The sequence below is a fragment of the Gobio gobio genome, assembly GCF_949357685.1.
Source record: "Gobio gobio genome assembly, chromosome: 15".
In the NCBI taxonomy this organism is placed as follows: Eukaryota; Metazoa; Chordata; class Actinopteri; order Cypriniformes; family Gobionidae; genus Gobio; species Gobio gobio.
The window spans coordinates 29,436,438-29,724,795 of NC_137108.1; the positions used below are offsets into that span (position 1 = coordinate 29,436,438).

Sequence of the window (288,358 nt, forward strand, 5' to 3'; positions counted from 1 at the left end):
TGACTTTTCTTCTTAAGAAGGTCAAAGGTCAGGTTCTGCAGTGTAATTCCATTATTGAAGAAGGTATAACAATCACAGAATGGCAACATTTTTGCTTGTTGACTGAAAAAAACGAAATTGTTCATTCTGTAAATAAAGTAATACTTTGACCCAAATAGGCTACTGTTTTTATTTCTTATAGTGAAATTGATATATTTTTGATATAAATGTTGTCCTACATTTAAACATGTTAAAATGTAAATTATATCGAAAGCAATAGTAATAATATAAAACCAAAAATGTAAAAGATAATGCAAGATATAGCTATTAAGCGTAAAGGATATTTTTTCTTCAAGAGTAATAATAGTAATAAGTAAAGTCTTAGCTTCTAAGATCAAATCTTATATAATTCTTATGTAATTATGTAATTCTTATGTAAATCTCCTGTGTTTCTATACAGTTTTATAATACACTGCAGGTCTTGAAAGAGACAGATGTTACTGTCTAGAAGAGAATATGACATACCAGAAACAAATCAAACAAACCAGAGATGCCTAAAACTCACTCTCGTAAATCCTCGGTCTGTATCACTAGTCTGCATCTCTTCATGCTGATCTATTACTTTCATGTGTCTGTCTCTTAGCAATGTTCCATAACAAACACACAAAAACAAAAGAAAATTAACTCACTGAGAATTTTGGGTGAGGGGTCGGACTCGGAGGAGTTTGTCACGCAGTAATAGTAAAAAACATGATTATACCTTATGTTTGATATTAGCCAGAGCTCATCCGGTCAGGGTTCTGTGTCCATTTTTGGACTCATACACACACAGAGCTACTTGTCTTTCTGCATTCTGGTGTCATGGGTGACAAGTGAGTGGAGAGTTGTGTGTTTACATTATCAACTTGGGGAATTGGGAAAACACAGTATGATTCAAATCTAAATAAAAATCATGTTTTAAGCTTTAGGACTCGATACAAAGAGTGTTAAAAGTGCAGATAATCTCTACTTCAATCATGTGAAAGTGAAAACCTGTATTTTTAATCCCCAGCAAGTCAAAATAATTCTAACATTTAGAGCTTTATTTATAAACATGAGTCCAGACACTAGGAAAAACAGAAGTTTTTGGATTTTATTACCTAAATGGACATATTAAATGGGCTCAGATTAAAGGGCCTTATCAAGGGGTCTTTGCAATACTTGATTTTGATTGGTCACTGGCTGCATCATTGGTTTTCCATGGCAACATTGGTCTGCTCATTCTGAACAGGCAACTTTCCTTGTGTCTCTCATATCACACGAAGAGCTCAGTTGACTCGTGCTTTATCGATACATTCAAACGTATAGTAACTGGCGCATTAGTTAACATCTTGTGAACATTACCTCAGAGGAAGTTGTTGTGGTGCTCAGCTTGTTGAAAGGCTATTTTTTGTGGAAGCTTTAAGATAATATACAGGCAAGATAAAATAATTTATGTTTTACTCATACACTGTACATTTTTTTTTACATGCTATCTACTTAAAAAAAGGTAACGATCAAATGTCTTTCAAATGTCAAACATAACTGAACATTAAACATCAACAGATGTTTCCCTTCACTCAAAAACACATAAAATAACACTTAATTTCAATATTTACTCTCCATTTCCAGCCATATGCAAAGCATGCTGGGAACTAACAATCACCCACAATGGTGTTTCTAAATAAAACAGCATAATTGAACTAATTCTCTTAAAATAAATTGGTAGCCTTCTTTCCTTAATTGTATCAGCTTAATCAGTTCCTCAATTCAAGCCTCAAAAAAACTGCTTAAGTTAAACAGATAAGAAAAAAAGATGTCCCTGAACATTTATTTAACCATAAGTAATTATGTTTTATTAAACAAATCTGTTATTATTTTAATCTTTGATCTGTTAGTTGGCAGTGTGAATAGTTAATAATTAGCTAACTAGCAAAAGAGTCAGGTTTAAATCCCTGTGTTACAATGGGTTGTGTTCAGCTCTGAATGTGTTTCTGCATTTGCCCTATGTGGCATGTTGTCACATTCATTAAATAAAGAGAAAAGTATATATTGTATTAATGAAACAAGACCACATATTTGTACCAGACATGTGATGTGAAATTGATGTGGAGAGAATAAAAATTCTCTGAATCCCAAGTGGATTTACACAAACAGATAGCCATAAAGGGTTAGGTTGTGCCCTGCACTCCACTACAGTCTGTTAACAGTCGCTGACAGTGAAATTAAATTCAAGTTCAATTTAGGACATAACAACTTAGATTAATCTCGCTCTGTTTCACTGCGCCATTCAGTTTGGTTGTTGTCAATCTAGACTGCACTCAGAATTTAGATCTCCACTCTTTCACTGGCTTGGCCACTAGCCACCACAGCCAAGGATGATCAGATGGACTGACAGATGAGCAGCATTTCTCTCTTGACCTTGCTCGTGGCTGAAAAATGGATGGACGGATGGATGAATGATTGAGTGGTGGATAGATCTAGTTCCTGGTCATTTTTGCCTAGCCATCTGATCATCATCTCAACTTCTGACTCTGTCCCTCCCACATAACACGTGTTGTCAACAGCCAAAATCATAGGAACCGATTCCTGTTCTTACAACACACATGCATCTTTTAGGCAGTTTGGATGGTCCTCTGCCAAAAAGTAAACTAAACAACTGTTATGAGAAGCAGAGCCAAATTGAGAATGCTTTAAAATCATAACAGTGTCAACAGACCCTCCCATCTGTAGCTCAGCACTAACTCAGCAGTAATACAGACCACCCCATCTGCACATATTCATTCACAGGCTTACCGAGCGCTCAATGTGCACACGCTTCCCTCTTCATCTGTTCAGTACCACACAACCATCTACGAGCACTATGCAGTTAATCACGGTATTAAATGCGTTATATTCCCAGGTGAGTATGAATAGACTGGTAAATCCTGTATGAGAAAAACTAATGAAAGCAAGTGCCCCTTTTTTCAATAAGGCAACTAATCTCTGAAATTAAATATTGTGAATGACAGCAGCCCTGTCAAATGGAATTGTTTTCTAACAGTTTAAAAGATGTTAATAATATAAAAAATATATATTGCAAGCATTTTCATTGTTCATTAAATAGATAGTAGCATGCCAACAGTTTAACTACACATCTTAAATGTTAAATGAATTAGGCCATAGAGAATTCTGGAAGGTTGTGAAGGACAAGCACAGGATTATGATCATCACTTGAATGTTTAGTCTAAAAATGATGCCGTTTATGTGATGCATACGCATTGATTTTAATTGGTGGTCTGATCTTTTTGTTTTCAACTCATAGTCAAGATTTTTATGTTTATCTTTCAACAGGTCCAGCTAACTGATAATAACAGGAACATAACTGTGTGAGGTAGAAAAATATGACCTATAACATTTGTAATGACATAACTGGATTACAAACAAATCAAATGGTGTTCAATCGCCAATTCAAATGGATTAAGCTAATAAGTGAAGCCGTGTGTGTATGCGTGTGTTTTATTTCCGTTGAAATGTAGAAAGCTCATATTTAAATCTAAACAGGGCCTTCATGGTTTCACAGACAGGGCTTGTCAGTGCAAGTTGCGTTCAGTTAAAACAGCTCAAACATGCATTTTAGTCTGGGACTAGGTTTGAGCCTTGTCTGTGAAACCAGGGGTAAGTGTATTTAAATAAATGTCCAATCCAAATGAGTTTAGGATTGAGAGAATGAGTCAGTGGAACTGATGAGTTTCTCTGGATGTTAAGTGAGGATGATATCTGATGTCGTGAAAATGAATCATCATGCTTATTGTAGCACTCCAGACAATCTCAGCTCTGTCCTAGAAAAAAGTGAATAAATATGAAATAATATGAAACCTGCTGCTACAACACTACTTGTAGCAAAATACAACATAATTCAATTAAATAATACCCAGGAAAGAAATCTATATCCATTCTATGTTTGAATCTACGGGTGGTCTTGGCCATGGACATCTCCCTTTGATATCCCACAATCCTGTGCGTTCCATTCTGTGACAGTTGAACTTGAGCTAGAAAAAAGAAAAAAGTGTCCCAAGTTGCGTTTGCTGGTCCGTTTGTGTGTAAATGTACGTTTTTGACCAATATTTTTTTTCCACTTCTGGGGCCTATACCATGAAGCCGGTTTAGCTGGCTAGCCAGATATGTTTAAGCTTAGCTTGTGCCAATCCTGGGTTTTAGGTACCTTTAATGTGGTTTGGCTTTTAGGCAGTGTTCATCTCCATAGTAACTTATGCTCCAAGGCTAACCTGCTCCAGGGCAGGTTATGTTCTGGGTAAGACATCTCAAACTGAAATTGGACCAATCAGCTGTGAGCAAAGTGACACGCCTCTGATGCAATAAAGTCACTCCCCCTGTTTCTACTCCAAATGAAAAGTCACTAGATAGCAAATGGTTTTTAAAGACTAAAGTGTCTGGCTTTTAACAATGCTTATTTATAGTAATAATAATTTTGAATGAGTTAGATATAATTTATGTAATTGTTATATCCTTAATCAATTACACGTGTATCATTTTAGTTAATCAATTAAGGCACTTAGTTAAAATGAATATAAATAGCCTATATAAAGGTCATACAAAGCTTTAAAATCAATAAATAAAGCTATAAAAATTACTACATGTGAGCTTAAATGTTCAATTCTCTCTCTATATATCAACTAAACTAACTTCAGAACTTTTACTTGCATTGACCTTTAAGATTTTTCTTAAAGTTGTCCTCTTTCATAGACAGCTGATTTTTTTTTTTCTGTGTAAATTTGTTTATATTCCTAATATTTTTCAATCATGTAATATTCTGCAGAAGAGAGAAATGAATCTCAGTTTCACTGATCCACAGCATGTGATTGGCTGTTCACTACAGATGTCACAGCAAAACTCCTTAACTCAGGATCAAAGCCCGAGTTGACAGAGAAAGCTGATGATCAGCATCATGGGACCAACAAAGCCTGAAGAGATTGGTTTGGTTTTGTCAACTCGAAACTAATCCTGTAACCTTGAGTTTGTTAAACTACTATCATGATACAGGCCCCTGATGTCTAGCGAGAAATGATGTAGTAATTAAATATTTGTTTAGTTCTCACCAAAGCTCTCTATTTGCTGTAGATCATTAAACTGTTACTTACCTTAAAGGGGCTATATGCAACTTTTTCCCCAAAATAAACGTAACAATAGCCTTTTTATTTGACCATTTATGATTCAAACATCTCCTGATGAGCATACTGACACCTTGTTGTTCGCTCACAGTGGGTGCACCTATAAGCCTGTATCCTATTTTTCCTATTTTCTGGCGGGTCGTTTTTTCCCGGCTGTCTGCGGATGTGACGTCACCAACGCTGCGAGAGCGAGCAGAAAATGAGAGCAGTTCTGTTTTTTGGCCACAGGTGTCAGTCGCGAGTTTAAATTTCAGAAAAACGCATATAGCCCCTTTAAGTCTGTCCTAAATCAGTTTCGTGAGGTGCCTTCATGCACAAACGCTGTCTTACAAGTCATATGCTTGCTTACAAGCATACCCTCTATTGTGTTTCAAACTATAGTGTAGGATATTTCACGTTGGTTTTGATACTTCATTGGTTTACCAGCCATTTGCGATTGTTGGCTATTGGCGCCCTCAGGTGGAGAATTTGACAATATGCAAATAGCACGATTAAAACCTCTTTTTCCAAACTGCCTAAAAGATGCATGTCACTTGTGTTGTAAGAACAGGAATCAACTCCGATTTTCTTGTTTCTATGATTTTGGCTGTTGACAACACGTGTTATGTGGGAGAGAAGTCAGAAGTTGAGATGATCATCAGATGGCTTTAGGAAAAAAATGACCAGGAACAAGATCTATCCACCACTCAATAGCATGACTGAACCTTTTGTAAACACACAATTAATTCCTTCGATTTCTAATTTTACAGGAATCAAGACTTCGTCTGTAAACTTTTTGGATATCTTTGTGGAGTTTTGTAAATGTAGACACCTCTTCCGGACTGAAATGAAAAATAAGATCTCTGTTTTACCCCATTTGGGCCAATGACTCCTTGTTGGATAAAGCGATGGAGCAGGGATCCCCTGTAACATTGTATAACAGTGATAATGTGTAGAGTAATATGTGTATAGTGGCATATTAATAAACCACTGTTCAAAAGTTTGGGATCAGTAGGCCTAAGTTTTTTTTCCCAGACAGTAAAGACTTTTATATTGATACAAAAGATTTCCTTTTCAAATAAATGCTGTTCTTTTGAACCTTCTATTCATCAAACAATCCTGAAATAAAATCCTAAGCAGCATAAGGTTTTCAACATTGATAAGAAATCAGCATTTTAAAATGACTTCTGAAGGATCATGTGACACTCAAGACTTGAGTAATGGCTGTTGAAAATTCAGAAGCCTTGGTATGTATTTGGGTTATGCCCATAAAATTGGCTACACAACTTAAAAACTGCAGATATGCATGTCCTAGAACCCTCTCTTGACATTTAACGTTTCAGAATTGCCATGTCATGACAGAGCCTTATGATAGACTGACCTACTTACCGTTTGCCAAACCAGAGACTGTGATCCGACACCAGGGGGACTTGACCCCTGTCCCTGAACTAACTGCTCTGTTTGAGCAGCATTCCAAAAAGACACAAAGTTCAATCCTTCATACTAAATAAAAGCGCATTCCTAAAATGAAATGCAACTTCTTGCAACAAAAGTCACCTTGATCTGTTTGCGTCTCCTGGACTGTTCAGCTTAGAAACTGAAACCTTAATACCAAAAACACAAGTGTGACAATAATAGGTTACAGCATTTTTAATTAAAAAAAAAAAAGCAAGAGTACTCGCACAAGCCATACCCATGCACCAGCACATAATAATATATTGTTAAATTGTGACATGCTGCAAAATATTGTTAAATATACTGAACATTTCAAAATTAAGCTGCAGCATACATTTACTTCAAGTATTAAGAATTTCCATTATAAAGTAGTCTATTTACACTTTAGAAATCTTATAATTTTATAACAGTATTACTTAACACTGATTGCCAATAATCAGCTGTGTTCTTGTGCAAGAGCAGAGAACATACTGAAAACAGGCAAGAAAGTACAATCACACAGAGTTATGGTTTTAACCTCGTTCAATAACCCTCGGACCAAAACTATAACATTGAACTCATGTTCTAATCTCTACCCTGTGGCCGGTAATCCCTTGAAAAAAAAATATTACTTGGAAACAACCCATAAAGCAAATCATTCGGGTTCACATTTCCCCACAGCAGTGTAAGTATACAGGTGTGTTTGTGCGTCTTACAAGAAGGGTTTATTGTGTCATTAACCGGTTTCTTTAAATACCTGTCCTTCACCTTTCAGAGAAGCCTCCACCCCTCAGTAAACAGAATTTCAGCAGTGGCCAGCAGCATTATAAATATAGAACCGCTGTCAGAGGGGACTGAAGTAAGAATGTGAAAGTAACAGAGTTATTAGTAGTGGCACGTATGTCTCTAATTACATTACACATGTTTGGAACTTTCGCCTTAATGTACAAACCATCAAACGGCCAACTTCTGATTCCATGCACAGGTAAAAAAATAAAGCAGATCTCTTGATGGTGCATAAAAACGGCATCTATTAAAGTCATGCTGTTTGAGAAAAACAAAAAAAACAAAGAGAACTTAGTCACATAAAGACAAATGGTACTAAAATAAAGCACTCAGAAAATCAAAGATTCTGAAAAACATACTTCACTGAATTGGCAACTAAAATAAAACATTAAAGGGATAGTTCACTCAAATGAAAATTCGGTCATAATTTACTCACCCACATGCCGTTTCAAACCTGTATGACTGACTTCTCTTTCTGCACAGCGAAAAAAACAAAAACAAAAAAACACTCATTTTTGAACAGTTTGGAATGACATGACGGCGAGTAAATGATGACAATTTTATTTTTTGGGTGAAGCATCTTGTTATTCAACATATTTCCGTCACAGAGCATTCTAGTTTAAAAGTACTTATCTGGACCTATTTTGCTTGATATTCTCATTCTTTCACACTCTTTTTTAAATGACCTTTGTTTTTACTTTCCTTTTTCATTCATTCGAAAGTTAAAAGCGTTCAACATAAAAGCCCATTTTGGCACACTACAGTCATCCTCACTATTTAAAGTCTCTCCTCAGTGCAAAATCTGCTAAACCTACATTAGTAAATTTCACCAGATGTTAGAGTTCCAGTCTTGATTTATGGTTTTGTGTTGCATTTTGAGTGTTTAATTTTAATAGCGGGTCTGTGGTGGCTCAGCATAACTTTTTCTGTTTGGCTTCATTCCACGTTTAATATTGGGAATCAACACCACTCACCTAATGCAATATTAAAGGGATAGTTCACCCAAAAATGAAAATTATGTCATCATTTACTCACCCTCAAGTTGTTCCAAACCTGTATGAGCGTCTTTGTTCTGCTGAACACATAAGATGATATTTAGAAGAATGTTTGTAACAAGGCAGATAGAGCAACCATTGACTACCATAGTATTTTTTTCCCTACTATGGTAGTCAATGGTTGCTCTATCTGCTTGGTTCCAAACATTCTTCACTCTAGAATGTGAGGGTGAGTAAATGATGACAGAATTTTCATTTTTGGGTGAACTATCCCTTTAAGATTTCCCTCTAAGCCAGCTGCCATGAATATGTGAAAATAAAAATGAACATAAAAACGTAATACATTCCACTGATATAGGTAACATTTTGCTGTGCTGATATAATATTATATGATAATGCATCAATGAGATTATGTGCAAGATATGTAACAGAGAGCATTTGGACGAGATCTGAAAGTGTCTGCTTTTACTGTCCGCCAATGACGTGTGGGTTAAACTGCACTATAATGATAGTGATATCATCCCTGTACATGCGAGCTAATTCCTCTGGCAAGCTTAACATCTTTGACAACCTTTCATGGTCCACCATTCCAAACTCATTATTTCCCACCGCGTGCCGAATCAGGTGCGTAGCTGAATTCTGGTCCTCGAAAGTGGAGGAGATGCGAGCTTTCCTCTCCTGTAACAATCCCTGCATCTGACCCAGGGTCACCTTAAAGCCACCAACACTGACTGGCTGCTGCTGGTGCACTCCAGTGAGATGTTCACCCACAATCCTCACCACCTCCTGCCTGTGTAGCGTTTCCCACAGCCCGTCCGAGCCCAGCACCAGGAAACGATCCTGCGGACGAAGGCGGTGTCGCATCACCTCCGGTGCCGCCGTAAGGTAGGGTGGCGTGTGGTAGTTGGGTGGGATGAACTTGGCATGCTCATTCTCATGGAGCTGGTCTGGTCCGGACTCAAGAACACGGCGCTGTAGCTCAATGCTCCACTTGAATTTAACATCTCCGAAGGCGCGAAATGGCATGAGTAACCCCAAGAGACGATCCTGCTTCACCACAGTCTTGGCCTCGGAAAGCGGGTGCTCGGACCGCACACGCAGCACCTCGGTTTCGTTCTGCGCGTTGTGGTCATTGCTGAGCGTCAAGGCAGAAAAAGAGCCGTCGGGTTCTTGTACGCCCAGGACTGCACGGCCATCTCCAGTGTTGGCAACGTGCAGATCATTACCGTCGATGTGTGCAACGCACGCGGTAGCGCCTGAGAATGCCACACGAAGCACCCAGTAGTGCAAGAATGCATTTGGGTCACCAACCTGCGCTTCGAGGGATATGTCATTGTCCAACCTTTTAAAGGCATTCACAAGAGCTTCGGCAACATCAGGTTGCTCCCCAGGAACGGTCAGGTCTAGAAGTTCCTGCCAGTACGTGCGCAAACTGGAAAAGTAGAGCCGTGAGGCTTCCTTGCTAAAGTAGTCGTTGGGATGCTTGTGCCACTGCAGAATCGGGTGAAGAGGTCGTCCGCTCTCCACCGCATTCTCCAGCTCCGTCAACGTCTCATGTGGCAGCAACGAAATAGCGATGTAGTAGAACAGCCGCTCGCTGAGCGCCTGAGCACAAGCGCAGCCTGCGTGGCCATCGAATACCCCGTAAAGCATGCCGCGTGTCTGCAAGCACGTTGCCGCACTTCTCCGATCCTCAATGGGCGCGTTTGCCGGAAGCTGGTTGCTGTCAAAGCCCATGACTGAACTAAGGTTCTTACCATCAAACTCAGGAACTTTGAAGCTGTACTCATTAGCCTTTAGGATGCTGTTAACCTGGGGTGGGGTCAAGTAGTAGGTGTGCCATGCAGGTGAGGTCCTGTATCCCCGTGACTGGTGCCGCCATCTTTGAACAAAGCTATGTGGCTGAGTTGCATTGGTGCAGGGATGAGGAGACAGACTGCAGCTTTGGCATGTAATGACTGGGACCAGGATTTGACCAAATCTCCTGCCATGGATGACCCTGAACACCTGGGAGGTAGCAGCCATGACGATTTGACCTTACCCTCAAAGAACCTGCAAGAAAACCACAGCTCAATTACAAAAATTTTATTTAAATATTTAAATCACGGTAGTCATCAGAAGATTACTATCATTGACTAAGTCAAAACTAAGGTCAAGGCATGGAAAATCCATTCCGTTCAGGATGGGAGAGTGACCCAAGGCTATTTATAGTCCCATGCTACTGCATTCTTGGCATTGGGTACATTGACTGTCCCACTGGCCTATTACTGTCCCCTTTAACATTTAGCCATTACATTTAAAGAAAAATTTATTGCAATTATCCCCTGCCCTTCAGGAGTTTTTCTTTACTCTAAACAAAATAAGTTCTTATTTTATGTAAATAACAATTAAAAAAAAAAAAGTAGCCTACTTAGCAATAACATGACTAATGTTTTATAGAAAACTGATACTAACAGGAACCGGTAGAACAACCTACTTGCTATTGTTAGCTACTCATGCAAAATTTCTTAACTCTTATGCAGCATTCATATGCTGTTGTACATTTCCTAATTCCCACTTCTGAAGTTGTGATTACGAGTTTGTCGCATTCAAGTGCTTTGTTGTCAGAAAGAACAGGAACCATGGAGGACACCTGGCTTATTCTTATTAAAACCAAAATTATATTTATCGTCCCATTTATTGACCACCATATAACCATTCACTGCGCTAGATAGTCAGCTTAATGACAATTCGGGAATTTCAGCTAAATACAGGCTATTTTTTCTGTGTATAAATCACTTCAAATGATTATTCATGCATGTAAATATGCACTACTTTAATGACAAGACTAATAAAGAATTCCAGCCACAGCAGCAAATGTGTGCATGTCCAATTGGTAACTAGGAAACTCGTATTTACGACAATTCCGATATCACGTGGTGAAGGCAGCATTCTTTTAGCACACTCTTATAATTTTGCACTACTAAAAGTTAATAAAAATTGTTTTGATACTGAAACTTTTGCAAACGCTGCAGTAAATGTATACGTTTTAGTTTTATGTACAATTCTTTATGTATAAGTTTTAGTTTAGTTCCAAATGGGAAGGAGGCATGGGGGTCCCAAAAAAATTGTCACACCCTTTTGCAAACAGAATACTCGCACATTAAATTATCCGCAAAATTGATAAAGTGGGGCTAAAAACTTAAAACAAAAGTGCGCTACATGCACCATACCATATAAATAAATATATCCAACGTTACAATGACATGCATTTACAATATCCAGATATAAAAAAAGGCTCAGTTGAGTAGGCTACTACGCCCCGTCCACATCACCCAGCATGCATACTCGGCTACTAAGTTGCCATATTGTTTACATTTGGGCTTGGCGACATAACTCAATTACATAGAATTCATCGCAGAGAAGCGTAAACTAATTAATGTCAATGTATACAAAGTGATATACAGATAGCACAAGGTTTGTACTGCAACCCCCACTGTTTTACTGCGTGATTGTAGGCTATACCGTGAACATATCAAAAGCTAATTCCGTCTAAAATACGCTGTTTGGAAATCATTGCACACTATCATCGGACGACCTGCAAGCACTCATTAACACAAACATAAAACGAGTAGGCATATTCTTACCTGAGGATATTAGTGACTGAGTTTGTGGTCGATGCTTGATTAGGCTACATTTGTTTATATGCACTGCTCACCCCGCCCGCGTCCTGCGAGCCTGGATCGCCTCCAGTTCCACACCGCCCGGACAAGATGATTGGTTCACCTACGTAGCTGCTTCGTCATCAGAGGTGTAACTAACGGCGCTTAACCTTTCCTTTTCCGGACCAGGAGGAGGTATTACAATTAAGACAAAAATAAGCTCTTACAATAAAAATATTTTCTTAAAATGATGGGCCAGTCTCACCTGCAACAAATTCTGGAGCACATATCCCTACAGACCGAAGGTAGAGGCCTTTCAGTGCACGCAGTGACTATTTGATTGTAGGCTATCTTCTTTTTCTTTTATTGGCAAATCGCACTAAACAATGATTTCATTGTATTAATCAAGTGTCTCTGTTTGAAAAGAACACCTTGGAAAAGTGTTTGTTTATTTAAAAATGGCATTTATTAAATAGTAATAATGACTTTTATACCTGCAAATTGCAAACCATTATTAACCCACACCAAACAAACAAGTATAATAAGTGGTAGAAATGGGGCAAACTGAGCCCCTTTTGGGTGACCATGTGACATCTTTTTTTAAAGTGATATTTTTATTGCGCTGTTATAGAAACATTATTATAATTTTAGTTGTCACATTGACCCAATGATGCAAAGAGTGTCACCCCTGCCTAAGTGGAGGAAGGAACTTAAGTGAAAAATGTCTCATCTTACTCGCTCTCACCCCAAGTGGATTTTGAAAGTCAAAAAGCGTCAGGTTGTGCCCGGCTCTCCCCTATGATGAATTGCTTGATGAAGTGTTTTCTTAACTCCGGACAAAAAGGAAACAAAACACCAATGCAATACACTATTTACACGAGAATATATTTGTCTTACAGTTGCTGAATTACAGTATCTTTATATTTTATGTAAATATGCTTATGTTATACACATGAAAATGTGTAACTGCTAAAATGCTTCTTTAAATCGATGTGAGCTATGCTTGGATTGGAACACTAGATTCTGCTTATCAAAGTATTTCCTTTCAGGTGATGCTTATGCACAAATAAAAAGAGTGTTCGTGAGAGTCTAATGACAGGTAAACCCAATCTGGGTATTCAGAAACTCCACCTCCTTACAGAAAAATCCCACCAAGAAGTGACAGAAAAAAACTGAAAAGGCGTTGGTGAGATTTCAAAAAGGGGTTCAAAAAGGAATTAAGATCATTTCAAATATTAGAAAGTTGAGAATGGCTTCTGTGAAAACAGTATCTTCCGTGTGTTGTGAAATCTTCAGTTTTTTGTAGTCACAGTATCTGTAAAGAAGTTCTGGAAAACCAAGAAAGTCCGGCCATATCCTGTCTGCTGGAGAAGATCCTCAAGAGGTCAATCTCTTTGCAATCTGCTGTCGAAAAACCTCTGCGAGGAAAACTATCATTCTGTGGTCCTGTAACTAACATACATTATAAGCACAGAGGCTTTCCATTGCTTTATAGTTTTGATGGATCTGCCAATCTGAGCAGAAACGATTGGTTTCCCCACGCAAACTACTGGAGCCACTTTCCCAAGAGTTTCACACACTGAGCCTTGACTTTTTCTCAAAGCACTGAAGCATCTGTGAAGATACTGTATCTTAGGCTGCCTGCCAAGTCCTTGAGGTGTGTCTTTGTTACGCTAACTCAAAGCATGTCCTTTATGTCACTCATGTGATTGACAAACATCGTGTAAGGCTCCATAGCTCAGTGGTTAGAGCACTGGTCTTGTAAACCAGGGGTCGTGAGTTCGATCCTCACTGGGGCCTGAGGGAAAAATTTTCAAACGTGACCCATTCTTAAAATGACCCTCAACTGAAATACCGTGGAGTACATGTGTGGTGGATTTATGTCACCAATTCCAAAGCCATACTCCACTTGCTTTACCATTAAGAAGAAGCTTCAGACATTTACATTTATACATTTGGCAGACGCTTTTATCCAAAGCGACTTACATTGCATTCAAGGTACACATTTTTACATTTTTGTCAGTTCTCGCTTTTCCCTGGGAATCGAACCCATGAACTTGGCGTTGCTAGCGCCACGCTCTATTGTTTGAGCTACAGGAAAGCTATCAGAGTGTAAGAGTGTAAGAGTGTTATGCTGAACTGGGAATGAGGAAAGGAGTTGTTCTCTCATCCTGAAACCAAAACACATTTATTGAAAGAAATTATAAGAACACTTTTTCATATTGTTCTCTACTCCTTCTGTAGAAGAGAAAATAATGTCACAGTGTTACAAAATATTGTCAATCAAATTTTAACAGTTGCTTCTTGTGAACAATTACACACAGCTTGCAGTCATTCCCAGCTGGCTGATCAAGTTTGACTGGGAATATCAACTGTGCTGATATTCAGAAACAACAGCATAACACTGTGTTACAACATTTTATAATTATTATTCTGATTCATTAAAATATACAAAATGGAAATGTGTCTCTGTGTCACTTTTTTCAGTGTATATTGGATTGGAAGAATTGATTGATTCTGACTTAATTCTACATCCACAATCAGTTCTTATCAGGTGATGCTCGAATGCACAAAGAAAATAAATGGCAGTACAAAATAAAAGGCATAATGTGGCAGATCACCTGAGAAACCTGACCTTCAGAGTCTGGAGGAAGATACAACAACTTGTCCAAAACAGTGATCACTGAAACTATGATCTCAGATCTTCTTTTTGATCAATTGTCTAAAACGGGGGGTTTCATATGTATATATATATATATATATATATATATATATATATATATATATATATATATATATATATATATATATATATATATATATATATATATATATATATATATATATATATATATATATATATATATATATATATATGTTGGGGTAACAGTTTAGGACCCAGGACCAGTAGTGAAAAATGAAGACCAAGAGTCAGGAGTTAGATTAATTAAGGACATATTTGCTGAGGAATAGTTTGCAGTTTCATCAGCAGAAGCCAGCTTCAAGAGGAGTTTGTAGGCCGCGCTCCCTCTAACAGTCTCCCCGGCTCCGTCTAACGTACATACAATTTTCTGAACAGTTATACTGTTTTCAAGGTCTAGACACGTCATTACTGCCATGTGGACTGATTCTGATTGGTTCTAACAACATGCAACGTAAGCAACTTTCCACACGTAGACAGATAGGAGCATATATCACTAAAAATGCGTAGACTTGATGTCGCCCAGGCCCAGATTAGTCCCTAGTGACCTCGGAGGTCATAGAAAAGATGCCTCCAAGTCTAGAATCGTCTGCCGAAAGGACCATCTCCAATACTGGATCTGCACAGAATCATGAAACGCATACACAATGCTCCACAGAATAGCAGTTTCCCTCAAGCTTGGGAACATCTTAACTAACTATCAACAAAGCACTTCTCCAAAACATGCTGATACTAACTCTAGTTCAGAAGGGACTTTATTCTATTCTATAAAGAAAGAAAAGTATATCAAAGAGGTACATTTCTCTGAGTCCCCAAAGAGTCCCATAGCTGACCCCAGGGGTCACTTTAGTAAGACATACAGTTAACACAAGCTGAGCACTCTTCACTCCCTGGAGTGTTATTACAAACACCAAGGACATTTGCATGTCAGCACGTCTTGACACAGACTCAGAGCAGCACCTAAAGAATGTGGATTCAAAAGCACACAGCAACTAAATCACTACAATATCCAAAATCACTCCTTGAATATAGAGAACTGATTTATCAAATGTAGGAAATGGTTATAACTTGATTATCATTAATTCTTATTTTAATATTGAACATAAAATCATTCTTGAAGGATATGTGTCTGATGAAGAGAAAAGTGATGTTTGGCTTGACCCTTGACCCTTCAATATATATATATATATTGAAGATTATATTACATATAATCTAAAGACTAAAAGTAGTTCTTCGTCGAAATCATAGAGGAACCACTTTTGGTGCTATATAGAACCTTATCTTAACATGTTCTGTATATGGTAGCAGTGCTATATAGCACCTTAGCAAAAGAACCGCTGAAGAGCCACGGAAGCACCAAAATTGGTGCAGTACAGCACTTATAAAGGTTCCCCTATGATTACGAGCCAAGAACCACTTTTAGTGCTAAATAGAACCTTTTTTTTTTTTTAGTGTAAAGAACCCCTTTCCAACTATAAAGAACATTTTGAGCAGTGGAAATCTTCTTCATGGAACCATTAATGCCACTAAAGCATCTTTATTTTTCAGAGTGTATTACACAAGTGAAATACATTGAATACAATGTGACTACAGGGTCATCTCTAAAATGCACAGGTCATTTTTATGAGTGGGACCCCTTCTCCGGCTCAATGAGTAGGCTATACTATTGTATTATAGAGACCATTACCCCGTTGTTTGTACCTCTCATCAGTTCCTGTGGACCTAAACACTGAAAATACACGCTTGATTCTCTCTGATTATCTGACCAGTCTGAGATAAAGCAAGACGCAGCTGCTGGTTCCTAATACTCCAGAGAGTGAAACCACAGATGTCTGGTTCGTGTGGTATTAAGATGGTAAATATTTCTCACAATCTCAAAAGAAACCCATCAGTCCCAAAGATCTGAGATGCTGCAATCAATCCTAGTGTGTTTGTGTCTGATCTTGAGTCTTGAACTTGTGAGTGAACTTATCACAGTCAAAGGAATCTGATTCTTCAGCCCTCTGACATCAGGTAAGTCCACTCTGAAGTCTTTCATTCTGAATCTAATACTGAGTGACTTACTTTAATGGTATCTCTGTAGAACCAGAAAGTCTTGTCAAGTGTCTTCACAAATATCTACACAGCTGATTCCCTTTCGGAGCAGTCCACACACTATATATTTAAATAAAGTCAGTTGGGCTTCAAGAAAGTGACCAGTCTGTTGTTTGAACTTTAGCTTGTTTGTTTGTGAGGTTAGTTTGAACATGTCAGACTAAAACAGTTTCCATATTGGGATTTAATATCCATCCTTTCTTACATGTAAGAATATGCATAAATGTGTTATGACAATTAAAAGGCCACGCAAACTACTGGAGCCACTTTCCCAAGAGTTTCACACACTGAGCTTTGACTTTTTCTCAAAGCACTGAAGCATCTGTGAAGATACTGTATCTTAGGCTGCCTGCCAAGTCCTTGAGGTGTGTCTTTGTTATGCTAACTCAAAGCATGTCCTTTATGTCACTTGTGCGATTGACAAACATCGTGTAAGGCTCCATAGCTCAGTGGTTAGAGCACTGGTCTTGTAAACCAGGGGTCGTGAGTTCGATCCTCACTGGGGCCTATTGGGAAACTTTTTCCAATGTGACCCGTTCTTAAAATGACCCTGCATTGATATACTGCAGTGACTTGGATGGACATGGACCTTCATAGAGGAAGGAAAACTGGGACTCTCAGGTTGTAAGACCAGTTCCTGGTCTTCAATACAGGTTCTTTTTGGCATAGGAAAAAGTTATCCTTGATGAGGATTATCATCTCATTTACATTAACTGTATTATTAACTGGGTATTGTTCACACCAGTATTTGGATTCGTTTAAGATCTACAACAAGAACTTTACAGTGCTGTCTTTATGTGGTTTTACAAAAAAAGATTAAATGATTATTTTGATTATTATGGCAAAACGTTTATACGGAGAAATAAATATTTGCATAATTCTTTCATGTTCAACAGGTTATTTTAGTTGAAATCCCTGTAAAATAAAACGGCAACTGTATGGTAGCAACATTTTACAGATGTAAGTTACATTTACAGTAAATAATCGTATTTCATTAACTGAAATAATGTTATATTACCAACCTAATGAAATACTTATATCTGTTATGTACCTTTGATATATACTGACAACCACCAATCACAGTGGTGATGAGAGTCACATGATTAATTAAAACTCATCACAAGCAGCTCTTAAGCAAACAATACAAATATACAGAAAGTGCACAGTGTCATTCACATAAGCACTAAACACCATCATGGTAACACACATGAAATTTTGAAAATGCAATAAACATTCATTTAACAACATTAGATGTAACATAAAACCATAATGTACTTAACTGATTTAAAAAAAAGAAGAAACATCAAATGTGAAGTGTCAAGCAAGGAATGTCGATTTACGGGGTTTCATTGTAAATTACACAACGTCTTGTTCTTTTTCACTTCCAAAAACTGTAAATTGAATGGTATTTTACTGTAAGGTTAGATCTATTACAGTTATTCACCGTATAGTATGGAAACTTTCTGTTAACCCGTTAACTGTTTTTAACCATAGCATTTCTATTGCTCTATATGTGTTCTTTTTATCACTTATGAACAGCACTTTGGTCCATTTTTATGGCTTTGAAAGTGCTTTATAAATAAAATGAGTTGAGTTGAGTTTTACAGTATTTTACCGTTGAAATGTATGTTTCAACATGAAGTATGTTTACTAGCAGTTTAATTCAACACATTTAATTGAAATAAAAAAATAAACAATAAATCCATAAAATAATTCCATGATGGGAACCCCTAAAAGGTTCTATGAAGCGCCTGACAGAACCCTTTAAGGTTCTATGCTTTTCTTGAGTGCGTTTTTAAAGGTTGAGGAGGATCTAGAACTTTGCATTTTTTGTTGGTATATTTTCATCTGTGTATCATTGTGATGCTGGTAGATGGCAGCAAAATAAAATTTCATACATTATTTATTTACATGATATTTATTGTTTTTTATAATTTGGCATTGTTTGTGGCTTGATTTAGTCACTATCACTGAAAGCTTTTTGAAGTCACTGGTTAATTTAGAGGGCTGGTTAGTTCTCTCACGAAAATGCTAGTTGTGAATTGAAGTATAGGCCTAATTAAAAAAAATAAAAAAATGTGTTAACTGTTCTATTTGTAAGTGATCTTCTTAGTATTCTTAGTACTTATTTTATTTTTATTTATCCAGATGAATATACAAACTTATTTAATTCCAAGAGGTAATGTATAATACAATGCATAAAAATAGAGTTTGTCGTTGTCATCAGTAACCAATTTTGACTTCTAAAAAGCTTACATAAGCATTTTAGCAAAGCCCTTTACAGTAAATTAAAGCGTAATATTTAACTAATGAAATTATGCAGCACATACTTATATTAATGTTTTTTTACATATTCTGACTGAAGAAAAAAAAAAAAAAAGACTCCCAAAGTTGCTAGACTCGATTGTTTTTGTGCTGTTTGCAAAAACAACCAAACAAACAAACAAACATACAAAAAAATCACGGATCCATTGACATTTTTTGCAATATCTTTAGCAATATTCTGATGATCAAACTCTAGAAACGTCCCTGGCAGGTACTCAGGTGAAAAAAAACACCCCCCTTATAATTATTTATAAAATAGTAAAGTTACATTGTTGATCTCATTGTAATGAATTACACTCTTTAACACAATAAATAAATTGGGCTGTAATACCAATTCAATTAAACCAGTATAAAAAAAATCCATCTTGTTTATCAAAATCTATTTACATTGAAATTACCATTGCCTAAAATAATGTTATGAGATGAATGTTTTAAATATAACATTCTGAATATGGAAAAATTAAAACTAAAACCGCCAGGTGGCGGCAAGTCGTAATGAGTGAATTATAGAATCATTCATTCAACCGTTTCGTTCACAACGCCCGATTCATTCATGAAAGAAGAAAGGCTGTCCAGTTAAACTCTTACTATGTAATGAGATGCTCTTTTGACACAATTAATACAAATATAAGAGATTAAATGTTGTATTTATTTTGTATTGTTTAATGTCACAGTGGAAATGTATGTGAGAGGTTGTGTCAGTTGTGTTTTTGATTGTGAACTCAAACTCGCTGCAGTTCTGACTATTGAATGCTATTCCAGATTCCGGAGTTTGGAGACAATTTATTGTGGATTATTGGCATAACCCCAGGATCAATCCAAAGGCAGGGAACAGTTTCAGTTGACACCAATATCTGGTGTGTTTTATATAATGATGGTATATTTATTACAATCTCCAGAGAAACCCAACAATTTCATTACAGTTAAAGAGAAGCTCCAGATTGTAAGATTGGAGCTGGACTGGGACAGAGAAAAACTATCACTTTGATCCTGTAACTAACACACATCTACACTCACTGACAACCTGTCTTATTGGTATCTCTGTAGAACCAGAAAGTCTTGTCAAGTGTCTTCACATATATCGATTCCCTTTCAGAACAGTCCACACACTATATATTTAAATAAAGACTTATTTCAAACAAAGTCAGTTGGGCTACAAGAAAGTGACCAGTCTGTTGTTTGAAATGACTTTAGTTTGATCATGTCAGACTAAAACAGTTTCCATATTGGGATTTAATATCCATGCTTTCTTACATGTAAGAATATGCATAAATGTGTTACGACAATTAAAAGGCCACGCAAACTACTGGAGCCACTTTCCCAAGAGTTTCACACACTGAGCCATGGGCGTGGAAGTGGGGGGAAAAGTGGACCTGACTACCCAGGGCCCCGTCTAGGGAGAGGGCCCTTTGAAAAGTCTGGAATATATTTTAACATGGAACATGGGGGCCCATCAGGACTGCCTATGCATAGGGCCCAGGATTTTGTGCTACACCCCTGCACTGAGCCTTGACTTTTTCTCAAAGCACTGAAGCATCTGTAAAGATACTGTATCTTAGGCTGCCTGCCAAGTCCTTGAGGTGTGTCTTTGTTATGCTAACTCAAAGCATGTCCTTTATGTCACTCATGTGATTGACAAACATCGTGTAAGGCTCCATAGCTCAGTGGTTAGAGCACTGGTCTTGTAAACCAGGGGTCGTGAGTTCGATCCTCACTGGGGCCTAATGGGAAACTTTTTCCAATGTGACCCGTTTTTAAAATGACCCTGCATTGATATACTGCAGTGACTTGGATGGACATGGACCTTCATAGAGGAAGGGTGTGCCTCAATCGAATACCTAGTCCAGTATGCAGTGCACTGATCAGCAAGTCATTTTAAGGGTGGTCTCAATTGCAAAATTGTACCAGTGCACTGAAACTTTCGCTCCCTAAAAAGTCCTACAATGCACAATGAAAACCAGGGAGCTGTTTTTTATTCTACCTTGATATGAACGATCTGAGGTGATTCTCAGGTGTGGATTTTTTGGTAATTTAGGTAAAATCAATGATTTAAAATAATTTAGGTGATGCTCTTACTTCCTGGTAGATTTCATATTATACAGCAGCTTTTTTACTCTATACAGTAGAGTTTATCTATACTGTTTGTGACACCAGAGGGTCATCATAGTACAGAAAGAGCATTTAAAACATTAAATTGTTCTTATTTAAGGAGCCACTTATGAACAAACAAAATCATTCATCATCACTTACATGAATGACCCAATCTTTAGTGGTTAGAACAATGGTCTTGTAAATCAGTGGTCATGAGTTTGGGGTGTATGTAAAATCAGTTTTAAAACGTAACCTTTGAAAACCAAAAACCATACGGCATCTTTTGATATTGAAAAAAATCTTTAGGAGACCAAATATCAGGCAGAACAATATCAATATGATTATAAAATCAAAGACTTTATTCATTGGCCATGAGATTCACTTATTAATTTCATGAGATCACCAACAGAAATGGTTCCTTTTCTAGACGGTGTTAGACCTGTCTCTAGTTATCATCTAATTTACATTGGTTATAGTTCACACCAGTATTTGGATCATTTAGTTTTAGATATACTCCTGTGACTGTACAATGCTGTCTTGATGTGATTTATGGTCTAATATTGAAAGCTGAGGTTACAATGTGCATTTGCATTGTATCATATTTGGTTCAAAACAACAGGTACAAATATAGACAATATCAGACACAGTTTTGTGTAAAATAAACAGTGTAAGAAAAATAATAATAAAAGCAGTTCATTCTAAATAACGCAAGGAAAGTCTACACCTGGAAAAGAGAATCAACCCTCTTTATTTTGGGGTTCTCTCTCACGGCACAATGCAGGTGGCTTTACGGAGAGCCAGGTATCCAGTCACCACGTCTGTGGGCAACTGTCGAATGTAGGAAAACTCTTCTGTTGATGCGAAGCGCAGTTTCGTCTGAGGGTCAGTGTAGTTTGCCTAGGACACGAAGATGTAAAAATCATTAGGTGAGGAGGTGAAAGGGTATGTGCCCCATAAAAAATAAAAAGACAAAAGCTTCTACGTTATTAACGAAGAACATACTACAACAGACTCACCAATAAACCTGAGATGTCGGAGTACTTTTTAGCAGGTTTCATTGAAGGAGGTGCATCTATGCTGCAGTCTTATAGAGAAAAACAACTCAAGATTTAAATACTGTCAAAGTAAATCACATCCACTGACACTCTGACCTGACAACACATAATCTGGTAAATCATTAATTGATGTTTGAACTCTTATTTTGACAGAATTAATCTGATTCGTATGCGTTTTATTACTTTTGTAAGACTCACAGTTAGGATCAGTGATTTTCCAGGGCAGAGCTTTTTCCGCTGCTAAAATCTGCTTCAGATTCTTCCAAGTCCTATTCTTCTTCCCTGCTGCTGCTCCACCAATACCTGAGTGCTAGTGGAAGAAATGCTTATGAATGTATTGACATGTATCACAGTACATCTGATGCTTGTTATCAATCTTACCACAAAGTTAGGGTTTTTATAAGGCAGGCACTTGGAAGCAGTCTCTACATCAACAGCAGCCGCTGGTTTTCCTTCAGAAGTCCCCTCCACTGGAGCAACCTGAGACAAATGCAACACCACCAACGACAAACATTTCATTATTACACGAAACATGATATGCAAGCAATAGACCCGTCATGTTGAAGTCTGTTTTTTTTTTTTTTTCCTTTTCTTTTTTTTCTTTACCTGAGCCTGGGTAGTTGAAGATGCTGGTTGTGTTTTTTTCTTTTTGCTGTTGTTATTATTTGGCAGCGGTGCTGTGTGGGTCGCGGGACTGACAGCTCGCTTCTTGCTTCGGGCTTGAGCAACTAAAGCCGCCGCTGTCTGTGCTTTACTCACCGAGAGTGTCACTGGATTCAAATCCCTTGCTTTTGATATTCCCGGTTCAGAAGACGCAGACATTTGTAGTTTTAAGTAGTCTGTTGTGAGCTCGTTAGCCAGCAGCTAATTCACAACATCCCATTCACCCGGAAAAGATGAGGAGACCGTGCCAGACGTGCGTTATATTTGTATTCCGTTGCTACAACCGATTGCGCCCGATGGTTCCGGTGGTGTTATGGATTGATAATTATTGTAGAACAAATATAAAAGATTATTGGTTATTATAATAATCTTCCAATTTGTTTTATATTTGTTCTCATTTTTAGCTAGAGATGGCCTATACTTGTTCACAGCTAAATTGAAAAAAGAATAATGGATAGTGACTGAGCCCAACACTTCTGTAAAATATTTATAATATAATTTGAAATAGGGCCAACACATTGCCTTTTCCCATTTCAAGCAGTTAGCACTGAATTTAAGTTTGATTTATGCTCCATGACAGACTAATTATAGAATACAAGAGGATAATGGAATTTATATTTCAATCACACACGTGTTGTTCGGGGAAATAAATGACTAATTAACTTTGTTAAAAACAGATGTCAGGTAATTATTTCTCCTCTCTCTATAGATTTGAATACAACATCCACAACAGTGGCATTGTCCTTCACGTCTCCCTTTTCTTCTTTCTTTCAACGAGAGAGAAGTGTAATGATCATGTACACAGCATCCAAAATAGATACGTCCATTTTAACCTTAAACATCTATATTTCTTCTCATTAAGGATGCCTATTTAGAGCAGCAGTTGTTGCATTGTATGCATTGTTGTTGTTTGCCAGTGCAGTTCATGGCAATATAATACGGAAAAGCACTTGAATGTGTTGGAAAAGCTGTATAGCTATATAATAATATAAATATTAGGCTATTTTCTTTTCATGTTATGCCTATTTTACATCATGCCCAAAGAGAGGAGACTTCAAAAGAGGCGAGTGTTACCTTTCTTCATTCCATTCTCTCTGTTCTTGTCCTTTCTATGAATGCCATTACTTGTCATTTCACATTTTTTAAATGTCAACTTCAGTTCACTTTGTTCTCTTTCATATGGACCCCTCTGCATGTTTTGAAGTGAAATATTGTGACAGAGAGATTATGTCATACAGATCCACACGCTCAGTAGAACATTATGTTGTCCTTGAGTTTATTCAGCACTGCCAGTATTTTTAGCATTTAAACTTCTATTCAAAAAGCAGGCTGTCTCTTTTTTATTCCATCTGGATTCCTGGAAAAATGCTATAAATAAGTAATCCTGCTGTAAAAGCAAAGGGGTTGTTATAGTATTTTGTGATTTTGTGAACATTACCTCCGTAATTTCATTTTACCAGCATTACATATATTTATATCAACAAGTCGTGTGGTAGGTTAACAGGATTTTTATGTCAGGCATTTGTGTAAAACTAACATGCCATTCAAACACAAATGGCCCAGGATCAACTCTTTCCTTCTCTTTTCTACTGCAGTAGTTCTCAACTTTTTGAGTCAATATTCAAAGACCCCCTCATGTAGACTAAGATATTTCCACTGTTACTTCTGCTGTTTTACAGAGAACAAAACATTCCCACAGTTTATCCTGGTATCCTGTTGACATTGGTCTGCTTGATAATTATCACTATTATCACACACACACACACACACACACACACACACACACACACACACACACACACACACACACACACACACACACACACACACACACACACACACACACACACACACACACACACACACACACACACACACACACACACACACACACACAGACACACACACACACACACACACACACACACACACTCCTCTTCCTTGAAGAAAACAACTAAGATGTTGCAGGCGTCTACTGATAAGAAGGGACAGAGCTCCTCTTTCCTGCTATAGTGTTGCATCTACATCCTCTCTTTGCAGTTGACCTAAATACAGCTGTTTGGTTAATCTCAGTTTAGTCCCTCTGTAGTGTTTTGGCTTTACTATGGCTGAGTTACTGTTTTTATAAAAAGTTGAGAGAGGAAAGGGGCAAAGAATAGACTGAACACACTTGACGTCTCATTTATATTTCATCAAGACGAAGTTGCTACAAGTGGCTGGTGCATGTGATGCATAAATAAACTATAGCTGGAGATTTTGTGTTGAGGTTCAATTGCAAACAACCATGAATATTTTATGAATCAAACCTAACTGCAATAAATGAAAGATTGGGCTTTTTACTGGGTCATTGTTTAGAATGGCCTTCCATCTCAAATACACAATGGAAAATGGAGAGATGTCAGCTGTGCATATGTGTGTGTGTGTGTGTGTGTGTGTGTGTGTGTTCTTGTTTATGGAACAAATAATGCAGAGATTTCAGAAGAAAGAAGGAGACTAAATATGCAGTGTCAGTAGTCCTAAGTTGTATACTATATTGAATAATAGCACTACCCTTGATATATATATATATATATATCACTAATATTTTCCTAAGAAATAATAAGCAAAGTCATGCAAGTACATGTAGACACAAAATTTATATATTCAGTTTAATTTTTTAAGTGTTTGCATATTCATTTTATTATTGCTTTATTTTTTTACTAAAACAAGCTAAGTTCTGAAGCAACTTAAAATAATAATAATAATAATAATAATAATAATAATAATAATAATAATAATAATAATAATAAAGTAGAGAGAAGAAACTGAATTTTATTCTAGAAAAACATTAACACTGACGATTATGACAAATCAGTTTATTCTCTGAAAGGTTTTTACAGCTGCCAAGCACACAGGGCAAGGGTCATTGTTGCTGTTGCCATTTTGTATTTTCTCAAACCAGGACGTGTGTTTTTTCTCTTTCAAAGAAATAATTCCACTACAGGATGTCAACACTAGAGCAGTTGAGCAGTTTATTTCAAAGAAAAAATGGTGGTAAGGGGTAGGACAATGAGTGACATTATGTAAAATTATACAAGCAATTAAATAAAAGTAATCACTTTGAAAAGTGTGAACATACTGTATTGAACACAAGTGTTATTGCTTTAAAACTTTTCTAACATTGGACCATCATCAAAATGTTCTCACCTGAAATACACCACTGGTCTCAACTGGTGGCAATAGCAATGCTAAATTCTAATTAAAAGGGCACTAGTCATACAAACATACATAGTTATGACATCAAAATAAATAGATTTTAAATGTCTTTGTTGTTGACATCAGTGTAAATTCGTGTAAATTTACCTGTCACTTGATAATATACCTAACAATATACTATACAATATTTGGCCCAGTGTTTTATTGATGTGTTATCACACTTCTGCTGTTGCTCATGCAAAACATCAAAGAGCATTGTCAACATTATTCAAAACGAAAGTCTTAATTTTCCTGTTCAGCCTAGGTCATATTGGTTATTTGTTAAGATGTTTTGGTTGGATACAAGACCCACATCCTTGGTGTAGTAAGAACAGAATCCAAGAGGGGTGGTTACATGGGTTAGGAAAGTCATAAAGATATACATAACGTTTCTTTACAATAATATATTTATCCAGACGTTAGAAGGTTGTTAATAATAATTTCTACAGTCCCCCCATGGCTCTCATTCTTTAGTCCATCTGAATGATCTGATGTCATTAATGCCATTGACAGTTCTCTTCCGGGTTGACAAAGTGGGCGGGTCTCTTCAGCTGCTCCGTCTCCGTTAGACCGAGTAGCGGCGCTCAGTGCTTTCAGCCGGAGCTCAGCGCTCATCCCGCGGACGGAGTGTCCTCGTTCCTCGGCCAATTTACACCATAATTACCAGCGAACAGGCCGCCCTGCGCCCACTAAACTAACGGGTTACCATCCCCCTCGGAACGAGACGGTGGATTTTGAGAAAAGCGCTGTATTTCGGGCCAGCTCTCCGCTCGACCATGTTTGGGATTAATTTTTGAGGTACTACGGACTGAAGATCACATTTTTCAGCGCGTGGAGCCTCAGATCCGCACTGGGACGAAGCGAAAGGTCTCAACGGTCTCTGTTATCGTCTCGTGCGCTGTCGAAACGAGAAAAGGTAAATCATTTCATTTGTATATCCAAAATTGAACCCACATAATTGTCGTCTCCCGAGTCCGTTTCTCGGGCTGTTCTGTAGCCGACTGTTTTTCTGGCATGTTCATGTGTCCGTGTTAAGCAGAGAGACTCCAGGACTGTACAAGAGCAGCGATGTTTCAATACAGGAATGCGACTTTTGGAGCGTCTCTAACATTTCTTATAAACCGGACAGTGAAGGCGTGTATGGCAAGCCGTTTTAACAAAATTCCCGTTTAAAACTAACTAGCATGTAATATTATATTACTGGTTATTTTGTAATTCGCTAAGTATAAATGTAGTATATTTTGGAAACACTTTAGAAACTATGCTAGTTATCGTTAGTTAATGCATGAACTATCTATGAGCAATACATGTCAGAGTATATTAATCTTTGTTTTTTACGTACCGGTAAGTGAATAAAAATAAAACCATTCAATTGTAAGTTTACCTCGTCCATTAAATAATATTAATCAATACAACCTATGTATTAATTGGCTGATTTATTTTATTGTGAATTGGTTACCTATAGTTTTTCGTTTCACTGGGGTACTTTTCATGGAAAAATGAGACATATCTATCCCCACATTCATAAGACTTTTTTTTTGCTGTGTGAATGTGATTGTTAATCAAAATGGCTTCTTTATAGATGCATTAAAATCTGACCACTAGTTAAAATGTTATTGCAATTGGAATGCATATTAATGTCTAATACATTGTTACAAATATCTGTGTGATAGTTAACTGTAATAGATATTAGTAAACTTTATAGGCACTACTAACTAAAAAATTTATACAAAAAATGTGAGTAGTTACTTGACATTTTGGGATAGTGACTATAGTAGCAAATTAATAAGTATTGATATCTAATGAATAAACTAGGGATTTATACAAATGATACTAGTCACCATCCTACCACTAAGTAGTAGGATCTAATATGTAATGAATGGCTAAAGAAATTAAGTAATAATTAAAAAAAAGATAGACAGATTGACATTTGCTCTTTTGAGGGCTGCCTTAGTGGAAAGTCAAAAGTAGGCTGACATTAAAAAGTGATCATTGAGCTGATCCTCAGTGAGCTGCTGCTATTCTACTTCTGTCGTATTTAATGGTGGGAAACTTTGACTCCCAGATGCCTTGTTTGTGTGTTCTGAATTACATAATTCTGCAATGCTTATTATTGAATGGCACTCTCCTGTTAAAAGAGCTGTTTTATTGTTCAGTGGCTCTCAGGAGTCCATTGATGACATGATAGGCGAAATTGAGCATGCTTTTGTTGAACACCCCAAGTTGTCATCATCACGTATTGCGTTGCATGCGGCTGAAGCACAATAAATAAGTTGTCAGTCATGCTTACAGCCAACGATGCCCCTCAAACTGCTGGCAGATCGGGCAGCGTCCATCCACTCTTTTAAATTTAATTACATTTGGAGCTCTGTGGTGGGGCCGTCTTTATAGATCCAGCGGATGATTGATCATCAAAACAGACGGTGCACTTATGTCTCAGTAATCACTGGAAGGACCATTAGAAGATGAGAGCGTGGAGTCGGCGAGCGGCGGGCCCCTGGAGTCAGAAATGAAGCTGTACAAGCAGAGGGTGCAGGAACGGATCTGTCATGTTTTTTTCACAGAGGAGAGAACGAGCTATCCATTATTTATCTGCTGCTACTTTCACTGGCCTTCTTCTCGCCTCTAAACAGTGCACCGGCTTTGTGGATTTTGGACGGACCCTGGCTACATGCGTGTTTTTGTTGGGAGGAATTTATAGTCCCTGTGTGCCAGGGGGTAAAGCGTTGCCTGAGGGCATGAAATGGTTGCTGTGCTTAGAGAATACGTTAAACCAAAAAAGATAGAGGCAAAGCATCGCTTTGAGACTGTAGTGCATCTCTAGTCTATGTAGCATTGTTATGAGACCTTTTCTTTTTGTAAATAATTAAATTACACAATTTGGGCAGATTTTTATTTACATTTTTTAATCTATTTGCATATTTACTGTATGTTATTTTTACATGACAATAACCTCAGCTGACACCCATATTGAACCTGTACATTTACAAGAAATGGCAAATGGAATGGAACGAATGTGTAAATAACAAATTATATGAGGTGAATCCAGTTTTAAATCAAGGAGTTATTAATTATTATTTTGAAAATAGATAAGACCAGGTTGTATATACGAGATGCCGAATTGGACATTCAAGACTCACTCATTCATATTTATTGAACGGGGAAGACGAACCGGTTTGTGGTCTGTGTAAGAATTTCACGAGTGTAAAACATATTTTAATAGAATGTCCTTTTTTAAATAATATTAGAGAACGGTTTTATTCAGAAAACACATTAATGGACATTTTAAAAAAGGTTTCTCCTGGAGTAATTTTAGAATTTCTGTCAAATATTAAATCGAAAGATTCTATGTAATTGGTGTTATTATTGCTGTTGTTGTTATTGGTATATATGCCTGATTTTGTATAGTGATTGTTTTTAGGACAAAATTGTTAAATTATTGTAAACAATGTATTGAAGTGATACTGCTGATTGCCATGCATATAGCCATTGTTGCTGATATGGCATTAAATCATAATTAAATAAATAAATAACCTCAGCTGACAATAACATAAAAATATTACGGTATTGCTCAAAAATAATAGTAGAATAAAATGTAAATGTAAATTTAAAATGGTTATAATAATAACACTGGCATTCGCTAAAAATTTCATGCAGCTGAAAAAATTAATAAATGGATAAAATTAATAAAAGATCATCTCAATGGAAAAATATCATTTTTATAAAATAATGGTTTAATTAATTATATTAAATATTGATTGATCCATGTATATTTATTTATTTGATAGTTTTTTGATCTTGTAATGTTTCAGCCAAATCCGTAGTTAATCATATCTCAATCTTTCAGTGAAAATGATTCTCTGGTGATTTATACCGGACTTCTCCAATCATTTAGTCTGTTTAAACCCCGCCCCTCCATAGGCACCCAAAACAGCCACATCTTAAAATCCGAACAACAACCAAGTTCCCAACCTACAATTTTTTTTATTTTTTGATAATCCGTCATACTCAGATTTACGTCACAATATGGAAGAAAAGATCTGTTACTACTTCCGTTTCATCATGGCTTCGAATTGAAAATCCCAAAAGTCATTAAAAATATAATATTCTTGGCAATAGATAAGGTTAGGCAGATTTGAAAGTAGCTCAGTGCTGAGTTATCTTGGAGAGGAGAGGCTGTCGGGTCCTACATTTATAGGAAGTGAATCATATTCCATGGGAGCGGGCTGTGCAGCGCAGCATGCTGTTTTCCCCCTCAGCAAGACTTCAGCAGAACTGCAGATGCGCATCCTTGGTGCGAGTGAGGCGCATGTTTTTTGGCTGACAGTAGGAGCGGCTCTGCGTACGACAGTCTAAATGCAAACGTTTGTCTTTAGTTTCAGTTTTGATATGAGAGTTTATGCTGGTGTGTGTGCGTTGACGTTTGTGTTGGGGAAGCGGGGGGGGGGGGGGGGGGGGGGTGTTTAGTGTGTTCCTCCGAAAGGCTTTGGAACAATAGTCCCATTCTGTGACTCTCCCTAGCTGCTGCCCGGGCCTGGCCAAGCGTTTGCCAGAACAGACGGACAGATGGAAGGGATCGTGTTCCTGCCGGCACCTGGCATCACAGAGCACAGGAATGCCATTGTTCCTCAGTAACCCAGCGGCCGACTCACTTTCCTGGACATGGTATGTCGAAGAGAGGGTGGAACTGAATTATAATATAAGTCGCATGACGCACTGAAAAACAGTTAGAGTGCTGTTGACCATCATTGGCAATGTCTGACATGAGAGCTTGGGAGAGTGAAAACTGAGGGAAAACCTATGACTGTTGTCCAGGGTCATCGGTAATGGATTAGATTAAGACCCTCCGTTAGCACTTGTGAAGCACTCTGATATTGGCATTTGGGTTAATGGGGTTCTCCAGAGGGCCTGTTGATGGCAGCTGCTAGACGAGGCAGGACCTTTAAGGTCATATTTTAAAACATTCGTCTTAAATAGAAATGAACGCAAACAAATTATGTCTCTCAACCTTTTCCAGCTACTTCTTCTGTCAGTAAGCATCACAGAGTATACTCCGTTTACAGGTTTATCTAACCTCAAACTATCGGTTAAAGTTTACTTTATGTTTAAAGATTGCCCAGCCTTATCTCTTCAATATTACAGGTCTAAGTTATTATAATTTAATTTACTGGTGTAGATAGTTTAAATTTGGTTTGCTCATTATGATCATTCTTGTACGCAGACACCTGTAATCCATACATTGACATCCTGCATAGCGGATGCTCACTCCGTTACATCTCAAGTAACAGAATTGGATTGCTTTCATTGTTTTCACAGCACTCCCTTCGTCTGCCGTTAGGTGGATATGATGATCATGATGTGCTTTTAAAGTTTATCTTAAGTACTGTTATGTTAAAGAAAATAACAGCGTGAACAGGTAGAGAGAAAATGTAAAAAAAAAAAAAATTTAATTAGCTAAATTTGTAAAGTAAAAAAATAAATACACCGATCAGGCATAACAGGCTAATATTGTGGTGGTCTCCCTTTTGCTGCCAAAACAGCCCTGACCTGTCAAGGCATGGACCCCACTAGACCCCTGAAGGTGTGCTGTGGTATTTGGCACCAAGATGTTAGCAGCAAGTCCTGTAAGTTGCGAGGTGGGACCTCCATGGATCGGACTTGTTTGTTCAGCACATCCCACAGATGCTCGATTGGATTGAGATCTGGGGAATTTAGAGGCCAAGTCAACACCTCAAACTCGTTGTTATGCCCCTCAAACCATTCCTTAACCATTTTTACTTTGTGGCAGAGCACATTATCCTTCTGAAAGAGGCCACAGCCACCAGGGAATACTGTTTCCATGAAACGGTGTACATGGTCTGCAACAATGCTTAGGTAGGTGGTACGTGTCAAAGGAACATCCATGTGGATGGCAGAACCAAAGGTTTTCTATGCAGCCCCATACACAACAAACTGCGATGCACTGTGTATTCTGACACCTTTCTACCAGAGCCAGCATTAACTTCTTGAGCAATTTGAGCTACAGTAGCTCGTCTGTCTGATCGGACACACGGGCCAGCCTTTGCTCCCCACATGCATCAATGAGCCTTGGCCATGACCCTGTCGCTGGTTCATCAGTGTCCCTTCCACTGCAGACCGGGAACACCCCACAATAGCTGCAGTTTTGGAGATGCTCTGACCCAGTCGTCTAGCCATCACAATTTGGCCTAGGGATGCACCGAATGTTCGGCAACCGAAATTATTCGGCCGAAAATAGCAAAAATTGCAGAATAAGTGAAAAGACTGAATACATTTTACGAACAATGAGGTTTTTGATGACGCAATCAAATATAGAAACCAGTGCGTGTGAGAGAGGCGCGCACGCTTCTAAATGCAGCAATGCAGCACATGTCGGAAGTGTGAAAACATTAAGCCTTGTTTATACTTTCGTCTGGCTCCACAGCGTGAGCCTCCGCTGACTGTGCGCACGCCTAGTCTGCTTGGCACTCTGTGATGACGTCATTTTCGCGCTCGTGCGGACGCGTCGAGTATAAACAAGGCTTTAAAGTGTCCGAGAAAGACGCAGAAATGACCGTTTGCTGACACTGTTCGGCTGAATTGTCTAAGCACCCTCAAATGCAAGCAAGAGCACCCTCAGTTGATACTGTAATAATAGTATATTGGCAAATGCTCCAGTGCATATTTGTGTCTGTAGAACGTCAAATGTATCCATTTACAACGTGTTTCTGCAGTGGTGACATAGTTTTTGATCTCTTGTACGCAATGGCCAATATGTTTTAAGCAGGGCTTAAAAACGGAAAAAAATATCAATCGGTTCACTCCGAGCAGAATCGATATTATAGCGTTTCCGTTTTTGCGTTCCTCAATAAACATTACTGTTCCGAAAACGTTTTGATTTGAAAAAATAACGGTTAATAACGTTATTTTAATTTAGCCTATACAAATATGTTTAAATAGACTTATTTTTCACTCAATAATAATAATACGCATGGTAATTAAGCTTGAATATTTATTTAATAACATTTTTAAAACCACAACAGAAATACATGCATTAATTACAAAGCATAAACAGCGGACCTGTTTTAATGGAGCGTTAGACAATCGAAAGTGGCCCTCTTATGCCTAATTCTTTTCAGAAGAGTGATAACATTCTTTGTACATAACTTTTTTTCAACACGACTTGTTTTAAAAATTGCATGAATAAAGAATAGGCTCAATAAACTGGATAACCATTGCTCTTTTAATGTACCGTAAACTGGTAATTTCAAAGCAAACACTGCGCAACACGTCCTTGCATCACATAATCAAATTCAGTCAGCTAATAAAGCTTGATCATTTAATGCAATATAACATACTATTTAATACGAAGCATCAACCGTCTATATAGAAAAAATGTACCTCTCCTGTATTGGCAATCTGAAAGACTATAGGAAAAATGTTTGATAGATGCTAGTAACCTACTTGGATAGGCTTAAACGGAATCCATAAACTAGCCTAAATCAGTCTATTTGAGCTTAAAGTCCGTACTGCTTATTTAAACATACGAAAAGAATGTCCTCCAATACCTGCACTTTCATTGTAGACCTCAGCGGGGAAAGAAATGTACTTGAGGCATGAAAATGTGCGCTCTACACTGACTTGCGTTACCGGAAGATTCATAGATGACTGGTGCGTGGGCATTTCACTCACGCTTGATCCGTCAACGTCACATGCTGGACTACTCTATTCATGATTGGTCACTGCCAAATTAAAATATTAAAGAGAACGATAAAATAACGTTATTAACCGGTTAATGGTCATTTCAAATTAACGTTTCTGTTCAGAACGATTCAAATTGAGTTTTTGTTCCTCTTAAAATTTAGTTCGTTTCCGGTTTTCGTTTTTGTTCCTTGAACCGGTTCAGAGCCATGGTTTTAAGTTAGTCAGACTCTACTCACTGCTCAAACCGCCAGAGTTCTTATTCAGTGCCGAGTTATAGGCTTTCAAAACCTCTCATGAACAAACAATGAAAATTTGATTATGATACCTGTAGGGATAGCCAAAGATAAGAGAAAATAAAATAAAAATATTTTTATTTGGCCATCTTATAAGTTATATTGTGCTTTGTTTGTATAATGTCTGCTGGAATGCTAAAAATGTTCAGTGTTAAATAAATCTTTTTAAATGGTAGTTTTTTTTATATTTTTTTGTGTGTGTAATTTTAAAAGCAAGACAAAATAGTAAAAAAGCTAATTTATGCAATAGTGAAAAAATTGGCAAAATAAATGGGAAAAAAATAGAAAAAACGCATTCGGCCTTCGGCCAAGTGTTTTATTATTATTCAGCTTCGGCCAAGAATTTTCATTTCGGTGCATCCCTATATTGGCCCTTGCCAAACTCACACAAATCCTTACGCTTGCCTATTTTTCCTGCTTCTAACACATCAACTTTGAGGACAAAATGTTCACTTGCTGCCTAATATATCCCACCCACTAACTTGTGCCGAAATGAAGAGATGATCATACATTATTTATAATTTCTAGTTTTGTTGTTCACGTGTATATATGTTACAGTTATTATTGGTATAGGTTGTGATTTGATGTGTTCTGTTTTTGTTGTATGTGTAGTGTGACCAAAAAACAAATAGCTCCTTCCCCAAACTCACGCCATTGGTTGAGCCAGTGTTGCTATGTTGGACTGGTCCAGATACTCAGAGCAATGTTTAACACCACAGAACAGTATTTGCTTTTTTTCAGGAAATCACCTATAAATGGCTTACCTGGCTTATTATTATTATTTTTTTAAACTCTGATGTGAAAGGCTGATGTGAAAGTGTTATTTTAGTAACATTACTATTATTTGTATTAATATTTTGTTTATTGTTAATTGTTTTTTTTGTTAATTAATACATTTGTTTTTATTTTTATATTTTCCACTTTTTCCCACTTAATTTATAAAATTTGTAGAAATTTTGTTCTGATTTGTAATTTTTTTTATAATTTTTTTTTAAGATGTCTTTTTTTATTTATTTAAATTTTTTATGTTAGCTTTTGTTATTTTAGTACATCAAGCTAAACTTATGAAAACGAGAAATGTTGGCAACTAGCTGAAATAAAATCTTTTAAATATTAAAATATTTATATTTTCAGTCAACGTTTAAATGACAAACATTTTAAGTCAACTGTAATAACCCTGGATGTGCACATTTTAGTAACTGGAACTGTTTCACTTGAGTTTCAAGTGAGGAACTGAAACATCAGGGAATATAGAAAGAAAGACGGCCAGACAGAAAGGGGGAACTGTCCTGTGAGCGGCGGAGCAGTAGACAGATCAGCATAATATTCCTCCAACACCAAAGTTACTTTTGAAAAAGAAAAGCAAAAGAGCTTCTATTAGTATTAGTTAAAAGGATGATATGTGTGTGAAATGAAACAGATAAAAAAAGATATTACGTTTTTTATTGTAATAGAAGTTATTGGGCACCAAAAAGGTTTGGTGACCAACATGATTAAAAATACCTTCTTTGATGTTCTGTTGAATAAAGTCACACAGGTTTGGCACAACATGAGGGTTAGTAAATGATGTCATCATTTTTATTTTTGTGTGGACTAAGCCTTGAAGTTCGGCAGCTGGGCTGTAATTGCATTTGCTCCAGGATCTTACTGCTGTGGAGATGCAGATGGTCCACCGGCTAGCAAATTCGCCGTAATGATGATCTCTGAGATTTCTCATTCAATTGGTGGCAGTCTGTAGGAGATGTTGACAGACTTTTTGAGCCGGTGTTGCACTGTTCTACGCTGGTCGGAAATGAAATGAAAGCTCATTAGGGCTGATTTGATCTGTGGACCATCGGTCGGCGTTGCTTGTTCTTTATCATTAAGCCTTCTATCAGATAGCGTGAAACAATCTTTAGTCTGCCATCTTGAAATCCTACATCTTGAAACTGCATTTGGAGCGTATTCGGCATTGTTGACATTAACAAGATTATTTCTTCTCTAGTGGGCTGGAGGATGATTAATCACAGGAGATCCCCTTCTCCACGCATTGGGATTCTGCCTTGATTTCCTTTCATCTTCGCTCTTCACATCTCCCTTGCTATCATTCTCTCGCTCTCTCTCTCTTTCCCTCCTCTTCTTTTTCTTTCTCTTCGCCTGTCATATTTAGAAATGAATCATTTTGCCTTTAAGCGTAAGGACCTAAATGCAATATCATAATTTTTCTGATCGGTGTCATTTGAGAGACGGTGATCTAAATTGATGTTCTGTGATGGCCAGAGTTTTATAGGTATTGTGATAGTAAAACTTGTTTAGCTTCCTCCAGTAGAAAACCTTCTAAATATATATCTGAAAATGGTTCAATAGAGCAGCCAGCAGAACTTAGACTGGAGTAATGAGTTGGTTGTCCACTTGCTTCCGTCCCCTAATGAAGTCAGAGACATTAAACTATATTAAGTGGCGGGTGGTATAATGGCTCAGGATGTGAAGTGACTGGCTTTAGATCGGATAACAGAGGCACAAAGGAAACAGGCAGATTACATCGTGATAAGAGACGTGCGCTGAACAGAACTATAGAAAATGGGATGTTGGTCGAGTTACAGATGCGTGTGCTGAAGAAAACAGAACCTGGATTGGAGGTTGGGTTACACAGTTGTAGAGAGAGTTGTGTTGTGTGAATGTGAGGGGATGTGACATTGAGATGGGGGTGATTCTTGGATTTCAGTCTTTTAGGGGCTCAGCTTCTTGCTGAGCTGATGTGAAAAAGTGTGAGGTTATGGGTTTGAATCTTTCTTGACTGACTTTTCTTTTTATAGATCTAAATATAAAATTTTATTAGAGATGAACACTGGAAGTTTGGATATGTTTTTGTTTGTTTGAAAGAAGTCTCTTATGCTCACCAAGGCTGCATTTATTTGACCAAAAACACAGTAAAAAAACAGTAAAGGCCTGTACACACGGGACGAATATCACGCGCGCTTATCGGCAGCGTTTTTCGTGACGTTTTTCGGCGCGTCTTGAGTGTTCACACCCAAGCGATTTCCACTGGCGATGCGCCGAGTGAACGTGCACATTCAGTAGATGTGCTCCCGGTACACAAGGTGGTGCTGCGGCACTTTACGCTTCTGACACTCGCTTGTCACACAGAAGAAGAAGAGAGACAGTATTTACGTGCTTGCCAAAACCATTCACACACACTTTTTACTAACTGGCAAGCAGCATTAGCAGCTCATCTTCTTCTTTGTCTACTTACTACTTCTTCGTCGTATCAATGTGTGCTCGGCAAGACCGTTTTGTGCTTGACCGCCACCAAGTCATGTTTTACTGTCACTTCAGCAGCTCCAGGCACGTGAACAAAAGCGCTGATCTCATTGGTACAGTTTTTAACGCGCCGCGTCAAAATAAAAAAACGAACCTGAGGCGTTTTTTAAAAAATGGCGCATTTACGCTGGCGTTTTACGCGTCGGCGTGCACACTCACATTGCCCTTTGTTTAGTCACGAGGCGTTAAACTTCGGCGATAAACGCGCGCAGAAATCGTCCCGATGTGAACTGGCCTTAAAGGGATAGTTCACCCAAAAATTAAAATTTTATGTCTTTCTGCTTACCCCCTAAGGCATCCCTGTGTCTTTGTTTCTTCAGTAGAACACAAATGAAGATTTTTAACTCGCCTCATATTTCACCTCATATCAGACGAATGTCTTCAGCTCTTCAGACAGCCATCAGTTCCTGTGAGTAAGGTCAAAATACCGTCCGGGTCATAGATATATATACGTAGATTACTTATTTGAGCGATCCGCGAAGGCACTAAGGAGGCATCTATGTATCTATGACCTGGCCGCTATTTTGACCTTACTCACAGGAACTGATGGCGGTCTGAAGAGCTGAAGACATTCGTCTGATATGAGGTGAAATAGCATAAATACCGTTGGGTTTCTCGCAGAAACCGATCGTTTCGTGTCTTAAGACATCAATGTGTCGTCACGAGCCGCGGGGTTTAATTTGAAGTTGTCTGTCCATGTTTTTTTTACTCTAATAGAATTAGACCCCATTCACATGCATTATTCAACTGGCACACAGCTCTTTTCTTTGCATATTTGGGGTAACGCAGAGCTGTTGTACAAGGTTAAAACAATCATACTAAATACATTTGAGTAAGTTGAAATTGTTATAACATTACTTTGTACGTTCACTCTGTGGCTGGTACGAGAGACTTGTTGCACTTTGCAGTAATCTAGATTAATATTAGAATATCATTAATAAAAACCGGATGACTAAATGACTGTTGATAAATGACATGCAATTAATTTGGAGAAAGCTCTCTCTGATTATGCTATGTTAGCCACTTGACAAAATAGTGTTGTCTCTGTGCTGTATAACAATGATTAGTTTTCTGTTGATGAATGCATATCCAAAAAGTTGCTTGCCTGTCTAATAAAGCATACTATATTAAAACGCCTTCTATGTTTCCATGGGTTCTGCAGAATTCAAGGGTAGTGCGGATATGAAGTTATTGACAGCTGACGCACGGACATGGCCCGTAACACTGGTTTCTGAACACAGAACGCTTATAACCATATTTGGCCCATAACCTGTCCGCCACTGACTATAAGGAAGGATAATTTATGCTAATAACTTTAAAGTTTCACAGGTTTATAGGGGTCTAAAGGCCCTCTAAACAGTTGGCTATGCTTTAAGACGATGATGAGATTGAGCACATGTTGCAGCAGTGAAAGTTTAGACGGTGAGATGACTGGTGACCTCATTTATGACATCTCTGAAATGTCTTCTGATGTGAAAAAACCACAAGTGTGTGTGCTGGATGCCCTGCTGTTAGCGTGCATGTTTGACAGTGCTTCTGGCCTTCTCTGAGTACAGATAGTGTTTTATGGAAATGGGTCATCCTTAGCCAAAAGGTATCAGAGCCAGACTTGTCTAAAGGAACAGCACTGAGTTGGGCTTGCTAATGCAGCCCATGCAAAATAATACCACTAACAGACAGGCTGGTTCCAGTATGATACATCTGCTGCAGTATTTGTAAAAGTCTGTCAGGACTAATTGAATCTTTTCCTATCATGTTACAGAAACTGTTCCTCAAACTGTTACTCAGGAGGCCACATCAGGGTTATTATAGTTAACGAAAACTAAAACCATAAAAAACACCTAGCTCACTTTCACCTCTTTGCTTTTTGTGAAAGTATCCATCTTATGTAAATCAGCAGGTAGCCAGTGTTAATCGCTAAACTAATAAAGACTCATCACAACAATTTTTTAGCAACAAGCAATGATTTTCAGTGTTTTCACATTTATTTTTAAATTTATTTGTAAACAATTATAAATCAGATTTATTATTATTATTTCAGCATATGGCAAATATTTTCATATTCCTATTCGCTCTAGCTCTTTTTACTTTCAAGCTGCCAGTGCGGTCAGATTATCTGCTAAATTATGTTTAGGTTTGCTTTAGGGGATAGAACAGCTTGCTTGCTCAGGCTCAGCTACTGTTGTCCTAACCGTCTCCACAGACCTCATTCTGCAATGCTCAGACCTCATTTGCAGCATGTTGAGCTTGTATCGCTTCTCAGTCGATGGGAAACCAACCCTTAATGGTGTTCATGTTTATGTAGCTGGCCTCCAGAGCTTAAGAACCAGGCAGTTTGCACCTAATTTACAACTACATAGCATGATGCTTAACAGCAATGCTGTGATTTGGAAAGAGGGTAGCTTATGTGAAGACCCCTGAAGACTTTATGAGATACAGTTATACAATATGAAGATTTTGTTGTGTGATTGCTGCTTTGCTACAGAATTTAAAAACAAATTGATCTTAGGGCTGCGCAATATGACCAAAATCTTATATCCTTATATCACGATATGAGTAACTTTATTTCACGATATCGATATATATCACAATATGATTGTTTTTGCTTTAAATAAGGTTTTTCTGATATCAACATTTTTTATACCGTTGACATTTCATAATTCTTGTCACCATTTTCAATATCACTAACCAATACTAGCCTAAGTAAAAAAAAAAACTCTCAAGCTTAATGAAGTGATAAAGAAAGAACAAAGAAACGAATTACAAGCAAATAGTAAAACAAACTACAGTCGAACAAAGACAAAAACTACCTGAAAAACTTCAAGCACTAGAAATTAGAAATACTACAGAAGTTATAAATTAATCAAATATATAAAAACACTACATAGTCTTCACTGTGTAAATTAAATAGCCTATACACTCACCTAAAGGATTATTAGGAACACCACACTACTAACACTGTGTTTGACCCCCTTTCGCCTTCAGAACTGCCTTAATTCTACGTGGCATTGATTCAACAAGGTGCTGAAAGCATTCTTTAGAAATGTTGGCGCATATTGATAGGATAGTTGTTGGAGATTTGTGGGATGCACATCCAGGGCACAAAGCTCCCGTTCCACCACATCCCAAAGATGCTCTATTGGGTTGAGATCTGGTGACTGTGGGGGCCATTTTAGTACAGTGATTTCATTGTCATGTTCAAGAAACCAATTTGAAATGATTCAAGCTTTGTGACATGGTGCATTATCCTGCTGGAATTAGCCATCAGAGGATGGGTACATGGTGGTCATAAAGGGATGGACATGGTAAGAAACAATGCTCAGGTAGGCCGTGGCATTTAAACAATGCCCAATTGGCACTAAGGGGCCTAAAGTGTGCCAAGAAAACATCCCCCACACCATTACACCACCAGCCTGCACAGTGGTAACAAGGCATGATGGATCCATGTTCTCATTCTGTTTACGCCAAATTCTGATTCTACCATCTGAATGTCTCAACAGAAATCGAGACTCATCAGACCAGGCAACATTTTTCCAGTCTTCAACTGTCCAATTTTGGTGAGATCGTGCAAATTGTAGCCTCTTTTTCCTATTTGTAGTGGAGATGAGTGGTACCTGGTGGGGTCTTCTGCTGCTGTAGCCCATCCGCCTCAAGGTTGTGCGTGTTGTGGCTTCACAAATGCTTTGCTGCATACCTCGGTTGTAACGAGTGGTTATTTCAGTCAAAGTTGCTCTTCTATCAGCTTGAATCAGTCGGCCCATTCTCTTCTGACCTCTAGCATCAACAAGGCATTTTCGCCCACAGGACTGCCGCATACTGGATGTTTTTCCCTTTTCACACCATTCTTTGTAAACCCTAGAAATGGTTGTGCGTGAAAATCCCAGTAACTGAGCAGATTGTGAAATACTCAGACCGGCCCGTCTGGCACCAACAACCATGCCGCGCTCAAAATTGCTTAAATCACCTTTCTTTCCCATTCTGACATTCAGTTTGGAGTTCAGGAGATTGTCTTGACCAGGACCACACCCCTAAAAGCATTGAAGCAACTGCCATGTGATTGGTTGATTAGATAATTGCATTAATGAGAAATTGAACAGGTGTTCCTAATAATCCTTTAGGTGAGTGTATGTTTATTCTTATTAAAGTTACAAAAGTGACTCAGTCAAAATCAGTGAGCGATTTTCTCTTTTTTTGATGTTTGATTTGATGTATCAATAATAACGACAGCAGGTAAATTTGGATGCTGTCACTTTAAGACCAACCGCACAGATCCAGTATACTCATGCATTTTCTTTCTCAACTGTTTACGTTCACTTAAGGCATAAATTACTGTGTTTACTTTCTAAGACATGGTCACTTTGACACATAAATATAGGGCTTTTCCACTGTCGGGTCGAACGGTTCTCATTGCAGTGCATTTCATTTTCCACCGTGAGGCTGATAACGGCCGCTCTTTGGGGTTTAATTCAAACGCATCAGTCGTTGCCTTGGTAACACAGGTTTGTTTAAAGACTATATAAACAGAGACACTTGAAAATGAAAGCTGAAGAAAGTAATTTTCAATTTTGCTAGATGTTGTTCCCCTTGCTTTTGCAGAGAGTGGAACAGTCGGTATTCACTTGGGTTATAAACGACTCAATGTAAATAAGAGAGCCATTCTGTACAGAGTCCAGAACTCTGCGCGTGGACAGTCGATGAGCTCACGCTGAACTGCAGGGTCTCTTGTGAAAAAATGTGAACTTACAATGAAGCCTTCATTCATTATGTGCTCTAGTGTTGTTGTGTTGCTCGCTTCCCATGTATAAATTGTTGAAAATTTGAATAACGGTTTGTTTTTCATGGTGCTAAGAGAGCCAATGTGAAGTTGACCCTTTAGACACTTGATCCTTTTTTTACTGATCTATAAAATAGCATTAAATTAATTCAGAAACATGCTTTACAGCTTCTTTATGGATACATAGTCAAAATAAAGCATAACTAAATAACTATTTATATTAACCGATGTTAATAATTGCAAATGTCGACACTTTCGCTTACATTTTTGCCAATAATTAGAGCCCTAGTACTGCAATGTCTCGTGAATTCTCCCACACGGTCTCTCTCTCTCGCTGTTTTCGCTTGGAGCAGAAGTGACGACAGCTTGTGCCTTTCTTGAGAGGAGATGCATTCTCTTGTTTCGCAACACATTTCATTGCGTGTGTGTGTGTGTCTAGCTGGTTTGGGGTTGGCAGACGTGACTTGTCCATAGCGCTTGCATCTGTGGCTGTGCCTCCCTGAAGTGTTTACTCACACTGCGCTCTTGATTGATTTTCTCTCCCTTGCAGTCGCCCTCTGTGTCTCAAAAAGAGAGAGAGGCTGTGCGGTGATATCATCAGGGTTTTGCAGGGCGCTTTCTCCAAATGGCTTCAAATAAATCGTTTTTATGTTCTCTCATTTTCTGCCGCCAAGCTTCGTCTAACGACGGCACTGTAATGTAGTTCAGTTTAATCAAGCACATTAACACTCTTGCAGACATTGAACTGTTATCGTTTCTTTGTGACTTCTGTTACATTAGTGCACTAGTCTGTAGGAAACTGTCCAAGTGGTGGGGGTGGGGTAAGATGTGTCACCTCCTTAATCTAGCAAGCCAAACTGCATGTCATTTTTAGATGACCATACGTTTATAAGGACCAATCATACAGCTGCCTTTTTAGATAGCATTTTTTTTTGCATTGCCAAGTCAATTTTCTACATGGCAGGTACATGAAATATACATGTTGGTAAAAAATTGTTGTGTGTACAAATGTCAATTATTTTGATAAATATTAGTCATGAATTGTTAAATCAAGCATGTTGCCCAAAATGTTAGCTGTGGGGTAAAGTGTATAATTACTATTTCAAAATGTTGAAAATTGTAGCATTAAAATACTTTGATTATTAAAACAAATTATTTGATTATTGGTTTATGGAAATGTGAACAAGATTATGAATTGGTTAATTCCCCCCCCCCCATTTGGATTAATGTTTTTATTTGTAATGTAAATCATTAAAATATGCCCAAAATATTTAATTTGTAGACAATTTCTTCTAATTTGAGTTGAAATGTATTAAGGCATATAGATTTTATCACTTCTAATTTCTCCATGCCTAGAGGACAACTTATAAAGGGTTAGTTCACCTAAAAATTAAAATTAGACCATGATTTACTCATACTCAAGTCATCCTAGGTGTTTATTACATTCTTCTTTCAGACGAATAAAATCAGAGTTATATTAAAAATGTCCTGGCTCTTCCTAGCTTTATAATGGCTGTGACTTGTTGGGCCATTTTTAAGTCCATAAAAGTGCATCTATCCATCATAAAATGGCTCCGGGGGTTAATAAAGGTCTTCTGAAGCGAAGTGGCGCGTTTGTGTAAGAAAAATATCCATATTTAAAACTTTACAGACTAAATGATTAGCTTCCGGCGGTCAGCGGTACGCAAGTCCACTTATGTTGACAGAGTAACCCTTGACCCTAGAAATCTTGACAAATGCGCATTGACGAACGCAGAAGCGCAGAGGATGGAGCAAAACAAAACACCGGTCATAAATGAAAAGTGTAAAACGAGAATTTTTATAGAGAAATGGCTAGGGTTGGGAACCGAGAACCGGTTCTTATTCAGAACCGAAACTGATTTTTGAAAAATACCAGAACCGCGCGAAATTCCTAAGTTTCGGTTCCGAAAACGGTTCTGGTGCAATGTGTGTGCGAAGCGCTGGAAGCGTATCCTTTCATAGCGAGTGACAGCCAGTGTTGCCAAGTCCGTGGTTTTCCCGCTTTCCCGTTTTCCACTGTTGCCGCGGGCTGTGTTTCATGTCCGCGGGTTGAAGCGATTGTGCAATTGTGCGGGTTTTGTTGTGAAAACCTGGCAACCCTGGCTCACCTCATCATGAATATTAATTACGTTGCCTGCCGCTTCCAGGAGTGCAATGCAGTTCAGCACTGAAAGCCCTCGCGCTACACATTTACGGTTTTGCGTCAGATATTTTCTCGTTGACCACCAGCATGGCGAAGAGAAAGTCACAAGTATGGATTCATTTCCAAAGAATGAATGATAATGAAGCAAAATGTGAAAAGTTAATAACATGCAAAGGAGGCTGCACTAGCAATTTGACAAAACATTTGCTACAGCACAGAGTGCCTCAGGGCTTATAACAGATTTATAGTGTAAGGCCTATATATATATATATATATATATATATATATATATATATATATATATATATATATATATATATATATATATATATATATATATATATATATATATATATATATATATATATATATATATATATATATATATATATATATATATATATATATATATATATATATATATATATATATATATATATATATATATATGTATATGTATGTCAACCGTTGAGTCACCATGGTTTAGGCACAATTACCTTTGTAATGCTGAATTGCAATTTATTATTTACAAGTTCACTGAATAACTGAATTACTATTAAATTAATATACAACTAATTAATAAATATAACTAATAAATATAATTTATAACTTGGTTTTATTCAGAGACAGAGAGATAAAATGTAATAAGACAATTTCAGAGGTGTTCATTTGAAAAACAATGTGTTGCAAGAATGGCTTAATTAATACTGTAATATATGTACAGTACAGGACTTTTTTGACATTGCCAACCTGTAAATTAATTTTAGAGCAAGTAATAAACACAAAATGGATTGTTTGAGTTGCGTATTGTGCCTTTTTCCTTTACCACTATTTGTGTAATAATTTTAATGGAACCGGAATCGGAACCGGAATCGTTAGGCGGAACCGAAACCGGAACCGAAACCGGAACCGGAACCGGAAAATTTCTCACGATTCCCAACCCTAGAAATGGCGGAGGATTTTGATATAAGAGAGGAGGGGCTTTTGTTGCCCAGCCCTATCCATGAGAGGCATCAAAGCTTGCAATGCTCCTGTACATCACGTCAGGAGTTACTCTTTTAGCGCAAGTCGACTTGCGTACCTCTGACCGCTGGAAGCTAGTTATTTTACACAAACGTGCCATATTTTTCTTACACAAACGTGCCACTTCGCTTCAGAAGGCCTTTATTAACCCCCGGAGCCGTGTGGAGCAGTTATATGATGGATAGATGCACTTTTATGGACTTCAAAAATCTCACTGTCATTATAAAGCTTGGAAGAGCCAAGACATTTTAATTTTAACTTAAAGAAGAATGTCATATACACCTAGGATGACTTAAGGGTGAGTAAATCATGGTCCGTCTAATTTTCAGTTTTGGGTGAACTAACCCTTTAAAGGGGACATAACACACAGTTTCTGCCAATCTTATGTTAATCTAGAGTACCTATAGAGTAGTATAGCATCCTTCATATCTCCAGAAAGTCTTTAGTTTTATCAGATTTATAAAAGACAGATACAGCTGTTCCACTTCTTTCCGAAAACATCCGAGGCGTGCTGTGACCTGTGGCATAACCCGAACGAAGCACTTTGATGGGCGTTTTCTGGCTCTCGCTCTGGTTGATGTGTGCGCGCTCATCCGGGAGAAGTGCCCATACAAGGAATCCCGCCCTTTATGACATCATACAGGGCCATACTCAAAAAAAAACTTTATAAAAATGTATACGAACCCTGAAGGAGTGTATTCGGCACAGAAATACTCCGTCATACTTCCAACTCATTTCTTGAAACTTTGGCCATGTTTAGCATGAGAATCCAACTCTTTAACAGTGTCAATAAGTCAGAATGCATGAAATGGCATTAGACATCCACTTTAAGGAAGTGGCACAGCTTACCCACTCTCCCCTGCTCAGTCTGTTAGCACAGCTTCTCCTGTCCAGCAGGTTTCTGAGTTATCATCATGTTTCAGACCGTGCTGCATGTTTGCATTATGCTCTCACAGTAAACTTCACTCTCAAGCCCTCCGCCTGCAGACCACAGTCAGCCACTGCTGAAGAGCTCTCCACAGACCTGTGATAAGGGGACAGGCCTCAGCGGAGCAGAGCTGTGTGGGTGTGCTTCTGTCTGTGTATCTCTCACTTCAGCTTTTTAAGGCTGCAAAGGAGCAGACTCGCATAAAATCCCAAGAATTCAAGCTGGCAATTCCGAGAGCTGAACATGAGCAGTGAATGAACACTGGAGAAAAAAAAACTTTATCAGTCTTAATACAGCCCCCCCCCCCAAGTAAAAATATGTCATCCTTTTAATAAGATTGCAGTTGCGGAAATCTTTAAATGCCCTATTATGCTGTTTTAAAGTTTCCTAATTTAGTTTTGGAGGTCTCCAACAACAGGGTTTCATGCATCAAATGTCAAAATGTTTCATTTTCTCATATACATTGCATATCACCACAATGTTCAATGACTCTCAAGCGACTCGATGGATGAATCAGTCTCTCTAAATCCCTCCTTTCAGCGAGCCTACTCTGCTCAGATTGGTCGGATGGCTAATTGGTCTACCACGTACAGCGCATATTTCGGAAAAAAACGCCCATAACCATAACTGAACTCCAGCTCCATTCAGAGGCTTCCTAATGCTCAGCGATAGTACATGCTGTAAAGACAGTAACAATGACATCAATTTTACACCAATCCCAGCGCGAGTCTGAATCGATGATGAAACATTGGAAGAACTAGTTATTTATCCTGAACCCTGAGCAGGACGTTTCTCAGTGATGCTACTCAGTTTGAGGTACATTATGAGGTGTTTCAACTGTAATTCCTCACCATCAGCATTAACAAGGGTGTTTCTAATTTATTACGGTGCACATGTGGGAACTGTATCAATAACAGCGCATACATTAGCCCAGCACCAACGTGAATGACTGATGTAACATTAAAGTTTGCCAAACAAATCTTGCCTCATCCCTTTATCTTTACTCAAAGTAGTAAGAACAACAGACAATCTGCATTAATAGACAGTTTTAGGTAATACTGCAGCCCACAGTTGATTTACAGTAGTATTTCAGTAGTTAGTCGGTTAGCCAGATACCTACACAATAAACACATTGTAGAGCACAGCGTCTTCTCGACATGATGCTATCCAGTATCCGCAGGAATCAGCTGCAGTGTTTGAGGCGGTTCAAGTTTTCCTTGGTGTCTGCGCACGCAATAAGTGGATGGACAATACGGAACCGCTTGCGTTTTGTTTGTAAAACGATTCTTTTAATTGACTCAGAGTCGACTATTACTTTTGAGAGATAATAACTTTTTATATATGGTGCACTTTCAGATTTAAAACTTTGCAGGATGTATTCATTCACTTAGAACTATGTTACACACAACATGAAAGGTAAATCCATAATAGGGGCACTTTAAGACAGACTTATTCCGTAAAATATTTGTCTTTATAATTTTTCATCAAAATGTATGACTTGACTTTCCTTTTTGGCTGATGTCCTAAATATATCTTACTTTCTAATAGCAATAGATTAGATACACCAAATTACCCCCCCCCACCTTCCCATATGATACGCCAATATTAAAATTATACTATTTTGTCATTCATGAAATCCATTAAAAAACACACACAAAAAAAACCCAATCATTTTAAATGCTGCAGATAAAGTTAGGCATAACAACATTTTTGATGTAAAGTATGAAAAGTGGATATTCATTTTAGCTGTGTTTACACTAGCACAAAAAAAATCATATCTGACACAGATCGTAATTTGTTGCACACGAGTAAACAGAAAAATCCACACGAGATCCGATTTTTTTCCGCACCCGATCTGAGCCACTTCTAAATGTGGTTTTAAATCAGATACATATCCGATATCTGGACATCCGACCTACGTCTAAACACGCATATCCAATTCCCCTTTGAATTCCAAGCCACCACAAGACAAGGGCGAAACGTTTGCCCACAGAGATACAAAGCTTTTTCATGTTGTACTATGAAGCAGATGTGCTTGTATGCACTCGGAAAGAAAGAAAAGAAATTCATGAGCTGGGTTTCAACCTCTGCCCCATGAGTTTTATAAATAAAACAGCTTCACTACTGAAATTTACAATATATTTCTCAGCAATGAGGTGATAACTTCGCTGTAATTAAACCAACAAGCTTCACTATAAGTCTACTTTATTTTTATTTTTACTTTATTTCATTAATGAACTGTAGATAAAATCACAAATGAAAATAGTGTTATTTTCCGGTCTATATTGGTTCGGTCAGATTTTGTATTGCAAAACATCCATAACAGCTGTTAACTTGTCCATGCTGGCAAATAATCATGACCACCCGACATGAATTATATAAATAATAAAGCGATCATCCACAATCATTTTGGGCGGGAATTAATGTAAACACATAGGATCTGTGCATTAAGCCTTGCAGTGTAAACGCAGCCTTAGAGATTGGCTAAAAATTACATTTAACAGTGTTATTAAATTATTAGTATTAGATTAAGTGAATGTTTAATGACAGCAAAGCAAAAACATCCATAATCACATTATGGAAGTAAATTGGGCTGTGAATGTTATTGATAGTGAATGCTAGTGAATATTATATTTTTAAACAGACATGTTTGATTGTATCGCTATTTACTGTGAATTAGCGGCCCACGTCAGTCTCTGCAGCGACTAGAGAAGATTTAAAGTCATAGTCCTGTTAGAGGAACAGTCTTTGTGCAGACATTGCCTTTGCTGTTTGTTCCTTTGACTCATCCCAATGATGGATGCTCAAATCCTGAGCCCACTTCTGTGACATTGAGTCACATGGTGTCAGGATTTAGCGAAACACTTTGAAGTGCATGCTAGAGTAGAGTCGGGGATAGGGCTGACCTTTGGATCTGTGCAGAGGTAATTTCCCTCCTACTTTGTCTCTATAGCAACTCACCTCCTGATGAGGTCATATCATGCCCTTATGCACATGCTCATTCATGTCTCTCCCCTGATTCTCATCTTACAGTGAGTTGGGAGAATTATTCCAAATGTCAGGCGAGATTTGTTTTGGAGTGCTTGGTTTCTTGTTAACATTTTGTGCATGCAGGAACACAAACTGGCCGCGAGGGCCCAAGAGTCTCTGCTATTGCACAGACGGGGAGTCAGCTGCTTCTTCAAGTACACTCATCTGATTGTGAGAGTTGTCTGACTTTTTGGTGATATGCCTGTGGTTAGTCAATGATTTGAAGCACCCAACTTTTAGTCTCAACTTCTAGTCACTCTTCAGAGTGTCTTTGCGACTCCCTGTTTTCTTTGCCGGAGTAGGGCTCGACATTAACGCTTGTCCGCTTGTCCGGGACAAGTGGATTTTTTGAAGGGGCAAGTGAAAAAGAATTTTACTTGCCGGACGGACAAGTATCCTGAGTAAAACTTCAAAACAAAAAATAACTAAGGAATCACCAAAGTGCAATAATGATTCTGCATTCTGCATCGTAAAACACACTTTTTCAGTTATCTCAATGAATGCACAGTTTCTGGCGCACAATAAACACTAGTGTGAGCGCGCCCGACTGAGAGCGCTCCGTGTTTCTCACACACTCAAAGAGAGAGCGAGGGAGTCTTACATACCACGTTTTTGACGTGCTACATGTAAACAATATTCTTTGTTGTATTTTTCTGTAAAATAACGTAGTTCGTTTGGAATTATTCAGCCTTTATGAACCAGAAGAAACTAATGCGGCTGGCACTCGCCTATTACTGTTTGATTTCAGCAAATCAGTTTGAGCGAACGCAGACAACTTGGTTAATATTCATGAACCCTGCAGCATCAATCATTAGTGTGGTTTATATTGTTATTCGTTATAGAATTCGTAGTTTAATTATTATCTTATTAGTATTATTGTTAGTATTTTTTTACAGAAACACTGAATGACCAACAATGTCTTAAGCATCATCACCAGTCCCAAATTCAGTTTAATGTGACAAATATGCATTCATACTTTTTGATTTGCACATGATTGCCAAGTTTTGGTTCAAATTATTACTTAAAGGGCATATTGCAGGTACAATTTATTTTCCAAATGAATATATAAGATTGTATGAAAATACCATATGAAAAGGTAATACAGGATTTAAAATGTTTTAAAAGGACATAAGAGCACAAATTTGTAGATAAAGTGGCCGTTTCGTTGGCCGTTTGTAAAAAGCGCTTTTTTTTTTTTTCAACATCGCGTCATATTACGTCACGAGAGGGAGTCGTTCGCCGGGCTCTGCGTTGGCTCAGTGCAGAATAGGTTGGTATTCAGTACGAGTCTGTGTATTTTTGGTAGTTTTTCTGTTCCAATTTATCATTGTCATGGTAAATTATTGTGTCCAGCCTGTCTGGTCATCAAGTCCACAGGTTTCCAAAAAAAAAAAACCTTAGGAATTCTGCATGGTGGCGTTTTGTGCAGGTGAAGAGATGGGACTGATATACGGGAGCATACTTATTGTCGACAATAACGACAATAAGCTTTGCTATTGCCTGATACATGATGATAATCAGTACAGTATTGTAATCTGAGCACAGTGTTCATATCGTTAGCTAGCATATATATATATATATATATATATATATATATATATATATATATATATATATATATATATATAGATAGATAGATAGATAGATAGATAGATAGATAGATAGATAGATAGATAGATAGATAGATAGATAGATAGATAGATAGATAGATAGATAGATAGATAGATAGATAGATAGATAGATAGATAGATAGATAGATAGATAGATAGATAGATAGATAGATAGATAGATAGATAGATAGATAGATAGATAGATAGATAGATAGATAGATAGATAGATAGATAGATAGATAGATAGATAGATAGATAGATAGATAGATAGATAGATAGATAGATAGATATATAGATATATATAGAGATAGATAGATAGATATATAGATATATATATAGATATATATAGATATATATAGATATATATAGATATATATAGATATATATATATATATATATATATATATATATATACCGGTGTATATATATATATATATATCTCTATCCAAGCAAACACTGGTCTCTCACAGAGACACCTGCCCTGTTCTCCACTGTTTCTCCTCATACAACAACTCAATTTGTCTCCTCTGATCATTGTTCTGTCTAATCCTGGTCTGTCTCTATTTGTGTGTCATAATTGTATGGCTGTGGTGTGCCATATAAGTATTAATAAACATTTATAATTTCCTCAGCGTCCGAACTGTCATTGCGATCCTTTGTTTTCCTTTCGCTGAAATTCACCGCACTCTCTCCCGTTACGTCAAATCGGGTTTTGGCATTTTTAGATGGGGGAGTAAATTGTTCTTACAAAAAGGACTCCAAAAGCCTTATTTTTCTATACATTGACTCACTTGGGTCTCTAACCTGCAATATGCCCTTTAAAGCCGCAGTCCTCAACTTTTTTTGGTTAAACATTATCCAAAATCAATTTGAGCAATTACACAACAAGCCAGTATTCAAAACTATCTCTTTACCTTAGCCCCATTCACAACGGTAAGCTTATAATAAAGTGTTATAATTAGAGTGGAATGGTGGATTTCCACAGGAAATTGAGGAGCCGCGCCAACGCAAAACTCACATACAGATGATAACTTTGCAAATAACTGCAATTGCAGGTTTGTGATTGTAAATGTCATTATTACTTAAAGAAAGTTTTGATGATAATTGATCATTATTACATTAGTTTTAGTATTATTTTTACATTGAGACGTATCTTAATAATACTGTGCAGCAGTAATATAGGGCCTATTTGTCAAGTTAAACTGAACTTTTATTTTGTCAGGTTGCCGTGAAAAGTTTTTCTCAAATGAAACGGTAAAATGCTCATGAAGTGACTCTCAGAGTGACTCTGGAGATAACGTTGCATTCATGTCCTCATTTGAGACGGCAGAGACGGAAAGACTCGACTGTACCGCGTGCGTGCATGTGTGGGGGGGTAAATGTAACCACGCATCTGCGCCATTCATTCATTTATTCATTTAGAATGAGAAAAAGGATCCCTTTAAAAGTTGAGGCTAGAAGCTGTGAACGTAGGAGCTCAATGAACTGAAGCACTTCTGAACAACCTACAATAAAAATATTTCATTGTCAAAATGGCTCCCTAGTAATTTTCTTTTTGTCTGGAGCCCTGTCTGGAGCACTATTGTTCAAAATTGGAGTAATTATGTTTGTTAATAATAAACAAGCCCCAGCTAGGATTAATTATGAAAACTTCGCAGCATGCTTTGAAAATTAATTGTATTTTGTGGGAAACTTCTGGTCTGAAGAGAAACGAACACGCCTGCTAATAAGGAATCCGTTAGAAGCCTGGTTCATTTTCTTGAGCAAATTCTCAATTAATTTCAGGATGGACATGCATGCCCCACACGTGTGCACACATTCTTCATGAGATTACGAAGTTTGAGGGGTCCCTTATCCCAGTATCAGTTGAGATGAACTTGCAACTATGTAAAGCTCAAAGAGGATTAGTAAAAGACACAGACACCTAAAAAAGCGATATTGTACATGTGCGTGCTTGACCGATTGGTGGCTTGATTGGTCCCAGCCCGGGCACAAAAACCACAGGAGATCCAGCAAGGATTTATAGGAGTCCAGCGGATCAACCCGGAACATCTATGCACAATTCCCCCTCTCATCCCGCGCTCATCTCTCCATCTCTCTCTTCATCCTCCCTCCATCGGCCCGTTCATCCTGTGCACAGCCCAGAGGATTAGGTTGGATTTAAGAACAAACTGTGAGGAGATGACTCCAAAACTCGACTGTCCCGGAGCGCTGCAGATGGCAAGAAATTGCCACATCTCGTCTCCATGGGCGCTGCTCAGTTAAGTTCTGTTCTTTCGTTGTGGTTCTGCTGGCTTGCGCCCATTAGTTGTACTATTTAAGCTTTAAAGCTAATGGAATTACCGCTGATCTGCCGGCAGTCAGTTAGCCATTCATTTATCACCCTAGCTGGCACAGTTTGTCTGCTACAGACTGATTTCTGAAAGATGTAAAATTTTTCATCAAATCGTTAGCCTGGATGCCAGCCGAACTTAGCTCCGCCCACAACATTTGAGGTCGGGATGTTCGGTCTGGACTTGATCTGTTGTGGAGCAATTATGCTCGAACCAAAGCTGTTGGGACCAATCAAATTGTCAGGGCGGGCTTTATACGATGATGGACAGTAACGTAACCATCCACGTCATGAGCGCTTGGGTTGAATTCGATTGAATCCGAGTATGACGACGTCAGGCTAAAGTACTCTGTGTATTCTTAAATTATTTTTACAACACCAGCAAAGATCGTTTACACTCATATTCTTCTACTTCTTCCAGCGTTTGTGCTGTTGAGTTCTGTTGACAACTATGTGTTTTTTTTAAATTTGTATTAAACATTATAAAACATCATTAAACCAGTACAGATAGACATGTAAACGACAACTATGCGTTAGTGATGTGTCGTTCATAAACTATTCTTTTTGAGCTAATCTTTAATATGACAACGAGTTGTTTCAGAGAGCGATTAGTTCATTTTGTGTTGACCGTGCATGCACTACATGCCATCGGTTCTGTTCAGGATCTTATGCATTCAGCCTATGGGGTGTGAGTTGGTGAACGAATGACTCGAACTAATCTTTCCAGGGAACAGACGTTATTAAATGTGAAGAGACAAAAAGAAAGAATTTACATTATAATGTTTTAATGCCTAAATTTACTGGACGATTGATTTTAGTTCTTACGGTTTTATTTTTTATTTGGACATTTTTATTTTCTGTCCTTCAATCCATATCCATTTCCATTTAGCTTGTTTTGTTTTTAATTCATTTAAATGAAACATTACATAATTGTTTAAATAATAATTTTGTTAATTTATTAATAATATAATATTTGGTTTATTTTGGTTTACTTGAATGAGAAATGTATTAATTTAATGCACTGTAAAAAAAAATCCAGGTCTCCAATTGAAAATTTTCTAGTGATGATCACATCTAAATTTTTCAGTCGGCCAAATTGAATTTCTGTGAATTGATGCAATTTAATTCACAGAAATTCAATTTGGCCAACTAAAAAATTTAGATGTGATCAGTCACTAGAACCTGATTTTTTTTTTTTTTTTTACAGTGTGCAGTCTAACTTTCAACTTTTTTTCAAGGTTAATGTAAGTAGCCATTTCAAAAATCTCACTCACTCACTCACTCACTCACTCAATCACTCACTTCAAAGGTCAAAAAAATGCTAGAGGAAGACACCGGACAGTTGTTTACTAGTGGTCACAATGACATCACATCCTGTGCACCAGCTGTGTTTCCTGTCAGGCAGATAGCAGTAGTATCCATCTGTTGAGAGTTAGGAAGACATAAACACATCCGTTTTTGTGCATGTGAATAATGCCACTTGGAGAGTGAAGGGAGAAAAAAAAAAGTGTTAAATGTCGTTTTCTACAGTCACATTTCATCACTTTGTAGACAACTCATCATAGGTTTTTGGAAAGGGGGATGTTTTTGTGTGCGCATGCATGACAATAGCCCATATGGGGATTTCCATATCAGACAGGAAGCACTTGGACAGTAAGGAAGCTCTCCAAAAAAGCTCTTCAAATGCGCAGTTGGGGGATCTCATCTCAGCAGTCAGCAGACATAATCACAGCTTAATGAGATAACTGCAGTGTCAGAAATTCTGCAGCCTTCTGTGTGTGTGCGCAAGCGCGTTCTCAAAGCCTGTCTTTTCTCCCAATGACTTTATCTTCAACCTCTTGATAGCATGTATCAGCTCCTAGCAGCTGTATACACACTCTGCATACTTTGTTACCATTGTGTTTGAGAGGGACATTGAGCAGAAGAATGGTCTTGTTTCAGTGCTTCTGTGCTCGAATGAGTTTACATATTAACCATATGAATCAGCTCTCATTTATCTGCAAGCGTGCCACTGCATAAGCCTATTTTTTGCTGCAGTCATGCATGCATTATGGGGAGACAGGAAATATTTATATTTGCGTGCGTGCGTGCGTGCATGCGCTTGTGCGAAAGTTAAGCCGGTAGAAATCGCTCTCTGCTTGGGCTTGAGTGGCCCGAGCTTGGTTGCACAGAGACTCCACAGACTTAATCTGCCAGAGGCCGAGAACTAGGCCAGCTGCCGGACACTGTGCACGTCTATTACTGCACAATAAATAGAATATTGATCAAGCTCTAAATCATAATTGAGAGGCCTTTATAACGAGTGAGCTGTAATGATTGCTAACCGGCTGATTCAATCTGAAGCCAATAGCTTAATTAGTTTAATTCATACGGCCTGACTGTTCCACTTTCCCGATTAAGGTCATCTGATTTGTGCGGCTCAACTTGGAGAATGTGTGTGGCTGCTGGGTTTTAGCATGTTTTAGTGAACCAGAGATATTAAAAGAAACAATTCAACAGTGATTATCCTACCCTCATGTTGTTTGAACCTTGGATAATATTTTTTTTCTCTCTTTGGAACCCGTTTTTTTGCTAAATTTGTTTTCCATACGTCTGAGCGTCAGTGACATAAAAGTGCTCACAATGAAGAAAAGGGAAAATCTTTTGCAAAATCTCATTTTTAAGCACATGTACTACATTCTTGTTGGCTTCATGTGTTTTAAATTTTTTTTTTTTTTTTTTTTTCAAGAAATTATTCAATTTAATCAATCTAAAAAGGTCACTTTTTCCCTTGTGCAGTTGATCATGTGACTTTTGTTGGGTCACATCTTGTACATGTTTTTACTTTATGCCAGCTAAAAATATCAGATTGAATTTTGATTCTGAAATTTAAGAAAGTGCCCTTCATGGCAGAGAATATAAAACATTGTGCATTCAAAGTTTATGTATAATTAAATATTTTGAATAGATAAATACATTTAGCCTAAAAAATGTAGTGCCACGTAAATGACTCATCCCTCTTTGTGTTTAACAGAGTAAAAAGACATACATGATAACTTTTCCTTTAAAACAATCTGACATTTTATTAGGATCAGTGTTTAATTCTACTTTCATTCTTTAAGTTGCATTTCTCAGTTTCTCAACTGATGTTGGCATGTAGAGTGAGAGACTGAGACAAAGCAGGGGAATTTGTTAATTCTGATCATTCAGTCTCTCTCTCCGAGCTCTGATTTGCATGATTGGTCGTTCTTCTCGGCTCAGCGGCTTTACTGCATTCCTCAGTCTGACCCCCTGAGAGCTGGTCTGAGGAAAAAGGGGTGGAATTTCTCTCTGTGGTGTCCCTCTCTTTTGCCTTGCTCTCTTTGTTTCCTGTGTTCTTTTTTAAAATAAATGTAGACATTATGGTAATTTATGAGAAATAGTTGTCGGCTGAATGCAGGTTGTCTGATTTCCCATATTACTCTAGTTCTATTATAATAGGTCATGTAGTTGTGCATGTTTAAGACATTTTGAATAGGAAAAATTAGGTGATTGAAGCAACCGAGTCCACCAGACGAGGTCATTCACATGTCTCTTCAGACAGACAGAGAGAGAGAAATTAAACCTAGAGGGAGACAAGAAGCTTTTGAGACAGCAGTGTGATCAGTAAGCAGCAAAAGTGCATTGTGGGTATTGATCTGACTGGCTGTTATAAACTTCACAGCCTTTGTCTGACCCCTGGTTTTAGAGATACTTTATTATGGATGTGTACAAGTGATTGGGCAGAGTGACTCAGCAGATTGTCAGAAGACTCTAAAATGAACGTTGTCGAGGCTGAAACTGTCTGTACTGTATTTTAAGCCGCAGGATTGTGTGGTGAAATAGGAGTGGAACTGAGACATGTCCCTCATTCCTGTAATTCTCATTAAGAGTAGATTGAGGCCAAGAGGAAGTCTGTTAAGCGTGTGCTGCTGGGGATGGAGGGGGGGGGTCTATTGAAGTGCTACAGGTGTGCGGCATAAGCTTGGATGCTAATTATAACTGGCGGTGACATTGGCAGTGAGTTTCTATGAATATAGCGGGGTGTGCCTGCCTTATTATTCCCCAACAAAGGGATCCGGTGTGTGCACTACTGATGGAGAAACTTTTTAGAGGAAATTATGCTGTTTGGATTGTAATGATACAATGCCAACAAAGACATTTTAAACTACATAGAATGATTTTAATGAGGCAGTATTACGGAGTAGATTTGAAATTAATGAAATTTTAGATGGACTGGTAATAGATTAAAAAAGTGTTAATGTGACTTTTGCACTACATGACTTGAATGTATTACGGTGTATATGTTTATGTATATCTGTATATGTATGTGTGTGTGTGTATTATTAATATAATTTAAATATTTCTAAGAAAGATTTTCCAACCTGCTTTGTATTGTATTGTTACAATGTTGGTAATGGGCAATTCCATGCAAAGGTCATCTTTACAATGAAAAATTTTTTTTTTTACCAAAAGTTGCTTCAACAAAGGATTATTAACAAAACAAAAAGTTATTGTAAGAGTAGGTTTATCACTAAAAATGTTATTGTACTTTGTCTACTCTTTAAACAGCATTATGGTAAAAACGGGACACTATGGCAACAGCTTTCTTACCTGTACTCGACAGTGTTTTGCTTCTTTCAGTTTGTCCCCCCCGTTTTGCTGAAAACACGGTTCGTAGTCGTCCAGTTTGAAATGTTTCAGATTTTCCATTGCAGTGTTTTCTCCATATTTATGCAGCCTTAACCCGCTGCAGCTGTTTACTAAGAAGTATTTCCTACTAAAGCAAGGCGGTATTTGAATCTGTTAACCGTATCCATAGCAGACTGGGAGTGGCCTTGGATGGCAACATGCCCAGTGTGTTATGGGTGTTTTCCTACCTCTTTGGCAAAAGAGAAGATAACAGCCTTTTTTCTCTATTTTCTCTAGTCAGGTAGCACTGATTTAAAAAAAAAAAAATTCACCTTTCTACTGCTGTTAATGGTTGTGTGGGTGTAATGAGCACACAACATTGGCAAATAAACAGAAAGTCACAATCTAATAATGAACATGCAGGAGAATCACGGAAAAACAACCACAGAACTGAGGAATCTCAGGGCTTAAATACATGGGGAGAGTAATCAAGGCAAAACAGAACAGGTGTGTAAATGAATTAAGAACTATGGAAACTAATAAGCTCCAGGATCTCAGGATAACACGGCACCATTTTTAACTGAATCCGGAAACGTTTTTATGCATTTTGGCTATTCATTTACACGACAATGGCGTTTTGCGAGCCTGAAAACGTAAGCTTTTGAAAACGTGTTTCAAAATGCAAGGTTTCGCAAATTACGTGTTCGCGGGGTGTTTCTTGACAAAATGACATCGCCAACTACTGGCCTGGCATGCATAATACAGTCTTGTTTTTAGTCATTTTCGCAGATCTGTGTGATCGGGGATCGTTTTGACAATTTTGTCGACTGTTTTTAGTACATTGTTTTCGTGTAAATACAGCCTCAGGCAAACCAGAACAGGGGAAACAGAACCAAAACACAATGAAACTAAACAGACATAGAATTACACGTTAATACTGCACAGGCAGACAAGTTTTATTGAAAGTCCATTTTGCCTGCTGTAAAGTACCCCTTTAATTCATTGGTTGCAGCATCAGCATCAAATGAATCACACATAATCACATGCATCAGTATTTTCTGAGAAAGGCTCCTGTATTCAAAGACATATATTTATAGCAGACAAGTAAAAAAAAGTGAATAAAAATTTGTCTATATACTGTTTGTTTGATCTCCATGCCTTTGAACATAAGATCACTTACCTACAGTCCACATCACTTTTGCAATCAGTTTTGATTGTTTGTTCGAGCTTGACTTTGAGGCCATTCACACATGACGTGTTTGTGAATTCCATCTGCGTTTAAAAAAAAATTGTTGATCTATATGTCAGATTGATGTATTTCGCAGTTGCGTCGCCGTCTCATTTTGTGTAATGACGCCCTGCCTAGCAGTTCAAATGCATTATGAAACCACTTAGTTCCATTCATTATGTGTCATTCTGTCTAGCTGTTTTAGAACACAAGAATGTGTCCCATGACAAAGCACCGTACTTGTAGTAACTGTGCTGGGCGGACTGTTGGCTCACAAAAGACATGCTTTTAATTGGTTGTGTTTATGTATGGGTCATGGGGCATGCTAAATTCTTTCAACACTTTAATTATATATTTTTTAACAATTAAGTGTACTAAATTAACATGTTATCCTATCTTCACATGTGGTTTAAATTGAAATGTTTTTTTCAGTTTGGGAATTGGGATTACAAGGCAGTGGAGCGTTTTAGAAATCTTTATATATTTTTTCTTCCATTGCACCAAGGAGCACATTGTTCATCAGTGCTTTGACTCTGCTACTGTGCTTTAGAAAGTTCTTTTTAGAACTGCTTCAGTCAGAGAAACATTCAAGTGAAAGAGTTTATTTGAGGTTAAAAAAAGTCTCACTTCAAACCCATTCAAATACTGCATTGGTATGACATACATTTATTACATATTTCCAACGCACTTAAGTTTTAATATTATAAAACAATAAAAATGAAAACGGATATTCTAAAATTCATGTTAATTATTATTTAAATTCAAATTATTATGCTAATTAAATTTTGAATTAAAACATTTGGAAATGAGAAAGAATGCAAAACAGATGCATTGTCAGTATTATTTAACCCTACTGTTTATAAACCATACCAAAATTGTATATCATTTAGCTAATTATACTAATGAGACAGGTGATGTGCTAAATGTGTTCATCGCTTAGTGAGGGAACCACTTCCACCTTGCGTACGCCCGTCACATACACAACTGCCACAAACTAAGATTTTAAATGTGTCTTTTCCGATAAATGAAAGAGAGATCTTTCTCTGCTAAAAGCCAAAAATTGGATTCAAAGATGAGAAATCTATGCTTGTTCATCCCTTCTTCCCAATGCTGTGGGTACTGACTGTGGCAGCATATGTTTGTTTATGGTGTGATGTTTAAAATGGAGAAAAACTTTCACAGTGACAAAATTAGACTTCATTATCACTCTCAAATACTTCCACATTCATCCAGCCCAGTGAGCCCACAGAATATTCTGTGTGTGTGTGTGTGTGTTTACACAGGCTTAACACTGCATGTGTTTATCGGAGGAAAAGCAGGATCCCTCCATTGATCTTGTTAGTGTGTGAATGTCTAAAATCACTGATTTGCTGGTTTCCTATGCAAACAGATAAATGCATTATAGGGGTGTAATGGTACACATATTCATACCGAACCGTTTCGGTACGGGACTTTCGGTTGCAATCTTTAACAGTTATCAGTAGGCTTGTTTTAAGTGCGGAACACGCTTCAATCCGAGTTCCCACATGAACATATTAAGTATTCAGTCCATTTTATCACAAAATTCAAACAATAAATGCCGTTTTGACGCTCTTTGATGTGGCGCGACTGATCACAGTTCAAGCGGTCACGCGATGTGCACGCGATGGATCATCTCTACCTAAAGAATAAACATGAATGAACATCTGAAGGTATGTTGAGGATACATTACAACTTACTGTCACGACTCGCGTATCATATGTGGTATAATCGCTCAATCAGTGTTTCAACGGCGGAAAGACCTCAATATAACTGCTGTAAACTAAACAATGTCATGTAGCATCACATTTACCTCAGGAGTCATTCAGTGTCCACGGAATTGTATTCATTAGAGAAATCAACTCTTTCACTAAATATATGCACTATATTAGCCTATATATTCATCATATTCTACTTAACCTGTTAGTGATGTCTTGATTATTTAATATATGTTTAAATAAAGCTGTCATGAAAATGACAGACACTGTATAAATTGGAGAAAAAACTATTTTATAATTAGATTTTGAAGTTATTGCAAAAACTGCCTTATGTGAAGTTTACATGTTTGCGTATTATGTGTTATATGAGTGGTGATTATTATACCTATAAATAAATAGCAACTGAATTTAGGCTAATAGTGTGGGCTCTGTTGTTAACCTTTAATATTAATGTGCAATCTTAAATAAACTTTGTTATTATTGAATTCATTTAAGGACATACACTTTTTTTTTTCCAGTAAACCACTGTTTAATATAAAATAAATAAAAAGCAATTTTGTAAAACTGCTGTACCTATCTCGTACCGAACCGTGACTTCAAAACCGAGGTACGTACCGAACCGTCAGTTTTGTGTACCGTTACGCCCCTAATGCATTAGAGCTCTGCACGGACTTTAAATTGGAGCCCAGCCCGTAGCTGAGATTTTTGCTCCGACACCACCGGTACTGCTAAATTTAAAGCCCGAAACAAAAATCGCTTTCTTACAAAAAGTAACTTTTTGAAGTAAAAAAAAAAGTAACTCAAAAAGTAACTTTTTGTAATGTGCTGTATTTCAGGATTGCGTGCAACAGTCACTAGTAACGTGAACAACCGGTTTCATCAAGGCACAGCAGTCTCTGTTGTATAGTAGAAGCTACCAGTTTTCTTGCTATCGTCAAAACATCTTTGCAAGTCCTGCACATAACTGCTGATCTCTATGTTGGTTGTTCATAATTCTTTCCACTGTGCGGCTTTTGCCACGTAATAAGTTCTCCCTCATTGTGCGTTGTGCCGTCTGCCGTATTGTGACCAAGTATGCCACACAAGTCCTGAAAAGTGAACCCAAACGGTGTTGCAGATTGGGTCGATGATTTCTAGCCCAAAAGCTCTCAAAAACCAGTACCCTTAAAAGGACATCTGTGTACCTTTTTTTTTTTTTTTTTTTTTTTTTTACCACAAAAACGTTCATAGTAGTACCTTAAGGTACGTATTTAAACTCTAAGGTACTAATATGCTAGCCTGACGTCGTCATACTCAATTCTAGTCAGAATATGAGTCTGATTCTGCTCCGTTGGGCTGTGATTATGGGGCGTGTTTCAACCGAACCAGGAAAGACCTCAATTGGATAGACCTACAACCAATCAGAGCAACGGAGCGACGCATAACGTTAGTTGTCAAATGTCAACAGAACTCAACTGCACTGTGTTGCGAAGTCCACGGGTTGAAGCGACCCCAATTATGTGATATACAGACCCAGGAATGCGAATTTTAGCTGCCAGCCCTGCCAACATAACACATATTTTACCCCCCAAATGCCTTTTTTCCCGGAGAACCCCCCCTGGAAAGCTATTGGGCTTGTTTTTGGCTAGTTTTGAGGAACGTTTGCAATTGTGCGGGTTTTGTTGTAAAAACTTGGCAACCCTGTACCTGCACGCACGCTGGAATAAGTAGCCTAAGGTTAGAAGAAAAAGATGAGTGTAAACGATCTTTGCCGGTGTTGTGAAAAAAGAATTTAAGGATACACAGAGTACTTACCAACACCATCATCATTTCTGAGAGAAATAGTAAAGGTGAATGCATATACGAACAAGTTCTCCGTTTAGGATTAGAACAAATTCAACCCAGGCGCCTTTGATGACGTGGATGATTACGTTACTGTTTATCATCTGTCCATCATCGTCTAAAGCCCGCCCTGACAATTTCATTGGTCCGAACAGTTTCTGGGCGGGGCTAAGTTCGGCTGGCATCCAGGCTACTAATATGCAACTTTAGGACTAAAAAAGGTAAAAATATGTCCTTTTAAGGGTACTGCCCCAGTGACAAACTTTGACACCCTTTTTCTCGGTGTACATTTGTGTTGCGCTTTAACCAAACTAGAACGTCTTTCTTGAAGAACTTAGCACAGTCAAAACTGATTAATTGTTGATTCAAACCTCTTTTAGACGAGTTGTGAGGGACGAGCATACTGGAGTGCAGTCTGGACGGTTTAAAAGTTTCAGATGTAGTCAGGCCAGTATGCACGTGGACAGGAGTCGTCCCATGTTTGATTTCAATTAAATCATTGAACTATGCTCTCAGTTAGTTATATTTATAAAGGACCTCTCCCACTCTTAACTGTAGTTACAACTTGCCCTATATTTATGCCACTTTGGCATAGCGTTCACTTGAATATACAGCTACAAGTTATCACGCTAAAAACCTGTCACGCATGAATGATCATGTCTGCCTGCTGATCGTTGATTGGCTAAAAGTGCATGTTTGGCGGCAATGTCAATACCAAGGCCAGCCAACTCTTCATTTGGCATGTGTGTTTAGTAACTTCAGGATGACTGATTTTATGGAGTACATTCAAACTTGAGTTGTGTTTATTAACCAATTAGCCTATAAAATTTAGATGTTTGAAAACTGCTGAAATGAACCCCAAACCAGCCCAAATTTTTTACAACTGCCCAAACCAATTTTTACCACCCAATCTGGCAACACTGCAGCCAAAGCATTTTGATTGCCCCCTGGTAGCTGGCTGCAGTATAGGTCTTAAACCCGTCCTCTCCATGTAATTGAATGGGACATGAGCCAAACTTAAAAAAATCCCAAGATTATTTCTGTCAATTTAGGTAGTTCTCATCACGGAGACGTGTGTTCAAGTGTTTCCCCAAGAAGTATGGTTTTAGCCATAGTTTTTGATGCTATAAAAATGGGGTGTAACATCATGATTGATAGCTGTGCTTGCAATCGAGTCTCCGGGACCTTGATTCTGTGGCTCCATCTCAGCATCACTACTGCTATAGCCTATATATCATTTTCTTAAGTTACTTACAAACCCGAACCCGGCCCAAACCAGAAGCTATTTATGAAAAATTAACCTGACCCGAACCCTGTGAGTTTGTATAGCTGAACCTCTAAGGCTGCGTTTACACTGCAAGTCTTAATGCACAGATCTGATCTTTTGACCATATCCGATTTTAGATCATTTGGTTTTGAATTATTTATATAATTCATGTCAGGTGGCCTGATTATTTATCAGTATGAACAATATAACAGCTGTCATGGATGTTTTGATGTTATGGATGTGTTCAAAGTCTGACCGAACAGACTGGAAAATAATGGTAATTTTTAGGGATGCACGATATATCGGCAACATATCGTTATCGGCCGATAAATGATTATTTTTGATGTTATCGTTATCGGTCCAATAAGAAAATTTGACCGATATAGTCAAGCCGATAGATAATGTATTATTTCCTTCAGCTGAGACGGACGCGCTGTCCACCATGATGGGTTTGAATTGCTCTAAATATGTTTGGAATCACTTCGAAAAGGAAAATACAGTTATGTGCAACATGTGCAGCGCAAGTCTTCTATAATCTACATAAAATGATAATGAGAATAGAATAGGCTGTAAAAGAGCGTTGTGTTTCAGCGCGTTTGTTGAGGGAAGAGCGCGCCCACGGAGTTACACCTTCATGACGAGCACAGTCAAGTTCGCTTGTGCATTCACAGCCTTTTGTGCCATTGTAAGTTGTAATATTATATTTATTATTATTCTGTGTATGTAATATCATATAGGATGCGTTTGGTTGAGTTAATAAACGATGCAGTAAAGCACTTCATTGTACCGGTCTTTAGCTTCAGCGCGCGCCCACGGAGTTACACCTTCATGACGAGCACAGTCAAGTTTGCTTGTGCATTCACAGCCTTTTGTGCCATTGTAAGTTGCAATATTATATTTATTATTTTGTGAATATAATCCCATATAGGATGCGTTTGGTTGAGTTAATTAACGATGCAGTAAAGCACTTCATTGTACCGGCGCGCGCATTTCAAACAGAAATGCACAGCATTAATAACTACTGGGACTGTCCTATACATAACACAGCAATGAGAATATTTCTGTTATAAAACGTAGTGAATTCTCTGGGTTTAGTTGTTTTTCAGCGCGCTGTTGTGGGAAGCGTCAACAACGCATTCTGACCAGCACAGTCAAGTTCGCTTGTGCATTCGCGTCATTTTAAGCATATGTAAGTCGTAATATTACGTTTTTGTAGTATAAACATCTGATTAAAGTCATATAGGATGTGTTTCGTTAAGTCAATAACCCGCAGTGCTTCACTGTACCGGTGATCATCTTAAGTTTCAGCACGCTCTCAAACAGGGGAAGAGCATCCACAGGAGTTATAACCCTTCACCTATGCGTGATTTTGTGCTAATATAAGTTGTAATATTATATTTATTTTGTATAAATATCTGATTGTTCTCATATATGATGCGTTTAGTTGTTAATTAAACTTCTAAGCGCTTCAGTTTATGGTTGTTCGTTCATTCTCTCCAGCTTCAGCGCGCTCTCAAACAGCAACATTATTCCTAATAGACTAGACTAATATTACAGATGTTTACTATTACTGTAATATTAAACATATTTTTTTTTTCAAAAACACAGAAGCATTATTTTTTATAATTAGCACTTTTATTGTTCTCGTATCATTTCCATCAACAATATGGTTTGATTAAAACCATTTCTTTATCGTCTGTGCGGAGGTTATTTCATGCACTTGCATTCTGATTCTTTATTATGCAGCCTAAGTAATGCTGTTCAATTACTTGTTTGCATTATTTAGGTAGGCCTATATTATTTTTATTTTTTAGACAATATAATTTTTGGTAACATTTTACAAATAAGGTCTCATTTTATTAATGCATTAACTATCATGAACAAACAGAGAGCAATAACCTTTGTTTCTTTTAGTAATAAAATGTTTGTGTTTTGTAACAGTCCATTCACAGTTCATACCTAATGTTAAAAGACACAACTTTGGGTCTGAATATGTTGAGATTAACATGAACTAAAATTAATAAATCCTGTTGAAGTATTGTTAATTCATTGTTGGTTAACTAATACTAACAAAAATTAACTTTATTGTAAAGTGTTAAAAAAAAAAATTTGGCCATAGGAGTGTAAAATTAATTTGAAAAGGTAAGGAATCTCACACTGGTTCAAATAGGCTACTGTAGTGTATAGGTTTGATTTATGTTGAAGTGTTTGGGACATGGCTTTTAATGGTGAGCCTTTTGTTTTTGTAATCAGGCTCTCAGAGTTTATTAAAATTTGTATTTAGATTTATCGGCCAATATATCGGTTATCGGCTTTCAAATATTAAGAATTATCGGTTATCGGTATCGGCCAAAATGTTCATATCGGTGCATCCCTAGTAATTTTAGTTTATTTTATCTCCAGCTTATTTTTTATTTATTTTGTTTTCTATAGCTTGTTGTTATTTCTGAATGAAGTTGAATGTATTAGAGAGAGAGAGAGAGAGAGAGAGAGAGCAGCCTAATGTTTAATTAGCGAAGTTATCATTTCATTGCTGAGTAATATAATGTAACTTTCAGTATTGAAGGCGTTTTATTTATAAAACTCATGGGGCAGAGGTTGTGGTGGCTTGGAATTCAAAGGGGAATTGGAAATGCGTGTTTAGACATAGGTCGAATGTCCATATATCGGATATGTATCTGATTTAAAACCACATTTGGAAGTGGCTCAGTTTGGATGCGAAAAAATCGTATCCCGTGCAGATTTTTGTATTTACTCGTGTGCAACAAATTACGATCTGTGTCAGTGATTTTAAAAAATTTGTTTTTTTTGTGCCAGTCTTTAATTGAGACTCTTAAAGTCGGGATCTTGCAGGATCAGTGCCCATTTATAACTGAGCGAATGCATGTTTGTGGAGAGACTGAAAGGGATGGAGCGAGTCACCTGACCATGAATTTGTTTCAGCAATGTATGTATGTGTCTGGTTCTCTAAGCGAGTAATAATGTGGGCAGGAAATGGCGTGCATAGATGACAGTAATTTGAGTTTTGTTGTGAGTTTGTAGGTAGGAGTATTTCTGAGCTGCTTTTAGTTTGTCATCTCTTATGTATTAGTAATTTCTAGCTCACCATGGCACGATAAGGTTGGTTTCTTTCTCAGTCAAGAGCAAATATCGCAGTTGCTTTATTTCTCCCTTATAACTAGGGATTTTAATCGAAATGTTGAGATTGATTCAGGGAGTCACAATCTGATAACAAAAGATTATTGGTGCGTCTCAATTTTTTATTGTGTTTGTTTATGATTGTGATTCCTGTGTAAAAACATATTCTTTTAAATATTATTGTTTTCTTAAAGATGTTTAATTGATTTATTGACCTCTTAATATACAGTGATAGTCAAAAAACGTGCACAAACAGTCACTCTTTGCAAACTTTGTTTAATGTGAGTGCCATATGCTTAAAGCAATACTTATAATGTAACCAGTCATTTACACTGTCATCACCCGGGTGTTGATAGCGCACAAGCGCAGGGGAGACCGAAACAGCACACATTGCCTTCTGTGTTTAAACACCCTCATTCTTGATCATGTTTATGTGTTGGATTTGAAATTGAAGAGCGTCATCCTTGTTTTGCTGCAAAATCCCTAAAAAGGAAACTGAGACAGGCCATAAAGAAAACATATAAAGGTAAAGCAGTCACTCTTCTCTTAGTCAGTGTTTTCTTACCAGCGTAGAAGCTCGTCATTCTGTCCAACTCTCAGGGTGTTGTATCTGCCGGATGCCCTGTGGCTCTTGTATGAGCTTGTCCGCCCACCCAGGACACGTCTGGAAGCTCTCTGCGCTGTTTCTTTTTCCTCTTTAAATTTACGATTGTAGTTGTGTTAAGAGGGAGGAGGGGAAACGCTGAGGTGGGGGATAGAGAAACTGGAAAAAGTTGAAAGGGAAGAAGCTGTGCATGATGTTCTTTCACTCTCAACCATTTCCTCCTTTGTAACGGTTTCATTCTGCCAATCTTATGGTGAAATGTTCTACCCAAAAAGAGAAAGAAATTGGGTCAGGGAGTGAGAGAAAAAGATTGAAGATTAGAAAGAGAGAGTGTATGTGTGCGCATTGGGGTTTGGGTGGGGTGTTGGCTGAAGAGAATCGCATTTCACTTACCACAACTTATGTCTACACTAGAGCAAACTTCTGCTCTCGATTACATGTGATGGATCAGGACTTGAGACTGTATGTGGTACATCGCTGTCATATAGCTCAGTGTGTCTTTAAAGAAAGTGCAACAGTTTTTACTGCCAAACATTTAATTTTCCACCATCCATTTAACTTCATATGGATAATTTCCGTCCTTTTCTAGTTTCACTTTTATTTTTCAGTTATTAAATTCATAGTGGTTGTAAAAGTGTAATGACTCTCACAGCAGGTTGTAACTTCAAGACAGCAATTACATATAAGTTTTATTTTAGTGAACAAAGCCCAAAGTGCATCAGCATGTAACTTTTCCTGCACCATATGCATCTCAAATATGCTGCTTTTAATGCTATTACTTTTCTGTGTCCACCTGGAGGGCAATTAAAGATGCAAAAAAACTCCCATAGCATTACAGCTTGATCTAGTACATTGTCATTTGGCGGATACTTTTACAGCAAGTGCGTTTGAACGGCATTGTTTGATTAGCAGAAATAGTAAATCGTTCATAAAGTTAAATAAGTGTTCATTTAAAAGACATCATTTATATGTATTTTTTTAAATACGCAAAACTCTACGTTATCTAGCTACATAGTCTTGTTTTTGCTCTGACTTTTCCAGCTCAATGACACTAATAAGTAGCCTTGAAAATTCCTGCATATCTTACATCTTTTTCTTTGTACTTGACTCTTGTATGTAGCAGGCATACAATCTGTACTTGACCCCTGTGTGATGACATGTTGGTCTCTTTCCACATGTACATTTATTCAGCAGCCATTTTAAGAAGTCTTTTATAATGTCTATACTATAGCAGAACCGGGACTGTGTGATTGAACTAAAACTACTGAAATATTGTATTTTGTTCTTGACTTTGAGTCATCGAATGACATCGAATTGGTTCAGTGCAAGGTTAATTCATACGCTGGATGAATTTGAAAGTTAATCTGCCTCCAGACTTTCTGCATGTTAGTCATAATCCCATTCTCAATCCAAATGAATCTCTTTCATGCTTTAATCCCATTTCTGTGTGGCTGATGTCGGAGCAGCTCTCTGCCAGTGTGTGTATGTCTATATCTATATCTATATGTGTGTGTGTCTGTGTATGTATAGTGCTGTCAAATCGATTAATCACGATTAATCATATCCAAATTAAAAGTTTGTGTTTACATAATATATATGTGTGTACTGTAAAGACTATATTAAGGATTCCTCAAAAATATTAAGCCGCACAAATGTTTTCAACATTGATGATAAGAAATGTTTCTTGAGCATCAAATCAGCATATTAGAATTATTTCTGAAGGATCATGGGACTGAACACTGGAGTAATGATGCTGAAAATTCAGCTTTACCATCACAGGAATAAATTACATTTTTATAATGTTAATATAGAAATGTTATTTTCAGTTATTAAAATAATATTATTATTATTATTTTAGATGTTACTGTCTGTTAGACTGTATTTCAAATCATACTGATTTACCAAACCTTTGAATGGTAATGTCTGTGTTTGAATGACATTCGATATATATGTATATGTATATGTATATGTATATGTGTGTTTGTGTGTATGTATGTATGTATGCATGTATGGTATAGATATATGAAAAATACAGATAGTGTTTTCTTTGCTGGTAAGCCATATTTATATCCTTAACTTTTTAAAATTCCATTTGCCATTGGCAGGTGTTGCAAAAAAGTTAATTTTACACCCTGGCTTAGATGGTTATTAGCCTTATTTCCACTATCGGGCCAAAAGGGAGCATTCTAGTGCGTGCCAGGGCCAGTCATGCTCCACTGTCACTTCCAGGGCTTGATTGGGCCTCATCGGGGCTTCCTTGGAGCCAACGGCCAGGGTTTTTTGGCCCACCGAATACCTTGGTCCAATAAAGGGGCCAACTGGGGCTTGAGGAGTGGTTATGAACAAATGCGGCGTTTACCCGAGTCAGGAGATGGTCAACGTTGCTGCTCATTTCCCATGTTATTATATCAAGGCTACCAGCTAATTTCCTCATTTAAAAAAAATTTCAGATCAAAACTCCCTTTCAGTCACCAGCGAGTGTTTGAAATAACTTCATTGTGATCCGATGGGGATTCTGATCATAGTATGTAGCAGAAATATATTTATATGCTAAAAGGCTACTTATGCTAAACATTGCGATAATAAATACACATATGTTTATGGAAAAATACCAGAGGCTGTGCGATATTGAAGAAAAGTGCGATATGCGATACCCTTGTTAAATAATGCAATATTCGATATGCGATACGATATTGCTTTAAGTGTGTAAAATCTAATTAAATAATATAAAAAAATATATTTAAAAACAGAATGATATAATTTGTGTGTTGTTTCACATTCTCTCTGGGAAAAGAAAGCATTGACAGTTCGAGTGTGTAACAAGACACGAAAAAAGAACGGCTTGTGTGCATGTTTCGGTGTGTGTGTCAGACAGCAGACAGGATGAGACTGCAGGTAGTTGTTTTTCGAAAGTTATTGTGTTTAATAGCTATTTTTAATGTCAAGCAAGTCACATAAGTAACAGTCGTGTGCTTAGTCTATTCTCTGCCATATGCGTCAACCTAAAACGTACACTTTTCACAATGTTGAAGTAGCCTGTTAAAATCATTCCGATATTGCGTGCCCTTGCGATATGTACATTTGCTATATTTCGATAATTTCGATATATTGCGCAGCCCTACAGAGACTGCTTGAAGAACCTAGACAAAAATCGTGATTTATAATTGTTTATTTATTTGGTTTAAGGTTTCATCCGGCTCTTCCCTGTGCTTTTGTTGATACCGGACTAATGTATCTGCGCATATATGTCAAAAAAACCTCACAACTCCTGTTTTCTGCTCATGAGCCTCCCTCTCCCACTCTTTATCTCATTCAATAATGAAGGAATGATAAAACGTGTTTTATCTGTTGCCGTTTTGTGATGCTTCTGAAATTTAGCAATTTTATAGCAGTAAGAAAGAGGTTTGTTGTTGGGTTTATGATGGATTTTGTGTGCAAGTTTTATTACATCGGTTGAGGTTGTGGCTTGCGTGCTTTGCATTTTAATGAAGAGACATTTTGTTGGGTTTTCTCTGGGTTTCACACACACACGCACACATTTTCTCCACCCATGGACACACAGATGCTTAGCATGTTTTAACAGTCTGTCTTGAGTTGAGTACCACATGTCGTCTGAGGGGCGAGCTGAGCTCCCTCGGACGTTTCTCATGCTGTCTTAGGCGTGGTGCAGAGCCAGATGGACAGAGTCACTCTTGCTCCCTCGTCGCCTCCAATGACGTACCTAATGTTCCAGTGCTGTTATATACACATACTCTCTTCGTAATAGTAAAGGCCTCGGGGTGTGTGTGGTTTCACATGCTCAACTGCGAAACGCCACACACTATGGTCTCTGTACCACTTCTATATCATATGCAAGCAAACCATGCAGGCTTTGTATAACAGCTGGCTGAGTGCCAGCACTTTACTCAGCGCAGTATCACACGCCATGTGCGTCCATACGCACCATAAAACCCTCGTAAATTCCTTAGTCTCCCTCACATTAGCGGCAGCACTTTTGACATGCCACATTGACATTTGGGCTGTGATTTCCTTCTAAATCCTGTCATGATGCCCTTTCTGATGTGCATTCAGATGAAATGCATTGCTCTGAAGATTAAAGGATATTGCCATCATTTACTCCAATTCATGTCTTTCCAAACCAGTATTACTTACTTTTTTCCGTGGAACAGAAGATTTTGCTGGTCGCTCTTTTCCATGTAGTTACATTGAATGGAGAGAGACTGAACTTTTCAAGTGTCAAATTGGACTCAAAAGCAACATAAAAGTAGTCCATACGCCTTTTGAATATTTAAGTTATTCTTTGAACAAAATTCAGTTCATAAGTTATCATGAATAAATAGTTCATAAAAAGAGATTTGAATGATTTGTTCAAGATTAAGGCATGCCTTTTCTTATGGACCACTTTTATGATATAATTTTATGATACTTTTGCATCAATAATATTTCACAAGTCTATAGAAACCCACTATACTTGTAGACTAAATTTATTCATTTGCTGAATTCTTATTTTAATTATATTAACTTTAAAAATGTTTTAGATGTCTCCAAAAATAAAAGTGTGAAATGTTCTATAAATATCCCCCACATGCCTGAATTACTGAATGTTTGAGGTTCATTAAATGATTAACCATTTTATTAGCATGTGACCAAATGACCCTGACATGTTACCGTGGCAACAGTGAGGGGTTCTGTCCTCCTGTGCTTACAGTGTCTGTGTTTTCTGAAGGATTTTGATTGACAGGTGTCATTGTGAATGATGCTTGTACTGTCTGATTCTCTGTCTGGGTTCATTTCCTTTCTGAAACTAACAACACTGTGAGTCACTGCTGATTTCATAAAGAAAGTATCAATCTGAGTAAGGAGGCACAGATATTTCTGGTGTGCATGTGAAAAAAAAAAAAAAAAAAAAAAATTCCTGAATAGTGTGCGCCATTTCCTTGGTTTGGGATGATGATTGCACCCATGATCTGATCCATTAGCAGGAAATCAGTGTCAGGCTGTGAAGTGGAACAGATACCGTATCCTGTCATGCTGCCCTGGTGGCGTCAAACCTGGACATATGACGGTGTGTCAGAGACAGAGAAAGAGATAGATAATGGAAAAGCCAGAAATATGGTGTTTTTGTCCTTTTTTTCCTGCGTGCATGAAAGGTGCATTGACAGAGCAGAGTAATTTATGGCCCGCCAAGCAGCAATTCATTTTAAAACATCGTCTCATAATTTTCAGTGTTAATGAGTAGATTAATCACTGAATGGCTTGACATCAGCTCTAGAAAAATTGTGTGAAAATACTATTGCATTCTATTGACACTATAGAACTGAATAAAAATCCCATAATTTATATATAATTTTATATATATATATATATATATATATATATATATATATATATATATATATATATATATATATATATATATATATATATATATATATATATATATATATATATATATATATATATATATATATAATTATTTGATGAATTGAAAGTTCAAAAGAACATTTATTTGAAATTGAAGTATTTAGTAAGATTATCAATACATTTCTGTCACTTTTGATCAATTTAATGTATGCGATTAGGGCAGGTGGATTTGACCAAATTCCTAGGTTATATCATGATACGAGTATGTTTATTTCACAATAATGATATAAATCATGATATAGTTATTTTTGCATTAAATAAGGTTTTTATGATATCAAAATATTTGATACCATTGAAATGTCATAATCCTCATTAATAACCTGTTTGATGAAAAGACAAAAACTAATATTAGTCTGAGTTTAAAAAAAAAACCCTCAAGCTTACTGAAGACAAGTAAACAGTCAAGTGATAACAATAAGAACAAAGAAACTAATTACAAGCAATAGGACAAAACTACAATAGAACAAAGCAGCACGACAACATCACATGAGCGTGTAACCACGATAGAGACCATAGTTCAAATCTCTCTAACAAATTTCTACTGGTTAATTATCAACTGGTATATTATCCCTATAAGTGATTGTATTAATTTATTTAAAATTTCTTATTGACCCCACACTTTTGAACAGTATGGTGGTCTATTTTTTTTCCTTATATGGTATCAGACATGTATACCCAATATAGTGTATTAGATTGATTTTTCTGTCTAATTTGGAAAAATACTGATAGTTACATACTGTGTGTAACAGATGCTGCTTATAGTGTGTGATTGTGTTAAAGTTTTGAATATTGTTTATTTGTTTATGTAGTGTTTTTAATTAGAGGATGAATGGGAATTGCGAACTGCGAATTGCGGTTTTGAGAATTGCTTGCAAGCCCGCCATTAAAGCACTGCTTCTGAGGGGAGATGAGTCAACAGCCGGCTCACTGGGCTGTTGCTCCAGCATAGTCACCGTATGTAACTTTTAACCAGGGGTGAGGCCAGAAATGTTCAGACGGTTGGTCCTTCATAAAACAGGGTAGAAAAATCATATAGAGTATGAAAACGGCATGCCAAATTATCAGAAATAAACCAAGCACAGTTTCAAGTTCAAAGTTACAAAAGAGCAAATAAGAAATAACATGCATTAATTCTCTGAAATTCGCTGTTTAAAAACCTACATTCATTCATTAATGTCAGAGATGCATGCTTTGTCCGTCATTAACAGCCGCATCAGAGGCAGTAAGTGCATTGCGTTTTCATTACAGGTTATACAGTTTACTGTATGCAGGCAGTTTTTTTTCTTGACAATTGGCCAAAATCTCATATTATTAAAGATGAAGTGCTACACACAGGCTGTTTAGGAGAGTATTGGCTTGGATGACAAATACTACTCCAAGACACTCTTCTCTGCTCATCAAACACGTAAAACATTAGCCTCTGTATATAGTGTTTCTTGAGTAAAGAAAATACTGTACTTATTCAAAGAAGCAGTTCTTTATTTACCCTAATATTGTAAACAAGCAGTGATCAATCTCCAATCAGGGCGCGGCAGCGACACTTCATAGAAATGATTTATGAAAAAATTACGTTATTTCATCACAATTCAAAGTCCCACCCGTAGCTTCGCCACCGCTCGTTTAAAACTCCTTAAATTATATTAAAGGTCCCATGGCATGAAATTTTCATTTTATGAGGTATTTCAACATTAATATGAGTTCCCCTAGCCTGAATATTGTCCCCAAGTGGATAGAAATGTTGATCTGTGTAAAACCGAGTTCTGGTTGTCTTTCTCTGCCTTTGAGAAAATGACAGGCCAGACGAGCCAATCCTGAAGTCTCCTGGTTTGACGTCCAAGCAGGAACGGTTCCCTCCCTTTCCTCCGCCCAGAGAATCTGGCACGCCCATGCAAACGCTATATTATTGTCCTCGGCTTGTGAACGAGTGAACGCTGGCAGTTTCTCAGTGTTTGGATGTACAAATGAAAACAGAAGTCTTTTTTCAGTTCCTTCTGATCTGTGATTTATTATTCGTGCACACACTGCGGCTTCTCTCTCTCCCGACAGAGCGGTGTTTTCGTGTTTTCTATCTTGTGAGTCAGTGTTTTTGTACGTCCTCGTCGCGTCTATCTGTTCTTCAATGTGCATACAGTCGAGAGTTTCTGCTCAACATTGGCAGAGCCACATCTTTAGAGATAAACATCACGCACGCCGAAGCTCGGCCTTCAACATCCCCGACCCCCAGTACTGCATCTAGGGATGAAACGATTACCGGTTTCACGATAAACCATGATAAAATTTAGTGACGGTTAGTAATATCGTATAAAATTTTATTATCATTAAAACCGCGTGTGATTATCACGGTTGTGAAAACTCGAGGTAAATCCTGTGTAGTCAGCGTCAGTCAAGCGCAGCACCGCTGTTTTTTGAATGATAAGAAATGGCAGAAGGCAGTGACAGCACTTCTGGGGATTGTTCAGCCTCTAAAAGGACCAAATCTGAGGCGTGGTCATATTTTGGCTTTTACAAAAGTCCTGAGGGAAACTTAATCTAAGATGGTCACCCTGTCTGCAGAACATGCCAGAAGAAAGTCACTGTAATAGGGGAAACACTTCAAAACTACGAACGGCAAGTGGACTTTGACCTCAATACCAAAACTACATCTGGGAAATAATAACGTGAAGCGAACGAACAAATTTAGTCAAGACTAACATTTAAGGGATAATAATCAGGGCTTGACATTAACAACCGCCATTTGGGGGTGTAACGTTATTTCGGCTGCACACTAACCACTCTGGCGGTTGAACTTATAATAGTCTTCTCAAAAGTCATCTGTTATAATCGCGTTGCGCATTATAACCACTCACACGTGTTTCTATTGAGTTTATGAATGCAATGTCTCATAATCAGAGGCGTTCAGATTAGCCGGAGTTTCATTCAGAGCGCGCGGCGCTCTCACACGCTGAAATCTACACTAAAAGCAGAGATAAACGTGCGATGTATGCAGGAGATTCATTCATCATATAGTGGTTGTACTGTTTTTGTTCTATTTCAGCAGCAAAAATGGTTTTAAAAACACAGCAGAAACACAGCGCGTCTGATATGACTGGCATAACGCTGGTGAATTTAGGGACCGTCTCTAAAGTTACATACAACATTGGTAACGTTACACGTTTCAAACTTCAGCATTTGAAGAGAATGACAGTCATACAACTGACTGTAAAGTGATCATTTAGGTGTCAGGTATGATGCACACATTTTGATATTTAATAAAATAAACTGTCAAATCATATGGAAATATGGATATGCATTATTTCACTTGGATACTGTTTGGGCTCTAACACAAAATATGTGTTACACAAATCATTGCTGAACACTAAATATATTCAAGCAATATTCTCATCAGAGATAATATTAGAGATTATATTTACGACAAATTATTATTATTTATGCGTTATGCGTTGCTATTGACGACGGCCATTAAGGAAGGAAATCCCACAGAATCTAGCTTAAAAAAGTGCATAGAGCTGCTTGATTTATTTGTTGTTTGTTGATTTTCAAATATAAAACTTGTTGAAATGTTTTAAGTGTGTGCATCAGTTCTTTTTGAACACTTTCATCTCGTTTGAACAAAACCGTGATAATATTGATAACCGTGATAATTTGGGTCACTATAATCGTGATGTTAAATTTCCATACCGTTTCATCCCTAACTGCATCTGGCCCACAGCGGAGGCACCAAACGCGGCGTGAGATTAAGCAGAAGGGGGGTAAGCGTGAGGGTATCCGGCTAGGCTAGCCAGCTTTCCTCACAATAAACTGGATTACATTCGATTACTGCTGTTGTGTCTTTGTTTGCGCTGTGTAAGTTACTCAATGCGCGTCACTGACGCTTTTCATATGATTGGAACATATCTAGAAATAATGCTTTAATCAAACTTACTAACTCGTTCATCTCGCTGTAATGGTACATTGCATGTGTTACAAAGTTGGTAGAATAATGATGAAGACGGACTCGGCGTGACTGGGACTCGTGTTTATTCAGAATTCTCAGATACAAACACAATAAACTCGCGCTGACAGACAGCGCTCTCACAACTCAGTAGTTACTATAAATAACTTTGTTAGCAATCGCTCCGTCTCCGTGATGTCCGGTTCGTGAACGAATCATTCTTTTGAATCGGTTCTTTTTAGTGAACCGAACCAGTTCACCAAATCGGACTGAATCGTTCTAAACGGTTCGCGTCTCGAGTCAGCGCTGATCCATAATTTACTAAAGTTACTAACTTTCTGACATGAGTGACAGCCCCTCCGACTAGAAATAAACTAATAACCTGAAGTATATTCTAGTAACTACAACAGTTCACTCTGAACTGAGACATGCTGAGAGAACTGATGAGAAGTGAACTCAGGTCCATCCGTCTCTGGCAGACTCGTGCCTGTGCCTCGTTAAACCACGCCCCCTCCGCTCGTATCAAATGCAAAGATGTCAGCCAATCACAACAGTGGGCGTTTTTACTGAAGTCTCACAGCAGACACGCCTCTTGAAACAGGGCAGTCAGCCACAGGGCAAACAGCAGTATAGACAAAATGCCTTTTATTTCTAAATTATGACATTTTATGATGTAAAAATCATACTAACAATATAAGTACACCTCAGGAAACACTATAAAATTAAAGCTGCGAGCAGCGATGACGGGCCCAAGCCGGTGGCACCGCCACGCCGGTGGCATCAGCTTAACTGTGCACGGCAGGCAATAGGCATTTAAAATGGGAAAACATAAAAGGACTATGTCAAAGTCATCTGAATTCACCACATTAACTGCAGCAGTTGGTGCTGCTATGACCACAACAGCCACATCTATGAGATCAATTAAATTTATATGAATTTCATGTCAGATTATGTCAAAGGTCAAATTGGAATGAGTTCAGAATACCATTCGAATGCTGATGTTGTTTTATTCTAACACTTCTCTTCATGTGTTTTTGAGCTACCTTAGCTACCGTTTGTGCACCAATCTTATGCACCATAAAACATGCTTTCATTTCAATATGGGTGGTCCAATAAATTCTTTTTAATAAAAAATGTATAAATGGAGCCAAATCACAGAAACTGCAAAGATGATTTTAATATCAGTGTCAGGTAAGAGTAAGATGCGTGTCTACATTTTATGGAAGTTTATTATAAATAGCCACTTTTATAAAATCATGTGAAATTTATGTTTGAATACATTTATATTATATCAGTAAATAATTAATTTAAAGACATGTGCATCATACGTGATCTTGGCAAACACATCACATGACGTTTTTATTTTAAGTGATAGTTATTTGTGATAGCCTATATGAAAGGGTTAAATTATGATCAAAAGAGAAAGGCACACACACACACACACACACAATGATAGAGTGAGAGTGAGGGGGAGGGGAAGGACTGAGAGAAAGGCACACACACAAACTCACAGGGTGAGAGAGAGACCCCCCACACACACACACACACACACAGATAGAGAGGGGGAAGGGGAAAGACAGGCAGATGGCATTCCATAGACTTAATGGTTTGTATACTGTAAAAACTGTACATTCTATCCCCCTACACTACCCCTAAGCCTACATATCACACACACACACACACACACACACACACACACACACACACACACACTACCCCTAAACCTACCATCACAGAAAACATTCTGCATTTTTACATTTTTATTAAAAAATTGTTTAGTATGCTGTTAAAGCTATTTTTATTTACGGGGACACATGAAATGTCTTCATAAACCATGATTATGTTGTAATAAACACCCCTCCAACACACGCATTTCTGAGGCTTTGCCCATTTCCACTGACTGACATCTCTGATGTGTGTGTTGAGTTTCAAGCAATTTCAAGCATGCTAAGAGAAATTATACAAATATTCACGTTCAAACCAAAATATCTGACTTCCTGTTGGTCAGAGCTAATGACTGTAAAGTAAAAAATTAACTAATTAATCACATTTTTTTCTGTAATTAATCACGATTAATCGCAAGTTTTTAATATTTTAAGTTTGTAATATTTTGATATTGTAATAATTTCAGTTACTCTCCAAATTAATTTAGAAACAATTTAAAGACAGCATATTGTAAATATGTGTTGTATTGTCATTTTTTATGAATGAAGACCAGTATCACTGATACTAAATTCTCTATGAAACATTAATGACGTTACATTACAGTATAACTGAAAGCTCCCAATTTCAACATTTATTAGTCTTTAAAAAACAACTTTTAATTTAAGTGAACTTAAAAAAATCTTTACATAAACCCAAAATAATAAATGTTATATTTACCCATGGCCTTCCCTGTTATACAGAAATGTAATAGTTATCAAACCTTCCTTAACTGCATAAATAATAAATGAAATATAGATGAATCATCATTAAAGCTACAATTTTCTCTGTTCCCGTTGTTCTTTGATGAACATTAATGACAGGCATCATCAGTGCTCCTGTCACTTTAAGAACAACCGCGGATCTCACGCGCGGTCCCGCGCATCTCATTTCCTCACAACTCTTTAAAGTTCATTTAAGACGTTATTTAACTAATTTAAGACAGTATGAGAATACTCAAAATCCTCTGTGTTATTGTTTGTTCAACAGCAAAAGAGAACTCGATGTGAGCAGGAAACTGACGCGAGTCTATCTATGCGTCGAGTGTGTGTGTGTTTGTGTGTGTGTGTGTGTGTGTCAGTGTCCCTTGATTAGCTGACATGAGACGCATCCACACAGACAGGACACTGACACACACACACACACACACACACACACACACACAGACAGGACACACACACACACACACACACACACACACACACACAGACAGGACACTGACACACACACACACACACACACACACACAGACAGGACACTGGCATACAGCGCGCGCTCTTGTGTCTTGTCGCGCTTGGAAGCATTTACATGAATAGGAGCGTGATCATGTAACGCTAAGCAAAAATGGATATAAAAACGGACGCTGTGTTATTTGCGTTAAATATTTTTAATGCGTTAAGCTTCCGTTTCACGTTGACCGAGTTTGGTGGAGATTGAATAAATCACCTACGAGGAGAACGTAAAAACTTAGACCCTGAATTATACAAATATTCACGTTTAAACAAAAACTTTCTGTGAAAAAAGACACTTATAAACAGACACTTGTAGAAAATAATGTGATTTTTTTTTTTAAATAAATTTGAACTATGTCAGTATGAATTTAAAGACAAATGTGTCAAAAGTGATCTTTGCAAACACAGCACATGACCTTCTGTAAAGCACATGTATAGAAAACACACTCACACTCCTGTTTTAAAAAAAGAGTTCTGTCTGAATGAGTACATGAAATCACGGCTGTCAGGTGAAAAGAATTGTAACTCAAATGTCATTTAGAAAATGAGTCCTGTACTGATATAGTGTCATAGTTCATGTCCACATTAACCACTACGTTGTAATACAATACCCATGTCATCATACACATTTGTGTCCTCATAAATCACATAAGCAAGCACAGAGAGAGAGAGAGAGAGAGAGAGAGAGAGAAAGGGAGTTTCAAAAATAATACAACACTGCCCCCTTTTGGTGATAGAGGGGAGGGCACACAAACAGTCAAAAACATTATTAAACTTTGACATGTTGCCATGGCAGCATTATTTGAAATATCAGGAATTCATTCATATGTCTCTATCTGTCATGTTTTCACATTATACTGATGAAGTTTGAAGTCAATCGTGTGAAAATAAGATGGTGATTCAAAGCATTTTTGAAAGTGACACACTTCCTGCTGCCAGTTGGTGGCGCTATAACTTTGACTCACAAAAGTCATATCCATGTGATCGGCCTCTTACAACGAACACACAGCTGAAGTTTCATCCAAATCAGTCAATGTTTGCACAAGTTATTACACACTTCCTGTTTACCTTTTCTCGCCATAAATTCGTTGCTTCGCCACGGCCAAACCGTTTAAGATATCAAAAATCCGTTCGCAATTTAGCATCCTCTGTGTCTTGACTTCATGCTGACCGAGTTTGGCACTGATTGAAACAATGGCCTCGGAGGAGTATATTAAATTCCAGAGCATGTGTTTTCAGAACAACCCATATTAGCTCACTTCCTGTTGGGCTGACACGTAACTTAGAGCACGAAAGTTGTTTGGCCCGATGAGGTCTATATGTGTACCGAGTTTCATACATGTACGTGCAAGTGTGTTTGATATATAGACCAAGTTTTCAGACCCCACTTTAGGGGGCGCTGTCGAGCCCCCCTGCCACGCCCGGGTACCAGCTTCAGCCCGGCTCTGATGGCCGCGCATTCCGATGTGTGTGCAAAGTTTCAAGAGTTTTTGAGCATGGTAAGGGCCCCAAAAGTGCCCGAGAAGTCGATAAAATAATAATAATAATAATAATAAGAAACAGAGGAAGAACAATAGGGCTCTGCGCCCTTTCAGGGCTTGGGCCCTAATAATAGAAAAATGCCATGCCATGGGACCTTTAACCTCTGCTAAATAACATTTGTATAATAAACATCTAAATAATTACAGCTCTGTGGAAATTAATTATTAGGTCAATCTCCGCAATAGAGACATTCTATGTAAACACAGATGAAAACAGCGTTCTGTCATCAGCAGGTATTTCATCATCTAGACTGACAAAAACATGATTAATTATGATAACGTTCCAGAAGAGATGGACTCTGTAATAGCGATGATGTATTCGTTGTTTTGTTTATTTTTCTGAAAATGTTTGCGCATTCCAGAGAATATTCCAGCGCGTTCCATTCTCTTCACTCTTTAGCCAATTAAAACAACACATAAACCTTTTAAAACTGTAGTTTAAGACGAATGCTTATATTTATGCTTGTATTTATGGGGAGTTGATAGACTCACCTGTCATTTATTTATGTTCTCCATTTGAAAGTTTGCTGAGTATTTTCTCCTTAAAACTGCAGTGATCTAAAGTTTCTTACGTCACAAACTACCTTCTAACCAATCACATCAATGTGCCGGAGGCCTTTAGCATATCATTAACTATGCTTTGAAGCAGGGGAGTCTCAAGAGAAGCCAGGTTATCCCGGTATATTTTTCTGTTGATATTAAAAATCAGGTACATTTAGCAGTATTGTGGGGGAATTATGTGTATGATGTATATTACCATGTTATGGCGAACTATATGATTTTCCCCACTGACATTCTATGATGTACAAAGCATTTCTGACACAGTGTCAGAACACAAAACATATGGCAATGATAATCTCAGGTAATGTTTATGGGCTTTATTTAATGTTAAAAGCGTGTAATGTGACTTTGAATATAGTTTAGTGCTCCCAGCTTTGTTAGTCGTACTAAAAGCAACAATGGATAATTCACCTCGGATCTTGAAATTAAACAAATTGAAGAACGTTCAAACTGTGTACAAATTGTATTCTATGACAAAGATTGTTTTCGCAACTCCGTATGTATTTTTAGTCAATTTGATTATGTACTTATACATTTCCTTGCGAGTGCCATCAAGATTAATCTCTGGTGCCATACACTTGCCGCGAGAGCCCGCCCACACGCTGTTCTGATTGGCTGTGGTTTTTGATTCATTTGTTGCATCTCGCAGTCGCGTCGCGTCTGGTGTGGGCAGACATGTTGCTTGTCGCTGGAATCTTAGTTGCGTAGTTAGGACGCGGTGTGAGGTTGCTGATTTTTAGAAGGCAGCTGTCTGACTCTGAGATGGCGAATGGGAACATGGTTTATGTAACATTAGCTAGTCCTTCCAGAAAAATGCGGCTTTTTTTGTGATTGTTACGGGCAAAAATCCTTGATTATGCGGCATGTTTTCTTAAAAAATGCGATGGAAAATGCGGGATATTTATGCAATTTTATGCAATAAAATGATGAAAAATGATGAAAAAGAGAAAAAAAGCACTACATCACAGAAAGTGCTGGGAATATTTAAGTTCTCATCTTGTTTTATTGAAGACCTTAATAAACACATGGCTCAAATTTACAAAACATTGAGTCAAAGAAGTGTTGGAGCTTTACAAAAGGAATATGCTACAGCTTCTGAAAAAATGAATAAATAACTTCCTGTTTTACAGAGGTAGCTATACAAAACAGACATTTGAGTGCCACCCGTAAGACCTCCGTTCATCTTCGGAACACAAATGATATAAAAGATATTTTAGTTGAAATTAGGGCTGTCAAAAGATTAATCGCGATTAATCGCATCCAAAATAAAAGTTTGTGTTTACATAATATATGTGTGTGTACTCTGTTAATTATTATTTATATATAAATACACACATTCATGTATATATTTAAGAAATATTTCCATGTATATACTGTATATACATTTATATAATCTATAATATATATAAATATAAATGTTTTATATATAAAAATTATATTTTTTTCTTAAATATATACATGCTTGTGTGTGTATTTATATATAAATAATAATTAACAGAGTACACACACATATATTATGTAAACACAAACTTTTATTTTGGATGCGATTAATCGCGATTAATCTTTTGACAGCCCTAGTTGAAATCCGATGGCTCAGAAAGGCCTCCATTGGCACAATGCACTGTGCACTCTCAAGACCCATAAAATGTACTAAAGACGTCGTTACAAAGTCCATCTCACTACAGTGGTTCTACAATAACTTTATGGAAGCGATGAGAATAGTTTTTGTGCGCAAAAAAACCCCTAAATAACGACTTATATGATGACCGATTTCAAAAAACAGCATCATGAAGCTTCGAAGCGTAATGAATCAGCGAGTCGATTCATGATTCGGATCGCGTGTCAAACTGCTGAAATCACGTGACTTTGGCGATCCAAACCGCTGAATCGACTCCCTGATTCATAACGCTTCGAAGCTTCATGATGCTGTTTTTTGAAATCGGTCAACACACCGGGAAACTGCTTTGCGCGGTCTTTTGCTGTTATTTTTGTTGGCAAATGGGAATTTGCGTGCTTCATCATGGTTTCAACGATATCTATGGTTTCACCACGGGGTTTGCAGCTTTTCAATGATGTACACGTTGGGTAATTACGTCACTTCAAAACGTTCACATGGCAATAGGGGGAAATTTACATGGCGAAAGTGTGCCGTATTTGAAAAAATGCGGCCCCCGCATAAATATGCGGACTTTGGCTGATTATGCATTAAATCATGCGATCGCATAATCGCGTTTTTTCTGGAGGGACTGATTAGCAACAACACATTACCTGTTTGATAACGTAGTCAAGTCAAAGGCTACTCATATTAATTACCGTTATGTGTCCGACGTTGTGGAGAGCGATGGATAAAATCCATTACCATTCTGCTACATCGACTTATGTACGAGCCTGTGTAATTCAATCTTTTACTACTACTTCTGAATCATTTCCTGTTTCAAACATATATATGGCTGAATTAAACCAGTATTTCCACTTGCCATTGTGCAGCGTTTACTACAGTAAAGTTGACCGAGTGTATCTCTGAGCTGGTGTGAGTGAGTGGACTAATTTGCATATTCATGGTTCCGCGTATACTAAATGAAGCAAGGGTGTAAAGTTACATTCAGTTTCATGAGTTTAAGAGATAAAATGATTGACTACAGGGAGACTTTAATAGGGCCACAATTCAGCTCACCTGAGGAGTGCAGCTCTCTGAGGGTGATGAAGTGTTTAAGAGGGAAGAGTAAATGCTTTTGTGATCAATGTAGTCCAGGAGCCTTGCTGTTGAAAAGTGAATTGATCTCCATTGAGAAACAGTGTCACCTCAGTGTTTTATTATTATGTGTCTTTGCAAGAGGGTTAATGTTAATGCCTTTGTGTGGGTTCTTTTGTGTCCAGTGAAGATAAAGGGTAGACATGCTGCGTGAGAGGGCATGTGTGTGCGTCTGACTGAGAACATTTTATTTGCAGAAATACACAGAGTAGCAGCATGTTTCAGCATGTCCATGTGTGGTTTTCTTTCTGGTCATTTACATTTTACTTTTATTACAGGTGTGCTCAGCATATTTTTATTCTGCTTTTGTTTTGTTTGTGGTTCTCTGCAAAGAGAGATTTACAACGCATCATATGATGGGGAAAGTGAGGCTAGATAAGGTTAGATAGAGAGGCAGGTTTGTTGTGTTAGTTGTCACGTTAGCCTTATCACTTATAAATCATTTACATTCTTCTGTTTATGAAAAGGTATATGTATGTTTAAAGTGATTTTTCCTTGCTCTTTTGAAATAGAACAGCATGGTCTATCATGTAGACGTGGTCACAAAATGAAACTCCACGAGTCTTCCATTTTGAGACCATTTATGCAAATGAAGATGCAAACAGATCATTTAGAACATGTCATGGTAATTATCAGCATATTCAAATATGACTCCCAATTCAGCATAAAACAAATAAAAATCTGATAACCAAGCAGTTGACGGTAGCCATTGACTTTCATTGTATTTTTTTCAACTGACCAAAAAAATAACTAATACTGGTTTGGATCAACTTGAGGCACAGTGATGACAATTTTACTTTTTGGGTGAAGCATCCCTTTAAATTCTGAGTAACGTTAATAAACAACATGCAATTAATATATAATTATTTAGAATGTCAGCTTGAATCTGCATAGTTTTTATTGTAGAAAACAAGAACATTTTACTAACAAGTGAACTAAAATAAAATGCTGCAAAAATGATTGAAATACCTTTAATACATGTGCTTGTGCATTTTTCTGTGTGTCTGAGTTTATTTTGTGAAGGATATAAATACTGTAGTGTATTTGCTGTAGTGACCTGCTCACAGTAGATGAGAGTTTTTAATTGGGCCTTTGTTCACCTAGCAGCTGTTGCCATGGCACCTGGGAAAGGCGCTTGCACTAGCTGTGTCACATACCTCAGAAACGCAATCAGGTTTTTGGTATATTGTCTTACAAACACATTTCCTGGGTTTTGATTTGGTGTGTGTGTGTTGTATGGAGGACTGTACAATGCGTGAAGGATTAGAGAAGTGCTTTTGATGAAGCGGAGCGGCTCAGTGACCACCACCTCGCACAAGACCTCTTACTGCCACTGTGTGCACAAGTGTCACTCTCCGTCTAAAAGAGATGTTGAGCTGCATGCTTATCTTTTATTCATCTTAGCTCAGAATGCAGTATGCCTGAGCCGCATGTAGGAGAATAACCCGGAACCACCGATTCTGAATCCATCATCTCTAAAAACTCACACACACAAACTCATACACAAACACTTCGGTTGATATGCAGGAGAAAGAGGTAATGAAGGAAAGGAAAAGATTATATTAGTTTGGAAAGAGCACTAACTTGGAGGAGAAGAGGTTTTCTGAAATAATCATGCAGTCTTTTCCAATCATGACTTCCGTCTTTTTTACATTTGATAGATTTACATGCAGAACGCTGTATGCGGCTGATTAATTTTCATAAAATGTTCTTTGATTTCCCATGAGTCTGCACTTAATCGTCGGTGGTAATGGTCATTCTTCTTTATTTCTCTTGAAACCTTTTTAAAAGGAAAACGTGGGGCATCTTATAAATAATCAGATTTTTACAGATACATTTTCAGATGTGGTAATTTTAGAGTAATTAAACAAACGCATAAGTTAGAGATAATGTCTTTGTATGTACATAAAGTCTCAGGCTCTGCCTAAAATGCACAACCTAATGTCGACTTTGGTGATGATTTTTATTTCTGTCTTTTTTTTTTATCACACTGATAAAAATGATTCTGTGGTGAAGTAAATACTTCAGATTTTTATTTTATTTCTACCTGAACATGTTAGTTCAGGCAAGAATTAAAACAAAACAAAGTAAATTCTATATTAGTACTCAATTTAAGCTAGAAATTAGAACTTAAAGTGTAAATATCAAAGTTATAAAATTAAGTAAAACTTACAAAATTTTCTGAAACTGGTGTTCCCATCATGCACTGGGGTATGAATAATTAATAAGGTTGCATGTTTCACTGTTTTCCAGCTGTATTTACACTGCTTAATCATTGCTTTTGTTGTTAGGTTTAGTAACTTGCTGTTTTGTGATATCTGGAGTTCATTTTCTACTCAAAATAACTTGATTCATACTCACAAATGATCTATCGAATGTTACCGTTATTGTGTACCAAGTATTGAGATCTCTGTGTTTGTGTGGGTACCACGTTATGGATATGTAGCCTACACAATATCTACTGTATTATTTACTTTTATTTATTTAGATGTTTTAAGTAAAGAATGGCTTAATTCAGTGTTATATTGAGTAAAAAGTTCTTGAAACAGAGTAATGCAAAGTAAACTTCAACTCTGAAATTACTCAACAAACTTTAACTGGCCAAGTTAAAGTTACCTTTTTTTCTTTGTTTATAATACTTAACTAGCTCAATTTTTCTTTTTTGCAAGTTTTCACATATATAAAAACATTTTATATAAAGTAAATTCTAACTATTTTTTTTTTTTTTTTGTGGGGTGTGATTTGTATAGATGATGACAGGCACAAAGGGGTACCTTTAATTTATTTGCAGAGATCATTTTAGCATTTTAACACATTTATTTAAGAACACACAAGGGTTTTGAACCCCACTAAATGTATTAGAACTATCGGCTGAAGTATTCAAAATATCAGCCGATTGATCAGCTTTGCTTCTATACTGCATAGTGTACTTATTACTAATAAATATGGTTAATTTAGTGCTAATGTTACACGGTGTAATCCTCTAACAGTTGACTTTGTTTGTTACAGGGAGCATGCGTGAGTAACAGGTTTCTGTGGCGGGACCTCAAGCTCCTTCCCTCATCTGGAGCCCCGGCGCTGTAGGATACGAGACCTCCTCCTTTCTTCACTCACTCTGACCTCAGTTCAACAGGTATGCAATGAATATGCAGCAGACAATTATGTCATTATGTCATTATGGTTAGTCTCTTTATTAAACAAAGTGTGAATTAATGTCAGCTCAGTTTTACACACAATGCACGGTTAATTTAGCATGACAATGAAGCAGTTCACAAATACTGTCTGAAAGGAAGAACTCTATTGCAGTCTTTCCCAATGTAATGAAAGTTAAAATTTACGTAATTAGGTGTCTATTCAACACTTAAAATACATTTCACACTCCAACTAGTTTATTTAATTTGTCCAACAGTGTATACACATATGCCTCAGGAGAATTTGGTCATTGTTTTCATTGATTTCTTTTCTTAAAATAATCGAAATCACCACTACTTTGTCGTTTCCACCACATCTCAAATGATATATTATATTTAAGCATTCTGTGGTGGTGGAAAGGCCATTTTTGGAATAAAATGGCAGACTCTTGTCTTGCTAAGGTTAAATTCACAGCTTTAATTTTTTTTCAATATACACACAATTAAATAATACTTTCAAACTTTTTGTATAATTTAACAACATTACAGTTTAATTCAAAATTATGGGCAATATTATTTGTGCTATGGAAATTATGCCACAATATGGGGCAGTTATAATGTCAAACACACTGATATAAATCACTTTCAAATGGTTTATGCAAAACAATAAAATCTAAGGCATTCAAAGTAGTGGAATTCAATAATGAAGGGATGAGTAACTTTTCAAGTATGTTTTAATGTGATCTTCATATATCAAAAAGAAAGAAAAATGAAATTGTTATTCAAATAGAAATCAAAATGTGATATTTTTTCAGCATTTTTGGTTTAATGCGAGTTTGTCTCTAGCAGTCTAAACTTTAAATAGACAGTAATGCATATTGATCTGGGTTTCACCACAAAATGGCTGAATGATTGTAAATTAAAGTATTTAATCGTACTTGTTGTTTCTGCCAGGCTTTGCATTGGTAATCAATTTGTGTTTGTTTTCTGCATTGGGTGCAGTTTTTGCATCACAGCTCCCTCCATCTCCGTCACCCTGTTCTTTTGTGAGTCTTTGTGTGTGTGTGTGTGTGTGTGTGTGTGTAGCTGGTTAGTTGTGTTGGTTTGAAAGAGCCTGTGCTCGAGGCATGTAATCATCCGTGAGAGGAAGAGGAAGTTGCAAACACAGGCTTTGGGGAACCGCGCTTGTATCTGATTTCAACACCAAATTCGACATACAGTGTGTAGATGCTCAACATGGCTTAAAATGGACCTCCCTCCGATTCTTTGTGAGATCGTAATTATTTCCTCATACTTTGCTCTTGTTTTGATGATCATTTCTTAAACCCAAAAAGTGGGAAAGCATTTTTGAGCTGAGAATAGAAACATGAAGCCTTGAGAGTTTCCTGTTCACTATGTCCGTCTATTTCCAGCTTCTTGACACACATACACTCACACACACGCCTCTCAGGCCTGCATTTTGTCTCAGAGTCAGTGACATCACCTCTCACTACCGGTTTCTGAAATTAGACTGCTACATTGTGCACTATTCTTGCATTCTGGGTAATACTGCAGACCTCTTAAAACAGGGATCCTGTTTTAGTGTTACATTACCGGTAGACCCATCCTCATAAACACACGTGGGATTTATGGGAAAATGAGTCACATCCATCTCTTCAACTACAGCCTCCTCCTTTTCTTCTTTTTCTTCATCTGTTTTTACTCAAGTGCTGACTAATGATTTAGTTGTATGTTTATTTAAGGACATTGGTTTTTCCTATGTCAGAATGAATGGGAAATTTTTCATACTGCATATAGATCATGTTTGGTCATGAGTCCACGCACGCACGCACGCACGCACGCACACACACACACACACACACACACACACACACACACACACACACACACACACACACACACACACACACACACACACCAGTGGTTGTGAGTTGTAAGCTTGCAGTAAGAATTGAATGTGAAAAGGAACTATGACACTGAATAACTGCAAGAACACATCTTTCTATTGAGCTGCACGCAAGCAAACAAAACATACCTAGCAACCAGTATTACCCAAACAAATGTGGTTCTTTTAATGAATCATCCAGACAGTCTCACAAACTCAGGAGTTATCAGTTTGAATCTGTATGACGAATCCTTTATCAAATGACCTCTCTGAATCAGTCAAAGCGGTTACTGAATCAATATTTGACTCACTTACATAATTATCATTATTTCATGATGATGCTACTTTCAGTGATCTCCATCTCAAAATGAAACAAGGTTTATGACACTTAAATGCTCATGACAGTGTGTGTGTGTGTGTGTGTGTGTGTGTGTGTGTGTGTGTGTGTGTGTGTGTGTGTGTGTGTGTGTGTGTGTGTGTGTGTGTGTGTGTGTGTGTGTGTGTGTGTGTGTGTGTGTGTGTGTGTGTGTGTGTGTGTGTGTGTGTGTGTGTGTGTGTGTGTGTGTGTGTGTGTGTGTGTGTGTGTGTGTGTGTGTGTGTGTGTGTGTGTGTATATATATAATGTGAAGTGAACAACACTGATTATCTCTTCATCGCGGCACATGTTAGTGGCTGGGATATATTAGGCAGCAAGTGAACATTGTCTCCTCAAAGTTGATGTGTTAGAATCAGGAAAAATGGGTAAGAATTTGAGGGAGTTTGACAAGGGCCAAATTGTGATGGCTAGACGACTGGGTCAGAGCATCTCTAAAACTGCTGCTATTGTGGGCTGTTCCCGGTCTGCAGTGGTCAGTATCTGTCAAAAGTGGTCCAAGGCAGTGTTGGGCACGTTACTTTAAAAAAGTAATTAGTTATAGTTACTAGTTACTTCTTACAAATAGTAACTGAGTTACATCATTATAAAAGTAACTAATTACAAGGGAAAGTAACTACTGAGTTACTTTTTTTCTTCAAAACTTGGATGTTAAATGAATGAATTGGACACTAAATAGAATACATTATTATTATAAAACATTGTACATTAATGTACACTATTGTAATGTTGCTGTGGGACAATGTGAGAGACACCTATCAAATTCAATACATTATTGTAAATATTATCAGTAGGCCTACTATAGTGTAAATATTGTGTAAATATTATCAGTACTATACTACTCCTTTGGTAGTGGAGCTCACGTTATCACCTGGGTTTTTAGCCACTCATTTTGTGGCGGCATGTGATGATGTGAGGCGAAGCCTCACATCATCACATGAATTGGTTTTCATTCTAATTAGAATTGGTTTTCATTCTAATTACATTAGAATTACTTGCCACCGACGTGGAGAGACTCTTTCTTCCTAGGCATAAGTTGCACGTTACATAAACATTCTTACCTTTCACCTCAACGAGGGAAAAGTAGCGCTTATACTTCCAGTTTGCGAAAGCTACCTTTTGAAGTCGTTGGACATGGGGTGTGTGACTGTGCATATGCGTGTGTGTCATAGGTGTGTGTGTGTGTGAACTCAACCTTGTTTCCCACCCACCAATCACCATCAGTTATGTGTACCAAAAAACACGCATGGCATGCACACACACACACACACACACACACACACACACACACACACACACACACACACACACACACACACACACACACACACACACACACACACACACACACACACACACACACACACACACCAACCAGAAAAACGTTGCAGGTCCGACTGACATAGAGCCTGTTTGGATGAAAACCGCTTCAGTGAGCTCAATTATAGTAACGCCACGTTTTTTTCCTCAATAATGCTAATGGCGTTGTAACGGGAGAAACAGTAATTCGTTTGATTACTCGTTACTGAAAAAAATAATTCCGTTAGTAATGCCTTTTATCTATAATGCCGTTATTCCCATCACTGGTCCAAGGAAGGAACAGTGGTGAACCGGCAACAGGGTCATGGGCGGCCAAGGCTCATAGATGCATGTAAAGAGCGAAGGCTGGCCCGTGTGGTTCGATCAAACAGACGAGCTACTGTAGCTCAAATTGCTCAAGAAGGTAATGCTGGTTCTGATAGAAAGGTCTCAGAATACACAGTGCATCGTAGTTTGTTGCGTATGGGGCTGCACGGAGCAGTGGAAGAAGGTGCCTGGTCTGATGAATCACGTTTTCTTTTACATTATGTGGATGGCCGGGTGCGTGTGCGTCGTCGCTTACCTGGGCACATGGCACCAGGATGCACTATGGGAAGAAGGCAAGCCGACAAAGGCAGTGTGATGCTTTGAGTAATGTTCTGCTGGGAAACCTTGGGTCCTGCCATCCATGTGTATGTTACTTTGACGCGTACCACCTACCTAAGCATTGTTGCAGACCATGAACACCTTTTCACGGAAACGTTATTCCCTGGTGGCTGTTCCCTCTTTCAGGATGATAATGCGCCCTGCCACAAAGCAAAAATGGTTCAGGAATGGTTTGAGGAGCACAACAATGGCTTTGAGGTGTTGACTTGGCCTCCAAATTCCCCAGATCTCAATCCAATCGAGCATCTGTGGGATGTGCTGAACAAACAAGTCCGATCTGTGGAGGCCCCACCTCTGCTGCTAACATCTTGGTGCCAGATACCACAGCACACCTTCAGCATGTATATACACTTTATACACAAGTTAGTAATGTGTAATGTGTAACAAGTTAGTAATGTGTAATGTATATACACAAGTTAGTAGCCTCACTGCTTTTTGCCTTGTTACTCTTTTGTGTCTTGACATAGTATGTAATATCTGAACTATAAAAAGCAAATATGAGTAACAGAGACGGATGCATCAGACAGAAGTGACTCCCACACAAGGCTGATAGCAGAAGTTTTACACAGGCTTAAATGTCTCTATAGAGCAGGAGCTGGACGTGCTCTGCAGGAGTCATTAGGAGACTGAAGCACACTGTGATGACTGGTCTGGGTCTGTTAAACAGTCGTGATTCTTTTGCTGTCATTCACAGAGAGTTCATTATGCAGAACTGCATCTCGATTTTGTGTTAATTATAAAACTAAGTCTGGCAGCTCCATCCTGCTGATTTTTTTCTTTGATGTTTTATTATCACACACACACACACACACACACACACACACACACACACACACACACACACACACACACACACACACACACACACACACACACACACACACACACACACACACACACACACACACACACACACACACACACACACACACACACACACACACACACACACACACACACACACACACACACACACACACACACACACACACACACACACACACACACACACACAACTGATGAAATATAATTTCAGGAAACTTTTCTCTTTCTTTCTCTCTCCCAGATATGGAATCTGTCCATATCAGTCTTTTTTGCTCTAATAGTAGGTGACTTGTGTTTCTACAGAATGTGAGTTTTTTTTTTGGTTGTCTATTTAAATATCTGCTTCTCTCTGTGCCTGTTTTTCTCTCGTTTTAGAAACAACTCTGTGAATTGTCGAAACTTGGGGTTCGTAATAGCCTTAAAGGAAAACATCACTTTTCATGAATTGTTTTTGGTGATATATATGAAATGCACTACAATTCAAAAAGTATCTTATGCTCAACAAGACTGCATTTATTTGGTTAAGACAGTAAAAAGTAACATTGTCAAATATTTTATTAGCAATATAAAATAACTGGTTTTCATTTTAATATATTTTAAAATGTAATTTATTCTTGTAATGGCAAAGCTGAATTTTCAGCATAATTACTCTAGAGGTTACGAAGGGTGAACTCAAAAACAAAGGACAGCGGGATCCAAATACATAATAATAAAATAAACATAATAACAAAACCAGGTAATGGTATGCCAAACATAACATCCATGTAGGACAAGACTCGACAAGGAACACAAGAAACACTGGGGTTTAAAAACATAATTACTAGTAATTGGCAGACAAGACACGCAATTAACAAACTAATCAACAATTAAAAAACTAATCAACAAGAAAAACTACAAAGTTTTTCAAATGTGAAATATTTTTGGAACAAAAGCTATTACAAAAAGCTAAGGTTGAAGGCCATAATGGTCTTTCAAATATGCGTTAGACACATAGACTGCAAAGAAATATGGACATAGTGTCCTTGACGTCACTCGTAGGTTTCTGAAGAGAGTTTTTGAAGCCTCAAAGTCGGACGTTGCCATCTTGACAGTGCGTCACCGCAGGTCACTCCCGGAAAACAGGCAAAGAGGCGGGAGGTGACTGGAGCTGAGGTGACGTGACGACTAACAGACAGCAGACAATCGGCAATCCACCTGTCACTCAAAGTGGCCACGCCCTAAGTTATGCAGAACTTTAACTCATTTAAGACCGCTCTTATGAGTGGTCATATAATGTAACGCTAGCCAAAGGATGATACAAAAAACGGATTGTGCGTTAATTGCGAAAATGTATCGCATGCGTTAACGCGCTAATTTTTACAGCACTAGTTTGGATATATATTCTTGACAGTGTACCAAATACAATGTGATTTCTATAGAGTATTTGTTCAAAGCTAGCCTAGAAATCTAGACAAATCTAATTTGCAACCAGGGTAGTCAAGCAACTCTCCATAGACATGCACACTTATAAACAATGAAGTGTTAACTGTGTGTGTTTTAATCCTAAAATGGAAGAATCCCTACTGAGCAAACTAAGGGCAAAGTGTGCGCTTTGCAGCAGGGAAATGCCTTTTATGTGGTTCTAATTGTATTTAGTGTGTTAAATGCCAAGTACAGTGTTGACTTATAGAGGGGTAGATAACACTAGATAACACGCATTTTGATCATGTGCTCCTGAGTGGTGATTCTCAGTGTGCCTAATGCATATTTAACCTGAACTGACAAGCATACAAATTGAAAAAGACATGAATCATATCACACATGGATCATATGCACACTTCAGACAGACAAATATAGAGCTGTTTCAGATGACTATAGTACCCACCCAGAGTGTTTGGACGCTGCATGCACTCTGGTCTTCAATGCAGCGTGGATGTGTGCTCCTGCATTTAGCGTGCATGTTAGTTGAGCTGAAATCTGATAAAGCGTAGCTCTTTCGATTTTTATGACCCATTCGTACTGTAATACCATCAACCTTGTAATTGGTTTATCTGGCTTCTGTTTGGGATGGACTAATCTAATATGCATAATTCAATGTCGCACTGAAGTCAAGACCTGCAGGAACCGAGTGTGCAAATGGATTCTTGACTGTAGTAAGCGTAGACGCCATATTGAATTTTTCATGAATAAAAAAAAAAAAAAAATGTGGCTCTGAGGAACAGATGTGTCTCTCTGTCTGTCTGTCATTTTATCTGTTGTTATTTTATATTGATTTGTCTGTTCTATCTGTCATTCTTTATATTGTTTTGTTTGTCGTTCAGTCTGTCGTTCTTTATATTGTTCAGTCAGTCATTCTATCTTTCATTCTTTATATTTTTCTGTCTGTCATTCTTTCTTTCCTTCTTTATATTGTTCTGTCTGTCTGTCATTCTATCTTTCATTCTTTATATTTTTCTGTCTGTCATTCTTTCTTTCCTTCTTTATATTGTTCTGTCTGTCTGTCTGTCTGTCTGTCTGTCATTCTATCTTTCATTCTTTATATTGTTCTGTCTCTCTGTCATTCTATCTTTCATTCTTTATATTGTTCTGTCTGTCTGTCTGTCATTCTTTCTTTCATTCTTAAAATTCTTCTGTCTGTCTGTCATTCTTTCTTTCATTCTTTATATTGTTCTGTCTGTCTGTCTTTCTGTCATTCTTTCTTTCATTCTTTATATTGTTCTGTCTGTCTGTCTTCCTGTCATTCTTTCTTTCATTCTTTATATTGTTCTGTATGTCTGTCATCCTATCTTTCATTCTTTATATTGTTCTATCTGTCTGTCATTCTATCTTTCATTCTTTATATTGTTCTGTCTGTCTGTCTGTCATTCTTTCTTTCATTCTTTATATTGTTCTGTCTGTCTGTCTGTCTTTCTGTCATTCTTTATTTCATTCTTTATATTGTTCTGTTTGTCTGTCTGTCATTCTCTTTCATTCTTTATATTGTTCTGTCTGTCTTTCTATCTTTCATTCTTTATATTGTTCTGTCTGTCTGTCAGTCATTCTATCTTTCATTCTTTATATTGTTCTGTCTGTCGTTCTATCTTTCATTCATGTTGTTCTGTCTGTCTGTCTGTCTGTCTGTCTGTCAGTCATTCTATCTTTCACTCTTTATATTATTTTGTCTCTTTCATTCTATCTATCGTTCTGTATATTGTTGTTCTGTCTTTCATTCCTTATCTGTCTGTCATTCTTTCTATCTTTCTGTCTGTCATGTTTTATTTTCTATTGTTCTTTTAATTTTTTCTTACATTCTTTCTATCTGTCTGTCATTCTTTCTATTGTTCTGTCTGTCTGTTGTTCTATCATTCTATATATCATTCTGTATGTCTGTTTTTTATGTATATTTGATATAAAAAGTCCATGAGGAGACAGTCGCTTTCACAGAGATATCATGATCTCAGTTGACATTTTCTCTTTTCTCCATAATGGTAGTGTGTGTCTGAAATAGGAGAACTTCAACGAAACGCTTCGAAAGAGAGATGACAGAGGTGGAGGCGTAGAGAGAAAGATGGAGGGACTGTGAATAGAAAGAAGGAGATGCTGTAGGGGTTTAATTTGCTTTTCTCTAACAGACGGCAACAGCCAAAGAAAGTTAATTACCCTCCACATCTCGATGTTTGTGTGCGATGCGACCAGGGGTGCAAGCAAGCAAGCGAGTTTCTGCGCCCATCTGTTTTCCTGCCAGCCTGAGTTGTTAAGAGGCTCTCTGCTTTAGCATGTGACTGCTCTCGCTCTTTCACTCATTCTCTTCCTGTGTCCTTTTCTTTCTCCCACATGTCTGTCTGTTACTCTCATGTCATTTGTTTGTGTGATTCCACCCCCCTCCCCCCTCCTCCTCTGCATGTGACACACAGGTGGTGTGCCTGTCCATATGTCTCAGTATCAGAAACAGCATGAATATTGCATTACGTGAAGACATGTTAAGAAGCCCTTGCAGGAAGTAACACAGGATGTAAAACTCTGAACCTTAAAAGAACAATCACAGTCCCGCTCTGATATTTGTTGATGGTGTTGCAGGTGCAGAACTTGCATTGAGCAAGTAATGTTATACTTTGTTGTTCTCTTTGGATGGTGATTGTTTTACAAGGGCACTTTGTCATTTCAGCAAGTGCAGGTGCTAGAGATTTCATTGCTGTCTGAATCAGAAATCTGTTTTATCCCAGCAACCAAGATACAATCTGAATTTAAATCAGTTTTTTGAAAAACACCAGGGTCATGTGGTTCTTTTATTCCCATCCAAATTAGCATCCCTGAATTTGCATGTAGGAATTTCACCAAAAGTTGATCTTTTTTTTGAACACTGGTAAGTTGAGGGAGTGCCTGATAATCAGTTCGAACAATATTTTTTTCACAAGTTTTCAATTGCATTGGCTATTGATTATTATTATTAGGGACCAAGCACCTATTGAAATAGTTAGATTTCTTATTATTATTATTCCGCCATGGGAGTCTATAGAACCGTTTGTGGGAAAGTTATAACGTTTTGACATTCTGACAGAGGACAGTCCCAACATTAAATACACCAATTTTGGTGTCTCTAACTCATTCCCTCTAGCTCCACCACCTGTCCAAAGTTTCACTCATATTTATGCTAATAACTTTTGAAGTCTTGTTAGATTCGTTAGATATCTTTATGAATGTTGGATCAATTTCCATTCACAAGCTTTCAATTCGATAACAATTTCGATTCAATATCAATTATTATGGATATATATCAGATGTACATTTCAAATTTTCTTGAGGAAAACAATTTTTAACTAATGCTGTAAACTATGCATGGTAGTCAGTACATTACTAATATTGAAGGTTAATATTAACCGATTTAAATACAAACATAAATTACTCTCTGATGTTTTTTATGATAATAATGTTATAATACTAACTTGACAATTACATAATCATATTTATACTCCAATTTGTTTTTTGAAATGTAATTAAATGGTGACAAATTGGCAATCATAAAAACTTAATGGATTTATTCAAACATGCATTAATATTGAAGAACATTGAAAATGATAAATAGCCTATGTAATGTGATGCATATATTTATCAAAATGCTCCTCTCTAGAGATAATTTTTTCTAGCTGGCTAAGGAGTTTATGGACACTGAATGGTTTTTCTGAAGTAAATGTGACATTATGTAACATATTGTCACACGCTGTTTCATTGATGTCTTTCCGCGGTTGAAACAGTAATTGAGTGATTACATGTGACGTGATAAAGATTTAAGTGCGTTGTACTAATCTTTTAACATACCTTGACGTTTATTCATGTTTATTTTGTGCTGATCAGGTCACGTGTCATGCGCTCCGCACTGCCACCTTGAGCTGAGCTGTGCTACTCCGATCACATTAAACAGCGCCAAAACAGTAGCTATTTATTTTTTTTAATTTTTGAAATCTGAGACTTTGTATCTTATCAAAAGTAACAAAGCACAAAGATTATTGCGATTTATTGAATGGGAGGGGCTCTACAAAGTTATGTTCATTCATCAACTGAAAACAGGATGACTAATCGATTCTTGGGATTTAAGAATTGATAGTGGTTCATAAAGATGAGAAACGATTCAAATCGAGGAATCGTTTACATATGTCACCCTGAGAAACAATTACTGTCCAGTGCTTATAAGACAATAGTGTTTGTCCAAGGAAGTGTGTTTTGCACATGCAGTATGTGTGAATGGAACAACAGGACTGTGCGGAAGAGAACAGGATGGTGAAGAGAGAGATTTTATTCAAACTGTTTTGTACAGAGTTTAGATGTAGTGCATTTTTATTCATTTTTATCTGTAATGTGACATATTGTAATACTTGTTTTTTATGTGATGTTTACACAAAAGTTTTCCTAGGACCAATGTCACAGGGCTTTGTCTTTTTGTTTCCTCTCACAATGTGAAAAACAACAGGCACAGGAGTATTGTGATGTAGTCACGCAATTTAATGAGCAATTTCGCATGAATTATTCCATTGGAATTTCTTTCTCCACATCCTCTCTTATGTATTTCTTCCAGTCTGTTTCTGTAGGCTGCTTTAACATTTATTTTTCTCTTCTGTTCTACACTTATTAGCATCTTGTACTGTAGTTAATGTTTCTAAAGTAGAGAAACCCCAGAAGACCAGTTGTTTTTGTTTATTTATTTATTTTATTATTTAAATTATTTTGGGGGCTTTTTGCCTTTATTTATAGGACATAAGATAGCAGACAGAAAAGTAAGGGTCTGTCCCTGTCTGAGGCAATAGTTTGTAAATGTCGCAATGCATTTTAAAAGATCCATTATCCATTAATGTTCTTACAATTTGGTAAATAGCAGAACATTTTTGTTGCTCTAGTCTCATGTACTGTAGCCAGACTTTTGACCTATCGGCATAAAGTGACCCTCATTACATCTTTTTCTAGCCATCTGACAACTGGTAACATGATTTTTAGGTAAATATGAAATATATATATCATATACCAGTCTAAAGAATATCTTTTTTAATTGTGTACTTAGATTTGATGCTACCTTGCAAACTTTGGCAAATACAGTAACTACTTTATTCTAGCAAGGGCACAGAACACAACTTTACTTCATCTAATACTGTAACCTCATAGGGCTTCTGCTGAACAAGACGCACACACACACACGCACACGCACACGCACACGCACACACACACACACACACACACACACACACACACACACACACACACACACACACACACACACACACACACACACACACACACACACACACACACACACACACACACACACACACACACACACACACACACACACACACACCAACACCACCACCACCACAGGAGAGTGTATATCTGTCATATCTATGCTCCAAGTCACCCATGTCAGCAGCATTAACACTTTCATTTTATTGTGTTACACGTCCTGTCCTTTTAGTCTGAATGAGAGTGTTTACGTCCTCCAGAAACCTGTGTTTGTGTTTATGATGTCACACGTTTCCATTGTGGGCCAGTGCACTAGGGATGTGTGTGTCTGTTTTCATCTTTCAGACCTGTGCTCACTCAGGTGTGTGCGTGTTGTCACGGTGATGAATGTCTCGCCCAGCTGGCATGGGCAGGGGCCTTTGGCGTTGCCACTGTGATGGACGAGGGCCACCAGAACAGTGGCATTACTGCTGTGCCAGTCATAACCTTGAGCTCAACACACACACACACTGTTTGACTGCTGGTGAGACCCCCTCAGAGACATCAGGTGCCAGAGGATTTGGGCAAGGCTTTGATTGCTCTAACATCATAGTGCTCCGTTCTGTCTGACATTCATGTTAATGTCGTTTAAATATCTCTCAATGGTCGCACCTGCGCATATTAGCACTCAGAAACTTAGATGGATGTAATTACTCTCACAGTCCTAGAGTAATACAGTGCATATACATCAATCAGGCATAACATATTAAGACAGGTGAAGTGAACAACACTGATTATCTCTTCATCACGGCGCCTGTTAGTGGGTGGGATATATTAGGCAGGCAAGTGAACATTTTGTCCTCAAAGTTGATGTGTTAGGGAAAAAGGGCCAAATTGTGATGGCTAGACGACTGGGTCAGAGCATCTCCAAAACTGCAGCTATTGTGGGGTGTTCCCGGTCTGCAGTGGGCAGTATCTGTCAAAGTGGTCCAAGGAAGGAACAGTGGTGAACCAGCGACAGGGTCATCGGCGGCCCAAGACTCATTGATGCACGTGGGGAGCAAAGGCTGGCCCGTGTGGTCCGAACAAACAGACGAGCTACTGTAGTTCAAATTGTCAAAGAATTTAATGCTGGTTCTGATAGAAAGGCAATTATAATAAAATAAACATAGTAAACATTTTATTTATTTTGCCATTCCCTAAACAGATTCAGATCATGTTAAATCACGTTCATTGTCTTGTTTATTAAATAGGTAGCAAGTTATATGCACACTTTAAAATCTTTTGGAGATTTTGTGAATCATAAAAGTGTGCCATTCTAGCTTTGATATATGGGTGGGCCAGAAAATAAAAAAGATTGACGGGATGGCAGTGGTCAATGTTTTTTTTTTTCTTTTGATGGCTTGTTGTCCCCTTCAAATTGACTGTCTAGGCAGATTTCCTCTTCTCTAGAGCCCAAAGAGATCTATACACACACACACACACACACTCACTCAAAAGCACACTTCAAAGAACTCTAGAGCTATCGTTGGACGGGTACAATGACAGAAGTTTGGTATGGCTCTCTAGAGAGAGAGTCACGGAGGAGAGGCTTTCAGGTTTGTTTTTTGTCAACTGCAGTGTGCTGGACAGCCTCCTGCTCAAATATGCAGTACAAGAGAGTCTGTAATGGACTGGAATAAATAAATGTTGTTCCAATGTTGTACCTGTATGACTTTCTTCTTTTGAAGTCAAAAGAAGATATTTTGAAAATGTTTTTTTTTTTTTTGTCCATGTACTGTATAAACGTCAGTGTGTCCAATGTTGTTCTGAACCACAATGATATGATTCATTTTATGGACAAAAACACTTCTTGTATTGTGTACCACAGAGGAAAGCCATACAGGTTTTGAATGACATTCATTTTGGGGGGAACTATCCCTTTATGTTTCTTTTTTAGTGTGGCACTTTTTTGTGTGTGTGGTGAGAGACTTTTTTTGACCTGTAGTCTATTGGTTTGACCTGTAGTCCTTCTTTATTTGTAGAGGAGGATTATGCTTTACAAATTGGGTTTGAATTTTTAGGACTTGTCTGATTTTGTAGCTATTCACTGGCGCTTCAAGTTCTCAGCGTGGTTTGCGATGCCATGTAATTACTTTATAATGACCTCTCCCTTATCAAAGCATATCACACGCTGCTCACCTCCCATAGGAACACAATCCTTCCTTCCCTTTCACATTTTCCCTTTCATTTATTCCTCATCTCTCCCCTTTTCTCATTGCCTCTCTAGTTGGCTAATAAAAGATTCATTTCCAGTTCATTAATGAAGGCAGATGGCTGGATTAAAGAAACTCTGTTAAAGAACAGAATTTGCACCCTCCGTTAGGGCAAAGGTTTAATCTGAGATTCTGTTTGAGCAGTTTTTGGGATAATCACTCCGAATAATCTGCTAATGTGGTATTTTGAGTCAATTGTCTTATTAGTATTCTCTGTTCATTGCTCGAGTTGTTTGCCCTTAAAGGAGGTCACGGAAAATAATGGAACAATTGATTTTTCTTACTCTTTTAAAATAAATATGCTTGATGTACTATAGAGAAATATTCATGTGCACAACGCAGAGATTCCCACCCAGTCCTCCAAGACCATTTACATTACATACATTAACAAATGACGACCCCCCCCCCCCCCCACACACACACACACACGCGTACAAGTCTGTTTAGTATTCAGTACATTGGCGTTGACAGTTATAACAGTGGTCATTTACATGTCTTAAGGATACATTAGCAAAAACCGGCTGTTCTACAAGATTTATTCCTGAGTGTCAGAGAGTCTTTTTTTCGGTGCAAGAAACCATTACTTTTATCCCTGAACTTCAGGGGAAAGTATAAAATGTGAGAATATTTCCACTCTATGGTCTCATTAGAAAACCTCTAGTGCTTTATTTTGGTGTGAAGATGATAAAGTGTCTGTGTTTGTAACTTTTTCAGGTAGCAGTCTAGGGTAAGCTATTACTCACAACTTTGAGGTTTGTATAGATGTAATATGGGGGCAGAGGTGGTTAGAGAGTCAGACTGGTAACTCCAAGGTTGTGGGTTCAATTCTCAATATTGGCTGGAAATTACTGAGGCGCCCTTGAGCTAGGCACCTAACCCCCTTACGCTCCCCAGGCGCCACGGCTTGGGGTGTGTGTGTCCACGGTTTGCACTGTGTGTGTGTGTGTGTGTGTGTGTTCACTACTATTCCTAATCTGTGTGCTCTAACTTGAATGGGTTAAATGCAGGGGACAAATTCCGTGTATGGGTTACCATACTTGGCCTTCACATGTCAGTTTAATTTTTACTTTTCACTTTCTTATATTTGTGTCTTGAGTATTGTGTTTAAAACGAGCTGGTATACAGTAAGCTATTACAGACTTCTGTAAGGTTTAAACCATGGTGTCTGGTTGCTGGTTGTAGGTGTGAAATATCACTGGCAGTGTTTGTGTCACAGGGTGTTTGGTGTTGGTTCATGTTCCTTGTTCATGTTTTAGTTTATCATGTTCTTGCTTTGTTTTAGTGTCATGTTCACAGTCTTGTCATGCACTTCCTGGTTTTGTCATGTTTCAGTGTCATGTGAATCCCATGCCCTCATGTGATCTTGTGTCTTGTCCTGTCATTGGTTCATTGTCTCATCACTGTTCACAGGTGTCACTTGTCTTGTCATTAGTCTGTGTGTATTTAAGCCCTCATGTTTGCCATGTGTCTTGGTCTGTTATTAACGTTGTACCTGTTGGTGGTGAGTGTTCTCAAGTCTGTTATGTTTAATCAAGCCAAGTTTATTGTCAAGCCAAGTTTTGTTTGTTGTTTTGCCAAGTTTTGAGTTATGTTAGGATTTATGTTTGGATAAATAAATGCTGCACATGGGTTCTGAACATTTGCCTCCAGTGGATCTATATGTTACAGAATAACAGACCGCCATTATGAACCCAGCAGTTACCATTGCCCACCCTTGTCCAGGCCAGCGTCCCATAGGGGACTATGTCAGAGACTTTATTCGGTTCATGGATTTGTTGCCCTGGAATGAGACCTTACTTAAGAGGTGCTTTTGTTCCGGTTTGGACTCTGACATTGCAGCCCTCATGCCATCAGAGGAACACCCCTGCAGCTTCTGGCAATGCATTGATTTTATTTTGTTTCTAAGTGGCTCAGATTGGACGGTAGGAGAGGCAAAGGACTATTATAGCCACGTCCATGCTCCAGCCCACGTCCATGCTCCAGCCCACGGCCCCGTCCAGGCTCCAGCCCACGGCCCCGTCCAGGCTCCAGCCCACGGCCCCGTCCAGGCTCCAGCCCACGGCCCCGTCCAGGCTCCAGCCCACGGCCCCGTCCAGGCTCCAGCCCACGGCCCCGTCCAGGCTCCAGCCCACGGCCCCGTCCAGGCTCCAGCCCACGGCCCCGTCCAGGCTCCAGCCCACGGCCCCGTCCAGGCTCCAGCCCAAGGCCCCGTCCAGGCTCCAGCCCACGGCCCCGTCCAGGCTCCAGCCCACGGCCCCGTCCAGGCTCCAGCCCACGGCCCCGTCCAGGCTCCAGCCCACGGCCCCGTCCAGGCTCCAGCCCAAGGCCCCGTCCAGGCTCCAGCCCACGGCCCCGTCCAGGCTCCAGCCCACGGCCCCACTGTCCCGCCCAAGAAAATTTTGGGGGGGGGGCAAGGGGTACATGGAGGCCATGAAGGCCACGCCTCTGTGGCCCCCTGAACCGCCATTACTGCCATGGCCTGTAGAACTGCCGTTGCCGCCATGGCCGCCCACGCCACAGGGTCCAGGTCCGCCCACGCCACAGGGTCCAGGTCCGCCCACGCCACAGGGTCCAGGTCCGCCCACGCCACAGGGTCCAGGTCCGCCCACGCCACAGGGTCCAGGTCCGCCCACGCCACAGGGTCCAGGTCCGCCCACGCCACAGGGTCCAGGTCCGCCCACGCCACAGGGTCCAGGTCCGCCCACGCTCCCAGGCCCGGCCGTGTCATGTCTGGGTCCGATGCCCCTGCACGGGCCTGGCCCACCATCCCTCCCCCAAGACCGCCCCCCAAGACTTTTTGTTAAGACTCTTTGTTAGGTTATTGATGTGTTGGTGTTGTTTGGGCGTCAGGGGCCGCCCATAGAGGGGGGGATCTGTCACAGGGTGTTTGGTGTTGGTTCATGTTCCTTGTTCATGTTTTAGTTTATCATGTTCTTGCTTTGTTTTAGTGTCATGTTCACAGTCTTGTCATGCACTTCCTGGTTTTGTCATGTTTCAGTGTCATGTGAATCCCATGCCCTCATGTGATCTTGTGTCTTGTCCTGTCATTGGTTCATTGTCTCATCACTGTTCACAGGTGTCACTTGTCTTGTCATTAGTCTGTGTGTATTTAAGCCCTCATGTTTGCCATGTGTCTTGGTCTGTTATTAACGTTGTACCTGTTGGTGGTGAGTGTTCTCAAGTCTGTTATGTTTAATCAAGCCAAGTTTATTGTCAAGCCAAGTTTTGTTTGTTGTTTTGCCAAGTTTTGAGTTATGTTAGGATTTATGTTTGGATAAATAAATGCTGCACATGGGTTCTGAACATTTGCCTCCAGTGGATCTATATGTTACAGTTTGCTTGTTACCTGTGTTTGTGTGTAACATATTGTGCCTGTTTGTGTGCATTTCAGGTGTGAAGATGAGGAAGTTTGCGTATTGTAAGGTGGTGCTGGCCACTTCTCTGGTGTGGGTGATGATAGACATGTTCATCCTCCTCTACTTCAGCGAATGCAACAAATGTGATGACAAAAAAGAGAGAGGATTGCCGGGGAGAGACAGTGAGTACACACACACACAATTCATTTTTTGACAGATTTTCTTTTCTTTTTTAAATTTGTGGCCAAGATATTTGTTTCTCACAAGAATAGAAAAAAAAAAAAAAAACATTTCCATGGTTATAAAAATGTGGACATTCCGTCTATATACTGTATGCATATAAAGCTGACCCACATTATGTTGCATTACACATTATGAGTCAATAATTACTCTGATTTAAGTCATGTGAACCTTTAGTAGCTGCATCATAACAGACTTCATCTTCTTCTTCTTCTTTATTTCAAGTAGAATATGACCATTATTCTATTCTTCTCTGGTTATTGTAAAAGAAATGAAAACGGCTTTAAATAAGAATCCTTTCTCAATTCCTAACCCTATTATTTACTGAATCCTTTTTGCAATTTGAAGATATTCCTGGATGTGCAGACAGTTTGTACCCAAAGTATACTGTAGCTAAATAACTCCAAACACACATAGAGCTAATACCGTACAAACAGTATTTTCTATCCCCCTACACTGCCCCTACCCCTAAACCGACCCCTCACAGGAGACTGCATAGTTTACTTTCTGTGAAAAAAACCTCATTCTGTGTGATTTATAAGCATTTTGAAAAGTGAGGACATGGGGAACGTCCTCATATTTCTCCCTCTTTTTGTAATACCTATGTCATACCCATGTCATTATACACATTGGTGTCCTGATATTTCACAAAAACATGCCCACACACACACACACACACACACACACACACACACACACACACACACACACACACACACACACACACACACACACACACACACACACACACACACACACACCTCACAGAGTAAGATAACTATTGCCACTAGATACAGTATGTCTGTCTGAAGGTGTTACATTGTGAAATATGGACATGTATTGAACTGTGTATTTCTGTGGGAGAGAAGAAGAAAGATGATAGTTTTAGAGCTGTATTGGCTCTACATCATCTGAAAGATACAACCAAATTCCAGCTGTGCAGTTTATTTTAGAGGATGGTGAGAATGAGGGATGGAAGAAATCAAGAGCAGTGCTTCTCAACTGGGGGATGCAAAGCCATTCGGATGTGGTCATGGGCATTAGGGGAAAAACAATGCTAATAGCAAATAATTCAATACCACTAACCATATAAATGTGCATAGTTCCAATAACAAAATAACCTGACTTATAAACCGGAAATATGGAGAAAATGCTTCCCATATTTTGTGTTGTTAACGTCAAAGTCTGTGTATCCAATCAAATGAGTATTTGGACTGTTCATTCTAATAATAGTAATAGTTAACTTAATATTTGATTTTAAGGACATTTTAAGTTATAAGTATATGATAAACAATTTAAGAACTCACTGTAAACCCAAATAAGTTGGCAAAACGTATTGGGGGGGAAAAATGAGAAATGTATATATATTTTTTGTAAAATTTAAGGCTCAGCCACACCTTCCTAAAACACTTTGTTCAAACACCCCCCCCCCCCCACAAATCTACGTCAGTATGTGGGGGCAGAGTTTCATAACAATGCACAAACATGTACGCAAAGAAGAATGCGTTACTTTTATTCTCCACAAAGGCTGATCTAAAAAGTGTGGCAATTCTGTCTTTGCAAGTACAGTCTGGCGCTTCTGACTCAGACACAGCCTGTAAGTATGTTTTAATTTTTTAAGAATTTACTACGGACAATTCAAACGCGAGTTTTGCAAATTTACCAATCTGACACGCAAAGTTGATCGATCATCGGTTATCTGCATCATCTGGATCAGATTCGGGCTCAAATATCGGTCAATGTTTTGGGAGCTGATGTTCCACATATGGTAAGGACGGTGACATTTCTGTCACATGCTTAAGGTATTCTGGCCAATCACAATGCACTGGATCGCTGGCCAATCAGAGCACACATTGCTTTTCAGAACGATGAGCGTTGTAAAAATCAACGTGTTTCAGAAAGCAGGGGCATAGAGGAGCAACAATAATGTACAGTATATGTAAAATTACTTTTTTTAACCTAAAACTGCGTAAACACATTGCATTAAACCAAATACACAAAGTAATGTTCTTTTTAGAACTATCATATGACCCCTTTGTAAATAAATGTAAAGTTTAAGTAAGCAGAATTTTCAGATTTTTTTTTTTACTCGTACATTTTAATTGCTCTTAACTTCAAATATTTGAGTAAGCTAATTCATACATTTAAATTAAAAGTATCAACTTAAATATTTTTAGTAGTGGAAACTTGGCCAGCTTTAACTAGCTAATTCAATAAATGCTACCTTGCTAATTGGTAACACAATGCTTTGATAGTATTAGCATAGAATCGCACTTACAGAATGAGTACAGCAATATAGAACATTTAACATACTGTATATCTGTTCTTAAACTAAGCTCATGCTCACCCCCCCCCCCCCCCCCGAACATAACAGAAACTCTTCTAAACTAACATAGCGAAATATTAAACACTACTAAATCTTCACGTTAACATTAATCTTGCTCAAAAAAACATTATATAATACTTAATTTTAACATTTACTCTTCCTTTTGAGTGTCATGGCAAAACATGCTGGGAAATATAAATCCCAGCCCAGTTTCAGTTAAATTTAAGTTTGTCTAAATTGAGTTCATAAAACTCAAAACAATTAAACAATTCATATTACTTAAAATGTGTCCGTTTTGTGAGCTCATAAGGAAAAGAAAGTTCTAAATACTCGTAAAAGTTAATTTGATTTAACTAATTTGTTTAATTTGAGTTGGCTCTACTCAAACCAATTAATTATTTTGAGCGTTAGGGATATGAATGTAAATATGAATCTTGAAGCAAAACCAGTTGAGAACTGCTGCTTTATAGACTATAAAATTAGCAGAAATAAGATATAGAAGATAAATCCAGAAGGAACCTTCACAGAGGAAAAAAAGTATGAAGTGGATAGTGATGCAGTGGGAAAGCACATCCTCTTACAAAGCTTTCGTTTGTCACTAATTGACCCCTGTATCAGGTCACTTTGGTTTGTTCTGTGTGGTGACTCAAGAGCTGCTTTACTTTGGCCATCATCTCATGAAACAATAAACCGAAAATAATCTGCTCACCACATTAATAAAGCACAATTTCTGCTGCTTGTGTGCGTCTGTAGCGATGATTATACGATTTTTACCCCCATGATCCCTCAGAAAAAGTCATTGGATTTTGCTGAGCAGGAAAACAGGACAAAGTTGCCTTGTAATGCGCTCAGTCCGAACAGCTAAATCCTGCCCATTCGACACGCATGCGGCTCACCCGTACATACACACACAGCGTACGCACACACACACACACACACACACGACACAGGGCTTAAAATCAGGCAGTTTGCCTCTTAGAGCAGATGTAATCTCTCACACTGTTGCAAATCTGACCTTAATCTCACCAAAGCATGCTTTTTGAGTTATTAATGATCAAAGCTCAGTGCTTATCTACCCCCAAAAACACACACTTTACATACACACGGCACAATAAACAATTATGCACAGACATCTAGGCCATGTAAACACTCAAAAGTTTCACTTGTTGCTTGATTTTTTTATTAACTAACACTAGATATTAAACTATATGAAAAGGTCATATCATGATTATAGTGGCCAAACTTACACGATTATCAATATTATCACAGTTTTGTTAAAATAAGATGCACACACCGAAAACATTTCAACAAGTTTTATATTTGAAAATCAACAAACCAAATATTACCACCTCTACTTTTTTTAAAGAATTGTTTTTGCTGATATTAAAATGATTAAACATGTATGTATGTATGCATGAATGTATGTTTTTTGTTGTTGTTTGTTTTGTTGTTTATTTAAGTGTGTGTACTTGTTTTGACAAGGAAACCAGTATTGAGAGCGTGATTATAAGAGCATGACTGAAATAAAATATGAATGTGTTTTTTATGTAAATAAATGTTAATGTAAATATTCTTTGGGATTTGGGAACAGAATATTTTTACTGCGCCATTTCCAATCAAGCTGCAGTTTTGTCAGTTTATGCAAAACGTGTCTCAGTATAATTTGACTGTATTTATTTTACATAAAATGCAAGCTGTGTAAATTAGCCCTAGAAAGACAGAGGAGTCAGGCTTTTTATTCCAAAAATGTTATTTTCCATAACTGTCGTTCCAATCACAATTTGATATGTGGTGGAAATGACAAAAATAACAATTCTCTGGTGATGTGTGTTTATCCACTATTGGACAGATTAAACAAACTAATGAGAGTGCAAGTTTATTTTCTAAAAGTACACAGTATGTTATGGGCATTTCTCCAACTATGGACACTTGTAGTATGGTATGGGCGTTTCTCCAACCATGGACACTTGTGGCTACAAGTGTCCATAGTTGGAGAAATGCCCATACTTTATCGAAAGCCAAGGGAAAAATCTTGAACCTGTGCATGTTTGTGTTTCAGCTGTGGTTCAGAGGCCTCATGATGGCCCTGGGGAGATGGGAAAGCCAGTGGTTATCGCTAAAGACCAGCAGGAGAAGATGAAGGAAATGTTTAAGATAAATCAGTTTAACCTGATGGCCAGCGAGATGATCGCACTCAACCGATCTTTACCGGATGTCCGGCTCGAGGGGTGAGTGTCTGCTTTTGTGTAATCTCTTCCATTAAAGTGAGATTGTTTTTGTTTATGAGATGAATATTAAGCCTTTAACTGGACAAATTAACATTTTGAAATGGCAGATATGTTTTGAGCTGTGAGGGTTGGTGTTTGACTTTACACTGACTGACTGACTGTCGTATCACTGCGTGTGTGTGTGTGTGTGTGTGTGAGTGCGCACACTCTTCGCTGAGTGAAATGTGTGTGTGGCAGGGAGTGAAATGTAAACATTGATCCGTGAAATGTGTTTATTTTTTGCCCCTCAGATTAATTACTGGAGAGGTATTTTTTTTCAGCTGTGTTTGAAGCAAACCAATAGAATCAACATTTTCAATTAAAAGATAAGAGTGTGTCAATTACAGAGTCACAGTCATGACCTAACTTCACACACACACACACACACACACACACACACACACACACACACACACACACACACACACACACACACACACACACACACACACACACACACACACACACACACACACACACACACACACACACACACACACACACAGCGTCAGATCCACAACATTCACCTTGACAAGAATGTAATTTAACTCTTATAACTAAGAACATACTGTATGTTGAATTTTTATAGTTAGTTAGAGAAATGCATAGATTTAATGTACATAGTCACTGGCATACTTAACTTATATTATGCTAAATAAACTATTTTCAATGTAAAGCTTTTAGATAAAAAAGTGACATGAATTCAGTCAGTCAATCAGGTGTCATTCTGGCCACAAATGGTCTATTTGGACAGGAAGTGACCATCTGAGCAACGTATAAGCGACATGTTTTTGCTTGCAGTTTGTCTGAAGTAGATTATTCCACAATAATAAACAAGCATGATTCATGAATAAATATCAGTTTGTTGTACATAAAACACAAACACAGAGTTTTAGTTGTTTCTTTTTCAGAATTATGTGATGAGAATTTCTGCCTGTCTAAATGTAATTAGTACACACATAATTCACAAAGCAAGATATACAGTAACATTCAAAAGTTTGGGGTCAGTAAGAATTTTAATTCAGCAAGGATGTATTCAATTGATCAAAAATGGCACTAATGCCATTTATAATGTTACAAAAGGGTTATATTTTAGGGCTGAACGATACATCGAATTTTCATCATCATCGCGATATGAACTTGTGCGATGAACACTGCCTGACACGATGAATAAGGGAAAACAGTTTATTAAATGCGCCAGTCTGAGTAACGTATTCTGAATACTTGGATTACTTCCACATTGAATTGCATTTTATAAGTGTAGGAATGCAAATCCTGCTTACTAAATATACACTCACCTAAAGGATTATTAGGAACACCATACTAATACTGTGTTTGTACCCCTTTCGCCTTCAGAACTGCCTTAATTCTACGTGGCATTGATTCAACAAGGTGCTGAAAGCATTCTTTAGAAATGTTGGCCCATATTGATAGGATAGCATCTTGCAGTTGATGGAGATTTGTGGGATGCACATCCAGGGCACGAAGCTCCCGTTCCACCACATCCCAAAGATGCTCTATTGGGTTGAGATCTGGTGACTGTGGGGGCCATTTTAGGACAGTGAACTCATTGTCATGTTCAAGAAACCAATTTGAAATGATTTGAGCTTTGTGACATGGTGCATTATCCTGCTGGAAGTAGCCATCAGAGGATGGGTACATGGTGGTTATAAAGGGATGGACATTGTCAGAAACAATGCTCTGGCACTAACAACCATGCCGCGCTCAAAATTACTTAAATCACCTTTCTTTCCCATTCTGACATTCAGTTTGGAGTTCAGGAGATTGTCTTGACCAGGACCACACCCCTAAATGCATTGAAGCAACTGCCATGTGATTGGTTGATTAGATAATTGCATTAGTGAGAAATTGAACAGGTGTTCTTAATAATCCTTAAGGTGAGTATATATGATAAAATATTTCGCTAACATCAAACGGGGCCAACGGCTCTTGGCCTAGTAAATCAGCACAAAGGAGAATGTAAAGTCGCACATCAACTAAGCAGGTAGCACCGGCGGTGATCGGCCAAAACACTTTTCTTTGTATGTGAATGCTGTTTTACGTGAATATTATGACACGAGTGAAGCACAAAGCTTTATTTACGAAATAAATAATAGGTTCGCAATTAAATGTTAGCCTACATCACAGCCATGGAAACATATGGATTCATGCCGAACGAGAGAGGAAGGCTTTGTGAGGTGAGCCAAATTTAAGTTTGCTTGCGTTTTGCGATCTGTTCACATGATTTTCCACGAATTTAACAATTAGGCTTAGGCTACTCCATTTTATTCTACTGGACATGGAATCTCTTATTTATTTTCCCAAATCCTCACTCCCCGGGGATTAAACGTTTCTTCCTTGTTTGATTTATTTAGGAGTAGGCTATATTTGCATAATCTGTGGTAAAGTAGAAAACTGAGTAGGACAGATACATTTTACTTCAAAATGTATTTAACACAGTTTGTGCTTGCTATTAGACTTGGTCAAGTTTATGTGTTTAGCGTATTTCATACACTCCGTAGATTTTTAGTTTCGCTTTCTCTCACAGCGCGGAACACACTTCAATCCTAGTTCCCACTCGAACATATTAAGTATTCTGTCCATTTTATCTCGAAATTCAAATGATAAATGCCGTTTTGACGCTCTTTAATGTGACGACTGATCACTGTATAGGTGCGTCAATTCAAGCGGCTGCGGCGCGCGTGCGCACGATCATCTCTTCCAGAAGAATAAACATGAATTAATATCTTAAGGTTTGTTGAGGATAAATCTTACAGAAACGTATCATATGTTGTGTAATCGCTCAATTAGTGTTTCAGTCATGGAAAGACGTCAAACAGCTTGTAATCAATGTCACGCAGCATCATTTACCTCAGAGTCAGAAGTCATTCAGTGTCCACAGCTGTTAATTCACTATAGAAATCAACACTTTCACTAAATATATGCACTATATTAGCCTATATATATATATATATATATATATATATATATATATATATATATATATATATATATATATATATATATATATATATATATATATATATATATATATATATATATATATATATATATATATATATATATATATATATATATATATAGGCTAATATAGTGCATATATATATATAATGTGTATATGTATATATGTATATGTGTATATGTATATATGTATATGTGTATATGTATATATAATATATTAATTCTATTTAACCTGTTAGTGATGTCTTGATTATTTAATGCTATGTTTAGATAAATCTGTCATGACAGTCACTAAGATTATATTTCAACAACGAATTGGAAAAAAAACATAATTTTATAATTAGATTTAGGAGTTAATGCAAAAACTGCCTTATGTGAAGATTACATGTTTGCACACAATGTGTTATTTGAGTGTTGATCCTATAACTAAACATGAATATCAGCTGAATATAGGCTCATAGTTTGGGCTCTGTTGTTAACCTTAAATATTAATGTAATAATTGCAAGTAAAAAAACTAAATGCAAGTAAGGGCTCCCTATATAGTTTACAGCATTATCTTTAAGAAACTTTTAGTTATAATTTAATTAATTTAAGGACAGACACAATTTTTTCAGTAAACCACAGTTTAATAAAAAAATAAATAAAAAGCCATTTTGTAAAACTGCTGTACCGAACCCGTACCGATCCGTGACTTCAAAACCGAGGTACGTACCGAACCGTCAGTTTTGTGTACCGTTACACCCCTAATATATAATATAGGCTATATAAAAAATATATATAGGCGTGTGTGTGTGCGTGTGTAGCCACCACCCCCAACCACCGAGCCACTGCACAGTTGCACTGCCGTGTTATATTTCGTTCTCCCTTCTCTTTCTTTAATATGAAATGCTGTTTGAATTTCCAAGACAGAAACGCTTTCTTGCCCTGGCTCTGTTATTCTGGCTCCATCTCTACCTCTAGCTCCCGCTGCTCCTCTTCCGACTCCATTGTGACTGATCACGCAAACCGTGCATTTTTTCGTTTTCATATTGGGGCTTCTGAGAAATGCATTGAGTTGCCTTAATTTATTTAGAGAGTAAATAAACTAATGCAACAGAGAAGTATCGTAAATATAATCCATTGATTTCAACAATGTAACTGAATTCTAAATATCAACTATTTAAATTGTAACTGTAACGGAATAGGCTATAGTTACTCATAATATGTATTCTGAATACGTGATGCCGGTACATGTGTTCCGTTACTGCCCAACACTGAACACGACCTATTAAAGCACTAAGACATGGGAACAGTATAGCTAACATTCACATTTTAATATTTATCGCAAGTCATATCGTCATCACAATATTAAACAATGTTATCGCACATCGCAGCTTTTCCTCATTTCGTGCAGCCCTATTATATTTCAAATAAATGCTGTGCTTTTGTATTTCCTCTTTCCACAAAAGTGTCAGACAGCGCAACTGTTTTCAATGTTTATAATCATAATAAATGTTTTTTGAGCATCAAATCAGCATAATAGAAGCATATTTCTGAAGGATCATTTGACACTGAAGACTGGCGTAATGATGCTGAAAATTCAACTTTGACTTCACAGGAATAAAATACATTTTAAAATATATTAAAATAGAAAATAATTATTTTAAATTGTAATAATATTTCACAATATTGCTGTTTTACTAATGTTTGTTCAAATAAATGCAGCCTTGGTGAGCATAAGAGACTTCTCAAAAACATTTCAAAATATTTACTAAACTTTTGAACGATGGTGTATAGTTTGGTAATTAGAGTAATATGCATTGTGAAAACCGCAAAGAAACTAAACTTATTACAGAACATTTAAGATTTACAGAATATTAAATATTTCATATTGTTGTTTTCACCAAAAAAAGAAGTTGTGTGGACTGGACTCTGGACTACTTGGACTATATGGTGAATTGTTTGATGTGTCGCAATCATCCACCCTAAGTGTTATTTAAACACTTATTACCCTGTGAGAGTTTGCCACGTCAAATATTGGCAGCTAATATTGGCGTTGTAGAGGTCCGATTACTGTGTGTGCATAGTGTGTGTGTGTGTCATCTATTTCTTTTACACTTTGCAATATTAAGTTCACTGAGGTGAGACCGACAAAAGGAAAGACGTGTAGAGATGAGAACATGTCAAATTCGTCCTTGAGAAAGCAAAGAAAAGCACGTTTGTGTGTGTGTGTGTGTGTGTATTTGTGACGCTCCTTTTGTTCTGTGGGATATCACTCCAAACTGTTCTCTCTCCGTTCCCACTGCACTAAATAATGTGTAGTTTGTCCTTCTGCAGTGGACACACACACTTTTCAAAAGGCCTTGCCTTAAATATTTACGGTTTTAATAAGTCCCTGGATGTTCTCTCTTTCAAGGCGCGACCATGGAAACTATTCCACCATGACAATAATGTCACCCGGGGTCTCTGAGCCAAGTAAAGCAGAAGCACGTCTATGAAGCAGACGTAATATTCACACACTCGCATACAGCTGCACGTCAAGCATTACGTCAAGTGTGTTTAATGAACTGAATCACTAGCATATGCATCCTGGCAGCGTCTGGCGTGGTGATAAATCACTGGGTCACTGGAGGGATCTGTAGGTCTGATAAAAATACCAGGATTATTGCTGTTTAATGAGTTTTGTAATTATGTCGTGCCAAACCCCTCTCTCTCTTTCTTTTGTGTGTTTGTGTGTAAATATGTATAAATGTACAAACAGGACATTTACCTTCAACTTGCCTATAAAACACTCAGAAGCCAAACCCAATTCCTGCTTCTAACAAGTGCGTAATGTGTGCTGGATCCTGTTCTGGGAAATTTTAAAATTTGTTTGCGTGCCAGTATTTGTTTTTCAAATGATCTGACGGATTAGATACATTATCAAACTGTGACTCTGTCTCTGTGTGTGTGTGTGTGTGTGTGTGTGTGTGTGTGTGTGTGTGCGCAGGTGTGCTTTGAGTTGACAGCCAGTCTTGCCTACAGTTTTTTTTTCTCACAGCATTTAACAATGTTTGTTCTATAGTGCCCTTATTTATAAACTAAAGATCTTCACGGCAAACCAAAAAAAAAAAGAATTCTGGGATAAGTTGTGACAGAAATATATTACTATTGTATTACTATTTTACAGTATAATGTATGTCTTAATGTAATACTACTAATAATAATAACAACAATACAATAATTATTAAAACTTTATTTTTAAAGGAATAATCACAATTTTTCTTCCATGTTTTAATTTTGACAGTAAACCTCTTTTGTGTAGCACTTTGTTTTATGCCTTCATTTGAGTACTAGAAAAACGAAAATACACAACACAGACATATTTTTGATTAAATCATTAAAGTGGAATCCAGAAAAATTGTAATGAAAAAAAAAACTAATTTGGAAATAAATAAATAAAACGGAATTTGGGAAAAAATAAAACGGATTTCATAGGGCCCTATTATTGTAACAAATTAAAGGTGAACTATGTAGGATTTTTGCAGTAAAATATCCAGAAACCACTAGGCCAGTGTTATATATTTTGTTCAGTTGAGTACTTAGAATATCCCAAATGTTTCCAACTATTTGTAAATCGTGAGAAATTGCTATTTTAACCAAGGAACCGGGACGTGTGAGCTATGCGTGTGAGGGAGTCGCCTGTCGATTGCGTCATATCTGTGTCACCCTCGGTTTCCGGTTTTATTCAGTGAAACACTTTACTTTCACTGCAGTGTGAACAAGTGTCATAGCAGCCGCCGAGCGAACGTCATAACTTCCTTTTCAACACACTCAGATATATCTAATACGATAAACAGAGTTGCGTTACCTCATACTCATGACTGGAAAAGAGGAAGTGGCGCCGGCAACCGTGTCATAATAAAAGTCCCGCCGGCAACTATGCCATAATAAAAGTCCCGCTCTTCAATCGCTCCTGCTGCCTTGCTCAGCTCCACAACACTTGGTTCTGCTCTGCTTCATACTACAGTAATGTTAATAATCTCATCCATGAACATGATTTCTGCCCGAGTCCTATCCTGACTGTTTTCCACCGGCTGTGAGGTGAAGACCACATGTCCCAAGATTCTGCGCTCAAACGTGGCGTCATCAAACTACGCCTTTGTTTTGAACAGGCGACCTCTAGTGGACGGAAAAGTTACATAGTGTAGCTTTAATCAAATAAAATTATTAATAATAAAAAAAAAATTTTTTTTATTAATTAAATTAATTAGACATGTTTTTGATTAAATCATTAAAATGGAATCCAGAAACATTTTAATGGGAAAAGGAAAAAATAAAAGCGGGATTTGGAAAGAAATAAATAAAACATATTTTGGAAAAAATCAAACGGATTTCATAGGGCCCTAAATTCTCAAAACCGCTTGTGAGTCGCAAATACCAAAATGAGTGGCTTATTGCGCTTCAACAGTCAAATACACACAAAATTATGTCAAAATGCCCGTCATTATAAAATTAACGAGTATTCATTTAAAGAAAATCACTCTCTGCTCTTGACTGAATAACTTTTGTAACTAACTGAATACATTGATCTGTATTTAATTTTTACAATGAAGACTATCCGGCTTTTGTTTGAAAATTTGTAAATTTGTTCTTATTTTATCACTGTTTTTTTTACTTGCTTTTTTATGAAAATAAAAGTTTGCATTTCAGAAAAGTAGATTTTTGTTTGTACGTGCTGACAATTATAGTTCTTTGAAAGAAAATCGGTATAGCCAAGTCAGACTGACAAAAAAACCAAAAAACAAACGGAAATTAGAATCAACCAAGAAATTTGCAATCGGTGTATCTCTACTTAAAATCTGAATGTAACATTTATACGGTATACTTAATTTCTTTCAAATTGTTGTACAAGTAGTTTTCGTAATATACATTTTCACATGCAGCAGACCAGTTGGCACCAAAGGCAACTGCAGAAATAGTTTTTTTGTAAACATGTTTCCTAAACACTCCCTCCATTGGTTGGACCAACAGATTCTCACACAAACTCAAACCATTGGTTGAGCCTATATTACTGAGCCCCTCTGCGTTTGGATGTCATAAGTATATCTAAACCTAAAAAAAAATAAAAAAAACATATCTTCTTTGACGACCATTCAAAATTAGCTTTGTCTTTGCAAGCAATTGTTGATTTACTTATTTTCCCTGCATATATAAGCTGAAGAAGGACAAATGGCACACTTCAGCTTTAAGGATACTTTTTCATCTGGTTTGAGGATCAAATTCTGATTGGACTGATCTTGACAGTATCTTAGCAACACTCTTCAAACATGTAATTATGACTTACTGTGCATCAGCAGATAAACCTTTTCCCGGTTACTTCTGTTTTCTCTGACCTTCTGCTCTCTTTCTCTTGTCTTACACACACACACACACACACACACACACACACACACACACACACACACACACATATATATAGCACCATAAGTGCTGTGTGTGATGTGTGCTAAATTACTGTTTTGCTGCTCTGAACGTTGTAAAATGGAATACATTATTCTGTTTCTCTAAATTACATATCAAAGGAGGATGAGCAAGAGCCAGAGAGAAAAGAGAGAGAGAGAGATGTGATATCAAAGTAGTAAGATATCTCAATCTCTACGGAAGGAAGGAAGTGGAATTACTAGGCAAGAAAAAAGGAAAGTGCAGATGAAAGCAACTGAAAATGTCTGCCAAAGGGAAAAGTGTGTGAGCAAACAACTTTATGTATTTCTTGCGGGTTGTGGCTGTATCTTCCCATACACACCCCTGCAAGAACCATCTTAATACTGTGTCGACTAGATGAGTCAGTGCCATGACATGATCCTTTTTGGGATATTGAGAGGCAACACAGGAAACTAAGAAAAGTCCGAAAATCAGCCAATAGAATAAACGAATTTCACATTTGAGTTTTCACAAAAATGTGTAAGAACCCTGTAATGGCCTTTGTCAGATTTACATTTTCAATAATTTCTCTTAAGGGGACGAACTGAACGTCCACATTTTTTCTCAGAATGCCTTAGGTGCAATGCATGGCTATCTGACTGTAAAAAAACAATAGGCTAATTGTCTGATTAAATAACTGATCTTAGCTTTTAAATAAAGTTGAAATATTCTAATCCAGTTTGCTCAACTGTGGAAACATTTTTGGAGAAAATTTCTCAGACACCACAATATCCTTAATGACTATTTTGACTGTTAAGGTTTTTTTTATTTTAATTTTAATTTTTATATATAAGTTCTACTGCTGTCCACATGGAAATGTATAACTGTTCCAAAAAAGTACTGTCCGGACTTCCTCTGGGAAGTAAATACAGAGACACCTCTGCTCTGGAATCTGGTCCCTTTAACATGATTTGTTGTTGTATTGACCTTCATAACATGATTAGCTGTTCAACGGTGGGCCTGATTACCTGAATGGCTATTCTGCATACTGTTTAATGATGTGATTAACATAATCACTATGCAATTCGTCAGCTTAATTATGCAGTGCTTGGTTCTTAGGTTTGCTCTTTTTATTCCCATTTTTGCCTCTCTGTGTGACTTTTATTGGTTTTCCTCCACAATGTGGTAAGCAAAGCTTTTTTGGCTTGCATTTCTGTAATTAGCAAGTTATGCAGAACCATTAAAAGCATATGGTCAGGACTGTAAACTCACAGTCAGCATAGATTTACACAACCACGCCAACACACTCTCTTTTTTTTTATAGTTGTGTGTTGCGTAGAGAGAACAGCTCACAGCTGGGAATAATACTGACCTTTTCTCCTTCACTGCATTCCTGCTGTCTGGGAGGGAACTGTGTGTGTGTGTGTGTGTGTGTGTGTGTGTGTGTGTGTGTGTGTGTGTGTGTGTGTGTGTGTGTGTGTGTGTGTGTGTGTGTGTGTGTGTGTGTGTGTGTGTGTGTGTGTGTGTGTGTGTGTGTGTGTGTGTGTGTGTGTGTGTGTGTGTGTGTGTGTGTGTGTGTGTGTGTGTGTGTGTGTGTGTGTGTGTGTGTGTGTGTGTGTGTGTGTGTGTGTGTGTGTGTGTGTGTGTGTGTGTGTGTGTGTGTGTGTGTGTGTGTGTGTGTGTGTGTGTGTGTGTGTTTGATGCTGAAAGCTGTACTGTGGTAACATAATATTTCCTCTACAGTTTGACCGTCTTTCTTGTTATGTCTCTTGCTTCCTTTCAGATTCAGGTAGCTTTTATTGGCAAGGTAAAACAGTAAGGGTCTAGAGGCAGTGCCTTCTAACAACATTGGATGAGAAAATAATTGACAGTACAAAATGAACACTAAAATAAATACAGTGAAATATTACATTTTTTACTAAAGGAGTCAAGGAGGCAGTTGACAAAAACATGTGAGAAGAGGCAGTGCCTCCATGTTGTTGCGTTTGACTGATAACTAGTCAACGACCTGGCATTCAAAATTCCTATTAAACGCTCATAAACAAAAAACTCAATTCCTGCCTCTAACAAGTGCTTAATTTGTGCCGAATCCTGTTCCGGAGAATGTCATTTTTTTTTGCATCCCAGTATTTTTTTATTTTTTTTTCATTGTCTGACAGATTAGATACATTGTCAAAGCGTGTGTGTGTGCAGGTATGCTTTGAGGTGACAGCCAATCTTGTCTAAAGTTTATTTTTCACTGGTCAGACAACATTTAACAATGTTAGTTTTATAGTGGTCCTTTTCCGATTATTTGCTCTTAACAGATGTATTTTTTTTGACCAACAAGTTTTCATAATTTAGTTTTGCATGATCCTGCTGACAAATCTGCAGCAACTGCATAATGCAATCATGTTAACATGCACCATGAAGGTTTCCAGCGTCTTAGATAAAGATTCAGGCTGTTCTGGGGTCCTACTGAGTATTTGAGATGTGTACTTAATAAAGTGGCCACTGAGTGTGAATGGAAAACAACATGCACTTAAAATGTCACATTTATTCTGTACTGCATTTATACTATACTGCATGTCACATTTATACTGTATTCTTAATTTCTTTCAAATTGTTGTACAATTAGATTTCTTAATATACATTTTCACATGCACCAAATTATTTTTTTTAAGCTTATTTTGTTTTACATCACCATTTTTTTATGTTTTGAAAGAAGTCTCTTCTGCTCAATTCAAAATAGCCGTTTTCTTTTTTATGATATATTTTAAAATGATATGTATTCCTTTGATGGCAAAGCTGAATTTTCAGCATCATTACTCCAGTCATAGGCGGAGCATGTGTATGGCTGGGGAAGGCTTAGCTTCGGCCATGGCTTAAAAATTAACGGGGGCTTGGCCCAAAAATGCACCTGCACATTTAAACTAAATATAGTAATAAAGTGAAAATGAAAATTAATTCGATCTGCTCGTTTTACAATGTTTCACGCATACTTTTTACGCGTGTCACAATGTTGCGCACTATAACCAATCACACCCAACTCTGTTGAGCTTATAAATGCAATGGCCAATCAGAGGCATTAGATTAGTAATCGCTGAAATTTCGGCGTTTTGTTCAATATTCTGAACACTCGCGAATACTCTCATCATAAAGTTTAAAACTCATAAACATAAACATATTTGATGATTGTGCTCTTGAGAGCGTCGAAAATACGGTTCTAATTACGTCAAAACGTATAGGTTTTTCTATTTTTGCAGTGTTGAGTAATGTAGCCAATCAATAACATAGCTGATGATTTCTTAAATGCAATGGCCAATCGGACGTTTTTAAAGGAACACGCCGACTTTTGGGACTTAAGCTTATTCACCGTATCCCCCAGAGTTAGATAAGTCAATACATACCATTCTCATCTCCGTGCGTGCCATAACTGTCTGACGCACCCACCGCTAGTCTAGCTTAGCAAAAAGACTAGAGGTAAACGGCTCCATCTAGCCTACTGCTCAATAAGTGACAAAATAACGCCAACATTTTCCTATTTACATGTTGTGATGTGTATAGTTACATTGTGTACTAAGAATGATGGAAAATTAAAAGTTGCGATTTTCTAGACCGATATGGCTAGGGACTATACTCTCATTCCTGCATAATAATCAAGGAATTTTGCTGCCGTACCATGGGTTAAAAAATAAAGTGCAAAGTGCAAATAGCAATAGATGTTATTTACACTAAGGCACCGTCCACACGGAGACCCCTTTAGCTGTATTTGTAAAAATGTAAAAGTCTTTAATGTCACTTTTGATCAATCTAATGTGCCCTTGATGAATAAATGTATTCATTTATTTCAAAAAGTAACCTTACTTACCCCAAACTTTTAAATGATGACAGAAAATGAGAGGTCTGTGTGAGTAAAAAAAAAAAAGTAAATGTAAAGTTTATTTCATTCCTATATTGCCTTCAGTCTACAATGATTTTGACATGTATAGTCTGTGTTTTGGATTTTGAAGCCAGCCTTGACACCAGCTGGTTGTTTTTTTCCATTTTCATGTTCTGTTTTGATTCTGTTCTTTGATATGATGAAGGCGCTGGTCAGAGAGATTGGGGTTTAGCATGTGTGTGTCTGTGTGTGTGTTTGAGATTATGATGACTTTGAGAACTGATGACTAACCGATCCAGTGTGTCCTCTGGCTGTTATTTTTGCTTTAGAGGGAGAGGAAAAGTAGAAGAGAAAGGTTGTCCTCAATTATTCTTCCCAGACACACTCAAACACACACGCAGCCGAAAATGTGTGTAAAATCACACTGAGCTGCTTCATTGCACTCAATCGAGTAGGATGTCCTATAAATGACTGAATAACTACAGCTCGCATTGTTCTTCCACTGCATCTCTATATCTCTCTCTGTGTGTGCTGAAGTTAAGCAAGATTTGGCCTGAGGAGTCTGAATTAAAAAAATCCTGTATAATAATGCATGCGTGTTTGTGATGGAAGAGTTCTATAGACCTACGGCTGTTTTTGTCTCTCTCTGATTGCACCAAATATATCCAATTATTCCTGGGGCCTGAGAAATGTGATTGTGCGCGTCTGGTGTCTCTGAGGGTTTGTTTGAGCATGTGTGTGTGTGTGTTTCATCTTTGATTCCTTCCATCTTTTGATCAGCCACTCTTTTCCACATTGTCGCAGCTATTTTAGCCTGATTTAGCCTTTGCTCTTGCACACACATATTGTACACACATACACGCACACACACACACACACACACAAGCCATGGCCAGGCATATGCTACCTCACCCACTCAGCTCACTCACACTTTGATGGTGTCTGTGCTGATGGGAGGGAAGGGATGCATGATCTCCCTGCTTTACAAAATTGATTTTTATAGAGACAGAAAATCTAGGAGAACAGACACCAAGGAATGAGAGAGAAATCTGTGCTTCATTTTAATCAGGCAGGTAGCAGGGTTGACCAATGAGAAGCCTCGGCTGCAAATTAAACTCTTGTCTGAGGTCCTGAGAGTCGACATCAGGTTAATGAATTTAAAAGGAGCCGTCTGTGTGTTTCCAGATGATGAGTTTAAGAAAGATGGGGCCAGGAGGGTCTGTGTTACTGCAGTGATGGGACATGATGGACCACAACCCCTAACCTTCATTTAATTAATGGCGTCTGTGTGTGTGATGGCTAGTAGGTTGGAAGGTGTTTTGTGCCTCTAATGTTGTTTGGATGTGTTAATGTTGTTGTTTTTTGGAGCATTGTGGTTATATTTTGCCTCTGAATGTGGTTTTGTGCTTGATGTTTTGTCTTTTTGGGGGAACGCAGGCCAGAATCCCCTAGCTGTGCTAGGGCAAACAGGAAATTAGGCAGGAAGTGAAACGTGTGTCCCACTTTAGCTCTCCAGATACAACAAACACTGGCTTTCCTGTTCCTACCACAGCACAGACTGGCACAGTGGCCTGTGCTTACATAATCGGCAAACAATCAACACATTCTCTGAATATGTGAAAGCATATTATTCTTTCACTATGTCCCTTTATGGTGTCCATATAATTAAAGCTGCAGACCGTAAGTTTTGTCTCTTTGTCGCCACCTCTGTTTGAACCCTGAAATTGCAGTTATTTGCGGAGTTATCTTCTTCACATGGGTTGTGCATTGGCACAGCTCCTCAGCATGGAAGAATCTAATGTTTTGAGGTGTATGTGTGGATTGTCAACAATGATTGTAGTTTTGAACTTTCTGGATTACAAGCCGCCATCAAAATGACAAGTTTAATTATATTCCAGCTGCTGTAAGAAGAGGCCACAAATGATCCGCCACCTGCAGCATCCACACACGATATAGCCTACTAGTATGGACTCCTTTAAGCATACAGGCATGACATAATGACGCAAAGACGAATGGCGGAAGCTCGTGTTTTCCGAGGAAAGCTACCAGTACCACTCACATTATTTACAGACTGCATTAAAACTTAAAAACCAACTGAAATTGAAGTCATATACTGAAAATCTTCCCTTTCTCCTTTTTTATAAAAGCCCAAATTACAAATCGGTGTGTCATTATGGTTTGTGAGAAATAAGAACCAATGTCATTATTAGGGGCTTTCGCAGCGGAGGAACCTTTTTATAGTTCTAAGAACTAAGTGCAGGAGCTTTTAAACGATTTTAATTCTAGAAACGCCTTTTAGGGGGAACTAAATTTCTTACTTTAGAGTTGGGTTCAACCCAGCACAATAGGAACTACCAGTGATTGTAAGTGTACACTGATTTGGCCAACGCACGCGAAACACCAGTACCCGCCATTTAAAAAAAAAAGGCTGTGCACACAGTTTATATAGCATGTATATTTACTCCACAAACTAATTATACGAACATGGAAAAACGTGTGAGATGGATCTCTCAAGTATTACGCTAAGGAGAAAATCCAATGCAACTTTGAGGGGACCAAGCGAAATATGATTATGTATTTCTGCTCAGCTAGCGACATTGGGCATCAACCACACAGCAAACGCTAATACTTTTCATATACGATCTACTTTCTTTGTAGAACAATTCTATCTAATAACGTATTAGACAGGACTTTTAAACAGATCGTAAATGAATAAAGGGAGTGTCATCGCTCCGTGGCGTCAAAATAAATGTCTGCCGTGCTGTCAAAATAAAAGTAAAAACTAAAAATAGTCAAATAGTCAAAAATAACATCAAGCGTGGCTTATGTCACTTCAGAGTTCCTACTGGCGCTGCGATTGCAACCAGGAAAATGGCCTCAGGCTAACATTAGTTCTCGGGGAACTGCCCTGGTTTCTAGTTCTTATATCTAAGTTCCTATAACTACCCGCTGTGAAAGCCCCTATTGACATTATATGGCCCGTTGATTTTCATTGTAGCGTTAACATTCTGCTAAGCTTCTATTATTATTTAGACAAATATTTCTCTGTGAACTGTTCCTTTAAGAACAAGAAGATAAAATAAAGACAATAGTGCTTACATCGGTAATAAGATTCAAGATTCAAGATTCAAGAGTTTTATTTGTCACATACACAGTTATATACACAATATACAACTGGCAGTGAAATGTAAACAGGTCCGCTCCATGGACAGTGCAAATAACAGTTACAAGAAATTAAATAGAAATAGAATAAAATTAGAATAAAAAGTATTAACATAAGTAGAATTATAAATAAATCAAGTAAAAGATAAAAATAGGAAATAAGATAAAAATAAAAATATAAAAAAATATGTGGATATGATAAGTGAGATAAACTGTAGACTTAAAAATAAGTGGTTAACATAAAATATATAATATGTATATATAAAGAAGTATAATGTGCAAGGTTTATTACAGGTTGTTACGCAGTAACAATAGGGACGTAAAGTGCAGTGCAATTGCAGTATGTGGATGTTAATGTTAAAAGACTGTATGTTTATGTGTGTGCGGGGGTGAAGTGAGTCACGTGACTGAGTTCAGGAGTCTGATGGCCTGGGGGAAGAAACTCCTCCTGAGTCTTTCAGTCTTTGCCATCAGGCTACGGAAGCGCTTACCAGATGGCAGCAGGGTGAAGTGAGAGTTTGCAGGGTGATTAATGTCTCTGATGATTTTAGTAGCTCTACCTCTGCAGCGTTTGGTGTAGATGTCCTGCAGAGACGGGAGAGCTGAGCCTGAGATGCGCTCGGATAAGCGCACCACTCTTTGCAGGGCTTTGCAGTCGTGACTGGTGCTGTTCCCGTACCACGCTGTGATGCACTGAGTCAGGACACTTTCTATCGCCCCTCGATAGAAAGTTTTCAGGATGGCTGGTGAAACCCTGAATTTCCTCAGCTGGCGCAGGTGGTACAGTCTTTGCCTGGCTTTTTTCACCTGTGTCTGGATGTGTGTAGTCCAGGTCAGATCCTCGGAGATGTTCACACCCAGGTATTTGAAGCTGCTCACTCTCTCTACCGGTGTCCCGCTGATCATGAGAGGGGAGTATGACCGATGCTGTCTCTTCCTGAAGTCCACAATCAGTTCTTTGGTCTTGTTAACATTCAGAGAGAGACAGTTGTCCTGGCACCATGATGTCAGTTGCTCCACTTCGTCCAAGTATGCCGTCTCATTGTTGTTGGAGATGAGACCCAGGACAACAGTATCATCAGCAAACTTGATGATCGAGGTGGAGCTGTGTGTGGACAAACAGTCATGGGTGTAGAGAGAGTAGAGCAGGGGACTCAGCACACAGCCCTGTGGAGCTCCAACACTCAGGGTGATGGAGGTGGAGGTGAACTGGCCTACTCTCACCGCCTGGGGTCTGCCAGTGAGGAAATCTTCAATCCAGAGGCAGAGAGAAGAATTCAGGCCTAGATCCAGGAGTTTGTGTGTTAGCTTAATGGGAACTATGGTGTTAAAGGCTGAGCTATAGTCAATAAATAGCAGCCTGACATAGTTCCCACTTTTGCTGTCGATGTGAGTGAGGCAGGAGTGAAGGACGTGAGAAATGGCATCTTCAGTCGATCTATTGGGACGATAGGCAAACTGAAGAGGGTCCAAAGTGTCAGGAATGGAGGAGCAAATGTTGTTTTTAATGAGTCTCTCAAAGACCTTCATGACTAAAGATGTGAGAGCCACTGGACGATAGTCATTTAGGCAAGAGGGTTTACTGATCTTAGGTACAGGGATGATGGAGGATCGTTTGAAGGAGGTGGGGACAACAGATGTAGCAAGGGACTCGTTGAATATGGATGTAAAGAGCCCTGCGAGCTGATCAGCACAGGACCGCAGAACACGACCTGAAATACCATCCGGCCCAGCAGCTTTCCTGACATCCACACGTTTGAGTGCCCTCCGAACCTCGTCCTCCGAGACAGAGATCACGTGACCGTTGCTGCTCTGAGGGACTCTCTCTGACGCGTCACTCGCCGGAGTCGCGCTGCCGCGATTACCATCAAAGCGAGCGTAGAAAGAGTTTAACTCGTTCACCAGCAACGGATCAGCTCTCACCTCTGCAGAGGATTTAGTTCCAAAAGCACAGATGGTTCTCAGTCCCTGCCACATCCGCCGGGAGTCGTTGAGTTGGAAATGAGATTCCACTCGGTCTTTATAGCGGAGTTTTGCGGCTTTAACGGCGCGCCGGAGGGCGTAACATGAAGCTTTGTACTCCCTCATATCCCCCGTTAGGAGACCGGCATTGTAAGCGGTGGTGCGCGAGTTTACTGCAGTGCGAATTGAACTGTCCACCCACGGTTTCTGATTAGGGAAGGACGTTATAGTTATTGTTTGTGTGGCTTGCTCTGTCAGTGTGTTAATAAAGCAGAGCGCCACTTCTGTGAACTCGCTGACGTCTTCAGAACTCGCGCGGAACATGTCCCAGTCGACGTCATCAAGAGCTGCCTGTAGCGTGATCTCTGAATGGGATGACCAGCGTTTGACTTCCCTCCTCACCGGGGGCTCTTGAACGAGCCTTTGTTTATATTCCGGTGTGAGGAAAATGGCGGCATGGTCCGATTTGCCAAAAGCTGGCTGTGAACGAGCTTTGTAGGCGTTCTTAAACGGAGAGTAGCAATGATCCAGTGTGTTTGCTCCTCGTGTGGGACAGGAGACATGCTGGTGAAAGTTTGGCAATACTTTCTTTAGGTTTGCTTTGTTAAAATCACCCGCGACGATGAAAGCAGCGTCGGGGTGTTTGTTTATGAAGCCGCTGGTCACATCATGGAGGGCAGATAAAGCCAGCCCTGTGTCTGCTTGTGGTGGAATATAAACGGCAGTAGCGATGACCGAGGAAAACTCCCTCGGCAGGTAGAAAGGCCGGCACATGATAGTTAAATGTTCCAAGTGAGGCGAGCAGGATCGCGAAAGAATGGAGATGTTCCTAGGATCGCACCATTTCTTGTTTATCATGAAACACACTCCACCGCCTTTAGATTTCCCGGCCTCGGCTGTTCTGTCCATCCGAAAAACAGAGAAGTTCTCGGACGGCGTCACGGCTGTATCCGGGACCGCTGGCGTGAGCCATGTTTCGGACAGACAATAGATGTTGCAGTCTCTCATGTCCCGTTGAAAACTTATCCTGGCTCTAAGATCGTCCATCTTATTCTCCAAGGATTGGACATTTGCGAGCAAAATGCTCGGGAGAGGAGGACTGAATGCTCTTTTTCTCAGTCTGTTGCGGATCCCAGCGCGTTTCCCGCGGTGTTTTTTGAATCTTCGCCGTCGACTCGAGTGGCCATTGTTCAACTCGGCGTCCCGGCGAATCTCAGATGGAAGATTGGAGAAAGTGTCCTGAAACAGGTCAGTGTAGCGGTAACCAATTTCCAGAAGTGTTTTGCTGTCGTAACAGATCAAAGCAGATGATCCGTTGGAAAAAATAGAGAGTAAAAGAGAGTAGAATAATAAATAAAAGCAAAGTCTTAGCGGAGCGACCTGAACGGCGACCGAGCACGGCGGCGCCATCTGTAATTATCTGTAATAATAAATCTCTTGTCCCTGTTTGTGAATGCTCATTGTTAGCTCATTCACACTGAAGGTTACACCTTAAGCAAGGTGTGACCATTCCTTCAGACACTGTTATCATTTTATTTCAGCGTCAACTGTTTTTATAGCTCCTCACACTGGATGAGATGCGTTCACAGTCTCTTCAGCAGCTCTCCACTTAATGCTTCTCCATAACGGCATGTGTGTTTCTGATAAGTGCTAATCTCCTCTCATCTCATACAGCTCTCTGCAGCTCTCCAGACCCTGTGTGTGTCTGTGCTCATGAGGGGAGAGAATTTCAGACGATATAGCCATTTAAATATTTTTATCTTGATTATCCTTGGGTTTTGTCTGATCTCGTTGGCGGTGTGTGTGTTTTTCAGGTGTAAAACAAAAGTTTATTCGGACGATCTCCCACGAACCAGTGTGGTGATCGTGTTCCATAATGAAGCGTGGACCACACTGCTCCGAACAGTCCACAGCGTCATCGACAGGTCTCCAAGACACCTGCTTGAGGAAATCGTGCTAGTGGATGATTCCAGTGAGAGAGGTGAGTGTGTCAAGTCAACACTTGTGTGTGTTCTGTTTTTACCTATATTGTGAGGATCTAAAGTCCTTATGTTGTGGTGTGTATTCAGGTTCAGTCCACGTCCCCTCCATTATGTGGACATGCCCTTGTCCTTGTAGTTCAAAAAATAAACAAAAATGCTGAATGTTTTCTGTTTAGTTTAGGGTTAGGGGCTAGAAAATGTCATTAGTTCAGTATAAAAAAACCTAAAAAGTCTATGGAGTGTTCTCATAATGATAGGTGTACCAACATGTGTACGCGTGTCTTGTTGGTTGAAGCAGTAGTTCACCCCCAAATAAAACAGGTCATAATTTTTTCACCCTATTTTTTTTAAAACCCTTTCTGCAATGGAACAAAAAGGGATATTTTGAAGAATGTTCATGCTGCTCTTTTTTTAATAGAATGAAACGTTTCAAAGCTACAAAAATAACAAAAAATAGTCCATATAATATGTATGCTATGTTCTAAGTATTTTGAAGCAATATTATAGCTTTTAAATGTCAGAACAGAAAGAAATGAAGCCATTTTGTATGAAAAACTTGCCTTGAAAATCTTGTTCAAAGACAATAATCATTCACTTCCATTGTATGGAAAGGAGACGCTTATACCTTTTTCTATACATTTCTCCATTCACATTCCACCAAAGAAGAGTTAGAGGTTGCGTAAAAGTGTGAGGAAGTAATAGCAGGTTTTCTTTACTTTAAGTGAACTGTCCCTTTTTAAGTTACAATGTAACAGATGTACATCCTATAGAAATGGATTATTGGAAAAATGTAGGGTGGCGACTTCCATTAGTAGCACGGTTTAAGTGGACTAAATCTGTTGTTTTACTCGAAGATCGTGGTATGACATTTTGATTATGAATCATTCACAATAAGATCTATAACATGCCTTTAGGAAATAGATAAGGTGAATTTCCATTTCATGCTGACAGATGTTTGTGTCTCTTGCATACACAAATAAAATGCTCTCACAAAGATCTCGGAGTTAACATGTGGACATTGTACTCTAGAGCTCCAGAGATAATGACATGGTTTTGTTTCCCCTCTTTGAAAAGGCCTGTATCACGTCAGCTCTGCTTTCAGTGCGTGTATGCGTGTATTTGTCTGCAGTAAAAGGGAACAGAACACATCTGGAGGAAAAAGATGGCCGGTGACCTTGTTGCGTATTAACGTCAAAGATGAAATGTGATTTACGCACTGTAAAGCGAGCGCGTTTGTTAGGACAGCTTTATACAGGGAGAGAAGAGAGGGTTTGTTAACTCTGAAAGCTCTATTGTGTGTCTGCTGCTATGTGTGGATTTGCAGCTCTAGTTTTTGTTGTTATCTGCACCAAGCTGTAATTTGGCTAGATTATGGGATTAGTGGATTAGTAGGTGTTATGAATACATAACTGGAATTATATTATTATTAACTCACACATACAGTAATGTTAAAAGTAGGGGTCCCATGACAACCATCAGTATTTTACCACAGGGAGCCTCATTATATTGTTAACATATCGGTTATCGGACAAAATTATAGATTTTTTTTCCTAAATGTATTGATATCAGTCGATATTGGATATATATGGGATGATATTGGATATTTCATTTTGCATGCTCATTTCCTCTATTTTTACAATAGATTACCTTTGACGAAATCTAACGCACTTAAAGTCTATTAAAATATTAATAGTTTAAAAACACTGTTAAATGTAATCTTGTGTATTACAAATCTTTAAATGAATATCTATTTTCAAACTGTACATTATAATATTTTGATGCCTAAATTTACTTGTAGCATTTAAAACAATGGATTTTAATTATAGTTTTATTTGTAATATTTACAATAAAAAAATTAAAAAAAGTATGGGCAAAGTAGAATTAATATCGGCCATTTATCGGTTATCGGCCATTAAAATAATTACAACTTTTTTGGTATTGACCAGAATTTCTTACCAGTGCATCGCTATTTTTGAATATGCAAACCATAATATTAAAGAATTGTGATTTAACAAAGAAAAAGTTCAAAGGCTTTGAGCTTCGTCACATTTCTAGCCCTTTCATATACTGTGCATCTCATCCACTGTGGTTTAAATTTTATTAACTCCTAAATGATATATACATTAGTCTATTGAGCCTAACACCTTACAGTAAAACGCATTAAAATGTCAAAATTACTTATTTCAAGTGATAAATCAAATTATCATATGCATTTCTACTGCTCTGCTGGGGATACGTGGGTAATCTAATTTTGCCATGTCGTACTTATTAGTGTAATTATTCAATCCAGGTGTTGACAGACCTGTGCTTGATTCTACCTGCATTTTCCCCATAGCACTGAAGCATTTTCTCTTACCACTGCACTGCCATCGCTTCTCCCCGCGTCGAAAGTGTAGTAAAACAACGACAGAGAGTAAAAATTGGGCTGTTCAGCATTTTTTGTTGTAAATTGTAGAATGCCATGAAGCAACAGTAAAACTATATATGTAAGTTCAACGGAATCAGAATTAGTTTGTTATGGGTCATGTTGTTTCCTATTGATTGTTAAACTAAAAGAGAGCTTGAGAGGTGTGAGGTAAGAAGATAAGATACTGACAATAAATTATACATTTATCTAGTCTCCATGTTTACCTGGTATAATTTATCCTAATTGTAATTTTATTAAGCAAAACACAGGCTTTAAGAATAAACTACATGAATTAATACTATTATTTAGTATTCATTATTTACTATTATTTAGTACTATTATTATTATAATTTTTTTTTATTTATTTATTTTTTATTATTTTATTACTTTTCTTTATGGATGGTATAATTTCTGGAGAGAAAATAAAACTCAAGTTTGTAAAAAGCCTTAAGCGCAGAGTTCATCCCAAAATGTACAGTATACACCCAGACCCATATGACAAAATGTAAAAGATATTTTAAACTATGTTTCAACTCTTTTTGTCCATATAATGAAAGAGGGGACCAACCTGTATGAACAAAAAATGAAAGAAAAAGCAGTGCCTGAATTTTGGAACAGTCTGCCTAAAAACATTAGAGATGCTGCTACTGTACAGGATTTTAAAGTACAGCTCAGAAGAACACATCTGTTTTTAATAGGTTTTAATCAGTGACCACTTTACTATGTGCTGCTTGTTTGATGTTTTTTGTGTTGTGTGACTGTAAAGCACATTGGTCAACTTGTGTTGTTTTAAATTGTGCTATATAAGTTGCTATTGACGCAAGAAGTCTGCTTTGGGCCAATTATAAAGTTCTTATGGAGATGACGTGATTACTCCGTGCAGTTTACAGTAAGCCCGCTGTTTTTCTTAAATAGTTTTTCTATGTAAATATGTGCTAGATGACATCTTTGACCCTTTGCGCTGTCTCACAGCTTTTTCAGTGACGCATACAAGACCCTTCCTTCGTCTTTAATTCATCAGTGCTGCGGCTCTGCAGTTGGATACTATTATGCGTGTCTCATGTTTTAAGAGAAAAACGTGTTCTGTGTGGTCATTCCCTTACGCCTGTTACTCAGAAGTAAAAAAAAAGTTACTGGGATTACATTATTGTAGGTTGGGAGTCTAAAAACTAATTGTTTTTGCACATACAATTCAGTTTAGCCACTGATTCTGAGTGACCCGAGAGGTCATGAGTGTTCCTGCCGACTGTAGAAATCTGCCTCATGCTGCCAGTGGTCTCGATGGCAGCTGCTCTGGAGTGCCTCTGACCTCTGCATACATGACCTCTGCGTGACTATTTTGCCCTTCGGCATCAATGCCATGGCTGCTGAAAGCCCTGCACGAGTGCTCCATGTGACCCGGGTCAGGGTGGACAGCTCCGGGGTGAACCATTCACTTCCAAGAACAGACAGCAGCCAACGAGACCGCTGACAGCACTGTGATGTGATGACACACACACACACAAACTTACATAAACACCCACACCCAACTCTGGAAACTTGCTGTTACTGCTTTAACAGGATGAGAAGAGAAATGAAACAAGTTGTCTGTATTAGTACCGCAGCTCAATTTGTCAGGCTTTTCCAAACTAAGGGTTTGTGAGGGAGATGCAACGGTTTTGTGATTTCAAATAAAAAATCTAAATCTAAAACTTTTCTAAAATATTTTTTTTTAGTTTTTTGTTAAATTATTGAAATATTAACTTAAAATCTCTGGGAAATTTCAAGTCAATATTTAGGTCTAAGAGTGTGTATGTGAAGTTTCATTTTTACAGCATGTTAAAATTGCAAAAAGCAAAAGCACGCCGTTTTTGTGTGTGTCCCTTTAAATGCAAATGAGCTGCTGCTCTCTGCCACCTTTCCAGAATCTATAAATCGCTGTACAGGTGCTTGTGTGGAAAAAGTTGTAAAATGCCTAAAGAGCCAGAGAATATATGCTGAGTGGACAGAACAGGTATAATTTAGTTTAATTACGGTTATAACTTTTATGACATGCTATTGCTTTTGTGTTACGTACTATATAACAATAACGGTGAAAAGACGGATGCGTCAGCTTGAGCAGACTCCCACATGTATAAATGACAATCCTGGACTGGTTTGTTTAAACATGTATTCTCTTCATAACAGATTAGTTATTTAAGAAATTCTTTATAAATAATAATAATGCAAGATGCCCTGTTGAAATATGCGAGATGTATGGTTTATTTAAGCTGCAAAGAAAAAGCATCAATTAAAATTATTGTGACAGATTGTGACTCGTTCCTTGCCTCCTCGGGGTGCAATTAAAGAATTGAGATGTTCTTCTGAACTGAGATGGCGTTCTTTGATCGGTTTCTGGGTCACAGGCTGGAGGACGGAGGAGCGAACAAATAAGGAAGCATCAATTTAAGTACTGAGAAGCACCCATTATACAACTCCAGGTGCTACTGCGAGGATATAGAAATGGCGGACTCTGTGCTTCTCACTCAGGGCTGTGTGCTAATAGGGCAGATTGTTACCAGTCATGGACGGGGCTTACCCCTACTCTTACGTAAGAGTTGGGGGAAATCTGGAACTGCTCGTGTGAAGAGACTGCTTTCGATTTATGGGAATTCTAAAAAAATTTTTTTAAAAATGAGTGAGTGGATTTTTAGCATTATAGGCTGGTTTTTCTCACATACTGCAGACACACATTAGCTTATAAATGTGAATGCTGCATAATAAGTCCCCTTTAAATCAGTGAATATCTGCTGTCTCATTGGAAACGCTGACCTTACGGTTTCAGAAGAGCACTATTTATTTAGAGGACACTACAGAAAACACTATATCCCCTTTTCTCACTGTGCTCGTCTTATTTTTTTTCCACTGTATTGATTCTCTCTTTCTCTCAAAGTTCTTTGTATTTATTTTGCGCTCTTTTAGTTATCAGATATGGTTTGTATTGGAAGGTAAATAGTGAGTGTAACTGCTAGTGATAAGATCTATCTTTTCCTCATTAGCGGTTTCACAGGTGTGCGTCTGCCTTGTACTATTTTGAGCATGCATGTTAGTTCATATTGCGTCTGTGTGCTGTTGACTACAGGAAGCTGAGTACACTACTTGGGTTTTGTTTTCACACCAGTGTGGCTGAAAACTAATTTTAGCTGTACTGTATGTGTGTTTGTATTATCAGTATGCTATGTGTGTGCTTGTTTAATGTGTTTGTGTGTGGGTCAGGTTTTGCATTCACTGTGTGGACCAAATGTCCCTACAATGACAAACCTGAAATCACCTAAATTATGAAGACCCTCACAAAAAAAACTGCTTAATAAACATACAAAAATTGACATTATGCCATCATTTACTCACCCTCATGTTGTTCCAAACCTGTGACTTATTTCTACAGATCAAAGGAAGATATTTTGAAGAACTTTTTAACTTGTTCTGTCCAACTAAGGAAAGTCAATGCGGTCCATTGTTTTTTTCTTTTTAGATGCGGTCACATTTATTGTTGTTCATAAAGTTTTTGTGATTGAAATCAAGTAATTTCAGTAGGATTTTGCTTCAGGGGAAAAAAAAATCCCTGCACAGATTCCGCAACGGGTTCAAATCAAATTCGCAGCTTTGATGAACACAAAGTGACTTTTGTGTGAGTTGTTGCTTCATACATCGCTACACTCTTGATAATGGACAATGGACATTGTGTCTGAAATTTCACTGAAAATGTGCTCCTTTTCACTGTATTGACGAAAAACATACTGGGACATTTTTCTAAATATTTCCTTTTGTGTTTCACAGAAGAAAGTCATACAGGGTTGGAACAACACAAGGGTGAATAAATGGTGACGAAATGTTCATTTTGGGGTGAATTAATCCTTTTAGATCAGAGGTGGGGGTTGAAAACTTCATTACCTCAGTACAAAAGTCAATGGAAAGTGCTCATCATGACAGAAAAAGCACAGCTGGAATAACTGTAGCCACATCAGAATTCAGACCGTGGGTGAGAGACATTGACAGAGTGTTCATCCAGGAGTGCTTTGAAGCATCATTGAGGCCCATATTGTGTACACACACACACACACACACACACACACACACACACACACACACACACACACACACACACACACACACACACACAAACACTCCTGTCTAACCGTTTTGACAGATGCAAGAAAGGCACATCGATGTCTTCTTTTCGCGCTGTGTCACGCGCGCACACACATGCACTAGTTCATTCGTTAATAGATTGACTGCGCAGGTCACGTCCTGCATAAGAATAGCAGCCAGCCCCCCTCCTCCCTCATCTGTGCTAATCTGCCGCTCCTGTGGAGAGATAAAGACCCAAATTCTTCCTCTCATCTTCCTGCCGCTCAATTTTGTCCTCTAATGATGTCCTCTCTTGTTCTCCTCCTCTCTCTTTCCGCCCACTCTCTCTTCCTCCTCTTTATTTCCACTTAAACGACTAGAGGAATACAGCAGTATATTGATTTACGTGTGCATAGATTTGCTCACGTGTCTCTGCAGAGAGTGATGAGTGTTCATTTGAGTGGAGCATCTAACGGGCTTGTTTTAAACAACATGTAATGGAGTTTGCGATGCCTTTAATTTCCATAATCAATCAATCAATCAATTTTTATTTATATAGCGCCTTACAGCAGCCAAAAGGTGCACAAAGCGCTTTCCAAAACAAGCATCAAACGACAACATAAAAACAAGTCCAACCAATCAAGCCCAGCACTAAGAGTCAAAAGCTTGATTAAAAAAGTGTGTTTTCAGATGTGTTTTGAAAACACTCAGCACCGTGATGTTTCGGAGGTGCACAGGGAGTGCATTCCACAACTTTGGTCCTTGAACACTAAATGACCGGCCTCCAAACTTTTTATACCTGTATGTTGGGGTAACCAGAGAAATATGATCAGAGGAACGGAGTGTTCTGGCTGGCTGATATGTTTTTACTAGATCAGTGAGGTATACTGGGGCCAAACCATGGATGGCCTTAAACACAAACAACAGAATTTTATACTCCACCCTAAACCGCACTGGAAGCCAGTGAAGCAAGCGGAGGACAGGGGTGATGTGTGACCGTTTCGATGTATTAGAGAGAAGACGTGCGGCTGCGTTTACGTGGCATTTATGTGCATATCTGCGTTTATGTGACATTTACGTGGGAAATAATGTGGAATGGAACTTATATGTTGTCAGGTTGCTTTTGAGTGATGGAGTTAAAAAGAGACACATCACCAGATAATGACACTTCCTTTGTCTTTCTGTTTCTGGAGTGTTTTTAAGGGGGGTCACTGGCATAAAATCCCTGCTGTTCCTGCTGTCTTTGTAGTTCAGAGTATTCTGCTCTGTTCCACATATTGCACCTCAAATAAAGCATGAGAGAGTAGATAAACCCTCTGTGAGACCTCATTGCACAAACATGTCCTCCTGTCAGATCTCCTAAAGGCTTGTGATTGAATCTGCGGGTGTGCTTGACATTTATAGATTTTTTGGGACAGATTTAGACCTGCATTCATTAAAGGGATATTTCATGAATATTCTGTCATCTACTCCACCTCAATGAAAAACCAAAGTTTGAAATGTATTTTTCTGTGAAATGCAGAGGGAGTTATTTTTATGCATGTCCAGGAAAATGTATGGTGTATGTCCTTTTCCATGAAATGCAGGTGAGTGGGAACTGGGGCTGTTTTTCTTTTCACGTTCATTGTTTGGAAATGAGTATCATGGACATTCTTCTAAATAATTTAGTGATCCACAGAAAGGAAAAAAGTAATGAAAGAAAAAAAGAGTAATATTTAAAGGATCTTGAGGGTGAGAAAATGTCACAAATTTCTTATTTTGGTTGAACTGTCACTTAAAATAGTCACTTACAGTAGTGGTTCTCAGCCATGGGGTCGGGGCCCAGTAGGAACCCTCTGTAAATTTCTAAGGGGACTACAGGATGACATAAAAGTGTTTAAATGAATAAAATTTTGTTCATTTATTGAAATAAGCTAACTGTAGTCTAAATTGAAATGCTAAAAGAAACATAAAATCAAGATGTGAACTGAAATCATATATAACTTCAATATAACTTTATAACAATATAACTTTTCAATATAACAGTTTCGGAATATAGAACATAACTTCTAGATTCAAACATGTATGATATGCTATATTGTTAGTAGCCTGGATAGCCCACAGTCATTATGCTACATCGTATCGCCTTCTACTGCATGTAAAATGCTCTGTAGTAAATAAATTCATGTTAATAAATTCAATATATCAACAAAAAAAGTTTGAAAAAAAGCAACTTTTTCATAATTGAATCAAAAAGGTTGAGAATCCACTGTTATCTTAACCATAAATGTAACTGTAAATGAATGTTGAGGTTTCATAGGCTTCTTCTGTATTGTTTCACAGTTTCAGTCTGATCTTTGTGTCAGAACACAGTTCAATAATCCTATCAGGCCATTCAGTGGCTTTAAGCTAGATTATTTTTCGAAAACAAAGCACCGATATCCCACAGCAGTAATTGGAAGATCAGTATTTTAAGATGGCTGCTGCAGCTGAGGATGTTGATCCACATGAGCTGAGAGCCGATGATGCAGATGCTGATGTAGAGCAATACTTGATTAATGATTGAAGTGGAGGGAAATTGTTAAAGAAAGTTTTCCTATATATCGCCAAGACCAAGAATGTGCCTCGCACACTTTTTTGGGCAGTAATCATTATATTTCAAGAGCTTCACTTTGTTTTGCCATAGTGTGGGGAAAAAAAGTTGTAGGCAGCCATGGAAAAAGACAATTTTAAGGGCAAAAAAAGCCTCATCATCAAATCAGTTAGGAATATTGCCTCACCTACTGTAATTAATATTCATGAGCTAGAAAAGGTTGATAATGTGCATCACTCAACTTTTCAGATTGTGGCTAAAACGTGTATTTGATGTATGTGTTTGCATCTGGAAGATGTAATTTTTAGAGTGTTTTCTCTTTGCAAAAAATCCACTGATGAATATTTGAAGGAAATTATAATTTTGAATGTATGCAAAGTCACATCCTCCCCATGTTACCTATATATATATATATATATATATATATATGTAGCGTTAATTATTGTTTATGTGGAGCCAGTGAATAATTGTTTGTTACCTCTGTGTCCATGTAGAATTTCTGAAGCGGCAGTTGGAGCAGTATGTGCGGAAGTTGGAGGTGCCGGTCAGGGTGGTACGGATGGAGCAGCGCTCGGGCCTGATTCGCGCTCGGTTGAAGGGGGCGTCCCTCTCCACAGGTCAGGTGATTACCTTCCTGGATGCCCACTGTGAGTGCACCACCGGTTGGCTTGAGCCTCTCCTTGCTCGCATCAAACTTGACAAGTAAGCACTGCTACTTCTTCGATGCAATACTTTAAGGTATTTACTTGCTTGGAAAAAAAAATGTATATACTACTGTATATACTTTTAATTATTTTTAAAAATATAAAAAATAAATATTAATTGAATATACTACATATTACATATTAATGAATATAGTTTCTTTTGGAGTTGGAGTTGGTAAGGGTTAGGGTCATGGTGTTTTTTTTTAGGGTAAAGGCTAATTTCTATTCTCTGTTTTACCCGCACTGAGAAATTCACATTTATTTGTCAGCAGAAGTCTGCCGAATGATGGACAACACGTCATCTGGTTGACTTTTGACAGCCACATAGCTTTCATTAAAAAATACATTGTTATTAACAAAACTCATTGTAAGGTTATCCTTGAAAAAAGTATCATATGTTGTCTACTCTTTATGGTAAAAAATTATGCAGTATGGTAAAAATGGGCAGAACTGACAGAATGGCAGTTTCTTTCAGTTTTTCCCCCTCCTTTTGGCCCAAAACCAAAAATCATCAGTAGTAGTCTAAAATGTTGACGGCAAACACAGAGATTTTTCGGATTTTCCTTTGTGGCGTTCTCTCCATATTTACGTTTTTTTTTGCAGCCTTTAGCCACTGGATCCTTCACTGGAAACCGAAAATAACTCACTCCCGCTAAACATTTTAACTCTTGCACTCAGGAACAATACAAGTCGACACCATTGCGACTAAACGTTTGCTAAGTATTTCAGCAAGGCGGTATTTGATTCAAGCGTATCCATAGCAGACTGATGGGAGTGGCTTTGGACGGCAACATGCTGGCGACAACACGTGGATGGCCAGGTGCGTGTGCGTCACATACCTGGGGAACACATGGCACCAGGATGCACTATGGGAAGAAGGCAAGCCGGAGGAGGCATTGTGATGCTTTGACAATGTTCTGCTGGGAAACCTTGAGTCCTGCCATCCATGTGTACGTTACTTTGACATGTACCACCTAATTAAGCATTGTTGCAGACAATGTACACCATTTCATGGAAACGTTATTCCCTGGTGGCTGTGGCCTCTTTCAGCAGGATAATGTGCCCTGCCACAAAGTAAAAATGATTGAGGAATGGTTTGAGGAGCACAACAAGTTTGAAGTGTCGACTGGGCCTCCGAATTCCCCAGATCTCAATCCAATCGAGCATCTGTGGGATGTGCTGAACAAACAAGTCCAATCCATGGGAGGCTTCACCTCGCAACTTACAGGACTTAAAGGATCTGCTGCTAACATCTTGGTGCCAGATACCACAGCACACCTTCAGGGGTCTAGTGAAGTCCATGCCTTGACTGTTTTGGCATCAAAAGTGTGACAACCCAATATTAGGTCATGTTGTTATGCCTGATTGGTGTATATATGTGTGTGTGTGTGTGTGTGTGTACACTGTATTAAAGCATAAAGACTTGTGTGTCAGTGGTTGGGAAATAGCATTCCACTAGTCGAATGATATCTTACACATATATGTGGTCACAAACACAAAAATGTTACACCCAGCACATGCCTTTCATTTAACTTGTGCAATTTGTGGTGGAACACAAAAACAAACCAGTCATTTTCACACTCGCTTTCTTTTCCACTCTTTTGGCATGTTGGTTTGCAGAGAGCTGAGCGATCAATAGCTCTTTAGAGTTTCGTTTTTTCCCAGCGCTTTATTACATTTTTGTAGTTTGGTTTCACCTCAGGCTGCATTTGTGCCTGAAATGGAGAACTTGTAGGGTATAAAAACATGAACTCACTTTTATCTGAATTTGATTCTTTGAGGATATATGTGCAGGCTGCATATCTCCTCTTTTTTTAAACATGCGCACATACACATGCTGATTCTCTGTGTTGCCTCGGGCAGCCTGTTGGGGCATCATTAGCTGATGAAGCTTCAGTCTGCTGAATTTAGGAGAGGAAAGTGTGCCTGCAGTGCGTGTGTGTGTTATCCATCCTCATTGCCTGGGTTACCATCACAGTGGGCTGCTTGGTGCTGATTGATGACACAAGTTTAGCGAGACGTCCCCTCTGATTTGTGTCTGCATCTGTTGAAGTAAAGAGAGGTGTGTCTGTCGTGTGCTAGCTGAAATCAAAATAAAAAATGGGCATTCTGTGGTGGACAAAACTCATTTATTCATGTAGTTGAGGTTGTCTTTGTGAAAGCAGTGAAAGTACACTGCTAATTTCAATTGTATGTTTGTGTTTCACAGGAAAACCGTAGTGTGTCCCATCATCGACGTGATCAGCGATGACACATTTGAGTACATGGCAGGGTCTGATATGACATATGGTGGGTTCAACTGGAAGCTGAACTTCCGCTGGTATCCGGTACCACAGAGAGAGATGGACCGCAGGAAAGGAGACAGAACGCTACCTGTCAGGTAACACACAAAAATGCTTATTATGCAGTCAGATGAGTAAATTGAGATTAAATAGGGTGGAACACTGTAAGGTTTATCATGGCTAAGTTAAATGTCCATGGTAGAATTACCAACCTTAATAGTCTTTTAGGCATTGTTGACCTAAAAATGAAAGTTCTGTCATTATTTACTCACTCTGGTGTTGTTCCAAACAACTGTGCTTTTATTTTTTAGGAAAAAAATAAATAGGAAAATAAAGACAAACACACAAAAAGCAGCATAAAAGTAGTCGATGCTACTTGTGTGATGTATTCCGACTTTTGAAGTCAAATAGTCTAAAGTAAGATAAGTGAGCTTTTTTTTTGACAGAAATTAAAAAAATTAATTTGGCAAGGATGCATTAAATGTATCAAAAGTAAATGTAAAGACATTTATAATGTTCTAAATTCTGTTTATCAAAGAAGGCTAAAAAGAAAGTTTCATGGCTTCTACAAAAATTTTAAGCAGCACAGCTGTTTTGATTTGATAATAAGAAGAAATGTTTCTTGAGCACCAAATCAAACTATTTAAAAAAAATTCTGAAGGATCGTGTGTGAATTTTAAAAATTATATTTTAAATTTTAATATTATTACAACATATTACTGTTCTTACTGTATTTTAGGTTAACCCTTTCATGCATAGTGGTCACTACAGTGGACAGCTATTCAAAAAGCATTTTCTTGCATATGCATGGGTTTTGATGACATAGTTGCACATCAACCTCTACAGTGGACCCTCGTGCATCATCCTATACATTGCCACCAAGTGGCAAGCCGTTGCATATCCATTTTTCCCCCTCCAAACCAAGATGGCCAATGGCCAGTCAGAAATGCCAAGTTGCTCCGGAATATCCATCCATTCCTTCTATCCTAGGAGACTCTTGCAGGTAAAAAAAAAAATGTTGTAGCATCAAGCAATATCTAATGAGTCATATCACAGTTCAGTTTTCCAAGTATTGATTTTAGATTGGGAGAAAATTCGGATTAATTATCTGTCCACTACAGTGAACATCATGCATCAATAGCTATATTTCAGCTACAATTCATACTAATACTGTGACCTATTGTTTTTGAAAATACTTCATCTGGAGTAACTTTTTTTGACTGTAAAGAAATGTGTGTGTTATTAGAATGTAATTTGCATTAACATCAAAAAAGTAATGTGATTACGTAATGTACTGTTTGTGATTTTAAATTCATTTATTTTCATTATGTAATGCACAGTACTTGTAATGCATTACTTTACTCCTAACATCAAAAAGTAATCTGATTACATAATGCACAGTACTTGTAATGCATTATTTTACTCGTAACATCAAAAAGTAATCTGATTACATAATGCACAGTACTTGTAATGCATTACTTTACTCGTAACATCAAAAAGTAATCTGATTACATAATGCACAGTACTTGTAATGCATTACTTTACTCGTAACATCAAGAAGTAATCTGATTACATAATGCACAGTACTTGTAATGCATTACTTTACTCGTAAAATCAAAAAGTAATCTGATTACATATTGCACAGTACTTGTAATGCATTACTTTACTCGTAAAATCAAAAAGTAATATGATTACATAAGGCACAATACTTGTAATGCATTACTTTACTCGTAACATCAAAAAGTAATCTGATTACATATTGCACAGTACTTGTAATGCATTATTTTACTCGTAACATCAAAAAGTAATCTGATTACATAATGCACAGTACTTGTAATGCATTACTTTACTCGTAACATCAAGAAGTAATCTGATTACATAATGCACAGTACTTGTAATGCATTACTTTACTCGTAAAATCAAAAAGTAATCTGATTACATATTGCACAGTACTTGTAATGCATTACTTTACTCGTAAAATCAAAAAGTAATATGATTACATAAGGCACAATACTTGTAATGCATTACTTTACTCGTAACATCAAAAAGTAATCTGATTACATAATGCACAGTACTTGTAATGCATGTTACTTGTGATGCAGTACTTGTAACATCAAAAAGTAATCTGATAACATAATGCACAGTACTTGTAATGCATTACTTTACTCGTAACATCAAAATGTAATCTGATTGCGTTATGCATGCTACTTGTAATGCGTTACCCCCAACATTGCTCATTTCAAATGAGATTGAAAACACCTGATCGCTAGGTTTTCTCAGAGGAGAGCTATGGTAGAAATGTGTGCATCTTGAACATAATCAGAAATATCAGCTAATAGGGGTAAATCAACATACTCTGGTACAGTGGAGGGAGCACCTGAAGTGGGTTTCCACAATTGTACCTTGACAGGTTGCAGAGATCTTTGATGGAATCACATCCTCATGTTCTGACATCAAAGATACGCAAAGTTCAACTTGTATGAAATTCAAATGCGTTTGCAATATTTCAATCTATATTTTTTTTAAATATATTTTATAGTTTTCACATGATTTTATAATTTATTTATTTTTTTACAATTGATTGGTTCGTTAAAGACACAATATTGCCTTGTTATTACTGTATTATGTTAAATGCAGTATATCTTCAGTTTAAACCATAAACGCATGCTGTCCACTCTAGTGGACATCTGAAAATGTCTTTGAAAAATGTGTAAAAAAAAATTTCAAATCTTGTTTTTCTTGCCCTAAGAGCAATAAAAACACATAGGGAAACATCCTAATGCATGAAAGGAAAAAATACAGCTATGATGAGCATGCAAGATGTTACTGACCGAAATTAAAATTAAAATCATTATTAAAATCATTATAATATTTTCCTCCAGCGAGAGGTTTAGACTGAGATTACATGACAGAATGTTTTATGAGAAATTTTTATATATTCAGTTATATAGTGTTTCCATGGGCAACAGTCATTATTGTGAAATATTTGAGTGCTGAATGCTGTGATTGACTAATCATAAATCTAGAAGTACTCCAGAGACCGAGACCTGTATAATAAAAATGAATATATAAGAATATTGTTTGTGTAATATTTGCAGTGTAACAAAATTAACAGAAGTAAATTTAATTGCATGCCATGAGTCAGACATTTGTACACAAAATTAAACATACAAAGTAAGCATTGTTATTTCTGAGATAATTAACTTTTTTCTAATATGCAGTGTTGTGTGGCAGTGTAGTGTACTACTTTTTGTTATTGTGTGTCATATTATACATTCTGTTTCACATATCATTTTTTAAAAAGTAGTAAGCGGTACAACAGTGTGTACGGTACATTAGTATTCCATTTCAAACGCCTTGAGGCGTAATTTATCATCTTTTTAGAAACCTTTTTTTTAACGGACAATAAAAGGTAGGACTGAAAATAATAATATTATAGATTTCACAAGCCAGAATTGAACTCACGTTGCCTGCATGAGCACCACGACACAATGAACCATTTGTGTTAACCACTAGGCAATGGCTCATATTTGCAAAGGCCTTTTAAATGTAAATTCAACATTTATTTTTTACTTTCCAAAAAGGTATTTTACATCAACTTAAAGCTACGGAATATAAAAGTGTTTCTCCAGCCCTGCAGCTAAAAACTAGAGTTAACACAGATGAGGGAGTTTTTATCCACACCAGCACTTTGCCCAGAGGAAAGTGTGTTTACCTGCTCACCTCATAACTACAGGAAGTAGAGTAGCTCTTCTTAGCTTTCTGCTGCATGATTTCTTCAGAGATTCTGTGTATTTCAGAGCTGCACGTTGCTTTTATCAGAACGTTCTGATGCCACACTTGTATTTCAACGACCCTTCGTTTGCTTCATCTCCTTTTATTTCAGTGCCTGGTTTTCTGTGCTGCAAAGCAGCATGAAAACAACTTGAGAGCATAACAACAACAGGTTCTTACTTGAGGAAAACATGACTGTAAATGAGACGTGCTGCAGGGGATGGATTGAAGGAAAACAGGAAAGAACAGAGGGCGCCTGCTGAGGGAAATGGACGAACAAGAGTAAAAGATATTTAAAGAAGGCAATGCTGTTGCCAAAATAGGCACATGCAAACATGTCATTTCTATTGAAGATCTCGTTCCCCTGAGTGACACGCGACGTGCTTGTTTGTGACGGAGTGAGCTGGAGAGGAAGAGCTGCTTTTAAAAGATATGATCATTCCCCTGAAGGGCCTGTTTTTGCATAGAATTAAACACTGTGTGTTTTTTGTTTTGCGTTGTCTATTAGGACCCCCACCATGGCAGGTGGCCTCTTCTCCATAGACAGAGATTATTTCCAGGAGATTGGCACATACGATGCAGGCATGGACATCTGGGGAGGGGAGAACCTGGAGATCTCCTTCAGGGTCAGTCTCACCACTGAGTTTAAATTAATCAACCACCTCTGCAATCCTACCCACAATTCCCCTTTTGCATATATAATATGCAGTTCTGGTGTTATTGATGATTCGTTCATACTCTGAGAACTGATATGTATCTGTGTTTGTCAGATTTGGCAGTGCGGGGGGACGCTTGAGATCGTCACATGTTCTCATGTCGGTCACGTGTTCCGTAAGGCGACGCCGTACACGTTCCCTGGTGGAACTGGGCAAATCATCAACAAGAACAACAGACGGCTGGCAGAGGTCTGGATGGATGAGTTCAAGAACTTCTTCTACATCATCTCACCTGGTCAGTCACATTACATGCTACTCGTCTGCATCCATAAACAAGACGCTTAAAAAAAAATAAAGATGTATATGGTAACTACGGGGCTATGCAAAATATATTTATATATATAAAAGTTTATTATTTGTCATTTTTTCCCTGATATCAGACTGTTAAAATGGACATCGGGGCACTTGCGAGATGATATCGATATCTCTAAAACGTCAATATGGGGGCCTAGTAATGGTTAGAGAGTCGGACTTGTAACCCAAAGGTAGTGGGTTCGAGTCTCAGTACCGGCAGGAAATTTAGGTGGGGGGAGTGAATGAACAGCACTCTCTTCCACTATCAATACCCACAGGTGCTGCAGCAAAAAATGGCTGCTCCTGGTGTGGTGTGTGTGTGTTCAATACTCACTGATGTGTGTGTGCACTTGGATGGGTGAAATGCAGAGCACAAATTCTCGGCTACATGTCACACTTCACTTCACTTCATATACGATAATAACGTCATATCGCCAAGCCCTAAGTAAGAGACAATATTGCATTTTCTTTTTTTAAATAACGTTTCCTTATCTCCTCTCTCAGTCACGTCTCTTTGCCTTTCTCTGTCTCGGTCTCTTTCTATGACTGTCTTTCTTTCTCTGTGTCTGTCTCTTTAATGTGGTGTGTGTGTGTGTTATCAGTGTCTTGGGCACTCGAGCCGTATTGACTCAGAAGAAGATGTTGGATAATAGATATTAATGTCACTGTCAATAGTGTCCAGTGCAGCTCAGAGCTATCTGTGTGACTTTGTGCGTATTGCGTTATTTTTTCCCCTCCTCTATACAAATGTCTCTGTAGACTCTCTCCTGATTGTTAGTGCTGCAAGGCAAGTGTAAGTATCATAACAATACATATCAAACTTCGGCATGTAACTCGTCCTTTAGTGTTTATGCTACAGGCAGGAATGACACCTCAAAGTCATGCCGCTTGTGAAGGAGAAGTGTGCTATTACATTTTTAAGCAATCAGACTTTTGTCTGGGGAACAATATAACTTTAATTGAAGAAGAGATCTGAACCATATGTAGCACAGTACAGTGTTTTGTTGTAGTCATAGTTTTTTGTCTTTTAATTAAATAAAATATTCTATACTCAATATGTATTTTAGTTAATGAAATTAACCTCTCAGTTGATGAGAGAGTACAAAATTAAACGAAATATTTGCCCCCTCAACCTTCAATCACTATTCCCTGCTTTGGTCATCTAATACAGTTCACTTGAAGGAGTTCGAATTCGGACAGCCATTAAGTGTACATTGGCTGTACACTCGTTATTGCAGTGCAATGTAGGATAGAATGAGTGCACTTATTAACGCCCAATATGGTTTGGGACACGACTACAAATGGCTAGTCTCGCGTAGCCAGACCTTCAGACTGTAGGCAGAAGGTCTGGACTCTTACACAGCTTTCATTGGTCAAGGACCGCCCAAGAAGACGTTTGACTGACATGTAATGCAACCAATCACAGTTCGTTTTGCTCCTGGTCATGAAAATGTAAAGTCGATGTCCCTGCAAAAACAGGCCAGCGTGCATCTACAAATTATTCATTCAAGAACGTTGTGCAAGTTTACTGCAACAATGGAGCCACGAACTTCACATATTTTTGAAAATCCAGTGTTTAGTTGATCCTGGTAAGCGTTCATTGTGACAGTTGTGAACACAACGGCATTCTTCTTCAACTAGGGGGTTTGGCGCCACGGCATTTGTTTACAGGCGGACCGTTAAAGGAGTAAAATATCCAAAAACCACTAGGCCAGTGTTGTATATTTTGTTCAGTTGAGTACTTACAAAATCCCAAATGTTTCCAACTATTTGTAAATATTGAGAATTTGCTATTTTACCCAAGGAACCGGGACGTGTGAGTCATATCAGCGTTCCCCTCGGTTTCCGGTTTTATTCTGCAGAAACGCTTAACTCTTACTGCAGTGTGAACAAGTGTCATAGCAGCCGCCGAGAGAACGCACAGAGTAACGTCATAATATCATTAACACACTCAGATGTGTCTAATATTATAAACAGAGCTGCGTTACCTCATACTCATGACCAGAAAACCGGAAGTGGCGCCGGCGACTGTGTCATAATAAAAGTCCCACCGGAGACTGTATCAGAATAAAAGTCCAACTGCTCTTCTCATTAACAATCGCTCCAGCGGCCTTGCTCAGCTCCACAACACTTGGTCCTGCTCTGCTTCATACTACAGTAACGTTAATAATCGCATTCATGAACATGATTTCTGCCTGAGTCCTATCCCACCGGCTGTGAGGTGGAAGACCACATGTCCCAAGATTCTGCGCTCAAACGTGGCGTCATCAAACTACGCCTTTGTTTTGAATTGGCGACCTCAAGCGGACGGAAAAGTTACATAGTGCACCTTTAAAGAACGCAACACACACGTCTCACGGACTTCCTGTAGAATTCAACCAATCAGATGATGACCTTGAAACTCCTGAAGTGTTTCCAGATAAGTGTGCCATATGCATCAGACGTTCAGCCAACGGTCCATGGGCTGAGACTAACAAATGGTGGTCCCCTCAAATAATGCCTTAGATTGAGGGTAATAGTGGGCAATTTCAGATTCATCCCAGTGTTTTATTAGGATTGTTTTATGCTATTATAGTATTTTATTCATATTTTGAATTAATCTTTTTTTTTTTTTTTTTTTTAAGTAATTTCGTTGTGTACTTTTTTATTCTTTTTTTTTTATATTTCTGTTTAACCTTATTACATTTTAGTATTTCAATTTCTATCAGACTTATTTTAAACTTAGTTCTTTAAGTTTAAGTTGTTGTGTAATATTATTATTTTTTTTATTTCAGCTTTATTTCAAATTTATTTAAAAAAAAGTTTTGGTTAACAACAGCAACACTGTTGTCGTTGTTGACAAGATTAACAGTGCCACTAAGCAACCACCCCAAACACCCTACAAACCGCCTACAAACCGCCATGCGAAGCCAAAGCAATCCAGAGCATTGCATAGCAACATGCTAAAAACACTCAGAACACCTTAGCAACCACCCAAAACACCCTAGAAGCATGGTGTAACAATTACATGTCTAGGTTTATTCAAAATTTAGCATTCTGTGTGTGTTTGTTTGTTGCAGGTGTGACTAAAGTGGATTATGGAGACATCTCTTCCAGATCATCCCTGAGACAGAGACTGCAGTGTAAGCCGTTCTCCTGGTACCTTGAAAATGTCTACCCAGACTCCCAGATACCGCGCCACTACTACTCGCTGGGAGAGGTCTGTATCTGTCTCTGTCTTTGACTCTCTCGCTCTCTCTCACACAAACATACACATGCTGATAGCAAAAAAGCGAAATCATTGCCTAGTGTGATAAACACATTTCTGTGTGTGTGTTAAAGAAGCGCAGGTGTGAATTAGCGAGGGACGCTCTTTTTCTCGGGGTTGACGGTGTCACAGGAATTGATTGGCTTTTTTTACCATTCCAGTCACTGTGTTCAGGAAATGAGAGGCATTTATTCTCTCCTAGTCTGCTCTCCCTCTGTCATCGTCTTGTTTCCTTTTCCGTCTCTCACCCTTTCGTTCCATCTGTCCATCGTTGCCTTTCTCTTTATCAGACATTCTTATGAATAAAACATGCATGTCATCTCTGATGTCTGAAACTCGCTGAGAACGGAGTCTGTCTGTTCTCCCGGCTGGTTAAGGCTCTATCTTCCATGTGCTGTCCACGGTTCATTCCCTTTTTTTGCTCATCCTTGTCTCTCCTTTCCGCCGATGGTGACATTGTGAGGTGTAGGGCAGGACACAGACAGAATAATATATGGAGGATATGACGTCACTGTGATGCTCCACATGTAGCCAGTAAATACTGCCCTAGCACACAGCTATACAATACCGTTCAAAACTTTGTGGTCGGTAAGATTTTTAAAAATGTTTATGAAAGAAGTCTCTTATGCTCACCAAGGCTCACCATTTGTTTGATACAGTAAAAACAGTAATATTGTGAAATATTATTATTACAATTTTAAATATCTGTTTTCTATTTTAATATATTTTTGAATGTAATTTATTCATGTGATGGCAAAGCTGAATTTTCAGCATCGTTACTACAGTCTTCAGTATCACATGATCCTTCATAAATTCTAATGTTGATTTGGTGCTCAAGAAACAATTCTTATTATTATCCATGTTGAAAACAGTTGGGCTGCTTATTATTTTTGTGGAAACCCTGATGCACTGTTTTCCAGCAATCTTTGATGAATAGAAATATCAAAAGAACAGCATTTATTTTAAATATAAATTTTTTAACAATGTAAAACTCTCTTTTGACCAACTTAAAGCAGGAAATGTATTCATTTCTTAATTAAAAAAGATCTTACTGACATTTGAACAATAGTGTGTGAAAAGAAGGGTTAGGAGCAGTAAGATAAAGCAGAAAGCCACGAGAGGCTAAGTCTGGGTTAAAATATAGATTTGACAATAATTTGCATGTTTCATTTGAACTCCGTAATCTCAGTATTGATTCTTAAAATCCCAAGATTGATCTATGTCCAGGGCTGTACGTTATTTGCACATAGCACTGGCGCTACAGAGGTTGAAAGTTTTGCCGTTCGCAAAGACCCGCCCCCTTCAGTTACTGTTGCTATGTCCGACAAGCCATGGTGCTCTCACGCCACACACACGTTCTCACGTAGAGAAAATACATCGCGGAGCAAAGAGGACACTGACAACACGCTGACAGACAGGACAGAGCAAGTTACTTTTGATATGAAACAATTTTTTAAAGAAATGTAAACAATAAATACCGTTTTGTGGCTCTTTAATGTGTGGTGACAGGTCTCTCAGTTAAAGTTGCTCGTGAACCGATCATCTCTTCCTTCTAGTTCATTGATAAGCATGAAATAAACTTGAACACTAAAAGAAATGTTGTTTCAACCACGGAAAGACGTCAGTACACACCGTTTTTCCAAGTTCAAGTCCACGTTGTTAATCTACTAACTCTCCTGACTGCTTTGTCGGACAAACCGGCAGTTTCGGCGATGTGATTGGTCAGATCGCCTGTCAATCAAACTCGCGACGAAGGGTGAATTGTTGCACAAGTTTAAAATGTCTGTTACCATCTCTGAAAACAACCACAAGTAGTGCAGTGCGTCACTTAAACAGGCATGTGACTGACAAAGGCCAGGGCACTCAAAATACAAACCTTAACAAGAAATGTTTTCAGACAAACATTTTCTGCACCTCTTGCTTAACACGCCAATTTTGCTTATAAAACCCAATACTAATCCCAATCCAAACAACATCCATCCGTTTTGGTTGAGCTTTTGAAAATACTGCTTCATTTTTCCTTTTTTACCCAAGATAGGGTTTTGTGAGCATTGTACACGTGTAATGTCTGTTTCATTCATACTGGTTAGTTATAAAACGTATGACGTTCCAGGAAATCCCTCATATGGACAAAGGCATTCAGATATCACTGCAACTGAATAACGTGCAGACGTTTTGACTGATGAAGCATGAAAACAATTAACATGCGGTTGCGACTGGCTTATGTGTTTTTCTTTATAATGCTAATCGACATTGCTTTTATGGCCACTGTATGGAATGATATGAAATATCTTTCTGCCTACATTCTGTGACATGAAACCACATCAGATCACAAGAGGATGAACGCTATGTAGACGCTACGTTATGTAGAGAGAGTTTGAGGTAAAAGCGTTATTAAATGTTCTCTTTAGTTGGATGTTTGTAAACGCTTCTCATTACAAGTTTAGAGAGATTGTGCAGCCCTAGATTAATCTCACACACAAACAAGCACACAAGAAGTACTCACTTCACACCAAAAAGCATCTCTTTCTCACTCACTTGCAAAACTGTATCGCACACGTGCTACTGTGGTAAATTTATTCGTCGCACTGACTGATTTTTATAAGTAGCACTTTACAGCCCTGTGAAGGCCTGTTTTTGTAAATTTTTGAAAATGTATTAGTGCAGTGCTTCCTGTCACCGCATTCTGCTGAACTAATTCACTCAACTCCATAGTTTGGACCCTATTGTTAATTGTTTTATTTAGTATTTTTTCAGACAACACTACAGCATGAGTGGAGAGAATGAGCTGGTGAATAGAATGAACTGAATTGGAATAGTTTTGAATTGAAAGAACTGGAAAAAATCTATGACCTATGAGGGGCTGTGCATTCCAGTTATTAAAAAATTGATTGGATTTTTTGTTTTATAAAACAAAACAGCCAAGTATTGAATCAGTGTTTACATGAAACATTAGCTAAATATAATAGCATGCTGCCAGTGAAGCTGTTAAATAAGTTTGTCATGGTTTAAGCCCCACTGATCTTGACGTTTGTGTAACAGTGTTTTGAATGAAAGCAACGAGCTGTCTTTCCCTTCATCTGCAGTCTTTCATCAAGTACACATTTACGTGTGTATGTGTGTTTGATTGGCACAGTTGCCTCTCAGTTCGTCGATACTTCCCCCCTCCCCACCCCCGGTGTGCGATAAGCTTTGGGTAATTAACCATGTTTCACACTCAGAAAGAGACGTGACTGTGTTTATTCATGCAGGAGAGCTGCTTGAGTGTGTCTAATCTATATGTGTGATCTGTCCGATTGCAGATCCGTAATGTGGAGACAAACCAGTGTCTGGATAACATGGCCAGGAAAGAGAATGAGAAAGTAGGCATTTTCAACTGTCACGGCATGGGCGGCAACCAGGTCAGCTCCTCACATCTTTCTCACTTTTAAAACATACTCATTTAGAGTAATGATGTTGATCTTTACAACAGGTTTGACACTGATGTATTGTGACCTTTTCCACCTCCTCAGGTTTTTTCCTACACAGCCAATAAAGAGATCCGAACTGATGACCTCTGTTTGGATGTGTCCAAACTCAATGGTCCGGTTATGATGCTCAAGTGCCATCACTTGAAAGGCAACCAGCTCTGGGAATATGACCCTGTGGTAAGTATAATAAGTATAAGTATAAGCCTCCTCTATATGTGCTACAGATCACAAAATCACATTAATGCTCTTACTATTCTATGGGGCAAGGCATTGCACCAGGATAAATATTGTTTTTTTTTTTTTAAATGTATAACAAACATTATCCCCCGGTTTCACAGACCAGAATTAAAGGGATTGTTCTCCCAAAAATTAAAATTACCCCATGATTTACTCAACCTCAAGCCTTCCTAGGTGTATATTACGTTCTTCTTTTAGACGAATATTATCGGAGTTATATTACAAAATGTCCTGGTTCTTCCAAGCTTTATAATGGCAGTGAATGGCAGCCCAAAATTTGAAGCCCAAAAAAGTGCATCCATCCATTATAAAAGTAATCCACATGGCTCCTGGGGGTTAATAAAGGCCTTTTGAAGCGAATTGTTGGGTTTTTGTAAGAAAAATATCCATATTTACCATGTTATAATGTAAAATATCTAGCTTCCGGTGGACCGCCTTCCATATTCAACTTACGGAAAAAGTGATGGCATCGGATGTAGCGTAAGCATTTTGAACTGCAAGAGGCATTGCACTTTCTTCGTAAGTTGAATGCAGAGGGCGGTCCGCCAGAAGCTAGATATTTTAATCTATAAAGTTTTAAATATGGATATTTATCTTACACAAATCCATTGATTCACTTCAGAAGGCCTTTATTATATTTTGTATAGATTGTATAGAATTAATTTGTTGTAACAAAAAATACAAGCTTCTGCTTTTAACCTGTTCTTGAATGCCTCCCCCTAGACTTCAACTGCAATTCAAATACTGTAAATGTTTTCTTTAACACACTGACAAGTGAAAATTGCTGCTTGTGGTAATCAACAACATGCCCCAGATGTTGTTGATAGAGCTTCATTTGTTTTGAATCCAGAATACTCCCAGAACGTGCCTATTGTCTGATCCCGGACAAGCCCCTAATCCGATTCTGTCCAATCCTGCTCCTGGAGGTCTACCTTCATGCAGAGTTTAGCTCCAACCTTCTCCAGCACAGTACTCTAGCTATAATAAGAGTAGGCCAGTGTTCAGTCCGACTCCTGGAGGGCCAATTTCCTGCAGAGATTAGCTCCAACAAACCTGCCTGGAAGCTTCTTGTCATCCTGAAGGACTTGGCTGTGTCCGAAATCACCCCCTATACCTATAAATAGGACACTATTTGAGGGGGCAGCCATTTGTGTAGTGGTGTCCGAAGCCATAGTGGATGTTATTGAATGCACTAATTTAATTCCACAATGCACCGCAACAACCCGTGTGCAGCTGATGTGCACTCAACGGTTAGAGAATACCCATAATGCTTTCGTGTCTGACCACAAGATGGCGCCCGCAGCCGAGTCATCCATCCATCCATTTTCCAAACCGCTAGTCCGATGTGGGTACAGTGTAATGTCATACAGGTATACAATCTTTTTAATTGATTATTAAATTGTTTAATTAAGGTTTATACATGCTAGTTTCCATGATGAATCTTTTCATTAATACTGGAGCTGCCAGTTTGCTTAGTTTCAATGATTATTAAACACCAAGCACAAACTATGCAAAAGGGGCAGCCCTTCCGGTGCCTGAATTCACTCACTTGTTTTCATTCACCCCTTCAAGTGAACTTTATTAGTGGAGTTATGTAGGCAATAGTGAATGATGGTATGGGGGCGATTTCGAACACAGCTCTTGATTAGCTGGTTCAGGTGGGTTTGATTTGGGGTAGATGTGAACTCTGTTGGAAGGTTTTAGGACTTACAGGACACCAACTCTGCATGAAGGTGGGCCTCAAGAAGATCTGATGTCCGAGGGTATCAGGGTGAAACATTAAAACATACAACATATAGGTAACATACAACATATGTAAAACAAACAATGTGCCAAACCACCATTCTGCTCATTCATTGAGATGTATGCTTGTTTATGTATCTAATGCGTGCATGCGTATGCAGATGCGCTTTTGACTCTTGATTTTCACCTTTAGGGTCTTGATGGCCTCATAAATGTCATATAACATCAAAGTCAGTCAGCTAACCATTTAAAGCTGCATGTCTGCAGGATGCCCGCTCATCCTTCTCTTGTAATGTATGTGCATGAACATCCTTGTAAACACTGTTGGAGGGATGCTAGTTTAGTTCCATTAAATCACCTCTCAGTCAATCTTACAAGTACATCGCTCCATTTTGGTATATGACTTAAATGCCACTTTAGGCCTGGGGAGAATGAATTAGCCGAGGGGAAGAAAGGGGAAGGTTGCTTTTTGCATTCCTCTGCTGTTGGCTTAAAGAGATGCCTGTTACTCCAAAGCCTCCTCTTCCTCCTCCCCCCACCTCGCCCCAGATTCGAAGCCCCCACCATGCTGGCCCTTCGCCCAGAGAGACGGAAGGCTGCACAGAATAGAGAACTCGAGCAGAGACTTTCCACTGCCAGATAAAGGTTCTGTTTTTCTTGTGAAGAGAGAGAGAGTCAGACAGAGTGGAAGGAAGGGAGATTCAGAGTAAGCGAGATCAGGAATTCTCTTGCCAACACGAGCACCTCTCCTGCATGCATTACCATACATTACCATCGCTAGCTCATTGACGTGTGTGTGTGTGCGCGCTCTCACACCTTACATCGTGTGTCTTATAGGTTCTACCGCTATCCTAATTGTATCTGTGCGGCTTAATGCTTCCCGCTAGACTGAAACTCTAGAGCACTCAGCTCACCCAAGGCCCATTACGCACACTCACACACATGCTCCACTGTAAAGCAAGCCCTGTGCATCGACAATTTGTCTTTGCCCTGGAGCGCACAGGTTGTCCAGCCGTGCGTGTATAGTGCAGAATGGCATATTGCTTACTATCAGTACTATTATATTACACTATGAATCCTGAGCGCAGGAATATTTGGATGACCTACTACATTTGCCTGAATGTGCAATTTAAATCCGGCACACGGCATGGGATCCCACAATGCAATGCGCTTAACTTAAAATGTTTTGTCTAGTGTGACAAATTAAGCATAATAGAAGACGTAATTTTTAATTTCCACTTGGCCAGTTTGATTGGACCGCCATAATTTACCAGAAAAGCAGATTAAATCAGTGGAATTTGCAACAATGTTCAATAGATCACAATATTTTTTGTAAAATGTTCTATTGTTAAATTTTTACTGTGACCCCATATATGAAAAGCTGATTTAGGTGGATTTATTTTTAATAGTTTAAAAATATATATTTTATATGTATGTGTGTATTTTTAACATTTGTTTTTATTATGTATCACCTTATATTTTTGAAATTTGCAATTGAACGTGCAGCATAAGTGAGCTCAATGTGTATTATATAGCAACAATATATAGTTTTACTTTAGTATTCCATTCTAAAAATACCCAGTGTTTTTGCTCTGACGGGCCCCATGCATCATATCTGTCTCTCGTCCCGCAGAAGCTGAGTCTGGTACACGTGAACAGTAATCAGTGTTTGGATAAGGCGTCTGAAGATGACAGTCAGGTGCCCAGCGTCAAGGACTGCACCGGGGGCCGCTCGCAACAGTGGCTCCTCCGCAACGTCACACTGCCAGAGATATTCTGAGATCGCACAAGGACGGACAGATGGACAGACTCTCACAGCGACGCTGATGGAGAGAGCGTGAGAGAGAAAGGACTGCTTTCCTCTCAAACCTGGTGGTCTGCCTTCAAATGATCTAAAAGAACAGAACCGCATATGTATATGAATCTCCCCATCACTCCACCTTGCCGAGGAAGTAAAAATGAACAATGGAGATGGAAGACTCATAGAGAAAGAAACTTGAGTTTGATGCCCTTATCCTCCTAATTCGAGGAGCAGCGGACATTTTGGTTATGTTTACGAGAACGCCTCCCTTTTAGAGTATCAGTGTGTGCGTGTTTATGTGTGTGTGTGTGTAATGGGAATGTGTGAGTCATGATGTTTTCCATAGGAGTTAAATTTTTTTAATTTAAGTATTTTTCAAGCCTTGTAGAAGTGAAAGGGTATCTAGCACATGAAGGAGAGGCTGACGCGTGTTTGCATGTGTGTGCATGTGAGTTTTCAAGTGTGTCACATATCAGGATGGATCTCCTGTCTGTGGACGTTACAGTGGTCTGCTATCCGTTTGAAGCAGGGGCTCCCCCTACTGGCCACCGACACACGCTGAACTCTCTATCAGTCTTAGTCACAGTCAGTGGACTGCCTACAATCAATCACGTATAGATCTATAATCAATGAACGTGATGACGGATCATCTAGGACGTGTTTCATATCGTCAGTGTTCATGTAACTTTTTTTTTTACTTTACACCAGTGGTTGATACTTTTTTAGTTTCTGCATTTTTGAGTGCCACGTACAAGCACTTTTCACTTGTTTGATTTAGAACTGTCCGAGTCTGTCTATTAAAAGGATGATGGTAATTTGACACAGTTTCAGGACTGTCCTGAACTTACCCCAAATGATTGCCTTCCTCTGGGTTCCGGCCCTTCGGCCGACATGGGTTACCCATAAGCACGTGGGTTGATCAGGAAGAGATGGATCATGTTCTGTCATATCATCCAACAGTAAAAGGGCTCGGTCTCACTGTGTACATGCACGAGAAAGAACTCTTTTGTCTGATATCTTTCTTTGTTTACGTTCACTTTAAATTGTTTCTGATTTTTTGTGTAGAATTTCTTTAATTCATCAACACATTTGATGTCTGACAGTCTAGTGCCCGTGTGAGGCACTGTTTACCACGTTTCATCTGATGTCTGATAGCCTAAAGAGATTGGCCTGCATTTCAGATTCATGCATTTCATTCTTCTGAATTTACTTTTAAATGGTCTTTTCATTTCTGCTGTGATGGTTGAGGATGTTTGGAAAATGAAAGCGAACCCCTCTGTTTTGAGAGTCGTCATGTGGAATCAGGAATCAGTCTTGACCCTGTCGAAATACTTCAGATCTGGACTCACAGTGTACCAAAAGACGATTCTAAATTCAAATGACATTCAAATAATAATAATTCTAAATAATGTTTGTACGTTGTGAGATTCTAAATTGTAACATTGTAAACACAGATTCTAGATTCTAAAAAAGATAAGTTGTAAATTGTGATATTTTAAAATGCAATATTCTTTAAAAAGGTTCTACATTTTAAGCTTATAAATACTGATTCTAAATTCTTAAAAAAAAAATCTTAAACTAAGATTCTAATTGTATGGTTGTAAATGCAGATTCTAGATTCTACATTGTATGATTCATATATATTCGAAATAAAAGGGCGGTTTCACTGCATAGGACGGGTGAAGATCTTGCAAGCATTTGGACAGGGCCTCAAGATCGTGTAGATGTGTGAGTGTGTACAAGTGTGTGTTTATATTTGTCAAAGGGATGTCTTTTGTTTTTGTCTTATATGTTTAATTGAGGAGGGTCTGGCCTGCTGATTGGTGGGTTAGAGAGCCCTGTGTTGAGATGATCTACAGGCTGGAGAAATAAACCACAGAAAGTTTACAGTCCAACATCTCCGTTAGCATTTATGATCTTTGTTCATGCACACACACATACACATTTTCATGCAAAATCCAAAGTCATGCTGCTATATCATTTTTTATTATTATTATTAAATGTGTTTATTGAGTACTGCTCAGTTTGATTTAGTTCCAGTGCTCAGGTTGTGACGTAGTGGGGCACCATACAAGGTTGTTAAAGTATTGATATTTAAGCTTAAACATGATCAAAATGATCACAACTTAAATTTTTCTTCAAACTTTTTTGGTTAGATGGTTGGGTTATGGTTTTTGCTTTGCTTAGGTTTATCTCTTGGCGGTGCTGTCATAGACCTCAGATACTCAGATATGTCCATGGTGCTAAAGTAAACAAAGAAAAGAAAAAATCGGTATACTTTCCTGCTTTGTCTTTGTTAGGATGTGATTGCATACAGTAGAGTTTAATTTTACTCAGCTTTTGCTCCACACTAAGATCTCACACCCCTGCTGCACTCAAAAGACTAAAGCACTGAAAAGAACACTTGCACTTACTCTAATGATCTAATTAGCCAGTGTTTGTTTGCCTTGGAGAAATTTAATTGGATAAACTCATTAAAAGATATTCTATTTCCATATTTCATCTCTAGTTGAAAGATTAATATGAAGGTCTTTTAGTTTGTTTTATTTATTTATTTATTTATTTTTAACTAAGGTGCATGTCTAAGTATATTAATCGTTGTTGAAGCGAATTCATATTAAATCCAGATTTTAATAAAGCACCAGAGAAGATCCTACTTTTAATATGCAGAATCCCTGTTTCTGAGCCTGCATGCCTGGTTTCCCCAAAAATCATTTGCTCTTTTCAAACTGCTGATTTTTTTTTTTTCTTCAGAAGTACTGCATTTGTGTTATGAGACTTAAAAAACCCGATTGGCTGAAACCGTGACTAGTGAGTAGCTAGTGGTAATGATTCTCATACCATGCCCTTAAAATGCTTCAGTGTCATTTACTGTGTGTTTTGCAATGTTTTTATATCGGTCATGCAAGCATGATCACATGCTTATATGTCAGGTTTCATGATGTGTGTGCAATATATCTGTAAAAATTGCTGTTATTCATGACCTTTTGAAATGTCGACTTTTACCACAAGAACTTCTGTGTAACTGCGGCAGATATAGGTTTGGCATTTAGAAAAGCATTAGGCTATTACAGTTTTAAACAGAAAATTTAAATATTTTCTTCTTTTGACAAAAAAAGGTATGAAAAAAGGGAACACTGGAATCTTGATCAGAAACAGAAGCCACTCGTCCTTGTGTTCACAATGCTCATTTAAGAGGTGAGAGATCCACTGCCTGACAGCGATCCGTCTTCTCACATTCACTCGCACTGCACTATACACTATAGAGATAGTCAATAGCCCAGTTCAGTGTAATTGAGAAAGAGTGAATGGCAATCGATTTCAATCCCAACTCAATCTATTCTTAGGTGGTGCAATTTACGGCTTTCTGATATGATGGTGTGAGGAATGGCAGGTAACGTGTGAACTCGTCAGAGGGCATCTGGGGTCAAAGGAAACATTCGCTGCGGCCCTATTCAGAGGCTGCATCCTTCGAAGGCCGATTGCGTCAAAGCAGCTCTTTGAAATGTGTCCTTCGTTTCCTGGGTAATGAAGAATAAAACAGATGGCTCCTTCCCTACCCCAGAATGTACTGGGCACCAGTGACGACAGTATTTTATTTATTTTTTGAGAGAGGGAGAGAGAAAGAAATTGCCAGATTATATTTTTAAACGCAAGTACTGGGTTTCACTTTCTTGGATGCTGCTTTTGTACCAAATCATAATTACAATCACCTGTTGACATCACCTGTTTCAAATCACATCATTATTTAACCATTTTACCTCATTACTAGCCCTAAATTGCTCCTGTCCCAACATTTTTTGAAATGTGTTGCAGGTCTGAATGACAGGAAAGGATGCATATTTACAAATGACATGAAGTTGACCAGACAAAACATGAAATATTTTGTGTTCATATTGTCTGAAGTCAAAGTAAATTTAGAAATCCCTTCTTTTTTTTTTTTTTTTGCGTTTTCCATACTGTCCCAACTTTTTCTGATTTGGGGTTGTTGTTTATATACTTTATTATGCACATAACTAGGCCACGGTGAACATATTTAGACAAGTTGTTAACTTTGTTCTGACAGTTGAATATAACTTTCAAAAAAGTCCAGTACGGCTGTCACAGCTGCTAGGCGACAAGAGCAATCTAGACTGTAGGTTAGACAATGGTCGTTCTGAGGTTCCCATCCTCCTTAGTAGATGCAGCCTCTGAATAGGGATGGAGCTACTACTGACAAAAAAAATGAGGTCGCGGTCATTATTCAACAGTTAGGTCTGGTCCTCGAATCTGATCGAGCTACGATATTTAACAGCACTGGGACTGTTTATATCACCCCGCTTGTATTGGCGCACAGGGTCAGATTTACCTCATGATAGGCAGAATAAACGCTGTTGTCAAATTTGATATTGTGGCTTTATTTTATATGATCATATACTTGCATGTGTCATAGTAACATTCTACCAAAATCAAGTTCAAATGAAGTTACTACGTTTTTGACCAGCGAATGTGATGTTTTTTTCCGTCATTAGAACGGCTGCATCTGAGGCAGTAAGTGCATATAAATAAGGTTTCACTGACTAGTCTAGTAGCCAACTTGGTGAACCCGGAAATGTTGAGTACACCAAAGTTTTATTGCAGAAATGTGAAGTATGGGTCCCCAGCATACAGAAACTGCTGGATGCTAATTTGCATAATTAGCATTATTAGCTTAATCGTCCATTTTGAGCACAAACATTTGCACTGTATGGCCAATTTTTTTTTTTATAGGTTTTAGAGGATGCTGATTTGATTTCTGTAATTTTCAGATTTCGAAGAGCTAATTTTATTACATATTTTGATTTATTTAGTGTGGCTCAGTGGTTCATGTAGGTTGTCTACAAACCGGAAGGTTGGTGGTTCTATCCCCGGTTCCACCTGACCAAGTGTCGAGGTGTCTATGAGCAAGACACCTAACCCCAGCTGCTCCCGACGAGCTGGATGGCGCCTTGCATCGCTAACACCGCCATCGTTGTATGAATGGGTGAATGTGAGGCAAGACGTAAAACACTTTGGATGGCCATGGGTCTGTTGAAAGCGCTATATAAATGCAGTCCATTTTACCATTGACTTCCAGGCATAATTTTAGGTTATTTTTATGGTAAACAAAATAATCTTACATTTCATAATCATTAGTGCTCTTGTGAATGTTGATGCATTGTTTTCAGGGTGATCCAATGAGGACCCAGTTAAAACTCCGCCAGTCGCAAGAGTTAAAACTGGTCCCAGCGGTGCAGAGGTGAGGCTGGCAAGGCTAACCAAGAGGGCCTCACCTCCGCACCGCACAAAGCACACACTGGCTACCACCTTCAGGCAAACTGCTATGCCTCATAATTAATTAACAAAAGGCAGCCTCATCATCTTCACCATCCTCGTCTATTCTGTCATCTTGTCCAGACCCTTCATCCCTCTCTTTGTGTTCTTGGTGTTGTGCAAGTATGCTGCAGCACCATCATTGCCTTTGCAGGAACAATAACTGGTACAGACCTGCAGCTAGCACAGCTGCACTTTGCTGATGTGCAAGGTTTCAACCCGGCTTTGCAACCACAGCTGACAACATCTAACAAAGCAGGAGGAGCAACTGTACTTGAATCCTTGGTGGGCATAATCAGTTCCTCTCCTTCCTTTAGGCCCATCTTCTTGTCCCATCCAAACAAGGTGATATCCACAGCCGGTGGATCAGGCTGGTCTACTGCTTTCCATAGCAGCACCTGTAGGTGGGCACATCTTCCATGAAGGTGCATATTGCGCTCTGTAGGAGGTAGTGTCTTCAGTGTTGGGGGGCCTTTTGCGCTTTCGGTAAATTTCATACCGGGCTGCATCCAGGGTTACAGAGTTCCTCAGTTCCTCTGACAGTTACAACTGTCTCTCTCTGAATGTTAACAAGACCAAAGAACTGATTGTGGACTTCAGGAAGAGACAGCATCGGTCATACTCCCCTCTCATGATCAGCGGGACACCGGTAGAGAGAGTGAGCAGCTTCAAATACCTGGGTGTGAACATCTCCGAGGATCTGACCTGGACTACACACATCCAGACACAGGTGAAAAAAGCCAGGCAAAGACTGTACCACCTGCGCCAGCTGAGGAAATTCAGGGTTTCACCAGCCATCCTGAAAACTTTCTATCGAGGGGCGATAGAAAGTGTCCTGACTCAGTGCATCACAGCGTGGTACGGGAACAGCACCAGTCACGACTGCAAAGCCCTGCAAAGAGTGGTGCGCTTATCCGAGCGCATCTCAGGCTCAGCTCTCCCGTCTCTGCAGGACATCTTCACCAAACGCTGCAGAGGTAGAGCTACTAAAATCATCAGAGACATTAATCACCCTGCAAACTCTCACTTCACCCTGCTGCCATCTGGTAAGCGCTTCCGTAGCCGTATGGCAAAGACTGAAAGACTCAGGAGGAGTTTCTTCCCCCAGGCCATCAGACTCCTGAACTCAGTCACGTGACTCACTTCACCCCCGCACACGCATAAACATACGGTCTTTCAACATTAACATCCACATACTGCAATTGCACTGCACTTTACTTTACGTCCCTATTGTTACTGCGTAACAACCTGTAATAAACCTTGCACATTATACTTCTTTATATATACATATTATATATTTTATGTTAACCACTTATTTTTAAGTCTACAGTTTATCTCACTTATCATCCACATATTTTTTTATATTTTTATTTTTATCTTATTTCCTATTTTTATCTTTTACTTGATTTATTTATAATTCTACTTATGTTAATACTTTTTATTCTAATTTTATTCTATTTCTATTTAATTTCTTGTAACTGTTATTTGCACTGTCCATGGAGCGGACCTGTTTACATTTCACTGCCAGTTGTATATTGTGTATATAACTGTGTATGTGACAAATAAAACTCTTGAATCTTGAATCTTGAATCTACAGAGCCAGAAAGAAAGCCCTCTTTGTTTTTGTGGTCTGTAAATCTGTGGCTTATGCCTCTCCAATACAGTGGAGAAGCTTTCCAGGTACGACTCTCATGGCCTTGAGTGCAGACACCTCTTCCCGAAAGGATATGAGGTGGTATCACATCCCGAAAGAGCATGCATGGCCAGAAGGGAACCACATTGGTCACCCAGATTCTCTGCAGTTGCATTTATGCTGAGGACAGTGCTATTCCATTTTTCCATCTTTCATGCCTAAAGCTGCCAAGGTCGTATTCACAAGGCAATGGAATATTCTGGTCCTCTGCCCGCACTTTTCTGACAACCTTGTTGACATCATCATCGTCGTCATTGGAGAGACCAGTTTGTCCTACTAATTTGAGTGATTCAATGTACTGCCTAATGTAAACAATAGTCTGGCATCCTTCAACTCTCAGTACAATAACGGCATCAACATAATCACGCAGGTTGGCTAATTTTCTTCCGGCACAAACTCCCAGAATTAGTTACAAAACATCATGTAATTCAAGTCAGTGACTTGTTTGCACTCATGTGGTCTATGACCGAAGCTAGGCAGCTGTCAATTGGTTACCTTCCATAGACTGTCAAAAATATTCCAATTTAACTTCCGGTCTGAAACTGTGGGCCAGAGCGTCCATGTGCCGCCAGCCAGAAATTGCTGCCATTTGGCACTGCGGTTCTGCAGAACTAAACCTGCTGTCACAAACGGATACTGCTTTTTTCATGTTATCATTATGCCAGTATTTGGCGACACTGTCTTTATAAGTAGGCCATTAAATCACTCATTCATCCATTTCGTTCAAAACACTTGATTCATTCAGAATAAAACACCACAATTCAAAGAAAAGTTATTGACTGAGGCATAAACGCTTTAAACGTCAATCATTTGAACATGACCGTGAATCCTCCGGGAGGATTAAGATCACCTCAGGAATTGTTCTCTAATGCCTAAATATTTATTCAGCGAGTTGCAACATCCAATTCCCTAAATGAGCCTGATAAAATACAACTCAATTTTAAGTTTCTTCATCCAGAAAGATACAAATGTAGCCAATTAAAAATTCAATCAGTTTTATTAAAACAATTTATATATTTGGCATGAACCGAAAAAAGTGCATCCACTTTCACTTTTCAGTGACATCTTTAACAGAACAGGCTTTTTGAATATCCTAGCTAAAATAAAGAAAAACCTTTGATATTGGGAAACCGCAGTGACTGCTTGATCTATTCAGTGCAATGCATTCAAACTTGACTTACAGGCATCTCTCCTCATCTGTAAACAAGCAGCCAGCAGCATTTAATCATTCTCTTTGCCTTCAGCTCTACCTACCAGTGTATCTCTGCTAACTGGTTAAAATATGATTTCCAATGTTTGATCACTAAACAATGCAGAGCAAATACTACTGTATTCACAAGGAGGAATGACCGCATATTAAAACAAAACTGTTAATGCAAAAAAATCCTAAACAGGAAGTTATACAATAGAAATTAAATAAAATCCAACACAGCTTAAGAAATGCATATGTAAGAAATGATAGTACATAAATATCACAATGCACCTCACACATGGCCAACAGATTCATTAAGACATTTGAGGTAATATGAAGCTGATCAAAACAGAGATAAATATGGAACTGTGATGCAAACACTGTTTTGTTAGTTTCACATTGTTATAGTTAATGCTACTTTACAGTATATAGAATTTGTTCATAAACAAATACTCCCCCTGAATAAGGTTATTTGTGTAGGTCAGTCTCAGCGCGGTTCAGTCCTACTCCTGGAGATCATCCTGTAGAGATCATTTAAATATCTAATCAAATCAAACAAACCTGAAAGAGCAAAAGATCCATTTGAATGACCAGGGTTGGGACTAAACTCTGCAGAAAGGTAGATCTCCATATGTATATAACACTTTAAACAAATGTTTGATGAATAAAATCTAAGAGTGACGTCCTTTCATTCACACACACACACACACACACACACACACACACACACACACACACACACACACACACACACACACACACAATTTACACGCCAACAGTGCCAAACACATCCACAATATGGGATAAATTATCAGTACAACCAACAAAAAATATCAGTGATCTATAGCCTGAAAACATGGTCCGATGACTGGGACCCTGGTGAGCTGTTACAGTAAAGCATGATGTAAACATGTAGTAGTGTTAGTGTGCTAACTAAAGGTAGCATCACAGCACTGGCATAATTCACCAGTACAGTGCTAGACGAAGCACAGGCGTGCTAACTAAACTTTGCAAGTGCAAGTGGTGTAGCGTGATTTTGAGCCCAGTATTTCAGCATTACCCAAATTTAGCATCACAGTGCTAAGTGCTAAATAAACTATTAGCACAGAAGGAGACACCAACGGGCATAATTAAGCAATGCGCTATGAGAGCCACATTTGCAGAGAACGTAGCAATTCTGTTGCCATGTGAACCCCTAGGATGAAGATACGGAAAGTTTCAGCATCCGTACGTTTCCTCTTTTATAGGCTTGCAGTGCTGTATGGGATACCCCAGGGCGAGGGGTGCTGTTAACGAGTGTAACAGGCTGGTCTCTTTTATTCATTGCTTCTCTTCAGCTGCATTGGGGTTTCTGTGAACGACCTGAGAATTGATCAGTTCAAATGGTGATTACAATGAAACAGTAGTTATTAGAGACACAACAGAGGTTTACATCACCTGCCATGATGTACAGGGAAGTGGCTCTGCACTGGAGTTGCCTGGCTGCTGCTAGGGCTCATTAGCATGGCGCTGTAGATGTTGGATGCCACCACCAGTATGCACAACAGGATGGGCCCAATGATGGCACCCTCCAAACCCAAATAGTATGCTCCACCTGCTACTGCGAGGCCTGTCAAATACGGGTGACCACCTCTGCACATAAAAATGATTATATACAAACAGGATGAAAACAAATGTTGCTGATAGACTTCCCTTCCCTTTGTACAAATAAAACGTTAATCAAATTGTTCCCGTACACGTAGATAAATGACTAAAAACTTTGTATTATGCATGCCAGACAAGTAATTTGGCAGTCATTTTGTAAGGGAAAACTAAAGTATTTAGTCAGCCACCAATTGTGCAAGTTCTCCCACTTAAAAAGATGAGAGAGGCCTGTAATCGTCATCATAGGTACACTTCAACTATGAGAGTAATTTTTTTTTTTTCAGAAATTCACATTGTCTGATTTTTAAAGAATTTATTTGCAAATTATGGTGGAAAATAAGTATTTGGTCACCTACAAAAAAGCAAGATTTCTGGCTCTCACAGACCTGTAACTTCTTCTTTAAGAGGCTCCTCTGTCCTCCACTCGTTGCCTGTATTAATGGCACCTGTTTGAACTCGTTATCAGTATAAAAGACACCTGTCCACAACCTCAAACAGTCAGACTCCAAACTCCACTATGGCCAAGACCAAAGAGCTGTCAAAGGACACCAGAAACAAATTGTAGACCTGCACCAGGCTGGGAAGACTGAATCTGCAATAGGTAAGCAGCTTGGTGTGAAGAAATCAACTGTGGGAGCAATTATTAGAAAATGGAAGACATACAAGACCACTGATAATCTCCCTTGATCTGGGGCTCCACGCAAGATCTCACCCCGTGGGGTCAAAATGGACACAAGAGCGGTGAGCAAAAATCCCAGAAACACACGGGGGACCTAGTGAATGACCTGCAGAGAGCTGGGACCAAAGTAACAAAGGCTACCATCAGTAACACACTACGCCGCCAGAGACTCAAATCCTGCAGTGCCAGACGTGTCCCCTGCTTAAGCCAGTACATGTCCGGGCCCGTCTGAAGTTTGCTAGAGAGCATTTGGATGATCCAGAAGAGGATTGGGAGAATGTCATATGGTCAGATAAAACCAAAATATAACTTTTTGGTAAAAACTCAACTTGTCGTGTTTGGAGGAGAAAGAATGCTGAGTTGCATCCAAAGAACACCATACCTACTGTGAAGCATGGGGGTGGAAACATCATGTTTTGGGGCTGTTTTCTGCAAAGGGACCAGGACGACTGATCCGTGTAAAGGAAAGAATAAATAGGGACATGTATCATGAGATTTTGAGTAAAAACCTCTTTCCATCAGCAAGGGCATTGAAGATGAAACGTGGCTGGGTCTTTCAGCATGACAATGATCCCAAACACACCGCCCGGGCAACGGAGGAGTGGCTTCGTGAGAAGTATTTCAAGGTCCTGGAGTGGCCTAGCCAGTCTCCAGATCTCAACCCCATAGAAAATCGTTGGAGGGAGTTGAAAATCTGTGTTCCAGCGACAGACCCAAGACATCACTGCTCTAGAGGAGATCTGCATGGAGGAATGGGCCAAACTACCAGCAACAGTGTGTAAAACCCTTGTGGAGACTTACAGAAAACGTTTCACCTCTGTCATTGCCAATGAAGGGTATATAACAAAGTATTAAGATGAACTTTTGTTATTGACCAAATACTTATTTTCCACCATAATTTGCAAATAAATGCTTTAAAAATCAGACAATGTGATTTTCTGGATTTTTCTCATTCTGCCTCTCATAGTTGAAGTGTACCTATGATGAAAATGACAGGCCTCTCTCATCTTTTTAAGTGGGAGAACTTGCACAATTGGTGGCTGACTAAATACTTTTTTGCCCCACTGTACGTTTTCAAACACACTTGCCTATAGACTAAACACGTAATACTTTCATGCATGCCGTCACCATTCTCATAGATTCATGTTCTTTGTAGTTTACACGAAGATGATAACTGTATCATTTCAAAACCTATTTCAAAGTTTGCGTTCTCACACCACCAAACACTGTTGCCATGCAAGTGAGCGGCTAGAACGCATTAAAAGTTTTCTATTTTAGTTGAAAATGGTGTCGTGTAAGTAGCCCCAAAGTAAATAACTAATGATTTTTTACAACGAAAATTAATAAATCAAAAACTTACTTTAGCTGGACAATAACTTTTTAATTATATGAATCTCTTCCATTAATTTCTTAATATCACAGTAACGCTGCTTTGAAACAATCTGTATTGTAAAGGTGCTATATAAGGTGACTTGACTTGATAGACTGACAGATAAAATCAAACTCCCAACACACACACAAACACAATTGAAGGGGAATATTCTGGGTTAGTATATAATAACAAAATGAAGGCCTTTACGAATTTGGACACCACAGGCACATGTAAAAAACAAAACAAAAAAACAAAGAGTGCATGTTTACAAGTATAACAAGACAAACACACCCTGATATGTCGGAGTATATGGCCGTGTCAACGAAATATGTTGGCAGTAGATGGCAGAAGAGCAGCAGCAGAGCTTTGACTCCCTCCGCCTGGGCCAACCACAAATCCAACACTGCTGGAAGTGCCGCCCAGTACGTCCCCAAAAACGGCACCGCACCTAAGATAGCTGCCATTGCTGCAGAGAGAAACAGATCAAATGGCAAGACAAATATGAGATGGAATAAATGTAACATAAAAAAGACGAGTTGATTTTTTTAAATGTTTTTCAAATAAGTCTCTTATGCTCACCAAGGCTGCATTTATTTAATAAAAAAGTGCAGTAAAACAGTAATATTGTGAAATATTACAATACATTACAATTTTAAGACAACCGTTTTCTGTTTGAATAAATTTGAAAATGTCATTTATTCTTGTGATGGCTAAACTGAATTTTCAGCAGCCATCAGTGTCACATGATCCTTCAGAAATATGCGGATTAGCTGCTAAAGAAACCTCTTATAATTATCAGTTAAAAATGGTTGTTCTGCTTAATATTTTTGTGGAAACCATATTTTTCTATGATGAACAGAACATTTTATTTGAAAAATAAATATTTTGTAATGTTATAAATGTCTTTACTGTCACTTTTGATCAATTTAATGCATCCTTGCTATTACAATCTTAGTATTACAATCTTTAAAATAAATCTTATTGATTAAAGATAGTGTATACAACAAAATGAACAATAAGGACTTTCACACCACATGCAAATGCAAGTTGCTGCCCATATTTACAGGTTACAGCATTCACACTGTGTGCATGACGGTTTTAGCGCTAAGCATTTTTTTGTAAACGTGATCCCCTCTTCTCATGTAAAATGTAGAAATACTCAAAGTGATCATATTTTCTGGTTAGAGCCAAAGCAGAAACGCTGTCAGTGTGAAAATGCAGAACATGCAGTGTGAAACATGTCAATGAAAGGAAGAGAGGGAGTCTTTAAGTCTGTGTGTATTTTAATCTTACCTGAGGGGATGAAGACAATGTTGATGCCAAATATTGTGTGTGTGAGCCAAGTATAAAGGCCGTAAAATCCAGCCATCTTCAGAGAGGCATCAAATACACCCCTGCAAAGAAACCAGGGTGAGACAGAGAGTGGAAACATAGAGGGCTTTTCTTCCCTCAGTTAGTCTAATACTGACTGGAGTCAGAATGAATAAGTCTCTTTGTGATGGCACTCATAAAAATGGGTCTAATGAAACATCTTTGTGCATTCTGGGTGATGGCAGCATCAGCGCACACACACACACACTGAGCTCACAGTTTAAGGAAACACTGAATTCCTCTCCTCATTTCACTTTCACAGCTCGTGACATTGTCTATGGAGGGAAAAGTGATGTTATTGTGCTTTAAAAAAACATAACAGATGTTTTTTTTTTTTTATCTAAGCCAATTATATTATGCTAATTTCCACTAGAGAAGCATCACGCTCAAGGGCACCGCAGTACTACTTCAAGATTGTGACCCCATTCATTCTCCATTTTCTGGGTCACCCTTACCTGTAGATGAACCCCTTCGAAATTCTTAACCAGCATATTAATAGCAGTCAATTTCACCCCCATTTCAGTTGTTCCGATCATGATCTCTGTTAAATTATCTGTACAAATGGAAAAATGGCAGAAAAAGCAGAACAGTATTGCCCTCTTGTGGGGATTACAAAGTACAGCGTCTTTAACTGGATAGTTCGCCCAAAAAAGGAAATTATGTGTGACTTTCTTTCTTCTGCAGAACACAAAAGAAGATATTCTGAAAAACATTGGTGTCCAATCAACATCGAAAATTGACTTTCACTGTATGGACAAAAAAAGGCAACATTTTTCAAAGTATCTTATTTTGTGTTCCACAAAAGAAAGAAAGAAAGTCATACAGATTTGGAACAAAATGAGGGTGAATAAATGATGACAGGATTTCCATTTTGATCTATCCCTATAAGATTTCATCTCTGCTTCCGCCACATACAGACTTACTACTGTACACACATTTTTGTCTTTAATTTTCACCTTGTGGGAACTGCATGTTTGTATTTAACCTTAAATTCCCTTTCAGTGGTTCTCAACCAGGGGGTCTCAGCAAAGGGTCCTTTCCAAAGGGTCTGCAGGATGTCTTAAAGGTCCCATGGCATGAAATTTTCATTTTATGAGGTATTTCAACATTAATATGAGTTCCCCTAGCCTGAATATTGTCCCCAAGTGGATAGAAATGTTGATCGGTGTAAAACCGAGTTCTGGCTGTCTTTCTCTGCCTTTGAGAAAATGACAGGCCAGACGAGCCAATCCTGAAGTCTCCTGGTTTGACGTCCAAGCAGGAGCGGTTACCTCCCTTTCCTCCGCCCAGAGAATCTGGCACGCCCATGCAAGCGCGAGAGATCATTAACGTTACTTGTGAACGAGTGAAAGCTGGCAGTTTCTCAGTGTTTGGATGTACAAATGAAAACAGAAGTCTTTCTTCAGTTCCTTCTGATCTGTGATCATTGATTTCTTATGTGAAGCTAATTATTTATTATTCTTGCACACACTCTGGCTTCTCTCTCTCCCGACAGAACGGTGTTTTCGTGTTTTCTATCTTGTGAGTCAGTGTTTTTGTACGTCCTCGTCGCGTCTATCTGTTCTTAAATGTGCATACAGTCGTTTCTGCTCAACATCAGCAGAGTAGTCTGTACTAGACTGTACAGCAGCATCTTTAGAGATAAACCTCACACACGCCGAAGCTCGGCCTTCAACATCCCCGACCCCCAGTACTGCATCTGGCCCACAGCGGAGGCACCATACGCGGCGCGAGATTAAGCAGACGGGGGTAAGCGTGAGGGTATCTGGCTAGGCTAGCCAGCTTTCCCCACAATAAACTGGATTACATTCAATTACTGCTGTTGTGTCTTTGTTTGCGCTGTGTAAGTTACTCAATGCGCGTCACTGACGCTTTTCATATAATTGGAAAATATCTAGAAATACTGCTTTAATCAACACTTACTAACTCGTTCATCTCGACAGCTGTAATGGTACATTGCATGTGTTACAAAGTTGATAGAATAATGATGAAGTCGGACTCGGCGTGACTGGGACTCGTGTTTATTCAGAACTCTCAGATAAAACACAATAAACTCGCGCTGACAGACAGCGCTCTCACAACTCAGTAGTTACTATAAATAACTTTGTTAGCAATCGCTCCATCTCCGTGATGTCCGGTTCGTGAACGAATCATTCTTTTGAATCGGTTCTTTTTAGTGAACCGAACCAGTTCACCAAATCGGACTGAATCGTTCTAAACGGTTCGCGTCTCGAGTCAGCGCTGATCCATAATTTACTAAAGTTACTAACTTTCTGACATGAGTGACAGCCCCTACGACTAGAAATAAACTAATAACCTTAAGTATATTCCAGTAACTATAACAGTTCACTGAACTGAGACTGACAGAACTGATGTGAAGTGAACTCCGGTCCATCCGTCTCTCTGGCAGCAGCTCGTGCGTCGTAGACCTAATTAAACCACGCCCCCTCCGCTCATTTAAAATGCAATGATGTCAGCCAATCACAACAGTGGGCGTTTTTACTGAAGTCTCACAGCAGACACGCCTCTTGAAGCAGGGCATTTAGCCACAGGGCAAACAGCAGTATAGAAAAAATGCCTTTTATTTCTAAATTATGACATTTTATGATGTAAAAATCATACTAACAATATAAGTACACCTCAGGAAACACTATAAAATAATAGAAAAATGCCATGCCATGGGACCTTTAAAATGTTTTAAATTTATATATATTATTATGAACAAAATATTAGTATTTTAATATTTTAAAACAATTAAAATGCTAAATGTTTTTCTTTAAGAACTATTGTTTTTATTGAAGAACATACAGTTCTTGAAACTTCTGGAGATATATATATATATATATATATATGCATGTATGTATGTATGTTAAACGTCTCGGTTACGTATGGTAACCCTCGTTCCCTGAAGGAGGGAACGGAGACGTACGTCGGTAATAACCGACGAATTGGGATCACTTCAGAGAGCCCCTATCAGCTTCGAGAACTTAAGAACAGGCCAATGAACAATTGGCGTGCGAGATTTGCATCTCGCGCTCCGCCCCGCGCCGCGGGTATAAACAGGAAGCGAGAGCATCGCACTGACGTTTTTCACTGAGGAGCCTAACCAGAGACCGGCCAGGCAGTGATGGAAGGAACTGTGGCGACGGGACGTACGTCTCCGTTCCCTCCTTCAGGGAACGAGGGTTACCATACGTAACCGAGACGTTCCCTTTCAGTCGGTCACTACGACGTACGTCGGTAATAACCGACGAATTGGGATCCCTATGGAAAACGCCACAGTTACTACCACTTCCAGCGCCCAGCGAGAGCCCCTCGGACCCCGTTCTGAAGCGGGCGGGAAGATTCACGCTAGAAGAGTCATACTGCTGTTCCGCAAGACCCATTCAGCAGACTTGATTGGATAACGCTGGGAAGCGTGCCCGAAGGACGCTGCGGGAGCCACATCATGCCCGGAGGGAGTTACCATGTGGAGAACACGTATGGGCTGGCCGTGGGCAGCACAACATACGGAGTCCCAGGGGAGGCCCCGGCCTAATGCAGGCGGGGGACGACACCGTACTGAGACGGCAGAGAACTCTGCCAAGGGAAAGACACGAGCTCGCCATAGGGAGCTGTACCGTGGAAATACACGTATGGGACCGCCGTAGGGGTCACGACATACGGAACCCAGCCTGACACAAGTTCCACCAATGCATACGAGTGCCAGACCTGGCGTCGGACGCTCCGCAACATCCGACTGCCGAGGGGTGCGGAGGACTCAACAGGGTTCGCCAAACCTGGGGAACTCGACTGGAGAAATAAGCGCACGTATCCGTTCCGGGGGAAGGGAATGGCGCAGCAAGCCGACACTAGAACGGGCACTTCAGTGAAGCTGACTATGGGAAGCGAGCACACGAGAAGCCACCGGCTCTACACGCAGGCTATAAAACCTAGCGAACGTGTTAGGTGTCGCCCAGCCCGCAGCTCTACAAATGTCTGTCAGCGAGGCGCCACGAGCCAGCGCCCAGGAAGAGGCTACACCCCTGGTGGAGTGAGCTCTAACCCCGAGCGGGCAGGGCACGTCTTGGGATTCATACGCCAAGACGATGGCATCCACTATCCAGTGGGCCATCCTCTGCTTGGAGACAGCCTTTCCCTTCTGCTGTCCTCCATAACAGACGAAGAGCTGCTCTGAGGTCCTGAAGCTTTGCGTTCTGTCCACGTAAGTCCGGAGAGCACGGACGGGACAGAGCAAAGCTAGGGCTGGGTCTGCCTCCTCCGAAGGCAGCGCTTGCAGGCTCACCACTTGGTCCCGGAAGGGAGTAGTGGGAACCTTGGGCACATATCCAGGCCGGGGTCTCAGGGTTACCTGAGAATCACCCGGCCCGAATTCCAGGCACGATTCGTCGACCGAAAATGCCTGCAGGTCCCCTACCCTCTTAACTGAGGCCAATGCAATCAGGAGTACTGTCTTTAGAGACAAGATCTTAAGCTCTACTGACTGTAAAGGCTCGAAGGGCGCCCTCTGAAGTGCGGTCAGCACCAGAGTCAAGTCCCAAGAGGGTATAGAAGAAGGGCGAGGAGGATTTAGTCTCCTCGCTCCCCTTAGGAACCTGACGATCAGATCATGCTTGCCTAAGGACTCACCATTAACGAGGTCATGGCTTGCGGCGATGGCGGCAACATATACCTTGAGGGTGGAGGGAGACAGCCTTCTCTCCAACCCGTCTTGAAGAAAAGATAGCACAGATCCGATCGAACATTTCCGGGGGTCTTCTCGGCGAGAAGAGCACCAGTCGACGAACAGGTTCCACTTCAACGCATAAAGCCGTCTCGTAGAGGGGGCTCTGGCGGAAGCGATGGTGTCGACTACCGCTTGCGGTAGGTCACCTAGAACCTCCGCGTCCCGTCCAGGGACCAGACATGGAGTTTCCAGAGGTCTGGACGCGGGTGCCATAGGGTGCCCCGTCTCTGAGACAGAAGGTCCTGCCTCAGAGGAATGGGCCAAGGAGGTGCTGTCGCGAGGAGCACTAGTTCCGGGAACCACGTCCTGTTGGGCCAGTACGGAGCTACCAAGAGGAGTTGCTCCTCGTCCTCCCTGACCTTGCACAGTGTCTGTGCAAGAAGGCTCACTGGGGGAAACGCATATTTGCGCAGAGCCCGGGGCCAGCTGTGTGCCAGTGCATCCGTGCCGAGGGTCCCCTCGGACAGGGAATAGAACAACTGGCAGTGGGTCGTGTCGTGGGCGGCAAACAGATCGATCTGTGCGGCCCCAAAGCGACTCCATATCAGCTGGACCGCCTGGGGGTGGAGTCGCCACTCTCCGGGAAGCACTGGCAACCGTGACAGCTCGTCGGCCGCACGGTTGAGCAGGCCCGGAATGTGGATAGCACGAAGGGACCTCAGATGCTTCTGACTCCACAGGAGGAGATGGCGGGCGAGTTGGGACAAACGGCGGGAGCGTAGACCACCTTGTTTGTTGATGTACGCAACGGCCGTCGTGCTGTCCGTCCGGACCAGAACGTGCTTGTCTTTGAGCGACCCTTTGAGGCGGCTGAGAGCAAGACGAACTGCCAGCAACTCTAGGCAATTGATATGCCATTGCAGTTGGGGCCCCGTCCACAGACCCGATACTGCAAGCCCGTTGTACGTGGCACCCCACCCCGTGGGTGAGGCATCCGTGGAGACAACATGATGCCTGGACACTTGTTCTAGAGGCACTCCTGCCCGTAGAAACGAAGGGTCCGACCACGGGGTGAGGGTTTGGCGGCATCTCGGCGTCACTTGGACACGGAGGGACCCGCTGTGCCACGCCCATCTCGGGACTCGGTCGTGTAGCCAGTGCTGAAGCGGTCTCATATGGAGCAGCCCTAGCGGCGTTACTGCGGCTGCTGCTGCCATATGCCCCAGGAGCCTCTGAAAATGTTTCAGTGGAACCGCTGTACTGCGTTTGAGCGTACTCAAGCAGCTCAGCACCGACTGGACGCGCTCCTCTGTGAGGCGCGCAGTCATGGCGACCGAGTCGATCTCCATCCCGAGAAAAGAGATCCTCTGTACGGGACAGAGTTTGCTCTTCTCCCAGTTGACCCGAAGACCCAACTGGCTGAGGTGCCGGAGCACCATGTCCCTGTGTTCGCACAACTGCTCCCGCGACTGGGCAAGAATCAGCCAGTCGTCGAGATAGTTGAGGATGCGAACACCACGCTCTCTCATGGGAGCAATGGCCGCCTCCGCGACTTTCGTGAAGACACGGGGCGACAGGGACAACCCGAAGGGTAGGACTTTGTACTGGTATGCCCGTCCGTCGAAAGCAAAGCGTAGAAACGGTCTGTGTCGAGGGAGAATCGAGACATGAAAGTACGCGTCCTTCAGGTCGATCGCTGCAAACCAATCCTGGGGACGGATGCATCTGAAGATGCGTTTCTGGGTTAACATTCGGAACGGCATCCTGTGGAGGGAGCGGTTCAGGTAACGCAGGTCCAGGATCGGTCGTAACCCGCCACCTTTCTTGGGTACAATGAAGTACGGGCTGTAGAACCCGGACTTCATATCGGCTGGAGGGACCGGCTCTATCGCGTCCTTCGCCAATAGGACAGCGATCTCCGCCTGAAGCACGGGGGCGCCCTCCTTCGGTATAGAAGTGAAGTGGACACCCCTGAACTTCGGGGGACGCCGGGCGAACTGAATCGCATAGCCGAGTCTGATGGTGCGGATGATCCAGCGAGACGGGTCGGGGAGCGCTAGCCAGGCCCCCAGAGACCGAGCAAGCGGGACCATCGGCACCACGGACGTACCCGGAGCGGGGCAGCGCAGCGGAACGCAGGGGCCCCAGGACGACATGGGAGTGGTCCGTGCAGGGGTCTGGGTCTGACACACGACCTGCATCCGCTGAGGGGACGGGCGAGCGTGGGGAGGCACTTTGTGTGCGTCCGCACAACCGACGCCCCCTGTTGGCGAGGAGAGAGGTGTCTGAGGGGTACGAGGCATGGTAGCGTCGCATACCGTCAGACGCGCTCTCTTGGCACCCAGAGATGTTAGAAACTGCTCTTTTATTGAAAATTTGGGTGCCACTGGCACTGGGGCCAGTGGCGGAACAGAAAATAAAATGGGGTTCCCCCGGCCCTCCACCGGGGGAAGGAGTGGTGCTGCAGCCATCTCCCGAAGAGCAGTTTCCTCCATCTCTGGGCGGCCCGTCTCAGGGTCTCTTCCGACGGCGCTTGCCACCTGGCTTGGCAGCGGCCTGAGCGGGCTGGACGTTCTTCCCGCGACCGGCTCCACGCCCACGACCGGTGGAAGGCTGCTGCTGGGCTGGGGCGGGAGCGGGGGCGGCCGCAGGAGGACGTCCTCGGCGACGGGCAGGCGGAGGCGCTGCAGCCGGCGGCTGGGTGGAGGCAGCAGCGGGCCGCCGGTGCAGGATATGCTTGATGGCCTCCGTCTGCTTCTGGGCGGCCGAGAATTGCTGGGCGAAATTCTCGACCGCGTCGCCGAACAACCCGGCCGACGATATGGGGGAGTCCAGGAACCGGTTCTTGTCAGTCTCCCTCATGTCGGCCAGGTTGAGCCAGAGATGCCGTTCCTGGACCACTAAGGTGGACATCGCCTGACCCACGGAACGGGCGGTAACTTTCGTCGCCCGGAGGGCGAGGTCCGTCGCCGCCCGGAGCTCCCGGAGGAGCTCTGGGTCAGACCTACCCTCGTGCATGTCCATGAGTGCTTGGGCTTGGTGCACCTGAAGCAACGCCATGGCATGCAAGGCAGACGCGGCCTGTCCGCAGGACCTGTAGGCCTTCGCAGTTAGACTGGACGAAAACCTACAGGCTTTGGACGGGAGACGAGGATCACCACGCCACTCGGAGGCGGTCGCCGGACGCAGCTGCATCGCGACGGCGCGTTCGACTGGCGGGATCCTCTCGTAACCCTTGGCCTGTCCACCGTCAAGGGTAGTGAGGAGGGAGGAGCCTCCAGGTCTGTTTCTGGCACTGAAGGGTGTCGTCCACGACCTGGAAAGCTCCTCATGCACCTCCGGGAAGAATGGCACTGGGGCGGGACGCTGAGAACCAGCGCGACCCCCCCCCAGGAACCAATCATCCAACCTAGAAGGTTCGGGACGTGGTGGAGGGTTCCACACAAGCCCGACCTTTTCGGCGGCCCGGGAAAGCATAGCCGTCAACTCAGGGTCCGACTCAGCCGTTGCCACTCTCCCAGAGGGAGGCAGTACAGCTGAATCCTCATCCTCTGAGGACTGGAACTCCCCCTCCGATGCTGCGATCGACATCTGCTCGTCCGCGGGCGCTCCGAAAGAGATGACTGGGCGCCCGTGGGCGGGACCAGCGATCTCTTCCGGTGGCGCCACCGGCAGCGGTGCTTGAGAGGGTTCAGGGACCTGCGTAGCTTGGACACTAGGCGGGTTTGGCCTGAACGTAATCCTCAGATCACCCCGGCCATCCGTCGAAGTAGGTCTATCCTGGTTAGGGATAGCTCTAGATCGAGGTATGGGGAGGGGGACTCCGCCTTCCCGGAGGTAGGTGAGTCTCGACCTAAGCACCGCAATAGTCATGTTCCCGCAGTGAGAACACGAGCTATTCACAAACGCTGCCTCAGCGTGCTGTAAGCCCAGGCACGTGATGCAGTGAGTGTGGCCGTCAGCGGGCGAGAGGGAACGACCGCATCCAGAAACGCACGGGTGGAATGACATCTTGAAAAAGACGCAGTGTCACACCCGTGTTGCTCTTTTTGTGAGGAAATCGCTCTTTTAAGAGAGTGCTGAAGCACCCAGGGAAACCGCGGCAACACACAGGAGATAGTGCAGCCTGTGTTTGCACTCAAAAGGAACGCCCACCGATACCAACAAGCTGTTTTTGCTGTGATAACAGCAGTTGTTCCTCGCAGCTTTGAGTTCGCGGTCCCGCTGGAAAGCGCCGTCACACCAACACACACGATCCTCTTCTCTGTTCTTTGTAGTAATCTTCGCTGAAATAGTCAGGAAGCAGTCTGCAAACTTCAAACGCCGGTTAGGCTCCGAAGTGAATGACGTCAGTGCGATGCTCTCGCTTCCTGTTTATACCCGCGGCGCGGGGCGGAGCGCGAGATGCAAATCTCGCACGCCAATTGTTCATTGGCCTGTTCTTAAGTTCTCGAAGCTGATAGGGGCTCTCTGAAGTGATCCCAATTCGTCGGTTATTACCGACGTACGTCGTAGTGACCGACTGAAAGGGAATCTATATTATATTGAGGGCTGAGAAGCACTACTTTAAAGGGTTAGTTCACCCAGAAATGAAAATTACCCCATGATTTATTCACTCTCAAGCCATCCTAGGTGTTTTTGACTTTCTTCTTTCAGCCAAACACAATCAGAGTTATATTAAAATAAAAATTTCCTGGCTCTTCCAAGCTTTATAATGGGAGTGAATGATATCTTGTTTTTTGAAGCCCAAAAAAGCACACCCATCCATCATAAAATACATCAATACGGCTCCAGGGGGTTAATAAAGGCCTTCTGAAGCAAACCAATGCATTTTTGTACGAAATATATCCTATTTATAACTTTATAAAGGATAATAATTGCCTTCCGGTAACGGCCATATCCGAGTGGAGTTCCGGTCGAAGAGTGACCTAATAATTTTATGCAATATCCAATATGGCTATATCCTATAATATATAATATCCTCCGACACTTCTCTTTAAAAATTCTTGGTTTAGACTTCTAATTTGTGACCGGTGTTTTGTTTTGCTCGATCCGTCAATACATCATGCATCGGGTCAGAGGTCAGTCTTCCGCTGGAACTCGACTCGTGTACAGCCGTTATAGGAAGCCAATGATTCTAGTTTATTAAGTTATAAATCTGGATAATTTTCTTAGTAAAACGCATCACTTCGCTTTAGAAGACCCTGGAGCCGTATGGTTTACTTTTATGATGGATGGATACACTTGTTTTGGGCTTCAAAATCTAAGTTACTATCCACTTCCATTATAAAGCTTGGAAGAACTCCAATTGTGTTCGTCTGAAAGAAAGTCAGTCAGTCATATACAACTAGGATGACTTGAGGGTGAGTAAAGTTTTCCTTTTTGGGTGAACTAACCCCTTTAAGACCAACCAAAGCTCCACATGGACGTGTTTACCTGATGGCCTCTTCCACAGACTGGCCGATGATGTTTGAAGAGGGTCCAGGTTGGGAGAGGGGTGTGAGGCTGATTACCCATTTCACAGGTTTATAATATTCACCACTGGAGCTCAGCAGGTAAAAAAGTGTGGTCAGGAAAATCACCTATACGTCCAGAGACAATACATATTTAAAAATCACCACTAAAAATGGTTCAATTCCATCAATCCAATTGTGTGTGTGTGTGTATTACCAAAGACAGGACAAAGTTGAGCAGCGCGGTGCCGCTGTGGAACAGTACGGTGAGCAGCGTGGTTGTTGTGGATATCAGCAAACCAACATTTCGACTCATCACCACCCACAAAGACTCCAATATCTAGCGCAGAAGACAGCATATTCATTAATCTGACAAATAAAGAAACTCCCCATCAAATACACACACACTGGAGACTAACCGAGAGCAGAGTCTCAATATTCTCCTGCACGAATGAGGCGATGTCCTGCCAGTCCAGTATGTCCCCTAGCCAGCTGTTCTGCCTGTGCATATGTAGCTTTTGTCCACGGTACCGTCCAGTATGAGTCACATTCTACAAAACAAAAACACACTGACTGGATCACACAAAAAAAAAAGATAAAGTCAGTGATTGTGTGTGACTGACTGAGTAATGATTTATTACCTTAACAATCCAGGACTGATACAGACGGTCCCACAATTCCAGAACTTGTTTCTCGATCACCGCTGTGTTGTTTACTTTATCACCCAACATCTTATGAAGCTACGATGCACACATACATAAAAATACACATATAACAAATGCTTATTCAATTTTACACAAACATAAAGAATAAAAGATTAAAGACATGAACATGAAATCACATTTGACTCCAATTAATAATTTCATTTTGTAATTAATGCTAAATTTATATTTTTTTACCCTAAATGTGTTTTTAATTCTAATCGACCCTGTCACATTTGTATATGCACACCCTTGGTAAAAAAATGTAAATGTAAAACTTAAATGTATTGAATGTGCACTTAAGATTTTAAGTACACTACAAAGCATATTTTAAGGTGTCGCGTTTCCATTACAGATTTGCGCAAAACTTTTGCGATATTTTCTAAAAGTCGATAAAAAAATATTGCGAAATGACAGCGTTTCCATTAACTGATGTTATGCGACTAAAACAATTTTTTTCCTCTTGTGATAAATCATTCCAAAAATTATGCTACGTATGTTGTTAGGTTTATGTATATCCCAGCCACCGCACGCCATTATTTTAATGGAAAGAGACGTGTTATAGCACTGATGGCAAGGAAAGCACCTTATACTTGAGCGGCACATATGAGGTGTTAGATAAATTGTGGCATTTTATATTCTATTGTTTTTTTATGAGTTTAATAAAGAACTCGTCTTCTGTCCAAACATACCATCATCTGTAAAGAATGATCCACTTTTACATACGCCAGGTTATTGTGACGCATTGCCACATACAGAGACGAGCGAAAAGTTTGAATCTTCATGGTGGTAACTCAAAGGTTTTTTTTACCACTTCGTTATTTTGGCTTGGAATTTCGTATGTTGGAAATATAAACTGAATTTAGAAATGCTTTTGAAATGAAAAACTTTGCGTTTAATAAACAAAATATATTTTTGAAATGAAGACAGCGTTTGGAGTGGAGTGCAAAATAATCTGTTCCCTGAGTCCACGGGCTTTGCTTGTGAGTGTACACAAATAAAAGTAGACAGTTTACTGTTTATAATTATGTCTTGCACTTAGCCTATCTGTATGGCTAAGAATGACGGAGTATTGTGAGTTTCCGCTGGAAATGGAATAAGGAAAAAATCCATCAAAAGGCACCGACGACTTCGTTGGACAGAGGGTTAAAGAAAACGTAGCCTATTTAGTTTCATATAGTTAGGCTATGTCTAAATATTAAAATCTTTTAATTTCATATGTTGATTATGAAAAGTGAGCAGCATGAGTAAGGCACATAATCAGATGTCTGGAGACATTTTGTGAATTGTGTTTTCTAGAAAGTTCTTTCTTTAAAATTAATTTCGTTTTGTATAAATTGTTTTTTAATTTTGATCAATGTTTAATCAACTATTTGGCTGTATATTTAATAAATAAGAAGCAAACCAAGATCGTCGTTCCTCAGTCTTTGAGCAAGGCTGAACTATATTTCTGTTTTAATAGCTACATTTCTTGAATATATGTCTTAATTACAGTAGGCCTATAGATAGTTATGATATTTGTGGTTGCACCGGGGTCCGTCATTATAAAGTTACGCCACTTTCCTTATTAGGAGAAAATATAACGACATAAGATCTCGTTATTAGACATACTTGAGTGGAAAAAAATGATATGTAGGCCCTATGTGAGAGCAATGCGTGACCGGACCAGATGACCTGTAAATGCGAAAAAACTGTTTCCATAGCAGTTTTGCGAAAATTTCCTTTTTCGAATTGCCTGAAAAACCACCTCATGCGAGCGTAAAAACTTTTATGCGATATATGGGAGTTTTTGCGAAATTGACGCGTTTCCATTGGGCGTATTTTCAATTCGCAATTTCAATTTGCGCAATTTGAAGGGTAATGGAAACGCGGCTATTGTTACAGTGTAATTATATATTTAAGTACTGAGTAATAATAGTTAACAACATGTACTTACTATAGGGTTATGTTTAGGATTAGGGTTTGGTTGAGGGTTAATTGTATATAATTATGCATAATGTGCATGTAAAGTAAAAAAAAAAAGTGGTACTGCATATTTTTTTTTAAATCTGTGCTTGCAGATAATATAATATTGATGAAATAAAAGGCCACTTAAGCATACTTAAAGTACATTTTAATAATGTACATTTATTCTGATTGTTGACTAACATACTAAAGCATATGTAAAGTGAGTTACTGTTATTGTGTTAATCAATACTACATTTAAGTGAATCAAACAAACACTCTGAAGTTCAGCAAACTGCATTTAATATAACTTTTAACTAGAATACATTGTCATTTAATTGAAATTATATTACACTAATATTATATTAAAGTATGTTTTTCCATAATTATCAGATTTTCAGTGAATAACTTCTGTTTCTCACACAAAGCTATCATATTACTTCAGAAGACTTGGAATATACCACAAGATTTGTATAGAATACTGTTATGTTATTTGTAATGGTGCTTTTTGTAATGGCCTTTCACAGCCACTGGTCGCCATTCCCTTTCATTTTATCGGTCTCATTAAATTTGTTATGAATGTTGTTGCAATGTTGTCTTCGACAGCATTGCAAACTCTTAACTCTGACCTTATGCGTGATCCATTCTCTCCCATGTTGGTAAACATTTGTGGCAGCAGAGTTTAGAGCCTTCTGAACAACCTGAGCCTCTGGGAGCCAGCTACAAAACACACAAACACACACACACACACGCGTTGGTATAGGTGGTTTACGGGGACTCGCCATAGGCGTAATAGTTTTTATACTGTACAAACTGTATATTCTATACCCCTACACTAACCCTAACCATCACACAAAACTTTCTGTATTTTTAATTTTTTTATAAAACATTTTTTATTTTGCATTTTGAATTACAAGTTGGCATGTCTTAATAATGTAGGGGGCGTGGCATGAAACCTGAATACACACCACAATATAAGGACTTTGCATACTCATAATGTAGGTCACTCTCTCACACTCTCACACTCTCTCACTCTCTCACTCTCTCACTCTCGCAACATTTCGAGAAGACTCCTAACTTCCAGTGTATAAATGTGCATTTCAACTTACTTGGCCCACTCTGGGTGGTTGGACACAGTCTCGTTGATCAGGTTACTGGTGACCTCTATGATATGAACACTCTCTTGGTGCACCTGTGAACAAAAATACAATCAGTGAGAGATGATGTGTGCGGAGGCTGGGATCAGTCACGGATCACGTCTTTCACGCAGTGGAATAATCAGCCCAAGGACAGTGGTTTGGAAACACGGTACCATAGCTGTGAGCAGCAAGGCCATGAGCAGTGTGCCAGTTACAAGCAGGAAGATAATGAAAATGCTGATCAGCTTATCCAAGGAACGCTCCAGCCACACGATCATCTGCAAAGAGATCAAAGAGAGAGAAAGAGAGATCAGTTTCAACATAACAAATCTAATCATTCATGCAAGTGTGTGAGAACACAGAAACCTGCTTCCCTCTGCCAAACCAACCGTGTTCCTTTGGTTCTGAAAACCTAAAAGTAAAATGCTAACCTCTTTAAGTAAAATAAAACAGTTAAAGGAACAGTTCACTCACCAATTCAATATTTTGGGCCCTATTTTAATTATCCAAGCGCATGGTCTAAACTAAAGAAGAAGGCACGAAACGCACTTAGGGCGTGTCCGAATCCACTTTTGCTAGTTAAACAATGGGAAAAATGGTCAGCGTGCCCAGTGCAAGGTCTAAAAGGGTTGTCCCTATTCTCTTAATGAGTAATGGGTGTGTTTTGGGCATAACATGCAATAAACCAATCAGAGTCTCATCTCCCATTCCCTTTAAGGGATAGTTCACCCAAAAATGAAAATTAGCCCATAATTTACTCACCCTCAAGTCTTTCAGACGAATACAATCAGAGTTATATTACAAAAGTCCAGGCTAATCCAAGCATTAGAATTGGATTTATAGTTCCTCTGTTTTTGAAGTCCATAAAAAGTGCATCTGTCCGTAAAATAAAGTGCTCCACGCGGCTCCGGGGTGTTAATAAAGGCCTTCTGAAGCAAATCGATGCATTTGTGTAAGAAAAATATCCATATTTAAAACTTTATCAAGTAAACTTTTGGCCGACCGCCTTCTGTGGAAAAGTGTTGAATGTTGAAAGTGAAACTCAAGATGCGTACGTGACGTCATGACGAGCCTACCTAGCCCCGTTAGTCTTCCGATCGGCAGGGGAACTTTCAACAATTTTTCCATATATTGAACAGGGAAGGCAGTCGGTCGAAAGTTTACTTTATAAAGTTTTAAATATGGATATTTTTCTTACACATACGCATCGATTCACTTCAGAAGGCCTTTATTAAAGAGCACCTATCATGGCATTTAAAATGTTCCAAATATTGTTTTAGAAGTCCCCAACAACAGTTTTGCATGCATGCAATGACAAAAAAGACTTTAGTTTTCTTATAATATGCATTTATTTTTACCTGTTTTGACAGCGATTCTCAAATGATTCCTTTAGTGATTCACTTTTCAAAACCCCGCCTTTACGTGACGCTAATCTGCGATGATTGGTCAGATGACCCAGTCAGTTGTGATTGGTATAGTCTGTGCAGATATTCTCGGAAACGGAACGCCCATCAAAGTCTTGTAGTGACAGTAATTTGTTAATATGTGTCAGGAGTTATGAATATGAAAACCGCGTCGGTACTGTTTGATTGTAATATGAGCCTCAGCTGATCTCATTCATAAAAAAACTCCTCACGAAGACTCGCGACAAATCAACATCCCTCAGGGCTTTTAGTTCAAAAGTGTGCAGATGAGGAGACATATTGATAGATTCTCATATGTCTGTGTCAAATTTCTAAACAGAGGAGTATTTTTTATTCAATACTTCCTCAAAATGGGCAGAAATAGCCTAATCATGAGCGATTGAGTCTCTTATGTGTTGTTTTCAATTCATACTGGCAGCCGGAGGGCGCTCTGTGCACATGTAATCCATATATGGTACAGACAGACGAAGAAGATACCATGTGCCATAATAAAAGTCCATAATAAAAGCTTCCTGAGATCGCGAAACATACATTTGACGACTAATAATAAACACTCAATCGCGACGATGTATGGTTTGTCTTCAAGCCACTTAGTCTTCAAATGCTCATCCTTGGGCAGATGAAAAAAGTTTGCTTTTGAGTCGCACTTCAGAACACAGCGTCTCGTGGCCATGATGTTTTCTAGTTTTCACTGGCGTCTTGGAGCGCAATAAGTGGGCGTATCGTATTCAAATAACTTGACAAGTTGACGTCATCTAGTCAGAGAAAAAGCTTCGGTCTTCTAACGATTCTTAAAAATGACTCCGAGTCGACTCTTACTTTTGAAAGAAAATAACTATATATACGGTGCACTGTCATATTTCAAGCTATCACAGGATGTTTTGTTCACTTAGATCTATGTTACACACTACATGAAAGGTAAATTTCAAAATTCCATGATAGGTGCTCTTTAACACCCCACAGCCGCGTGGAGCACATTATTTGATGGGCAGATGCACTTTTTATGGACTTCAAAAACAGAGCAACTATAAATCCAATTCTAATGCTTGGATTAGCCTTGACTTTTGTAATAGAACTTAGATTTTATTCGTCTGAAAGAAGAATGTCACATACACCTAGGATGACTTGAGGGTGAGTAAATTATGGGCTAATTTTCATTTTTGGGTGATCTATCCCTTTAAAAAGCCAGTTGCACTTGCACCATGGTGGATCAGCTTGAGTGTGATGAACAGACTGTCATAATCAACTAAAAACCAAATGTTAGGGTAAACTATTCCTTTAAAAACTTATCAGAGGATTCAGAGATGAGTTCTGAGTTCTTATCCAGCCTTACTTTAGTTTTTTAGACTGTGAAAATATTAATATAGTAAACAAACTGTTGAAAATTCATACATATAAGCCAACATCATGCTGACTTTTCTTTTTAAAGCACTCTGACACCTGCTAACCTGTTGGATGACTAAGCAAGACTAACTACTGAGTGAATGAGCAAACAGCACAACTGATGATCATCATGTCAGGAAACAGGATGTGGTGGGCATATTTTTGTTTTTGGCAGGTGGACTTGGTTTCTCTGCTCACCCAGCTTCTGTCGGCCCTGTGGGCGGCACTTGCATGTCTAATCCGGTTCCCTGTTCCTGTTAGCGCTAAGTGTTAACATCACACACAAAACTGGGAATGCTGATGATGGATTAGTACAGAGCACATCATTAAGGAAACTAAAAGAAAGACTAAATAAGAACAGCAGGCTAAAAGGGCCTGATACGCAGTTTCAAAGTAATGCTGGCCAATGCCAAAAGATTCCTGAGGGGAGGGACATACTATCAGACCTGGAAAAAACTTAATCACCATCTGCTCCTGTTGAGCCACAGTCAGATTCATCTTAATCTGACTCAACCCAAGAGATGATACATGGAACATTCATATGAGAGGAAACAAACAAACTAAAAACAAAACAAATATTCTTTGATAGAGTATCCTGAAGAATTCTTTCCAACGTCTCTTTCCAAATATATATTGCTAAATTATTGCAGGACGGAATATAGATAGTTTGTTTGGTTTCCCTTGAAAGTGGAGCAAGTTATTACATTTTGGTGATTACAAAGATTTTTTTTTTCTTTGAAACAACACGCATAATCATGCATAATAAGACATGGAATGTGCATATACACAAAGGTAAACAAAATATTTTGATATTAGCTCTGTTATTCTCCAGAAATTCTCTGGAATTCATCTTTTTTAGGTGTTTGTTTCATGACATTCTTCACAGAAATGCATTGCAACAAGCAAATATAAAGAAAATGTAAACTTAAGAAGGCTGATTATGCTAGAGAAACATGTACTTCAGTTCAAAAATTTAAGGTTGGTAAGTTTTTTTTAAAAATGTTTTTAAAGTAATTAAAGATTATTCTCACCAAGGCTGCATTTATTTGATCAAAAATGCAGTGAAAACAGTAATATTGTTGAATATTATTACAATTTAAAATAACAATTTTATGTTTAAATACATTTTAAAATGTCATGTATTCCTGTGATGGCAAAACATCACAGCCGCCATCAGATCACATGATCCTTCAGAAATCATTCTAAAATGCCGATTTGCTGCTCAAGAAACATTTCTTATTATCCATGTTAAAATCCTTTGTGCTGCTTAATATTTTGTGGAAATCGTGATCAATTTGATAAATAGAAAGTTAAAAAGAACAGCATTATTTTTTTACAGAAATGCTTTATAAAATAGAATATAACATTATACATGTCAAAACTGTCACTTCTGATCAATTTAATGTATCCTTGCTGAATATTATTTTCTTACAAAACAATTAAAGGGTGAAGGGTGGGAGGGGGGGTTCAGAGGGGGTCACCTCTCTGTTTGTTTTATTCTGAAGGAAACTATGGACAATTGTATGTGACCCTATTTATGCAAAAAATAAATAAATAAATAAATAAAAAATTGATCCAAAAAAAAACAAAAAAAAAAACAATTAAAGGGTAAGTAGTTATATTATATTTATATATTTACATTATATTATACTTGAATTATTATTACTATATTTCATTCAACACTAAAAAGTATCAATATAAATAAACTAATGTAACTAAAATGAGATGATTTTACTCAACATTTGTGTGTTCTTATTGGAGCATCAAGCTGTTAACTTAGCAACATGCTAACATCAAACTACTGAAATCAAGTGAAATGGAATTTTCCATGCAGAGTGCTATTTGTGTGGTGTGCGGCGTTTCCTATGTAGAGTCACTTATAGAGATTATCACTTATACATTAGGGCAGCAGGCAGCTTGTGTGTCTATTTAGAAACAGCCAGAAGAAAAGCCCTTTACCAGCCTTGGTCTCAGCAGACCAGAGCATCCCTTCACCCAACCCTCCATTCCCACTGCACTGTCTGGTCTCTCCCTAAATGCATCACACACACTCTGAAGACAACCAGCCCAGCACACGTCAAGAGCTGTGGAAGAGGCGGTGGACTCTCTTGGGCTTTTGGTCTGCATTTTTTCCTGACAGTTAGTATGTCAGCATCTCAATCACACCAAGAGGTACATGCGCTCTTCCACAGCACAAAGTGCCACACAACAGGAATAGCCATAAGCCAGCGAGCGAAGCAGAAGCTCAAAGATGGAGGGGTGACTGTGGGGAGAGGGGAAAGCATCACTCCGAAGCTTCTAATGAAAGCACACTGTCATTCTTTCATTCTCTTCCCCTTTGTTCTTTCTCTCTTTATTTCTCTTTCTCTTGTATGCCTGCCAGCACAAATGATTTACCTGCTTGTTAAGCCAATGCCAGAGCTTTGAGGAGGAAGACAGAGAAACAAACGGTTATTAGAAACAACCAATCAGTATGCAGGAAAGCAGAACACCTCAACGTGTTTTCCAGGCAAAAATCAGAAGAAGACCGGACGGTGAAATTTGAGGAAGATATTCATATTGAACAATTAGAGAAGGTGTGATCTGGTGGGCTTTATAAGGAGACAAAAAGAAAGATCTGCTATTATCCTTTTGTAATTGACTTTTTTACCTCCTTTCATTCTTGTGGACAGTCAGTGAAGGATATGATAGTGATATAAAACAAATCACAGTCAAAACAAATATTTTTCATCTATTGATACACATTTTGATGTCCAACATTTTGCCACATCTGCTAATGGTGAGTGAATTAAGAAAACTCAGTTGATATTCCTTACCAGCCACAAAAAAAACTAACTAATTTTATTTAGTTGTTTTACTTTATTTAGTTGCTTTTTCTGTGCCTGTTAGTGACAACTTAAAGGGTTAGTTCACCCAAAAATGAAAATTCTGTCATTAATTACTTACCCTCATGTCGTTCCACACCCGTAAGACCATCGTTCATCTTCGGAACACAAATGTAGATATTTTAGTTGAAATCCAATGGCTCAGAAAGGCCTCCATTGGCACAATGTACTTTACACTCTCAAGACCCATAAAAGGTACTAAAGACGTTGTTACAAAGTCCATCTCACTACAGTGGTTCTAATATAATTTTATGAACGACTTATATAGTGTTGACCGATTTCAAAACACTCCATCATGAAGCTTCGAAGAATTTTGAATCAGCGAGTCGAATCATGATTCGGATCGCAGTGTTTTGAAATCGGTCATCACTATATAAATCGTTATTTAGGGGTTTTTTTGCACACAAAAAATATTCTTGTCGCTTCATAAAGTTATTGTAGAACCACTGTAGTGAGATGGACTTTGTAACGACGTCTTTAGTACCTTTTATGGGTCTTGAGAGTGTACCGTGCATTGTGCCAATGGAGGCCTTTCTGAGCCATCGGATCTCAACTAAAATATCTTCATTTGTGTTCCGAAGATGAACGGAGGTCTTACGGGTGTCCAACGACATGAGGGTAAGAGATTAATGATAGAATTTTCATTTTTGGGTGAACTAACCCTTTAAACCAAAACAGTGCATCTGTCACAAGAGCATAGAAAAATTATTTTGTTCCAAATGTATTTGTTCCGGTGATTAATGTGAGGAACATTCCACATACACTACTGTTCAAAGGTCTGGGATTAAAAAAGGTGACAGTAAACTGATCAAAAGTAACAGTAAAGACATTTACAATGTTACAAAAGATTTATATTTCAAATAAATGCTCTTTTTATTCAAATAATCCTGAAAAAAGTATCATGGTTTCCTGATTAATATGAAGCAGTATAAAAAAAATAAAACAATAATAATAATTTGCTTCTTCTTTGCCATCACAGGAACAAATTACATTTCAAACTATATAAAAATAGAAAACAGTTATTTTGAATTTTTAAGTATAATAATATTATGTTTATATAATTGTTTTAATTATTTGATTTTTTATTAAATAAATGCAGCCTTGGTGAGCAAGAGAGACTTCCTTCAAAAACATCAACAACAACAAAAAAGAAAAAAATGTAAACAGTAGTGTATGTGCCATGTTCCACGTGACAGCACATTCATGCATACATAGACTTCTTAAAGGTGCAGTGTGTAATATTTATGAGGATCTATTGACAGAAATGCAATATAATATACATAACCGTGTTTTCAGTGGTGTAAAAAGACCTTACATAATGAACTGGTATGTTTTTATTACCTTAGAATGAGCCATTTCTATCTACATACACCACGGGTGTAGTGAAGTCACCATTTTGCACCGCCATGTTTCTAGTAGCCCTAAACGGACAAACTGCTCTACAGAGCGCTAGCTACTCTCTGCTGTCTCTGACGACGACATCTTTGTACTGTGTCGGCCCCCGTAGCTTCCCAGGGATGGGTGAGCGGTTGCACTTTGCAACCTCACCACTAGATGCCACTAAAATGTACACACTGCACCTTTAAATAGACTTCTGAATGTACATTTCTAAATGAGATCAAAGTTAGAAATCAGGCAACTAGTGGCAGATTAATGTCTTGGATTTGAATTGCTTGTGTCAGATTATCTTTCCTACAATTTGATTTAGGACATATATTACAATATATTGTAGTTATGTGTAAAGTCACCAGTTACTGGCAAGTAATAGTTAATAGTTATGTCCCCTACAAAACAACATTTTTACTCACATTAGCTTCTTGGTAAATGTGTTAATTTAAGACCCTGCATGTTTTCAATAGATTTGCTTATGTGACTCAACATTGACTAGTGAAAGAATGAGAGAAGGCAAAACTAAAGTCAGACACGGAGTACTCTACTGGATTACTATGGGGTCAGGGGGTGTGCAAATGGTTTCTTAGGAGTGTAGGGTTTCATCTAGATTGACTGCAACTGTGGGTTGTCATTCACGTTAGACAGTCCAAAAACTCAAACCCATTCAACTGAAAGTGACACTTAGAAACTGTGGGCACATAATATTTTGGGGAAAGTTGAGTTGTCTTCCTCGTGTCATAAACCTCAAACAGTAGATGGAAAACAAAAACTACCAACTAGAACTAGAAATACAACATCACTATGCAAAGACTAAAAATAGTCACTCTTTCGATTTGATCTAAGTACTTGAGCTAATCTGAGAGACAGGAAGTGCATTTCATTGTGTTCCAACTATTAGATTAATGACATTTTCTTATAGAATAACACACATTGAATATACATCTGTTGAATAACTCATTTTCCCCACATGCCTCTACAGATCCACATCTGATCCCCATAGCTTTTATTCTGTCAGTTATGGGTATTTCCCGCCTTAGTCGTGCAAGTGAAAAATGAGAGAAGCCACAACCACGTTCAGTTCCTCTTTGTAATCACACATCTCTGTTGCCTCCAAAAATAAATGTGCACATGTGGCGACAGCTACCAGCAGGCAAGTGCTGTGAAGGACAGTCGGTCAACAGACAGGCGAGCGCTTTTGTGTGGGTGTATCTATATAAGGTGTTACCTTAGTGTCCACCCGAAGCAAGAACTGAGCTAAGCCTTTGATTGGTCCAGGCAGCAGAGCGTCCTGTCTGTCTTTGACAAACTTCTCAGAAACCGACCACCATTTCATTAGAGTCCGTCCAGCAAAGTCTTTCATCCCAAAACGGACAACCATCTTCTTCAGGACCCAAACTAGAAAAAAATAGCACTCATTTATGAACATGTGAACACTATCTTCAAACTCATGACCTCAGGACAATGAACTTAAAATTTACCAGCAACAGGGATGGGCAATAACTGTAAGATCCAGAGGTTGAGCCAAATCTGCACCAACACTATAGCCCATGCAAGCAGCACAAAGTAGATATCACTGGCCTTCTCTTTGGGCTGGAAACCCCTGAACTCTAGTCTGCTTCGACGCCGGGTGAAGATACCCTTCGGAGTGTCCACGAAGTCTGTGAGGGAAAGAAGGGGGAGAAAAATCTATTAGCGATGCACAAGAGTTTTAGCCACTGAAAACTATCAGCCGAAATGGCTTTTTCGTTTTTTGTCCGAAAGAGAAAAATGGCTGAAAATATGAGCCGAAAATATATGCCGCCCTGCCCCTCAGTGTTCAGCGCTCAGGTTTCACTCTCTAGCCATTATCACTGTACGGTGTGTGCTTAATATTTCGCTCTATGTGTTCCCTCAGTTGCTCACGGCCCATGCAAACGCTCCACTCATGCTCATCAGAAAAACAAAGTCCACTTCAAATAGCCAACATAAAATTTCTATGTAGTAGTACACTTTCCGGGCTGCCTCAATGCTGGCAAAATGATACAAACTCAGATGATAATAGCTGTGTAGGACTAGACATTGGTCAAAAAATGTGTCTGTTAAATCTGATTCTGTTGCATAGCACTGAATAAAGAATAATATATTTTTATTTAATATTAATATATTTTCTGTCCAATTTTAGTGTGCTACTTTGAATAAAAGTGTGGTTATTTTATTGGCTTGTATTTTTTAAATTCAGTATCATTCAAATGATTTAATTTCATTAAAAAGTCTAATATTAATACAATTATATAAAAAAAGCTAATTTAAAATAACTAAATAACTAAATAAATAAAGCATTTATTTTATAGCAGGCTTCGGTGAATCCAAAATTTTCTGTTTTGGCCTAGAATTTTCTTTTCAGTGCATCCCTACTAATGATGATAGTAGTGTTTGAGAAGTCACAATACTGGCATTTCGGACTTTATACGGTACATTGAAAAATATCTATATTTGAGACCATTTTCGATACAACAGGGAAAAATCGCCACAACATAACATTTGACCAGCATCTAAGTTAATTTACTTTTTACCATAATCAAAGTATTTTTTTTATCAATTGAAACTGTTCTCTGAAATTCCTCAGATCCGATAGCTCTGAGGAAATATAATATAACTACTTACCCTTTAATTGTTTTGAAAGAGAATAATATTCAGCAAGGATACATTAAATTGATCAGAAGTGACAGTTTTGACATGTATAATATATATTGTAATATAGCTAATACAGGAGAGAAGAGAGAGCGAGAAAGTACAGCTGACATTGGTGTATCAATACAGTGGAAAATGAGCACTGAAACTGTTTCAAATATTCCAGCATTGATATGTACCGAAAAATCGATATAACACATGATGATAGGCCTTAACTACTTTGCGATCTTATCTGCTTATTAATGGATACAGATGTTTGCTTTTGTGAGTAAGTCATAACCAGACCCACACAGAATCATGCACTATAAAATCAATTCTGCAGAATCCTGCTGACTTTCTTACAAAATCGGCACTGCAAATAACAAACATTGACATGACTTTAAATCTAAAATTGGTCTGTTTGCTTTTGTCACCTTTGGGTCGTTCTTTGGTGCTTGTCTCTTCCTGTATCTTCTCAGCATGGCTGACATTACTGCAGGAGATTGCCATGAAGATCGTATTAGCAGCAAAGCTGAGAACCTGACCAGACAGCTCGCCTATACAGAGAGAGGAGAGGAACAAAGGTCAGACTCAGAGGACATCAAGAACAGCTAAATCATGTGAGAGCTGGAGCCTCTGTTTCTTCACCTTTCCCTGGAACAACAGGCTTCTCCTGAGAGCCCACTATTAGCAGTAACACCACCACGACAAACAAAGGCACCCGCCACGACCCTGTCAGAGAGACTGGAAAAAGAGAGGGAGATTATTTAGCATTCCTTCCTTAGCAGCACTGTAGGTCAATGCTAAAATTTCAGCAGATGATATCTGGCAGTTAAATATCTGCATCAGATGATACGTTTTTCTGTTTGGCTCATGAGTGTTGGAAGAAGAAGTGCCAAGAACCCCCACCACCTATGGAACTGCCCATTGTTTCTTAGTTTACTGTCTTTGTTTAACAGTTCTGGCCATTGACCACTCTGCTCTTTAAGATATTGGAATCAGCATGGACCATCAAACAATCTGTCGGTCGACTACAAGAAACGCCACATAAAACCAAACAGAATCCTTTACCTTTTCAAAACAGAAGGGTCTTACCAAGGTATAAAATAAGTGCTGTCCATACAGGCACAGAGAGGTTCCTCAAGAAACCTTCCATGGCAGGCGTCCACTTAAAGGCCACAGCCAGCACATAGCCAACAACTAACGTGCCAACCTGCCAAAGAGAAGGAGAAAGAACATTTGGACATCTCTGGTGCTGTGACTGCTCCAAACATTTGCCACCAATCTATTTATAATCATAAAACCCTGAGTATGTTCCCAGCCCTCATAAGCACTGCAAGAGTGTATCAACACACTTTCATTAAAGGAATTGTTCTACCAAATATGAACATTCCCCAATTATATGTAATTATTAATTAATAATCAAAAATGATATATTTATATATATATATAATATATCATAACACATTTCTTCCCCATTCCTTTGGGTCTGCTTAAATAAAACCTGCTCCACTGCCAGATCTCTGGCCAAATCAAGAGCTTTGTGTTTCTTGTTATGAGCGGATCACAAGGTTCTATTAAAGGGGACTTTTGCCGATGACAATTACAATTTAAAAACAGTCATCACATGACTTGTATAAATTACCCCAGTGAAAAGTAAAAAAAAAGGTCATTAAATTGAAGGTCAGGGTGAAAATTAGTCCAGTAGAGTTCTTGTAACCTTTAGAAGAATTGAAATATGTGTTATGATCTATCCTTTGGGCTGTGTAACCTTAAGGCCATCATTTTTAGTATCTTGGATGCCATAGCCTACTCCAATTCCTACTCAGATATATTGAGCATGGGTTCAAGAAATGTTTATATACAAACATATTGGCATATGGTTAGGTTATCTGAAGCCAGATGCGACCATATGGTTGACAGATTTGCAATGTAAATATATAGTTCTCTGATGGATGAAATAAAGGCACGAACAGAATGTCTCTACAGTGACACAAAATTATTCATGAAATCTGACAACTGTATATACTATAATAAGATACACCGAACATATAATACCACATGGAAAAAATTCCCTATCCTCATTATGCAAACTACGCTTCACACTGTGTTGGTTTACATTTGCCTGTCAGTCAATAACTCCCATGTCAGGTAACAGTAGTTGATGCATGGAGACTTCACTCAAATATAAATATATACTATACATTCAAATTGTTATTAATGTTATCAAAGTTTCATTATTATATTGTCATGTTTGTACACTATTCTGCTATCTAAGTAAGAGTGAACTTTTAACAGTCCCTGGTTCACAACCCCTTCCACGGTCCACCTGTGCATGGTCTGACAGGAGGCGTGTCGCTTTCCCATTCACGTGTCATTATACACAGTCCTCTACTCACCCACGCGGCGCTGAAACAATCCAGGCCGAAACAGATGATGGTACAGACGTGACTGAGGATCACCTGCATGCCAATGACGCTCCAGAACAGATATAAGAAATAAAGCAGGGGTACACCAGCCCCAACTGCCAGCAGTACATTGAGCCGATCTACGACCAGTTCCCCCAGAGTCTCCACCCCGTAATTCACGCACCACACCGGTACAAGCAGAGTCCCCACCAATATCGGCGTTCCGCTGTCCTGAAGCTTGCTGAGCCAAGCTCGGCCGATGCGGGCGAGCGAGTACTTAAACGGGTGCAGGAAAGTGCCACACAGCACTGCCCACAGCAGTGGCCGTAGAAAAGCCTCCAGGATGAAGTAGACCAACACCGATGCTCCGCAACAGATCGCCACGAAGATCATCGCTCCCGTGTTGTAGAAGGCCTGTTTGATGTTTTTGTCGAACTTCAGGGACGCCTGCTGGCTCAGTAGTTGGCTAACCATCCCGACTGCTGGCTGAACGGTCTCGCTGAACGAGACGAAGTGTGGCCGGGTTGTGCGCGCGCTGTCCGGCTCAGTGGCCGTGCCTGGACCCGGGTCCTCTGTGTCTGCCATGGTTGCTGGCGTCGCTCCGCTTCAGTCCGGGAGGATCCACTACATACCGAGGGTTGGGCAAAGAGTGACGTATAGGAATATCGTGTGATGTAGGAAGTAGTCTGGGAAGTGTAGTCGAGTTATAATGTTTTTACATTGAAATAACTTTATTAGTAAAAGTAGTACGATGCTTCGAATGCCGTAAACACCCATCTTGCTATTGTTTTTTTTTTCTTTTCTTTTTTTTCTGCAATAATGTGTGGCCGGGTATGTGTGGCCAATAATGTATTCAATATTTCGTTCATCCGTAAGTGAATAGGCGTTTTTGAACGAATCTTTAAAGGAATCGTTCAACCAAAATGAAAATTGCCATTATTTCCTTGTTCCAAACCTCTATTTGCTTGTTCCAAACCTCTACATCTTCTGTGAACATAAAATTAAATAATTGAATTGAATTGAAGAATTTGTAACGAAAACTGTTTGGTAACAAAAAATACTGTTTGGTATTACTAAAAAAGTCAGTAATACTGTGCATTAGGCTATGTACATTTACATATTTTAAAATATTCCAGTGCAAATTGCTTTCAGTTAAAACTCAAACATGCATTTTAGTCTAGGATTAGGTTTAGCCTTGTCTGTGAAACCAGGGGAATAATTATGGACTATGGATAATAGCATTTCTGCGATATAAAGATAAGAGATTTTGGTTGTATGATTCTTTATTTTTAATGAATTGAATGAGTGAATGAATCAATGACTCGTGACTCGCTCGTAGCACAACAAAAAGATTGGCGCATTGAACCTGCAGAAAGACTCACTGAATGAATTAGTGAGGTCGGATACACCGGGGGTTTTCAAACTGGGGTCCGGGGACCCCCAGGGGTCCTCCAGAAGGTTCTAAGGGGTCCCCAGAAAATTTCAGAGAATAAAAAGACAAAGCAAAAATAGATAAAGTCTACTCTATCTGTTTCATTTAAATGTTTCTCTCCTTTCTTGCCATATAGCCTACTTTCTAGAATTGTATATTTGCTTTGTATCTTTCTATTGAGTTTTTCTCACTATAGTCCCATTATCTCGCTCACTGGGGTTTTAAGGCGGTTTTCTTAACACAGTACATAAGCTGCTTACATACATTCATTGTGAAAGTTGCTTATGCAAATACTTTTTAGGTTTATAATTCAGGTTTATAAATCCAACATTAAGTATAGCAAATTTAAGTTGGGAAACAATATTTTTTATTTATAATGCCATACTTACTATTTATCTAACGGTTTAAATGTATTTTAGGAAGGGGGTCCCTCATAAAGGTTTATCATATTTGGGGGTCCTTGACATCATAAAGGTTGAAAACCCCTGGGATACACTATAATTGCCGAACGTTTTGGGACGCCTGCCTTTACATGCACATGAACTTTAATGACATCCCATTCTTAATCAGTAGGGTTTAATATGGAGTTGGCTCACCCTTTGCAGCTATAACAGTTTCAACTTTTCTATGAAAGCTTTCCACAAGGTTTATCAGTGTGTTTATGGCCATTTTTGACCATTCTTCCAGAAGCGCATTTGTGAGGGCAGGCACTGATGTTGGACGAAAAGGTCTGGCTTGCAGGCTCCGCTATAATTTTTCCCAAAGGTGTTCTATCGGGTTGAGGTCAGGACTGTCAAGTTCCTCTACACCAAACTCGCTCATCCATGTCTTTATGTACCTTGCTTTGTGCACTGGTGCTCAGTCATGTTGGAACAGGAAGGGGCCATCCCCAAACTGTTCCCACAAAGTTGGGAGCATGAAATTGTCCAAAATGTCTTGTTATGCTGAAGCATCAAGAATTCCTTTCACTGGAACTAAGGGGCCAAGCCCAACCCATGAAAAACAACCCACACCATAATCCCCCCTCCACCAAACTTTACACTTGGCACAATGCAGTCAGGCAAGTACCGTTCTTCTGGCAACCGTCAAACCCAGACTCGTCCATGGGATTGCCAGACAGAGAAGTGTGATTTGTCACTCCAGAGAACACGTCTCCACTGCTCTAGAGTCCAGTGGCAGCGTGCTGTACACCACAGAATCCAATGCTTTGCGCTGACCCCGCTGTGTGATTGTACATAGCCTACCACTTTGTGGCTTAGTTGCTGTTGTTCTCAATTGCTTCCACTTTGTAATAATACCACAACATGCATAACAGTTGACTGTAGAATATTTAGTAGTGAGAAAATTTCACGAATGGACTTACTGCACAGGTGGCAACCTATCACGGTACCATGCTTGAATTCACAGAGCTCCTGAGAGTGACCCATTCTTTAAAAAAAAAAATTTAAGTGCTTGATTTTATACACCTGTGGCCATGGAAGTGATTGATTCAATTCAATGATTTGGAGGAGTGCTCCAATACTTTTGGCAATATAGTGTTTAAGTGAACCAAATCAAAAAATTGGAGTTAATGGGATGATTAAAAATCCCCACTACTATTCAAGGCGAGCATGGAAAGTTCAGATATCAGCAAAACATTTCAATTGTATCCAGACAAATATAACAATAGTACACATTTTCAGCTGTTTTTTTAGCTGTCTTCGTGGTTTTATTAAAAAGTGCAGTATGTGTGGTTTCAGGAACATCAAACAGGCATCTTTGCTTCCAATTAGGGAGAGAATTCACAGTCAATTTGTAAGAATATATGTAAGCTGCTAATTATGTATTAGCTTGTATGATAAAAGTTTAAAATAACAATGGCTCACAGTCCTTCACTAAGCACACTCATTATTGCATATTCTCTAATACCGTCAAATGTTAAAATTTCAAAAGTATATTAAAATATAACACTGGCAAACATATTATTCCATAACCATTAGCATACAATGTGCCCATTCATGCTACATTACATGATTATCTCTGACCAGCAAACATAAAAAAGGAATTATATCATTCCTCCAAGTACATTTTCCTTCAGGTAAATATAACAATGTCTTTAAAACAAAATACTTTTCTAAACATCTTTATATGGCTCTCTTCGATCTGCCATACAAATGTTTTTCAGGATATTTTCAAAGAGTGCCAAAATAATTACAACTGTATACAACCACACGCTAACTGGTGTGATTCAAATCGTTCTGCAGCAATCAGTTCTTAGAACATTTGTAAGTCTTGCAATGGCATGAAGTCCTTGGTATAGAAAGTGTTTGATTTATTGGAATAAAAACCAGATGATTCTCTCCTGGACTGGTTCTATTCCAGTGAACACTGGTCTAAATGGCTCAGATGAGGCTGGGTTGCTGGCATGCATCATCAAATACTGAGCTGGCAATGCTGGCTAACTGGAAGGCAGTGATGTGTTGTGAGTACTATGTGTGTGTGTTTGTGCTGGAGGGCAAATTATATACAGCTGTAAGTTGCGTAGTCAGTCACAGGCATTAATTTTCATCCCTCTGAAATTCCCAGCCTTGATAAATGTTCATCAGAGCTATAATGTACTGGAAAAATTGTGGAAAGCAGGCAACAACAAACAGCAGTGCACCTCTACTGAGATTTGGCAAAAACATTAAATTCAATAGGAGGCAGTTTTTCTCTCTGTAGTGGGTCACAATGTGTCAAGATATGTGCCACTGTAAAGGTTTGGACCCTTTTACTGCTGTTTGGCAAATTGCAGTCATTTCAATAGGAATCCACACAATCGAGAATTTTGCATGAGTTCACTCCATTGACCAACAGAAAGCTGTGCTACATGCATCGCTATTGCCAGTTTTTGCACGCAAAATTTCACTGTGCACATTAGGTATACTGAATATTAACATTAATTTGGCTCAGATTGTTTCAACTATTGAAGGTTAAACTTACCATGGCGTAACGTACCATTCGGGTTCCTCAACTCTATTATCAAAATCAAATATATTGTAATATATAATAAGTGTAAGGTTGACTCTCTCTCTCCTCTGAAGGAGAAGCATTACTTGTATATAACTGAATATTAATCTGCAGTCCAAATACCATCTTAGTTTATGTAGATTGAGGATACCATATCTTATCTATTGCTGCCTGTTTCTAATACTGTTAAGCTAGCGCACAGTTGTGTTTATAGTGTCTCCATGGTTAGTTGTATTCCTTCTCTCTTCTGTGGTTATGGTGTGCCCATCAGCAGGTAGAAGGTAAGAGCAACGATGAGGAGGAGGCAAAAGGGAGAGGAGAATGTCTGATAGGCTGTGGCAGGCATGAAAATGTCCTCATATTTATAGATGCTAATCATGCGATCTGACACCGGTGGGGAGTCAATGTCATGCCTTGTGATGGAACCTGAGAAGAAGAACAGAGCAAAATGTCTATAAACAGGGCAAAATCATAAACCGGTCTGAATTTGTAGCCTTAAAGGTCACAGAGAATGCATTGATACAATATTTTAAATAGTTTTCTGATATCTACATAGAAGGTATGTGGCTTAGGTAAGGGCAAAAATACTCCAGATACGGTTTTACATGTCCATTTACAACCCTTGGATTTGTCCCTAGAATGAAATGGGCTGTTATTATCTTATTTGGAAGGGTCAGGAATAATAATGTTGAGCTCTGCTCTGATTGGCTGTTTCACAGCTAGGCTCATTTCAGTAGCTCACACAAGTGCAGTTATTCAGCAAACACAATTGCAAACAGCACAAGAGTCGTGACAGAACAAAGACCACCTGAATGACACTTTAAGCGGAAAATCTCAAATGGAGATTGCTGAAACATTGTTTATTGATGTTTTCAGATCATGCACGTGTGAGAGAGAGTTCTTTTAACAGAAAAGCTCTGATTTTAGGATTTAAATTATTGAAATCTGGCAACCGCAAGCATGAACGTTCAAATGTTCCTCTTCTTGCTCCTTTCGCTATTGTCCTTGCTTGCTTCTTCCCAATACCTGCAGAACTTCAGATGATTCGGTTGTGCATTATCCACGATAATACTGCCTTGCCTTGAAAATGGGCTGGTATATGCAAATTTTGGGGGCGTTGATATTTATGATCTCGACTGTTACGTCACAGTTATGTTGGGTTTCGCCCGTTTTTCAGTGGTCATGCACAAGATTTACATATGAAGGAGAAAACAAAGATGTTTGTGGCTCATGGTATGTCAGTTCTAAGTACAGAACTCTTTTTATTCAACTATGCCAAGGTAAATACTTTTTTTCCATTCTATGGCACCTTTAAAGGGGACCTATTATGCCCCTTTTCAAAGTCTTGATTTTGTTTTTGGGGTCTACTAGAATAGGTTTTCATACTTGGATGTGCATTTTTCACATAAGTTGCAGCACCTCTCTTCCCAGTATGTGAGAAACCCTCTGGGTGCATTTCCCAAAAGCATCATTAGCCAACTATGGTCACAAGTTCTGTCGTTACCAACATAGTTGAACGATTTGCCGTTTCCTGGAACCATAGTTCCAGTACACATTGGAAAACAGTGTCGTAAAACTTACATGGTTGGAACTACAGCCTTCGACTTGTGGTTAGAAGCATAATTTCTTGTTAAAATGACATGTGGACTTATATAGATTGTGCTCTTGGGCACAATAAGCAAGCTAACATTCACAACATTTCATATATTTCACCCATTTTAAAGGGTTAGTTCACCCAAAAATTAAGATTCTGTCATTAATTACTTACCCTCATGTCGTTCGACACCCGCAAGACCTCCGTTCATCTTCGGAACACAAATGTAGATATTTTGGTTGAAATCCGATGGCTCAGAAAGGCCTCCATTGGCACAATGTACTTTACACTCTCAAGACCCATAAAAGGTACTAAAGACGTCGTTACAAAGTCCATCTCACTACAGTGGTTCTGCAATAACTTTATGAAGCGACGAGAATAGTTTTTGTGCGCAAAAAAACCCTAAATAACAACTTATATAGTGATGACCGATTTCAAGACAATGCATAATGAAGCTTCGAAGCGTTATGAATCAGGGAGTCGATTCAGCGGTTTGGATCACCAAAGTCACGTGATTTCAGCAGTTTTGCGGTTTGACACGCGATCCGAATCATGATTCGACTCGCTGATTCATAACGTTTCGAAGCTTCATGATGCTGTGTTTTGAAATCGGTCAACACTATATAAGCCGTTATTTAGTTTTTTATTGCACACAAAAACTATTCTTTTATTCTTTCTAAACTATGCCTTTCTGAGCCATCGAATTTCAACTGAAATATCTTCATTTGTGTTCCGAAGATGAACGGAGGTCTTACGGGTGTCGAACAACATGAGGGTAAGTAATTAATGACAGAATTTTCATTTTTGGGTGAACTAACCCTTTAAATATATATGCATTTTAATCTATATATTTTATCGTTTCAACAATCAGCGCCGTTTTTGAGGAGTGTGCATAAACGCATCGGGTTATATGAGGGAACCCGCAATGATTCAAACACCAAATAAAGCAAAATGAAGTCCACAGTTTGCCACATCAGCATGCCAGAAAAATTACGTTACGTGAAGAAACCTGCTGACTGAATGAACCACATATATACGGGAAGTGTATGCCAAAAAATTAACAGCACACTGTTGTTTATTTAAATTAACTACAATAATATGAATCGGATTAATTGTGATCTTGAATCAATGAATTAGCAGAAGTCATTACTCCACCACCTGCAAGTGACGTCATTAAGGACAGTCCTATATTGTTAAACTAACGTGGTTCAAACAACAGAGGTGCAACCGGTTTCCGGGAAATGTTGTGACTAGTTAGTGTTTACAAAGATGCATAGTACTATGGTGGTTAAGCAGTGAGTTACGTCATTGTATGAGAAGCGCACCTGTCTCTTTGAAGCCCTGCCTTCCAAAAGGCACTCTGGTCAGTTGGACAAGTGTGTTGTGATTGGTCAACTGCTTTGAGCGTGTGTTGGAAATGTCACGCCCCTTACGAATAACCCTTACGATAACACACTACTAATGCAACTCAACCAGGCCTCGTCCCTTTTTTCGTATGCCTTGGGCTGGAATTATTTAAATGAGGAATATTGTGATGTGTACGTTCCCGGATGAAAACTCAAGATTACAACGAGGCGCTTCAGAGAGAAACAGTGCTTGCTGATATAGAGAATTACTCCCTTTGAAGTGGGCTTTGTAACTTTGCAGATCTTTTTCATGCTCAAACAGCAATATTACACACTACAGAAAATTGGAAAAAGTATAATTAAAATCAGGCTGAATGACTTACCTTGTATGGCAGGTCCCCAAGCAAACAGATAGTACCAGCTTAGGTGCAGGTCCACCAGCGTCTCCTCCCGTGGCACGTGAAGAGGCCGTTTGAAGCGGCAGGTGACGCGGTTGTTTTCAAAAATGCCCTCCTCGTCCCGTGCCGGGTTGCGCTTGATCTCTTTGGCCCACTGGCCCACATTATAGAAATGATGGATCCGTACACGTCCATTATCGTCATGAACACAGCCCATGACATCATCGCCTCCCTTCAACAACAATATTATTGTGTATTAGCAGGTCATAAAGCATTCACACCATATATTCACTCCCTCCCTTTGTACCATTTTTTTGTCAGAGGAGAAACCGACAGCAACCCATCCGTCAGTATCTGCACTCATCTCGAATTCCACATCTGTGCCAATGCGTCTGAAACTCAGGAAGTATTCACAGGTCTCTGCGTCACAGCCTGGTTTGCCATATCTACAGCAACAGAAAGATTAACAGAGAGAGATGAATGAATTGAGGCATTCTTAAAGGCCAGTGGCCAGCTTATTCATGTATTCACATTCATGTCATTCCAAATCTTTATAACTTTCTTTATTCTGTGGAACACAAAAGATGATATTTTGAAAAAATATGCATGTATATTTCATGCTGCTGAGAACCTGCGCCATTGGCTGATTGACAATTCTTTAGTGTACTAGTGTGCATGGCAGATTACAGCATGCAATACACCATTTGACACCACAATAGTCTATTGTTCATAGACTAATTTTAACCTTTGTTCCATGCGCTCACCTGATGCATCCTTTGGTTATTCCACAGTCGCTAACTTTGATGCGTGCAAATGGGTCCACAGGGGGTGCAGTTGGAAAGGGGTAACCTATGAGACATCAGACAACCAATACATTAATGAACTGGTTTCAGCTAGTCCTAATACTATAATAAACATTATATTTGTACATTACATTTTAATTTGACTTAATACATTGTAATGTGGGAGAGTCAATGATTTAGTTGAACTTCAGTTTCTTAACTTAACATTTGGGTTTGCGCAATGTACTATGTTGTGTAACACTTTTTTCAGGGGAAAAAAAACGGTTTGAGATAAAACAATAAGTAGACCTTTCTAATACCACCTCTAGGCCTATATCTTGTATTGTAAATTACATATAATATATAGTGTATATTATATGTACACTACCACTGAAAGGTTTTCTGAAAGAAAGAAATTAATATTTTTATTCTGCAAGGACACTGATTAATCAAAAAAGAACAGTAAAGACATTTATAATGTTTCGAAAAGCTTTATATTAAGGAAATAGGAAATATTTATTGAGCACCAAATCAACATATTATAAGGATCATGTGACACTGAAGAATAGTTATTTTAAATTGCAATAATATTTCACATTACCACTGTTTTTACTGAATTTTTCATCAAATAAATGCAGCCTTGTCCTTTGGTGAGAATAATAGACTTTCAAAGACCCCAAACTTTTGAATGCTAGTTGTATTGTTTTGTACATTACACATTTATACAACTGAACACTGTCCCACCGTGTATGCTGCATACATGAATTTTCAGAATTCCCTGCTTAAAAATGACATTTGTTTTGATCTCATTTAAAATCGTATTTAAGTTATCAGTTATGTTCAATTCAGTTAAATTCACATTTATTTGTATAGAGCTTTTCACAATACATATCACTTCAAATCAGCTGTAGATTGAGCATGCTTTATACTTCTGAACATTGTACCTACAACATCGGCCTAGTCATGAGGCAATAAGAGTATTTCTATTCTATTTTATTCTATTGTTGTGACTTTATGAATCACTGTCTGGGCATCTGCAGACAGTATACTTATAAAATAGGTTGGTGGTTGGACTTGGAAAGTCTGCTGATAACTGGATAGTTTCACAGGCTTGTGGGGTGCTGACCAAGGTGCTGATTTTATACTAAATAAATGGGAAAGATTAGCCTATATTAGTGAATCAAAAACAATCTCTTGTAAAAATCACTTACATACAATACAGTAAACCTAATTAAAAGGCCTATGGCCGAGGGAGGGCATTGACCATTCATTAAATGTATTCAGTTCTTCTAAAAATTGCACTCACGTTTACAGAGAAACGACACAATAACAACATTCATGATTTCAATGAAAGCATTGCCGTTTAATTCCTCCGTACCTTCGTCTGAGAGGTATCTGGACTCGAGGAACTCGGAGGCGAATGTGCTGTAGGAATCCTTGTGTGGTTCTTCATGCCCCGGTTCTCCGTGTTCTCCATGGCCGGCCCGCAGTACATTATCATCGGTGGGGCTGGCAGAGACCGCCAGCCACAGTGTCGCATCTAGCAGCACAGAGATCTGCAGAAGCGGATGCAGAAGATACATGACTGGATGCGTTGGACCTACTGATACGATAATGGTTATTGTACCGGCGAAGAGAATCGGTTCTGATTTACTAGTCGCATTCCAGTACTGATACTTAGACTGATAAAAAAAAAGAATAAAATGTAGCTAATTAAATCGCTTTCATGATAAAGCGTTTCGTTTGGTCCGCGGGGGAGGGGGTGCTGAGAGGCGCGAGGGTCGGGTGCCGTTAATGAATAGGGCCAAACCAATCCGCTCAAGGTGAGATTTGTAACCGATAGCGATGTTGTTTGACAATGACACGGCGCTCAGGGATAATATGAACTGTATACACTATTTAGCAATAGCAATTTGCTGTTTAATATCACACCATTACACATTTCTGAATCTATGGGACCGTCGTGCGCTGATTTCACACATTATTCCTCCCCTCTCTACCCGTGTTTTCTTCGCCTTGCACGTCAATCGATAGAGATCGCCAGTATTTCGTTCCAATAGCATCGCACTAGGCGTGAAAATAAACTACAGTCGCGGAAAACAATGTCACATATTTTAATTGGTTAAATGTAAGTTGCAAACTTTATTAAACAAATATTAGGCTTATAGGCCAAGCCTAGGCCTTACACTGTAAAATATTGTAAAAGCGTCTTTCCCATTAAATGGAGACTGTTAATAACCAATGTAGGCTACAGATGAGGTAGGCCAATATTTAAGTATTTCTACGATACAAAAAAAACAAACGTGTTTTAGAAGCCAATTTAGACGAATTAATCGTCATTATGTGGCCTTTTATAGGCTAGCTACCACCTAGATTTTAGAGAAACAAACAGATAGCCTATAAAAAGTTTGTAGCTATATTAACATTATAAAATGTAAAGACATCTACAAGTAGGAACTGTAAAATATACAGCCATCTTATCCTCTAATGTTTGTAACAATTTCTCAAAATATATTTTAAACTAGTACCCATCCCGGGAAGTGTAAATTTTTTTGCCTGTTTTTTGTGTTATTATTATTATTATTATTATTTAGTTAATCTCTTTCAAAGATTTGTGCCTTTCACAATGACAGTTGGGGAGAAAGTAAACCTCACACGAATCACTAGATGGCAGTGTTTAATTTCTAAACGGAAAGAAGATGTGGCGAAGTCCACGTTGCAGCTAAACAATATTGAAAGTATTCACTATAGTGTATATTTAAACTGTCCTTTTAAATTACATTATTTTGTGCTTTTTTGTTAATCGTTATTAGATTAAACTTCAATTTTGGTCAGACTGAGAACAATTTTGCATATATCTATATTTTGTGTCATTTATTCTCCTACTGTTTTAACAAGATACATTGAGAAGCCCACTGTCTCACTTCACTCAGAGTTTTGATGTTTGACCTTATTCTAGTCAGTATCTGATTGGTTAAGACTGCAATTGCAACCAGCACAGCAAACAATAAACAGATATCTCCTGGGACCCAGAAAAAAAACGTTTTTGAATGTATTTTTTCATGTCATTACATTGTTGAGCATAAGAAACAAATGGGGGGAAAACGTATTTTAAAAATTATACTTTATTCATGTTATGATATTTCTTCTGTAGTTGACACCAGGATCAGGAATTGTTTAAAAAATAAAATGAGATGAAATTACATATAGGCAAAAACAATGGGATTTATTTTTAATTCACCTTTCAATTTTTAGGTTTCAGGATTTTTTTTAAAACAAATTTTGTTTAAAGATGATTCTGAACTATGTTATGAAAGATTTAACGGAATGCATTGATGTGGGTAAAATGGCCATACTTGGATTTTCCCATTCAATGCAATGTATCAATACACTGCATCTAATTTGCATATTGATGTGTTCTTCGTGCAACATGTTATGAAAATAGAAGTGTAGTAATGGGAGTAAAAATTGGCAACATTTTCATAATAATATCTAATATTTCATAGGAATATTGACATGTCATTTCTTTCCCTATTCACTTGTGTCTCCAAAATGCCTGATAAACATGATTTAAGTCCTGGCGTCCACTACAGTGGACATTTATGAAATCAATGCCCTGTTCTGTATCAGAAAGTCTTATTTTGATTAGAAACCCTGTAACATTTTCCTGAGATGTTGATTTATAGCAAATCATTTGAAAATTAATCAGATTTGAATTATAATGACAAAATATTATCATATTTCCATTAGAGTGCTAAATATTAATGTCAGCCGTTTTTAATGACCAAGAAGAAGTTGTTGTCCTGGTGAAACCTCCAAACATTTGGTATCTCTGCAAAGCCCAGAATGTATTCTTTACAGGACATCCAGACTTCAAACTGACATGTATGATGTCAGAGAAATTCACTAAAATATAATATCCACTACAGTGGACAAAAGTCTATTCTTGGGTTCCAGGAGGCTTGATAGTAAAAAAAAAAAAATTAAGAATGGCACATTCAAAACTCCACTCTATATAATAAAAAAAATCAGGATCGATTTATTAAGAATCACATGGTTTAGAGTATTTACAGTATATTCATCCATTTTTCTCATTCATATTGTGCAGTTACAAATGCCAAGTGGCACTGCATAGCCTGACGTTACAGCTTAAAATCCCATCCTCCAAGGTGTCCACTTAAACCCAGACACTTCTAAATCAATCTTTCCTATTTTCTCCGGATACGGCCAATTACCCGCTGCTTAGCAGGACTATTAAAGTCTACCTAAACCGACATCAGCTTTAATAGTCCTATCTCATCAGCACACATATACACACTGATATAGACGTGCTCTCATACACACACTGTGTCATATAGTTATACGATTCCATCCTTCCCCATTGGCCACGCCACCATCCCCCTCCTGCCATCACACAGGCGTGATCACTCTGTGTCTAATAGCCTTACCCAATTACGGCCACAGTGCTAGAGGAGAAAGGATGATGAGATCCCCTAACATGTTAATGAAGAACCTACGGCATACCTGCCTTATCTTAATAACCTAAAACACACACATACGCTCTCACACTCACACACACAGAGCAATCCGCCAAATGTCAATTGTGTGTCTCCTGGGTATGTGTGTGAGAGTGTGTGATTGACACAGAGACAATGGCCGCAGGTCCCATTCACAAACGCACAGGGGAAAGAGAAAGACAACTGGAGAGACGGAGAGGAAGAGGTAGAGAGGGACAAGTATGTAAATGTTACAATGGAACCTGCTTGACCATAGAACAAATCAGTACTGTATCTGCAAACTATTGCAGCATTTCATTTGAAGTTTTCAAGAAAATCTATTTTTTAAGGCACTTTGTTGTGCATTTTAACATATACAAACCCAATTTCAGCATACAAAATCTGACATCAAATGCTGTATTTGACTTTCACTTGTTAATTAAAAAATAGGTGTTTGTCTACTTTTTCATTATTCAAAGTAAATGTCACTGTCTGAACTAAAATGTCAAGCTGCCAAGACTTAAAATCTGTCATCATCGTTTTGTAGATTAACAATACCATACAGGTTATTTCCTTTATTTAAATCGTTTTATTGCTTAAGATCAGGCCCATCCAATCGGAGCATGCTACACAACTCCTTATCCAAGCTCTTGTTCTATTCAGACTGGGCTATTGTCATGCTCTCTTGGCAGGCCTTCCAGCATGTACTGTCAAACCTCTGCAACTGATCCAGAATGCTGCAGCGAGAGTGATCTTTAACAAGTCAAAGAGAGTGCACGTCGCACCTCTCTTCATCAATTTGCACTGGTTGCCAATAGCCGCTCACATCAAACTCAAGGCACTGATGATTGCCTATACAGAACAGGACTTATGTGCCCTCCAGAAGCTTGCGTTCTGCAAGTGAACGGTGCCTTGTGGTGTCATTCCAAAGAGGCACAAAATCCCTTTCTCAGACCTTTACCTTGACTGTTCCATAAAGGTGGAATGACCTGCCTAACTCAACCTGAGCAGCTGAGTAGTTAGCCATTTTCAAGAAACAATTTAAGACCCATCTCTTTCATCAACACTTGACCAAATTCATCTGCCATACGATTAAAGGGTTAGTTCACCCAAAAATGAAAATTCTGTCATTAATTACTCACCCTCATGTCGTTCGACACCCGTAAGACCTCCGTTCATATTCGGAACACAAATGAAGATATTTTAGTTGAAAGCTGATGGCTGAGAAAGGCTTCAGATAGGCCTCCATTGGCATTCAGTACATTTATACTCCCAAGACCCATAAAAGGCACTTAAAACGTCATTACAAAGTCCATCTCACCACAGTGGCTCTACAATAATTTTACGATGCAACGACAATAGTTTTTGTGCGCAAAAAAAATCAAAATAACACCTTTATCCAACTTGTTATTGTCTTCCGTGTATGCCTCCACGACGCATGCGCGAGAATATGACGTAGCGCCAGCGTTCGGGAATCCATGAAATGCACACTTAAGCCCCATTTTGAGAACTACGCCGAGACCTAAAGCACGATCAATGTAGAATCCAACAGCTTAGACACGCGCGTCTTCCTCTGCTTGTAAACAAATCGCTTCTGGGTCATGTGTCCGAACGCTGGATCTGCGTCATATTCTCGCGCATGCGTCGTGGAGGCACACACGGAAGACAATAACAAGTTGGATAAAGGTGTTATTTTGATTTTTTTTGCGCACAAAAACTATTGTCGTCGCATCGTAAAATTATTGTAGAGTCACTGTGGTGAGATGGACTTTGTAATGACGTTTTAAGTGCCTTTTATGCGTCTTGGGAGTGGAAATGTACTGAATGCCAATGGAGGCCTATCTGAAGCCTTTCTCAGCCATCAGCTTTCAACAAAAATATCTTCATTTGTGTTCCGAATATGAACGGAGGTCTTACGGGTCTCGAACGACATGAGGGTGAGTAATTAATGACAGAATTTTCATTTTTGGGTGAACTAACAATTTAAATGAAAATGTACTGTCTTAAAGTCAATGTAACAAGAATGGCAACAGATCTTTTCTTAAGTATTGCGACGTACATCTGAGTACATCGGTTGTTGATTGGAAGGAGGCAGATCTGAATGCGAGCTTACAGATGATGGTGAGGAAGTGGCGGAGTTTAAGGAACTAAATGATTGGAGAAGTCTGGCATTCGTCACCAGAGAGAAGTCTGTCGTTTCTCCGCAAGATCGAGTTATGTTTTAATTAAAAAAAAGGTAATTTTTTAAAGAAACGTGCATGGATGAATAATACCACAGTAAGACCAATAACATTTAGAAACCATTTACATCATAAGAGAAAAAACACATAATAGATTTTAAATGTTAAGAAATATAAATGTTTGAATAAACAGCAGAAATAAAAGATAAAATAACATAACCATAATTATTAATGCGGCAATGCATGTTTTGGGAGAGGTTTCTGTGTCAAAATGCATTAACATGAGTTAAGGCCGCTACATACTCCGCAAGAACAGAGAAAAAAGTTCTTGCTCCCAGGGCTGCGACTCAAAATGGCGTAATTTTGTTCTCGGAGCCCTGGTTTGGGAGTTCTCGCAGCTCGTTCTCGACACATCGTCTGAGCAGAACTTTTTTCTTGTGGGTGTCCGAGAACTATTGTGTGATTGGTCAGAATTTAAAAGTGAGCGGGGTTAATGCGGAGAAACGGAGATGTTCGGCACCTGCTTTTCTCGTGAAGTATGGAATGTCCTGGCCAGAATGAACTTTGTTCTTGTTCTTGCCACCTCGAGAAAACGAACTAATTTCTTTATTCTTGCAGAGTATGTTCCAAGCTTTAGACTACTTGCTGTGCTTGTTGGTTTGACTTTAAGGGGTAATGAACAGGCTTTTTTTTTTATTATTATACTGTTGCTGAGGTCAACTTATGACGTTCACGTGGTTTTTACATTCAAAAACATCATAATGAATAACTAATAGGCTATTTTCTACCCCGGTATTGAGGCTCTCTCATGGAACGCTCAGTTTTTATGGGCGTGCTGCACTGAAGACTTGGAAGTAAATGCCCACTGCTATGATTGGATAAGCTTTGCATATTATAATAAGCTTTGGCTGCCCCATGAGTACACGTGAGGAATTGTTTTGAAAGCGTGTGGGAAAACGGGAACCGGAATGATTCGCCCACAAGGCTCGCAAAATGTCTTTATCAAACAAACACAATGATTTATCTCTCATCCACCCGCAATTAATTGGAATGTCATTTTTTATTACTTGGCCTGCCCGATCGGTGGATATAACCGCAAACTGTGCATTGGGCTTTGCGAGCCCTGGCCCATAAATGTCAGAGTCTGATCACGAATCGCAGGACAATGAACCAACAACACCTCAAATAAAGGATTCTCCAGCCTGTGGCAGTGTGCTAAGTTATGTTCAGTTAGACACGTACACATAATCAATAGATATCAAACGATCTGTAACAATGCAAAAAAAAAATTTTACTCACATAAGTGTGTTGCTTCATTCATTCATGTAATCTCATCCTGTCTGCAAATCCAGTCTCTTGTTTACAAACGAATCCGTGGTGAAATGAAGGAACAAACGTGCAATGTCTTACCCACGTGAGCTGGATATACATTAAAAATCAAGTTCATCCATGCATTCTTGGAATCTGAATGAAGCTTATGCAGCACGTTTATTGCTTGGAAGTTCGATCCGGTTTAGCTCCACGTAGGCCTATGTTATTTATCTATAACATGCCATGCACAAATCGGTGGGCGGAATCAGGAGTTCGTCTTCTTCGGTTAAGGCGGTGTTTCACCACACTCTGACGTCACAGCCTGGCACATTCTGAGATCAAGCGTTTGCTGGGCCTGGTGTCAATAAAAGCTTTTCTTTGACTAACAGGGAAGTTTTCAGCTCCAAAATTTACAGGATATTCTTATATCACAATGAACTTTTATATATCAAAGGCTGAATGAAAAGTTGATTTCTCAATTCATGACTCCTTTAAAACATCATATTACAATTGAAAAACTACATTTGTGTTCCTAAAAGTTTTCCAGAATACAAATGTTAATTTATTAAGCAAAATAAAAAGAAGTGAATACTTTTAAAGAGAATGTAAGGTTTTGTGTAAACTACTCCGTGGAATGTTCAACAATAACCAGATTAACATCACACCATGAAATGTGTTAAACAGGCCACCGTTTCACCTCAGGTCTTGCTTTTATTCTTGTATTAGCTTACAGATAGCCTAATGTACTATGTTTTACTATTATTTGAGTGTGCGTGCACACATCCCAGAACACTTCATGGTTATTGACAGAAAGAAAAAGGGCCCTATTATTCCTGAGAGAGCCTGTGTGTAAGGCTTCATCTTAACTTGTCAACAGTCCTTACATACTGTCAGCAGAGCAAGCACTGGTGACATACCCATCACTCTTTCCCTCGCTTTGAGTCTAGTACACAGAACAGACACGCACACATACAGAAGGATCGATAGACGTCTGTTGCCCACTGAAGACGGGACTGGCTATCTCCGCGTCCCCGGGAGCACATTATGGGCACGTGTCTGGTGTTAACCCATTAATCTGGCGATGGTCGGATGTGTTATGTTCGTTCTCCCAAGGGAGTGTGTTGTGGTGATAGATTGCGCCCTACATGTGTGCGAGCACCGCGAAGAGTGATCTTCAATTCTTAGTTTGAGCAAATAGAGATCGAGGGCGAGCACTTGTGAGCGTTCTGTTTCTCTTGTTGTCTCTCGCGCGCTCATTTGAAGTCCGGTCACAGATATCTCCGCTTTGTCTGACTGCCGCTTGATTGCTATTTGATCCTGGAGCGATCGCAGCTTTTCTCTCGCTATAGCCTACGAGCTCATCCCGTCAATCTGTTTGCTTTGCGCTTTTTGTTTCCGCGGTTGTAAAGGTGTACTCAGCTAATCTGATTGGTTTGACAGAGGCTGTTAGAACACAAACACCCGCGTGTTCCAATCAATAGCGTCATTAAACGTGAATTAGCGCTAACTCAATCAAACTACCCAGTTTAGCACCAATCTTGGTCGTTTACCATGGTAACCCGAGGAGGCCATATAGCTTACTGACGGACGGATCTTTGTGGTTCACGGCTGGGGCTGTCAATCATTCCAGCTGCCCTCAAGATGGATGACGAGGGATGATGGGAAGGAAAAATAAGCAGTCTCCATGCTCTCCTCCAACATATCTAATAGGGAATTTTTGCAGAGCACTTTGTTTCACGTTTTTAAATCCAACTATGTTTGCTTATGTGTTTTTTGTTTTGTCTGGGTGATTAGTCTGTCTCAAGGTACACACTGATCAATCACATCTCCATTCATGCCATGTGTCAAAATGCATTACATGCCATAGCCTACATACTTCAACTGGTTCCTCTTGGTTTCTTCCTGGTGGTAAAAACACTGGCCTCTTTCCAGACCTGTCAAGAGAAGAAAATCGTTTTAAACTGTCACCACTGCTGGAACCAAAACGTTGAAGTAAGTAGGCTATGATTATTTTATTTTGTTTACTTTGTTGAATTAGGCTACTTTCATACATTTAGAAAATAAATATCCCATTCCACCATCCCACATGCTCCATTGGATTGAGATCTGGTGACTGTGGAGGCCATTTGAGTATAGTGAACTCATTGTCATGTTCAAGAAACCAGTTTGTGATGAGCTTTGTGACACGGAGCGTTATCCTGCTGGAAGTAGCCATCAGAAGATGGTAGACACTGTGGTCATAAAGGGATGGACATGGTCAGCAACAATACTCAGGTAGGCTATGGCGTTTAAGTGAAGTTCCTGAACGTAATTTAGGGAGGAGTGAACCCATCTAATCTTTCAATTAACGGTTGGAGCATAGCAGCCGCTCATTTTGCTCTGGCATCAGCTGTTTTGGCATCCCTCCACGTCCCCAACTCCACCAACATAATTTAGGCATCTTGCTACCAGACATATCTTCCAAGTGTTAGTAGTCCCACTGGGGGGAAGCCGCTTCCTCAAGCCTCTCCGCTATGAAAAAGAAATTAAGCCAAATACCTTTAACCTTAATAGCTTAAAGATTATATGCGCAAACAAACTTGTGAAACGAAGCTCAATTGGTACTAAGGGCCCAAAGTGTGCCAAGAAATACCCCCCACACCATTACACCACCAGCACCAGCCTGAACCGTTGACACAAGGCAGGATGGATCCGTGCTTTCATGTTTTTATGTCAAATTCTAACTCTATCTGAATGTTGAAGCAGAAATCAATATTCTTGTTATTGTCCAATTTTTGGTGAGCCTGTGTGAATTGTTGCCTCATTTTCCTGTAGTGTGCTATTCTGCTGCTGTAGCCCATCTGCTTCAAGGTTCAGTGTGTGGTAATGTTCAGATATGCTCTTGTGGTTATTTGAGTTACTGTTGCCTTTCTATCAGCTCGAACCAGTCTGGCCATTCTCCTCTGACCTCTGGAATCAGCTAGGGATTTTCACCCACAGAACTTCTGAAAATCTCAGTAGATCAGCAGTTTCTGAAATACTCAGAGCAGCCTGTCTGGCACCGACAACCATGCCACGATCAAAGACACTTTAATCACCTTTCTTTGGGATCATTCCGATGCTCAGTTGATCTTTAGCAGATTGTCTTGACCATGTCTACATGCCTATGAATCGAGTTAAGCCAGACTCTCATTCATCTCTCAGATAATGTTACTTTTAAGAAACTTAGATCCTTCCATTTGGACCAGAAACTAATACTACAAAGAATGTCAATACCATAACTTTAACTTTTTTTTTTAACTGTTTGTTACAGGACACCACATGGCCAAAAGTGCATGACTTTTTGCTGTATGGATAGTACGCAGCCAGCATGCACTTAAACTGCATTCTGTGTGTGTCTCCGTGTGGATTTGATGTATTAGGTTCTAGACACTAGCCCCCCTGTTCTGCCCCGTGGACAGATTCTCCTAATGAGAGACCGGTGCATTTGTGTACTAACATCATTACTGTAATCACAGACACTAATGAGGTTATCATTATCATGATTTCTTTGGTCGCACACACAAACAGTTGCACACGCATGCATAAATAATCTACTGTCAGAGTGTTTGTTAATGTAATTGATGTAGATATGAAAATAACCTGCAGTTCCTGTTGTAATTGGTACATATAAAATGTGATGAATACATAACACACTACATAATAACTCTTAATTAATACATGCACACTGTAAAAAGCTCCATTGTGGATATGCATCCTGTACAACAAAACATCTCTTTATATAGATTTCTATGCTGTATCTCTCTCGTTATCTTAGTAAAGAAAAAAAGTCATGGTTGTAAATTATAAATATGCTCGTATACAGCACCAGTCAAAAGTTTGGAATAATTAATAATACAATTAATAAGTGTTTTTGAAAGAAGGCTCTGCACCAAGCATTTATTTGATCTAACATAAAATTAAACAGTAATATTGTGAAATAATGTAACAATTTCAAATAAATGTTATCTATTTTAAAATCTTTTAAAATTATATTACTTGAGTCTTCAATGTCACATGATACTTCAGATTTCAATTTGCTGCTCAATTATCAATATTGTTATTATTATGTTGATCAATGGTTTTTGCTACTTCATTTTTGGTGGAAACTGATACAGTTCTCTTACGAGAGGTTCTCTGGTATTGCGTAAGTTTCCTTACGCATCGGGAAAGTATTCTTTCTTCGAGATTTCTGAAAAACCCAAAATTATCCTTAATTTTGTAACATTGTCAACGCAGTGCGGCAGCCTGGCAGACCATAGCAGGCTATTCCAGCGTGCTATTGGCTGCTCTGCTGGCAACTGCAGCAGCCTATCGGTGAGCCCGCGTGACGTGGCGACCAATGAGCCACCTGGCTTCATTTGCCTACAGGTGGGGTGTGGCCACGTGTATATAAGCAGGGCTCACGGGCTGCGTATTCGATTTTCTTTTCTTCAGCGAAGCCCTTCGCATCGCTGGATCTGGAACCCGCCGCCGTGATCGTGCAGACGAGCAAGCAGAGGACAGCGCCTGAAGAAGCCGGCAGCATCGCGCCACTTTCAGCCATCCGTGCCTGCTCTGCTATCCGGCAGCCCATATCCTTTTACGCTCAAGTGTTGTCGCCGCTGCGTCACACTTTCTCAAAAAGAGCCGAGCGTTTGATACAAAATGTCTCATTCCACCTGCGGCTCGTGTCACGCGCAGCTCAGTTCCGGGGACCGCCATGTGATCTGCGCTCTCTGCCTGGGCCGTGATCATGCCGCCGCCGCACTACTCGCCGGCGGATGCCCGTAGTGCGAGGAACTGACGATGTCGACCCTGCGGGCTCGACTCAATCAGTTCGATGACGACATCCCTCCAGTCCCTGCTAAGCCGCGCAGAAAGAAGCGCCGCTCGCAGCGGACTCCGGAGTTCGCAGAGAGAAGCTCGCCTTCCCGCCGGCTTCACTCTCGCCTTCCCCGCCCCCACCCCAGGCCGCCATTTCTGTTGCCGCCTCCGGGGACGAGGCGGATGCGGCCGCGGAACGCGCCGACAGCTGCTCCATCATGGCTTCCGACAGCGAGGACTGGTCTTCCGCGACCTCTTCAGTCCGGGCCTCCGGACGCTCTCGAGCGGGTGAGGACGCGGAACTGTTGCGCCTTCTCACCCGGGCTGTCGAGCAGCTAGGCCTCGAATGGGCCCCGCCCAAGGTGGCAGCGCCGAATCGACTTGACGGATGCTTCCTAAACAGTCGCCGCCGTACGCCCACCTCCAGGACTGCACCTTTTCTGCCAGAGCTTCACGAGGAGCTCGCGAAGTCCTGGAACGCGCCATTCTCCGCGAGGGTCTCGTCTCAGGCTTCTTCGGCGCTCTCACAAGTTGACGGCGCGGCTGAGAAAGGCTACAATGCTATCCCTCCGGTGGAAGAGGCGGTCGCAGCGCACCTTTGCCCGCCTTCTGGTTGGCGCTCAAAGGCTGCCCTCCCGTCTAAGGCCTGCAGAGTGACGTCATCGCTGATCGGCCACGCTTTCGCTGCCTCCGGTCAAGCGGCATCTGCTCTGCACTCTATGGCCGTGCTGCAAATCCTCCAAGCTAATCTCCTCCGCGACCTGGACGAGAAAAGCTATGACACTGAGTTGGTCACGGATTTGCGAAGCGCGACGGATCTCGCCCTTCGCGCTACCAAGACCGCAGCACAGGCCCTCGGACGCTCTATGGCCTCCCTCACGGTAGCTGAGCGCCACCTCTGGCTCACGCTCGCGGATATGTGAGAAACAGAGCGCGCGGCCTTTCTAAACGCCCCGCTCTCCCCGTCTGGGCTCTTCGGACCAGCGGTCAAGGGGATCGTCGATCGTTTCTCTGAAGTGCAGAAGACGACTCAGGCCATGAACCTCTTCCTGCCTCGACGCCCCAGCGCTAGCAATAGCTCCGTTGCTCGGCGTCCTCGTGACCAGCCAGCACCGAGCTCCGCGCAGCGCCCAGCGCGGCCCCCTTCGTCTCAGCGAAGACCGAGCGGCCGCCCCAGATCGCGCTCTTCCAGCCGTGGTAAGCCGCCTCCCCCTCGGGGCCCCCGGCCTAGGATCGCGCTGAAGTCCGAGCCTCCAAAGTCCTCCTAGCCAGAGGCGAGAAACGATGGTTAAGTCCCGCCGCGGCCGGACCACCGTCAAAACTCTCTTTCCTGTCAGCCCCCACCACTGTGGCTGCTGCAGATGGATTTCACACAGCCAACGAGCCGGCAAAACTGCCCTCTCGCCTGTCAATAACCGCCGTTTTTACGGCGGACCAGAGAATTCACAAAAGTTGCATTATTTCTGGTTGCACAGCTCACGCCGTAGGTGTTTCAAATGCAGTAAATGTGCCCACTTTTCTGTGTTCACCCCTGCACACAAGCACTATAAACCCCGTGTCTCTCACTCACATAAAGCGGCCGCCGGCCGCTCGAGTGCTAGAGTTAGGTCACGTGTCCGCTTGTTTGCGTCCACGCCTAACCACCACACGCGCTGTCACACAGCCACTCTTAACCGGTCATGTTCCACGCGTAAGAGTTGTGCCCGCTCAAACACGCTCACACATTTTCGCGAACATTATGCCTCAGGCGCTACGCGCCGCGCCACACACCATTTGTTCTCCGCCCAGGGTGGCCGGAGCGATGAGTGTAGGGCCACACACAAGCCACTCCCCGCTCGAAGCGGCAGAGATACAGTGTGTAGAGCAATCGGCTGGCCCACAGCACAGAGAGCGCGCGCACTGCGCCCGCCCCTCCTATACAGGCCGTCAAACCCGCGAAGCGCGGCGTTTCGAGCCCGGAGGCCGTTCTATCCCGTGTGGCACACGCGAGAGCGTGGGAAGCCATTCCAGGTGTATCAGAATGGGTGCTGAAAACAGTGAAGCACGGCTACACTCTGCAGTTCGCTCGCCGCCCTCCGCGCTTCTGTGCGCGTACGGAGACGAGAGTGAGCGAGGAAGTAGCACATCTACTTCGAGCAGAGATAGCCACGCTGCTGTGCAAAGGGGCTATAGAACCGGTTCCCCATTCTATGAGCAAGTCAGGCTTTTACAGCCGGTATTTTCTCGTGCCAAAAAGGGATGGGTCGCTCAGACCGATTCTGGATCTGAGGCGTCTGAACAAAGCTCTTATGAGAAGATCGTTCAAGATGCTCACGACCAAGCAGATCCTCGCGCATATTCGCCCGAGAGACTGGCTAATCTCCCTAGATTTGAAAGATGCATATTTTCAAATCAAGATAACGCCGCGTCACAGGCCATTCTTACGATTCGCCTTCGACGGCCAGGCTTATCAATACACCATCCTTCCGTTCGGCCTGTCACTAGCACCCCGTACATTTACGAAGTGCATGGACGCGGCCCTCGCTCCCCTGAGAAGTCGAGGGATGCGAGTATTGAACTATCTGGACGATTGGCTCATCCTGGCGCAGTCAGAGGCCGAGCTCCTCGCTCACAGGGCAATGCTGCTCAGCCATCTGGACAGCCTGGGGCTCACGGTCAATTGGACCAAGAGCTCATTAGTGCCCACGCAATCAACCTCATTTCTGGGTTTGAATCTGGACACTGTGGCAATGTCAGCCCGCCTGTCACCCCAACGCACGCGCCAAGTTCGGCGCATGGCTGCGTACTTCCGGCCGGGCAAAATCGCACCTCTCAAGCTCTTTCAGAGGATGCTGGGACGTATGGCCTCAGCTGCAGCTGTGCTCCAGCTGGGCTTAATGCGCATGCGCCCTCTGCAATGCTGGTTAAACGCCCGAGTGCCTCACAGAGCCTGGGCGTCTGGAGGCTTCAGGATCAGAGTGACTCAGGGCTGCGTTTCAGCCCTAGAGCCCTAGTTAGTAGCCGACTGGTACCAGCGGGGAGTGACGATGGGAGCCATCTCACACCGCAAGGTCATCTCGACGGACGCCTCCACCTCGGGTTGGGGCGCCGTTTTCGAGGGCAGATCGGCCTCGGGCCTCTGGTCGAGCGGAGAAAAGCTCCTACACATAAACTGTTTGGAGATGATAGCGGTAGAGAACGCGCTCAAGCAGTTTCTCCCGCTTACACCACGCCGCGCTGGGAGAACCAGAGTTGGTACCCAGAGCTGGTGAAGCTGTCGCACTCACCCCCCTGGCCAGTTCCGCTGAGAGCAGACCTCCTCTCTCAAGCAGGAGGGTCAGTTTGGCATCCCCATCCAGAGCGATGGTCTCTGCATGTATGGGTGACCAACGGATACCCGCTGACCTGCCCGAAGGGGTTATGAACACGATTTCACACTCTAGAGCCCCCTCGACGAGGCGGTTATATAGTTGTAAGTGGTCGGTGTTCACTGAGTGGTGTGTTTCCAAGGGATTGGACCCACAGCAATGTGGGGTCCAGCGGGTGCTCTCCTTCCTCCAGGAGCTTTGGGAACTGGGCAGGTCCCCTTCCACGCTCAAAGTGTATGTGGCGGCTATAGCAGCGTTCGCTCAGACGACGCTAGGTAGCACGCTAGGAAGGAACGAGCTCATCATCCGTTTCCTCAGAGGAGCCAGACGGATGAATCCCCCGCGGCCCCCATCAGTTCCTTTATGGGATCTGGCCTTGGTCCTAGAGGCCCTGAAGGCTCATCCCTTTGAACCGCTCGAGACTGTGGAACCAAGGTTCCTTTCGCTAAAAACCGCGTTCCTGATAGCTCTGGCTTCAGTAAAACGTGTGGGGGATCTACACGCGCTCTCAGTGAGCCCGACGTGTATGGAGTTCGGCCCGAATGACTCCAAGGTCATTCTTAGGCCGAGACATGGTTATGTCCCCAAAGCGATAGGCACTCCCTTCAGGGCGCAGATTGTCTCCCTCTCGGCTCTGCCAGCATCCGATGAGGGGGACGGTGGCAATGTTCTCTGCCCTGTCAGGGCATTGAGGGTTTACGTCACACGCTCCGCCGCCTTCAGGCGCACTGAGCAGCTATTTGTTTCGTTTGAAGGGCGCACTAAAGGTCTCGCCTCCTCGAAACAGACCCTGTCCAGGTGGATAGTGGACGCGATTGCAGCAGCTTACGCTTCCAAACACCTGCAGTGCCCGCTAGGAGTCAGAGCACACTCCACTAGAGGCATGGCCTCTTCGTGGGCTTTGGCCAGAGGGATTTCCATCCACGATATCTGTATGGCGGCAGGCTGGGCCTCCCCGTCTACGTTCGTGAGATTTTACAATCTGGAAGTTCCTGCCTTACAGGCGAAAGTGTTATCAGTTCAATAGGGCTGTTGGTTCTGCCCAGTGATTCTGCGCAGACATAGCTCACATACTGGTAGTAAGTTCGGTACTAGGCTTATGTGAATTTGAAGGAGACCGGCGGTGCCATTCCCTCATTTACGAGACAAGCTGTTGTGAGTTTGAAGGTGACCGGCGGTGCCGTTACCTCACTCATATAACAAGATATTGTGAATTTGAAGGCGACCGGCGTTGCCGTTCCCTCATTCATGAGACAAGGTGTGGCGAATTTGAAGGAGACCGGCAGGTGCCGTTCCCTCATTCATGGGACAGGGTGTTGTAACCACCCGTTGTAACCACCCGTCAGTTCGAATGAAGTGTCGTATATGTGGTGGCCCGTTTTCCTTACCGGCCACCCTGCCCGAGCAGTGTGATGGTCCCCGGTTCCCTGGGATACATATGCTGTACGCGAGGCGCGCACGGCGTTGACAATGTGTTCCCGATGCGTAAGGAAACTTACACAATACGAGAGAACCTCTCGTAAGAGAATGCTACTCGGTTACTTAACGTAACCTCGGTTCCCTCTAGAAGAGGGAACGAGTATTGCGTTCCTTGCCGTGCGCCCCGCGGGCTTTTACGCTTCAGAACTACGAAAACCGAATACGCAGCCCGTGAGCCCCGCTTATATACACGTGGCCACACCCCACCTGTAGGCAAATGAAGCCAGGTGGTCAGGCGGGCCAGGTGGTCAAGCCAGGCGGGCTCACCGATAGGCTGCTGCAGTTGCCAGCAGAGCAGCCAATAGCACGCTGGAATAGCCTGCTATGGTCTGCCAGGCTGCCGCACTGCGTTGACAATGTTACAAAATTAAGGATAATTTTGGGTTTTTCAGAAATCTCGAAGAAAGAATACTTTCCCGATGCGTAAGGAAACTTACACAATACTCGTTCCCTCTTCTAGAGAGAACCGAGGTTACGTTAAGTAACCGAGTATCGTTTTTCAGGGTGCTTTGATGAATAGAAAGTTCAATTAACAAATTATTATTATATTAAAGAAATATTTTGTAGTAGCACTATAAATGTATTTATGGTCACTTTTAATCAATTTAATGCATTCTTGCCTAGTAAAAGTATGAATTTATTTTCTTTAAAAAAAAATCTTACACCAAACGTTTGAATGGTAGTGTATCGTGGTTTTCACACACACACACACACACACACACACACACACACACACACACACACACACACACACACACACACACACACACACACACACACACACACACACACACACACACACACACACACACACACACACACACACACACACACACCACAACTATTTTCAACACTGATAATAATAAGAAATGTTTCTCGAGCAGCAAATCCCCATATTAGAATGATTTCTGAAGGATCATGTGACACTGAAGATTGTTGGAATGACTACTGGAAATTCAGCTTTGCCATCACAAAATGGAATAAATTACATAAAAAAAATATTCAAAGAGAAAACACTTAAAATGCAGCCTTCGTGAGCACAAAAGACTTCTTTCAAAAATCTTAATTATCCCCCCTTAACATACTAACAGATTCAGTATTAAAAAATCTGGAAAAAAAAGTGTGAAGAATGGGATTATGGGAGGAAATGACACATCCAAGTGTCTTTGTCCTGTTAGACCCCTCTCTATTGACCCTCAGTATCAGCAGCTCCTCTGTGGATCATGGTACAGATGTTTGCAGTGCCGTGGCGCGCAGTGATTTCCCATGTGTTCTCCCCTTCCTGCACCTTCCTTTCTCGCCTCTCCTCCGTCTGATATAGATTGCTGGCTGGGGTTCAGTTGCTAATTGAATATGTTATGCGTCTGTTCGAATGACAGGAAATGGGGGAATGATGATTAAGAGATGAAATCAATTCAGCTTAACAGCTGCTGTTTGCTGTCAAATTCATTACAGGTATTGAAAAAATAAATTGCGATATTTACAATTGTTAGCACATTAACAGTCGACTTCCATACTAAAATACTGCCGTGGCATCTGTTTAGTTTCCTGAATGTGAAAGGGATGCCTGTAGAACTGCTGAATTCAAATGCTGAATCTCGCTAGATGGGGCTATACGCTTACCTGAATCCATCAATCCTGCTTTCCTAGCATTTCCACATTCACACACACACACACACACACACACACACACACACACACACACACACACACACACACACACACACACACACACACACACACACACACACACACACACACACACACACACACACACACACACACACACACACACACACACCCCTAAGCTGTGATTATCTGCACAGGCAGCACAGGGATCTCTCATAAGCATCCTAACCCCTGCCTGCCAATAATTAGCCCCAGTTAATTACAGCCCTACTGCAGGTTAAGTTAGTGAGAATCACCCAGGAGATACCCTCACACCTTCAGGTACACACACGCGCACACTCACACCTCCTGAGACCGGTTTTATGAGCTCAGCGTCTGGAGCTGAGCCTGATCAGCGTCAATATTGTAACTGACAGCTGACAACATCGGCCCTCAACACTTGCACAGACACAGCTGGTGTGCAAGCAACAGGGGGGGGGGGGGAGAGGAAAGATTAAGAAATGGCTTCGGGTTCTGATGTACTGGGGGGACTGAATAACTCTCGTTTCCTTTGGCTGCTTGCCTTTTCCTCCCTCAGATTTCTTCCTATCTTCTCTTTCTCACCCTCTCCTTTCCATTTCTCCCGTTCAGTAAAAGCATTCCCATTCTTCTTAATGGTAGTTGCTAGGCTGGTATGGGTGACGGGAATTGGGACTCAAGGGTCTTCAGTTCTGTAGCCAGGTTGTTTTGAGCTGTGACATCAAAGACAGCAGACAGTGAAAAATATATATATCCATTTCACACCAGTTTCACTGTAAAAAAAAAAAATCTGTGTTTTTACAAAATAAAACTGGCAGCTGTGGTTGCCAGAATAATTCTGTAAAAAAAAAGTATAACATATTTACAAAACAACCTGTACATTTTACTATTTAAGACTAATTTACAACAACAAAAAAAGCCCCTTTCTGCTGAATTAGCAGGGCCACAATGCTACTCAAATCTGTAAAATCTGTTTGTACTTTTAACGTATAGTGACATCCACCATAAAAACACTAGTGGTAAAAAGCAGCTTTTCCACAAACTTAGATAAATACTAATATATAGTATATAGTACACAAGTGTCATTGCACACAAATACAAAAAATAAATCATGGTAACACTAAAATACCTCAAAAACATTCATTTAACAACATATGATGTAACATAAAACCCTAATGCACATAAATGATTAGGAAAAACTAAGAAGAAACATATTTATTGAAATTAAAAACCATCAAAGTGTCACACAGGGAATTGTGGGAATGTCAGTTTACTTTTTACTGTAATTTATAAGTTGATTTGTTCTTTTTACTTTAAAAAAGGTACACAAAATGTACGGTTAGATCTATCACAGTTTTTTCTCCATATACAGTATAGAAACTTGAAGATTTTTTATTCATATTTTTAATTCATTGTTTTAGTAATGTGCTTTTATCAATTTTATTCTTACTATTTCAGTTTTAGGTTTATTAGTTTAGTCTTAAAACTTTTTTTGTCTAAAAACTGTTTAAGTTTTTTCATCTAATACTTGTATTTTATTTGATTTCAACTTTATTTGAATTAACGAAAATGAAACAGAGGGAACCAAAGGGAACAGGTTTTCTCAGTTGTAATATAATGAAATATTTGTCATTTCTATAAATTTTTCATGTTTTTATTTCAACAGAATACACTGCTACTCTTGAATGGCTGTCTATAGAGAAGTTTTTTTGTTGTTGTTGGCCTAGAACCATGGTGTAGTTATGACTTATAGCAGGCGTGACACTTAAAGGAACACACAGACTTTTTGTGACTTTAGCTTATTCACCGCATCCCACAGAGTTAGATAAGTCCATACATACCATTCTCATCTCTGTGCGTGCCATAACTCTGTCTGACGCACACACCGCTAGTCTAGCTTAGCACAAAGACTGGAGGTAAACGGCTCCAGCTAGCCTACTGCTCAATAAGTGACAAAATAACGGCAACATTTCCCTTTTTACATGTTATGATGTGTATAGTTACATCATGTACTAAGAAAGTTGCGATTTTCTAGACTGATATGGTTATACTCTCATTCCTGCGTAGTAATCATGGAACTTTGCAGCCGTACCATGCAGGCACGTGCAGAGGGGGGGGCTTTGGGTGCTCGAGCCTCTGCCCTTTTTCAAAATGAATCAAAAGTGCCCCTCTCAGGCAAATATCAAGGATAATATCGTGGTCAATAAAACTAAATAAATGTGATTATTATAACATGACAATGTACACAATAGTAACGAACGGCTCAAAAGTCGGACAATTTCTGTTGAGGCGTTGTCATAACGCGTTGCTATGGGTCGCGTGCGTTTTGATTGACTGCTGATTTTACACTGTTCAGAAACGGCTCTCGAGCCAAATATGGTCCTTTCAGAGAGTGTGTGGCCTTACGGGAAAAAAGTAAACCAATATTTTTTTTCATCCATAATCAGAGCTAATGTGTTGATTTAATTACAAATCTATATATTATATTATTAAGTATTACACCATTCACCAATGCCCGTTTGTCATGTATATACACCAACCAATCGTGATATTACATTGATATTACGCAGCACCTGAAAATAGTCCCCAGCACGCTCTCTGTGCAAGCAGGTTGTATCATTGCGCCACTGCACCCATGGCACGGCTGCAAAGTTCCATGATTACTACGCAGGAATGAGAGTATAGTTCCTAACCATATCAGTCTAGAAAATTGCAACTTTCTTAGTACATGATGTAACTATACACATCATAACATGTAAATAGGGAAATGTTGCCTTTATTTTGTCACTTATTGAGCAGTAGGCTAGCTGGAGCCGTTTACCTCCAGTCTTTGTGCTAAGCTAGGCTAGGGGTGGGTGCGTCAGACAGTTATGGCACGCACGGAGATGAGAATGGTATGACTTATCTAAATCTGGGGGATACGGTGAATAAGATAAAGTCCCACAAATCAGTTTAATATTGGTCACATTTCACTTTGGTTGATAATGCAGAGGACAACACAAAGTGGGGGCTTGTAACAATAGAAAAGTGGATGTGGCTGTGTGACGGCCGGGTGTAACTCTAATGGCACAGTATTGATTTTGTATAAATCAGTATTGACTTTGCTTTATAATCAAAGCTTAGAGTAATCAAATCTTTTCATTTAAACTGTGTGCTTGATCAGTCTCTATACTTTCTGAATAGGTGTTTTCATCATGGGCTTGACAGCATCATTTTATCAAGCACACACGATCACAATCACACTCACAATAGCTGTAAACTCTCTGCTACCTCAGTGAGTCATTAAAATCATATATCCTTCATCCCTCTCATGGGAATCTGAACGATAGCTGGCCATCCGCAACAATTAACCATTAGAGAACAGTAATGAGCCAATTAGCAATTACATAGTTTAAGAGCCATCAGAGTGTACTTAATTCACACCTCTGGAACTTGTTAAAGTTGTGTATTTCATTCAGCTAGCCCATAGTCCCTCTTTCCAATTCTCCACTCAGTCACACTGACTTACTTAGACAGCTCTGTTTTGCCATTTCTTCTGCTTTAACCATATCCACACCCCTATCAAATCTCAAAAAGGGTAAATTGTTGTGTGTGATTTGCCAGATTACTTCATCTCTTAACCCGTATTAATCAAGTGTTATGCCAGTTCGCTTGAATAGTCCCCAATGTCCTTATTATCCTGAATTAACCTTCTGTTCCAATGAAACGCTTCTATACACATTCACTAAAAACACTCCATTAATATCATCATCCTAAAACTGGGAAGGCTAGTTGCCCTTTAGCAAAAGTTAGAGAACAAAAACAAACATGCACATGTAAAGATGACTGCAAAAATCATTTTCTTAGTAAGATTTTTGTCTTGTTTTCTGGTAAAACAAACAAACAATATAGCTGTACATGAGACGCGAAATTCTAGTTTATTTTTGTATTTACTTGCCATTTGGTTCTTGTTTTAAAGGGGTGGGGAAACACTCAGTTTCAGTCAGTCTCATGTCAATCTTGAGTAGGCTACCTATAGAGTAGCATTGCATCCTGCATATCTCCGAAAAGTCTTTATTTTTATTATAATTATAAAAGGAAGATGCGCTGTTCCGAGTCTTTCCGAAAAAAGCCGTGCGGCTGGGGGCGTATCGTGTGGGCGGAGCTAAAGAATGTCGAGCGCGCGCCGCTGTACTGTGTTGAGTGCGTCTGAAAGCTGCGTCATCCCTAAAAGCGTGAAAAAACTTTATTCAACATAAAAAATGGCTTTTAATCAGATACAGCCATACATCTATGATCCGGAATCAGACCCAGAGGCTGAAGTTGAACAGGAGCAGCAGCAAAAACGGCTAGAGCAGGACATCTCTATGTGGTATAAGTTACACTAACTATATAATATGCTTAGCGGCTTGTGTTATTTACACATTTATACTTTAATTATATCGTGTGTGTGTGTTTATGCGTGGTTTGTGTAGACATGATTTGTAGTAAGCGGACTGGTTTTGCGCGTCAGGCTAGTGTTTACATAGAAAGACATGGAATAGTAGCGCATTTGAATGAAGAAGCGCGCTTATTTAGTTCAACATATTTCCCCATTCTTTGTGTATTGTTGTTTGGAGTGCTTTTACAATACACAAACATACACATATAGTGGCCAGCTAAACAAATGTACACACTATACATCGCATGCTCCATTGATCAATACGTGGTCATGTTTGGGCTACTTGATGGGCATAGGCAAAAACAGACATTTAAAGCAGTCTTACTCACTGCCTGCGGTTCCAACGTTGGGACCATTATCGTTGGGACCGCTCCATCCTTCAGTATTAGGCGATTTGAAAATCCGGAAAAGCAAATTCCATCCACTTTTGCCTTAACGCGGGGTTATTTGGCTACGAGCCAGCGCTTTGATGGGCGTAGCCTATTGCTTTCACGCGCTCTCTCTCTCTCTCTCGCGCCCGCGCTCTTCCGGTAGAATTGTCCGTACGGCCCATACAAGGAAATTCCGCCCTGTTGACGTCAAGCGGACCCATGATCGAAAAAAACTTTCCGAAACTTATGACTAACAGGAAGTACTAATTTTGGCAAAGAAATACTCCCATCAAACGTCCACCTTAGCTTTTGAAACTGTGTCCATGTTTAGCATGGGAATCCAAGTCTTTAACAGTGCAAAAAGATCAGTATGCATGAAACAGCATTTCACCCCCCCTTTAAGCATTAAAATAATTAAACACGCTTTTAAAAAAAAGTATTTTGCCAGTGCTATTTGGGAAAATGAATATCGGCTTTCAAAATATAGCCCAAGTAAAAATAATCCCATATGATTTGCATTAGTATTTTTAAAAAGTTTATATTAGTCTATTTGTACTTGAAAGCCAAGACAAAATTCCATCCATCCATCCATCCATCCATGACCCTCTGTAGAAAAAAATACAGCTTTTTTATGGTTAAAAGTTATCTTTCTCTCTCTCTCTCTGAGTTGTATTCAGCTTCTAAAACAGATGCCTGATTACTAATAAACGTCAGTGGTCCACAATGTCATTATCTCAACAACTGAGTTTCTCTCTCCCAACCCAACAGCTCCACTCACCCCGTTGACTCTTAATTAAATCCTTGGCACGCATATTCCTTTACCTCTTCATTTGCACGCGCGTGCACACACTCGCACAATGAAGTGTTGTTTTACTCGCGAGCTGATATCTTTTAAGGGTGGGTGCTTTTATTGAGGGACAGCGCTGTGGGTTTATCAGAGCGGTCTGTGAATAAATGGCTAACCCTCGTGCCCTCTCTCTTGGCCGTCTCTGTAATTCCTGCGCTTCCATTAGCTGCTGTATTGATAACAGTCATTAGCATATTTATGGTGATGGCAGGAACGTTATTGTTTGTGTTGGTTATTAATCTTCCCTCTGAGCAACTGCTCTGACAGCTCAATCTATTCTGCCATCGCGACACACACCCGCTCACACGCGCAACGCTTTCAAGTTGAACGGCGCTTTTGTTTGAGGGTAAATAGGCGGTGTCGGGGGGCGCGCGGGAAGCAGGACGGGAGGGGTGATTGACGCGACCCCTCGTCAGGTGAGCACTGATCTCCAGCTGGGCCGAGGGCTCGCTGGCATCACTGTCACACTGCCAACCGCTACCAGCCTCACGCGATCAGGCCTCCTGATTACAACAGGATCTAAATGCTTAAATTAAAATACATTTACTGTAAACACACACCTGCAATACAGCTAAACACTTTCTAGAGTGGAGTCGATAGGCATCAAGAGTGTCTGTGTGTGTGTGTGGTTGACTGAGGGGAGTTGTTTTTTTGTGCCCAGGGAGGGCGGATGGGGGTAGCTGAGTGTCTAATCGGGGGTCCCAGGTGACTGGTGAATATGCCTGGTGTCACTCCCTCTGTTTGAGTGACAGCTCGCTGATTAAGGGCCAACTGAGGGCTGGAAAGCAGCCAGGATCACCGAGGGCAATGAGCATCTCAACCACACGTTCTCTATCTCAAACCACACACACCCCATCTCAAACACACGGCACTCCTAGATCAGAGCAAAACACCCGAACAGAGAAGCAAAAACAGAAGGGGTTGGTTAAAGGTCTTGTGTTCTTGTTTGGGTCAACTTTTACTTAGTTCCAATGACATCCAAAGCTTCAAAGCCCATGAATAAAAATGGTCCCTTATGTATTTGATGTAACAGTCATACACTAGTTATTTAATAGATAGTCTTTAAATCCCATTTCCTAAGCTTCCTGCATGGGGCCATTGTCTATTGTAAATTTGACACGTAACGTTTCTTTATCTTTGGCTATAAATAACTGGTTTTATTGAGGCTATCATTTTGCTCATAACTTGCCACGGAGAGATGTTATTGATTGCTATTTTTTTTTTTAAAAACGGAGCAAGATTTTTATTTGTTTTATGCCACAAATGTAAATCAAAGCCCACCCCTCACAGTGCACCAATAATCCCCACCAGATATATGCTAATGTGCTGGAATATTTTATTGAAGCTGTAAAATTTCAAATCATAATTTGCAAGCGTTTCATATAAGAAAACACTAAAAGACAGGCTATGAATACAAATGGTTGTAAACTAATATGTCATACAAAACAGTCAAGAGATATTCCTGTCTGCGTGTATCCATCAGGGGGAAGATATTATTCCCATTTCCTTTTTACAATGCGCTCCATGCCGCGTCTTTGGGAACAAATGCTGTTACTATGAGATTTACCACTGATCAGCAAATACTCAACTGGAAATCAGTGTTGCGTGTGTCTTACGCATTTTTCTCTTACTCCAAAAGCAAACATTTATCACAGTTATAAATGAATGAGATTTCCATCTTTTTTGACACCATTGCAGAGCTAGTTTGGAGAAAATGTATTGCTCATATTTTAATTCATGAGCGATTGCAGCAAACAATATGTCTCGTTCATTGTGTTCTCGAGTGCAGGCTTGATGAAAACGGTTAATTACAGGTCGTGTCTGTCACATCTGCACAGCAAAAACTAAAACTTTCCTCCATTCTCCTATTCAATGATCACATCCAAATATCTTTATCCCTAACACAGGCAGAGCTAGCGAGAGGTTTGAAGGTTGTGCATTCTGACCTTGTTATTGTGCCCGCTTGATTTACATGTTCGCTGGCCCCGTAACCCCTCTTTTTATGTATGATTAAAACCCAATCAGTGCAAGGCTAAAAATAAGGTCCTCATCTTTAACGCATTGAGTGTTAATGAGGAAATGCAAGAAAAACTGCTCCCAAACTGCCAACAAAACGGATGTGACGCTAGTGAGGCAATACATCTGACCGTCTGCGATACAGAATTAAAGCCTATTTAAAAATACCCCCTCCACCCTCACCCTTTATTAATTTAGCATGCAAGCTCAAGTGTGCTCACCTCTGAGGTTATCGCAGATATTCAGAGTTTCATACGAGTGGATGGGTCATTTAAAGCAGTTCTTCTCATCAGGGGCCTAGGGCCAACTAAGCAGCAAACTTCAAAGGGGGCCTCAAGATGACTAAAATGATTTGAAGTAAGACAAAACAAGCTTTAAAATAAGCGAAAACAACTAGAAAATAGCTGCAAGCAGCAATTATTGGAAAGGAACAATGTGACATGCAAGCATGGCTGGGAGCTTCAGAAAAACGGCAACAATAAGCAATTAAAGAAGTGTTTAGATTATTTTGGTCAAAATGGCTGAAAAATCCCAAATACAATCACTGTAATATGATTAACTTGCTTATCACTTCTGACCAATTGGTGGCGTTGTTATCAAATTATGTGTGGTAAGTGTGAGGTGACAATGACACATATAAAGTTTGGTGTCAATATGCCAAAGCGTTGCAGAGTTACAGCCTCAGAATCAGTTTGGCATCATGCCAACAAATTGTTGATGCGTTACTCGAGAATGGTTTGGTCTAAAGATGATCTGAGCCAATTTTGGTGAAAATCAGACCAACGTTCAAGGAGTTAAAAAAAGTATGTTTTCAAAGAAATTCAAAATGCCTTTGGAAAAATCAAATGTAATTTGTATTTAAAGGGTTAGTTCACCCAAAAATTAAAATTCTGTCATTAATTACTTACCCTCATGTCGTTCGACACCCGTAAGACCTCCGTTCATCTTCAGAACACAAATGAAGATATTTTAGTTGAAATCGGATGGCTCTGAAAGGCCTCCATTGGCACAATGCACGGTTCACTCTCAAGACCCTTAAAAGGTACTAAAGACGTCGTTACAAAGTCTATCTCACTACAGTGGTTCTAAAATAACTTTATGGAGTGACGAGAATAGTTTTTGTGCGCAAAAATACCCTAAATAACGACTTCTATAGTGATGACGATTTCAAAACACGGCATCATGAAGCTTGGAAGCGTTATGAATCAGTGAGTCGAATCATGATTCGGATCGCGTGTCAAACCGCCAAACTGCTGAAATTTGCCGATCCAAACTGCTTAATCGACTATATAAGTCGTTATTTAGGGTTTTTTTCTCGTCACTCCATAAAGTTATTGTAGAACCACTGTAGTGAGATGGACTTTGTAACGACGTCTTTAGTACATTTTAAAGGGGTGGTAAAACACATTCTTTTGAAGGCTTGACTGTGTTTGTGGGGTGCACTGTAACATGTGTTCATGCTTCGTTTTAAAAAAAATTGCCTTATTTTTCATATATTTGACCTTTATTCTACACTGCTCTGTCCCTCCTTGTAAAACGGTCTGATGCTTTCCGGGTTGTATGAAGCCAGTCCCTCAAAAATACGCAGTGGGCTCAGATTGGTTAGCTGGCCCAGTGTGTTGTGATTCTCTAAACGCCTAGTGCACGTCGGAAACGTCACGCCCCTTACCGGAGGCTGTGCTTTGGTCAGTGTTAGAAACAACAGCGTCAATAAAACCATACCAATCTGAGCCCGAATCAGACCCAGAACATTTGAGTGAAGATGATCGAGCAGAACCTGTTCAGTCCTCAAGAGTAAAGACTGCGGATCTATAATGATCGCTACTGAATGGCACTTTAACTTTTGTATTTTTAGAACGATTATAGCCAAATATCTGTCGCAAGAACTAACCCAAAACAAACACTAAACACTGGCTTTAACTAGTAAGTTAGCCAAATCACACACAGAACCATGTTTAGCATGCCTGTAGATAAACAATACATAAAAGCTCTAATCAAAGAATCATTTATACTAATGTCAGGTTCGCTGTTGAGATTTTAACGTTAGTGTTTGTAACGTTAGGTGTTCGTCGGATAACGTTAAGTATGAATGAGCATTTAACAGACTGGTTTGCAGAACAGCGTTGTCATCTGTTTACTTCCTTGCTACAACCTATTACAGGAAAACACATCGATGAAAAATAAATCAGACTTACAGGTTGTGGCCCGTGAACAGCTTCTGTTTGTAAATCCAGCTTTCAGGACAAGCCGTTGTGCATATCCTGTATTGAACTCGCGAAGTTTGTGTTGTCCTCCGTGAAATGTGCAGCGCGCGTCGTGCATCCACGCACCGGCAGTGTTTTTTTCACGCAGCTGACGTTGTGCAAATCTGGCATTGAAATCGCGAAGACGGTGGATGTTTTCCTCTGTTAGATGTGTTGCAGGGAGCCCTGCGCGCGCCTGATTCCCCGCTGACTCAAACACACGTGCATATAACATGTTTTATGTTAAACGGTCTGCAACGCACCCCCGTCCCAAGGAAGGCTGAACAGAGCAAGTACCCCAGACCTGCAATCCGGATGAAAATAACAGCGTTTCCTCGGCATCGCGGCAACAACACTCCAGCCTCCTATACCACAACAGCGCCGCGATACAAAATGGCCTCACCCCCCCTTATTTAATATTCTCGGAGGAGGGGTTTATGTAAATATTGAGCCTGTTGATGTCACCAACCCTGGAGGAATGTCTGTAGTCGCCTACTGGCCGTTTGCTGTAGTTCTTAGAAACTGATTTCTTTAAAAGCAAATATCTCCCTTTGCTTTAAACTTTGAACGTTGTAACTTTGCAGATGTTGTTTATGCTCAAGCAGCAACATTACACGTTAGCTAAAGTTAGAATAGTGAAATCGTGGTTTACCACCCCTTTAAGGGTCTTGACAGTGTACTGTGCATTGTGCCAATGGAGGTCTTTCAGAGCCATCAGATTTCAACTAAAATATCTTCATTTGTGTTCCGAAGATGAACGGAGGTCTTACGGGTGTCGAACGACATGAGGGTAAGTAATTAATGACAGAATTTTCATTTTTGGGTGAACTAACCCTTTAAATACATTTAAGATGAGTATTTTTGTATTTTCAAAATACTCAAAATACTTTGAGCCAGTCAACCTCTTTATCAGGGTGCTGTTTTTAGGCACATTCATGCACACCTTTTCTGGAATAAGGATGTCATGGTCAATTCTACTTGTTGATAGCTTGTCAAATGTGTTTGAAGCATTGACGTTACTGCATGTTAGGGATGGGTGATATCCTATGACAATACATATCGTAGATTCGTAGCAGACACAAATTGTGAATCGATGGAACTTTTTCTAAATCGTTTACATAGGCCTATCGGGGTAAGCAAATATATCTTTGCAGCTTTTAGCGGGCAGGAATAATTGGAATGTTGGAGTGGAAAAAGAAGCAAGGGTGAATGAGTTATTGGGTGTGATGTGATTTGTGTTATCATAACTGCCGCAAAAGGAAATTCAAATTCACACTTGCACGTTGGCAGGCAGTTTTTTTGCGCACGCGCTCCGAGACGGAGTGGAACGCTGACAAATAGGCCTACACTTTTGACTTAAAGGCCAAGTGGTGGAATCAGCACACAGTTGCCGCTTTCTCTTTAGCTTTGTGCAGTTGAAGCCACTGTTGCCAACTAATTTTCAGGGGAAGTTGCTAAAGGCAGATCGAGTTGTTGCTAAAAGTTGCTAAATGACGTTGTGACGTCATTGTGCTATGACGTCATTACGTAATCGCAAGGCAAAACTACGCCATTATGTAACGCTTAGATATGATTTAAAATGCTAATTTAGATTTGTTTGTAAAATAAATTAAAGCAATGTGTTAGTTAATATGCACGGATCGAGCCCCACACATGAAAAAGTAAAAATGTAAAAAGTAAAAAAAAAGTACATTGTGTGCAAAATTTACACATTTGTTCCCTCGATTTGCTAAACCGTCCACATATAAATGTGCACGATTTAGCCTACTAGTTTTTTCCCTGCATGTCATATGCAGGGCTCTGTAAATATGCTACCTAAATGATCTTCCGGTTTTTACAGCGATTTCCACATTTCCACAGCGATCTTAAGGAATAATGAATGAACTGCTTGGCCTATTGAGCTAGCTTGTACGTGTGTTGTTTGGATTAGAGTCACTTTCCAGAAGTTGCTAAAAGTTGCCAAATAAATAAAAAAATGGCTACATTTGTTGCTAGGTGCTTTTAGAAAAAAAAGTTGCTAAGGTAGTCTGAAAAGTTGCTAAATCTACCAACAAAATTGCTGGCAACACTGGTTGAAGCCTTGTTTATACTTTCGCAATTCGCATGGATCTACGCCGCGAACCTGCTAACTGCGTGCGCTCCTCAGTAAAGTATGCATGACATGTTCTCAGTTGTATAATTCTGTGAAATGACAGAGGGCGACTCTGAGTAATTGTTTTCCAAACCATCAAAAAGCAGCGATGAGAGGAAGTAGTTTGCTGAATAATTTGTCAAACACTCGTCTCGTGAGAAGTTTGTGAATACATTTATTTTTTCACATATAAACTGATTAGGTTGTGGGTCATTTTGAGGACACATGCGAAAAAGTTTTTTAGTACACTTCTTAAACCCTAACCAAATAATTAAGTTAAACCCAGTAAACTTAAAATTGTGACTTGTTGTGACATTAGAACAAAACATATTAAAGCTACACTATGTAACTTTTCCGTCCACTAGAGGTCGCCTGTTCAAAACAAAGGCGTAGTTTGATGATGCCACGTTTGAGCGCAGAATCTTGGGACATGTGGTCTTCACCTCACAGCCGGTGGAAAACAGTCAGGATAGGACTCGGGCAGAAATCATGTTCATGTATGCGATTATTAACATTACTGTAGTCTGAAGCAGAGCAGGACCGAGTGTTGTGGAGCTGAGCAAGGCCGCAGGAGCGATTGAAGAGCGGGACTGTTATTATGGCATAGTCGCCGGCGGGACTTTTATTTTGACACGGTTGCCGGCGCCACTTCCTCTTTTCCAGTCATGAGTATGAGGTAACGCAACTCTGTTTATCGTATTAGATATATCTGAGTGTGTTGAAAAGGAAGTTATGACGTTCGCTCGGCAGCTGCTATGACACTTGTTCACACTGCAGTGAGAGTAAAGTGTTTCACTGAATAAAACCGGAAACCGAGGGTGACGCAGATATGACGCAATCGACAGGCGACTCCCTCACACGCATAGCTCACACGTCCCGGTTCCTTGGTTAAAATAGCAATTTCTCACGATTTACAAATAGTTGGAAACATTTGGGATATTGTAAGACTGGCCTAGTGGTTTCTGGATATTTTACTGCAAAAATCCTACATAGTTCACCTTTAATGAATAGGCCCAGACAGATTTCATCCTAATAGGGATACCTGCACTGAATCGCCAATTTCACATGTATTTTGTGTATTTTCAAAATACAAAATACTGTATTTGTATTTAAATAAATTTTTCCACACAGTATTTTGTATTTAAATAAATTTTTCCACACAGTATTTTGTATTTGTATTTTAAATACATTTCCATGTATTTATGCCCATCTCTGCCGACGACATATACAGAGTTTCGTAATGATAAGCTAATGAGTTCTTAAAATACAGCATTTTTCATATCTGAAAAATAGCGCTGTTCCGAAACACTGCATGTAGCCTCAGGTCATGCTTATGATGACATGTACCAAGTTTGGTCTGAATACACTAAAGCGTTGTGGAGATATAGTCTCATGTCCTTCGCTGAATTCAATCGCACGTTATTCAAAAACGGTTGAGTTTGATCAAAAAGCTTATGATAATCTTTTGCCAGCATGGCCTATAGATGATCTGATTTGAGTCTGGTTTATTGATCTGATCTGACTGAAAGTCGGATAAACCGTCTAGGTAGGAGGAGTTCGTAAAAGTAGTTTTTTTGGCGGGAAAATTTGCTAGGAAAATTTTCACTACTGGAATTTTCTTTCTCACCCTTAAAGGGATAGTTCACCCAAAAAATGAAAATCCTGTCATCATTTACTCATCCTCAAGTTGTTCCAAACCTGTATACATTTCTTTGTTCTGCTGCGCACAAAGGAAGATATTTGGAAGAATGTTTGTAACCAAGCAGATCCAAGCAACCATTGACTACCATAATAGGGGAAAAAATACTATGGTAGTCGATGGTTGCTTGGATCTGCTTGGTTACAAACATTCTTCCAAATATCTTCCTTTGTGTTCAGCAGAACAAAGAAATTTATACAGGTTTGGAGCAACTTGAGGGTGAGTAAATGATAACAGAATTTAAATTTTTGTGTGAACTATCCCTTTAAAGTTAGAAACTTAATTAACAGAAATTGAGATAGAAAATCCAAATTTGTGACGGTACTCTATCTGTGTGCCAAATTTCACAACTTTTTACCATACGGTTCTATTGGCTGCCTGCCACACACTTCCATAGCGGTGGAAGAAGAAGTGGAAACAATAACAACAGTTTCCTTTGAAAAAACATTCCCACAGTAGTGTTAAATATATGAGGCAGTCTAATTTTGAAACATGATGGAAATCATTAAAATCTTAAAACACATAGGCATTGTTTAAACAAATATGTTTTAACTGAACTATCCCATTTTATAATTATGCTAAGCTCTAAAATATTTTAATGGGTAGAAATTGTGAGTAAAATATATTTCAAAAAACCTTATTCTTAATCCATATCTAGTAAATCAAAAATAACTGAAAAAGTCATGTAAATGCATTGGCTAAAAAAAGAGTGAGATAGCTGAAGAACAGCACTTAAAATGTCTAGAATCATGAAATTAAATTACTCTCACTTTAATTATAGTTATTTTAGTTACTTATTTAAATCTATGGACACTCCTAGTATCTGATAAAGAACGTTTTGAAAACAATGCTTTGGTATTGCAGTATTTATTGTGCAATGGAGTCTTTTTTATAGATAGTTCACAAAACTTAAAACCATTACCCATTCCCATCCTGTATTACTTTCTTTCTTCTGTGGAACGCAATAGAAAATATTTTGAATTTTTTATCCATGCAATGAAAGTCAATGGGGTCCAAAACATGTATTTCATTTTATGCATAAAACAGTTTAAATATTCTTCAAAATATATTTGTTTAGCAGAAGAAATTAAGTCAAATAATGACTTTCATTCTCTATGAACTATCCCAAAACTGGGGTTTTGGAAAATTTGAAAATAAAATGCTCAGACTCAGATTCAGACTCAGCTTTATTGTTCCATTCAGGAAAATTATTGCAGCAAGGTGCCAGAGCACTAACCACCACATCCATGTACATATCAAATAAACTATTTCATCCATAAAATCATACATTATAAACAATAAAATTGCCCCAAACACACATTAAAACACCATACTCTATTCTTAATTCATACACTATGTATACTAAGTACACTCTCCTCCTTAGTTATTTTTGTCCTGCTTACAGGCACTCTAAAACTATTATGAAAAATGTCAGAAGGTTCAGTCTGCTCAACACCAATGATTTTCCCTGCTAACTTTACAAGGCTACTTTACCAGTTTGTGTTAGTCAAACTTAGAATACCACATCATGCCACAATACAAAAGGAAAGGACAGATTCAATAAATTGTTTGTTAAACAGTATCATCATAGGACATGCAAGCTCTAGTTAGAACCTTTTACAAACAGCCAAAACATTGAGTTGGAAGCTCAACTTATTGTCAATAACCACCCCCAAGTATTTGTGAGTGTCGACTCAATGTTCAATTTCAATGTCCACTCCAAACCTTTAATTGTTGGTTTTTCCAAGTGTCGGAACAAACTATTTAACATAGTACGGTTGGCATTCTCAACACCCCTGCCCTGACCAAATGCAAACTGCAAAGGATCAACCCTATCTTTGGACTGCTGTTAAATTTCTCCCTTAACTACTTTTTCAAAACACTTCTTAAGTAACTAATAGCTATCGGCCTAAAATAATTGAGATTCCTTGAAGCCCCAGGAACTAAAATAGATTTTCTTCCAAATTTCAGGGACTCTTTATAACTTGAGGGAAAATATAATGAAATGTCTCACACAATGTATGCAACACCCTTCCTCCAATATTACCTGGACCGGGACTTATTAGTGTAAATACACTGGAAAAGACCTTTAAAGGGGTCATTAACTGTGTTTTTTTTTATTTTTTTTATTTTATGATGTTTCCTGGGGTGCACTTATAATGTTAGAATGCTTTTTACATCAAAAATTGTTACAATTTATAAATAAAAGGCATTTTTAGCCTTCTGCTCTGAACACTCTGTTTTAAGGGGTGTGTCCGCTGGGAGACGTCAGTGTAAACACCCACTGCTATGATTGGCTAACGTCTTTCCATTTGATATATTATTACTCTCTCTTTTAGCGTTTTTACTATTACAGCTCTCATGGTTAACTAATCGTGAAAAGTGTTGCATTACATTTAGATCTATGTCATTATATTTAGATCTATGGCATTATATGAAGATCGTGGCATGAAAGGTTGCAGTGATGATCATTGTAGCCGATCACACACATGTTGAGCGCATGAAAGCAGCGATCTTGTCATTGCAACTCAGTTTCTGTACACTAACGCATGCTTTCATCTTCACTGACAGTGCAAACGTGGTATAGTTAAGAGATTTGTTGAATAAAACGGGAGTCACATCACTGATAAACTCTCCTGTTTGATTGACAGCTCCAGTGCGCGCTGCTCAAACGATTGCGAAGGGAGCTTTCTTTGATCGCTTTCTTTATAGAATGTAATCACCGTTAAATAACAGATTATTTTCATCATACTAAGAGAAACAACGCAAGTTGATGTTTAGTCACTGGTTTGATTTACTGACACACAAAGAACATCTGACAATCACTGCAAAATATTTTGTAATCCTCACTGCATGTTTATCTGCTTTAACCCCTCTGGCCTATGTTACATGCGTAAATCGGTGGGCGGGGCTAAACAGGCAGTGATGAAGTAGACGTTGATCTTCTTCTGTTGAGGCGGTGTTTCACCACACCATGACGTCAAGATGTGGCATATTCTGAAATTGATCGTTTGCTGGGCCTGGTGTCTATTAAAGCTTTTCTTTGACTAACAAGGAAGTTTTCAGCTCTGAATCTTACAGGATATTCTTATATTACCATTATCTTTTTTAAATCAAAAGCTCAAAGGAAAGTTGATTTCTCAATTCATGACCCCTTTAACCCTTTGCACACTGACATTTAAGGCTTGACTGCTTGTAATCTTTTGTTTTAAAACTATATCTGATATAAAATCACCATCAGCATCAAAACTTAAAATGGGTTCAGCTCATCAGCAAACTTCTTTGAACTAAACCCATTTAGTTTAATATCTAGCCCTACCTTTGCTTCATACCTTGCCAGGTCGATCTTAAATTATTACCACTTAATTATTTCTCAATTTTATCCTCATATTTTGTTTATTTCTTATTCAATTGAACTGCCTTTTTCAATTCGCTAACTGCATTCAGATCACCCTATTTAAATGCTGCCTGCTTTCTGTGCAGAAGGTCTTTTGTTTGGTTTGAGATCCATGGTTTATTATTTGGAAAATCTATAACCGTTTTGTTAGAAATAATCATATCTGTATATAAATCACACACCACTTCAGTGAGTTTGCCAATATTTTCTGATGCAGCTTGGAAAACAGCCCTGTAAGGCCAATGAGCTGACAAAGACAAAGAACAAAACGGTTATTCAAATTACATTAAAATAGAAATGTTAACGCAACAGTGATATATTTTAATTTAAAGTAAATAGGCTACTGTTCTGTCTGGTCAGTCTGTTTCCAATGTATACAAAAATAAAAGCTTCAATATAGACAAAGTCAAACATGACACAGCATCTCATTTAATCTGGGCTTTGGTCTTGGATCAATAGCATTAGGAGATACACAGTCAGTAACAACCTCAAACCCAATACAGCATATGACCTTCAGTGTCCTGGAAAACTTTTTCTTTTTCTACTCAAACAAACTTGTTATGAGCATCTTTAGTTAGAGACTTTAATAACTCTTAACATGCTCCATTGTTATCACTAAACAAAAGCGAAGACACTGGCGAACAGAGCAGGACACAGAAACTTGTCTATCGATTTCTGCCCGAGAAACTCTCTAATGGTCCTTTGGCATTAAAAAAACTCCCCACACATATATGGTCCTCAGGCCTCGCAATGACCCGCTTGATCAATGTGGCCGGCGCACAATAATTCATTACCCTCTCGGTCAGACGAGTGCTCCACATTCTTCGAGGCTTGTATTGAACTCTTAAGCCATGATAACGCCTGCTGCTCTTTTCTTTCATTAGAGACGACATACTTTCTTTAGTCCCTCCACAGCAACCGGACTGGCAGAATGTATCCGTGTGCTGGTCCGAAGCGGAATGGCCTTTATGATGTCATAATTGGTTATTGGGTAAGGTTGGTGATATGACTGTAGAGCTGCTCAGTGAAGGCCTGCAGCGAGAAGCGCTGCTGTACCCGCTCTCTGCCAGCCTGCCCCATGCGCTGCTTGAGTTTAAGGTCTGTAACAAACTTCTGCATTGCTTCGGAAAAGCACTCAGGGATGGGTTCGCAGAGGAAGCCTGTTTCGTCATGGGCCACAGACTCAAGCGGTCCACCCGAGTTAACTGCAATAACGGGGCAACGCGAGTACATGGCTTCAATGGGTACAATGCCAAAATGTTCATTGCTGGGAGTGTACAGTACACAAATGCTGCTGTGCAGCAAAGACAGTTTCTGTTTGTCTGAAAAAGAGCGCAGAAAGGTGACGTGGTCCTCCAGGCCAAGAGAGGCCACTAGTGAGCGCAGCTCTTCGTAGTGCTCTACATTCTCAACCACGCGTTCATCGTAACCCCCCGCCATTACGAGGTGCACGCGCTCCCATTCCCCTGTAGACAGACGCTCCTTCAGGGCTGCTAACGCTTGCAGCGCCAACGGCAGGTTCTTTTTGCGTTCATAGCGGTTGATTGACAGAAAGAGGAAGCTCCGCCCTTCAGGGAGCAGCCCGCTGAGGTCCTCTACTTCATCATTGAAAGCTGCCGAGTTCAGAGAGGGATAAAGGACGTCGGTGTGGATCTCGGCTAGTTTGGGGAACGTCTGTTTGAAGACTCTTGCAGTGAACTGGCTGTTGACCAAAATTTGATCGGCCATGCCTGTGGTTAGTTCCTCAAACCAGTCGATGGGGCCGCGATATAGGCGCTTTAGAGCAGAGCGCCGCTGAGTCAGTAGTTGGTCAGGGAAATGACAGTAGAATAGGACTTTCTTCCTGTGACGTGCCAAACGCAAAAAAGGAATGCATGCTGAAACCTGAAAATAGGAGATAAAATTAAACCTGGTGGTTTTGATGAGAACCAAAGACTTTAGATATACAAAGATGGTGGACTCATATTACTTATGAATCGGAGAAAGTGTAGTGCTCAATATAGTGGAATAAGTCCTGCTTCTAAATAAATAAAAAGAAACAATCGGCAATTCGTAAAGTCCCCATGTCATTGCAGCCGCCGTTAGAGACTCGCACTTAGGACTGCATATGCACATTGGCTGGTCTAGCTTGTAAAATAAGCAATTTTAAACGCTATTTGAGTATAAGAAACAACATTTATGGGACAGTTCATGTCAGATTTTGTTGCTGGTTTGAAATGCGTTATTTAAATGCGAGTTCAGAAAGCAGTTTTTGAGATTGTAGGTAGGTAGGACTTGGGCTGCATCCAAAATCGCACACTCTCTTGAGTAAGTACTTATTTTGAGTAAAGTATGTTCTATATATAGTAAGAATGTGTGTAGTATGAATGTCCACTCCCATTGCCTAATGGGATAGCAGTGTCCAGCATATGCACACTTCACGATCTCGCCAGAAGAAATGGGTCATTTGGGTAGTATTTGCCTACTCTTTTATGAGTACTGTGAATTCGGACATACTTCTTTTGTCACATCCTGTTCTTTGCCTACTAAATAGTAGGAAAGTATGCGATTTCGGGTGCAGCCTTGGTCTTGGATGCACGAAATAGCTGCCCGGAGGTATTGCAAATATGACTGCAGAGTGAACAGACTTTCCTTGAAAGGGATTTTCAAGGAACGGAAGAACGGAATACTCAATTCTCTGGAATACTCAATTCTGACTGGCTAATCACAGCACTGTGTGGTCAAATGTTTCTCTATAATGACCACAACATTTTATTTGACCATTGTCTACAGTGTCTAGTTTCTGTCTCTTGGCTTTTCTATTGCAACACCAAAGTCATGGGTTTGATTCCCAGGGAATGCATGAAGTCATTATTTCAAAATAAATCTCTTTAAGTGAAACAAGACTCTCCTCTTTATCTTTGTCTTCTGTTGGTTTTAATTTTGTGATGACTAATTATTACTTCCTGGTTCAAATATTCATATGTGGTTTTTATATCATATTCATTTATGATTTTTTTATGGCATGTTCAGTTCCCAAACAACTTAAAGTTATGTATAAGCTAAATATTTTCATTTAACATTAACATTAGTAACAATGAATGATATGTATTTATGAAACATAGTGGAGTAAAAAGTCACATATTATGCAACATACTGAAATCTATAAAATAAAATGTATGACAAACGTATTATCTTTGCAACTAACTGAAATAATCAGGTTTAAGATGAAGTACTAAAATTACTAAAACTGAAATAAAAATAAATTGAAGCTAATTAGAAATATAAAAAATATATTACCAAAACTTAGACTGAAAACATAAAAATAAAAAGGTATTTAAAAAAATTAATACTATACATAGACAATACAAATATTAACACTGATAATTAGTTGTTAGTTTTAGTAGCATCAGTAGTTACCTGATCACAGAAAACAACATCGAACTCCTCCCCACTAAAAAGCACAAGATAAAGAGTCAGGTAGATCATGCGCAGGTATGCACAGAGAGCATGGAAATAACCAAACACGCTGGTGGGCAGCCAGTCGCCCACACACACCACGGGCAGGTCAGGTGAGAGAGTCTCAGAGAAGCAGTGCTGGGGGTCGTAGTGTGCCGTCCAGATCTGAACGTTGCAGCCACGAGATCGCAGAGCTACAGCTGCATCCACCACCAGACGCTCTGCTCCACCTATACCCAGATCAGGGTGCAGGAACACCACCCGAGCCATCCTGTCCTGACCAGAACCTGTTCAGTCAAATGAGTTACACCTCATTTTTCAGCTCAACACAAAGCAACTAGATTTTTCAGTTTCTGCTTTCTAGAAAACTTAGTAATTATTACACATATTTGCTTAGCTATGAAAATGGGAATATACAGATTTTTACACAGCTATTTATAAATACTATAACCCAATTCTCACTCTGATGATTCATCGAATCACATCTTAATCTTTAATACATTAACCCCCGGTTTCACAGACAATGCTTAAACTAATCCTAGACTAAAATGCATGTTTGAGCCGTTTTAACTGAAAGAATCTTGCACTGACAAATCTTAAAATATGTCAGTGGCATTGTTTTGTCTCAAGATGCACACCAGCAATGTTTTTTTCTTGGGCACGTTAATAAAAGTTACTTAAATGTCCTAATTGAACTAAGGCCTAATCCTGGCTTAGTCTAAGCCCTGTCTGTGAAACCGGGCCTAAGTATCTCATGTCTCTGTGTTGTTGCAACAAGCCAGGGCGCGCACACGTCTCTGTGCACGTTCACGTGTCTATGACACTGTCACTGGGACTTATCTGTCATAAACTCTAATACCTTCTTTTATTATAATTACAGTCCTACATCATTAAAATCTATAAACAAGCGCGACATGCCACACCAGAATTGGGAAAGCACCGATATTTATGTATATAAAATATATCATATATATAGTACATCTAGATAGACTAAATACCCTGCTAACGTTACATACTAAGTAGTAACAACATTGCACAGAGCACATTAAATGTAATCTTTTCTTTACACTAACTTAAATTGTGCTTACAGTAAAATGTTTAAAAACACGCAGACGAGAAACCGCTTACCTTTACCCACGTCTGTCTGTATGAATGATCAAATATGGCTCAAAGTTCGCGATTTGGTGAAACTGGCTTCCTGTTTGAGCCAAAATGTCTGCCCTACTCTGTACACATCATCAGTTACACGTGACACGTCACCGCACTCTGTCCTCCCGCCTTTGAGTTTTCACAAAATACATTTTGAAGCTAAGCTGCATTCGCTGATTTTATTTACCTTCATTATGGTGTGTTTTAACGTTTTCTATCAAATTACGTTTACAAAAGCATCCAAATTGCGTTTAAAGTAACACGCAGGATCAAAGTTCCGGTCAGGCGCTCCGCTGGCTCATATGAGGGTCCTTTCGATGGCTGTCGTGGCCTTCTCAGCGATACGTCATCAATAGTCTTTCTCTTGTAGTTGTCTGGATCGGCTGGAGTTCAGTTAGAGAGGCAGTCATCTCGATTCATTTTTTACCCGCAGTCTCCTGAAACATACACTATTAAACAAAATGGTAAGTTTCTTAATGCAGTTTTTCCGTAGCTGTGTAGATTTATAACACATGTGTTGCCCGCATTTACAGTTATATCTGGATTGCTAGCTGTCTAGCCTGTCATGCTCTGTAATAACGTACCGTTATTAGAATAGTCAAGTTAGTTCTGCCATGTAATTGCTTAGTAGCTTATCAAATGTGAGTTTCAATTACTAGAAGTAGGGTTTTGAATAGTATTTCTCGTGCCAGAAGATTCATATGCAGTTTGTTGGGTTGGTTTGCACACTAGCTGCAATCACCGCATTTGTTTGGGAGACGTGGCTCTTTTGGACCCCCCACACCAGCTCTTCAGTCTAAATCTGGCCCACTCTTTTAGTATGAATGCTAACTTGTACTATTAAGTCTATGTGGCATTATCTCACTATTATCTAGAATTGAACATTTGGTGATCTATATCTTTTAATAAGAATTTGTGCTCTTATATGAGTTATATAGTGTATCTTGATGGAATACATAAGCCATTTAAGGTACCTGCTATAGCATGATTTAACGTATTGTAGCATGGCATGCCTTAAAGATGGAAATGAAAGTTTCCGCTGGTGCCAGAAGACATAAAATTAAGTCCTTTATTTGTCTGTCATTTCAGCCTGGACCCGCATCTAGTGCAACAAATGTTGGGGCCTCCAGCCGTTCCCCGAGTAAGACCGTGGCCCCACGCACTGCCGGCACCTCAGCCAGACAGAGGTAAGCACCGACCTTACAACAGTTTTGTTTGTGCCTTAATTTTTTAATTTTTAGGTTTTCAAGGGATCCAGGGATCCCCCAGAAGGTTCTAAGGGGTCCCCAGAAAAGGTGGATAAAGACAACCAAACATTCTAAATGTTTCTCTCCTTTCTTGCCGTGTACATACTTTCCAGAATTGTATATGTTTGCTTTGTATCTTTCTAATGAGTTTGTCTCACTATAGTTCCCTTTATCTTGCTCACTGAACCCCTTTAAGGCAATATTCTTAACGCAGTACGTAAGATGCTTGCATACATTTATTGTGAAAGTTACGTATACAAAATTTTAAGTTGAAAATATTGTTCTTCAGGTTTATACATCCAACACGTACAGCCAATTGTATTTATAATGTCACGCTTGCTATTTATCTAACAGTTTTAATGTTTTTTCATATATAAAAATATAAAGATGGGTTTTAGGAAGGTGGTCCCTCATAAAAGATTCATCATATTTGGGGGTCCTTGGCATCATAAAGTTTGAAAACCCCTGCCTTAGGGCCCGTCCACACGGAGACGCGGATCACTGTATATGTATACATTTTTTATCGTATTGGCGTTTCGTCCACGCGGATCCGGCGTTTTGGGAGACTGAAACCGGGTCCTAAAGAGGATAAATCTGAAAACGACACCCTTGCGGTTTCGTGTATACGGCCAATCCGTATATTTTGTGAAACGATGATGTCATCACACCACGTCCTGCGCAGGGAAGACTTGAAGGAATACAACTATGGGCACTGGGCATGCGCACATCAATACTGCGTTGTTTAATTACTGTATTTGCATTATTGTAAGGGTATGTTTAGGGTTGGGATAGGTGTATTTGTTAATAAAACACATCTGGTAAGTAGCAAATTTATTTATTGTTATTTTATTGTGAGATTTTACCTCACCTCCGACTGTTGCCGTACCCCTTCTAGCCACAACTCTTCTTCTCCGTTTTTAGTGTATTTCTGTGGCAGAATGACAGTGCCACATACTGGCCTGGCATGTATGCTACATCGTTTTGAGCCGTTTTCATGCTCTCGTGTGTACGCTGATATTTCTTGAAACGAGAAAAAAAAAAAAGATCGGATAGGGAAAGTTCTGGCTTCGTGTGGACATGGCCTTAATGCACCAAGCTGGATCAAAGAGCTTTCTTGGGGTGCTTTGACATCTCTAGTTCGGTTCATTTGGTCCGAAACAAGGGCAAACAATTATACAGTGTAGAATTTTTCAGCTTTTTTTGGTTCCTTTTCACACCACACTGATTGCTTTGGTCCGAACCAGTTGAAACGAACCAAAATGCAGTCACATGACAACATCCACATCACTCATTGGCCATAGCGTATTTCCTAAACTGCGACTGCGCGGGCTGGTTTTGTCCCTGGCTGTAATCTATTACATTGTTTGTATACACCACAATATGCAAACAATACATTTCTATAATGAAGCGCGGATGCGGCTTGAAAACAACGTTCTAATGCACTGCAAACAGCGAGCGTGCAACGCTTGTCATTTCAAGCGAAGATCGCGCTGTTCTTGTGAGTTTTCGAAAGTTGGGACCTAATATGGTCATCAGACCAAATTCCTATGAGGCTCCATACCTCCTCACTACTCCAAGTTTGTCCGCGAGCTGCCATGCTAAAGTGCAAACTGTCAACAAACACTTCCTCATCACATAATGCACAGTGCAGCTAACTACGGCAGCTGGTTTAGTCCAAAAATGATCAGTCATTTTTGCAGTTGGGTCTGTTCGAGGTCGGATCACGTTCTCACCACAAACAAACCGCTCCAGAGTTCGTTTGAAAGCGCACCGAGACCACCTCTTCAAGGAGGTCTCTGTACGCTTGTTTGGTGCGCACCCGAGTGCAGTTTCTGCTTTCACACCTGACCAAAGGGGAAAACGAACTCTAGTATGATTCAACCGAACTAAATGAACTGTGATTTTGATCAGCGGAACTGAGTGATATTTTTTATTTGTACCTCTTTAAGTCACCGTTGAAAATCATTAGGCTCTATTCAATGTTTATCTTGTTCATTTGTCATAATCAGGGTATGATTTAGTTGCTCACTGAACTGATAGTCAGGCTCTAGTTGGTTGGCATTTAATTCAATTTGAGTGTTTGATAATATCTGATGCTTTCATTTGTCTTGTATATTAAAGCATATTTTCTTATTGTCGAATCCCTCAGGAAAGCCCCTAGCAGTGGCGCACGCAGCGGAGGCAGATCCACAGCATCAGCTGGCACAGGAGGGATGTGGCGCTTTTACACTGAGGACTCACCGGGACTTAAAGTGTGAGTACTCACTCACACAGAAGAATTTAGAACTCTTTCTACTCAAAGAGAGAGTAAAATATATAATATTACACACGTTTTATTCATCAAAGGATCCTGAAAAATGTTTTCCAAAGAAATATTAAGCAGCACAACTTCAGCTTTGCAATCACAGGAATAAATTATATTTTAAAATCTATAGTTGTTGGCGCAGAGTAGAGCTGCAACTAACGATTATTTTTTCTGTCGACTAATCTAACGATTATTTTTCCGGATTAATCTTATGATTCTTTTTTACTGATTATTGTATTTCAAAGAGGGTAGTGAATTTGTAGATTATTTTAACATGAAATCAATGAATGATGACAATATTAATTGTATTTCAGGAAGGGTTGTGTACATAGTATGCCATTTTATAATGAAATATATGAACACAAGAAGCTTTTTAAACATAATCTATAATGATACTATTCATCATAAAATGTATACAGAGTAGGCCTAATTAGGAAAAGTTGTTTACTATAGTAGTTGAGTATGATTTACTTATTGATTTGTGTCAATAGTAAACGAAAATGCACTTTTGTTTATCTGCAAAAGGTTCACATACAGGAGCTTTCAGCATAGTTTTAATATAGTATAACTAGTCGTCTATTTTGAAGATACATGTGCATAAACAACTACTAAAGCTGCCAGAAGTTTTTGTCCAAACTTCAAAGACACATTTAAATGATTAAAGCTAGAGGCATATCTTAACTTTAATGTTACTTTAATCATGCAAACTACCTATATACAGCATGTTATTATGCATATGTGTTTAGGACAGAGGGGAACCAGGTCGCATTAACAGGAGATATATGCAGCCCATAATAAATAAAAGCACGAGACGTACTGGGGTCGGAGAAGCACCCCGGAAAATGTGACCGTCTGTTGCAATACACGCGCCACGGTTCAGCTGCGCGAGAGAACCATGGAGAGAACACTGGCAGCAGGGTTGCCAGGTTTTCACAACAAAACCCACCCATTCGTTACGCAAAACTATCCCAAAACAAGCCCAATCGCGTTCCGGGGAGGTTCTCTGGTAAGCAGAACCGTGTTTGGGGGTTCTCTGGTAAACATCGCGTTTGGGGGGTTAAATATGTGTTTTTTTTGCAGGGCTGCCTGCTAGAATTCTCATTCCCGGGGCTAAATATAACATAGTTGGGATCGCTTCAACCCGCGGACATGAGACACAGCCCGCGGCAACAGTGTAGAAGTAGCCCAATTCCGCGGAAAAAAACGGGACTTGGCAACACTGATTGGCAGTGTGAAAGCTCCCGCTCTCCACGCGCACAGCTCCTGCTCTGCCACCGCGTGCAGTGTGAAACCGGCATTACAGAGCGAACAAAGCACAGTTTTATTCGGCTTCTGTTTAAAGTACTCCCACACTTTTGAATGTCGCGGCCTGGCTTTATATGATAAATTATCATTTTCACTATGCCCGGGAGCAGAAGCTGCCATTATTCTAGATCTTCTGTTCCATTCTAGAACGTAAATAATGTGCCGTCGACGCATTTCACGCACGTCGACGTATTTTCGTAGTCGGTCATCGACGTCGACGCGTCGTTGCAGCCCTAGCGCAGAGCCTCGTAGGCAGCACGCCAACATATACGTTGTTGCGCTTCGGACGACCCAAGTTTGAGTTGTGGACCTTTCCCGATCCCGTCCCCCTCTCTCTCTCCCACCTTGGTTCCTGTCCACTCTGTACTATTCTATCATAATAAAGGCAAAAATTACCAAAAATAAATAAATCTACAAAACCAAGAAAAAGAAAACCGATACTATAAATTGTAATATTTTACAGTAGTACTGTATTTTTGATAAAATAAATGCAGCCTTGGTGAACATAAGAGACTTCTTAAAAATAAAAACATAAATATATGGTATAATGTACTTGGATAACACAATTTTTTAAAAATTACATTTATTTGTTTAGCAGAGGTTTTCCTAATAAACTATTGTATAAATAGTGCTGTAAGTACTGTTGGGGTAACATTATTTATTATTATTCAGTGATTCAAATATATAGTTGGTTTGTATTTTAAAATAGACTGCAGAAATTAAGCAATTTGAGAACAAATCGTTAAGGGTTTTATCGTAATATTAGAGAACGGATATGTAATATTCGCAAAGTCTTTAATTTTCTTTTTTTATTGCTAATTATGATTTTAAAGTCATAACAGTAAAACCACTAGCTAGGAAATCATGCTAGACATTATTTTTATTGCTTTTATTTAAGGACAAAATAAAAACGGTTTTGATTTGAGGTGCTTAATGTGCAAAGAACCAACACAGACGCTCATTTTTAATTCATCCCCTCAGCTCAACAGGAAGTGACACGAAAGGGACGGGTTCTGAGAGGTTTAGCATTTATAAGGATAAACATGAAATTTTAACGACAGGAAATTGGCCTCATGGGCTCAACCTCCGTCTTTATTTGATGTCTCCCCTGCCGTTTCCCCTCCTACAGCTGTGTACGTGTGTGCCTGTATTTACAGCCATTCTCTCAACGCAACTAACTTCTGTTATAGTGTGTTCACCTACAGCAATTTCTCCTTTTTAAAGAGCGGTTCTAGATTTCTAATGTTACAGCTGTTTATCCGTATGTACGAATAAGCCGAGCATGTCAGAATGGCTATGAGTGTGCGTGGTTACAGTGGCTGTATTTACAGTCAAGAGTCTCTTAGAGTAAGAGAGTCTGGAGTTATGTGTGTGAAGTATTTTTCACTCTTTAGATTTTGTGTGTGTGTGTCTGTGTTTTGAGCTTAATTAAAGTTCAGTTGGAAAAGGTCACATCAATTAAAGCCTGAGGGGTGGGCCTTCAGTCGGCATGGTTACACCGCTGCCTAGCGACTCAGGGGATGGTCAGTTCCTGCTTTAATAAAGCCCCACATTTTCCATCTAGCTCGTTAACAGTATCCTACTCGCCAGCATTTAGAATCCTAATTACACTGTCCTCTATCACATGATCAAGACGAGCAGTCCTGATTGGCCCACAGGGAGGAAGTTTGTGCCAAACTTTTTATTTAAACTCCTCTCGTATTGTAATCAAGGATCTTCTGAAATTTGAGAATTAGTTACTGAGTTTAGTTTGTCTATCCTCCACAAGGGGTCCTTGTCCGATTAAAAAAAAAAAAAAAAAAAAAAAAAAAAACATAAATAAAAGAAAAAGAGATCTGGCAGTAATGCATCTATTTCTTTTCCCCCCTTCTTGCAGTGGTCCAGTACCTGTTTTGGTGATGAGTCTTCTCTTCATCGCATCTGTATTCATGCTGCACATCTGGGGAAAGTACACACGCTCCTAAACCTGCTTGACCTTTGGACTCTGACCCTGAAGCCTGCCGCCAAATCTTAAGCCATTGGACTTGGACCAAACTCTGACCATCAACACATTTTCTTTATTAACCTCCATTTCAAGGGGTTTTCACCCCCATTCAAGTTTACCCAGCCACTACAACCATTTGATAATTTAAAAACCCTCAGCTTCCTCCTCCCACCATCTTTATTTTTTTTTTTTGTTAAACCTTTGTACAAACTAATATGTAAAATTGTACAATAAAATGCTGTAAAACATTTGTTACCATTGTTTTTTTCATCTTCAGTTGGGTCTGATTTGCAACACAGGGCATAATTAGCATATCTTCAGTCTGTGGGATAAGAAGTGGTTGTATGCAAATGTGCATTCCAGGCGTGCTGTTACTGTGCAAGTTGGTTCGGCTCCAACAGTCTCTGAATGTGACGTAAGAGGTGTGCTATTATCCCAATTCCATTGAGCCTGCAGTCATGTCCTATCAACACTAAATCAAGCGTCCCTGTGCAAAAACTAAATCTTGCCCTGCCCAGTTCACACAATTCTATACAAAGGTCATTTAAAAAAAAAAAAAGTCTTTAAGTAGTGTAAAAAAATTTTTAACCGTGTGATAGGTGGCTTTGCCTTTAAATAACACATCACACATTCCTAATCTGTTGTGAATAGGTAGTTTTCTTTTTTTTTGTTATAGAAATGCACCCCAGAAAATCTGTAACGGAATAGTTTCACTTCTGAGCTATTTATATGATATTTTATGAAAATGGACAGGTTTAACTTTCAGCCTGTAATGGAGGGGACTGAGTTGAAGCTGGACATAAATAAGGAGTTGAGTTCTGTTTGAAGGAAAACCAAGGTAAGGGGGTATTAACATTGTAGTGATTAGTATAATTTTAAAATGCATGCTATATGAATTCATGAGGGACTCCATATGGCTTAACTTATGGCTGAAAGATAAATCTGCAGTAGCCTCAGTTTAACAGAAACTATCTTCATTTGAAAAAAAAGGTTTAAGCATTTCTTACAACACTGAGATACGTGTTCATCAAACATCTACATAAAATATTCGGTTTTTGTATATTTAGTGATCTACAGGGTATAAAGAACCTGGTATGTGGCATGTTCCTAGCAAGCTAATTCATGTAATTTACCTTAGTTCACGGCATATCACATTTGCAAAAGGAATAGTTCACACACAATTTAATATCCATCACAATTTCTATTCTAGATTGTGCTACATTGTTTTTGCCGATAATATCCACAAATACACTTAAAACTGAAGATTGTTACCGCGTATTCCTACCGAACGTCAATCATAATCTTCACCCGAGAACATAAACATTCGCCTGTAGGAGGCGCTGTGACACACTCTTACAAGTTAAACAGCCTCTCTCTCTCTGTGTGTGTGTGTGTGTGTGTGTGTGTGTGAGAGTTTGAGCCTGTGTTCTTCATTATTCATGTCCTAACTGAGAGTAAGGTTTCCCTCTGGTTCATTTTAATCCCAACAGCTAACAACACACTCCGAATTATTCAGCATCATCTTAAAAATGGATCCACATGGGCAAGGAGGGGTGCATTTGAGTGTGTGTTTTGATTGTTGTCTACTGGGCTCTATGTGCTACTTTAGGCTGAGATCCAGTGTTTATGACAACTGCAATGTCTGCTCAGATACAAAAAAGAGTGATTATAATGTAAACGGCCAGCAAATTTAAAGAACACCATGTCCATTCTAAGGTAGCTACTTGAGATTTTGTAATATTTCGATTTAAAAAATAATTTCATTTATTGTATTTGGTCATATGTTGCACCATTAGTGTATTTATGTACATATTTATTTTGGCACGGATATGCGTCCATTAGCATATTCAAGGACTAGAGGAAGTCACACTGAAAGGTTTTTAAATTTCTTTGAAATTTGAAAACGTGTTTGGGTGAGCGTGCTCACACCTCGAGATTCAGAGTTTTTTCTGTTCATTTATTTTTCTTTTCTTTTTCTTTTTTCTTGTAACCATTTCCTGAGCTCTAACCACTGCCTGTGTAGAGGGACAGCCCCGGAGAAAACACACTCACAGATATCACCAACAACAGCTGCATGCAGAAGCTCATGCTTTCATACACACAGTTTTAAAAGGCCACATGGCTCATTTTCTATGCAGATAGGCCTACCTTTCTTTCTCTTTCTTTCTCTCTTTCTTTCTCTCTCTCTTTCTTTCTTTCTTCCTTTCTTTCTTTCATTCTTTCTTTCTTTCTTTCTTTCACATATAAACAGACTTTATTTTTCCTCAGAGGACACACTGTCACACTTCACCCCTGTACTTCAGTGATATCACTTTCAAAACATTCTCTGTATCAGTTTTTTTTTTACTTGTTATAATTAAATATAGAATAAATATATTTTTGAGATAAAGGGGAAACCAGAAGTGGAGTGGATCTGTTTGGAAACCCCAGGTTGGCAGCGGCAAGTCAAGGTGGAAATGCAGGTTTAGCTCACTTTCAGAGGATGTGGTTCAGGAAAGAGTGCAGTTTGTCCCCACCCCCAAAAGTTGGTATGGTGGACCCTTCCACTTGAGGAAATTCGGTGTAAAACTGGAACAAGAAAGTTGGTCAGGTTTAAACGGGGTCCAAAACATTTTGTGATCCGATGACTCAAACCACATTGAAACGCACATTACGACATCGCATTTGTAGTGTAAATGTTAATGTGTTGTTGATTAAAAGTCCACCTACTCAACTGTCAGTCATCTATTGTGTAAAATGGTTTTGAACATTGACGGTAATATATAAAATTTGGCAAAACACACACATATTTCTGGAATGCCAGAGATGGATGATCTGGTCACTTTGCACCGTCAAAACGAAACACGATTCATAGCCTACTTTGCATATTTCAGTAGTTATTTGAAGTACAGGTGAATCGCATTCACATGCACAGCAACCCAGGCGTCACACATTACAGCAGCATCTGTGCCATGTCATTGTCATACTACGATAGGCCTACATGTGAAATAAAAACTGACAAGTGAGGTTTGTCTTCTTGAAAGAGAAATTTAGTATGAGGACGAGCGTAATAGCCCGGAGGTGATGACAGTGACATTTGCATAAGTAGAACAAGAGATAGTGCAGTGCAAGCCACTCCTTGTCTGTGGGAAGTGAGCCTCCTGCATTCTTACATCTTTTCAAATGACTTAACATGAACTTCACCGTGATCGGTACCAAGGAGTTTCACTGTTCTTAAGAATTTTATAATAGCCTAATCCCAGATTTGTTACCCTAAATATTCACGTCTGCTTACATGAGATTGTTAAAACTGTTTCCTGTATGTTAAAACATTTATCAAATGTCATTGAATAAGTATCCGATCTAGAGATACAAATTACATTTTCTTCAAACTTTCACTAGGCTGTATCTCATTTCTAGAATAACTAAATGCCTGTAATAACTAATAAATATAAAACAGTTTTTTTTTCAAATTATTTTCTAGAATGCTTGGCATGGTGATTACATCAAAATTGTGGACAGTGAATGATTTGTTAAAAAAAATTGCAAATAATCGCTAAATGAAAATATGATGTTTAGGTTATTTGGAAAAGTAGACCGAAAAAGTACAATTTTGAAACTTTTCTTATACATTTACAGTGAAGGAAATCTTAAAATGTCAGAAAATTTAAAATTTCAACACTTAAAATGAAAATAAAATTTTTAAATTTTCATGTATCGCTTACAGTGCTATAGCATCCTTTAAAAGTCGAAACGTTTTCATGCAAGTATTTTGTCCCTATTTTGTCCTCTAATTGAAGAATCGCCCATATAACAGAGACTTTGTGGTTATGACACCTTCACCCATTTATGGTTGAGACCGAATCTGTGATAAGTGTTTAAAGTCAAAAAGAAAGCTGATTGGTGGCCTCCTTTAGTAATCTGTCTCTTTGATCTGTGTGCCTCTGATGTTTGGGTGTATTTCTGTTTCGGTCTCTGTCTCTGTCCATTTGTACCTCGTGTGCACTGTGTGTGTGTGTGTGTGTGTGTGTGTGTGTGTGTATGTGTCTGGCAGTGTAACTGGGCGTATGGCTCAATGAGTTTGAGCCGTATTGGAATTGCCTACTCTCCTCAGGGAGCCAGAGCGGACAACTGGTGTGGAATGGCGGGAGAAGAGCAGCAGCTTCAGGATGGTAGTGTGTGTGTGTAGGGAAGCGTGCTAGTAGAGTGCCTGGTTTTAATGGATCATATGGTTGATAAAGCGTGGAATGGAGAGACAGCCGCTATCGATCCTACACTAAGGCTATGCACCAATGCTATACTGAGGTCCTTTGAGACACAAACGCATACAAACACAGAGAGGGACACTATGTGTCATTGCTGACATTGCTTATATATAATGACAGAAATCTTTCTTCACTTTGACATTTTGATATGGTCGTAACTGAATATTCAGTTCAGTGAGTCAGATGCTGATTCAGTTAAGCGAAGGTTTCGTCATACTGATTTAAACTGATAACTTCCCGTCTTTTTAAACGAATTGTCTGAACTATTCACTAAAAGAGCCGGCTCATAAGAGTCATTTGTTCATGAAGCAGACTATATTATTGATTCATTAAAATGTATTTATCAGTTTTGGCCCTGTCTGACCAGGGCCCTTAGAGTCATTCTCCTAGTCTTTCCACCTGTACAGCACCCTTGAACACAATTTCATGGCAATTTGCAACAATTTTATGTTTTGGCGAATTGGTGGCTAATTCGTATGAATTTGTATATAGCCAATAATACATTGAATGGATCAAAATGATCCATTTTTCTTTTATGCCAAAAATCATTAGGATATTAAGTAAAGATCATGTTCCATGAAGATATTTAGTCAATTTCCTACCATAAATGTATCAAAAAGGTATTATTATTAGTAATATGCATTGCTAAGGACTTAATTTGGACAACTTTAAAGGCGATTTTCTGAATATTTATACTTTTTTGCACCCTCAGATTCCAGATTTTCAAATAATTATATCTTGGCCAAATATTGTCCTGTCCTAACAAACCATACCTCAATGGAAATATTTATTCAGCTTTCAGATGCTGTATAAATCTCAATTTATGACTGATTTTGTGGTCCAGGGTTACATTTAGGATATGATTAGACCTAGAACAACTTTTACCATTCTTATTTTTTTCTTTATTCCCTTAAATCCCTTTTAATCATTTAATTATTCAATTCATTTAAATTAAAAACAAAATTAATAAAAAAAACTTTGGTCCCAGCAAATGTTCAAGACATGGTTATGGCCTTGGACTGCATGTTTTGATTTACTAAAAATAATTCACGTCAATACTCTCTAAAAGCAGAAAATACAATACAGAACCAAACAAAGGCCTGGTTTACATCCTAAACCAATAAAACTGTTTAGCGAATTACAGTTTTGATCAGTCAATCATTAATGAGGAAGAAAGCGGCCACCTTGTGATCAGGAGAGCAGAAGAACTGACAGAAGACAAGCAAACGATCACGAGCCAATGAGCTCAATATCATCCTCTGATGGTAAGTGATAATGGTGTCATCACGTCTTCATTTTGAACAGTGGCACGTGGCCAAACGTCAGCTGGCACGGTGGTGGTTTAAACCAAACCAGGCTGATCATCTGGAACTGTTGTAACTCTGGATGGCTGACAGATAGTAAGTTGGCCTAGTGTGACCCTGTTGGCAGCGAGGAGCGAATACCCCCTACTTTTCTTTCTCTCTTCCTCTCGATTCGTCCACCAATATCTTTTTCCAGGTTCAGACAGACAGAAATTGCAGTGTACGGAGTGCTGAGGAGGCAGCACCACCAGCAGTGTTGAAACAGCGCGTGTGACTGCCGCTGGAATGTGTGTGTATGTATGAACGTGTGACCTGCTGAAGAATGCGCTACGTTCGTATGACGTTGGGGGGCACGAGGAGATCCCAAGTCACAGATTAAAATGTTGCAGGCAAAGCGGTCGGTCTCCCCTCTTCCTATTACTGTATGTGCTTTCTAATATTAACCCCCCTCTCACCAGCACACATGTTCTGTCCCATCCCTGAGGTGGATGAGTGTGTGAGTGTTATTTTTAGGGCCTGCTTTTTTTCCACTACTGCATCCAGTATGCTCAAGGAGGCCGGTCAGGTGGTGAGACGTGAGAGGGGCTTGCCTAATGAGAGAGGGCCAAAGGCAAGACTAACAGACACTCAGCACTATTACACAAACACACATGCTATAAATCACCAAAGACCTCAGCAATTGTAACACATGCTCCTGTGGGGCCTGAATTAGCTATCACAAGACAACACACACTCCCAGTGTGCATTTCATGGGTGGTAGAGCCAGACAGAGCATGTGTGAGTGTGTAATTTGCTTTTTGAGGCTGTACTACTGGTCAGGTGCAGCTGTCAGCCGAGAATATATTCTAATTTGTTGTAATTTGCTGATTTAGTTTTATTAAAAGCTGCTTTGTCATTTACTCACCCTCATGTTGCTTCAAACCCATTGAACTTTCTTTACTGGGACACAAATTGAGATAGCACAATTGTACATTATCATCATGTACACTCACCTAAAGGATTATTAGGAACACCTGTTCAATGTCTCATTAATGCAATTATCTAATCAACCAATCACATGGCAGTTGCTTCAATGCATTTAGGGGTGTGGTCCTGGTCAAGACAATCTCCTGAACTCCAAACTGAATGTCAGAATGGGAAAGAAAGTTGATTTAAGCAATTTTGAGCGCGGCATGGTTGTTGGTCGATCTGAGTATTTCACAATCTGCTCAGTTACTGGGATTTTCACGCACAACCATTTCTAGGGTTTACAAAGAATGGTGTGAAAAGGGAAAAACATCCAGTATGCGGCAGTACTGTGGGCGAAAATGCCTTGTTGATGCTAGAGGTCAGAGGAGAATGGGCCGACTGATTCAAGCTGATAGAAGAGCAACTTTGACTGAAATAACCACTCGTTACAACCAAGTATGCAGCAAAGCATTTGTGAAGCCACAACACGCACAACCTTGAGGCGGATTGGCTACAACAGCAGAAGACCCCACCGGGTACCACTTATCTCCACTACAAATAGGAAAAAGAGGCTACAATTTGCACGGGCTCACCAAAATTGGACAGTTGAAGACTGGAAAAATGTTGCCTGGTCTGATGAGTCTCGATTTCTGTTGAGACATTCAGATGGTAGAGTCAGAATTTGGCGTAAACAGAATGAGAACATGGATCCATCATGCCTTGTTACCACTTTGCAGGCTGGTGGTGGTGGTGTAATGGTGTGGGGGATGTTTTCTTGGCACACTTTAGGCCCCTTAGTGCCAATTGGGCATCGTTTAAATGCCACGGCCTACCTTGGCATTGTTTCTGACCATGTCCATCCCTTTATGACCACCATGTACCCATCCTCTGATGGCTAATTCCAGCAGGATAATGCACCATGTCCCAAAGCTCGAATCATTTAAAATTGGTTTCTTGAACATGACAATGAGTTCACTGTACTAAAATGGCCCCCACAGTCACCAGATCTCAACCCAATAGAGCATCTTTGGGATGTGGTGGAACGGAGCTTCGTGCCCTGGATTTCTAACATTTCTAAAGAATGCTTTCAGCACCTTGTTGAATCAATGCCATGTAGAACTGAGGCAGTTCTGAAGCAGAAGGGGGTCAAACACAGTATTAGTATGGTGTTCCTAATAATCCTTTAGGTGAGTGTATATTCCCCATCTTTCTGCAGTTTTGCTATTGTTAACTAAAACAATAAAAAAGTTTGATAATTGAAATAAATCTGTAATAAAATAAAATATAAAAATGAGATGAAAAACGTAAACAAAATTTAGAAAGAAAATGCGTTTACATTCGAAAATTACTAAAACTAGAAATATAAAAAAAACATGACAAACTTACTAAAAAATTTAATTCAAATAAAAATGTAAAATAGTCAATTAAAAAATTTATAAAAACTTAATTCAAAATATTAATAAATAATTTAATAATACATAAATTATACTAAAACATTAATTTACAACAAGACAACCAGTTAAAGTTCAAAAAAACTTTTTTCTTGACATATTTCTGTTCACAGTCTCTTTCTGTTGTTAGAGAGCATAATGACACACACACACACAAAAAAACCTTTTTGGGAGAACTATTAAAAATGAAAACAACTGCTTAAAATGTTTGAGGAATTTGGCATTCAAACTGTGTAAACAACTCCCAAGTTCCAACTGAACGAATTGCTTTTTCTCTCAGTTTTCACATGTCTAAACAGACGTGACCGTTGTAATGCTTTAGGGACAGCCGGGAGATAGGGATTATGGAAGCATGAGTGTGCATGTGTGTTTTCTTGCTGTCCCAGCCAGCATCACCCTGTGATGTCACGGGGCAGGGGGTGGACACAGGACCAGGGTGTCACTGTCATGTCTCACACACACTCTGCACTGCTCTCTGTCCTTCCTCTCTCCTTGTCCACTGCAGTACAGTACATCTCTACTCATTTATCCCTCTTCTGTTTTTCTTGCACATTCTGGAAAGCTTACCACGTATGAAAGGGGGCTACATTTAAATAAATCTGTCCCCCATTCCCCTGTATAGCACCAATAGATCTTTTTTCACTCTATATATAAATGTTACATGATTGAGGTGTGTATGATGTGATTTGACATGAACAAGCTTGTGTGTCTTGTATTGTGAGTGTTTATCTAGGTCTTCAGTTGCTCACAAGAGCAGATGAAAGGAGGCTCTTAATTTTGTGTGTCATGGAAAATCAGTTTGATTCATCCACAGTCAGCAGTGTCAAAGCGTAGCCGGGGATATCAGACATGGCCTCGGTTAAATTCTTGTAAGATGAACATTTCAATGAGAAAGTTTTTACTTGTGTTTGAATTTCCGAGATTTTTTTAAAGAATGCATTAAATTGATGATTCAATGATTCAAATGATGCAAACAAAGTTCATTTCGCCTGTACAGCAGCTCATTGTTCAGCTGAAGTCCGTTTCCGTTGTACTGAATCAACACTGTAAAGTGACAGTGACAGTAAAGATATTTATAATATTACAAAAGATTTTGAATTCAAATAAAAGCTTTTGCGTTCCATTGATCAAATAATCCTGGAAAACATGTCATGTATCAAATGTATCATGCTTTTCACCAATATATTTAGAGTTTTCAATATTAACTATCTCTGATTTATCTCATATAGGATGCTAGCCTGACAAGCAAGACCCAAATCAAGATGTTGGGTCTGGGAACTCACCATTGGCAGGGCTCAATCCGAGGGAAGGGATAAACTGTTGTCTTCCAAATTCCCTCTGCACGCAATAGGATAGCGCTACAACCAACCAGAGCAACGAAGAAGGTGAAGCGGAGCTAGTTGATAGATTAAACTTTCGCCGTATCCGGTCGGCAAAACTCAGAATACCACTTCCTTTCTTAAGAATGACTTCAATGGCGTTCTTTGTTCTTTTCTCAAAGAAATGCTTAACAAGTCTTCCAGAGTTGCGGCCAAAGCCAATTCGCAAGACGCTGTTCACCAGCTTGCACGTGAAACCGTGACAACTCTGCCGTCATTATGTTAAGCCCGCCCACCGACTCTATACATGGTGCGTCTAGATTTCTAGGCTATATGGGTGCATTTGGCTAAGAAATAACGCGGTAGTAAAGCTTAAGAAATCATAAGAAATGTTGGTAACACTTTATTTTAGTGTCCATGTTACACGTTACATGATGTAGTTACTATAGTACTAACTATAAATTATGCATAATTACATGCAACAAACTCTAACCCTATAGTAAGTACTTAATTAATGTTACTCAGTACTTAAATGGGTAACACTTTAGTTAAGGGTTCAATTCTCACAATTTACTAGTTCCTTATTGGCATGCATATTATTAGTGTATTGGCTGTTTATTAGTACTTATTAAGCACATATTTATGCCTTATTCTGCATGACCATATTCAACATCCCTTAATCCTACCCAATACCTAAACTTAACAACTACTAACTATTAATAAGCAGTAATTGAGTTTATTGAGGCAAAAGTCATAATAGTTAGTTAATAGTGAGAATTGGAACATAAAGTGTGACCCTTAAATGTATAAATTCACTGTAACAAGAACACCTTGAAATAAATGTTTCTTGAGCAGCAAATCAGCATATGATTTTAGAAGGATCGTGTGACAATGAAGACTGGAATGATGCTGAAAACTTAGCTTTGCCATCACAGGAATAAACTACATTTTAATATATATTTAAAAAGAAAACATTTATTTTAATTAGCTATTTTAAATATAACTGTTTTTACTGTATTTTGGAATTCTACTGTAAGTTTGGAATACTGTCCAGTTTAAATTTTTTAAGTCTATTCAAAACTCACATTTTTAAATCATAAATGACTTACCCTAGTGGAAAAAAAAAACCTATACCAAAATGTATTTGAAATACATTTATTTCATATGTATACTACAAATCCATTAACATATTTACTGACATATCACTTGATACTTACTGATATAAATTCCTTGCCACCGTCACCTCTATTGCCTTTGGCTGTTTGGCTTGCTTAGTTGGGGACACTAAATATTCCACTAAATATTCAACTATATTACTCATCTGCCCGCGTTGACACTATATGATAATTAAACTGAGCTGGATGACATCACTGCTTTCTCCAGAGCGGCTGTACAGCCGAATCAAATTCTGTTGCATTATTTTCCTGTTAACACTGTGAAGCTGCTTTGGAACAATATGCATTGTAAAAAGCGCTATATAAATAAAGGTGGCTTGACTTAATAAAAATTATAATTAAACTTTATTTGGAGTACTTTATTGCACAATGCACATTTCTTGATATTAAGCCTAAAATGTGTTTTAATATCACTCCTAGTAAGGATAGTATGATCACTGTATAATAGTCTTAAATGCAAGATATTTATACCTAAAGTACACTTCAATCAATAATCAATGCACAATCAAATAAACTTAAGTATATATTTAGTTGGACCTCAGCACTATTTCTGGATAAATAAAGTATATTAAGTACAAAATTAGTTGTTCCAATTATAGCAGACTTTAAGTATACCGATTTAGTACCAAAAGTACAATTGCAGGGTACTTACACTCAGTACATAAATACAGTATGTAAATGTGTTTGTAGTATACTTAGTGTTTTTCAGAAACATAAGTATCTAACATTTTGCTAGCTAAGGACCACAGCGGTTATCAGGGGCTCGTTTCAATAAGGAGGTTCAACCAACTCTGAGTTGACTTACCCTGAGTTGGGAAACTCTGAGTTTTGGGTTTCAGAACAGCTGAATTGAGCTAGTTCAATCAACTCTGAGTAGACTGACTCTGAGTTAAGCGCATGCTCCACGACTATGAAAAGCCATGATCAATGGAGCTCCGAAATTACGATTCACCATGGCAACAGCACCAGACAAAAAGACGTCCGCATACTTCCGGGTCAAACGTAAGTTTAATTCTTAATCATTGTTATAATATCAGAGGTGAAAACTGGCAGAACAGTAAGTTATTGAACTAATATTCATTTTCATGGTATTAATTAAGTATTTAAACACCGCTGGCACTTTAAAAAGGGGGAGGAGACCGAAAGAAACTGGGTTTACCGAAGAAAACCTGCTCCTGACCAGGTTAGGTTCACAGAGTAAGTTACCCTGGTACCTCTCTTTCAGAAACGGGCTTGACTTACCCTGCTTTCTCGGGTTTAACATACCTCCCATTCTGAAACGGAAAACCCAGAGTTCCCCTCATTTCAGGGTTAACATACTCAGAGTTTTCACTTAACCTCCTTTCTGAAATGGGCCCCTGGTCCATCAAGTATTTAAACAAATTCTTGTGTTATTAATTGTAGTCTTTATTTATTTTTTAAAGCACAACTGCTTCAAAATTGACGCTAGAGGTATATTAATTTGTGCTGCAGAACAAAAGTGAAAGTGTCTTAAACATAAATTGAAAACAGCTTTTCCAAAAACCCTTTGTCAGTAAAGGTAACTGCTACTCTAAAAATGTCAATAGACCTGACTGACCAACTTGCATACAAAACTGAGTCTATAACGATGGGTGGACATGTATGAGTGTGATTTGCCTAAGGAACATAGATCCACCCTTCTCACACACATTCTGAATTATTCAGTCTACAAATTGTAATATTTTGTAAAAACAGTTTTGCAGACTTTGAGCCAGCTTTGCTTCTGGCCCATTATTCTGAGCAAACCTTCTGCAGGTTCTTCAGATTATACTTAAATTATGCTTGTCAGCCACAATGTTGGATTGAGATCAGAGCATTGACTGGCATTGCAGGCCTTTCAAGTGTTTGAGATCATTGTCCGGAAAGACTTTCTCCGAAGCTTTTTTAGACTCTTGCAGTATTATCCTGCAATACCATTTTGTCTGTTTTACAAAGATTTCCATTCTCTCATTTCTAAGTCAAAGTGTCTGCATTGTTAGATTTTCAGGCCATTGATCACTTTTAACCACAAAATCTTTTCCCACATCACAACTGGGTCACTATAATGCCTTCTGGCAAACTCCAGACAAGCTTTCCGTTTGGTTCTTTTGGAGTATACTACTAGTACTAGTTCTTTAGTTAAACCCTTCCATAAAAAACAGTGTTCTCCAGAGTTCTTGTCATGGTTCACTAGTATTTGTTCTCAGATGCTGAACTGGCACCTTCATCGTGATTGTTGAGCTCTTTATAGCTTTTCTTAAAAATTTCAGAGTCGAAGAAAGTCTGGGTAGATTGATGCCCCTCTGGGACATCCTAACATCAAACTTCACTATTGTATTTGGAATGTAGACATAATACACTTTTATCTGCAGTGAATTACAAATTAGCGACATAGAAACAACTGGTAAACTCTGTGATGTCAATCATCGGAAATGACCTGTAAACACTGAGCCATTTTCTTAATCCTCCTGGAAGAAGAGAAGTGCTTAAGTTTAATTTTTGCTACATTTTTTCTTCTTCATGAGTGACAGGGATGATCACACAGAACGCGGTTTTGGTCTTAAAAACACAAGACAGGTACTTGGCATTGTTTGCTGTTAGCAGTCTGCAGCGCACTTTCAGAAACCCTCCACCTTCCCCAGCTCCACCTGTATAGATCTGCTACGGCAGTGGTTAAATTGGCTTTTGTAGGGAGGGGGAGCCCTACGGTGAATGGTCATTCAAAATCGCGCCGGAAAAAGTGTTTTTACACCAAAGGAGCTCTTTTTCCAGTATTAATGTGTAAGGTAGGGTTGCGTAGTTATTCAAACAAAGAGAAATACTTTACAGTTCACTTAGAGCTATAGGCAGGGTTTTAAAATAAGTGAGGTCCAAAATTTGGGTAGTAAGGGGGGTTCGGGGGAATGCTCCCATGAGAAAAGTTTGATTTCTCTGATCTACATATGTGCATTTCTAATAAGTTTGAAGGCCAAAAAATGTATAATAAATAGCTTTCAAAACCATGTCAGTGGGCAGTAGATTATTTGATAATACCCCCCTAAAGATGAGCTTTGACTGTAGTCTTTCATTGTCGTCTGTGTCTCTGAAAAGTGTTGGGAACTTTTTTTGACCAAAGAGCCATTTTTTTCATTTTTGGTAAATACATTTTTCCAAAAGAGCCACAGTAAAAAAAAAAAAAAAAGAAACTTATTATTAAAAAGCATTTTTTTCAACAGTAATAATTATTAGGTCCATAACTAAAAACAAACAATTATGCAGCAAACAATAAATAAGTTGCAATATGGAATTAATTGTGCAGGGCTTTCACTGTGAGGTTGACCAACTGAGTATCCTCTTCGTGTGTGTGAACGGCCACAGTGCTTACATCTACTATGTTTATGTGAATACTCGACTTGGCATTTTGACATATTTCTGTGTTTATTTGGCCGTTTAGGTGCGCAACCGAAGACAAAGGCTAGTATGCTTTCGTGACTTATCATGCTTTTATGATTTATTTTATCGTGACACTCGTGAACAGCACTGAACACACAACTTGAATTCTCATGAACTTGTCATTAACTTCGGTAGGCTGTAGGCTACACTGAACAAGGGAATTGTGATTGGCTGCTTTTTTTCTGCAGAGAACGGATCTCTGTTGATGTGTGTGTGTCGATCTTTTTATCATGTTAGTATATGTTAGATATGTTGGTAAAGTGTGAGAGGTTCCCGACCGCTGCTCTAGCCGTTCGCAGATTTCCATGGTAACTCACTGTTAGAATTGTGACGGTTTTACCTGATGGCTGTGGGCACGGGGCTGAACCAGAGAACGCAGCGATTAACGCATTATGACGTCTGACAATTCCATGTAGCCTGTATTTGCCAGGAGACGATCAATAATTAAAGTCTAATAACAATATTATTTCGTGCTGAAGGAGACGGAGCTGAGCTCCAGCAGGGTGTGTTGTGGACCTGCAGGCGGAGCTGCGCTCCGGTGCGCTCAGGCCCAATTTAACCTCTGGCTACGGGGTTAATTGTATGTTACATGTGTAGCAGCAGCATGTCTTACATGCTCACAGCAATGTCTGAGAATGTATTGGCTGCAATGTATCTGCAGTAGCGTAGCAGATCTATTCCGCCAAGATCAAATACATTAACATTGACACATCCATTAGCATGCCAATCTCTCCGAGAGTTGTCATGACAGAACAACACTTCAACTCCTTTACATGTGTGTGTGAGTGAGTGAGTGAGTGTGTGTCTGTAACAGCTTATAATCAGCTAGTAATAGTATAAGCTTGCATTGCTAAAGCCATTCACACATTGATATACATTCACTAATAATCTACACACTTCGTTTTAGATCAGAAGCATTCTTGTTTTATGGGAAAGCCTTTGATATTCACATTTAAAATAATAAACTGTTCCGTTTTAACCTCTAAAGCAGGCAGAGCCTTGCTAATCAAAGGACAAGTAATCTGCTGCAATTAACCTTGATCTCAGAATTAGGCCCATTATAATTCAAGTACAGAATGTTGTTTTCAAGGCTAAAATAAAACAGTGCTGGTCCCGTTCGGCTGAGAGGCGTGGTCGGTCAGGTGAGGTTGATTACTTTGATGTCTTGGCTGTAGGCAACGGTGGAGGCTCTGGGGCGAGGAAAGGGAGGGGTACACTGAGCGACCATCCTGAATGATTCATGCACGAAAGAAAAATGCAAACTCGCAGATTTAGCACACAGATATTTGTTCTTTTAAAAGATTGATGGCCTTGAGCGAGGAAAGAATGGGGTGAATAACTAATGTATATGTGTTTGTTTCTTCTGAATGTGCACATTAGAGAGGCAGCTGATAATATTTGTTTTTGAATATGGTAGTGAGCGTGCTTAACTGGCTAAGGAGTTGTGTGTGGGTTGGCCATTGATGCATAATTGAACTTTTCAGAGAACAGGTTGTAGTGGAGATTATTATATATTAATATATTTTTAGGTTAGAGACGTTTCGTGATTTGTTTCTCTGTGGACAAAAAAAGAATCTCAACTAAAGCAGAATAACGTCTCTCTTCCTACAAAACTGATTTAGTCTAGTCTCACACTGACATCAATTGCTTCAACTGACATCAATGCCTCAGTCAGCAGATATTAAACCTGTGCTGCCAGTTTCTCAATTTGTTCAAACTAAATTGTTTACATGAAACCTGTGTGTCCGGATGTTTTAAATCACCACACATGTTTCACTTTCACAGTGTTGCTAAAGATAAATGTTACTTTGTACAATCTTTATATTACATTCCTGCAAAGATGACAGAAAATGTACCTGCAATTGATGTGTGGCAAATCATAGACCTTCATGGAATGGCAATTGAGTGAGACCTGGACACACCAGTAAGTGGTGAGGTATTTTGCCAAAAAAAAAAAGATTATGGCAGAAGAATAGCATAACTACTTCAGTATCGTGCATGTGCAGTACGTTTTCTGACGTTTTATTGTGGACGTAATTTTCAAACTTAGACATTAAGTTTGTCTGATGTCGTCATACTCAATTCTAGTCAGAATATGAGTCTGATACTGCTCCGTTGGGCTGTGATTATGGGGCGTGTTTCAACCGAACCAGGAAAGACCTCAATTGAATAGACCTACAACCAATCAGAGCAACGGAGCGACGCATAACGTTAGTTGTCAAATGTCAACAGAACTCAACTGCACTGTGTTGCCAAGTCAGTGGGTTGTTTTCCATGTCCGTGGATTGAAACGACCCCAATTATGTGATATACAGACCAAGGAATGCGAATTTTAGCAGGCAGCCCTGCCAAAATAACACATATTTTACCCCCCAAATGAATTTTTTTTCGTAGAAGCCCCCCAGAAAGCTATTGGGCTTGTTTTTGGCTAGTTTTGAGTAGCAATTGGGTGGGGGTTTTGTTGTAAAAACTTGGCAACCCTGTCAGGCACGCTGGAATAAGTAACGTTGGAAGAAAAAGATGAGTGTAAACGATCTTTGCCGGTGTTGTAAAAAAAGAATTTAAGGATACACAGAGTACTTACCAACACGATTATAATTTCTGAGAGAAATAGTAAAGGTGAATGCATATACGAACAAGTTCTCAATTTATTTTATCAAGTCCAGACCATAGACTGTAACAAATATAGACGTAGTGTTCGTGACGTCACCCATAGGATTCTGATGAGCAGTTTTGAAGCGTAAAGTAGGGACGAGCTGGCCGTTGCCACCTTGGCAGCGCGTCATCGTGCGTCACTCCCGGACAACAGAAAATGGGCAAAAAGGCGGGACGTGCTGAAGTGACGCGATGACTAACAGACAGCAGATAAATGGCTATCCACCTGTCACTCGAAGTGGCCACGCCCTTAATTATGCAGAACCTTAATGCTTTATATAATGTAAATGAAGGAGTTATAAAAAAATTCATCCCCCTCACAGTTGTCATGAAAGGCAAAATTAGCCGTATAGACCAAAACCACAGTTTGTACCAGGCTGTAAACATGTTTTAATCTGCTGTAAATTTGGGCATTTTAACATGGGGCTCAATTAGATTCTGCTCCCTTTTGGAGCCTGTCCCTAGTGGCCAGTCGATGAATTGCAGTTTATGTCACTTCCGTATTGGCTTCGAGAGAAACTGCTTGAGGTTGCCAGACCGAACTGCCCGAGCTCTAATGTTGTGGGCGGTGCTAAGTTTGGCTGGCATCCAGGCTAAGCTTAAGTGGTATTTTGCTAGCAAAAACAGTTTTCAAAATATCTTTGTGTTCTATACAGTCAAACAGGTTTGGAACGACATGAGGGTGAGTGAGTAAATGATGACAGAATGTTTGAGTGAACAAACTTTTAAAGTGAACTATCCCTTTAACATGTCAAAACAGCATGTCAGACTGTCTGTAGGTACGCTCACCTGAAGCTGCACTCTCCAAACCTTTGTTCCACTACAGAAGACATTTTTATAATTGCTTGGTAAGACTTAATTGAATAAATTCTAATCTAATTTAATTATGTTCAGCCCTGCAGAGGGACTATATCATCAAAAGTGCACAGCCCTGAAGATCACCGAGACCCCCTCGCACACAAGCTCCTGCGCGTGAAGGAACTTGGCTGGGAAAATCAAGAGACACAGATGACATGCTAGACCTGTCTGACTGCTGCTACACATTCTCTCACCCTTCCGCCCTGCGTGGAACTCACAAACAATGCATACACACTACTAGGGATGCGCAATAGTACGCCTGCATATTTTCATCACCTAGTCTGTTGTGCACACAGCCATAGGAAAACAAAAACTGTGTCGAGTGTGTGGTTCTAGGTTGATGCTTGTGTGGAAAGCTGGCGGTTGTCCTGGGTTTATCAGTGCATGCGTCTGGAACGTGTCACCTCACGATGGGGTCTCCCCGCCTATAAAATATGCATTACATACAGAATAACATGGAAAGAGCGTGGCAGCATAACACACACACACACACACACACTCAACAATTGGGCTTTGCACCATTGAGCATGAGCCCTGCAAAAACAAGCACACACACACACATACACAGAAGTGAGATTATCTAAAGGGCTGGTGAGAAGGTATATCCTCACTATCTTGATTTGCGGTATCTGTTACATTTTAGTAAACAAATATGGGGGATCATACAGTGGCGGTAACATAAGACACAACAGCACTTTAATTTGATGATGAATGTGTAATGTGTGTGTGTGTATTTGATATGAAGGATTAAGCAAACTTGTTCTCATCGGGTTTCCACAAATATGTTCATAGCCAAGATTACAAATGCAATTAGCAGTTAGGTGCGGTCACATTGACCGTTATGTGACAAAGTTTCGCAGGCGAAATCCAGTCATTTCAATAGGAATCCACCCTTCGCTGGGAGTTTGATTGACAGGCGATCTGACCAATCATAATCCGCCATCTGCTGAATCCGCCATTTTTGTCCGACAAAGCACTCAAGAGAGTTCGTAGATTAATGTTGGTGGACTTTAACTTGAAAAACGGGGTGTTCTGACATCTTTCCGCGTTTGAAACAACATTCCTTCAGAAGTTCATTCATGTTTATTTGATACTATAAATTAACTAGAAGGAAGAGATGATCGGTTCACGAGCAGCTTTAACTGAGGCGCTACAGCGACCTGTCACCACACATAAAAGAGCCACAAAACGGTATTTATAGTTTAACTTTCTTTAAAAAAATTAAGTTAAGACTTTGTTTCATATTTAAAGTAACCTTCTCTTTCCTGTCTGTCAGTGTGTTGTCAGTATCCTCTTTGCTCTGCAATGTGTGTTTCATACATCGTTACACTATTGACAATCAGTGTTGGGGTAACTCATTACAAATAACTTTATTTTGTAATAAAATTACTTTTTCAAGTAACTAAAGTAATGCATTACTTATAAAATTTACAACAAAATACCTGAGTTACTTTTTCAAAAAAGTAACGCAAGTTACCTTGTTTTCCCATTTATTGACTGTACAGCTCTCCTGTCCCTATGTTGAGAATATCTGTAAGTGCAGAGGGTTGTGTTTCATAATGGTTACTGTAGTTCTAGACTAAATGTGAGATTGCATTTACTAATCTCACTTGCACAAAAACAAAGATTCAATATTCCTCAAAATTAATAAAATCAGTGAAATGCAAAATCAGAACACTATGCAAACCTCCAATCATTACATTTGTTAAATAAAACAAATATGTTTATGCATTTAATCTCACTTTATTGACCAATGAACTTGCTGCTGACCTTCGAAAAACAAGCCCAGGCCAGGTGAAAAAAGTAACGTTAAAGTAATGTAACGCATTACTTTTCTTAAAAAGTAACCAAGTAACACAATTAGTTACTTTTTAAGGGAGTAACGTGATATTGTAATGCATTACTTTACAAAGTAACTTCCCCAACACTGTTGAAAATTGACCACTTTTTTTTCTAAGAAAACATACATTCTTATTTTAATTAAAATCACTGTCTGATCACCTGCGTAAAGCTATTAGTACTTTCTTAAAAACCTGTAAAAACCTGCAGCTCTTGTGGGGTGTTCCCAATCTTCAGTGGTCAGTATCTATGCGACATGGGCGGCCAAGGGGAGCGAAGGCTGGCCCGTGTGGAGGCGAGCTACTGTAGCTCAAATTGCTCAAGAAGTGTGCGTTGCTTACCTGGGTAACACATGGCACCAGGATGCACTATGGGAAGAAGGCAATCCAGCGGAGGCAGTGTGATGCTTTGGGCAATGTTCTGCTGGGAAACCTTGGGTCCTGCCATCCATGTGGATGTTACTTTGACATGTACCACCTACCTAAGCATTGTTGCAGACCACGTACACCCTTTCATGGAAACGGTATTCCCTGGTGGCTGTGGCCTCTTTCAGCAGGATAATGCGCCCTGCCACAAAGTAAAAATGGTTCAGGAATGGTTTGAGGAGCACAACAACGAGTTTGAGGTGTTGACTTGGCCTCCAAATTCCCCAGATCTCAAACCAATCGAGCATCTGTGGGATGTGATGGACAAAAAAGTCAGATCCATGGAGTCCCCACCTTGCAACTTACAGGACTTAAAGGTCTGTTGCTAACATCTTAGTGTCAGATACCACAGCACACCTTCAGAGGTCTAGTGGAGTTAGGGCTGTTTTGGCAGCAAAAGGGGGACCAACACAATATTAGGTCTTAATGTTACGCCTGATTGGTGTATAAAGCACATATTAATGCCTTATTCTGCATTACCATATTCTATATCCCTTAATCCTACCTAATACCTACCATGCTAAATATTAATAAGCAGTAATTTGGAGTTTACTGAGGCAAAAGTTGTAGTTAATAGTGAGAATTGGACCCTAATCTAAAGTGTGAACTATAATGATGAAAAAACAAGGTGTTAAAAAAAATCTTTACAGTGCACACTTGGCAGTGTAACATGTTTTGTTTTCTTTCTGTCAATCTTTGTTTGATGGCTAACAGCAAGTTAGTAAATAATTATGCTGGGATAATGGGAACCATTTTCATAATAAAACATCACCTAACAAGAACATGCATGTTTAATCACATGCAGAAAGTTCCAACTTTTTCCAAACATCATATAGAACTCGGAATAACTGTGTGGCTTTCCAGCTGTGGGAAGGCAATATGATGTGTGTGTTATATAATTCTCTTATTTACATAGTATCCCATAATGCACCACCCTTGAGAGTTACATTGCACTGCAGCGCAGGCTGCACACGTCATTATGTCATCCATGCAGCACGGTCCAGGCTGAATGACATCCGAGCAGCGCTCACGGCTGACCACGCCTTCACAGACACATGACCCTTGACCCAGACAAATCTTGACCACTGCACATCAGGGACAGATGGAATGCAGTAATTCGCTGCCAGAAACTCCATAGTGTGTGTATGTGTGTGTCTGTTTGCGTCTTTGTCAGAGAGACGACGCTGGGCTGTGAGGTCACAGCTGTGCTGGTCAACAAGCTCCGCCTAGAGCAGATGTCTCAGGTCCCCGTGAGACAAATGGGAAAAATCAGACAGTCTCTTGCAGATAAACACAGTCAAACAGACATGTACGCACAAACATACACACATGCTTACCGCAGCACGTAGACTGCGCTGAGAAGGCAGCTGAATAATAACGTTTTCTGACGTGCACCAGCTTTCAATTCTCTCTTCCGACTTGATTTTACCCCCGTAAACACCCTCCTTTAGACCAGAAGGGAGCACGTCATCGCAGCATCACAGCAACTTGCTCACATACAGCACACGTTCACTAGGCCACTACAGTGACGCCCTGTAGACCACAGTCTGGGCAGATGTCCATCTGACAACAGGAAGTCTCCTTGGCCTGAGAGTTTTCTCATTGTTACGTTTTTTTGTTGGCTTTCAGTCTTTCTCTTGAAGGCCATTACAAATGACCTCCGCCTGCATGAAAGCCACGAAACCTATTTACATGTGGTTTGCTAGCATTTCACCAAAAGTACACAGTTTTTTAAGAAACATGATTGTACGTATGTATGAATGTTATTCTGAATGCCTGAATGTGATTGACTTTAAAGCTGAATTGTATAATTTGTGCACCACTAGCATCACTGACTGGTCAGGGTGCCAACAGATACAGCATGACTGCAGCAGAGCCACAGTTGTTACACATTTGGAGGAAATCAACCTAGAAATGGCTTTAATTCAACAATATTAATATTCACTTAATATTCCTCAATATTATTGATCTGACTGTACTGATGCTGTTGTATGAGAACTACTGAGATGGACAATGAAATGAACTCATTTAATAATTGATGATCGTTACAATGGAACTGAATCAACACCGAACTGACTTCAGCTGAACAACAGCCGAAATACATCATTCATGTCATCACTGTAAAGCTGCTTTGAAACAATCTGTATTGTATAAAGCGCTATATAAATTGAGGTGACTTGACTTTAAAATGGTTACTTTTAGTTATCTTTGCAAATGCAGCTGGGATAGAATAAATAAAATAATTGAAAAAAATACACACTTACGTCTCTGAATATTTAGCTAGGATAGAAAATAAAATGCACTTTATTTAAATAGATTTGAGTTTCTAAAAGCAAAAACGTACAGAGCCACAGTTTTTACACTTTTTGTGTAATTTTAGCCTTAATAATTATAGCTCAATCATGACAACTCTCAGAATAGTTGTAGCCGCCGGCCAACACGAATCTACTTTTCTTCAATGCAACATTTTATTTTCATTAAAAAAGCAAGTAAAAAGTCAGTTACAAAATAAGAACAAATAAACAAATTGCAAACAACAGCACAAATCATTTCAATATAATCGATAAATATATTCAATAAATATATTCAAAGTTTTTCAATTGGGTCTAACAGTTTATTGAGGTAAGACAGAAATTAAAGTAATCGAATGTAAAATAACACTGGATAGTCTTCATTGTAAAAATTAAATAGAGATTAATGCTTACAATTAAAGTTATAAAACTTATTCAGTCAAGAGCAGAGAGTGATTTTGTTGGTTTTTTGTTCTTTGATTACCATGACAGACAGCAGTAATTTTAGAGTTTATGCACAGATTCAATATACTGTTACACAACATGTATTATCTGCATTATATGCGTTATAACTATTTACATTTGAAAACTGACTGTGTTTAACTGAACACTCGCCAAGATAGACATTTTTAACATCATTTTTGGTTTTGAGAGGCTTGTGCACTCCACTTACGCTGCATTCACATGGGGCGTCAATGCTTGACGGAGGGCGGGTCTGAAGCATGGTGCTGACGCGACCATCATAGTGACAACCGCCAATCACATTACTTTTCTGGTGTTGCATGGACGCAACTGGCTAGCGTCTGGAGTATGAGGTCTCTGCGGAACAAAAGTGGGCGTTTCTAAATTTGTGGGTGTTTTCAAACTGATGGGTGTTTATAAATTATGCAATGACAATGATCCCCTTCACCTGACCCCACATCTACCCACACTGTGACGTAGGCAAATCAGGTAATGCAGTGAAAAAGCCCCTCTGTTTATGGCCTCGCCCACTGATCTAGTAACTCCTATTACTATCCTGCAGAGACCTATACTTGAGCGTCTGCGCTAGAATATCTGCATAGGCGATCTGATTGGCTGACGCCTGCTCTGGCGCTTGAAAAGTTGAACAATTTTCAACTTCTGCCATGAACAACACCAGTGACATGACACAACAGAACCCACAATTCATTTAGGCAACGCATAACGTCACCCATTCAAAGTAAATGAGAAGTATTAATGCAGACGGCCCGTGTGAATGCACCATTATAGATCAGTGGTTAGTGGTTATAGATACGCTTTAGGTGTGACCACGAAACCTTTGGGAATGACTAAAATTATGGGAAATGCAAGCACTATTTAACAGGAGCGAATGAGACGAGTGAGTAAGAGGACGCGGGTGTGTGTCACTTCCCCATCAGAGAGAAGAGCGCGAGAATGCGCAACTGATGTTATTGCCAACAAAACAGACCGGCTCGGAATCGGAAAGACGTGAGACTGACTGTGAGACTGATCATGCGTAAAAGGCCGGTCGATCGGTACATCTCTAGTTTTAGCATGTTATTGAATATGGCAGTGTTAATGTATTTGGTATTGATGGACTAAATATTCTACGCTGCTGCTGCTTCTGCTTCTGCTGTTGATTATTGTTGCTGATTATTGTTGTTACTGCTGCAAAGCAAATATGGACTTACTGCTAATAGATACAGACACACTGCTGTGAGCATGTTAGAGCTGCTGCTGCCGCACGAATAGACATGTATATATCCGTAGCACATCTAGGCAGGTGGAGCTGGGGGAGGGGGAGGGAGAGAAAAGAGTGTCAAGTCTGATTATTTCAATACACAATTTTATACTGATTATTTAACTACTCTCAAAATTAAGAGTCCAACAGAGAATGCTGAAAAAAATGCATGCAAAATATTGTCTGTATGTCATGTATGTACATTTATGTTAGATGGGCCGTGAATCTTTGCTGGACAAGAATCCTGATTATTGGATCATCCTGATTATTGTCAGCATGTATGAATTTACATGCAGCAGCATGTATCTGTGACTTTTCTAAGGGAAGTTTAAAGGCCACAGACCCAAAGCTGAAGACCCTAGTTTGGTTTGAAGACGAAAAACATACCTAGCACAATGTTCCCTTACCATTCTTGATTTCTAATACGCACTCATCTGCACGAGAGCAGAAACGAAAGGGAATGCTCTCTGTATGTTTTTCCGTCATCTCTAGGCACGTTCATATGTGATTTGCTTGTGCTTATTTCATCCATTAGCTCGAAAGATCTGAAAAAACCTATACATTTATCCACACATAGACCCCTCCACTCAGAAATCAGGAAAGAAGTGATTGAAAGTGGACAAAAGAAACAGGCCACATCTCTGTGATGTTGCTGCTTGTTGGCAATACAACTAAGGTGGTGTTTCTTATGTCAGTCAATAGTCAAGTGGGTACCAAAAAACAACAGCAACTTTTCAGTTAAGGTAAATTATCTAAAAATGTCTGTGACGTCAAACCAAATGTTTTATTAAACATGTTAAAAGCTTCACTAACTTGCTCAGCAAGATTCTTTTCAAACTGTTGTTCTGCCATGACAGTCATCAATCTGGAAATGTCTAGCACAAACAGTAGAGCAGGGTCAGGCTAGGTCAGAATGCCAAGGTCATGGGTTTGAGTCCTAGGGAATGAATGAACTTGAAAGCAGAGCAAGATGCATCTGGCAAAGCTTAAAATGTAAAACACATATTTGCAGTGAAATCCAACTTGCATAGCTGAAATGTTTGCGTTTGTTTACTTGAGTACATGAGTACATGTCTTGTGCCATAGATTCAGATATCAAATGGCCCATCGCAAAGTTTATATTTGTGATAGCAACCCGTGTGTGATTGAAGCGTGAAGCTCTAGTTCCACATTGTGCCACAGCTGTTTCCCTGTAGGCAGTACGTATAATTGTGTGAGAGAGAAAGAGAGAGTGAGATAGAGGAAAAAGAGGTGAGAAACGATGATAGTCTTGGAGAGTTATGTGTTGTTGGATATTGTTTTCCTCATTGCTCTGGTAATGTACTCATCAATAATGGATCAGAATCTTTTGTCTAAACAAATCCTCTCAAATGTACTTTTCATGTTTGGCCGTCTCCTGTAACACGTGACCCTTGTTCTACAGACATATTCTGTTACATCACAGACCAGACATACACAGACTCTGAAAATTACCCCATGATTTACTTACCCTCAAGCCATCCTAGGTGTATGCCTTTCTTCTTTCTGATGAGCATAATCAGAGTTATATTAATAAAGATGGCAGTGACGAGGTCCATTGAGTTTGAAGCTCAAAAAAAGCACATCCATCCATGGATGGGCGTCCCGTAATGCGTAAACATTATGGGACGCCCACTTGACGGGATTTAAACTTTGTCAGCTGAAGACCCAAGTTTGGTTTGAAGACGAAAAAACATACCAAGCAGAATGTTCTCACCATTCTTGACTTCTAACACGGACTCATCTGCATCTGAGCAGAAATGATTTTTTTTCCGTCATCTCCGGGCGCGTTCATAATGTAAATTAGCTTGAGCTTATTTCATCCTTTAGTTTGAAAGATCTGAAAAAACCCATTCATTTACCCACACATAGACCCCTTCATTAAGAAATAAGGAAAGAAATGATTGAAAGTGGACAAAAGAAACAGATTTAAACACCAGGTGTAAACGGGTATGTGTCTGCCTTAAAACGAATCAAACAAATCTTAACACTGTGTCCAAATGGACATAAGAGTATTTTGCAAGCCCTTGTTCTTCGGTATCACAAAGGCTGCCAGGGTTTTGTTCACGGGTTACCGGAATTCATTACTAGAATCACACACATACACGTATGGTTCACTATCTTTGTGGGGACTCTCCATAGACGTAATGGTTTTTATACTGTACAAACTGTATATTCTCTCCCCTTACACTAACCCTAACCCTAAACCTAATCACACTAAACTTTCTACATTTTCAAAAAAACTCATTTTAAATCCATTCAAATTCAGATTAATCTCATTCAAAAACATGTACACACACACACACACACTTACGGTCCATTACGTTGCTTGATATTGCAAACTGGTTTTTGCTATCATATTATTAGAGAGGGAAAGGATGGGGCCAACACAGGTTATACTCCTCATGCCCTCTGGCTCAGGTGTCCTTGTTGGTTTGCATGTTCATTTATAAGCCCGAGCGTGAGTTTCGGAGTTTGCAAGTGTTCTCTCAAGTGTTCTCTCAAGTGTTCTCTCCCAGTGTAAAAATACTGCCCATATGATGGCAAGCGCGTGGCATGGTGCTGCTGATGACACAAGTAGCGCCTCCAAATAGCTCCACCAAGACTAAAAATAGCCTCCCTCTGAATGCAGCCAGCCACAAATACAGAGCAGCACTATCGTTTTACTCATCCTGAAAGAGAGAGAGAGCCTGTCCCCTTGTTTAACAGTTTCATTATGTGAGGAGTGCGTCACTATGAGGTGGAAAAAAAGTGAAAAAGAGGGAAAAAATTAAAGAAAGGAAAGGAAAGAAAGAGTGAGGGCGTAGTAGTTGGCAGGGGGAAATGGTTACCAGAGGGGATTATGGGGTTCGGCAAACAAGAGCCCTGTATGTATGCGTGTTTTGGATCTGCGCGTTGGATCTGATGGGTTACGTAACAAGATGTATGCAAGTTCGTCTCAAAGACGGTCCTAAAGGTTTTACGTATTGAGACGGGACCCCTGAAATGGTGGCAAAAAATGTAATGTTGCACGGTTTGCCATTTGCGCTTGGCGAAAACTTCCCCCCTCTTATATCACACAACGCAAACCACTTCCTCCTTCTATGACATCATCACAATGGCCCACTGCCCCTGATGCTCTCACCACAGCGATGACTCCTCGCCAGGCCTCTTTCTCTCTCTCTTTCCACTCCTCCGCTCTGGCCCGTTTGCACGTCTGCTCTTGCGCCACACACACACACACACGGGAGCGTGTGACGCAGCTAGACTTGGTTGGGCTCCTGTGGCCTGGTTCTCAGGGGCAGCAGTGACTGGACTCTTTGTCTCAGCGGCGGAGTTAAAAATAAAACCCGGGAAAGAGTTTGGCTAGCGTTATACCAGTGTTAGTGATACGTTTCAGCGACGTCTGGGGAATAGAGACCCCTCTTACACACTCAGACGCATACGGATACACTCACACCTCTCGCGGGAGCTGAACTCACGATGAACTTGGATGTGAAAAACATCCCAAAGCAATGGCCCACAGTGCTTTCTGGACCGGGCGGGAGCATCCACAAAACCGCCACCTCATGACGGAACACTTGTGTCATATTGCGTAACTTCAGCCACACATGCAAATTAAATATACGTCCATGTAAACATGCAGCTCTGATACAGCTGTAATGGTTATTCTTTATACTGCATTTCCCTTTATCTTAGTAAGAAGAAAAAGGAGGGAATTTTACAGTATAATGGAGATTTTGGGGAAGATTATGAAATGTAAAACTCACAGATAACTTTTAACCCAGCACTCCCTTGTTCTCTCAAGTGTGCAGCAATTCTGAATGTATTTGAATTTATGAATGTACCTACTGTACCACTTCAGAACCCTTTCTTGCCACAAATAGGGAAGAACAAGCAAATGCATTATCCATTGAATGGAATCCACAAAAAAATGTAATGTAATAAATACATAAACATTTACATATAAATAATGTATATATAAACACATACATTTAATGATATACATACATACTTACATATAAATTATTTTTTTAAAAAGTAAATTATTTCTCAAATAATTTCAATTAATAATGCAGTCCTTCGCTTAACATAAAAAAGACTGTGAGTTTAACAGTAAGACGACGACGAGAGGGTGTTTTGTAATTTAAAGCTGCTGCCTTTATGTGTGTGTGTGTGTGTGTCAGTGAGAGATGTTATGGGGTCACCTTATACCCTCGAGGCAGGGCAAACCCTTGGCATATTCTGTGAGTACTGGACTCAAGAAACAGTCACAAGGGATCCCACTTGCCAAAGTATACACACACCCAAGGATGCCATAGAAGAATTTGTCAGCTTGCTGGATGAGCTGGGTGGGGTAGGGGATCTTAAACTACACCCTGCCCCTCCTCCCACCCCAAAGAGTAATCAGGTGGTGCGACGACACAGTGTGTGATGGAAAGAGAGCCAGATATATCAGCAGGCGAGCTATTAATGTCTCACAGACACACACACGTAACACAGGGGTATGGTTACAGTGCATTATATGGAGATGATGCTCTTAGACTCTCTGGCATCGACCTGTACGTTTGTAAGTTGTGTAACAACGGAGACACTGTCAATGGAAAGTGTTTATTTTCATTTCTTTGTCTGTGAAAGCAAAAACTACGTAGACATAAGCCAGAATAACCTGAATATAATCTTTCTGTTCCTCAAAATGCAGAACAAACCTTAAATAAAAATAAAATATAAATATTAGATGAAACACTTATTTAAAAAAAGAAAATTCTTGCCATGGAATCTTTGTATCATTCGTTTTTATTACTGATAAATAGAATTGGAAAGCGTTTATTGCAACTAAATATAATAAATCAAGATATAAATTATTACATTTGTTGTAAATTAAATCCTTTTAAATACTGAAATGCAAAAAGAACAGAATAATACATTGACTTATATTATTTGTCCTAATATTCACGCAAGAAATGTCATTATGACTGTCTGACAACCGGAGCACAACAGAGATATTAAAATACATCTAGTCTTTCACCCTTGGAAAATATGAGCAAAGAAGGTTGTGAAAATAAACCTGCATTTTTTATCCTTCTGATTTTTCTTTCGACAAAAAAAAAAAAATCACAAACATCCAACCTTTAGCATTGACAATTCCCATCTCCGCCATCAGGGCAATAATTAAGAACTTAGAGGAGGAGAGTTCGGCTGGACAAAGACTCTCCAAGGATCACCGCTGGAGAATTGCAGAGTATTGGGGTCAGAAAGCCTGAAAAAACATTCAATCAGCACATGTTGATAACAATCCTCTTCTTACATCCAAAAAAAACATGACTCTTGGTTCTATGGTCAGATGAAACTAAAAAATTAGTACTTTTTGGCAGCACACCCACCGGATGAGTTTGGTGCAAACAAGGATAAAAAGTACCCCATGCCCACAGTTAAATATATACTGCAGGATCTTTAATGTTGTGAGTCTAATTTTCTGGTGACGGTCCTGGACATCTTGTTCAGATAAATGGCATCATAGATTATAGCAAATACCAACAGACAAAAAACTCAAAACCTTACAGCCTCTGCTGGAAATCTTATAACTGGCCATGATTGGATTTTCAATCAGGACAATGATCCAAAACAAACATCAAACTCAACACAAAAATGGGTCACTGAGCACAAAATGAAGTATCTGCCGTGACCATCCCAGTCCCTTGACCTGAACCCTATAGAAAATGAGTGGGGTGAACTGAAGAGTAGAGGCCACAACATGGAGCTGGGAATCTGAAGGATCTGGAGAGATTCTGTATGGAGGAATGGTCTGAACTCTTCATGGTCAGGTGTTCTCCAAAATCAGGCATTATAGGAGAAGCCTCAGAGCTGGCAGAATTTTGGCAAATGGCGGTTGCAAAAAGTATTGAATAAAGTGGTGCTATTAATTGTGGCCAATGTGCATTGGAGAAAAAACATTTTCAATTGTTTTACATCAATGAAAGGTTAGATTTATGTGATTTTTTTTCAATGAAAGATCAAAAGGATAAACAATTCACATTTATTTTCATAGCCTTCCTTGCTTCTTGCTCATGTTCATATATCTTGCCAATAATTCTGACCATACTCTTCTGAAGTTTATAGGCCTGTAGGCCTTGTTTTTTTATTTAAATTGATTATAATTAATATCTCATAATGATGTGCTTGTGTGCGGCGTTCACCGTCCACTTTCATGAATGTTCACAGGTCTGCAATGCCAAGATTTTCACTTAACAATAAACAACATTTTTGTTTTGTTTCTCACCAAACCCTACAAAAGTATACCTTCAGAACACTTGGAATATGCGGCATGAGTTGCATGGGATTATTTTATGACACGTTTGAGGAGTTTGTCTCCTGGTGTGAAGAATCTTATTTGGAGTTAAATATTATTAAAACAAAGAATATGGTTATAGATTTTAGAACTTATACTTCATGTTATGACACTAGGATTATTAAAGATCAGGCTGTGGATTGTGTTGAAAGCTACAAATATCTTGGGACAGTCATAGATTCTAAAATGACTTTTGAAAAGAACTGTGAGATGGTTCGTAAAAAGGGACATCAGCGTCTGTTTTGCCTCAGAAAGCTGAATAGATTTCACATTGACAAATCTATGATGACCCTTTTCTATAGGGCCTTTATTGAATCTATTTTGTCATTTTCCCTAGTGGCGTGGTTTGGTTATTTGTCTTTGAAGAACAAAAATTCTTTGAATCAAATTGTTAGGTGGGCAAGTAAAATTATAGGTGAACCACAATCTTAGCAGACCTTAGCAGATCTTTACTCTAATTATTTACTGTGTAAGGCACCCTTTACATGACGAGTTCCAGCTCCTCCCCTCTGGATGTCAGTTTGTGGCCATAAGGTGGAGAACTAGACGATATAGGAACACTTTTGTACCTGCAGCTATAGAATTATTAAATGAAAAAAGTAGGAGGTGACATGCTTGGTTATTTTGTATAATTTAGGTGGGTGTCGAGGGTGTGTGTAGAAGCACATTGTCATAACTGTTTATACATTGTAATATTTATAGTTATTGTATGTTATTATGTTTTATGAACTGTCTTAAGGTTGGATTGCTGAATCTCCCTGTCTGCACAACAAATTTACCTTCGGGTACTAACAAAGATACCTTGACCTTGACCTTGACCTTGACCTAAATGCACCAAGTGAAGCATAGCCCAACAGAACCCCATGTTGCAATAAATGCTTTAAGAATCCATACAACTGTAGCAGCGAGGACTATTATTCTGTTGCGCAAAACTGAGGAACAACTGATAAAGGCACGTTTTGATCTTTGGTTGACCAATCAGTACAAAGGAGCGTTACATTCCCGCCTACATGCAGAGATCAAATATTCAAGCTGTTTATCAGTTTTCTACCAGTTTAATCCTTGTTTTTTCTTCATCTTGTTTTTCTGAAAAATGAAAAAGGCATTGTTGTCTTTCTCTTGATTTTTTCTACTTTTAATATTAAATATAAAAAAACTGTGAAACAACAATACATGGATTCCTTGGCAACCAATTGAAATAAAGAGCTAAAGTCACTAAAATATAAATAAAAATGTATTAAAGAACAATAACTAATACAAATAAAAGCTCATAAATAAAAAACAAAATATGAATAAATACTATAATATTATATAAAAAATTAAAATAAAACTGACACTAAAGCTAAGCTAATGCTAAAGCAACATTTGTTTTTGTTCTAATATTTTTTTATTTTATTTTTTAGCTAGTATGCTCTTTTTCACTAATGGATAAGATGTACTTATCTGCTTGGTAGATTGATATATTATACACTTCATATAGTAATTATTATTTACTTTCACATGAAAGCTTACCTGCCCTAAATGAAGTGTTTTTGTGTGTGGTTTGGCCTTGAGTTTATGCCCAAAACATGCCCTCATTATGGGTTGTGTCTGTGAGGCGTTATATAAGCATAAACATACTCTATTTTTCTCTTTTTTACTACATGCCACATGTGTAAGCGGGTCACACAAAAGAAACTGAAGTAAACAGCCCTTGTATACACAACAAATTAATTGCTTTGCATCCTTCTCTTGTCAATTTTTCCTCTTTTCTCATATATACAGACAAACACACCATGTGCAAAGTTTGTCTGTGGCTGTTGAAGATCAAAGCAGATTCCTGTATGCATGTGCACAGGCTTTTTGAAATAGATACAAATATGTTATCGCTCAGCCAGCACAGTTCACTCAGAGTAGCAGCAGTGCAAGGATCTGATTCTGTGGATTTGGTATTGATGGCCAAAAAACACCCGCCAGACTAGTGTAAATCTTCCTGTGGAATTCAGACTATTCCGTTAGCTGTTCCTTATCAGAAAGAACCTCCTCCGTCCCTAATACATCATCACAATCACTCTGTTCCTCACCTGGAATGTTACATATTGCGAATTCCTCACATATTCTTCAATGCTTCCCCTTTCAGAATGCATCTGTGGGCATGGTTACCGCATCAGCATCACGTGAAGCATTGAATCAGGAAGACTCAGCTGAGCATTCAAAAAAGGACTACAGCAGGAATTCCCTCTGAGCTCAGAATTATGGGACAACTCCCACACAGACACAGCTACTCAACACGCTCTCCTAGCCAACCAGACCTAGTATGGTATGGGGAGTGAACGCACACTCCAAATGAAATCCAAAATGATAAAGATCCCAGCTTTGATGGTTGAAACCGTTCCTTCTGAAGTTTGCTGTAAGTGAGGCTTCTGAACATGCCTGAGGAGTGAGAGCCACATCAGATTAAACCTATTACACAACACACAATAAAATGACCACAGCGTTCATATCATCAAGTTTAGGAACTCTCTCACCGATATTACTCAGGCCGAAGGAAGCTCCTGCCACTCTCCCTCATATGGGCATTATCGGGTTTTTTCCAGACGGTCAAAACTATTTGTTCATGTTTTATATCATGAGACTTAGTAATTGAACTAGAGGCTCATGAGATCAAGCTATCTACCTATAGTGACAGTTTGTCTTACTATAATATTTACTGTAATCCATCTATCCATCCATCCATCCATCCATCCATCCATCCATCCATCCGTAAACATATGTGATTAGTATTACCTGATGACTTCTAGTCATTTGTAATAATTGTGGAGGTTGTCTGTGATCTGAATCCCGTGCGAATCAGCCATGTCTGTAATTTGTAAAAATACCCCAGAAAATGGGAGGTTTTTGTTTCCTGTGCGCCTTTTTAAGAATTGAGGCTGCGTTGGAGTGTTTTGATAGTACGCTATACACCATACAACTATACAATTTGCAGAAATAGAAAGCTGAAAACAAAAAGAATGATTCGATGGAAATGGTTGACATGTATAGCAGCATGCGGTAAGGAACATTCTTTTGTTTATGATACATCATCCACCTAGACCTATAGACATCATATCCGGGAGATATCAGTATAAATTCGAGTAAAATCACAGGCTTCGCTTATCACATGCGAATGCGCCACACGAAATTCTGAATTTATAAATCACACGAGGTCCCCAGATAATACTAATCCCGCGCGAATTTGGTTAATGTCTGACAATCTATCTGATAGTTTGTATCTAGCTAGTGAGGTGACTGTTTGTCTTACTCCATTACTCACCATAATGCATGTTTGGTAAGTAACCATCAAGATAACCATCAAGCCTCAAAGTTAAAACTAATCTAAACTTTTAGACAAGGCTTTGCCCAGCCAACATCAGTGTGTGACATGACAAACTTTACAGATCTAGTATGAATATTATAAAAAAAAGTTGTAGGCCTACTGGGTTCAGTCAACCTCCCCGCTGAATTCTGCCTCAGATTGTTTGTATATCTCATATATTAATCAGGATGCACTACACCAACGGAAGGAAACCACACGCCGACACAAGAGACATAAGACAGAGCATATTTTATGTTTCAGTACAGAATGACTGTATGCACAGGTATAGTGAGAAAAAAAAAAATCATCTCATGAACCAAAACACATCAAACACATGACTTGAAACTGTATCCCATATAAAGTATAGTTAAGATCTATGAAGCATATTAAAAACTTGAATATAAGTTCCAATATGACTACAGCAGTGATATTGAGCTTGAGGGCTGAAGTCTCTGGAGTGTTTTGGTTCATTAAGAGCTATATTGGCTCAGAGAGGCTGCAGCGCAAGAAATAACTTTAATTTCTATCCATACAGTCAGTCAGTCAAAGCAGTAACTAACAACCGATGGCCCACTGAACACAGGTGTATGTGTGCGTAGGCATGAGCGAGGGCAAGAGAACAGGCTTTACAGAGATGAATAAAGACATCAGGGAGCAATCCGTAACACAGCATTGCTGCAGGGACACACATGCACACATATAACACCAGGTACGCAGGCGGTCGGTGCGGCTGTCAGAAGCCAGCGCGTTCCAGTCATCAGTGCATTGTCTCTCTTACTCTCTAGGTTTTGTCTATAATCTATGCCTGGCTAAATTTAAAGATACAATCCTTGAGTGCTCAAACAACGAGAGAATCAAGAAACTGGTTTTGTTATTGATATGGGTGTTGCTTCTAATGCACAATGTGGAAGATTACTGTTTGAAGGTGTTAGATGTTTCTTTGCTGCTAACAGGCACACACTTTACGATTAGATTAAATTTGTTAATATTAGTTAAAATGATATAAAATGCTGTCAAATTATTGTTCATTGTTAGTTCATTTCTGAGATTCATTGTTGAACACTGTTGATATTTGAAATCAACCCAAACAAACACACCCCTCCCTTCATTGCTCCGCCCCCAAATTGCACAAACACGTAATGCAAGAGTGGATGTGCCTCACGTGTGGAGCAGAAACAATACAACCTCTACATCTATTTTCAGGCCGCGCTTGGGTTTCTCCAGCACTGGAAAGGTACTAAATACTAAAAGTCTTACAGCTTTCTCTCTTTCAACAGTCTTTCTTCAAATCTCCTTCTTGCTCACTCTCTCTCCTCCCCCATCATGACTGGATACACCCCCTACTGCTGATTGGCTACAAGTGTATTGTGGTGCTCGGTCCGATCCACTTTCATCAGCATTTTTCAGAAATCGCTTACTGCACCTTTAAAGGGATAGTTCACCAGGAAATGAAAATTCTGTCATCATTTACGTTCCAAACCCGTAAGACTTTTGTTCATCAAAATCTGATATTTCTTCCCCTCCAATGACAGTCCACACAACTAACACTTTGAATGCTGTGTGTGAAAATAAATGTTCTCTAAAAGAACTGTCTCTCCATTTTTGCCCCTCCATTGACAGTCTACGCAACTACCACTTTGATGCTTCAAAAAGTTAATAAAGAGATCATAAAACAAATCCATATGAATTGAGTGCTTTATTCCATATTTTCCTGAAGAAACACATTCACTTTATATGCTGAATAGATTGAATTTAAGCTTTTATTCACCTATAATAATTCATCAATGCACACATCAGTTGTGGTAAACGGAAGCTCAAGCATGCTTGCTTGTCGTGAGCGAACCAATGAGGTTCAATCTTGTGTGTTATGCCACATGTTTGAGCTTCTGCAAGAACCAATGAGGTTCATTCTTGTGTGTTATGCACAAGCGGCAACCTCCCGCAGTTTCTCTTGAAGCCAATACGGAAGTGACATATACTGCAATTCATTGACTGGCCGCTAGGGACAGGCTCCAGAAGGGAGCAGAATCTCATTGAGCCCCATGTTAAAATGGCCAACTTTACAGCAGATTAAAACATGTTTACAGCCTGGTACAAATTGTGGTTTTGGTCTATATGGCTAATTTTGTCCTTCATGACAACTGTGAGGGGGTTGAATTTTTTTATAACTCATTCGTATACATTATATAAAGCATTAAAGTTCTGCATAATTAAGGGGGTGGCCACTTCGAGTGACAGGTGGATAGCCATTTATCTGCTGTCTGTTAGTCATCGCGTCACTTCAGCTCCGCCCACGTCCCGCCTTTTTGCCCATTTTCTGTTATCCGGGAGTAACGCGCGATGACGCGCTGGCAACGGCCATCTCGTCCATACTTTGCGCTTCAGAACGGCTCATCAGAATCCTATGGGTGACGTCACGGACACTACGTCCATATTTTTTACAATACAATCTGTTCATCATATAAAGTGATCCA

At 39.3% G+C, this 288,358-nt stretch overlaps 7 protein-coding genes across 19 annotated transcripts; 2 read left to right on the forward strand and 5 right to left on the reverse strand.

The window, feature by feature from the left end:
* Positions 1-6,782: 6,782 nt before the first annotated feature.
* pdp1 (pyruvate dehydrogenase phosphatase catalytic subunit 1) lies at positions 6,783-12,113 on the reverse strand. 5 transcript variants are annotated; one of them, XM_079837095.1, is made up of 5 exons: positions 11,989-12,103; positions 8,934-10,414; positions 7,804-7,842; positions 7,534-7,625; positions 6,783-7,435 (listed from the first exon to the last, which is right to left on the reverse strand). In XM_079837095.1, the coding sequence occupies exons 2-5, from the start codon at positions 10,385-10,387 to the stop codon at positions 7,353-7,355; spliced, it is 1,668 nt and encodes a 555-aa protein (XP_079693221.1). In that variant the 5' UTR covers positions 10,388-10,414; positions 11,989-12,103; the 3' UTR covers positions 6,783-7,352. The 5 variants fall into 5 exon arrangements, with proteins under 5 accessions (XP_079693221.1, XP_079693222.1, XP_079693219.1 ...); XM_079837096.1 differs by lacking the exon at positions 7,804-7,842; XM_079837093.1 differs by having other exon boundaries at positions 6,783-7,625.
* A 9,438-nt stretch (positions 12,114-21,551) lies between these two features.
* On the reverse strand, positions 21,552-23,167 carry ino80c (INO80 complex subunit C). Its single transcript, XM_079836695.1, has 5 exons — positions 22,876-23,167; positions 22,651-22,749; positions 22,468-22,579; positions 22,231-22,298; positions 21,552-22,111 (listed from the first exon to the last, which is right to left on the reverse strand). Exons 1-5 carry the CDS (start codon positions 23,089-23,091, stop codon positions 21,980-21,982), a joined length of 627 nt encoding a protein of 208 aa, XP_079692821.1. The 5' UTR covers positions 23,092-23,167; the 3' UTR covers positions 21,552-21,979.
* Positions 23,168-26,733: 3,566 nt separating this feature from the next.
* On the forward strand, positions 26,734-158,849 carry galnt1 (UDP-N-acetyl-alpha-D-galactosamine:polypeptide N-acetylgalactosaminyltransferase 1). Of its 2 annotated transcripts, XM_079837755.1 has the most exons (14): positions 26,734-27,082; positions 30,688-30,831; positions 87,896-88,019; positions 105,375-105,521; positions 109,965-110,133; positions 129,338-129,504; positions 139,065-139,272; positions 141,484-141,654; positions 145,839-145,956; positions 146,101-146,281; positions 149,400-149,539; positions 152,890-152,988; positions 153,100-153,234; positions 156,671-158,843. In XM_079837755.1, the coding sequence occupies exons 4-14, from the start codon at positions 105,383-105,385 to the stop codon at positions 156,815-156,817; spliced, it is 1,674 nt and encodes a 557-aa protein (XP_079693881.1). In that variant the 5' UTR covers positions 26,734-27,082; positions 30,688-30,831; positions 87,896-88,019; positions 105,375-105,382; the 3' UTR covers positions 156,818-158,843. The 2 variants fall into 2 exon arrangements, with proteins under 2 accessions (XP_079693881.1, XP_079693880.1); XM_079837754.1 differs by lacking the exon at positions 30,688-30,831 and having other exon boundaries at positions 156,671-158,849.
* A 5,987-nt stretch (positions 158,850-164,836) lies between these two features.
* tmem245 (transmembrane protein 245) lies at positions 164,837-197,433 on the reverse strand. 8 transcript variants are annotated; one of them, XR_013818097.1, is made up of 19 exons: positions 196,156-197,433; positions 194,852-194,969; positions 194,405-194,500; positions 194,191-194,313; positions 192,586-192,765; positions 192,333-192,502; positions 189,228-189,251; positions 184,197-184,301; positions 183,994-184,076; positions 183,514-183,604; positions 180,881-180,979; positions 180,659-180,790; positions 180,457-180,579; positions 180,223-180,368; positions 170,576-170,673; positions 170,043-170,143; positions 169,041-169,215; positions 166,492-166,686; positions 164,843-166,416 (listed from the first exon to the last, which is right to left on the reverse strand). XR_013818097.1 is itself a non-coding variant. In XM_079838019.1 (18 exons), the coding sequence occupies exons 1-18, from the start codon at positions 196,747-196,749 to the stop codon at positions 166,375-166,377; spliced, it is 2,586 nt and encodes an 861-aa protein (XP_079694145.1). In that variant the 5' UTR covers positions 196,750-197,433; the 3' UTR covers positions 164,843-166,374. The 8 variants fall into 8 exon arrangements, 4 of the variants coding, with proteins under 4 accessions (XP_079694146.1, XP_079694145.1, XP_079694144.1 ...); XR_013818100.1 differs by having other exon boundaries at positions 164,844-166,416; positions 170,043-170,395; XR_013818098.1 differs by having other exon boundaries at positions 164,843-166,405; positions 170,043-170,673.
* Positions 197,434-199,289: 1,856 nt separating this feature from the next.
* Positions 199,290-206,456, reverse strand: frrs1l (ferric-chelate reductase 1-like). The gene is made up of 5 exons (XM_079836677.1): positions 206,083-206,456; positions 204,687-204,771; positions 204,230-204,368; positions 203,908-204,154; positions 199,290-201,010 (listed from the first exon to the last, which is right to left on the reverse strand). The coding sequence occupies exons 1-5, from the start codon at positions 206,285-206,287 to the stop codon at positions 200,838-200,840; spliced, it is 849 nt and encodes a 282-aa protein (XP_079692803.1). The 5' UTR covers positions 206,288-206,456; the 3' UTR covers positions 199,290-200,837.
* A 32,113-nt stretch (positions 206,457-238,569) lies between these two features.
* Positions 238,570-245,778, reverse strand: alg2 (ALG2 alpha-1,3/1,6-mannosyltransferase). Its single transcript, XM_079838000.1, has 3 exons — positions 245,679-245,778; positions 244,512-244,837; positions 238,570-242,996 (listed from the first exon to the last, which is right to left on the reverse strand). Exons 2-3 carry the CDS (start codon positions 244,818-244,820, stop codon positions 242,097-242,099), a joined length of 1,209 nt encoding a protein of 402 aa, XP_079694126.1. The 5' UTR covers positions 244,821-244,837; positions 245,679-245,778; the 3' UTR covers positions 238,570-242,096.
* A 268-nt stretch (positions 245,779-246,046) lies between these two features.
* On the forward strand, positions 246,047-252,790 carry sec61b (SEC61 translocon subunit beta). The gene is made up of 4 exons (XM_079837249.1): positions 246,047-246,163; positions 246,789-246,886; positions 249,096-249,200; positions 252,433-252,790. Exons 1-4 carry the CDS (start codon positions 246,161-246,163, stop codon positions 252,518-252,520), a joined length of 294 nt encoding a protein of 97 aa, XP_079693375.1. The 5' UTR covers positions 246,047-246,160; the 3' UTR covers positions 252,521-252,790.
* The last annotated feature ends 35,568 nt before the right edge of the window (positions 252,791-288,358 follow it).

Coding starts and splice junctions, on each gene's coding strand:
- galnt1 (XM_079837754.1), top strand. CDS start 105,383: ATGAGGAAGTTTGCGTATTGTAAGGTGGTGCTGGCCACTTCTCTGGTG. Junction 129,505..139,064: donor GGATGATTCCAGTGAGAGAG/GTGAGTGTGTCA, acceptor GTGTCCATGTAG/AATTTCTGAAGCGGCAGTTG. Junction 146,282..149,399: donor CTTCTACATCATCTCACCTG/GTCAGTCACATT, acceptor TGTTTGTTGCAG/GTGTGACTAAAGTGGATTAT.
- frrs1l (XM_079836677.1), bottom strand. CDS start 206,287: ATGTATCTTCTGCATCCGCTTCTGCAGATCTCTGTGCTGCTAGATGCG. Junction 204,155..204,229: donor TCTCCTCTGACAAAAAAATG/GTACAAAGGGAG, acceptor TTGTTGTTGAAG/GGAGGCGATGATGTCATGGG. Junction 201,011..203,907: donor TTGGGGACCTGCCATACAAG/GTAAGTCATTCA, acceptor TCTTCTTCTCAG/GTTCCATCACAAGGCATGAC.
- ino80c (XM_079836695.1), bottom strand. CDS start 23,091: ATGTCTGCGTCTTCTGAACCGGGAATATCAAAAGCAAGGGATTTGAAT. Junction 22,580..22,650: donor ATAAAAACCCTAACTTTGTG/GTAAGATTGATA, acceptor TTCTTCCACTAG/CACTCAGGTATTGGTGGAGC. Junction 22,112..22,230: donor CCGACATCTCAGGTTTATTG/GTGAGTCTGTTG, acceptor TTCGTGTCCTAG/GCAAACTACACTGACCCTCA.
- sec61b (XM_079837249.1), top strand. Junction 246,887..249,095: donor GGCACCTCAGCCAGACAGAG/GTAAGCACCGAC, acceptor CGAATCCCTCAG/GAAAGCCCCTAGCAGTGGCG. Junction 249,201..252,432: donor GACTCACCGGGACTTAAAGT/GTGAGTACTCAC, acceptor CCCTTCTTGCAG/TGGTCCAGTACCTGTTTTGG.
- tmem245 (XM_079838018.1), bottom strand. CDS start 196,749: ATGGCAGACACAGAGGACCCGGGTCCAGGCACGGCCACTGAGCCGGAC. Junction 194,314..194,404: donor GCCTGTTGTTCCAGGGAAAG/GTGAAGAAACAG, acceptor CTCTCTGTATAG/GCGAGCTGTCTGGTCAGGTT. Junction 184,302..189,227: donor GGCATTGGCTTAACAAGCAG/GTAAATCATTTG, acceptor ATCTCTTTGCAG/ATGATCGTGTGGCTGGAGCG.
- alg2 (XM_079838000.1), bottom strand. CDS start 244,820: ATGGCTCGGGTGGTGTTCCTGCACCCTGATCTGGGTATAGGTGGAGCA. Junction 242,997..244,511: donor ATGTTGTTTTCTGTGATCAG/GTAACTACTGAT, acceptor TCCTATTTTCAG/GTTTCAGCATGCATTCCTTT.
- pdp1 (XM_079837093.1), bottom strand. CDS start 10,387: ATGGCTGCTACCTCCCAGGTGTTCAGGGTCATCCATGGCAGGAGATTT. Junction 7,843..8,933: donor GGAATGGTGGACCATGAAAG/GTTGTCAAAGAT, acceptor TTCGCTGTGCAG/AAAGAGAAGTCAGTCATACA. Junction 7,626..7,803: donor AGGTTTGAAACGGCATGTGG/GTGAGTAAATTA, acceptor TTTCTCAAACAG/CATGACTTTAATAGATGCCG.